The sequence below is a fragment of the Phyllopteryx taeniolatus genome, chromosome 9 (assembly GCF_024500385.1).
Source record: "Phyllopteryx taeniolatus isolate TA_2022b chromosome 9, UOR_Ptae_1.2, whole genome shotgun sequence".
In the NCBI taxonomy this organism is placed as follows: domain Eukaryota; kingdom Metazoa; phylum Chordata; class Actinopteri; order Syngnathiformes; family Syngnathidae; genus Phyllopteryx; species Phyllopteryx taeniolatus.
This window is the reverse complement of record NC_084510.1, coordinates 1,604,606-1,852,892: the sequence shown is the minus strand read 5'-3', so window position 1 is coordinate 1,852,892 and position 248,287 is coordinate 1,604,606. Positions and strand designations below refer to the sequence as shown.

General features: G+C 42.8%; 5 protein-coding genes across 27 annotated transcripts; 3 read left to right on the top strand and 2 right to left on the bottom strand.

Moving 5' to 3' along the window:
• Positions 1-13,799: 13,799 nt before the first annotated feature.
• Positions 13,800-18,301, bottom strand: elf3 (E74-like factor 3 (ets domain transcription factor, epithelial-specific)). Its single transcript, XM_061785482.1, has 9 exons — positions 17,447-18,301; positions 17,147-17,294; positions 16,331-16,564; positions 16,066-16,191; positions 15,847-15,990; positions 15,673-15,759; positions 15,467-15,583; positions 15,112-15,307; positions 13,800-14,776 (listed from the first exon to the last, which is right to left on the bottom strand). The coding sequence occupies exons 1-9, from the start codon at positions 17,591-17,593 to the stop codon at positions 14,665-14,667; spliced, it is 1,311 nt and encodes a 436-aa protein (XP_061641466.1). The 5' UTR covers positions 17,594-18,301; the 3' UTR covers positions 13,800-14,664.
• Positions 18,302-24,255: 5,954 nt separating this feature from the next.
• Positions 24,256-28,143, bottom strand: LOC133484005 (zinc finger protein 543-like). Its single transcript, XM_061786015.1, has 2 exons — positions 27,832-28,143; positions 24,256-26,726 (listed from the first exon to the last, which is right to left on the bottom strand). Exons 1-2 carry the CDS (start codon positions 28,010-28,012, stop codon positions 25,942-25,944), a joined length of 966 nt encoding a protein of 321 aa, XP_061641999.1. The 5' UTR covers positions 28,013-28,143; the 3' UTR covers positions 24,256-25,941.
• A 797-nt stretch (positions 28,144-28,940) lies between these two features.
• plekha6 (pleckstrin homology domain containing, family A member 6) lies at positions 28,941-140,627 on the top strand. Of its 17 annotated transcripts, XM_061783580.1 has the most exons (28): positions 28,941-29,171; positions 41,632-41,741; positions 81,302-81,385; positions 84,181-84,295; positions 85,233-85,337; positions 86,589-86,661; positions 96,699-96,799; positions 110,231-110,418; positions 110,983-111,519; positions 113,946-114,426; positions 114,748-114,834; positions 116,590-116,643; positions 116,865-116,945; positions 119,602-119,670; positions 120,139-120,219; positions 120,396-120,545; positions 120,746-120,841; positions 121,081-121,192; positions 121,273-121,412; positions 122,807-122,974; positions 125,959-126,034; positions 126,318-126,421; positions 127,592-127,750; positions 133,630-133,782; positions 134,208-134,341; positions 135,240-135,388; positions 135,775-135,878; positions 137,781-140,627. In XM_061783580.1, exons 3-27 carry the CDS (start codon positions 81,336-81,338, stop codon positions 135,858-135,860), a joined length of 3,549 nt encoding a protein of 1,182 aa, XP_061639564.1. In that variant the 5' UTR covers positions 28,941-29,171; positions 41,632-41,741; positions 81,302-81,335; the 3' UTR covers positions 135,861-135,878; positions 137,781-140,627. The 17 variants fall into 17 exon arrangements, with proteins under 17 accessions (XP_061639564.1, XP_061639565.1, XP_061639570.1 ...); XM_061783581.1 differs by lacking the exon at positions 41,632-41,741; XM_061783586.1 differs by lacking the exon at positions 81,302-81,385 and having other exon boundaries at positions 28,942-29,171.
• Positions 140,628-140,994: 367 nt separating this feature from the next.
• On the top strand, positions 140,995-148,519 carry golt1a (golgi transport 1A). Of its 4 annotated transcripts, none has more exons than XM_061786180.1 (5): positions 140,995-141,339; positions 146,647-146,738; positions 146,864-147,069; positions 147,174-147,237; positions 147,346-148,519. In XM_061786180.1, exons 1-5 carry the CDS (start codon positions 141,315-141,317, stop codon positions 147,373-147,375), a joined length of 417 nt encoding a protein of 138 aa, XP_061642164.1. In that variant the 5' UTR covers positions 140,995-141,314; the 3' UTR covers positions 147,376-148,519. The 4 variants fall into 4 exon arrangements, with proteins under 4 accessions (XP_061642164.1, XP_061642162.1, XP_061642163.1 ...); XM_061786181.1 differs by having other exon boundaries at positions 141,078-141,339; positions 146,864-147,042; XM_061786178.1 differs by lacking the exon at positions 147,174-147,237 and having other exon boundaries at positions 140,997-141,339; positions 147,355-148,519.
• A 21,201-nt stretch (positions 148,520-169,720) lies between these two features.
• LOC133484108 (uncharacterized) lies at positions 169,721-237,825 on the top strand. 4 transcript variants are annotated; one of them, XM_061786230.1, is made up of 7 exons: positions 169,726-170,013; positions 193,319-193,432; positions 193,825-193,887; positions 208,207-208,377; positions 209,997-210,189; positions 212,170-212,217; positions 236,018-237,825. In XM_061786230.1, exons 1-6 carry the CDS (start codon positions 169,825-169,827, stop codon positions 212,193-212,195), a joined length of 756 nt encoding a protein of 251 aa, XP_061642214.1. In that variant the 5' UTR covers positions 169,726-169,824; the 3' UTR covers positions 212,196-212,217; positions 236,018-237,825. The 4 variants fall into 4 exon arrangements, with proteins under 4 accessions (XP_061642215.1, XP_061642212.1, XP_061642214.1 ...); XM_061786228.1 differs by lacking the exon at positions 212,170-212,217 and having other exon boundaries at positions 169,725-170,013; XM_061786229.1 differs by lacking the exon at positions 236,018-237,825 and having other exon boundaries at positions 169,727-170,013; positions 212,170-212,804.
• Positions 237,826-248,287: the final 10,462 nt, after the last annotated feature.

Genomic DNA, 248,287 nt, shown 5'->3' with positions numbered 1-248,287 from the left:
TTTCAAGATTTAAAAAATCCTTATGTGTTTGCCAGGCCTTAGCAAACAGCTGCAAATATGGGCATGCTTGTCCCTGCAGCATCCAGCACCCAATCCACCTTAAACGCACAAACTGAGGGCAATGTGAAAGAGCCTTGAGATTTCTTTTTGTTTTTAGTAATTACAATTTGTAATTGTAATTACTGAAAACAATTACAATTATGGAAGTCTTTCTCCATGGCCTCACCGAACTCCTCCCATACCCGAGTTTTTGCTTCAGCGACCACCAAAGTTGCATTCCGCTTGGGCAGCAGGTACCCATCAGTTGCCTCATGAGTCCCACAGGCCAAAAAGGCCATATAGGACTCCTTCTTCAGCTTGACGGCATCCCTTACCGTTGGTGTCCACCAACGGGTTTGGTGATTGCCGTCGCGACAGGCACCAACCACCTTATGGCTCCGGTCAACCGCCTCAGCAATGGAGGCGTGGAACATGGTCCACATGGATTGCATTACTTTTTCTTTCATACTTTAAGTACTTTTGAAACCATACACTTTTAGTTGAGTAATAAGCTTGACTTTATACTTCTTTTAGAGAAGTCTTCTTAATCAGAATCAGAATCAGAATCATCTTTATTTGCCAAGTATGTCCAAAACACACAAGGAATTTGTCTCCGGTAGTTGGAGCCGCTCTAGTACAACAGACAGTCAATTTACAGAACACTTTGGAGACATAAAGACATTGACAAAAAACAATTGTGCAAAAAGATGCAGAGTCCTCTAGCACTTAGAGCAGTTCGAATGACTAATATTGCAATAGTCCGGTACAATGACCATTGTGCAAAGGCCGCTGAGACTTCAAGGAGTGTATGCGGTTTAAAGTGACGAGTAGTGCGATAATCTGGGACAATGTTGGTTGTGCAAATGTTACAGATACTCCTCAATCAGTGTGCAAATGGAGCAGATGCTACTCTGGCATGAGTGGCCAGTATATGCAAATAGTGCAGCATGGCGAGACAACTACAGTGAGTGCACGAGTAATACATAATTGGCCCCACAGAAATGTGACAACGAACTCCAGTAAAAAAATTGCCAGCTTGTTGTAATGGAATTATAGGTTAGCTGTTTAAGAAGTTGATTGCAAGAGGGAAGAAGCTGTTGGAATGTCTCCTAGTTCTAGTTTGCATTGATCGGTAGCGCCTACCTGAGGGAAGGAGCTGGAAGAGCTGGTGACCGGGGTGCGGAGGGTCCGAGAGGATTTTGCACGCCCTTGTCTTAGTTCTGGCAGCGTGCAAGTCCTCAAGGGTGGGTAGGGGGGTACCGACAGTCCTTTCAGCAGTTTTGATTGTCCGTTGCAGTCGGAGTTTGTCTTTTTCTGTAGCAGCACCAAACCAGACTGTGATGGAAGAACACAGGACTGATTCGATGACCGCTGTGTAGAACTGTCTCAGCAGCTCCGGTGGCAGGCCGTGCTTTCTCAGAAGCCGCAGGAAGTACATCCTCTGCTGGGCCTTTTTGAGGACGGAGTTGATGTTGGTCGCCCACTTCAGGTCCTGAGAGATTGTAATTCCCAGGAACTTGAAGGTCTCGACGGTTGACATAAGGCAGCTGGACAACGTGAGGGGCAGCTGTGGCGAACGATGCCTCCTGAAGTCCACGATCATCTCTACAGTCTTGAGCGTGTTCAGCTCCAGGTTGTGTCGGCCGCACCACAGCTCCAGCCGCTCCGCTTCCTGTCGATATGCAGACTCGTCACCGTCCTTGATGAGGCCGATGACAGTGGTGTCATCTGCAAACTTCAGGAGTTTGACAGTCGGGTTCGCTGAGGTGCAGTCGTTCGTGTAGAGAGAGAAGAGCACCGGAGAGAGGACACAACCTTGGGGCGCCCCAGTGCTGATGCTGCGTGTGAATGAGGTGGCCTCCCCCAGCCTGACCTGCTGTGTCCTGCCCGTCAGAAAGCTGTAAATCCACGGGCAGATGGCAGGTGAGACGCTGAGCTGGAGAAGCTTGGATGAAAGGAGTTCAGGGATGATGGTGTTGAACGCTGAGCTGAAGTCTTCGAACAGGATCCTCGCATAGGTCCCTGCACTGTCGAGGTGTTCTAGGATGAAGTGCAGTCCCATGTTGACTGCATCATCCACAGATCTGTTCGCTTGGTAGGCAAACTGCAGGGGGTCCAGCAGGGGACCTGTGACATTCTTGAGGTGGTCCAGCACGAGACGTTCAAAGGACTTCATGACCACAGATGTCAAAGCGACAGGCCCTTAGTCATTCAGACCCGAGATTGCAGGTTTCTTGGGGACTGGAATGATGGTGGAGCGTTTGAAACAGGATGGAACTTCGCACATTTCCAGAGATCTATTGAAGATCTGAGTGAAGACTGGAGCGAGCTGGTCCGCGCAGACTTTGAGGCAGGATGGGGACACATGGTCCGGGCCTGCCGCTTTGTTAATCTTTTGTTGTTTGAAGATGCGTCTCACATCCTGTTCATGGATGGTTAACGCAGAGGTCAGAGGTGTGATTGTGGTCGTGGGTGCGGCCGGGTGGGTGTGTGGTGTGAAACTGTCGTTTTCAAATCTGCAGTAGAAGGTATTCAAGTCGTTGGCTAGTGTGCTATTGTTCTCAGCTTGGTGGGATCGTCGCTTGTAATTAGTCAGCGATTGGAATGCATGCCAGACTGATTTAGAGTCGTTTGCGCTAAACTGTTTTTCCAACTTTGCTGCATAGATCCTCTTTGCAATGTTAATTTCTTTAGTCAGCTGGTTTCTAGCTCGATTATACAGGGCCCTGTCCCCGCTCTGATATGTGTCCTCCTTAGCTTGGCGAAGCTGCTTAAGTTTAGCAGTGAACCACGGCTTGTTGTTGTTGAATGTGCGAAATGATTTTGTTGATACACAAACCTCTTCACAGAAACTGATATAGGATGTGACAGTGTCCGTATATTCATCCAGGCTGCCAGCTGAATTTTCAAAGACACTCCAGTCTGTGCAGTCTAAACAGCTTTGAAGTTCCATCTTTGCTTCATTGGTCCACTTTTTCACTGTTTTCACTGTAGGCTTCGCGCATTTAAGTTCTTGCCTGTACGTCTGTATTAAGTGAATTAAGCAGTGATCAGACGAGCCCAGGGCTGCACGAGGTTTGCGTTTTTTACCGTAGTGTAGCAGTAGTCTAAAGTATTATTTTCCCTGGTAGGACAGTCGATGTGCTGCTTGTATTTAGGGAGTTCGTGGTTGAGTTTAGCTTTGTTAAAGTCCCCGAGAATAATGAGGGGTGAGTCCGGGTGTTTTTTTTTTATTTCGTTGACAACGGCATCCCTTACAGTTGGTGTCCACCAACGGGTTTGGTGATTGCCGTCGCGACAGGCACCAACCACCTTATGGCTCCGGTCAACCGCCTCAGCAATGGAGGCGTGGAACATGGTCCACTCGGACTCAATGTCACCCGCCTCCCCCGGAACATGAACAAAGTTCTGTCGGAGTTGGGAGTTGAAATTCCTTCTGACAGGGGATTCTGACAGACGTTCCCAGCAGACCCTCACAATATGTTTGGGCCTGCCACGTCGGACCGGAATCTTCCCCCACCATCGGAGCCAGCTCATCACCAGGTGATGATCAGTTGACAGCTCCGCCCCTTTCTTCACACGAGTGTCAAAGACATGCGGCCGCAAGTCCGATGACATGACCACAAAGTGCCACTTGGGGTGTCCTGGTGCCAAGTGCACATGTGGACACCCTTATGCTTGAACATGGTGTTCGTTATGGATAATCCGCGATGGGCACAGAAGTCCAATAACAGAACACTGCTCGGGTTCTGATCGGGGGGCCGTTCCTCTCAATCACGGCCTTCCAGGTCTGACTGTCATTGCCCACGTGAGCATTGAAGTCCCCCAGCAGAACGATTGAGTCCCCAGCGGGAGAATTCTCCAGCACCCCCTCCAAGGACTCCAAAAAGGCTGGGTACACTGAACTGCTGTTTGGTGCATAGACACAAACAACAGTCAGGACCCGTCCCCCCACCCGAAGGTGGAGGGAGGCTACCCTGGGTGAACCCCAACGTACAGGCACCGAGCCTGGGGGCAATAAGTATACCCACACCTGCTCGGCGCCTCTCACCGTGGGCAACTCCAGAGTGGAAGAGAGCCCAACCCCTCTCAAGAGTACTGGTACCAGAGCCCAAGCTGTGTGTGGAGGCGAGTCCGACTATATCTTCATATTCTCCTTATCGTCAGAGCTTCTCGACCTCAAACACCAGCTCGGGTTCCTTCCCTGCCAGAGAGGTGACATTCCACGTCCCTAGAGCCTGCTTCTGTAGCCGGGGATCGGATCGCCAAGGTCAGAGACTATGTTTCTCGGCTGGCCTGTGAACGCCTTGGTATCCCCCCGGAAGAGCTGGATGAAGTGGCTGGGGAGAGGGAAGTCTGGGCGTCCCTGCTAAAGCTACTGCCCCCGCGACTCGACCTCGGATAAGCGGTAGAAAATGGATGGATGGATGGATGGATGGGGTGGCAGTATTTTTTAGCGCAACTATACGTATGATATATTCATATATGTTTCAGTGAAAACGGCACAAGCTTTTACATAGGATGCAGTATTCCTATATATTGTGTGCCCCTGACTCGAGTGGCGTTATAACACGCTGCACAGAAAGTCTGTTGGCTTGTCATATAGGCAAAGGTACAGACAACACAACTGAAAAGTATTGCGTGTTTTTTTTTCCTACTCCCGAGTGCATAGTAACCATAATAGAGTTGTAGGTATATACAAGGAAATGCTCACCTCTCGTCTCCGCCGCTTCGCTGCTGCACTGTGGTGGCTGGGAGATTTAGTTCTCTTGCTGGCGGTTGAGGTCCCGATGGCCGTAGGAAAATTAGTTGGCACCGCAGCTGGTTTCAGCCTCTACCTCTGTATCCAACACTTTCTGGTGTGAATGTGAGTGTGAATGGTTGTTTTTTTACATGTGCCCTGCGATTGCCTGGCGGCCAGTTCAGGGTGTACCTTACTTCTCAGAGGCCCTGTGTCTTTTTTTTCCCATGTTCTTCCTCGTAAGGTTTTCATTTCCACCTGTTCCTTTGCCCCTCTTCCTTGTGTCTACCAATCAGCTCCCTCCAGCTACTCGTGTCTTGTCCAGGTGTGCCTCTTTGTTTCATCAGTTTGTTTGTATTTAGTTCCCTGCTTTTATTCAGTACGTGTTGGTGCATTGTCCTCAGATATGTTTCTTTCTTCCCGCCGCGTTTATTGTAGTTTGTGTTTAATTGTTACTTTGAATTTCGATTTTTGAACTTTGTTAATTTAGTGTTTGCCTTTTTGTCTATTTGAAAATAAATCCTGAATAAATCCAGAGTAAATCTTGAAGTCCTGTCTGCCTCTCTTCTTCCTTGGGCCTTGGTCTAATGTTTGCCTCAACACCACAAAAACCTGCAACTGTGACAATATATACCATTAAGACCCTCAGTCCCTTTAACATTGATGTAGCCTGATGAATATTACTCTATACTCTATATTCCATTACCTTGACTGATGTGCCCCATGAATGTCCTTTATTGTTTCAGTAGTCATGACTGTACTGATAAGACCAAATAATTTTATCATATATTATGAGAGAGGCCACTCCTTGGACATAACCTGCATTATCAAGTCATTGTCGAGAAGTGTTTCTAAACTTTCCTTCCAACAATAAATGTTGCGTCTGTATTTATAAGTGACCCGACACAATGAGGCAAAATAGGTCAACCTCTATTTCAATATATCGCTATAATTAGAATGACAAAGCGTAATAGCTACACATAGTAGCACCTCCATCTGGGTCTTCACTGAGATCCTCAAAACAATGACGGTTATGTCAAGGGAAACAAGATGCAGCTGTATAACCTTAAGTTATTTATATTCTGCCTGCCAAACAACAATATTGTACGAGTGTAGAAAAAGTGTTTTTTTTTTGTTTTTTTTTACGAATATTTTTTAGATGAATTTGTTTTTAAGTGTGTCAGAATTGAGTATTAAGGCAAGCATACGATGGTGTATTTACAGTTTCACTGGAATGGATTTGTGGTTTTCAAACCGAAAGTATTACCTTTTAGCTTAATAAGTAACTATGGTGAAGGGCATAATGCGTCTCTTTGTGTTTATCTTGTGACAATGCAGTGAGATCACAGCAGTAAAAATCCACCCCTCCCGTCCGTCCCTTCCTGTATTTCTCTGGCACAGACTAAAACATTTCCCGTAAAGTCACTCGCCAGACAGGTATGTTGACCTTGAAGGAGGCCTCACTTTGTGTGTATGTGCATGTGTGGTTTTGGTTGGGAGTGCTTAACACAGCAGGTGGATTAACTGGTCTAACAATGGCAGTGAATTAGAGCTATTTCTGGTGTTTTCATCAGCACTGAACAGCACTTTTTGCCAGCTATTATTGTTCCTTATGAAGCTGTATCAACAAGTATTGATCTGACCAAATAGTTGATCTGACACCTCTTTTTATGACACATTTCAATCTAGAAGGGTGGCAAGATAAATGCAAAAGCATATGAATGAGTGACTTTGTAAATCAATACCATAAGAAGGAGCCTTATGCATCCAAGTCTAATTGAGTGTTAATGTTGTGTTCAAATATTCATTTAATACTGTATACAAAGTAAAAAGGTTATAAAAATATTACCTCATATGTTAAATTTTTTATACAGTATTATCAGGGTGAAATGTAGAAGAATAACTTTTAGGAGCGCTTCATGAACAGGAACTACATTTATTTAGTGATATACTGATAGATATCAATGGTGTGTTGACAGTGCTCAGTCCCAATATCAAGTATTTCTCTGTGTGCAGTGACATTTCAATCATCCACCCATCGGTTCACAGAAAAGGTGGGAGTAAGCAACATCCTATACGTGCAAAGTTAAGTTAAGTTAAGTTTCAAGTCTTAACCTTACATTTCAAGCACATTACTGTAAAAAAAAAAAAAAAGCCTCCACTAAATTTCAAGTAAGTCAAGTCATCACATGGGCTCAGCAAGTCAGAAGTCATACAGTCATACAATCTTGTTCAGTCACAACACATGTAGTGATAATACAATGTTTTATTTTATTTTTTTAACTAATCATAACTCATCCCCAGACTTCCCTCTCCCCAGCCACTTGATCCAGCTCTTCTGGGGGGATACCGAGGCGTTCACAGGCCAGCCGAGAGACATAGTCTCTCCAGCGTGTCCTGGGTCGTCCCCGGGGTCTCCTCTTGGTGGGACGTGCTCGGAACACCTCACCAGGAAGGCGTCCGGGAGGCATCCGAATCAGATGCCCCAGCCACCTCATCTGGCTCCTCACGTTGTGGAGGAGCAGAGGCTCTAGATCCTCCCAGATGACCGAGCTTCTCACCCTATCTCTAAGGGAGTGCCCGGACACCCTGTGGGGGAAACTAATTTCGCCTGCTTGTATCTGGGATAAAAGCAAAAAGCAGAGATGCAATACTGAGGCCACCAAACCGGACCCCCTCTATGCCTCGGCTGTGCCTTGAGATTCAGTCCATAAAGGTTATGAACAGAATCGGTGACAAAGGGCAGCCTTGGCGGAGTCCAACCGTCACCGGGAACAGGTCCGACTTACTGCCGGATATGCGGACCAAACTCTGACTCTGGTCATATGGGGACCGAACAGCCCGTATCAAGGGGTTTGGTACCCCATACTCCCGAAGCACCCCCCACAGGACCCCCCGAGGGACACGGTCGAACGCCTTCTCCAAGTCCACAAAACACATGTAGACTGGTTGGGCGAACTCCCATGCACCCTTTGCAGAGGGTGTAGAGCTGGTCCATTGTTCCACGGCCAGGACGAAAAACCACGCAATGTTGCAGAGGCGTTCCTTTAGGAACTCTGGGGGAATCACATCCACCCTTGCCTTGCCACCGAGGAGCTTTTTAACCACCTCGGTGACCTCAACCCCAGAGATAGTAGAGCCCGCCTCAGAGAACCCAGACTCTGCTTCCTCATGGGAAGGCGTGTTGGAGGAATTGAGGAGGTCTTCGAAGTATTCTCCCCACCAGCTCACAACGTCCCGAGTCGAGGTCAGCAGTGCCCCCATCTCCACTATACACAGTGTTGATGGTGCACTGCTTCCCTCTCCTGAGACGCCGGATGGTGGACCAAAATTCCCAAACTCCTGTCCGCCCTGGAAACTGCTAACCTCCTTGTCTTACATGTCTTCAAACTCCATGGTATTCCCATCGACATGGTATCCCCATCGACATAGTCTCCGATCGAGGTCCCCAGTTTTCCTCTTGGGTCTGGAAGGAATTCTGCAAGGCGGTGGGTGCAGCAGCCAGTTTATCCTCGGGGTATCACCCGCAGACCAACGGCCAGACGGAGCGGGCCAACCAATCCCTGGAATCGGCACTCGGCTGTGTGGCCGCCCGCAACCCCTCCTCATGGAGTTCCTTCCTCCCTTGGATTGAATACACTCATAATTCCCTCACCAGCTCTGCAACCGGTATGTCCCCATTCATGGCTTGTCCAGGTACAACTTCCACAATCCCTAAAGCTTCAACCCACATTCCACGTCTCCTTGCTGAAGCCTGTCTCCAGCTGCGCCCTGTTAACTGTATAACTGTTTTCTGTACAAAACTACTAATAAAACAATCAATCAACAAATACATAAACAATTTGAGAACTAAGTATTTAAATCAGTAATAAATTTTGGTTTTCAGTTTCTTCAGTCTTCTATATCTGCTGTATTCAAATTTAAATGTCCTTATTAACACAGTTCAATTAACACTGTTAAATTTTAACTGTTAAACATAAAATAAGACTTACATTTTACAGTTCTTTAACCTCAGTCAATGGGTTTTTCTGAACATGGCTTCTCTTGCCTACTTTCTACTGCTAGAGACCTGGCAGCGCTTCCTCTCACATAGCTAAGCCACATTTGTTTCAAGGGAGGAAGCAGCTGAGACCCTCAGTATGGCTTGAAGATGATTGTCAGTAAGTCTGGACCTGTACTTGGACTTATTGAAGTTCAAGGTGGAAAAGAGCTTTGTTGTACATTAAAAAAAAAAAAGTATGTGCTACCAAAAAGGCACATGGTCCGCTTGAACATTTGAGAAATCTCAGGGAAGCTGGGGGGCAATTCTCTCAAAAATTGCCCAAGCATGTCTGGTTTTCCACTCACCTCCCTGAAGTTGGCTTTGAGGTCAGAGTTGCACTGCAGGTCAATGAGCTCTATAAGCACAGGAGGGGCATCTTGCACATCAAAGGAGAAGGGGTCCGTAAAAATTTGAAATGTGGCTCTGTGCATCTTGAAGTCTGCGAATCTGTGATCAAATTCCTCTTGTAGATTCAAAATGGCATCAACATACTTCTTACCACTGAATGGTGTGCCTGCATCCATGAGTGCCTTGCAAGCTGAGAAATGGCAAAGGTTTGCCTGAGAGAGGTGGGCTTTCCATAACGCAAGTTTTGTGGAGAATGCTCTCACGTTGTCATAGGCAGCACTGACGAGTTGCCGCTCGCCTTGTAACTCCTTCAGTACATTTAGCTCATGTGTGATAACAACGAGAAAAGCTAAGTCCATGAGCCATTTCGGATCACTAAGCACAGGAACAGCCACCCCACGGTTCTCCATAAAATCTTTCACTTCTGCTCTCAACTCATAAAATCTCTTCAAGGCCCCTCCCCTGCTGAGCCAACGCACCTGTGAAGTAGAGCTCATCCCCCTATTCTGACTCCTTTTCATCTAAAAAAGCACGGAAGGTTCGGTGCTTTAAGCCCTTGGATCTGATTTGGTTGATGCATCACATTGTCAAACTTCAGTCATTTGCTGCAAAGGGCCTGCTGATGGATAATGCAGTGCAGAGCAATGGCCTCCTCAACACCCTCCTCCTCCAGTTTTTTTTCAACAAGTGCTACCTGTCCATTTTTCCTCCCTATCATTGATGGCGCTCCATCGGTTGTTATTCCAACAAACTTCTTCCATGGCAAACCAGCATTCTCAAAGGCATCACACAGCTGGTGAAATATCTCCTGAGCAGTGGTCTGGCCATGCATTGGACTTACTGTGAGAAACTCCTCTGTCACTTCAAAATTGTCATCAATACCACGGACAAATATTGTGAGCTGGGCAGTGACTGTGGTCTCATCAAGAGCGACTGAGTATCCCCCTAAAATATTTGGCTTTCTCACACATCCATCCATCCATTTTCTGAGCTGCTTCTCCTCACTAGGGTCACAGGCATGCTGCAGCCTATCCCAACTGTCGTCGGGCAGGAGGTGGGGTACACCCTGAACTGGTTGCCAGCCAATCGCAGGCCACATACAAACAAACAACCATTCACACTCACATTCACACCTGCGGGCAATTTAGAGTCTTCAATTTACCTACCACGCATGTTTTTGGGATGTGGGAGGAAACCGGAGTGCCTGGAGAAAACCTGCGCAGGCACGGGGGAGAACATGCAAACTCCACACAAGCGGGGCCGCGGATTGAACCCCGGTCCTCAGAACTGTGAGGCAGACACTCTAACCAGTCGCACACCTTGACGCCTCTTTCTCAGACAGTTGATCATAAATGTTATGTGACAGGTCATAAATGCGCTCTGCCAGGTGTTGGCAGAAAGACTGATGTTACTAAACTGACCTTTCTTTTCCGGACAGACTCTACAACGTCCAATATACAGTTTTTGACAAATACACCTGTGAATGGCTTTCCTGCCTTAGCAATCATCTCACTGACCACGTAGCTTGCTTTGACTGCTACATTATTCTCTTTCTTCTTGTATGCGTACAAGAAGTACATTTCACAAAATAGAAACCAAAACTATTGTCCATCCACAAACTGTCCAGTTCAGTCTATTATTTATTCATTTATTTATTAGTCTGTTATTTGTTTCTTTGCAAAATAAAGTGCTGAGTTTTAATTTTGACATTTGAGAGCTGATAAATCTGTTTAACTAGACGAGGGTTTTTTTTTTTTTCTTTTTCTTACCAGGTTTGAAAACAAAATTGACTTCAGAGGCGAAAAGCAGACTACACCCTGAGCTGTTCGCCAGTCAGTCGCAGGGGACATACGGACACGAACAACCACTCACGCTCACATTCACATTGAACCTCTGCTGCCTGCACCCAAGTCAGGCGAATCTACCACTACACCATCAGTGACTGTTTTACAGCTACTAATGACCATAAAATAGAGCCAATGTTGCACAGCCAAAACAAAAATATCTGCAACTTACGGCAAGGTGTCTTCTCGAGTGTAGGCTGAAATATCCAAGTTTGGGCGGTCACAACTTAAGACTAGCTGCATGAAAAAGGTGTTATATTTTGAAGTCTGTAATGTAAACACAAGTCACGCGGCAGAGTTTTCTCCTTAATATGAGTCGCTTTGATTGGCCCACGAAGGCTTTGCGTGCGGTCATGTGGCTGCCTTGTGCCGTTTGATTGGTGAACTGGGTTCAAATGAAACTCGTGATCACGGTGGATTCGCGCAACGGTGCCCTATGCAGAAGTCGAAGCCAAAGTCTAAAAATAGATCGCGCACACAATAATAGATAAAAAATAAAAGTAGCGACTGGCATATAGATCCCTGTAATGGAGTAAAAGTCCCTTTTCTTCTTAATGTAAATACTCAAGTAAAATTTAAACGTATGATGCAGTAAAACTACTCTGACAAGTACAATTAGTCCAAAATGCTACTTGGGGAAATATAACGGAGTAAATGTAGCACATTCCTACTGTCCTCTGATAAAAACATGAAAATGAAAAATATTAAAGCTATAATTTATTAACAGTTATGATTATGGCTGTCGCATGGGAATGTGCTTGAGAAAATTTTGAAAATATGGAAATTCAGACGAATTTGGACTAATTGTTCTGGAAGTGAATTTCTATAGGTTGGCAGCTCGTACATTGGCAAGACATCAACTACATTTCTTTCTGCAACATTCTAGACAAATTTGTATGCCAGTGTGTGCTGTAGTGACAAACTTGTCTATTTGGTTTAAAATATTTAATTAGGGTAACACTTTGATGTCATCCTAATTTTTGGACTTTTTTTTTTTTTTTTTAAACAAAAGCTGAACTAAAAACTATTTTGCAAACCTGATTCGGCATAGTCTCCTGTATACAACCTGGACATAACTTGAAGTTAGTAATAGTTAAATATTGCCATGCAAGATTCTTTTGCAATGTCCTGGATAAATGTCCTGGGAAGCAAATGGAAATTGACACAATTTTTTAAAATGTTTTTACAGGATATCGTCAAATTATCGTTATTGTAAAATAGAAAAAAATATGGAGATATTTTTATTTGCCCATATCGCCCACCCTTAGTCCGGCATGCTCCAAACCCACCTGAGTATGGACCTCCACTATGCCACCCCGAACGAAGATTAGACTGTACTTTAATTGTTACATTTGTGATATTGCGCCAACACAAAAAGCGGAACTTATAAGAGTGGCTCCACATACTAGTCCCATCTGTTATATTTTGTATAAAGGATTCAACAGGCAGCATGACATATTTCACACCGCTCAGCAATACTTGGGCAACATCAGCGTAACACAAAATTAAGCTAGTAGTCAGGCCTTCAAAACAAAAGCACGCCAGTAAAATAACCATCCAACCACAGACATTCCAGAAACATTAGGATAACACCCAAACATCACTATCATCCAGCCTTTCTTTCCTACCAGAAAAACCTAAACGACGCCCTGGACGGGTCGCCACTCAATCACAGGCCACATATAGAAACAGACAACCATTCAAACTCAGTTTAACACCATCACTGAATGGAAACTAAATAAATGCATCCTCCACGGGTGTCAAGCGAGTAAAGCCCTACACCATCAGTTATCCTGCCTACTTCCTGGTTTGTTCTCTCAGCCTCATTGGGACACACTATTGTAAAAAGAGAGAAGAATTTGGGAATAGAGTGGGTAAACTGCAACATCTTCCTTTTCTACATTCCGATAAAACTGCAATTATTGTCATCCAAGCACCAAACTAAGCAAGCCAGAAATGCGCTATATGTCTATGCTCTGGCCTGTAGACCCCAAGGTAAGGTAAAAATCACCTATATAACATTAAAATACTTAAAAATAATTCTTGTCATCAAATGAAACAGGAAAAACAATATCAAGGTTTTGAAAATCACCAGAGTGAAGTATTCTAACTGTGAATGTGGTACTGCTGCTGCAAGTCTTTCAAAACTCTCCCGCTACTCCAGAATGCTACTGCTGAGTACTGACTAAAAGTACAGGAAGACAAAAGTTTCCCTTTACTAAATATGAAATTAAATAAAAGGAAAAATTGCCAAAATATGGACCTTGTGTATGGATTGTGAAAAAAATAATTAATTTAACCGGATTCAAAACTTTATTTTGATTTATTTGACAGCATATCCAGAAATGCTGAGATGACATCATTGTGTTACACCTCTTTTCCCCCTATTCTTCTTGTATTTATGCTAAAATATATTTTCACACTGTAGCATTAGTGTGAAGATTATTATTATCTTTTTTTAATGTACAACAGCAAAGTAAGTGTCACACGAAGTATTTGGGCAGAAGCATTAGCTTGATTATCAACCAAAGCAAAAAAAATATGAAATTCTTAAACATTGTAAATGAATCTGTTAATTTAATTAATTAATAACTAATTCCACAAGATTTCTGTCCCATGATTCTGGCCCTCACATTGAGTGCATTTACACTTTTTGTAGCCACAGAACAACAATACCATCTTCACACCAAAACGGTTAATAATTGATCCATAATTAACACGTGGGATAGGTTGTCCCCCAAATGGTCCTCGCCCTCATTTACGTTACCAAATAAAGAAAAGTTACTTAGTTGTCAACAAATCAGGCAATCATTTAATTCATTCAAGCATTCATTATTTTCATTCTTCTGCTCATTGACAGCTTTAAGAAAAAAAAGAAAAAAAATAATATATATACATATATATACATGATATAAATACAAAATTCCATTCATCAAGAGACAATATATGAAAAAGTTTGCCCCTTATAGTACAGGTTCGGTGGATGAATCACTCTATGACAATGATCAAAATTGTACCATATGACAGATTCTTTTTTTATGGAAGATTAGCCCCATAGAAATTGTGTGATATAATTACCAGTTATTTTCTATTTAAAACATTGTGTAAAGCACTTTATAATAAGTGATACCAAAAGACGTACAGTAGTGCACATCGCTAGACTCATTGCATCCATTTTCTATGCCACTTGTTCTCATTAGGGTGGCAAGTGCGCTGCAGCTATCCCAGCTACACATTGCAACAAGCTTATGTTTTTACTTAATTTTTTTCATTAACAGTTTTCTTTGCTATAAGTTTAACATAAGGGAATTTAATAGAAGGCAGATTCTCCAGTTATAAACATGGAAAACAACACATTTAGAGTCTTGAAACATGACTAAATGCAAGAGAAAAAACAATATCCATTTCGGTTACTTCAAACATCTCTGTGATGACAATCAATCACACAACAAAGTTACATTAAAATTGGTTCATAAAACCTACTAGAGCCAAAATCATTGGCAGACATTTTCTGGAACACCTTCCGTCAAAAAGGAAGTTAGTGTCTTAAAATTTGGGCAGCAAGATTTTCTCCTTGACAGGATAAGCAGGTAATTCAAGTTCTGAACTACTTTGGCCTTTTCATTTCAACTGCCATGGAAAATGAAACTTCACATGCTTATTCCAATCTCTTCAACTTTCCACCCGCTGGAATTCTTTCCGAACTTGTATACCAGCCGCCGTCCATCAACCCGCTCCAAGATTTCCCGTTTGTAGTAATACCTATGGATAGAGGACATCAATTAATCCATGTTTAAGATCGACAGAAAGCAGCCCACTTCATCTAAAATATGCTTTTTTCATACTATTTATAGAATTGGGACAGTGATGACTAGCACAGCAGTGCAAGGGATCTTGAACAGTATTAGCCTTCAATAACAGATTCATTTCGTTAAGAAAATGTGTGAAGGTGAAACTCAATCCACGATAAATAATTTTTGGGATCTAAGACAATAAATTAATCATAAAACTGGTTTGGCCAAGTAATAAGTAATGTGGTAGTATAGATATTTCAGTAGAATGGTTAAATGTTGCTGCTGCCTTTCACACGTACTGACCTCATAGCACGGCTGAGTTTCTCATACGTCATGCTGCTGTTCTTCTTCTTCTGTCCCCACATCTGAGCCACAGCCTCAGACTTCAGGAACTTAAAAACACCCTCACGGCGATCTTCCCACTTCATTAGGCCTTGGTTCTTCTCTGGGTGGATCAGAATATCCCTGATAAACTCCCAAAGATGAGTGCCCCGAGGTGCTGGAGCCAAGACACAAGGCACTGTGAGCTTAATGTGTATACAATTGGATGGAGTATTTCTTAATTGTACCGGTAAAATGTGAGATAAACCAAATCTGATATCTGTCCAATTAGAATCTAAAAATGATATTCTGTTAAATTTCCCAATCATCTTCTTACCATGTTTGTTCTTCTTTGACGGGTCATAAATATTGCTGTGTTCTCTGCTGACTTTAGGTGGTCGCCCCCGAGGTCGTTTAATTTGTGACTCTGTTCTCTCCTTCTTAATCAGCGTCTCTGTCAACAAAACAGTTCATGTTCAGATGTTTACTGAAAACTACTCACACTACGGAGGAATTCAAAGAATCTCACAATTTTCCACTCACTTGAAATCACGGGGTAGGAGAACTCTGGGTCAGATTCTCCACTGACAGACTCTGGTGAGCCAAGGTTTGAGAAGCCGAACAGACCACCTGATGTAATAAAACAAGAATAACATTTTAAATCCTTCCATTTCTTTTCACAGGTAGATGGGCAAATAAAAATAATGAAATACTGACTATTGGATGAGGAGCTGCACTCGCTATCAGACAGATTATCAGACAGATACTCGTCTTGCAGAGGTGTCACGGCCCCCATGGTCAGGCTGAGCAGATCATAATTATCATCGCTGTCAAACTCCATTTTGCTAACTGCGTCTGGACCTGTTTAAGATAAGTAGCAACCTTAGGATTTCACTTCCAGACGGTGTTTCGTCAACTCTTTTGAAACTCTTGTACCTTGACCAAATTTGACAGTGCTGATCAATGGAAAGGTTAGGTTGTCTGGTAGGTTTAGGTTGTGTAGGAACCTATCCAGTAGCTGGCAGGTCTCATTTAGCTCTGGTCCTGATAGACTCGTCAGTTCTGGAAAGGGAAAAAAAGCCCGTTTGCTCAATGTTAAGGTATGCACTTTTGACGAAAACATTTGACTCTGTTAGAGGTTGTAGAAACTGCCTGGAATCATACTTTTGCACTCATTAGAATTTGATGAATGCAGCTTTACCATATTTAGCTTTTAGTTCTTGCAGGTTTTGGTGGAGGTGCGGGCCAAGCTGAGGTCCAAACACCATGATCATCTGGTCTAGGTTCATCTGGCAGAAGGTGTGACCGTCCATGGCACAGTAGGACAGAATCAGGGTACTTGCATCAAACTTGGTGCTGTCGGCATGGGCGCTGATCCACTCCATAACGTTTTCAGCTGTCCAAAAGAGGGGATTCATCTGACCATACCACAGACCTGTACAGAGAGGGAGCAATTATTTCAGCAGTTCAGCAGTGTAAAGGTGGTACATTGAAGGGATGATCCCTCTCTGCACCTGCTGCACTAGTTATCATTCAATATTTAACCAAATCTAAATTTCAGTAAGACAGAGATTAAGAACAATTGAAGATTTATATAATTTTTCAAACTACATCTCATAACTTCTGCAATGCGATGCTATCTTGGGTATAGATTAATACCAGTCTGCATCACTCCCAGGTGGGGCTTTATTTCTCTCGGGTCAGAAAAACAAAGACCGAGTTGTTTTACCAATGAGGTGGTACCGCTTGACGATTATGGTGAGTTAAACATTGACTCTCTAGTAAATGATTAGTCCCGTGGTGTCTAATTGAGGTCAAAGCAAAGTTCCATGAAGTAATGGTCTGGCTTCATAAATCTCGAAAATAAGGGATGAGCTTTCGTATGCGGTAAAGAGTCAGGTGAAAGTACCAAATATATTTTGCTTAACAATGGTCTCAGAGCCCGGGCGCACAAAAAAACTATTTCCATTTGCTACATTCCAGTGCACTGTACATGTGCAGATAGTGTTTCTCTCACCAGTGTTGGAGCTATAGCTGAGGTTGCCGTTCTGCTGGGTGTTGATGATGGGTTGATGGGGCAGAACATCAGGAACACCATTCTGGTACATGGTGAGGTTCGCATTTGTCAGCACACTGCTGAGGCACTGAGATGCCATGGAAAAGAGCTGGGAATAATGTAAAAATTCAACTACATTTCAATTTTACATCAGAAGATATTGCATTTTAAATTCATTAAAATTCTAAATAAATTTCATTTCTGTCTCGACGTATACTAACATTAAACTGAACACAACACCAATTGAAAATATATTTTTACCTGGTTAGATCCACAGGATGATGTAAAACAACTATGATCCAAGAGAATACGACAAATATGTATTTTGGGGGTTTCTTCTTGATATCTTGTCTGCCGGGTTTCTGTGTAACCTCTCCCTCTTTGCCAAAGATGCACCTGCTGCCTCATTCAGTCTCTTCCAAGTTTTAATACTCTTGTTCAAGGGCGGGGGTGGTCTCAGGTGAGTTCAGGGGAATTCCAGTTGAAGTTAGCCACACCTCCAATCCTCCTCACCTCATCCTCCGCTCTAAGCACGCTCATTAACAACTTGTGCCTGCCCCCTCTTTCACATGTTTAAACCAGTTATTAGGATCATTAACATATTTTTTTTTCATCCAATTATTTAGAGGCTGTGTTCTGTTTGGGATGAACTTTAATTACAGCATGTATTTTCTCATACAGGCACATGTTGTACTGCATATGCTTGACTATGAGTGAGAGTGGTTATCTGTCTCTGTTGGTGCCCTGCGACTGACTGGCAACCAATATGGAGTGCTCAATGCGTTTTGGTGGGAGAGGGTCCAACTCGACCCTGAATAGGAAAAATTGTAAAGAAAAATGGAATGATGGATGTTTAAAAATGTTGATGATGTTCATTTTCACACACATCACGTACATCTTTTCTATCGTATTACTTATTCGGAGTGAAAATGTCACTGCTCCGTTGTATTTGGCAATATGCTGCTCTGCGATGCCTGAATGTGGTTAGTTTGGATAGTTCCAACACATTTAAACAAAAACAATTTAACCTAGACTGTTATTCTCAGCATGTAATACAAGTATTGTAGTCTAAGAAAAATCCTAATAAAGACAACGAGTGTATTCATTGTTTATATTGATTGCCACGCATACCTTTGTCTCAACGTGCAAACAAAACTGACCTCTTCTGATTGTGAATGGGGGCAGAATGTGTGCTCAATGCTGTAATGTTCAACTTGAGATTGTGATGTAGTTTCTAAATGACTCTGTTTTGAGACGTGTGCCAAGTTTGGTCGGCATGACCAAAACAAGCCATACCAGTGCAACAGCTCTCGGCTCAATCATCAATCCAAAGTGTGCTGGAAATGTCATGTTTCTGAGAAATGTAATATTAAACTTAAACTGTTGAATGTTATTTTGCATTTATGTCCGATGAGTGTGTTACTGATACTATGGAGCCTACAAACTTTTTGTTTTATACATAGACCCAACATTTGGCACTTAAATTCTTACAGTAATAGGTTGATTGGAAACTCTAAATGGCCCTTAGGTGTGAATGTGTTCAGGGTGTACCCCGTCTCCCGCCCGAAGATAGCTGGGATAGGCTCCAGCACACCCGGGACCCTCGTGAGGACAAAGCGGTACAGGAAATGGATGGATCGATGGATTCTTACAGTATATGAAGCTGGGCGAGGCTAAATTGAAAAACAGGGAGCAAACTCAAGGCAAAGGTAGAAAATGCAATGTCATTATTTATTGTCTCTTAACAGTGTAGCAGACTGAGGTGTGTTCTATGTTATGCATAGTTGAAGGTTTCTGGTAGGGTTCTGTACACTCCGGAGCTTTATGTTGCTCTTTGGTGATGCCTAGTGGTGACTGATCAACTACATACACCTCCACGACACCTTCCTCGGCTCCTGATGTCAACATTTGTTGGTTGATCATCATCTATTATGCAGTTCACCTGTCTGATTAGAGAACATGGGTGAAAGAAACCATGTTGCGTGTCATGCCCTCTTGGTTCGTTCAGCTTTTAAAACCTCGATACTGTGATTTGGGACCATTCAGAGCATAATAAGTTCATTTAAGTTCATTTTTGGCCTCATTAATGTACACGCAGCACCATTGACAGGAACAAAAATGAATTGTTGAACTTTTTGCAGATTTATTAAAAGGAAAAAACTGAAATATTACACAGGCATAAGTATTCAGACCCTTTGCTGTGAGACTCATATTTAACTCAAGTGCCGTCCATTTCTTCTGATCATCCTTGAGATGGTTCTACTCTTTCATTGGAGTCCAGCTGTGTTTGATTATACTGATTGGACTTGATTAGGAAAGCCACATCTGTCTATATAAGACCTTACAGCTCACAGTGCATGTCAGAACAAATGAGAATCGTGGGGTCAAAGGAACTGCCCGAAGAGGTCTGAGACAGAATTGTGACAAGGCACAGATCTGACCAAGGTTCCAAAAAAAATTCTGCTGCACTTAAGGTTCCTAAGAGCACAGTGGCCTCCATAATTCTGAAATGGAAGACGTTTGGGAAGACCAGAACATTTCCTTGAGCTGGACATCCGGCCAAACTGAGCAATCGGGGGAGAAGAGCCTTGGTGAGAGAGGTGAAGAAGAACCCAAAGATCTCTGTGGCTGAACTCCAGAGATGCAGTCGGGAGATGGGACAAAGTTCTAGAAAGTCAACCATCACTGCAGCCCTCCACCAGTCGGGGCTTTACAGCAGAGTGGCCTGACAGAAGCCTCTCCTCAATGCAAGGCACATGAAAGCCCGCATGGAGTTTGCTAAAAAACACCTGAATGACTCCAAGATGGTGAGAAATAAGATTCTCCGGTCTGATGAGACCAAGATAGAACTTTTTGGCCTTAATTCTAAGCGGTATGTGTGGAGAAAACCAGACACTGCTGATCACCTGTCCAATACAGTCCCAACAGTGAAGCATGGTGGTGGCAGCATCATGCTGTGGGGGTGTGTTTCAGCTGCAGGGACAGGACGACTGGTTGCAATCGAAGGAAAGATGAATGCAGCTAAGTACAGGTATATCCTGGACGAAAACCTTCTCCAGAGTGCTCAGGACCTCAGACTGGGCCGAAGGTTTACCTTCCAACAAGACAATGACCCGAAGCACACAGCTAAAATAACGAAGGAGCGGCTTCAGAACAACTCCGTGACTTTTATTGAATGGCCCAGCCAGAGCCCTGACTTAAACCCAACTGACACATCTCTGGAGAGACCTGAAAATGGCTGTCCACCAACGTTCACCATCCAACCTGACAGAACTGGAAAGGATCTGCAAGGCGGAATGGCAGAGGATCCCCAAATCCAGGTGTGAAAAACTTGTTGCATCATTCCCCAAAAGACTCATAGCTGAATTAGCTCAAAACGGTGCTTCTACTAAATACTGAGCAAAGGGTCTCCATACTTACGGCTGTGTGATATTTCAGTTTTTCTTTTTTCATAAATCTGAAAAAAAATCAAAAATTCTGTTTTTTTTCTGTCAATATGGGGTGCTGTGTTTACATAAATGTGGAAAAAAATTAACTTAAAATTTTTTAGCAAATTGTTGCAATACAACAAAGAGTGAAAAACTTAAGGGGCTCTGAATACTGTCCGTACGCACTGCATAATGAAATCTTATGTATGTAAGTGTACGCAGCTTTGAGACAGAGGTAAAACATCAGAAGTTTATAGATGATATGTGTAAACACTGTTTTACGTAGGTCTTTTGACAGACAAGCCAGTGGAAAAAACATCTTCAAGTCTTCTCCCAAATTTCACAACATCATTCACACCCTTTTTCCCCTGCATGTTAAGAAAAGCATAGTATGGAATGCAGCCCTGCAGGTTTTTGCTCTGATGAGGCGCAAGCTTTCATGACCTGGGGGCAAACAGGCAAACAATTTCATCACTTGCCGCCTTCATTCTCTTCCACCCATTATGCTTCACTACCTGGATTATAATGACGGGGCTTTCCACAGATACAACAAGTGTATAGATGTGAAGAGTGACCATATGAGCGTGGAGCGTGACATCATCACAGAGGAAGTGCAATAGCTACCCTGAGGGTGTGACGAGTCAGACCACAATGGTTGGTTATTTGACAGTTGACTGCTTCAAACAACAACTTCAGACTACAAATACTGTACATCTGATTGGCATATGCAACACCAGGCACCAGGCAGTCCAACAAAAATATTGAACCTTTGAATACTGCATTTTGTATATCTCGCTAATTCGTATCTCTTGACCAACTGTACACTTGACAGTAAGTTTGGCAGTGTGAATCTAATTACAGTTTTCCTTTCCTTTAATCTTGTGGCGTGGAACAGTGGCGGTCCTAGGTGGGGGACAAGTGACCAGTGCCCCCTCAACACTGTACCTGGCCCCTCCATACAGTTACTAGACAGTACCGTAGTAAGACAGCAGCATCAACAGCTCGTGGACACTAACTACACACTGGCCGCACAATGAAAATGAGCAAGGAGTCATTGCAAAGAGCACAACCTCCACTTAAGGTGCCAAAACATGGCAAAAACGAAAACCAGGAGGTGAGTAAACCACACAACTAGAATTATGGGAAAACACAAGAAACTTCTCACGTTACAACTGGCACATAAGGTATGTACAACATGTCGCTAGGCATGATGGGAAGTCTGCGTCCACTTCTCCTCGCGCTACAATATATGCTGTCGATATTAAAATTGCGATATTGCACACATGGCGAAAGTAACGCGTGTTGCTCAAGTTCAATATTCTCGTAGGATCTTTTCGTGCTTTTTGTTGAAAACCCCAGCAACGAAGTTGCCATCCACCCAGCAGGAGCAAATCAGAACCGAGAAGCAATTACTATGAACTGCATAGGAGATACCGCTGATCAAAAATTGTTGTTCGTAAACTTCATGAATTAGAATAGCAGCCTGTCAGACCAGCCGTCAATGTCAACTTGAGTTAATGTTGCTTCTAGCTAACATTAGTTAAGCTTACCAGAAAAACCAAGCAAACCCGCAACTGTAGCCTATTATAATAAACGTTATTTATATAGGCCTGCTGTGTTGCTGAAATGTTGTGTATTCCTTTCCACTGCTCTTTGTTGCCTTTAAAAACTGGAAGATGTCTAGCTTCAGCTAAATTTCAGTCTTAGTCCCCATGGTCGGACTTAGAATACAATTAAAGAAGGTATTGAATACAATTAAAAAATACCATGAATAAATCCATTCGGACAATGCGTGTGTGTGCACGTTCGTGCGCGTGTGTTGAAAACTGTGCCCCTGGTCCCAACCCCCACCCCTCAATAAAATTGGCCTAAAAACACCACTGGTGTGAATTTTTTGCTTAGTACTTACTATTTGTAATTAACAGAGTGTACTATATCATTTATTTTTTTTAACCTGATTTCAGAAAGATAATATCAGTTGCTTAGTATTACAACCCCAATTCCAATGAAGTTGGGAGGTTGTGTTAAACACATAAAAACAGAATACAATGATTTGCAAATCTTGTTCAACCTATATTGAATACACTACAAAGACAAGATATTTAATGTTTAAACTGATAAACTTGATTGTTTTTAGCAGATAATCATTAACTTTTTAATTTTATGGCTGCAACATGTTCCAAAAAAGCTGGGACAGGTAGCAAAAAGGACTGAGAAAGTTGAGGAATGCTCATCAAACACCTGTTTGGAACATCCCACAGGTGAACAGGCTCATTGGGAACAGGTGGGTGCCATGATTGCTTTCCTGAATTGCTCAGTCATTCACAAGCAAAGATGGGGCGAGGTTCACCTCTTTGTGAACAAGTGCGTGAGAAAATAGTCCAACAGTTTAAGGACAATGTTCCTCAACGTACAATTGCAAGGAATTTAGGGATTTCATCATCTACGGTTCATAATATCAACAAAAGGTTCCGAGGATCTGGAGAAATCACTGCATGTAAGCGGTAAGGCCGAAAACCAACAAGAATGCCCGTGACCTTCGATCGCTCAAGCGGCACTGCATCAAAAACCGACATCAATGTGTAAAGGATATCAACACATGGGCTCAGGAACACTTCAGAAAACCAATGTCAGTAAATACAGTTCGGCGCTACATCCGTAAGTGCAACTTGAAACTCTACTATGCAAAGCAAAAGCCATTTATCAACAACACTCAGAAACGCCGCCGGCTTCTCTGGGCCCGAGCTTATCTAAGACGGACCGATGCAAAGTGGAAAAGTGTTCTGTGGTCCGACGAGTCCACATTTCAAATTGTTTTCGGAACTTGTGGACGTCGTGTCCTCCGGGCCAAAGAGGAAAAGAACCATCCGGACTGTTATGGACGCAAAGTTCAAAAGCCAGCATCTGTGCTGGTATGGGGCTGTGTTAGTGCCAATGGCATGGGTAACTAACACATCTGTGAAGGCACCATTAATGCTGAAAGGTACAGGTTTTGGAGAAACATGCTGCCATCCAAGCAACGTCTTTTTCATGGACGCCCCTGCTTATTTCAGCAAGACAATGCCAAACCACATTCAACAACGTGGCTTCTGCCTGCAGTCCAGACCAATCTCCCATTGAAAATGTGTGGCGCATTAGAAAAGCGTAAAATACGACAACGGCGACCCCGGACTGTTGAACAGCTGAAGCTGTACATCAAGCAAGAATGGGAAAGAATTCCACCTACAAAGCTTCAACAATTAGTGTCCTCAGTTCCCAAACGTTTATTGAATGTTGTTCAAAGAAAAGTTGATGTAACAGTGATAAACTCCTAAATTCCTTGCAATTGTACGTTGAGGAACATTGTCCTTAAACTGTTCGACTATTTTCTCACGCACTTGTTCACAAAGAGGTGAAACTCGACCCATCTTTGCTTGTGAATGACTGAGCAATTCAGGGAAGCTCCTTTTCTACCCACCTGTTCCCAATGAGCCTGTTCACCTGTGGGATGTTCCAAACAGGTGTTGGATGAGAATTCCTCAACGTTTTTGCCACGTGTCCCAGCTTTTTTGGAACGTGTTACAGCTATAAAATTCTAAGTTAATGATTATTTGCTAAAAACAATCAAGTTTATCAGTTTGAACATGAAATATCTTGTCTTTGTAGTGTATTCAATTAAATATAGGTTGAACATGATTTGCAAATCATTGTATTCTGTTTTTATTCATGTTTAACACAATGTCCCAACTTCATTGGAATTGGGGTTGTCATATGTGAGCATGTCCATAAACTGTTCACAAATCCCCAAAGATGGATCACTATATATACAGAAAAGGATTATATTTTATTATTAAGGTAGCCATTGTTTAGTTGGAAATCTCTGATTAGGCAACTTATATTATCTTTCTGAAATCAGGTTTAAAAAAAAAATGATATAGTACACTCTTTAATAATTACACATTTCATTGCTTCCCTTTTAATCATTTTATTTACCAACTTTTCAGCTCGCAATCAGTACACAAATGACAAACATATATCATTTGTATATACATATGTATTTTAAATGACTTCCAGACTATATATTAGACCCGATTGCAGCAAATACAAAACTACTCCTCTGTTTTGTCTTCTATTTGCACAATTGCCACCTGCTGGTTAAAATTTCTAACTACACCTAAAAAAGGAAACTAAAATGAGCATTATGTTTGGGGCGCAGCTTGATTGGCCGCGTTCAATTATTAATTATAATTGTAAATAATAGGCATCTATAAAACAAGTGAATAATGAATTATATCACATTTACTATTACCTCTCATTCACACGACTGAAACGCTCTCACGCGCAATACTGAAACGGTTGCAAAGCAAAAGCAATTGATATAGCGCGTTTCATACATGTCTACAATGTGCTTTACACGATTAAAAGCATTTAAAAACAAAGAAAGGAAGAAAAAAAACAGCTAATAAACATTTAAAACAAAGAGGAAAAAAAAAGAAAAAAATCTATCTATCTGTGTGTGTGTATTTGCTGAAAAATTCACTTACAGTATTTGCTGTTTTTGTGCTCATTCTAAAGCAGGGGTGTCAAACTAATTTTTTTGTCACGGGCCACATTATTGGTACAATTGCCCTCAGAGGGCCAGTATGACTTTGGAACCATATAAATGCTTCATCGTGTCGTGAAAAATCAGTGGACCCCCCACATACTCGTGGTTTGGCATTGCAGAGTTACATACTCGCTGATTTAAAAAAAATAATAATTCTTCAAATAATTTTTCAATTCTTCACATTTTTCCCCAAAATGGGCATCAGTTACCCGTGAAGTTTTGCTTGTCATGGTCTGGCCCGGTGCACACAACAAATTGATGGATAACTCTATTTGAAAACAGAACTACTGAGCAAGTTACTGTAAAACAATGGGTTTGGTAACAAAAAAAATGCTTCGATTATACCTGTAATATCTCGACGTTGTTATGAAATCCAACAATTTGCAGTGTTGGTGCAGATTTGAGCAAGAATCATACAAGTTGATTCAAATCATTTGGTTTCGCGGGCCGCATAAAATGGTGTGGGGGGGCCGGATGTGACCCCCCGGGCCTTGAGTTTGACACAGCATTACAAATATCACTTTGCTGCCATCTTGGTGTCAAGGAACTATGTTAAAGTGAGGAGTTTCATGAAGACAAAAAACAAAAAATTGGCTTTTTTTTTTAGTAACGTTTGAATTATTATCACTTGCCAGGTTCAATCATTCAACCGCAGTAATAGTAGCAATCATCAGCAATAATGAAATAGCAATCATGAAGCCCTAAATCGATCACATTTCAAATCGATTGTTTATCTACTGGTTTTATCTCGCGTAATTCTCATGAGCTCTCATGTGCTTGACCAGCGTCCCTCTGTTATTGTAACTTTTCTTGCATAGGGAGCAGCTGAACGGCTTCTCCCCTGTATGGAATCTCATGTGCGAAGTTAATGAGCCCCTCCGAGTGAAGTTTTTCCCACAAAACACACAACTAAAAGGTTTCTCTCCTGTGTGCACTCTCTTGTGTCTGTCCAAACTTGCCTTTTGATTAAACTTTCTGCCACATTCAATACAGCCAAATGGTTTCTCTCCTGTGTGACATGCCATGTGTCTCTGCAAATTGTGGTTGTATTTGAATATTTTTTCACACTCTGGGCACTTGAAGCACTTGGCCTGGTTATGAGAGCTAAGATGAGGTTCAGGGTCGCTGTATTGCCCCGAGTCCGCAAAGGGCCGGCGATTATTGTTAGTTGCTTTTATGACACTGGCTATAGCCGAGTCAAAAACCGCATCAGTGCCTCCACAGTCTTCTCCATTAAGGTCACTTTCAACTGGTTCACATAAGATGCAAGTTGGAGAAGCTTCCTGTCTGTGCTCAACACTTTCTCTTTGTTGAATTGTAGATGCAAGAGATTTCTCTTTCACGTCTTCCTTTTCCAACGAGGCAGTCACCTCTTCCGATTTTTGACAGTGACTTGTCCAGACTTCTTCCAGTTCCTCTTTGACGAATGGGGCCATTGGAGCCTCTTGTTCCAGACTTGGTCTCCTCTCGTCATGCACAGAGGGGATCTTCATGCTGATTAGCACTGGCTGGATGCGCTGGGATGCATCTGAAATACAAAATATGAAAGGAAACAATTCGGGGATTGAGTCGCTGATAACTGTATGTAGCGATGTGCATTCGCCTGACTTGAAACAAAATCTAAACCAATTAAAGTGTTGAAAATGGCTTGTTCTCTTTGACGATGCGCGATTTTTTTTGCATTCCTGAAAAATGATGGCTTTGGAGATGCGAGGTTTCCATTGTCAAGACACTTCCGAACATTGATCAGTGCCAGGATTCATGCAAGATTAGGTATTTGCCGTGTTGCTCAATATGTGTAGCTGTATTTGTATTTTTATGTCAAAGATGTCATAGTTTAGCGCTTTAGTAGTAGTTAATTAATCTACGTAAGACAACACAATACAGCAAAATCTGACTACTGTTGGCAAAGGCTTGAAATGAACTCTCCACATCCACACCTAAATTGGCATTGGTATTACCACAGCAGGCGGCACGGTGGCCGACTGGTTAGAGCGTCAGCCTCACAGTTCTGAGGTGCGGGGTTCAATCCCCGTCCCCGCCTGTGTGGAGTTTGCATGTTCTCCCCGTGCCTGCGTGGGTTTTCTCCGGGCACTCCGGTTTCCTCCCACATCCCAAAAACATGCATTAATTGGAGACTCTAAATTGCCCGTAGGCATGACTGTGAGTGCGAATGGTTGTTTGTTTCGATGTGCCCTGCGATTGGCTGGCAACCAGTTCAGGGTGTACCCCGCCTCCTGCCCGATGACAGCTGGGATAGGCTCCAGCACGCCCGCGACCCTAGTGAGGAGAAGCGGCTCAGAAAATGGATGGATGGATTACCACAGCAGATATGGAACTACAGTGGGTATCAAAAGTCTCCACACCCCTGTTATAATACCAGGTTTTTGTGATATAAAAGCGAAACCAAGACGTTTTCCACCATTAATGTGACCTATTTCCTGTACAACTAAATTGAAAATAAAAAAATATGTATTTTTGAGAGGGGAAATAACAAACAACAACAATAAGCAATTGAGATAATGTGGTTGCACAAGCGAGCACGCCTCTTATAACTGAGAATTTTTATTTCATTTTATTTGATTTTGGTGTGTGTGTGTGTCAATGTCTTTATGTCCATCTGCAAATCAGACCTGATCCGCGCTCCTCGATCGTCGTGCCGCACGGCTGAGCGGCTCCCCGCGGCCTGCTGCGACGGTGCCGAAGCTCGTCCTCATACTCGGCCAGCGTTTTTTCAAATATCGTCATAATCTCGTCAACGGCCACGGTCAGTCTCTCGCTGACAAGTGCTCTTAATAACTGAACGGAAGGCATCCTAAAGTCATCGGCAGCCCAAGTTGATGCCTGTTTCCTGCTGTTTTTGTTGTTGTTTTTTCTCCGCCCCACTTTCTTCTTCTTCTTCTTCTTCTTCTTCTTCTTCTTCTTCTTCTTCTTCTTCTTCTTCTTCTTCTTCTTCTTCTCCTCCTCCTCCTCCTTCTTCTTCTCGTATCGCTGGTTGCTACAATCATTTAGTGGGGTGCCCACCGCCCTCTAGCGTTCATCACCTACATTACAGCAAAACGCAGATTCTCCCCCCCCCCCCCCCCCCCCCCCCAAAATGGAAGGTAGCACCAGGAAGAAATGTGATCAGATCATCAAAATCGAAATGGTTTCAGTTGTGTGTACAGTGAGGCAGACAGAGCGGCTGCTGTATTTTTTATTTTATTTTTTTGCATCCTGACTGAGCGCGACAAAAAACTGCTGCTCTTGCCCCCCCCCCCCCCCACTGCACTGTTATGTTGTCAAAAAAGCTCCCCCTTTTTTTTTATTTTATTTATTTATTTTTTTTACTACTCCGTGCAATTGTATCCAAATGGCCGGTGGGAAACGATGCGTGTTCAATGATGTGTAGCGCCCAACAAAATCATTCAAATCCAGCCAGTGGTATAGTGTGACATTTCCATGCATGTATTTTTTATTCCTTTTTATTCTTTTGTCCTTCTAGGCTTTCCCCTTTTGCCTGCCTGCGTCCACGTTGGCTCTTGAGCTCAGGGAGGGGCTCGAATGAGCACGGCCCTCCTGTATTATTGGCTCCTTGCCTCCTCTTGTCTCAGTGACTGTAATGAAAGGAGGTTTGAGCAGCACTGTGACATCTCCCCCCCCCCCCCCCCCCACCATGCCCCTGCCGCCTCCCATTCACTCTTGTCTTCTCCCTGCATCCCTCTCATTGCTTTTCTCTTCTCCACTTGTTCTGTGCACTGACGGTGGCGATGGGCGGTCATGTGATGTTTTAATACCCTGGGATTTTCTTCTGGGCACGCTCCGAACGGCCTCAGTCCAGACCTTATTTATCGTCCGTTGCATGTTTAACATGGCTCTACCTGGTCGTAGGACGATGTGTTAGAGCGCTGCCCTTTTATGCCTTTGATGGAATCTATATGCGGTGAAAAAAGACAGAAGCAAGGCGTGGCGGCATCAGTCGTGCAGGTGGCTGGTAGGTGACGTGCTCCTGTTTGATTGCCATGCTGTGTTTCTGCTTAAGAATAAGGAATGTTTCTACGATAGGGTCACAGTCGCCCAAAGGACAACGGGCCAAATGCATCTCTCGGATGATTCGCGCTTGTCCCGCTTTCATCCGATGTGCAGGATCCTTACCGCACACGCATGGCATTATGATTGACGCGTTGACTGAATAGTACTGATGGAGACTGTGACGTGTCCAGGTTTTCATCGGAAGTCAGTCCCACCCTGAATTCTTCTTTAATTGTTTCCCGGATCTTAATTTAACAAACCTACCGTATGTCACACCTCTACTTCCCTTGAGGGTGATGGACAGGTTCTGACTCACCATCACCATGGTTACCGCTGCCAAACGGAACACGCTAGTGCAATCAGCCAGTGTCTGTACTTTGTTTAAAAAAAATAATAAAAAATTGTGACAAATTTGTCTTTGCACCCAAAATGCAAAAAGGAGAGCAGTGTCCGTTGAGTTACAGACGGCTCATGAAAGTGGGGAGGGGGATCGCTCATTGTCATTTTTTCAGATCAAAACAGTCCACTGCTGTTGAAAAAATGCCCTCAAACAAGCCCATGAGCCCTTTTCCTAAATAATCATGACTGTTGGCCACATAGCGGCTAAAAATAGAGGGATTTTACTGCGGGTGTGTCTTTGGTGCCGATGGCCACATGGCTGCGTTAAACTAATCCAAGCCAATTCTACTCCAATCCTCCCAGTAGAGCTGATCAGACGCAAAGCAGGATAAGAAGGATTTGATTCAAGCTTTTCAGTACCACTGTAATCAGCGTGTTTCTCAATGGTGTTTTTAAGAGAAGATTATTATTATTATTTGTTTTTTTCTAAGAGATGAAAAGAACGTCTTTATTAAGTGCGCTTAGCCAACTATCTGCATATCCATCATTGCGTACCTCGAGTATTTTCCAGCATCAGATTCTTGGATGCCGGACTGGATGTCAGGATGGAGTCACTCAACTGTGGCAGACGGCCATTCATGAGCAAATTCCCCAAGGTGACGAGAGAGGGAGGAGGGAGATGCATCGCAACAACGACAACAAAAAATATATTTTTACCTGCAAGGTGAAAACAAATCCAGCAGGATTGTAGTGAAGATTATATTCATTTAATTTGCAGGTTACAAATGTGCATCTTTTCGACTGATACTGCTGCCCTTTCCTTCTCTGCGGTAAACCCATCGGTTTACAGCATATAGACTCCTGAAGTACATTTGAAGAACTGCTTTTTGCATTTCTTACAGTAACTTTATTGAAAGACCCTGAAAAGACATTTTTTTAAAAATCTAAACACATGAAATATGTTGGAAGATAACTGTTGAAAATGTGCAAAAGATTGAGAAATTCAGCAGACTCTTCTCTGTGGTGTGTCGAATGTAAAATCATTTTTTGGGGGGGGTCCTTATATAGGGTCTTTTTTGAAGGAACTGGGGCTACGCTTAAAATGAATGGAATTTTTCACACACACCATGTGGAGAAAATTCTGCGTATTCCTGCCTAGTAGACATTCAGGAAATTTAAAAAAGAAATGTAAAAATATAAGATAGCTGATCTTGCCTCTTTGGAACCAAAACACTTTCCACTCTTTTGGGATCACTTTCCACAAGATTTTGCTTTTTTTTGTGTGGTCCATTTGTGCATCTATGTTGCACCGGAAAAATTTATCCTCCAATCTGATTCCACAATTTGAGCCTGTCTCGTTAAGATGAAGGAATTTAAATCGGGGGGAAACTGAGAAGTCCAGCACGTTTGATTGAGACTATCTCACTAGCGTTGCCGCTACTCCGACGATAACTCAGTTGACACAGAGACAAATTCAAGGGTCGGAATCGAAAACCGGTTCTGACTTAGAACCGCGTCCAATTGACCAATCCCATTGGAATTGTACACCTCCAACAATGCCGGTTCTCCTTAACAATGGTTTCATTTCCCAGCTTTGCGGTTCGTTGCATTTATGACACATACTTTGCGACACAGACCTCCACCTTTCAAGCTACGACAGTTTCCGACATTAGTCTGGTGTTAGTTTTGTTGTGGCAAATCTCAGAACACATCTGAGGTGTTCATCACTCAGCTAGGATCTGTAGGATGTTTTGGTCGTGTTCATCACACTATAAGTCTGTTCACACACATATGTCGAGCCGAACACCACCAGCATCCTCTGTGCCATCTTCTGGATTTTTGGAAATTTGTCTGTGCTTAATGAAGCATAAAACTCATCCAGTTTGAGAGTTGAACTTCTCTATTAAGACAGTATCGCAATGGAGATCCATCAGTTCCATCGGCAGCTCGCGTGGTGCTGTTTCAGGGTCTTGTGTGACTGAATCTTGGGTGGCAGTTTGTCAGATAAAGGTGTTTTGCTGAGCCTGCAAGCTTGATTTTAACTGCTGAGCTGTAGCCACCAGTTCCTACGTTGATTGGCTGTTTGCATAATCAGCATGCTTGGTAGAAAGGTGACGGCTGATGTTATATTCCTCTAAAATTGCAATGGTTTCTTAACAAAGTCTTTGACTGGACTTCAGTGAAAAACTATTTCGTAGTCCATTCTATATTAAGCACTCAGCACTCACTGTCAACTTTTCTTTTCTTTGGCCCACTTATGGTTGAAGAAGGGTTCGGAGCAGTAGCAGAGTAAAAACAGAATAGACAAAGTCAAGTCAATGTATCACTGTACCTACTGCTCTACCTGGTGGAACCACTGGGCATTACAGGAGAACCTGGTGGAACTACTGGGCAAAACAGCACAACCTGGTGGAACCACTTGGTATTAAAGGACAAGGTCAAATGAATGCAGTCATGATTTTGATATGATTTGGGCGATTCTGTACCAATCTGTGGCGGGCTGGATTGAAATGATCAACGGGCCGGATTTGGCCCGCGGGGCCGTAGTTTCCCTACCACTGGTCAAAAGGGTCCAGCGTTGTCGCCGAGACGTCTCTGCGATGTCTCCTCAGTCTTGTTGGTCTCCAGCAGGTCACAGAAACGTTCCCCGTGTCAGGTCGCCAACTAGTCTCCAGGCCAGTGAGATAGGCCCTTGAATTAGAACTACTGCAATGAATTTTGTGACAGTTGAGTGTGACAGCTTTTTGTATCACGCAGCTTCAACTGATTTGGGCTAAAATGACACTATGAATGGACGATGAGATGACAAGAAGGCCGCTCAGAGAACTCTTTGCATGTTTCGTACAATCTGATTTACATTTGCCTCTTTACAGCTGCTCAACAAATCTGCAACATCATTAGTTCTGTAGTCTATGAGTGTGCGGTCCTCCTGCATCACCCTCCGAACCCATGCCACCCAATTTATATAACTCTCAGTCTCTCACCCTAACCCGCTGTCGTGTATTCATCCCTCAGTACACTTGGGAATGCAGATGTTGCTCTTTCATCAAATGGGGGCAGACTAATCCACCACAGCAGCTATAAACTGCTGCGTAGTGGCGCATCTAAGTTTCCCAAGGAAATACAAAATCGTCTCAACCTTAGATAAACTCAATACTTTTTTTTTTACAATTAAAATTGTTTCATAATCATTTAGATGTACAATTTCATTGAGAACAGAAGCCTGTCTGACCTGATTTAGCGCGTTAGGCAGAAAACATCCTTGACTTGTCGCTAATTAGTCAGAGCGCACATCTCGAGACTGCCAACCATACACACTTAAATTCAGAGTCACTGTTCTGTCACACTTTAATATTGAAAAGGATACAGTGCGGTAACACAGTGGATTAGCGGTCAGCACGTCTGCCTCACAGCTCTGAGGTTCGGGGTTCTCCCAGTGCTTGCGTCTCCTGCATCCCAAACACATGTATGTTCGGTTTATTGAGGACTTAATTTCACATGTGTGTGAATGTGAATAGTTGCCTATCGAAGTGCCCTGCTATTGGCTGGCAGCCCATCCAGGGTGTACCGGGCATCTCGAGCAAGTCAGCTGAGAATGGTTCCGGCTCCCACCGTTCTTTTCACTGAGCTAAACATCCCACTTTTACTTTTAACAATACGCTAAATCGATACATTTGATTGGAATACTTCCAGATGAATGTTCATAGACTTCATCATACCCACACCTGTTTTTGTCGAGAGCACTTATCTGACGAAAACCCAAATGGGGTGATAAATATTTAAAGAATTGTATCGCTGCCTGCTGACAAAAGTAAAAGCAATTTGTAGCCATCCATGTACATATATATTTTTCTACTGGACGAAACCAGTGGGTGGATATACAGACTTGTTTTTTTTCTTTAGCACAAACTGACTTGTATTCCGCCCCCACGAGTCCTTCATATTCACTCTGTATCACAGTCACACGGTCCTCTCGACTGGTGAACTCTGGCAAGTTCAAATCTAATTACAGTGCCCAGTGCATCGTCTCTCCAACCGGGCCACGTGATTTGTTTCTGCTTATTTCGCGACGTTGAGTAGCGTGAAGCCCCCGTCTGCCTCATTTGCGTGTTTATAAGAATCACCAGATGTGATTATGCGCCGTAGGTTTAAGAAAACCATAATAATAATGCATGTTTGAAACCTACAAACTGCGTTTCCCACATCGGATTACGTAAATTAGTCGAGTCAGAAACTCTCTTCATGTGGCAAGTCCTTGTTTTTATTTTAGATAGTTCTGATTGCATATTACAAAACTCTTCTTGATAGAATTTGCAAAGTTCATTTAAATGTCTTTCTTTTCTCAGACCTACAGTTACACTTTAGTATGCTTCTAGGAATGATATGGGGAAACAATGATATGGAAACAAGTAGGCTATCGATATTGTACAGTAGCTTAGAGTTGCATTTCAGTGACCCATCCAACAATTTTGTGTTGAGGTCAAGACTTTGGGGAGTTCATTTCAAAACCTTAATGTCAGCCTGGTCTATACATTCCTTGGATGTGTGTTTGAGGTTTGTGTAATTCGGGAAGACCCATTTGTAAATTTCAACCATCTGGTTTGAGGTTTGCCAAAGAATTTTGAGGCCTGTATCCCTTTTCATTACTCCATGTACTTTGTCTAAATTTATAAGGATGCTTGATGCTTGAGTGTGTTGTAGCGTGTTTGGCACGGGGCATAGCCATCATATCAAAAGTGGGAGGGAATAATTATTCAGGCGTCAGCCAACTTTTGTCAGCAAAACATCCTCTCGCATTCAACTGCTCCTCTCGATCTCATATATATGATATATATAGACAGCTGGTTGAGGTAACCGACAATGACAGTAAAGTAGCCAGATAATTAAATGCCCAATGGCAATACTGAACACACAAAAAAAAAAATCGGTGAAATACCATCCTTGCCAGAAAGCTTATTGCACACTAAATGGAAAGGAAATAGAAATTTCTAAACATTCAAACAAACAAAAGTATATAAAAAGTCTAAACCTTTTGAATTGATTTGAATACTTTCTGATGTCCTTAGTCCTCTATGAAATCAGACAAATTGTATTTGTGTTTTAAGCAAAACAAGACATTCAAGGACGTCAATCTTGACTGAAAACTGCTCAGCATTTTTTCATACTTTCTAATGTGTTTTGAATCAAACACTACCCACGGGGTCGCTGCAGTGCTGAGGCTCAATTTGAAATCTGAAAATCCTCTGAAGCCCACCAATACCTCCAACACAAAAGATCTTTAATTCCCAAATAGATAGTTTTCATAACCAAAGTTAATATATGTGAACAATGACCATGAAGATGAAATGCAAATGAATATTCAGTCCAATTCAGTCGTTCTGAACTTGTAACCACGTTTTTTTCCCCCTGCTAACATTAACGTCAGGGCTCTGATTCACGCTATTGTCCCACAAGAAAAAACAAAAAAAACAAACATAAAAACTAACCAATAGAAGCTTCACAGATTACAGTTTTTACCTTTTGACACATGGAGACCTATTTTCATGAACGCTGTAAATCCAGCACGACAGGTGGAGCAATTGGGCGCCAGAAGCAGGTTAGATTCGTGTTGGTAATTTCGTGGATGAGCAGATCTGCGGTGGGCACTCTGAGCCACCGTGATAGTTTACAGTCGACTTAAGTCACAACCAATCAAGGCTCCTCTCATTCCCTTTAAATGTGACACACTCACAATCTCTGTGCAGAAGATGATGTGTAATCACATCGATCCGTGTGAGCATTGTCACTGCTCTAGACAAGATATGGCAATAGACAAAGCAGGTACACAGTATGAGCTGGTGACGTAAATAGGTCCGTGCACCTTGTTATTTGTCTGCCTGTGCCCTGATCCAATTCGTTAAAAATCACGTGAGGCCAGCAGTCTACCCTGCGGCAATATTTAGATGTGGTCTGAGCAGGTGTAAATTTAAATCAACTTCCTGCCACCAAATTGTCACTCTGCAAGGCTAGCGGTAGCCGGTTGGCATACTGCCTGCGTACTTGTCTGGAATGATGCCATGATTGTCACATTATAGAGAGGCAGCCATTTAATCTGTTCTTGCCTCCCCTGCCACATGACCTTTGAATCTCTCTAGCATGTGCACACTTTGTTGTTGTAATAGCAAAATTGAGTTTCATGGACTCCAGTTGTTCTGACCACAGCCTCGTCATTGGACTTGACATTGCCATTTTGTACTTGTTGGCTTTCCCATACTTCCTGTGTCATCCAAGTTTTGTCATTGCCCGGAGGAGATTTATTTAGTCACACAGATGTGCACTTACAAATATAGGCACACAGGTGCTGCATACTCTGTTACATTGGTGTGCTTATTGGCAGTGACTCATTCTCATTCTCTGCGTTCAAAACAATCTCGGAGGGCTTTATTTTGAACCATTTACACCATGAGTTTTCAATGGGAAGCAGGGTTTGGATGCTGCCATTGGCATCAATAGATGGTCTGAGGTGTCAAGGCGAGCAGAACTGTCGTCATTACTAATGTTTGTGAAGGCCAAGTCTAATGTTATGTCCACATATTGCTGGAAATGGGGAAAAAAACTGTTTTCATATCAGCCTGATTGAAATCTAACTACAAATCAACTAAAATAAAAAGGTTCCCTAGATGTGTATTAAACAACTTCTGGACTGTCTACTAAAGAACTTTCAGGGCATGCCTTCCAGCCTTCCACAGAGCAATTGAGAGATATACCCAAGAAGCCAGTCTTACTGCAAATTATGATGGGAACGCATTGATTATAGACTGGATTTACATGCAAGTTATTTTGGGGACTGCACTTACATCAACACAAACATATGAATGTATGCATGCATGCACGTGGACCTTCACGAGCCATGAAAAGAAGCATAGACACATTTTGTAAATCATTCATACGAGTTCTAGAGCCATTACACATGCATTGTGTTAAAACTGCATCTCATTACAAAAATGTTGTTTTGAGCATGAGCATGGGAAACCCGACAGAGCATTTGCGAGCAAGCAAAGAAAAATCATAACAAATGACCATAAACTACGCAAGTCACAGCCCTTTAAGTATCCCTCCATTTTCTATACTGCTTACACTCTTTGGGGTTTCAGGTGTGCTGGAGCCTATCCCAGCAGACGGGCGAGAGGCAGGATACACCCTGGATTGGTTACCAGCCAATCGCAGTGCACATAGATAAACAACAATTCACACCGATCTACAATTTAGGGACAGTCTCATTTCTTTATTTGCTACTTTCTAGGTCCTCGCTTCTCGCTCCTCTGTTTACATGTTCCCATCGAGGAGACAAGGTGGGAGGAGGAAGAAATGTCGGCAGAAACGAGACAATCATTCCTCGATGACATCCTTTCATGGAGACGGCAAACTAAAGATGATGTCACGTCATTGACGTTTGTCACCAATCAGTGATCTCTGTGGCTGAATTATTACTATCACCACACGTCCACTTTAAGTTGTATGTTTCAAGTGGCATTAAATTAAAGTCAAATATTGTTAGACCACTTCGCTAGCAGCAAAAAAAAATAAACTTCTTTTGGGAATGTTAAAGGACGCTTGAGTAAATCTCACGTAAGCACAAGAAGAACATGCAAACTTCATAAAGATTTGAACCCTCAACCTAAGGACTGGGAGGGGAATATGCTAAGCAGTTGGGCACCTTGCCACTCGCTGTTTTTCAATTTAACTTTCTAAAATATTTGTCTTGTCTGTTTAGAAGGGATGGCGGTATTTGAGAGACTTGTGTGGACATGCAACTCTGATAAATGATGAGCAGGAGCGAGTGAGTTCCGACCTGTCAAGCATCACTCATGCAGTCCTCTACAATTCCCGTAGATCATTCTATGCCAGCTCTGTGGGTTCATCCAGGTGCCCTTCTTTACACCCTACACCTATAATCATTCACCTGAAGTTACTCTTGGGTTTCTCTTTACACCCCAAACCATCTTCATGGCAGCTGTGGCTCAAATCTTTGTTGGGCTACCTGACCGTGGCTTGGTATCAACAGAACCACTCATTTTCCACTTTTGTATCACAGTTTGAACACTTCCGTTAGGAATTTTCAAGCCTTAACATAGCTTTTCATCCATCCATCCATTTTCTGAGCCGCTTCTCCTCACTAGGGTCGCGGGCGTGCTGGAGCCTATCCCAGCTGTCATCGGGCAGGAGGCGGGGTACACCCTAAACTGGTTCCCAGCCAATCGCAGGGCACAGAGAAACAAACAACCATTCGCACTCACAGTCACACCTACGGGCAATTTAGAGTCTCTAATTAATGCATGTTTTTGGGATGTGGGAGGAGTTTAGAAACTCATTGACTATTTATAAACAGAAACGAATTACAAGCAAACTAGTCATCTGCGTGGAAACTTACCCTTAATGGTCCTTTAAACCTGTGTGTCAACCAATGTGTATATTATCAGAGCAAACATTCAAGGGTATTTAGACCTTTGATCGGGGGCATTTGGGTGATTTCAGTTGTCATTATGAAAAAGGCCACACACACGTATATGTAACGCCAAATGGGGACGACAGGGAATGTAAATTTACGAGCACAACTATAGATGGTTATCTTATCTCAAATTGGCTTCTAGATTAGAATAGAATAAAGCTTTTACTGTACAGTATGTCGTTGTCACAGGAACAATGAAAATCAGTTAAGCAGCTCCCTATTTGCAGCATTTACGTAAACGAAGAAGTAGACATTTACAGGTACATCTCAAGATAGAAGATGTGAGGAACGTCCATTTATTTCAGTTTATTTCATTACATAGATTCATTGGATTTTTTATAAATACTTTTCAGAGGGCAAAACCCAACCTAATTTCAACATTTAAATTCATTTTCACTGTTTCGTGACCTTTTTTTTTTTATGGTCCTCGTTTCTAGAGATGGTGAATTTGGGGTTTTTGTTTGCTGTAAGCTAAACTCATCAAAAATATACATTTATATTTACAAATTAAATACAGTGGGCATGGAAAGTATTCAGACCCCCTTAAAGTTTTCACTCTTTGTTGTATTGCAACAATTTGCTAAAAATGATTTTAGTTCATTTTTTCCCACATTAATGTACACACAGCACCCCATATTGACAGAAAAAAACAGAATTTTTGAAATGTTTGCAGATTTATGAAAAAAGAAAAACTGAAATATCACACAGCCATAAGTATTCAGACCCTTTGCTCAGTATTTAGTAGAAGCACCCTTTTGATCTAATACAGCCATGAGTCTTTTTGGAATGATGTTTTTCACACTTGGATTTGGGGATCCTCTGCCATTCCGCCTTGCAGGTCCTCTCCAGTTCTGTCAAGTTGGATGGTGAACATTGGTGGGCAGCCATTTTCAGGTCTCTCCAGAGATGCTCAATTGGGTTTAAGTCAGGGCTCTGGCTGGGCCATTCAAAAACAGTCACAGAGTTGTTCTGAAGCTACTCGTTCAGTATTTTAGCTGTATGCTTAGGGTCACTGTTTGTTTTGAAGGTGAACCTTCGGCCTAGTCTTAGGTTCTGAGCACTCTGGAGAAGGTTTTCCTCCAGGATATCCCTGTACTTGGCCACATTCATCTTTTCTTTGATTGCAACCAGTCTCCCTGTCCCTGCAGCTGAAAACACCCCCACAGCATGATGCTGCCACCATCATGCTTCACTGTTGGGACTGTATTGGACAGGTGATGAACAGTGCCTGATTTTCTCCACACATGCCACTTAGGATTAACGGCAAAAATTTCCTACCTTGGTCTCATCAGACCATAGAATCTTATTTCTCACCATCTTGGAGTACTTCAGGCGTTTTTTAGCGAACTCCATGCGGGCTTTCATATGTCTCGCACTGAGGAGATGCTTCCGTCCGGCCACTCTGCCATAAAGCCCCAACTGGTGGAGGGGTGCAGTGATGGTTGACTTTCTAGAAGTTTCTCCCATCTCCCGACTGCATCTCTGGAGCTCAGCCACAGTGATCTTTGGGTTCTTCTTTACCTCTCTCACCAAGGCTCCTCTCCCACAATTGCTCAGTTTGGCCAGACAGCCAGCTCTAGGAAGGGTTCCAATCATCCCAAACATCCTCCGGTTAAGGATTATGGAGGCCAATGGGCTCTTCGGAACCTTAAGTGCAGCAGAATTTGTTTTTGTAACCCTGGCCAGATCTGTACCCTGCCACATTTCTGTTTCTGAGCTCTTCAGGCAATTCCTTTGACCTCACAATTCTCATTTGCTCTGACATGCACTGTGAGCTGTAAGGTCTTATATCGACAGGTGTGTGGCTTTCATAATCAAGTCCAATCAGTATAATCAAACACAGCTGTACTCCATGAAGGTGTAGAACCATCTCAAGGGTGGTCAGAAGAAATGGACAGGACCCAAGTTAAACATGTGAGTGTGACAGCAAAGGGTCTGAACACTTATGGCTGTGTGATAGTTCAGTTTTTCTTTTTTAATAAATCAGTAAAAAATTCAACAATTAAGTTTTTTTCTGTAAATATGGGGTGCTGTGTGTACATGAATGAGGAAGAAAAATACTTAAATGATTTTAACACATGGCTGCAATATAACATAGAGTGAAAATTTTACCCACTGTATTTCACTCGGCGGCACGGTGGGTGACTGGTTAGAGCGTCAGCCTCACAGTGCTGAGGACCCGGGTTCAATCCCTGGCCCCGCCTGTGTGGAGTTTGCATGTTCTCCCCGTGCCTGCGTGGGTTTTCTCCGGGCACTCCGGTTTGCTCCCACATCCCAAAAACATGCATTAATTGGAGACTCAAAATTGCCCGTAGGCATGACTGTGAGTGCGAATGGTTGTTTGTTTCTATGTGCCCTGCGATTGGCTGGCAACCAGTTCAGGGTGTACCGTGCCCGATGACAGCTGGGATAGGCTCCAGCATGCCCGCGACCCTAGTGAGGAGAAGCGGCTCAGAAAATGGATGGATGGATGGATGTATTTCACTCTGTGTAATGCATTTCTATACGAGTTTCACTTTTCAAATTGAACTTGAATTGAATTGAAATTGAATTAAGCTTTTGAACTATTCTAATTTATTGAGATGTACCTGTAAACACAGTTATCAAAAGACATTTACAGAATATATAATTGTACAATTAGTTTCCACCAATTTTCCCAGTTTGTCAGTCCCAATATTCTAGTTCCAGTTCAGCATCATTTTCATTGTTTAGAGTTGTACTTATACAGTATAGGACTTTGTGTACTTAGCAAAATGCAGCATCCTAAATTAAATTCGACTCTCTCACTGTACTAGCTTGAGCACCACAGAGGTTTCTTCTCATTTGTTATTCTTTGAATTTTTGAGAGATTTTCAGTCAAGTCCACAACTATTTGACTGTAATATCGGGGAAATGCCATCCAACAACAAACATTTGCCATGCTTGAGGATAGTGGATGATTTTACTATTTTGAAATTCCAAAGCATCTCCAGCACTTGGAACCTTATAAATTCATGCAACTGACCTCAGTATCAACATATTTTCAATGTTATTCATTCACCACTGTTTTTTATTATGAATCCCGGGGGGTGTCCGGCTTTACTGCACATTTATTCAATATGTAGCAAATGATACTAAAAGTTTGTATAAGCTTGGTGTGATTAGCATTTTCCAGCCAAAGGTTTTAAATGCTTTTGGTGATGTTACTGCAGGCTATTAATTTTTTATCTATCGGGATACTTGCCATGCACACTGAATAAAACACACAAGCAGAATGCATTTTCTTTTTTGTGTCCTAACTACACTCCCTTGAACATTAAGGGGAGAAAAGGGCAAAGTAAAATGAACAAACAAAATAAAATAACCGGGAAACAAATGACCATTGACTTCTGAAATTATTAAATGGGTGTTGAGGGTGATGAGGAGAACGGGAGGGAAGCAGGGAGAGAGATGGAGGTCGCACAGAACAGGAAGGGTGGGGGGTGATTGTTTCTGGAAAGTTGGTGGTTTCAAATTACTCTTCTTTTTCATTTCTGGGCTCACATGCATTGCATCTCTCTCACTTTCTCTTTCCCTCATATTCTCTCCTGACCACTGGGCTTTTTCTGCAAACCAGCCCATTCAGCCCCAGCATGTTGTAGGCGGTTGCTCCAGACAGGAAGACAGGAGTGTAGCAAACAACAAAGAAGAGACGTGACGTGAAGTGAAGGGGAGAAACAGAGGAAGGTAAGCACCGCAGCACATTTATATTTGAGAGTTTAAGGAAGGGAGCATACATTTTAGCCTTTTGGTTGTGTGTATTAGGGTTGGATCATGCGTGCGCATGTAAGTGCATGTGTGTGTGCTCAGGCTAGACATGGCTGCTGATGGGACTAATGGGATTACAGAGTCGTTCTAAGAAGTTTCAGAAAATCCTAGGAAATGAAAAGATCCATCCTTTACTGTGATAGCTGTGGTTCGAGAATTGAAGGTTTAAAGTTCCAGAATCATTAAGAGCGCAGTGCATCTGTTCCACACCAACTCAATGGAATAGCTAGGGAAGACTTCTCTGGACGCTGGCAAGCAGCAGGTGGACATCAAGCGTTGGTCAATTTGTCGGTTAGCCATCTTGTGAAACTGCTGAAAACCTGCATGAGTCAGTGTTTGTGATTCTAAAATATATACAGTAGGGTTGCACAATTATGATCAAAAAAATATCCATGATTATTTTGATCAATATTGAAATCACGATTATTAGTTACAAGTATTTTGCATGTTTTTCTCTATGAAAAAAACAACTTTATTTTTATTGCATTAGTTTTCAATAAAGAATATTTGTTTTCAGTGCAAAAATAATCTTTAAATAAGAATAAATGATCGATAATTTCAAAAATAGGCATCACGGTGTACGACTGGTTAGCACATCTGCCTCACAGTTCTGAGGACCCAGGTTCAAATCCGGGCTCGCCAGTTACAGGACAAGAAAATGAAAAGCTAATCTCAATGAACAGGTGTGTTTTTCGTTCTTTTTTAATCAATAGTTATATCCTTATTTTCTAGAGTTGTCAGTTCTTAGATCTTAGACTGATCTTTGCCTGTGGCTGATATGACCGGCCACACATTGTGTGCCCAGGACATTCTTATCATTTGAAAGCATGTCAATTTCAATAAGACAATGTACTGTACAATTTATGCCCAACAGGCTTTCCAACTACAAACAATGATTGTAAAGCTCAAAATAAGCTTGTCCTCAGTGCCTGAGCTCTGGATTCAGCGTGAGGATTTCCTCACACGCTCCATCAAAAATATATTATTGTATACTGTATGTATTCTCTGTTGTCACATGTATATTTGGGAGTTTAAGGAAAGGAGCATGCATTTTTTGTGTGTGTATGGGTTGTGTGTATTAGGGTTGGGTCATGTGCGTGCATGTAAGTGCATGTACAGTATGTATGCCCAGGCAAGCCATGGCTGCTGATGTGACTAATGGCATAACAGAGTAGTTCTCAGATGTTTAAAAAAAAATCATAATACATGAAAAGATATCTTGACAGATTCATCTTCATTCGTGTGGACTGTGTGGTTAGAAAATTGATGGTTTAAGGTTTCAGGATCACTATAAGCTCAGTGCATCTGTTCTACACCGACTCCAAGTAGTTACGGCAGCCCTCTCTGGTTGTAGGTAGACATAAAACATTAGTCAATATTTCTGTTAGCCATGTTATGTGGCTATTGAAAACCTGCACATAAGTCAATGTTTGTGATCATGAAATATTTAATAGCACGGTCTGGATGTGGTCGAGCATTAAGTTTCAATTCTACTATTTTCCTTCAGATTCAGGTTTGACAAACACCAATCAAGGTGCAAAAAAATATATATGAATAGGTCATATCAGTGGAGATGTTTTTTCTTTGTTTGTTTGTTTTTTACCCCAATAATTACAGTACTGCATGTCATTTCTTTATCTGGAGTTGTCAGTTCTTATACCGAGCTTTGCCTGTAGCGGTTATGACCATCCAGAGATTGCGTCGCCAGCACCCTCTTTTCACTTGCCAGCATGTAGATTTTAATAGGACAATGTACTGTAGAATGTTTACCCAACCAGCTTTCCAACTACAAACAATGATTGTGAAAATCAAAAGACATTTGTGGTGGCTGTGGACCGGAGATGATGCCGTAAGGTGGTCGGTGTCTGTCGTGGCGGCCATCCCCGTGGACACCAGTGGTAAGTGATGCTGTCAAGCTGAAAAAGGAGTCCTATTGGGATTTTTTGGCATGTGGAACTCCTGATGCAGCTGATGGATACTGGCAGGCCAAGCGGAATGCAGCTTTGGTGGTGGCTGAGGCAAAAACTTGGCTGAGGCAAAAACCTGGCATGGGAGGAGTTCGGTGAGGCCATGTAGCATGACTTCCTGACGGCTTCAAGGGAATTCTGGTCCATCATCCGGCATCTCAGCAGGGGGAAGCAGTGTAGCATCAACATTGTGTATAGTGGAGACAGGACGCTGCTGACCTCGATTCCGGACACTTTGATTTGGTGAGGAAAATACCTCCTCAATTCCACCGACACACCTTCCTCTGAGGAAGCAGAGTCTGGGGACTTGGAGGTAGGCTCTCCTTTGTGGTTGAGGTCACTGAGGTGGTTAAAAAGCTACTCGGTGGCATGGCCCCGGGGGTGGATGAGATTCGCCCAGAGTTCCTAAAGGCTATGGATGTTGTGGGGCTGTCCTGGTTGACACACCTTTGCAACATCATGGGCAGTGCCTTTGGATTGGCAGGTCGGGTTGGTGGTCCCCCTTTTTTAAGAAGGGGGACCAGAGGGTGTGTTCCAACTACAGGGGGATCACACTCCTCAGCCTCGTGGGTAGGGTCTATTCCGAGGTCCTGGAGAGGAGGGTACATCGGGAAGTCGAATATCTAATTTAGGAGGAGCAGTGTGGTTTTCATCCTGGCTGTGGGACAGTGGACCACCTCTACACCCTCAGCAGGGTCTTCAAGGGTGCATGGGATTTTGCCCAACCAATCTACATATGCTTTGTTGACGAAGGAGAAGGCGTTCGACCATGTCCCTCGGGGAATCCTGTGGAGGGTACTCAGGGAGTATGGGGTACTTGACCCCCTAATAACGGCTGTATCAGAGTTTGGTCTACATTGCCATTCGTTTGCAGTGAGCTTTGGACTCCGTCAAGGCTGTCCTTTGTCACCGATTGTGTTCATTGCCTTTATGGACAACATTTCTAGGTGCTGCTGAGGCATTGAGGGAGTCTGGTTTGGTGACATCAGTATTACATCTCTGCTTTTTGTAGATGATGTGGTTCTGATGGCTTCACCATGCTTTGATCTTCAACTCTCGCTGTAGCAATTCACAGCCAAGTGTAAAGTGGCTGGGATGAAAATGATCCTCTCCATATCTAAGGCCATAGTCCTCAGTCTCCAAAGCGTGGAGTGGTCTCTCTGGGTCGAGGAAGAGATTTTTCCCCTATGTGGAGGTGTTCGAGTATCTCCGGGTCTTGTTCATCAGTGAGGGAAAAATGGAGTGGGACAACAACAGGCAGACTGGGGCAGAGAAGCTCGGTCATCCTGGATGGGTTCATTGTCGAGCTGGTGCTGCTCCGTATCGAGAGGCGCCAGATGCGGTGGCTAACCCCAGATAAGTGGAAGAAAATGGCTGGCTAGATGGATGGATGTTGTTTGTTGTCATGTAAAACGTTGGCCGTGTAGTAGTTTACATACTGTCGATAACATTCATGCAGCTGGTGTGGGATTAACTCAAGCTCAGTAATAAAAATGAATAAAAGAATATCGAACACAAGCTTGTTTACATCTTTAAAAGATCTGTTACAGCAATGTTGTAACTTGTATTGTTAAGCCCAGATTTATTTAAGGTTTACGTGTGAAAAAACAGGCACAAACCTGATTGCTTAAATACTCAGATGATCTACTAACCGGGTCAAGGCTGTAAGCTCAGCCATCGTCACAGCCCGAGAGGGGCGGCGCCACTTGTGTGCCACAGGCTCGCAGCTGAGCTCAACTAAACTTGAAAGGAATGTCGTGATTCCATTTAATACATTCACTTAAAAGATTTAGTTGTTCATGCACGACAACACTACTTGAGCCACGTCTGTCTTGACAGACAGAGTATAACATGTACCAAATATCATGATCATATATAAAACCAACACACACACACACAAAAAACCAGAGAAGCTCCAGGCAAGAACCCAACCTACTCAACAGAGACCAAGAGGGTTGATAAATACTAGAGATGCACGATAACTGTTTTTTTTTGCCACCGATACTGATAACCAATAACTTGCTGTTTCTCCAAGCTGTTACCGATAACCGAGATATATTTTTTTATGGTTTATATAAGGAGTCTTCAACGATTCCCAGGTCAAGGATCCCAAAACTGATGGAAAGCTGGAGCAGGGACCCCCTTTTTATGTATATTGTATGTAATTGTGTTTTATATCAAACTGGAGGTATATTAGAATGCCTTTTTATTCATGTAAAATATAATTAAAATCAAAATTTTATTATACTAATATAATATCAACATTTCTTATCATATGTCATAAGTATTCAACATAAATGACTGCCTTTTTATTGTCACAATACAATGTGAGTGAGATGAGATGCGATGTATAAATTTGTTGTTTTTGTGCAATCAATACTATTGTTATGTCTTTAGGTTAAAAGACATCCATATTTAATAAGGTTAATATTTTATGTTTGCTGATAAAAACAATTTCTTTCATAGTGCATATTACATAGTGAAAACTGTTAAAATGTTTGGGGTAAAATTGTCAGAGTGAGTCATCTTCACTTTTGAGATTGTTTGGTTTGCCAGCAATGTAAGAGCATTTACCGCTCATGGACGATCTTGGACGTATAACTTTCTCGGTGTAAGTCAAGCTGGTCGTCTGAAAGTGGCTCACAACACGTTGAATTGTGCGTTCAATGTTTCAGCCTTGGGAAACTTTCATCTTTTTACTATAGCTATCTGATATTTGTATCAACACAAAAGACCTGCATAAAAGCAAGAAAGAATGCCTTGTGTACGGAGCTTTCTTTCATACATGCAAATCAGTCACCTTTCGGAGAAATTTGCCGTTTTTAACTCAAAATAGGCCATTTACGTGAATCGTATAGATACAATGAGTTTTTCTTGGGTGGGGGGCGTGGGGTCGTCATAGTCTGTTTCGTACTCCTTGAACGCTGGCAGCTCGATCCATTCGACACATCCACCATTCACACACAGATGTAATTTCTGAATATTACTCCACGGCGGACGAATATGCGAGCGCATCGGCCTGAGGTTCCGCCTGTGCGCTCGGGACCTAAGTCACAGGAGTTGACCAGACCAGAAAAAAACACTTCCGTGCTTCTGCTGTTAAGAAGTAACGGTACTTTTACTCTGTTACAACGATCTAAATTTCACTCGCTACATTTATTTATCAATTATTGCTTATTTATGAACAATTTCGTGCGAGAGACTACGACTTCGACTTCCGCATTGGGCGCTGTTTGCTCCAATCCAATTTAAGCACTAGTGATGTTTAAGTCTAGTTCACCAATCAAACGACACAAGAAAGTCCCATGACCTCACGAAATGTCTTCTCCTGGGTTTCCCGGGCATAGGTATTTATACTAGATAAACCACCCCGGCTGATCATCGTGACTACGTGGCCACCATGTTGGGATGGTCGTCGTTACCATGAAGGCAACGGCGCGCTACTCGTGTTTACATTCAGACAAACAAAAACAACAGCTTTTATGTATTGTAGTATTTGTTTGTCACTGTCTGCCTAAACATGAATATTTCAGCCCACTTATAACTTGAGAAAAAACATTGCATTAAATAGCAGATGTTGTAGTTTTGGCTGTGTATACACACACACACACACATGCACACACAGCGATATCAGAATTTGCACAATCACAATTTTATTTTGTTATTTTTATTTTATTGATGTTCATGCTGTGGTTAAAAAATCAGAAGATACTCACTATTTACTCAGTACTTGAGTAATTATTTCACGGTGTACTTTTTACTCTTACTTGAGTAATTTTTTTGCAGGACTTCTTTTTACTTTTACTTGAGTCGCATTATTGTCAAGTAACTGTAGTCTTACTTGAGTACAATATTTGGATACTGTACCCACCTCTGTAGCAGACATCCTCTATTGCTACTCTTACGTTTAAGCAACATTTTTGCTCATCAGATAAGCCAGCGTCGTAGTTGTTGCACTGGTCTTTTGTATTTTTGCGTTGAAGTGCTGCGGGTCGTGGCCCTGGTTGTAGTCCCGGAACCGCAAAACACACGTAACATCGGCGACAAGAGCTGATCCGCTAGATCTTGTATTAATTAGGAAATGTGCCTACAATTATCTAATTAGTTTACAGATGTTAATGTAAAATATATTAAGCTACGGAGCGATGTTAGGGATTATGTCACAGAATGAACTAACTTCAAATTCATTTGCAGTTATTTGTCATTTGTAGATATGGACTCACGCTGGCCCCATCGAACGCAGGAGGGCCGTTCTGTGTTTTTATGTTAATTCCATTTTATAGATTATCTAATTTATTATCCAGTGAGCAAACGTTGCAAAGGAAGATGTGTAGGAGCGGTGTTCTGCAGGGGTTAGCATATACCTTAGCTGTTAACCCACCGCGACAACCGTGCTTCTGCTCTTTGAAGAACGAGAGCGTTTCTCCGGTTTCCTCCCACATCCCAAAAACATGCATGGTAGGTTAATTGACGACTCTAAATTGCCCGTAGGTGTGAATGTGAGTGTGAATGGTTGTTTGTTTATAGTGTGCCCTGCGATTGGCTGGCAGCCAGTTCCGGGTGTACCCCGCCTCTCGCCCAGAGTCAGCTGGGATTGGCTCCAGCACGCCCGCGACCCTAGTGAGGATAGATGGAAAATGGATAGATGGAACTTTGGAACAACCAGAAGGCCCTCACCCGAAGGAAAACAAGTTTGCTAATATACTATAGCTCAGAGCCAGGCTCGTACATTCTTTAAAAGGGATCAGTAAAACCTTAAAATCAATTAACAAAATAAAACAGAATGGAAGCCAATGAAGTGATGATACAATTGGGGTGATATGATGTCGTCCGTTTGATTCAGTGAGAAGCTTAGCTGCAGCATTCTGAACAAGCTGTAGGCGAGAAAGTGATTTTTGATTGATACCGGAGAGGACTTAGTTGCAGTCGTCTAACCTGGGAAAATTTTGTGCATGGATTAATCACTGCTGTTCGTATTAGCGATTATTGATTTTATTTTGGCGATGATGCATATGTGGAAGAAGCATGACTGGACAATTGTATCGATATCGGTTGTGAAGATGCAAACCGAATCAAAAGTGACTCCTATGTTTCTGTCTGTTTGTGATATTTTCTGAAAAGAAAGAAAAAGTCTCAGCTGCTACATATTGCATTTGTGGTGAATGAGATGTAATTGAGAGAAAAAAAACATAATTCCTGTGAATGTACATTGTTTCTTTCTCTCCCTCTTGTTTAAATTCCTCTCATTCTGGCCTCACAGACATTGGCATCCACTCAACTGACTGCTGGAGCAAATTGGAGGGGGTATGCAGCGGGAAAATGTGAACTAAATTTCAAAGTGACGGAGGGCAGGGTTGTTTCATGTAGAGAGGGGCAGTGAGGGGAGGAGTGTGGGAGCCCGAGCAAGGGAACTTTGGAGGGGAAGAGAGTGAACAGATGTGGGTGTGTTTGTGTCAGTTTGGGTTTGTGCTGGCTCGCCTGGAAGAATTCCTTTTCTTTAGACACACAAGTATTTGCACATACACACACACAAATGTAAAGTGCAGAGTTGTGAATGATCGTAGAGCAGTTTTTGTGTTTCTTTGATAATACTGTACCTGGAACATTAATACAGAAGTCAGTCACAGTTCAGTGAGCTAATACAAACAAAAAACAAAAAAACACTTTAGAGATCAGATGTAAAGTCTTAATCTTTAAGCTCCTGTAACGTGGAGGTTTGTCACAACTATTTTTTAAGGCTGCACAGGTGTGAGTAAAGGTATGTAAACACTTGTCTCTCGCTCACTCCCGTCTGATTCATAGCTGCTCTATGAATACACAAGCAAACTATGCTCTGACTTCAAGAATGAATGTTTTCTGTACAATAGCTTACTTTAAAGGGGGAAGGTTGAACAAAAGCCACTCACTTTTTAAAGCATGGACCAGTCTAAAAGTTAACCCTAATGTAAATGAAATGCTATGCATTACAACATTTTAAATGGTAAATGGTAATGGTAAAAAATTACCACCTTACCATTTCATTTCAACCCTAATTGACAATTTTTTGTGTTTTGACTGCTTCCAAAATGTCTATTATTATCTTTCCGTTTAAATGTAAAGTTAATGATACTAATAATATATTTCTATAAGCTCAAAACTGAAAAAAAATTATGTTCATTACATAAATATATGTATGCAATATGGTCTAAAAATTGAATCACTGTTTGAAGTAAAGTCAAATATAATTAGTCTTATTTTGTTTTGGAGAGTAACCCAACGTATTTGTGCACAGTGTGATGGAAATTGTCAAAATAGTCATAAATGCTGATTATCCTTCTCTACGATTCGGAACTTACACTCCCTGAGTAATTATTACCACACATCACATCTCATGGTAGAACACTAACTTCCTCCAAACCAATGGTTCAGCGAGCTCTCTGCTCAGACTTGTAATACCATTTAACAAGTTCCATTTAAGGCAGAGCTCAAGATCTTGTGGGTGCATCACATCGGATGAACCCATAGTCCTGTCGTGACAGGCAGATGTGCTCGTAAGGAGGTTAATACCCTTGGACTATAGAATTAGTTGCCATCACGGCTCTTCTTGCCTCCAGGAGGAAGGTTTACTTACAGCAGAGCTCTTTACACGATTGCTAGTCACGCGTTGCTTATTGATGTGGTCGCTGCTCCTGTGCTGTGCCAGCACGGAGTAAATGAAGACCCATGGTACTGTCTGCAATCTGTCTTTCTGTCACAACATACACAGGCCAGACTCTACAGTATACACTTCCCTGAAAAAGTATAGTGTAGTATAAGAGGGGGGCCAAATTCTTCATTTGCTTGCCAGTTGAAAACATTTGGATTTGACGTTATAAAATATTATGAGAAAATAGCTCATTCAGCTTTTATTTCCAAGTTTTTACATTTGGATCTGATGTACAACTTTGTACATTTTAAGTGAACAGAAGTATTGGAACAGATACACTTCAAATAGATTCAAGTGAATAAGAATATTTAGTTAAAAATCCTTTGCTGACAACAACCACATCATTTGACACATTGCCATCACCAAACTTTTGCATTCTCCAGCCTTTTTCTGTTGTTGTTTTATTTGGTGGGTAACTCCCTTCAGTCTCCTAATTAGCAAGTAAAAAAGGGGTACTCTACAAATCCTAAAGGGCCTCAAATATATTTTTCAACAAAAATATGAGCTGAAATAAAATGAAAATTAAATACGAACTGAAAAACAAATAATTTCCATTTCGGCATAGATCAAAATAAATTGTTGAATAAAACAAAATTAAAACAAATATATCAACGAGGTATAAAGCAATTTTGTTTTTAGATATAAACACAAAGAACCACCTTTTTTTCCCCACTTTTTCGTCCTGTTCGGCTGTGAGGTCAGCAGAATGGCGAATCTGTATCCCTTTTAAGCCGGAAGAGTTTTGCCACAGTGGAGTTTTTAAGATGCCACTATGGTTCTTTGTATTCTGATGGATATTTTATTGAAAATTTCAGGCGGAGAGCACAATGTTTTAAAGGGGAGTTACAGGAAAAAAAAGGAGAGAGTAAAAAGATAAATAATATAGGAAGAGAAGACAACAAAATACAGGACACTAGCTGTAATAAATATGGGGAAAGTAAATCATGATATGCCGAGGACAATGACACATTAGATTCGAGTGTTATATGGGCTAGTAGTAGTATGGGGTAGTAGTAGTACTACACCCTGTAAAGCACAGGTGCGAAATTTCATGTGCCCCGCGAAAGCAAATCATCTGTGTCAACTTCCATGATTCTTGCTGAAATTCTCATAAAATATAACAATAAATAGTATCGTTCAGACATTGCAAGCATTTTCTGTTTACAGTAACTTGAACAATAGTTGAAGAAACTATAATCCTTGACTTCTGATTTCAAAATTAGGTATCCATCAATTTGTTGTGTGTATAATAATAATAATAATAATAATAATAATAATAATATTATGAGGTGACTAAACATTTATATGGTTTCACAGTCAACAGCCCTGTGAGGGAAACCGTGACTACAATGTGGCCCGTGACAAAAATGAGTTTGACACACCTGCTGTAAAGGAAGGACAATACAATATAGGACAGGACTGAGCAGGACAAAGACAGGAGGGGAAGCATGCAGGACAGAGGTAGTGGACCCGACTGTACAACTGAAGTATGGTCAGCGTGGATATGTTCCGGTAAATTCTAAACATCAATAGAAACAGAATGGAAGTGATGGGATACCCAGGAAGTTTGCATTGTCCCAGGTGTGTGTGTCTGGGCGGCACAGCGGCCGACTGGTTAGCACATCTGCCTCACAGTTCTGAGGACCCGGGTTCAAATCCGGCCACGCCTGTGTGGAGTTTGCATGTTCTCCCTGTGCCTAAGTGGGTTTTCTCCGGATACTACGTGTTCCTCCCACATCCCAAAAACATTCATGGTAGGTTAATTGAAGACTCTAAATTGCCCGAATGTCTGGATGTGAGTGCGAATGGTTATTTGTTTATACCCTATGTGCCCTGTGACTGGCTGGTGACCAGTTCAGGGTATACCCCGCCTCTCACCCAAAGATTGCTGGGATAGGTTCAAGCACGCCTGCGACCCTAGTGAGGATAAGCGATACTCAAAATGGATGGATAGATGGGTGTGTGTCTGCAGACACACGCAAGAGAATTGACACTGTCTCACATGCACAATCAGAAGTGTCCTGTAATTGCACTGCGGGCTGAGGACCCACCCCACAAACCCGAGAAGCGGACTCAGGCCCAGGGGGCAACCTGAGAGTGGCCCGCTGGATGGGACACACTGAGGAACCTTGGTGGAAAGGAGGGCGCCCAAAAGGGGAACAATTAAGGGGGGCACCCCGGAGAGCACCCCGGAGAGCAGACACGGGGCATGATAGGGGAGCCCCCACCCCAAGCAGCCATCCAGCCAGAGGGGCCACGAGAACACCATAGTGAGCCTAGTGGGCCTAGTGGAAACCCACATTCTCCCCTGTTACTGTGACTGCCAGGTCCCCAACTGGCAGTGCTCAAGTGCCCCCTGAGTGGTGTAGTGCATTAAAATCTGGAGTGGTCCATCAGGATTGACCCAAATCCCACCGCCCCCCAGAGATGTATGTATTGCATTAAAAAAAGAAAAGGTAATGAGTGTCTGTAATGCATTAAAAGACTTGGGGGGCGGGCAGGGCAGAGGAGCAAAACGTCTAGACCGGGAACCAGCACTGACGTACTAAATCCCGGTCTGACACCTGTAACCTTCACGATGCCACACCATACCCCCAAAAAACCTTAGTATGTGTGTGCGCTCGGATATGATTAGTGAAAAAATATTTTCTGTCTAGTGCTAAGTGAGCGATTTAAGAGGTATGGCTCCTGCAGGCCTGGCATTTCAGGCAACCACAACCACAGGGAGAGAGGACCGCCACACCCATCCCCACAGTGCCACCCCCTGGAACGCCCCCCCCCCCCCCCCCCCCCCCCGCCCCACCCCAACACAGCCAGCTCCCAATACCCGCACCAGAGTGCGGGAGGTGGACCTTCCCCCAGACCAGGTAGCAACAAAACCCCACAGCCAGCAGAGAAGAGGGAGAGGCTACCGCAGGTGACCGCAGCCGACACCAGCCGAACGCAGCTGAACGCAACGACCAGAGGCCTCACCCCTGTATTATTAACTTTGCAACCTAGCAGAGACTCTTCTGTCACATAACACACCTGACACCTTCCTCCACCCGTTCCAACATGCTTGGACTCGTTTCTTCACTTCATTACAACACTCACCATTGCTCTGGACTGTTGACCCCAAGTATTTAATGACCTCCACCCTCGCTATCTCTTCTTCCGGGAGCCTCATTCTTCCCCCTCCAGAAGGGGCTCAGGGCCGAACCCTGATGCATTCCCACCTCCACCTTAAACCCCTCTGTCACACCTATAGCACGCCTCACCACTGTTCTGTTGCCCTCGTACATGTCCTGTACTATTCTAACATATGTCTGTGCCACTCCAGACTTCCGCATGCAGAACCACAGTTCCTCTCTGGGTATTCTGTCACAGCCTTTCTCTATATCTACAAAGACACAATGCAGCTCCTTCTGACCTTCTCTGTACTTCTCCATCAAGACCCTCAAGGCAAATAATGCATCTGTGGTACTCTTTCTAGGCATGAAACCATACTGTTGCTTGCAATTACTCACTTCTGTCCAAAGTCTAGCCTCCACTACTCTTTCCCATAACTTCATTGTGTGGCTCATCAACTTTATTCCTCAATAGTTTCCGCTGCTCTGCACATCACCTTTGTTCTTAAAAATGGGCACCAGTACACTTTTCCTCCATTCCTCAGGCATCTTCTCACCCGCTAGAATTCTGTTGAACAAGTTGGTTAAAAACTCACAGCCACCTCTCCAAGATCTTTCCATACCTCCACAGTTATGTCATCAGCACCAACTGCCTTTCCATTTTTCATCGTCTTGATTGCCTTTCTAACTTCCCCCTTACTAATCATTGCTACTTCCTGGTCCACCACACTTGCCTCTTCTACTCTTCTTTCTCTCTCATTTTCCTCATTCATCAACTCCTCAAAGAATTCTTTCCATCTATCCAGCAGTCTACTGGCACCAGTCAACACATTTCCATCTCTATCCTTAATCACCCTAATCTGCTGCACATTATTTACATCTCTATCCCTCTGTCTAGCCAACCTGTATAGATCTTTTTCTCCTTCTTTAGTGTCCAACCTGGCATACATCATCATACGCCTCGTTTGGCCTTTGCCACCTTCCCCCTACATCGCGTCTCCATTTATTCCTTTCTCCTCTCCTCAGTCCCTTCAGTGTCCCACTTCTTTTTAGCTATCCTCTTTCGTTGTATGATTTCCTGTACTTAGAGCTTCCACCGCCAAGTCTCCTTCTCCCCTTTCCTACCAGAAGATACACCAAGTATTCTCCTGCCTGTTTCTCTGATCACCTTGGCTGTAGTGGTCTAGTCTTCTGGAAGCTCCTCCTGTCCATCCATCCATTTTCTGAGCCGCTTCTCCTCACTAGGGTCGCAGGCGTGCTGGAGCCTATCCCAGCTGTCATCGGGCAGGAGGCGGGGTACACCCCGAACTGGTTGCCAGCCAATCGCAGGGCACATACAAACAAACAACCATTCGCACTCACAGTCACACCTATGGGAAATTTAGAGTCTCCAATCAATGCATGTTTTTGGGATGTGGGAGGTAACCGTAGTGCCCGGAGAAAACCCACGCAGGTACGGAGAGAACATGCAAACTCCACACAGGCGGGGCCGGGAAATGAACCCAGGTCCTCAGAACTGTGAGGCTGACGCTCTAACCAGTCGAACACCGTGCCGCCCACCTCCTGTCCCCCATGAGCCATTCTCACCTCTTCCTGAAAAGCCCTACAACACTCTTCCTTTCTCATCTTCCATCACATGGTTCAATGCTCTGCCTTTGTCTTCTTAATCTTCGAGAATTCTAGACACCTACCACTACCTTACAGTCAGTAACCTCCTTCAGATTACATCGTTCTCACAAAATGTAATCCACCTCCACGCTTCTACCTCCACTCTTGTAGGTCACCCTATGTTCCTGCCTCTTCTGGAAGAAGGTGTTCACTTGAGCCATTTCCATCCTTTTTGCAAAGTCTCCCACCATCTGTCCCTCAAGTTTCCTTACCTGGATGCCGAACATACCCATTACTTCTTCATCACCCCTTTTTCCTACACCAACATCTCCATTAAAATCTGCACCAATCACGACTCTCTCTCTGTCTGGAATGCTCAGAACTACTTCGTCCAGCTCCTTCCAGAATTTCTCTTTCACCTCTTGGTCACATCCTACCTGTGGCGCATAGCCACTAATCACATTATACATAACACCCTCAATTTCAAGTTTCAGCCTCATCACTCGATCTGATACTCTTTTCACCTCCAAGACATTCTTAGCTAATTCTTCCTTTAAAATAACCTCTACTCAATTTATCTTCCCAGTTACACTATGGTAAAATAATTTTGACCCCTGCCCCTAAATGTCTAGCCTTACTGGCTTTCCATCTGCTCTCCTGGACACCCAATATATCAACCTTTCTCCTAATCATCATGTAAACAAACTCCCGAACTTTTCCTGTCATAGTCCCAAAATTTAGTTCTAGGCTCTGTGCTTTCCTTTTATCTTTTTGCCGAAGAACCCGCTTTCCGCCTCTTCTTCGTCTTCGACCCACAGGAGCTGAAATTTGACCGTTGCCTTGTAGGTTAACGGGCCGGTGGTGGACCTTGTTAACCCGGGCCACGGCCGATGTGGTATGAAATTCTTTGGATGAACGCTCATATTTGTTTGGCAAAGTTTTAAGCCGGGTGCCCATCCTGACGCAACCCTCTGTATTTATCTGGGCTAGGGACCGGCCTACAGTTTGCACTGGCTGGTGCACCCCATAGGGCTGCATTCTTTTTTGAAGAGTGGATACACTAATTCTACTTTTCTTATTCTTTGAGTAAAAAACAAATTATGGCAGAAGCTACAGTTTCCAACCATTTTAATTTGGTTTTAAATTGAATAATCGAGAATAAATAGTTTATTTAAGGTAAGGTTTTCATTTTTATTGTAGCTATGTTTCCCAGGAGTGATATCGGTAAATTATTCCAGCATTTTAAATCAGATGAGATTTTCTTCCAGAAGTAGTGTTTAATTTAGACTGGTTAGCTCTGTGAGTTTTGGCAAAATAATAATACCCAAATACTTAATGTTTTCTACGGTAATGGGGTAATCTGGGATTTGATCTGCAGGATTCCACGTTTGCTGTTATTGGGAGTCTTGTCAATTCTGATAATTGTAAAAATGTCTTAATGAGAAAGAACACAAAGAACCACAATAAAGAAGGAAATATGCAGTATAATTGCGCTTAACACTTTGAGTTTGAGAAATTGTAACCAAATACAGATTGGTTAAGTGAACCCAAACATTGGATAAATAATAATAATCAAATGAGTATACCTACAAGTGATATCAAGACCGCTGTTAAGTTGACATTAGTTACACAGTTAACATATTACTTCCAGTATTATGCTCTTATTATGAGCAGGACAGTACACTAGTTGTAAGAAACATGATGGAAGTAAATCATTATATGCGCCCTAGCACAATGACACATTAGATTTGAGTGTTGTATTGTGCAGGAGCGCTACACCCTGTGAAATAAGGACAGGACAATATAGGACACGCCTGGACAGGATAAGGACAGGAGGAGAACCATGCAGGAGAGAAGTAGTGGACCTGGCTGTACAACTGAAGTGTGGTGGGAGTGGTTGAGTAAATTCTAAACATCTTTAGAAACAGAGTGCAAGTGAGAGGATAGCCAGGAAGTTCGCATAGTTATTTATCGCAATGAGTGACACCAAACCAAGCAAATAAGTCCCAGAGAGAGGTGTGTGTCTGCATGCCCATGGAGGCATGCAGCCCACTTTCACAGGTTGGTGGATGCCACATGATGTGAATCAGGTTGAACTTGTTCTGTAGCTAATCAAATTGCACAGTGCAGGACATTTTTGATCTGGGTCAGAGGCAAAAACGCATTGGACGAGAGTCTTTTGGGCAATGTGCATGCGGCCACAATGTACTTTAGCCTCGGTCCAGATTTCCAGCCACTGAATCGCTTCAGATCATATTGTTCTAAATGAACCAATATCGTCCTTAAATCGAATTGGTAACCACGAATTGTGATACGAATCCAATCATTGCTAAAGCAAATCATTAGACCCCATGTTATTGATAGTTCTTTTGAAGTCAATATCTTTCCAGTTATCAATTCATTCGTGATGTTCGGAAAACGCTCACTCTTTAACAGTTTATCAGTTTGTTTTTGAAAGGGGACAATGCAATTTCATAAAACACATGAAGTACACATGGTTAAAAAAGCCAGAATTAGCCAGAAGGCTAGTTTTCATCTGTAGTCCCCTGGCCATGATGTAAAAAAGCAGTAAAATACATCTACAAGACAATATAATACAGGATACATAATCAAACTATACTATTAAGAGAGAATCAGCATATCATGTGAAAAATGTAGTCTATTCATGAGGAAATTAATAGAAAGAAGCATTGTGTACTTGTAAAGTTAATTCCCATCCCTGATTTAAGCACACCAAACATTTCTGAATATGTCTCAAACTAATGCCCCCAGCAGAGAGAAGCTTTTTAATATTGAAAAAGAGGCTTCTAGAAAGCTATCAAATGTATTTAAACTAGACACTGTCAATTTATTTTATTTCTTTTATTTTTACCAATCTTATGCAGTATGCCCATGTTGGGAATGTATACAGCTACATGAAGTGTCAGCTCCCCAGCCACACCAATCATCTCCTGACCGGTGTTTATGATTTCAATAATCTTGAGCAGGGGTTCCTAACCACGGTGAGTGGGCGGAGACTGAACAATAAAATACAAATAATTGTATTAACTTGATGTGTTGTGAGTCGGTGATTACAGTGTTTTAGTTGTGATATTTTTAGGCGGAGAGTCTCGGTGCCAGCAGACTTTATTTCGGCGTTTGCTTACAATGCTCACCTGCAACTACAAGCATTTAAAACAATATTTTCAAAAATAAAGGAAGTTTGTAAAACACATCGATTCTCATGCCACTTTACATATTATATCATTGCACCCCGTTTGTAACGTCGTAATGTCGTATCGTATGTCATTACCGCCACACCCCGAGGACCATCTGATCATCCATAATGGGTCCACGACCCAGTTTTGGGTCCTGACCCAGTTGAGAGTTATCGCACCAAAAACCACCAAAGATCAATAATAGCACCAGCAAAAAAAAACACTGACAGTGACAATATGCCCCATTTTACATTGACACAATGCAGATACTCCGTTTCAGATGCACAGTGCTGCTTGTCCCACAAATTAAATGTAAAGGCTTTCCAATGGAATAAGATTTAATGGGAAGCAGCATAATTACATTCAAGAAGCAATAATAATAATAAAAATAACTAACACAAATTCGGAACTTTCATAGTATGAAGTTACCATAACATGTTGTGAGACCAGCAGACAGCAGTTGGAAATGTTATTATTGTTGCAACAGACTCTCAATTAATAATACAATTTTGAGGGGTAAAAATACAATATAGAGTTAGGTAAAGAAACAATAACTAAGAGTTAGGCTGGCAGCAAAGGAAAAGATGAGATGTAAAGCATCACACTGTAGCATGTCCTATCTGTGCTTGTGATTACTGACACATACTGCCCTCATAATCCTGTGACACCAACTGCTACAATTATTATCTATGCCACTGAAAAGTGTGTGCCTCTGTTGCTTTGCTGAGGAAAGAATTGCTTCAGAAACAATTAGTAAATATTGACAGCTCCCAAATTATTGGTAATAAAAACAATTTGAAATCCAAGTTGTGGGAATATATTAGTCTGCAAGGAAACAGGGACTGTTCCAGGAGATTTGCCAGTTCTCTCCTTGAGGAATGAAAGCGATAAAGGAGGACATTCAAATTGGTACCGCTATCAGAACAGAGGCAACAGTCACGATCTCTAAATTTTCCCAACCACCTGATCCAAGTTGAGCCTCTGCACCATGTGATGTCTCTGAAAGTCTCCTATCAATAGACTGATATGGCTGGGGGCAAGCGGCCAGCTCAGACTTGCTGTATTTATGCAAGCAGACCCTTGAGTCTCTGCTATAACAAGGCTAAGTCATATGAGTTCATGATCTTCATAGAGAAAAAATAAACAAAGTTATTTTCCAAAAAAAGTTCTTCAGCTTAATTAGTTGTTGAAAGTGCATGCCAGGACACATGCAGGATGTTGAACTGCAGTATAGTGTAAATAATCTCTCTTCCCTGGGAAACGATGCAAACATAATTGCCTATTAGAAAAGTGCTTACAGTATATAAATATGATGATGTTGTTTTTATTGTTGTTTATTATTTATTTGAGTTCAAAGCCAAAATGCAGTCCAACCGAATTTGGATTTGAAGAGAAGGAAGATATACTGTATATTGTAACGAAACAATGGGGGGTTGGGACGTGACTTGTGATGATGCAGCATCATTTCGTGCGAGCTCTACCGTATGTTTAGGTGAAATAATGGATGGTATGTAAGGTATAGCTAAAAAGAACACTTGTACATGAGAGGCTTCCACAAACCACTTATTTACCATTTCTCTATACTCTGTTTTAGAATTGTGTTTAATACAGTTTGTAAAATATTTGTAGAATACGTATTAATAGACTATCGTGTGTCCACAACATGCACACATTTTCCATGACAATTTTCTTCCATTAGCGTCGCATCTGAGAAATCCTGGTACGATACAGTAACCCCATTACTCATACTTCCTTTAAAAAAGAAATTGTCATAACAGCAGATGCTCAAATGCTCCAGTTCGCACGTAAGTCCTTTTTAATATGACTGGATTTGAGTGCTTTTCATCTATGTATGTTCTCCCATCCAGACCTCTGATGACACCCACTGTGCGTAAGCTTGGAATTAACGCGAAACACCAACGAGACATTATTTATGAGGTTATGAGTCTTATTTTTTGCAGTGTGGGTGTTTATTTTTCAAAAAATAAAACAAACAAACAAACAAATCCTTGGCAGATTCTGACAATCTCAGATTCAGGATGAGGAGTGTTGTTTTCGTCCTATCCGTGGAACAATTGACCAGCTCTACACCCTCGGCAGGGTCCTCAAGGGTGCATCGGAGTTCGCCTAACCAGTCTACATGTGTTTTGTGGATTTGGAGAAGGCGTTCGACCGTGTCCCTCGGGGAGTTCTGTAGGGGGTGCTTTGGGAGTATGGAGTGCCGAACCCCCTGATACGGGCTGTTCGGTCCCTGTACGACCAGTGTCAGAGTTTGTTCCGCATTGCCGGCAGTAAGTCGGTTTCCCGTGAGGGTTGGACTCCACCAAGGCTGCCCTTTGTCACCGATTCTGTTCATAACTTTTACGGACAGAATTTCGCAGTGCAGCCGAGGAGTAGAGGTGATCCGGTTTGGTGGCCTCAGTATTGCATCTCTGCTTTTTGCTTCATCAACTCTCACTGGAGCGGTTCGCAGCCGAGTGTGAAGCGGCTAGCATGAGAATCAGCACCTCAAGATCTGAGACCATGGTCCTCAATCGGAAAAGGGTGGAGTGCCCTCTCTGGGTCGGGGATGAGATCCTGCCCCAAGTGGAGGAATTCAAATATCTTGGGGTCTTGTTCACAAGTGAGGGAAGAATGAAACGAGAGATCGACAGGCGGATCGGTGCAGTGTCTGCAGTGATGCAGACTTTGTATCCGTCCGTTGTGGTGAAGAAGGAGCTAAGCCGAAAGACGAAGTGCTCGATTTACCGGTCGATCTATGTTCCTACCATCACCTATGGTCACGCGCTGTGAACAAGATCCCGGATGTAAGCGGCCGAAATGAGTTTCCTCCGCAGGGTGTCCGGGCTCTCCCTTAGAGATAGGGTGAGAAGTTCGGTCATCCGGGAAGGGCTCAGAGTAGAGACACTGCTCCTCTGCATTGAGAGGAGCCAGATGAGGTGGCTCGGGCATCTGATGAGGATGCGTCCCGGACCTCTCCCTGGTGAGGTGTTCCGTACACGTCCCACTGGGAGGAGACCCTGGTGCCGACCCAGGACACGCTGGAGAGACTATGTCTCTCGGCTGGGCTGGGAACGTCTCGAAATCCCCTCGGAAGAGCTGGAGGAAGTGGCTGGGGATAGGTTAGTCTGTGCTCCGACCTCAGCTAAGCGGAGGAAAATGGATGGATGGATGGAATAATAATAATAATATCCATCCATCCATCCATCCATTTTCTACCGCTTATCCGAGGTCGGGTCACAGGGGGCAGTAGCTTTAGCAGGGACACCCAGACTTCCCTTTCCCCATCCACTTCATCCAGCTCTTCCGGGGGGATCCCGAGGCGTTCCCAGGCCAGCCGAAGCATGTAGTCTCTCCAGCGTGTCCTGGGTCGTCCCTCAGTGGGACGTGCCCGGAACACCTCACCAGGGAGGCATCCGGGAGGCATCCGAATCATATGTCCCAGCCACCTCGTCTGGCTCCTCTCGATTTGAAGGAGCAGCGGCTCTACTCTGAGATCCTCCCGGATGACCGAGCTTCTCACCCTATCTCTAAGGGAGAGCCCGGACACCCTGCGGTGGAAACTCATTTCCACAGCTCATGACCATAGGTGACGGTAGGAACGTAGATCGATCGGTAAGGAGCTAATAATAATAATAATTATTATTTTTATTTATTTATTTGGAATGGTGGGCGACTGGTGAGAGCCTCTGCCACACATTTCTGAGGACCGGGGTTCAATCCCTGGCCCTGCCTGTGTGGAGTTTGCATGTTCTCCCCGTGCCTGCGTGGGTTTTCTCTGGGCCCTCCGGTTTCCACCCACATCCCAAAAACATGCATGGTAGGTTAATTGAAGACTCTAAATTGCCCGTAGGTGTGAATGTGAGAGTGAATGGTTGTTTGTTTATATATGGCCTGCGATTGGCTGGCAACCAGTGCAGGGTGTACCCCGCCTCCTGCCCGATGATAGCTGGGATAGGCTACTTCACTCCCGCGACCCTAGTGAGGATAAGCGACTCAGAAAATGGATGGATGGAGGGATTTTTATTTTTTTTTTGTCTTGTTTGGCTGTTAGGTCAAGCAGAATAGAGGATCAGTTTTATGCCGGAACAGTTTTATTGTGTCACAGTAGAGTTTTTAAGCTACCGCTGTGGTTTCTTAGTATTATAATGGATATTTGTGGAGAATCAGAGTTGATCAGTCGAACAGAACAAGGTTTCCTGAGGGGAGTGAGAAAAGAAGACAAGAAAAGACAAATCACTAACTATAAACAAGATGAAAAAAGGAAATCCTTGTAAATCTAGAACAATGACACATTAGATATGAGTGTTGTATGGGGCAGTAGTGCTACACTCAATGACAGGACAAGATAGGACAGGACAAGGACAGGAGAGGAAGCATGCAGTACAAAGGTCGTGAACCCAGCTGTACAACTGAAATGTGGTAAGAGTGGCTATGTAAATTATAAACGCCTATAGGACCAAAGTGTGAGTGAGGGGATACACAAGCAATTTGCATATTCATAAGTTATTTGTCGCAATAAGTGAGAAGCCCCACACCCAGCGAAAAAGTCCCAGGGGTGTGTGCCTGTGGACACATGCAAGTGAATTGACACCGTTTCGCATGCACAATGACTGCCAGAAGTATCCTGTAATTGCTGTGCCTGCACCGCGGAGGGTGAGGACCCCACCCAATCATTCGAGAGACGAGATCGGGCCCAGGAGTCAACCCAAGAGCCACCCGGCGGACGGGACACGTCCCACACCGAGGGACCCAGGGTGGTCCGCCGGCCCCACCGAGGCACCACGACACCCAGCCACCCGGAGGAGGGCACAGGGACCCAATGCCCACCGCCCCGTGCACCCCACCACCACCCACTTTGTGAACAACTGCATGAGGTCATAGTTCAACAGTTTAAAGACGTTTCTCAACGTACAATTGCAAGGATTTTAAGGATTTCATCATCTATGGTCCATAATATCATCAAAACAGTCAGAGAATCTGGAGAAATCTACACCTAAGCTGCAAGGTCGAAAACCAACATTGAATGCCAGTGACCTTCGATCGATGCGTTAAAAAACTGGCATCATTATGTAAAGGATATTGCCACGTGGGCTCAGGAACAGTTCAGAAAACCATTGTCAGTTAAAACTATTCGTCCTTACATCTACAAATGCAAGTTAAAACTAACACACAAAGTGGAAGCCATACATCAACAACACCCAGAAACACCGCTGGCTTCTTTGGGCTGAGCTTATCTGAAGCAAAGTGAAAAAGTGTGCTGTGGTCTGATACGTCCACATTTCAAATTGTTTTGGGAAATCATGGACGTCATGTCGTCCGGACCAAACAGGAAAATGAGCATCTTGATTTTTATCAGCACAAAGTTCAAAAGTATCTGTGATGGTATGGGGGTGTGTTCGTCCCCATGGCATGGGTGACTTGCACATCTTTGAAGACATCATTCGTGCTTAAAATATGCTGCCATCCAAGCAACGTCTTTTTCAGGGATGTCCCTGCTTAATTTAGCAAGAAAATGTCAAGCTACATTCTGCATGTGTTACAACAGTCTTGCTTCATAATACCAGAGTGTGAATACTAGACTGGCCTGCCACCAGTCCAGACCTGTCTCCCATTGAAAATGTGTAGCACATTATGAAGCGCAAAATATGACAGAGACCTTGGATTGTTGAGCAACTGAAGTTGTACATCAAGCAAGAATGAGAAGTACTGAAATTCTCCCTACAAAGCTTCAACAATTAGTGTTCTCAGTTCCCAGACACTTACTGAGTGTTGTTAAAAGAAAGTTGATAAACATGACCCTGTTCTAGATTTTTTGGAATGTGTTTCAGACACCAAATTCAAAATAAGTGAATATTTGTAAAAAAAAAACAATAAGATTCATCACTTTGAACAATAAATATATTGTCTTTGTAGTGCATTCAATTGAATATAAGTTGAAAAGGATTTGCAAATTATTATATTCTGTTTTTATTTACGTTTTACAAGACGTCCCAACTACACTGGAATTGTTGTGTGCGTGTGTGCGTGTGTGTGTGTGTAGGTGTGCGTGTTTGTGTGCATATACAGTGTAGACATATTAACACAGACAGACAGCCATCAATGAAAGCAAAACACATTAAGAGAGAGAGGCCGTAATACAACATGTATCAGCTATGGGAGGAATGAATAAGCTGAGTGTTGCCTTTCTTTGCCAGAAGGCAGGGAGTATGTATGTGTGTGTTTGTGTGACAGTAACACACACAGAGGAGGGGGCTAAAGAGAGAGAAAGGAGACGGTGAGACAGGTGAGGAAACAAGCAGCAAGAGGGAGAGGCATGCGGTCTGAAGGAGAAAGTGGGTGGCAGCAATGTGACTCCCCCCCCTTCTCCATCTTTTCAGCAGCTCTCCCCCTTTCTGCTCCTATCTCCATTTGTCATCCTTCTGTCCATCTGTTTGTGTTGTCTCTCATACTGTCCGTACATGAGTCATCCAGGGGAGGATGCTGAAGTTCCGCGTGGACAGGAGAGTCAGGTAGGTGGAAGCAGAATGGAGGAGGTAACACTGGGTGCTGAGGTTGGGACAAAATGTATAGGGGAAAGGGGATGAGGGGAGGTTGATAGAGGAGTGGATGGCCAGATGCTTGTAGGTCAGAGATGACTGCAATGCAGTACCAATCAGAAACATCGCAGAACGATAAGCTGTTGCGGGTGGTGTGCTTTGTGTTGCGCGATAGAAGTGTTGTGTAGCGTATAGAAAGCATCTTGGTAAATGAATTTGTGGCGGTTTGCTGACCTACTGTAGCTCAGTCTCCTCCTTTAAGGTGGGTTGCTATGACACTGGCTTTGTCAAGGGTCCTGTAAGAAAGATTACTGTACAGTCTTATTTTTCAATCTATTTGGTGAGGGATTTATGAGTTTTACTTGTTGGTGTGTTATCTGAGAGTTGTGGTTAGTGAAAGTTTTGAAACTCGGGAGATGTCAGTTCAAATCCAGGCTTTGGTTAAGACTTCTCTCCTTTTCTTTTACAATGGCAGTGGTTTGATAGAGTGTTTTTACCAAGTTTTAAATTGATCTCTTACACCTGCGGGCGGATTTAAAGAAAAGGCAGATGCCGATATGTATCAAGATGCCGAATAGTGGCACTGATATGGGTCTATCCCTACTAAAAATATGCATATTTTACATTTTCTTTTTTTCTTTTTTTTAACAAAGGTGAAAGGCATGGTGATTTAGTGGTTAGCATATATGCTTCACAGCTGCGAGGTGTTGTGGTTGAATGTGTTTGAACTTTGTTTTTCCCTTGCTTGCTTGTTTTCTCCGGGTGTTCTGGATTCAGCCAACATCCCTAAAAATAATGCATGAGTATTTTAAATGCCCATAGCTGTGAATGTGAGTGTGACTGGATGTTTGGGCACTGTGACTGCCTGGTGACCAGGGCAGGGTGTACCTTGCCCCTCACCCAAAAGTCAGTTGGGACAAACACCAGCTCACCCATGACCCTATAGAGGTCAAGAACTATAGAAAATGAATGGTTTGAAAGGATATGATTTACATTTTCATATTTAAAAAAGTCCATCCACAAAATAAAACAAAAAACAACTACCTGCATGTTATATCCAATGTTCTACGATGTGCGAGCTAATGCCAAGAGTTTTCAGAATCTGTTACCTCAAAATTGACAGGGATGTGAATAATTTTCATAATCTCTAAAATAATTTCAGACAATCTTTGGCCATTTATGTCCAGATAATACAGTAAATAAAAATGTTTAATTAATTAATCAATTGCCGGAACGCCATGACTGGTTAGCACATCGGAATGTGTGTGCGAATGTTTGTTTGTTTATATGTGCCCTGCGATTGGCTGACGACCACTTCAGGGTGTTCCCCGCCTCTCGCCCAGATTCAGCTGGGATAGGCTCCAGCACGCCCGCGACCCTAGTGAGGAGAAGCGGTTCGAAAAATGAATGAATGAATGAATTAATTAATTCAAATTACAGTAGTTTGGGGTTAAATGGACAGGTACATGTGGAGTAAAAGTAACTATATTGAACAGTAAATTTTTCAATTTAGGTTCTGATCATACAATTACATTTCCATGCTTAATGTGTGCTTAGTTTTTTTTTCATATACAACCATTATTTTTATTTTTATATCATAATGGAAACTCAGATCGCATGGGAATGGTGGACGTCTTCCTCTTGCTTTTCTGGGCTGTTGGCAGCCAGTTTTCTAATGTTCACTGTATCTTAACTTGGTTGTTTAGCCTTTTATATTGAATGACATGCTGATAATTAGTATTGCCATGACATGTTGAGTGGCAAGGATTTTTTTTCTGTTGGGGTAGTAGCTGATCTGCCTACGCCAGGCTATAGAACTGCTTTATAGTTAAGTCCCACGACTGGACTTGTCCCCAACTGCATCTCAATAAAATTGCTTGTCGGAAGGTTTATTTAATGTTGTAATTCAATGAAAGTTTTGTGCTGTTTTTGAATGTTTGATTATTCAAAAGGAAACAAAACAAAAACATAACACAAAAAATAGCATACTTGGGATACGTGGGACAAATAACATAGACCATACATCATTGCCAATGGTTTATTTTATCTTGAATAAGAATAATTTATCACAAGAGATTCCATCCATCCATCCATTTTCTGAGCCGCTTCTTCTCACTAGGGTCGCGGGCGTGCTGGAGCCTATCCCAGCTGTCATCGGACAGGAGGTGGGATACAACCTGAACTGGTTGCCAGCCAATCGCAGGGCACATAGAAACAAACAACCATTCGCACTCACAGTCATGCCTACGGGCAATTTAGAGTCTCCAATTAATGCATGTTTGTGGGATGTGGGAGGAAACCGGAGTGCCCGGAGAAAACCCACGCAGGCACGGGGAGAACATGCAAACTCCACACAGGCGGGGCCGGGGATTGAACCTGGGTCCTCAGAACTGTGAGGCTGACGCATTCTCCCATCCAGACTTCTAACACACCCATCATGTGTAAACTGGCAATTTGTGCGCAATCACCAAAGAGTTGTGACTCATTGAAGTCTGTGGCTTGCTTTAAATCATGGAGCATTGAGTTTTCCTAAAACTTGTGAATGTCATAGAAATCAATTTAGAAATTATAGCACACTTTAAATATGAAAATACCCTCTGCAGCAGATGTGTCATCGCCATTGCAACGTGTCTAATACTTTGAAGAAAACCATGTATTTTTTTATTCTGTATGAAATATATCCAATAAAATCAATGTAATGAGAGTACTGTGCTTATGACTGAACCCATATTTTTAGGTCCATCAGTACAAAAAAGGGTGTGTGTCTGCTGTTCTATAGATCAGCGGTTCCCCGCAACTTTCCTTACATCACAGTTATAGAAGCAAATAAAAACAAATGATTCAACAACTCCCGATTGTCCCATTATGATGACTCTAGTTGTAATAGTGAGCCCTGCGCTTTCAAAAAACTCCAAGCTGCCGGCAGCATGTTTGAAGCGGAAAAGCTCTGCGATCACACAGGTGAAAAAAAGTTAGCTGTCGCTAGGTCTGTCACGATAATTACAATATCAACTTATCGTTATATAAATAAAATAGACACAATAGTTTTTCCAGACTCGATAAATTGTCGTTGTGGTGAGCTGGCCTGCGAAGCTGAAAGTTAGACGGCTGTGTCATTAGCCGCTAGTGCACTCATGGAACACTGGCGGACCAGGAGACTCTTGACGGTGTTGGGTCCATCCAATACTCCACAGCCTTGGTCCAAGTACAGCGCTCAGAATCACACAACAGAGATACTTAATGGAACGTTAACTTTTTGTTGTGTTCACCAGCCCGAGAGATAACGAGTTAGCTCGCGAGCTAATGTGCTACCCTGCGAGCTAGCGAGTTAAGGAACTAAACAGCTCGCTCCACCGCGGCGATGTCGTTTAAAACATCAGCGCTTCACTCTGAGTTGTTGTGTGTGTTAGTCTACAATTAACACACGGGAAAGTTAACTGTTTATAATGTTTGCTAGCCCACAAGCTAATGAGCTAAGCAGCTCGCTCCACCGCGACAAAGTCGTTTCAAACAACAGCGCCTCTCCGAGTTGTTGTGTGTGTTAGTCCCCAATTAACACAAACACAGAAATGTTAACTGTTTAGTAAGCATAACCTCAGTGGCACACATTCAGCCAGTAGTTGCCTACAGTGAACCTAACATATATTTGATTGACAGGTGAAGGGCTCTTCTTCGGGCGGACCAATAACACAGTAGTCGGGTTTACATGTAGACTTTTTTGTCATTCCGATTGAATTCATTCTGATTGAAATCTCTGGTCAACTGTTTACATGGGATGTGATCTATTCTAATCGAGCGTATACATGACGTGCTTATATGGAGCATTTTCATCTAGGTTTGGGCTTCTAAACTTATTATAATTGGAATACAAGGCTCCATGTAAACCAGGCTCGTCTTGCAGCTCTTTGTTCACTATTTCAGACCCAAGGGGAGCTATATCACAGAGTAAAGAAAAACAATTTATTAAAGCAGAACAAACCAAAAATATTTGTATAGTGCATTTCATACACAAGGTAACTCAATGTGCTTTATATGATTAAAAGCATTTAAAAACAAAGAAAAAAAAGCTTATAAACATTTAAAACAAAGAGAAAAATAAAAGTACAGTTAAAACAGCGAGGAGTACAAGAAATACAAGTATAATTTATAAGTGGAAATGCTCTAAGAAGCATGAGAAAAAAAAACCTGGACTTAAAAACATTCATATTTGGGGCTAACGTCATTTCTGTTGGCAACTTATTCCATTTGTGTGCAGCATAATAGCTAAATGCTGCTTCACCATGTTTACTTTGGACTCTGTGCTCCACGATTTGATCTGAGTCTGTAGATCTCAGAGCCCTTCTGGGTTTATATTCCATTAGCATTTCTTTCATGTATTCAGGACCGAAACCATTTAGTTATAGACCAGTAGCAGAACTTTAAAATCTATTCTAAAGCTGACTGGGAGCCAGTCAGACTTTAGAATTGGAGTAATATTCTCCGACCCCTTTTTTCTGGTCAGAACCCAAGGTGCAGCATTCTGAATGAGCTGCAGCTGTTTCATGCTCTTTTGGGGGAGTCCAGTCAGAAGACCATTACAATTGTCAAGTCCACTTGAGATAAAAGCATTGATGAACATCTGTTGGTCTGCTTCGCACATGCAAGCCTTCACTCTGGATATGTTCTTCGGATGATAGAAGGTAGTTTTAGTAATTGATTTGATATGACTGTTGAAAGTCAGGTCAGAATATATCAGTACACCAAGGTTTCGGACTTGGGCTTTGGTTTTTAAAGAGAGTGACTCCAGGTATTTACCAACAGCAATCCTCTTTTCTTTATTGCCAAAAACAATTATCTCAGTTTTGTTGTGGTTTAATTGAAGAAACATTTGGCTCATCCAGTTATTCATGTTTTAGAGAGTGACACAACACCTCAGTTGAACTTTAGTCATCTGGAGACGCAGCTAGATATAACTGAGTTTCATCTGCATAGCTATGATAGTCAGAATTAAAGTTCTGAAGAATTTGACCCAAGGGTAGCATATACAGGCTGAACAGGAGGGGTCCAAGAACTGACCCTTGAGGGACCCCATTGGTCATTGCCATTTGATGAGATTGAAAACTTCCAATGGTTATAATGGTAGGATTTGAACCATTTAAGTACTGTTCCATTTAGTCCTACCCACGTTTCCAACCTGTTCAGCAGTATATTATGATCTACCATATCAAAAGCCACACTGAGATCCCACAAGGCCAGAATTGACAGCTTTCCAAAGTCAGTATTCAACCTTATATCATTTAACACTTTGATAAGAGCAGATTGTGTACTGCGATGAGTTCAGAAACCTGATTTAAATTTGTCAAAAAGTCCATTTAACTTCAATAAATTGCTGAGTTGATTAAAAATAACTTTCTCAACAATCTTGGCTATGAAAGGGAGATTTGAGATGGGTCTATAGCTTGCGTTCTATTTTTTAGAAGAGGCTCAATGGCAGCTACTGTAAGAGCTTTAGGAAACTCACCTGACTGAAGTGAGCAATTGATTATTTGCTGCAAATCAGCTAGCACAGACTTCGCAATAGCTTTAAAAAAGTCAGATGGTATTGGGTCAAGACAGCTCGTTGATGGTTTCAGCTGCTGAACCATTTTCTCGACAGTTTTTTGGTCAACTGTATCAAATTCTGGGTGGCTTCAGATGTAGTATCATTTTATCATTTTGCTGATTTGTGCTGATGTTTAACCTGATGGATTGTATTTTTTCACTACATAAGCAAATTCATTACATTTATCTGCTGTTAGGAGTTCTGGAGCTATCTGATTCGGGGGGTGAGCTTGTCAACCACAGTAAACAGAGAGCGAGTATTGTTGAAGTTCTTACTGATGATTTCAGAAAAAAATTCCTGTCTACCCCTGACTAACTCTTGGTTTCAAATTCCAAAGACTTTGTCAGTAGAGGTCAGAGTCAATTGGGAGTTTAGTTCTTGTCCACTTACGTTCTGGTTTCCTACACTTTGATTTTGAGGTCTTTACCATCATTGTGCTCCTCCACGGTGTTCTTGGTCGCCTCAAGATTGTCTTAGTTTGAATAGGAACGACAGCATTCATGACATTTGAGATATTCCAGGTGAAATTATCCAAAAGTTCATCAACTCAAGGGTCCCAGCATTCACAGTTTGTGGTACAGCTATGATCTCCATAAACTCTCATTTATGTACCTTTTCTAAATTGACATAGGGGTTGTCTGAACTTTTGGGAGAATCTGTAATTCAAAGAATACACAAAAATGGTCAGAAATAGCCACATCCTTCCATCTATCCATCCATTTTCTGAGCCGCTTCTCCTCACTACGGTCGCGGGCGTGCTGGAGCCTATCCCAGCTGTCATCGGGCAGGAGGCGGGGTACACCCTGAACTGGTTGCCAGCCAATCGCAGGGCACATAGAAACAAACAACCATTCGCGCTCACAGTCATGCCTACGGGCAATTTAGAGTCTCCAATTAATGTAGCCATATCCTTAATGTCAATAAATTTAATTTCAACATCCTTCGAGATTCAATCCCCGGCCCCGTCTGTGTGGAGTTTGCATGTTCTCCCCGTGCCTGCTTGGGTCTTCTACGGGCACTCCGGTTTCCTCCCACATCCCAAAAACATGCATTAATTGGAGACTCTAAATTGCCCGTAGGTGTGACAGTGAGTGCGAATGGTTGTTAGTTTGTATGTGCCCTGCGATTGGCTGGCAACCAGTTCAGGGTGTACCCCGCCTCCTGCCCGATGATAGCTGGGATAGGCTCCAGCATGGCCGCGACCCGCGTGAGGAGAAGCGGCTCAGAAAATGGATGGATGGATGTCAATGTTCAACAATCAGCGTGATGCGATATGGCCGTTGGGCACTGGGTGGAGCGGTGAGTGTTATGTGCCAGATGTGTCCCACACAGCACGAGTCAACCTCCGCCAGGAGTTTAACTGAATCAAAACGAGCAATATGATGTTTCACCTTCACAGGGCGCTGCACTTACTACAGCCACCAGAGTGCGGAAGAGGAAAAGTATGCAGCATGGGCTATATTGTCACATATGCTTAAGTCTGAAAAGGCGCAGCTCCGCACTTTTCCCTCTGCGCCCATTCTGCCGTCCACGTATGTCTATCATTTGTGTGTCTTCTGGCCATGTGTGCACTTTGGGTGGAGTAAATAAGTCATTGTGGGCATTCCCTCCCAAATCTGGCCTTGCTCGTATTTCTCTTGTGCGCTCCAGAGGCTGCAGTAACTCTAGCGCCCTGGGAAGGTGAAACATCATATTGCACGTTTCAATTCGCTTCCATGCTCTGAGCCTCCGCTGCTGCTGGCGGCCCGGCGGCTGACTTGGCACACTGATGGACACTTGTTCCTTCGCCGACTGCTCGACGGCCGTAATGTGTCTTGACCATATTACGCCAATCAATGACAGAATGTCAACATATCATATTGATTAATTAATTTTCATGCGCGTGCTACGAGCGGTATTTGCATTTCAAACATGGTGCATGGCGGCTTGGGAGTTTGTCTGAAAGCGCTGCTTAAAAGAACTGCAGTCATCATGATGGCGTGATGGTGGGTTAGATATGCAGCCGTGGCCCAATGGTTAAGATCATCGCCTGCCACCGTGGGGGACCTAGGTTCAAAACCCCAACTGGACCATCCGCCAACATCCCCCGGACTCACGGCTGTGGTGTCCTTGAGCAAGACACTGATACCCCGAAATGCTCCCCGGGCGCTTCAGCTACCCCCTGCTCCAATGTGTTCCACTAATATGTGTATGTGTTCATTGTGATCGGTTAAATGCAGAGAACAAATTTCGTGTGCATGCATGCATGTTCATGACAATAAAAGATGCTTCTTCTTCTTCAATACTTCTTTTTTTATTTGATCTGCAGTATGTCATCGTCATTTAAGTGACCTTCTTCAACCAGTATGGAACATGGCTCACTCATGTTCTTATTGATGGCCTTCCAAACGCATTCACTCATAAGCAAAGTATTATGATTCAATTATGAATTATTATTATTATGTATTGTACAATATGTCGAGGTCGAAGTCGAAGTCAAAGAAGAAGAAGAAGAAGAGGTGGAAAGCGGGTTCTTCGGCAGAAAGAGAAGAGGAAAACACAGAGCCTAGAACTGAATGTGGGGACTTTGAATGTTGGGACTATGACAGGAAAATCCCGGGAGTTGGTTGACATGATGATTAGGAGAAAGGTTGATATATTGTGTGTCCAGGAGACCAGGTGGAAAGGCAGTAAGGCTAGAAGTTTAGGGGCAGGGTTTAAATTATTTTACCATGGTGTAGATGGGAAGAGAAATGGAGTCGGGGTTATTTTAAAAGAAGAGTTGGCTAAGAATGTCTTGGAGGTGAAAAGAGTATCAGATCGAGTGATGAGGCTGAAATTTGAAATTGAGGGTGTTATGTGTAATGTGATTAGTGGCTATGCCCCACAGGTAGGATGTGACCTAGAGGTGAAAGAGAAATTCTGGAAGGAGCTAGATGATGTAGTTCTGAGCATCCCAGACAGAGAGAGAGTCGTAATTGGTGCAGATTGTAATGGACATGTTGGTGAAGGTAATAAGGGTGATGAAGAAGTGATGGGTAAGTACGGTATCCAGGAAAGGAACTTGGAGGGACAGATGGTGGTAGACTTTGCAACAAGGATGCAAATGGCTGTAGTGAACACTTTTTTCCAGAAGAGGCACGAACATAGGGTGACCTACAAGAGCGGAGGTAGAAGCACACAGGTGGATTACATCTTGTGCAGACGATGTAATCTGAAGGAGGTTACCAACTGTAAGGTAGTGGTAGGGAAGAGTGTGGCTAGACAGCATAGGATGGTGGTGTGTAAGATGACTCTGGTGGTGGGGAGGAAAATTAGGAAGACAAAGGCAGAGAAGAGAACCATGTGGTGGAAGCTGAGACAGGACGAGTGTTGTGCAGCTTTTCGGGAAGAGGTGATACAGGCTCTCGGTGGACGGGAAGAGCTTCCAGAAGACTGGACCACTGCAGCCAAGGTGATCAGAGAAGCAGGCAGGAGAGTACTTGGTGTATCTTCTGGCAGGAAAGGAGAGAAGGAGACTTGGTGGTGGAACCTCACAGTACAGGAAATCATACAAGGAAAACGGTTAGCTAAGAAGAAGTGGGACACTGAGAGGACCGAGGAGAGGCGAAAGGAATACATTGAGATGCGACACAGGGCAAAGGTAGAGGTGGCAAAGGCAAAACAAGAGGCATATGATGACATGTATGGCAGGTTGGACACTAAAGAAGGAGAAAATGATCTATACAGGCTGGCCAGACAGAGGGATAGAGATGGGAAGGATGTGCAGCAGGTTAAGGTGATTAAGGATAGAGATGGAAATATGTTGACTGGTGCCAGCAGTGTGCTAGGTAGATGGAAAGAATACTTCGAGGAGTTGATGAATGAGGAAAATGATAGAGAAGGGAGAGTAGAAGAGGCAAGTGTGGTGGACCAGGAAGTGGCAATGATTAGTAAGGGGGAAGTTAGAAAGGCATTAAAGAGAATGAAAAATGGAAAGGCAGTTGGTCCTGATGACATTCCTGTGGAGGTATGGAAGCATCTAGGAGAGGTGGCTGTGGAGTTTTTGACCAGCTTGTTCAATAGAATTCTAGTGTGTGAGAAGATGCCTGAGGAATGGAGGAAAAGTGTACTGGTGCCCATTTTTAAGAACAAAGGTGATGTGCAGAGCTGTGGCAACTATAGAGGAATAAAGTTGATGAGCCACACAATGAAGTTATGGGAAAGAGTAGTGGAGGCTAGACTCAGGACAGAAGTGAGTATTTGCGAGCAACAGTATGGTTTCATGCCTAGAAAGAGTACCACAGATGCATTATTTGCCTTGAGGATGTTGATGGAAAAGTACAGAGAAGGTCAGAAGGAGCTACATTGTGTCTTTGTAGATCTAGAGAAAGCCTATGACAGAGTACCCAGAGAGGAACTGTGGTACTGCATGCGGAAGTCTGGAGTGGCAGAGAAGTATGTTAGAATAATACAGGACATGTACGAGGGCAGCAGAACAGCGGTGAGGTGTGCTGTCGGTGTGACAGAAGAATTTAAGGTGGACGTGGGACTGCATCAGGGATCAGCCCTGAGCCCCTTCCTTTTTGCAGTGGTGATGGATAGGCTGACAGATGAGGTTAGACTGGAATCCCCGTGGACCATGATGTTTGCAGATGACATTGTGATCTGCAGTGAAAGCAGGGAGCAGCTGGAGGAACAGTTAGAAAGATGGAGGCATGCACTGGAAAGAAGAGGAATGAAGATTAGCCGAAGTAAAACAGAATATATGTGCATGAATGAGAGGGGTGGTGGGGGAAGAATGAGGCTACAGGGAGAAGAGATGGCAAAGGTAGAGGACTTTAAATACTTGGGGTCAACCGTCCAGAGCAATGGTGAGTGTGGTCAGGAAGTGAAGAAACGGGTCCAAGCAGGTTGGAACGGGTGGAGGAAGGTGTCAGGTGTGTTATGTGACAGAAGAGTCTCTGCTAGGATGAAGGGCAAAGTTTATAAAACAGTGGTGAGGCCAGCCATGCTGTATGGATTAGAGACAGTGGCACTGAAGAGAAAACAGGAAGCAGAGCTGGAGGTGGCGGAAATGAAGATGTTGAGGTTCGCTCTCGGAGTGACCAGGTTGAATAAAATTAGAAATGAGCTCATCAGAGGGACAGCCAAGGTTCGATGTTTTGGAGACAAAGTTAGAGAGAGCAGACTTCAATGGTTTGGACACGTCCAGAGGAGAGAGAGTGAGTATATTGGTAGAAGGATGATGAGGATGGAGCTGCCAGGCAAGAGAGCTAGAGGAAGACCAAAGAGAAGGTTGATGGATGTCGTGAGGGAAGACATGATGGCAGTTGGTGTTCGAGAGGAGGATGCAGGAGATAGGCTCTCATGGAAAAGGATGACGCGCTGTGGCGACCCCTAACGGGACAAGCCGAAAGGAAAAGAAGAAGAAGATTGTACAATATGTAGAGATTAAAGAACACAAAAACACATGCCCCTGAGCCTATTAGATGAGCAGTGCTGACGTCTCACAGGCGACCATTAAGTTCCATTTCCTCTACGAGGTTTAATATCACATTTAAAGTGTGACATAGTCTTCGAGTGGATTTCAAAGGCTTTCACGTCTCAGGAAAACTCCACATTCTGGGAGTGCTTACCCTCCTGCAGACTTCAATGAGTCACGGCTCTCATGAGCAAACTGGCCGGGTATGGGTGAGGGGTGTGTCTGAAGTCAATATGGCAGAATCGGCGTAACTTGAAAACGCGCAAGCCAGATGCTTTAAAATACTGACTGACACCCCAACAAGAAAGTATGGATGAGAGCCAGATTAGATAGGGAATGCCCACATTTTAAGGTTTCTCCACCCAGAGTGCATACCTGGCATGAGGGTGCATAAATGTTAGATTTGACTGGACGGGAGAATGCATGCAGAAAAAAAAGCGGACCTCTGTGGCAAGATTCAAACCCCTAGGCAGGGCAGTATGATGCTACTGCCCTGTTGCAATTCGATTCTGAAATATGCTATTATATAATTTTTCTCAGGGGTGGAGCTGACTTGTTTGACTTCTGCCGCTTCTGCTGTTAAGAAGTCACTGTACTTTTTCATTACAATGATCTAAATGTCGCACGCTACTTTTATTTATTGTTTATTTATTTATTGCTTATTATTTTGTGCGCGACACTACGACTTCGACTTCTGCATTGGCTGCTGTTTGCTCCAATCCAATTTAAGCGCTGGTGACGTTTAAGTCTAGTTCAGCAATCAAACGTCACAATAAAGTCACATGACCTCACACAACGTCTTCCATTGGGCTTCCCGGGCATAGGTATTAATACTAGATAAGCCAGCCCGGCTGATTGTCGTGCCGACGTGGCGGCCATGTTGGGCAGGTCTACGTTACCATGAAGGCAACAGCGCGCTACTCATGTTTACATTTAGACGAACAAAAACTTTTATGTATTGCAGTATTTGTCTGGCACCGTCTGCCCAAACGTGAATAGTTCAGCCCACTTATAACTTGAGAAAACACCTTGCAGTAGATTGCAGATGTTTTGTTGTAGTTTTGGCTGTACACACACCACACACACACACGAGCATGCACGCACACGCCTGCACACACACAGCAATATCAGAATTTGCACATTCACATTTTATTTTGTTATTTTTATTTTATTGATGTTCATGCTGTCAGAAGTTACTCACTCATTTACTCAGTACTTGAGTAATTGTTTCACTGTGTACTTTTTACTCTTAAGTAATTTTTGGGAGGACTACTTTTTACTTTTACTTGAGTCACATTATTGTCAAGTAACAGTACTCTTACTCAGAGGTGGGTAGAGTAGCCAAATATTGTACTCAAGTAAGAGTACTGTTACTTTAGAATAATTAGAATAATGAATACTCAAGTAAAACTAAAAAGTAGGCATCCAAATATTTACTTGAGTAAGAGTAAGAAAGTACTCAATGAAAAAAAATACTCAAGTAAAGAGTAACTGGTGAATTTCTTTTTTCCAATTCAGAGCATGAACATCAAATAAAATAATAGCTGGGAGTCGACACAGACCTGCCACCATTTAAATTTTTAACTGCCCAAAAACCAACAACACATGCATTGAAACATTATTTGCTTTATTCACTGAAATGACTTGATGAAATGACTTGAAATGACTTGAAATGACTTGAAATGACTGGGGTACCTTCCGCACCCCAGTCACCAGCTCTTCCAGCTCCTTCCCTCAGGTAGGCGCTACCGATCAATGCAAACTAGAACTAGTAGACATTCCAACAGCTTCTTCCCTCTTGCAATCAACTTCTGAAACAGCTAACCTATAATTCCATTACAACAAGCTGGCAATTTTTTGACTTGAGTTCGTTGTCAAATTTCTGTGGGGCCAATTATGTATTACTCGTGCACTCACTGTAGTTGTCTCGCCATGCTGCACTATTTGCATATACTGGCCACTCATGCCAGAGTAGCATCTGCTCCATTTGCACACTGATTGAGGAGTATCTGTAACATTTGCACAACCAACATTGTCCCAGATTATCGCACTACTCGTCACTTTAAACCGCATCCACTCCTTGAAGTCTCGGCGCCCTTTGCACAATGGTCATTGCACCGGACTATTGCAATATTAGTCATTCGAACTGCTCTAAGTGCTAGAGGACTCTGCATCTTTTTGCACAATTGTTTTTTGTCAATGTCTTTATGTCTCAAAAGTGTTTTGTAAATTGACTGTCTGTTGTACTAGAGCGGCTCCAACTACCGGAGACAAATTCCTTGTGTGTTTTGGACATACTTGGCAAATAAAGATCATTCTGTTTCTGATTCTGATGAAGAAGCTGTTTGCTGAACAAACATAGTGATTGTATGCGGGTGTGCGACACCATAGGATAGGGCTAATTTCCGGTGTTACAGTACCTGTTAATATAGAGACACGTATACCTTTCCGGGTTCCCCCGAACCATTCAAATAATGCGCATTATAAAGTAAACATATTTTTGTGTTTTACAACAACACTTAACTATATTTATACGCGTACATCAGGCTTCACTTTTTTAGATAAAAAAGTGAAGCCTGATGTACGCGGGCGGTATACATACGTACATTTGTGCCGTTAAACCCACTTCTTCCAACTATGAATCTATCTTTTTATAGTTTAATATATGTGATAAAGTACAACATACTATTTGTGCAGCAACCAATGCGTGTCCACATATCCACTAGCTTGATATGCGACTGGGCGAGGTGGTCGCTTCGTGGATTTTTGCTTGTCGTCCTGCTCCTCTTCCTCTTTTCCCATCTCGATCATGCTTTTTGTGTCACGTCAATGCAAAATAATATTTGTAGTGATTTTTTTTTACAATCGTGGCCTCATTTCTGCTACGTCATTTGCGGAGCACCACTAAATGAGCCAGCACAGGAATGAATACGGTAGAAACCAAATAAAAAAATAAAAATCAAATACTGAAAAATACAGCAAGACGGTAGAGGAGCTCACAGGCTTAATCAGCATTGTGTCATCTCCTCTAGTAATGGCTTGTGTGAAAATTACTTTTTTTGTTTTAATACAAAAAGTAGTTGCGGATTGCAGGTTTAATACATTGTCATTGGAAGCATGGCTTGCCATGAAGTTTTTTTGCTCACCAGCCACTGTGGCTAGCGGTTCCCCAAGTTACTGGAAACTCATTTTCACTAGACACTATTTTCTTGTTGGATACACACGCAACCAATTTCCGTATTCCGTAAAACAGTTCAGGAGACTGACGGAACCCTATCACACTGGGACAAAGCAACTGTGGAAATATTAGTGTACACTGTTTTTTTTTTTCAAAAGCTACCAAAGATGAACATATCTCCTCCTTAGCCTTCGTTCAAGTTAGCATACATCATATCATATAAGTTAAATACATGTATTTAACTTGTGTCAAAATACAGTTTGGGTTCAAACCATGGTGTCATTAGCCAGTAATTATACTAGTTATTGTCCGCTAACCTGTTTTCAGGGTTTGGTCGTGTGACATTTCGCATGAAGCGGGTTATGTTAAATATGACGAAAGCTAACTATGGCATGCTAAGGTTTACTAGAATTAGATTTACTCCATTTTAAAATGTAAATGACCCCTGTGCACAGCAAAACGCTGCAGGTCATTATCAACTATTCAGCTTTTCAGCTATTCCCAGCTTTCTCACAAACTTAAAAAGTAGTCTGGACAGTTGTTTGTTGCCATTTGTAGCTAGCCTTTATTTGTATTTTTTTTTTTTAAATTTTAGCAAAAACCTCCAGACTCTACCTTTAATTAACAAACACAATGTTCGTTTATTAATACATGTTTAACATAATACTTGCACATCCGCACCTAGTCTGTGAAAAGTCGACCTATCCCCAAAGAATGTGCGTGTTTCGGGAACAGCGTTCTCAGCTTGTCAAGCTCCGCTGAGTTCATGAGAGCCAGAGAAAGCTGTTTTTTTTAGAAACCGTTTAGTCGCTATGCAAGCTTTATGACGAAGGGACATTTCACGGTCCTTAATTGATTCAATTTTTAAGTTGCTTGCCCTGACCACAAAAGACTTACCACCTTCTTTCTATGTCTGACCCAGCAGTGATGTCACCGAAAGGCTTCATGAATGGACCAATGAGTAAACACTATTTGCAGACGGTGCTCATGGGAGTTGTGGTATCGTAGTCTCACATTGCAGTTGGTTTATTATTACAGATGCCATTTGAGAAAACTACTTAAATCCATCCATCCATCCATTTTCTGTACTGCTTCTCCTCACTAGGGTCGCGGGCGTGCTGGAGCCTATCCCAGCTATCTTTGGGCGAGAGGCGGGGTACACCCTGAACCGGTCACCAGCCAATTGCAGGGCTCATATAAACAAACAACCATTAGCAATTGGCGGGTGCTAATATCAAGCCCTGATTGGAAAATATATATAGCCAATTTAAGTGATTTGTGGTGCACTTTTTTTTTCTTTTTTTTTTTACTATAAAAACTACAGTGGGTCGTGCATGTGCATGTGGTTGTACTATATCTGTGCCATTGATAGCGTGTCAGAAAAATGGAAACACTAGTGCTGTACAGTATGTGTGTTCGGAGGTCAAAGTGATACCTCATGCAGAAATTGGCACTGGCATGAGGGTGAAGCATTCACTGTTAGACATTTCATAGGGTTTGTATAGTAACTCACTGACAACGCTATTCCCAGTAAGCTACTATAAAGTTGTTTAGCTTACCTGAATCAGGTGACACTCCTGCCTCTTGACCTCTACAAAGAGCTTCCTGGAATGGAAGCATAATGCTACTACGGGTGTTGGTTGTTCATAGTTGCAGTTGGGGGTCTGGAAACAGCCCAAAAAAATGTTTCAGACAGAAATGTCAACAGCATGTCGTGCCCTTGGAGCAGCGGATTCAGAGTAGCATCAGATCCATCTTATTGTCAAGTAGCTGAACGTTAGCTAGGAATAATAGACGTTAAACCCACTCTTTTGTTAATCCCATATCCTAGTAGAAAGTTGATCCACTAGTTATTCTCGTTAGTCTTTGTGCTTTTCTGCTCTCTTCCCCTTTCCACACTGACTGGTGCTGCTTATATCTTTGTTTGAATGGCTATTGTCATATTGGTCAGGTGTGAGAGTTTAGTATGAACCACATTTATGACACATTTTCAAGATTGTTCAGAAAAAAGTATTAGTAATATACTTACCAATGGAACTTGTTAACTCTTGTATTGCCTCATTCTGTTGTCTTTATTTAGAATTACAATTGTAAAGAAATAAATTAATAATGAATGTATTTATGTTCGTATTATTTTACATTTATTTGAATTCTGTGCATCTGTCTGTTTGCAGTCAACATGACACCAGTAGACCAGCTGGAGCAGTAATGAACACAATCCAGCTGCAAGGAACTGCACCAATACACACCAATCTGCAGTGAGAAAACACACTCTGTAGTTCTCGGCATGCTAAATCCATCACAGTGTTGGAAGCTCTTCAGACGCAAAACATTCTTCAAGCTATTTGGTTAAGAAATGAGCAATAACAGGACAATGAATCACTCCGAGAATCTGCACCGCAGGACTTTTCCACCTTTCCAACTGATTTGCATTAGATGCTGAAGGAATAAACAACAGTAACAAGCTGTTCATCAGCTATCTTGTAAAGATACAATAGCTCCGCAGTGCACTGGACTTTGCATTACCAATGAAGTAATGTCATACTGTATATACATACATACATACATACTGTACATACATACATACATTCTGGAATTCCTGAGAATGCCTGTGGTAGTGCTGGGCTACAGCAGAAATGTCTCTAAAGCCAAGGACTTTATTTAAGTCTGTTATAGGCCTATCGGCAACCAGTAACAAATGCAGCAGAAATAAGTTACATTTACCTTGCCAGTATACTACGTAATGTATGTATGTACAACCCCAATTCCAATGAAGTTTGGATGTTGTTAAACATAAATACAAACAAAATACTTAATTAATTATATTTAATTGAATACACTACGGCGGCACGGTTAGACTGGTTAGAGCGTCAGCCTCACAGTTCTGAGGACCAGGGTTCAATCCCCGGCCCCGCCTGTGTGGGGTTTGCATGTTCTCCCCGTGCCTGCGTGGGTTTTCTCCGGGCACTCCGGTTTCCTCCCACATCCCAAAAACATGCATTAATTGGAGACTCTAAATTGCCCGTAGGTGTGACTGTGAGTGCGACTGGTTGTTTGTTTGTATGTGCCCTGCGATTGGCTGGCAACCAGTTCAGGGTGTACCCCGCCTCCTGCCCGATGACAGCTGGGATAGGCTCCAGCACGCCCGCGACCCTAGTGAGGAGAAGCGGCTCAGAAAATGGATGGATGGATGGATGAATACACTACAAAGACCAGATATTTAATGTTCAAACTGATAAACTTTCTTCTTTTTAGGAAATAATCATTAACTTAGAATTTTATGGCTGCAACACGTTCCAAAAAAGCTGGGACAGGGTCATGTTTATCACTGTGTTACATCACCTTTTCTTTTAACAACATTCAATAAACGTTTGGGAACTGAGGACACTAATTGTTGAAGCTTTGTGGGTGGAATTCTTGCCCATTCTTGCTTGATGTACAGCTTCAGCTGTTCAACAGTCCGGGGTCTCCGTTGTCGTATTTTACGCTTCATAATGCGCCACGCATTTTCAATGGGAGACAGGTCTGGACTGCAGGCAGGCCAGTCTAGTACTCTTTTACAACGAAGCCACGCTGTTGTAAAACCTGCAGAATGTGGTTTGGCATTGTCTTGCTGAAATAAGCAGGGGCGTTCATGAAAAAGACGTTGCTTGGATGGCAGCATATGTTTCTCAAAAACCTGTATGTACCTTCCAGCACTAATGGTACCTTCACAGATGTGTAAGTTACCCATGCCATTGGCACTAACACAGCCCCATACCATCACAGATGCTGGCTTTTGAACTTTGCGTCCATAACAGTCCGGATGGTTCTTTTGCTCTTTGGCCAGGAGGACACGACGTCCACAATTTCAAAAAACAATTTTAAATGTGGAGTCGTCGGACCACAGAACACTTTTCCACTTTGCATCAGTCCGTCTTAGATGAGCTCGGGCCCACAGAATCCTGCGGCGTTTCTGGGTGTTGTTGATTAATGGCTTTTGCTTTGCACAGTAGAGTTTCAAGTTGCACTTACGGATGTAGCGCCAAACTGTATTTACTGACATTGGTTTTCTGAAATGTTCCTGAGCCCATGTGGTGATATCCTTTACACATGGATGTCGGTTTTTGATGCAGTGCCGCCTGAGGGATCGAAGGTCACGGGCATGCAATGTTGGTTTCTCTACCAGATTCTCTCAACCTTTTGATGATATTATGGACCGTAGATGATGAAATCCCTAAATTCCTTGCAATTGTACATTGTGGAACATTGTCCGTAAACTGTTTGAATATTTTCTCACGCAAAGAGGTGAACCTCGCCTCATCTTTGCTTGTGAATGACTGAGCAATTCAGGGAAGCTCCTTTATACCCAATCATGGCACCCACCTGTTCCCAATTAGCCAGTTCACCTGTGGGATGTTCCAAACAGGTGTTTGATGAGCATTCCTCAACTTCCTCAGCCATAAAATTCCAACTTAATGATTATTTGCTAAAAACAATAAAGTTTATCAGTTTGAACATTAATTCAATAGGTTGCCAATAGGCCTATGACAGACTTAAATAAAGTCCTTAGCTTTAGAGACATTTCTGTGTTGTAGCCCAGCACTACCACAGGCATTCTCAGGAATTCCAGTCAACGCATAAGATGGGTCAGTGACATTTTGACCATGTCTCACAAAAAATTTAGGCCTGTAAGGATTGACCTAGTGCCCTGCGATTGGCTGGCAACCAGTTCAGGGTGTACCCCGCCTCCTGCCCGATGATAGTTGGGATAGGCTCCAGCACTCCCTTGACCCTTGTGAGGATAAGCGGCTCAGAAAATGGATGGATGGATGGATTGACCTAGTATCACACGTTTGAGATCATTTGCAGACAAATCAGAGCTCCGGGGGTCTCTTTAGGAAAGGCAGTCGCCATTTGCAAATAACCAAAACACGGACTGACGTCTCTCCTCAACTGTCATCATGAAAGATGAATCTTGCACCTAGAGCTGATGCTGCAAACTGTTTGAAAAAAAACATTCCTAAAAACTTGAGGCAATGTTCGACATCATTGATTTTTTTATCTCTGTCAGGGGCTGTGATTTGATGATGAAAGGGAAGGTGAACACTGCTGCTGAGAAGAACAGTCACACTAAAAGTACAAACATGGTGTCAGACCAGTTTCAAGACGTCCAACCTTGTGCACGGGTAAGAACTACACATTCATAATGTACACACACAAACCATAAACCCTGCAGGGAAATATTATTATTTTTCTTTTGACATTACAGTGTTACCATACTTACAGAGATAAAGTTTAAATATTACTGTTAAATATGATATGATCATCTTAATTGATTTACTGTCTAATTTATGTGAATTAATTCGTGTGAGGCAGTGCCAATCATAGAAATCTACATCACCCGGCATATAATATTTGTTTCACTGACTGACATTATAAATGCTTATGATAGAACAGCCTCACTTACTTATTGTACAAACAAATTGTCCTGATGCAGAGTGTGAACATTGCCAGTATGGCAGCGCTAGAGGACGAGTCGCACGAATGCTACCTGAAGGTACTGTGCTTTATCACCAGAATAAGCATAAAAAATGAACACTAAAGAAGTGTTTTTTATTATCTTTTTTATTTATAGTTATGAAACTTTAAGCAATTTCCACATCACAGTTAGTTGTGAATAGGTGGCATGGTGGTTCGCACATCAGCCTCACAGTTCTGAGGTTTGAGGTTTGAATCTCGGCTGCTGGTTTTTGCATGTTCTCATTGTGCTACTCCGTCTCCAGGCCCTTTTTCTTGCTCCCACATTTCCAAAAAACACAAATTGCCCAGGTGTGAATGTGAGTGTGAATGGTAGTTTGTCTATACATTATGTGCCCTGCGACTGGCTGGTGACCAGTCCAGTGTGTACCCTGTCGCCTGAAGTTAGTTGGGATTGACTGCAGCTCACCAATGACCCAAATTTAGTCAAGTGGTATAGAAAATGAATGGATTGAATAAGTTGTGAATTTGCATGAACACCCACCATCCTCCAGGGGATGCTGCGGTACCCTCAGCACCCCTACTTTGCTATACTGTGGAGCACACATAGCAGTTAGTCTTTGCTATTCTTCTCCTGACTTGCAGACGTCCCGAACACCGAGAAAGGCAGCTACATTTGGGAAGCGCTCCAACTCCATGCGCAGGAATCCTAAAGCAGAAGTCAGCAAAGCAGGATGGTTGTACAAGCAGGTACATGTTCTGATCAATTGTCAACATTTAATTCACTGGTCAAGTTTTGCACAACCTGTAGGCCAGTGACATGCGGTGAGGGTCATGGCTGGTGAGGCCATGATAGAGTCAGATTTACAAGTGCATGACCAAACAGAGTGGTATATTTGCCAATACAGTGTATTAGCAGCTTGACATTCAGAACTGGTCTTACTCAGTGGTTCTTAACCTTGCTGGAGGTACTGAACCCCGCAAATTTCATACGCCCCTTCACAAGAAGGAACCCTTTGCAATTGGAAAAATAAAATATGGTTTATTTCGAACTGTATAAAACAGGTGTATATTTTGTTCATGCACAAAAAGAACCACGTATCAGATGCACACAAAATCACTGTGTTCAAAGAACAAAACCACCAAAACTTGAATTTCACACAGAAAACAAAAACATAATTCTATTAAAAGAAAATTGACTGTAAATTTATGTGAGTTTGGCCGTTGCCTTTCACCTTGGCAAGTGCCACTCAAATATCATTTTCACTTTATTCATTTTATGTCTACAACCCTTGAAATGGATTGTTCACCAAGATACGTCTGGTGCAAGCTTGCTCATATTAGGAAGTGGTTGAAGTAGCATGGATGCTTTTCCCACTTGTTGGTCCATTGCTGTCATAGATATGAACAATAGCTAAAAATCCATGTATGGCAGTGTTGTATCACTTTGGATTCACAGCTGCAGCACAGCTTGTAAACGGAAGTTGAAATTTCGGGGATGAATCTTGGCTTGTCAAGTTGATTAAGAATGAAAGAAATGCCAACACGTTGGAAGTAAGATGAGTTTAGGCACCTGACACGCAAACAAAGTATGCATATGCATATACTACCAGCTAGTTAGCTTAGCTGCTAGTTAGCAGTAGCTTTCGTCAGTCATCTGCCACGCGGTGTTGAATCAATCAAGCATCACTTTATTTATGACAATGCTATTTCCCCCCCCAATCTTAAGCAGCCTAATCATTAACATAACCTGATACTGATCCATGTGTTTCTCCAAGTTTTTGTTTGTTGACAAGTTGACATTGTTTCACCAATCCATCATTTCCCTGTCCTACAGAGAATATGTCATAAGGTTGAAAACTGTTCTTTGCTTTGGTTATAATTACTGTTACAACTGCAGTCTCAAACAGATTATACAGTATAATTGGCGCTGACACAATTTAAAGAGCATTATGATCTGATATGATAATAATCATTGTATGTGATGTGTCCCCCCACCAGGCCAGTAGCGGAGTGAAGCAGTGGAACAAGAGATGGTTTGTACTCTCTGACAGATGTCTGTTCTACTATAAAGGTGTGTGCTTCTCATTCTCAAGTTTGAAATTCATCCTCAATGACATGTAGCTATTAATGGTGAACTTATTTTTAGCCAGCAGGAGAGATAACAAACTTAGCATCTTTCTTCACCTATAACAACCAAAACATACAGCAGTGAATAATTTTCATCGTGAAAGCCGTATATATCAGTGAACATGAAGTCCAACAGCTACAATTTTGTTCATTTGTTTAGGTCCAATGATAGAGGTTTAAAACGTGGCACTTTATAAATGATTAACCCGAGTGTGTCAATTGCTTTAACTGGGTTACGGTCTTATCTACATTTGTACTGCTGTAAAGTTCGTACCATGTAATCAAATGTGAATGCTACAAGATGTTTGGAAAGTCACTGTGCACTAATTTTTTAATTAACTGACATGTTTCAATATACAATACAGGAGGTACATTAATTTCTATTGAAACAGGTTGGTTAGTAAAAATGTAAGTGCACAGTGACGTTCCAAACACCCTGTATTTTACAGGTTATAGCACCAGGTTCTTGCTAGTTTTTCGTCCTTCTTTTCTATCGTACAACACTTTGCTAAAAGTAAATGTTTTAATTTATGGTGATAACAATATAATTGATCCAGGACAGGCGGCACGGTGGTCAACTGGTTCGACAGTCTGCCTCACGGTTCTGAGGTCCGGGGTTCAATTCCCTGCCCTGCTTGTGTGGAGTTTGCATGTTCTCCCCGTGCCTGCGTGGCTTTTCTCCGGGCACTGAATGTTTCCTCCCACATCCCAAAAACATGCATGGTAGGGTCATTGAAGACTCTAAATTGCCCGTAGGTGTGAATGTGAATGCGAATGGTTGTTTGTTTATATGTGCCCTGCAATTGGCTGGCAACCGGTTCAGGGTGTACCCCGCCTCCTGCCCGATGATAGCTGGGATAGGCTCCAGTACGCCCGCGACCCTAGTGAGGAGAAGCGGCTCAGAAAATGGATGGATGGATGGATGTATATGGCAATTTCCAAAGGTGGAAGAAAGTCACATACACTGTACAGTATTTGCAAGTAATAAATTGCAGTGCCCAGCCACGGCACCTTGATTCACTTTTTTCATTTCTTTAAGTGTTTATTGTGTTGAAAACAAATCTGCACACTTGTTGAGGCCCCTTAATGGTCAACATGAAAACAAGATTATTTAGCAAATAGATGTTCTAGTGGGGTAAAGAGTTGGTGACTCTATATGTGTGAAATTGTATGAATATGCATCCACTCATGAGGGGTGTTGCTCTCATGCAGGTTGATTCAGTGAGCTAACTTGGCTCGGCTCCCATGGTAGTAGTTCTTCTCAATAAACGCAGCAATACAAGCATTAATATTTCCTCAATTGTCCTTTTAAGACAAAATAGGGAAACAAATGCAGCTGTTTCAGTTGAATGCGGAGACCAGTCTTTCATCCGTTGATGGAAGAGTGAGGCGTGATGTATATGTTTTCTACCAATGTAAACTGAATAATAAAACCTAAGCTACACAGAATCTGGTAAGACTCAAGCAGTTGTCAAAGACCTCTGTCTTTAGCAGTTTTTCTGCATCTGTAAAATAATCCACATTGTACAATTTGTTACTGTATATATTTGTTTATATAGCAGCTACCAAACTGAAATGTACAACCCCAATTCCAATGAAAGTGGGACGTTGTGTTAAACATAAATAAAAACAGAATACAATGATTTGCAAATCATGTTTGACCTATATTTAATTGAATACACTACAAAGACAATACATTTAATGTTCAAACTGATACATTTTATTGTTTTTAGCAAATAATCATTAATTTAGAATTTTATGGCTGCAACACATCCAAAAAAGCTGGGACAGGGTCATGTTTACCACTGTGTTACATCACCTTTTCTTTTAACAACATTCAATAAACATTTGGGAACTGAGGACACTAATTGTTGAAGCTTTGTAGGTGGAATTCTTTCCAATTCTTGCTTGATGTACAGCTTCAGCTGTTCAACAGTCCGGGGTTTCCGTTGTCGTATTTTCTTTATGCTTCATAATGCACCACACATTTTCAATGGCAGACAGGTCTGGATTGCAGGCAGGCTAGTCTAGTACCGGCACTCTTTTACTAAGAAGCCACGCTTTTGTAACACGTGCAGAATGTGGTTTGGCATTGTCTTGCTGAAATAAGGAGGGGCGTCCATGAAAAAGACGTTGCTTGGATGGCAGCATATGTTTCTCCAAAACCTGTATGTACCTTTCAGCATCAATGGTGCCTTCACAGATGTGTAAGTTACCCATGCCATTGGCACTAACACAGCCCCATACCATCACAGATGCTGGCTTTTGAACTTTGCGTCCATAACAGTCCGGATGGTTCTTTTCCTCTTTGGCTCGGAGGACACAACGTCCACAATTTCCAAAAACTATTTGAAATGTGGACTCGTCGGACCACAGAACACTTTTCCACTTTGCATCAGTCCATCTTAGATGAGCTCGGGCCCAGAGAATCCTGCGGCGTTTCTGGGTGTTGTTGATTAATGGCTTTTGCTTTGCATAGTAGAGTTTCTAGTTGCACTTACGGTTGTAGCGCCAAACTGTATTTACTGAAATTGGTTTTCTGACGTGTTCCTGAGCCCATGTGGTGATATCCTTTACACATTGTCGGTTTTTGATGCTGTGCCGCCTGAGGGATCGAAGGTCACGGCCATTCAATGTTGGTTTTCGGCCTTGCTGCTTACATGCAGTGATTTATCCAGATTCTCTGAACCTTTTGATGATATTATGGGCCGTAGATGATGAAATCCCTAAATTCCTTGCAATTGTATGTTGAGGAACATTGTCCTTAAACTGTTCGACTATTTTCTCACGCACTTGTTCACAAAGAGATGAACCTCGCCCCATCTTTGTTTGTGAATGACTGAGCAATTCAGGAAAGCAATCATGGCACCCACGTGTTCCCAATTAGCCTGTTCGCCTGTGGGATGTTCCAAACAGGTGTTTGATGAGCATTCCTCAACTTTCTCAGTCTTTTTTGCCACCTCTCCCAGAATTTTTGGAAACGTGTTGCAGCCATAAAATTCAAAATTAATGATTATTTGCTAAAAACAATAAAGTTTATCAGTTTGAACATTAAATATCTTGTCTTTGTAGTGTATTCAATTAAATATAGGTTGAACATGATTTGCAAATTGTATTCTGTTTTTATTTATGTTTAACACTACGTCCCAACTTCATTGGAATTGGGGTTGTAATTTCAAAATGTAGTTGTTGATTAGTAATACAGATTAAAAATAAACATGTTAGTAAATGTAGTAAAATTGCATAGGATAATTTACCAGAAAATAATGGTATCAACCTGTTTAATAAAAAAATATCTGCTACTATGAATGATATCAATTTAACATATAAAACGGTGGTATTAACTAATACGGGTAAGATGAATCTTAGTGCATCATGTGTAAAAGAAATCAATATGGGAGTGTCATGTCTAAAAGAGATAAGTTTTTTTTTTTAGACTTCTGTATGTGCTGCTCTTCCCTGCATGATGCTAACCAATTCAACGATATAACTCCCATTGCACATTGCATTTTGTGTTGTACATAACATATATGCAGAGTGATAATTAAGAGAGGGTAGTAAAATTGTTTTACTTTCAGCACTAGGTACTATGGGACTAATACGCTACTGTATCATAATGTTGGTCATATGGTGGTACTTGCAGAGTTAAGTATTTTTTGATGTGCTACTTGGTGTAAAACGTTTTAAAGAACCACTGATGTAGATGATAAAAACAACAACACTGTGATGATTTCACCAAGTTGTAATTATAAATTCGGTCAAGCTTATTTGTTCTCTTTTCCTGAATTTCTCCAACTCCTGTGCTTTGTGATTCTCTCTTCATTCTGACCACGTCTCTTTTTTCCCTGCTCTCTTTTGCGTGGCCCAGCTGTATTATGGAAAAGAGGGCCTGGTGAGAGGGAGCAATGGATGCAGTAATGTGGCCAGTGCAATGTAGCAATGTGATAGCTATGCCAGCAAAGACCAAACCTTAAAGAACGGGTGAAAGAAAAGCACTTTGTGGTCTGTGCTGTGATTTATAAAGCTGCCTCTGCGCCTCCTCTAAAGCACAGTGCCGTGGTTGGTACCTCTTTGTGTGTTTACACATCTACTTAGCCAGTAGTGATGTTTCATTGCATTTAAACTATGCCTACTGCCTACATTGGGCGCTGTCAACAAAGTTTCTGTGTTGAGTACCCCATTTGAGATAAATCTCACACTGCACCAAAACCACAAATGCATCCATTTTCCATACCGCTTATCCTCACATGCTGGAGCCTACCCCGGCTGACTCTGGGCGAGAGGCGGGGTACACCCTGAACAGGTCGCCAGCCAATCGCAGGGCACATACAAACAAACAACCATTCACACTCACATTCACACCTACGGGCAATTTAGTCTTCAATCAACCTACCATGCATGTTTTTGGGATGTGGGAGGAAACCGGACTACCCGGAAAATAACACGCAGGCACGGGGAGAACATGCAAGGCGCCAGAGCATAACCAATCACATTTGATCTATGATAGTTATACAAAGAGAATCATTAAGCACTGACAAGCGGCAATATTCTTAGGGCCTGATTTAACGAGATCCCAAATACTGGGTGCTAAACTGCATGTGCGGTGGAACAGATTGCGCGCGCAGTTGGTGTGCGTGTAGTCGGATTTACTACGGATTACGAACGCTTACTAAGATCCTAAATAGCGTGCGCTAAATTACATGCTCACTCACTCGAATAGATGTTGCGCGCGATTGACAACCGGTGTAAAAGAGCGTTTTTGTGCTTTAGGTATCTTTGATGGTTTTTACCATGGAACACTTAGAAGAGCTCCAAAGGCACAAAATGAAGGTTGAAGTAATGAAATTAGAAGTGTTAGTGGAGGCAAAGAGGCAAACAAACACATTACTAAGTTACAGAAAATAGTTAGCTCCAATCATTTTGGGGAAGCCAGCAATAGCGTAGTGTAGTGTCAAGCGTGTGGCAGTTGGATGTATGTGCCCATCGTAACCTTGCGTTTAAAACCTTGACATAGCACACTGAGAATACTGCTCTGGGAAAGGCCAGCACCAATTATCTCGGCGCGCTGAAATGACCCCGACACACGGAAATGCAGAGTTGAAAAGGGTTTTGTGTTTTGTGATATGGCATGATTTCTTCTTGTGTTTGCCTCAAAGTCAGCCCAGAGATCATTCAGAAGCTCCAAAACAAAAATTAACTGCGCTGAAAGTTTGGCAGACGCAATTCTGGGTGCGCCCGGTTAGTAGTTCAGCTTGCACATCTGTTTGGTTGAGCAATCAATTTTGCAACGTTTTGCATGGGCAAACCTTTTGTAAATCAGGCTTTAGGTGTTTTTTGGTGGTCAGAATTTTCAGGTTGTCTCTCACTTCGTCCCTACCGAACACTCCCCCTTAATTATAGTATGGTGTTGTGTTGACCAACTTGAAGGACGATCCTTGCTGTTGACTCACCTCTGTAATGTGGCAGTCAGAGAAAAGGCAAGTGTTAACAACAACTTGGTGAAGAGTAGACTGTCAAAATTCAGGAGCAGCTAAACAAAGATGATTCTGTCTTAACAAGACAAAATTGTGTGTGTGTGTGTGTATGGTAAATGAACTGCATTTATATAACACTTTATCTACACTATTACATTGGCCAAGGCGCTTTACAAAGCCTTACATTCACCCACTCACACACACATCCATACACGAATGGGCGACTTCTGCCATGGAAGGCGATGTAGGCCCACTGGGACCAAGTTAGGGTTCAGTGTCTTGCCCAAGGACACTTCGACATGCGGACAGTCGTAGCCGGGATTCGAACCAGTGACCCTTCGGTCACTGGACGACCTGCTCTACCTACTGATCCCTGTGTGTGTGTGTGTGTGTGCGTGTGTGCATGTGCGTGTGTGTGTGTATATGGCGGAAGGGTGGACGACTGTTTAGCACATCTGCCTCACAGTTCTGAGGACCAGGGTTCAATCCTCGGTCCCGCCTGTGTGGAGTTTGCATGTTGTCCCCGTGCCTGCGTGGGTTTTCTCCGGGCACTCCGGTTTCCTCCCACATCCCAAAAACATGCATGGTAGGTTAATTGAAAAACTCTAAATTGCCCGTAGGTGTGAATGTGAGTGCGAATTATTTGTTTGTATGTGCCCTGCGATTGGCTGGCAACCAGTTCAGGGTGTACCCCGCCTCCTGCCCGATGACAGCTGGGATAGGCTCCAAGCACGCCCGCGACCCTAGTGAGGAGAAGTGGCTCAGATGATGGATGGATGGATGGATGGATATATATCATCATCATCATCAGCCATTATCTATCTACTGCAAGATGAAGGCCTCTTCTTCACGTTTCCAACTACTACGACATTTTGCAATTTGTTGCCAGTGTGTTCCGGCGGGTTCTATCCATCTACATTTAGGTCTTCGCCGTGGCCGCTTTGTGTCCAGTGGTATCCAATTGATAGTTTCTGTGGTCCACCTTTTGTCAGGTCTTCGCGCAATGTGGTCAGCCCATTTCCATTTAAGGCTTTATTTTTTGAATGACGTCGGTAACTCGCATCTGCCGTCTGATCCAACTGCATCTTTTCTTGTCGCGAATGTTTATTTTCAACATTTGGCGTTCCGTGTTCCTTTGGGTTACACGTAGTCTTTGTATAACTTTGGCATTCGTACTCCAGGTTTCACTACCGTAAGTGAGGACTGGTAAAATACATTGATCGAAAACTTTTCTTTTCAAGCAAATGGGAAGATTGTTCTTGAATATAACACTAAGCCTTCCATAAGCCTGCCAGGCAAGCTTTATGCGGCTTTCAACTTCAGTGCTTGTATTTCCATCCATTGTTACAAGTTGGCCTAAATAGATAGTAGTTGTCGATGGTGTCTAGGACATAGCTCTCCATTTTGATATCTTTTTGTGACAGTAACGATTGAACATGACCTTAGTTTTGCTTTTGTTCATTTTCAGACCTGAGCGACGGCTTTCTAACTCTAATTCCTGAATACGACGCTGTAGTTGTTCAGCTTCGTAGGAGAATAAAATGATGTCGTCTGCAAAACGAAGATGGCTCAAATAAGCCCCGTTAATTTTTAGTCCTTCTTTTTCTCAATTGAGCTTTTTAAATATTTCTTCAAGGCAAGCTGTAAATAGCTTCGGAGACAGTGTGTCACCTTGCCTGACCCCTTATCCTGGACTTATTCGCACTCTTTCATCATCTATTAGTATTGAACCTGAAGAATCGTTGTATATTGATTGTAGAATCTTGATATTGGTCGGCTCTATCCCTTGATTTACTAGCGCCTGCAGTATCGAAGTGGTGGTGACTGAGTCAAACGCTTTTTCATAGTCGATGAAGGCTACACACAGAGGCATTTCATACTCGTTGTGTCGTTCGATTATTTGTTGAACTGTCTGTATGTGGTCCATAGATTTAAAACCACTACGAAAACCCGCTTGTTTTACCGGCTGTGCTTCACTGAGTTTGATTCCAATTCGTTTGTCCAATATCTTTGCAAAGACTTTATAAATCGTTGAGAGCAGGCTTATTGGGCGATAATTTCTTCTTCTCCATCTGCCTGCGTGGGGTTTCTCTTTGGTACTCCGGTTTCCTCCCACATTCCAAAAACATGCATTGTAGGGCGGACTTTGTATCGGTCCATTGTTGTAAAGAAGGAGCTAAGCCGAAAGGCGAAGCTCTCAATTTACTGGTCGATCTACGTTCCTACCCTTACCTATAGCCACGAGCTGTGGGTCGTGACCGAAAGAACAAGATCCCGGATACAAGCTGCCAAAATGAGTTTCCTCCGCAGGGTGTCCGTGCTCTCCCTTAGAGATAGGGTGAGAAGCTCGGTCATCCAGGAGGATCTCAGAGTAGAGCCGCTGCTCTTCCACATCGAGAGGAGCCAGATGAGGTGGCTGGGGCATCTGATTCGGATGCCTCCCGGGCGCCTCCCCGGTGAGGTTTTCTAGGCATGTCCCACCGGAAGGAGACCCCGGGGACGACCCAGGACAGGCTGGAGAGGCTACGTCTTTCGGCTGGCCTGGGAACGCCTCGGGATCCCCCGGGAAGCGCTGGATGAAGTGGCTGGGTAGAGGGAAGTCTTGGCGTCCCTGCTAAAGCTACTGCCCCCGCGACCCCACATCGGATAAGCGGTAGAAAATCGATGGATGGATGCATTGTAGGTTAATTGAAGAGACTAAATTTTCCGTCGTTGTGAGTGCGAATGATTGTCTATTTTGTGCCCTCCGATTGGCTGGCGACCTGTTCAGGGTGTATCCCGCCTCTCGCCCGAAGGCAGTTGGGATAGGCTCCAGCACGCCCGCGACCCTAGTGAGGATAAGCGATACACAAAATTGACGAATGGATGGATGGTCCAGTAACCACATCATGTTTTCAGTATTGCAACAATATTTTCTATAGTCTTTTTGTTAATTTTGCACAAACATTCCTTCCTACCTGTACGTCTGAGTTGCAGGAGAGCCAGTACTCAACTGTGTGCATGATATGAGAGCCAAGAGGAGAGTGGTTGGAGGGGCAAGGGGCACACTTCTCTTAAGGAGATGTAAAGTTCCGTCCGAACTTCCGCTGGAGCTTTTTCTTTTGTGTCTGCTATACTAACATTGTCATTAACTACCAGAGGACTGTATTTTCTCAGTTAAGGATGTTTCATACCAGAAGAGTTACTGGCTTGTTACTGAAAGGAAAGTAAAAAAACGGCTTCCGGAAATGGCCCAAAAAATCCTGTCCTAGCCCATACCAGCCGTTGCGCCACCACCGACGTGGAGATTAACTGCAGTACATTTTCAAAATTGGGTGGGTTGCGCTCAACTATAAAGGCAAACTAAACGCCGGATAGCCGCAGTGACGTCAGCGCGGCCACCGTCCGCGCGAGTATAAAGAAGCCTTAAGACTCAAGCCTGAATCAAAGATACTACGTGTGTGCCTGGAGAAGACCTATCCTAACAGACTCAAATAAATACCCATCAGATATCAGAACACTTTTAGATGGAATTGATGACAGAGGGTATTTTGTTGCTTTAATATTGATGCATAAAGAAAGAAAAAGGGTTCCAGGCAAAAGGGCACTTTTCTCATCCAGGGCAAAAGGGCTAATGCCGTAGCACCATTCGGGGGTTTTCTATGCACATACCTGTTCATTAGACAAAACAATTCCATGGCTTTATTTTCTAATGTAGAGGCCAGTAATTTATCTTATTGTGGCAGACACAAGGAAGAAAGAGGCAGAGGTGTGTCTGCTGTCCCAAGATCATGCATGTACTCACGTGTACATGACGCCGAGTTGGGCGGGCGAGCAGCAGGTAGAGTTGGCTGGTGCCCGAAATTCCTGCTGCACTGACTCACAAGGGCTGATCCTTATCTTGTGTGTGCGCAATTACCACCCCCCCCAACACACACACACACATGCATGCGCACACACACACACAGAGGAGGGATCAGTGTATTGTATGATTGCACAAACCCTTCCCCCTCCTTTAGATCTCTCTCTCTCTCTCTCTCTCTCTCTCTCTCTCGCTCTCTCTCTCTCTCTCTCTCTCTCTCCCTCAACACCCACACAAACACACACACCGTCAGCAGCAGGACGATTAGCCATGCAGAGATATACATTCACAGAATAAAAGGTAGGAGAAAATATACGTCCATTTTTGGACCTCTTAAAAGAATCATGCTGACATTCATTATTCATTCAACATGAGTGGTTTTCTTCTGCAGTGGTCCTATTTATGACCACTCGATTCTGGTGTGTGGGAGCCATTATAAGCGCTTATCACAGAGACCATTTTTGATAGGACCATAATGGATACCTATTCTAGGAAGCTGTCACCATGGGTAAAACTCTATGTTCCAGGAGTAGAGCCAGTCCAATAACGCCTTGTCCTGACTTTTCAAAATCCTCAATGTTTTGCTGCAGACTCCCAGTGTACTTCTGATCCACTTCCTGTGGCGCTCATTGAAATGTTTTCACACTATCGTTTTCCTCTTGACAGATGAGAAGGAGGACGCTGTGCTAGGGAGTTTGCCTCTGCTCAGTTTCCGGATTGGAGGAGTGCAGCCTTTGGATAACGTCACTCGCAAGTTTGCCTTTAAGGTCAGTAACATCCAAGCAAAGGGACAGATGATGCCAAGAGATCTACATTAATTGCAATTCCCTGTCAGGGATGTAGCTGGTACAATACAACACCATTTTATGCAACACTTAATTATGAACTAGTTGCAAAGATATACTTTGCATTCTTCTTATTTATATAACTATACAGTATGTAGGAATATGTTTTTCCCACAGCATGTGATCCAAATTTAGAAAAGAAAAAAAACATTAAGTGCATATTGCACAAGAATCATTTACTGATGTCTAAGCGTGTTTGTTGGTTGCATTGCTGTGGTTGAAAGAAGGGTGATGATTTGGTTCTGATTGACAAATAGATGCTGAGATGGCTGAGTCACATGGTGTTATTTATGGTTGAAAAATACCCCCTTTGGAACCAGCTTTTGTGTTGAAGCCTTGGTCTCAGAGTTCAAGGGTTTAACAGTAACGCATGACCTTGAATTTGTTTTTTTTGGGGGGGGTCAAATTTTACCAGTGTAAAATAAAAATCTGATCTAATAAGAGCTGATCAGTGAAAATATGCGTTTGTCATCCTTTCTCAGCGCAAGAACTTTAATGATGATGACATTGATTTTTATATTGCTATATGGATGCGTGATCTCAAGAAACTCTAGGTGCTTCACGAGTACTTATATGAAAAGTATTAAAGTTTAAATAGTGCACAGTATATTTGAATCCAAAAGCTAGTTTATTTTTAGCCTTGTCGCGCGTCTTTTGATGTAGTATTGGTAACATCTGACGGCCAATAAAGTTATAAAAAAAAAAAAAAAAACACGTCAGCGGTGTGGAACAGACAACACGTCTGAGACAGACAACATGTAATGACTGCATTTGTCAGACTACAGGACAAATTTGCCCTTTCACGATTGCACTATGCCAGACTACTGCAATGAAATCTTGTATTCCGATACCACCGCATCCTGTTTTTTTTAACGATCATTAGGCTTTAGCTTGTCAACTCAAATGCGACCGGATACAGCCGTTACCGTGGCGACGACAACAAGAGTGGAGCGCGTCGAATTTGTATTATAAGGACAAAATGAGGAAAAACGTGAGCACCAGGCAACAACCTCTGGTCTTCCTTTAAGAACCAGACCAAAATTGTTATGTGCACCCCTGGTCACGTCTCGCCAACCTTCTACATTTGTTGCATTGTTTTTTTGCTCACGCTCTATTCTTGATACAGGTGCAATCACTGTGATTATGAGTTTCCTTAAGCTTTCAGGACATTCGGTTCTTTCTGTTGACTCTTTCATTGCATATCCAGCATGGGAGCAAAGTCTAGTTCTTGTAGGCAATGTGTACACACACACACACACACACACACACACACACACTTCCTTGTACACCTGCACCTGGGTCCGCTATGGCAAATACACTTAGCTTTGACTGCCTGCCATGGGGTTCATTTCATCAATATTTCAGATTGGACACTTAGTACTGTTTACTGTCTCGTCTCACTGTGTAGTGCCGTTAATATTAACAGGGATCAACAGTATTTGACTCTTTTAAAAATCTTTCAATTTTAATGGCATAAGCCACGAAGTAAAATATAAATGCATCGGAGTACAATTTTGTAATGGGTTTTAGATCTCAGAAAAAAAAGTAAATATAGCAATAATATGAGAAGGTATTTGAAGTCGTGTAAGTCCAAATAAAGCTGAGCAAAGCTGAGTGTGACAGTTACATCTTACTCACAGAACAGGTCGTCTAATTTTAACCAAACACATACAGTGAATCATCACTATTCCCAGGGCTCAGGGACCAACCATGAATAGCTAAAATTCACAAATAATAGACACCCCACTTAAAAATGTTTAGAATTACATTCATTAATATTTTATCCAATAAATATACGCAAAACTTTTATTCCAAAACTTGTTAATATAATTTCAAACTCATGTCACAACATTATCCATCAAAGAAATGTCTTACAGATATATATATGTATTTTTTTTTAAATGGACCAGAAGTGCAGGGACAAGTGCTGGCATGGCATGGTGTATGGCGCAACCGCACTGTAAAAAAGAACCTCGAGAATTTACTACCCCAATTTCGTGTAACAATTTGCAGCCACTTTAATTTGGTAAATTTAAACCACATTTTGGGTGAAGAATAGTTACAAAACTAAGACAAAGTTTACCACACATTTGTGATAACATTCCAACCACAACGGCCAAGTTGGAGTGGGGTTCATGTGGGGGAGCACGTGACCCCCACATTATCTCTTGTACACTTTGTGTTCCTCAATATTCGTGTTCTCCTCCATCTATTTTCTGTACTGCTTCTCCTCGCTAGCGTCGCAGGCATGCTGGAGCCCATGCCAGCTATCTTCGGGCGAGAGGCGGGGTACACCATGAACTGGTCGCCAGCCAATCGCAGGGCACATATAAACAAACAAGCATTCAGGCTGACAGTCACAGTCACGCCGACGTGCAATTTAAAGTCTTCAATTAAACTAGCGTGCATGTATTTGGGATGTGGGAGGAAAACTCGGAGAAAACCCACACAGGCACGGGGAGATCATGCAAACTCCACACAGGCGGGGCCGGGATTTGAACCCGGGACTAGACTAATTGAACAGAAAAAAATTGCCTTTCCTTCTAGTCGTCAACAGCTATGCAATTACACTGTATTTTAAAATGAATCTGCACACAGTAAATACAAAGTTATACTTCCGCAGCCCTGCAGCATTGGAAACGTCATTGATTTTTGCTTCAACAATGATACAAACATGATCGGAAATGTGCAGCGCAGTGGAAGAGTGGCCAGCGCTGTTGCCAGCAAGAATATTTCATTTTATATTTGTTTTTCCTATAGTACACGGAGTTCCATTTTCTCTCCTCGCTTATGTTGGCACTCTCCTCGTAGTCATGCCTACTTCCGCAATCCAAAATGTGCCTTTGATTAATTGCACTCTCCATTTGTGTGAATGTGAAGAGAATGTGTTTGGCTGGTGACCAGTCCTGGGTGTTTTCCGCCTGTCACCTTCAGTCAGCTTGTGTTTTAAAACTTTAAATGAACATGCGCGGCACGGTGTGCGACTGGTTAGGACATCTGCCTCACAGTTCCGAGGACCGGGGTTCGAATCCCGATCCCGCCTGTCTGGAGTTTGCATGTTCTCTCCGAGCCTGCGTGGGTTTCCTCCGGGTACTCCGGTTTTCTCCCACATTCCAAAAACATGCAGGGTAGGTTAATTGAAGACTCTAAATAGCCCGTAGGTATGAATGTGATTGCGAATGGTTGTTTGTTTCTATGTGCTCTGCGATTGGCTGGCGACCAGCTCAAGGTGTACCCCGCTTCTCGCCCGGAGATAGCTGGGGTAGGCTCCAGCACGCCCGCGACCCTAGTGAGGAGAAGCGGAACGAACGGAAGATGAATGAATGAATGAATAAACATGCTGAGCTTTCTGACATTATTATTCTACTCAGTCTTGGTGGTATAGGTCATTCTTAACAATAACAATGCCGTTCACTGCGCACTTTACATGATGTAACAAAGGTCCTGTCTAAATTTGACAATCTCCCTCAGGCTGTCATAGAGACGGATCGTGTTCCAAAACGTCTCTCCCAAAGCTGACTGATCGAACTACATGTGCCTATGACATCTCTGTAAAATGACCCAAAGATGGAAAAAAAAAAGCAAACTGAGGGAGATGATACACCTTCAACATTCCTGTTTTCAGTCAAACGTTTCTACAGTCATTGAAAGGTATTAAAAGTGGCTGTATTTGCCATTGAACTTTTACACTTTTATACAGTTGTTTGTAATACGTGAAGCTGACAATAATAATACAGGCAACTCCTCAAAAATATCTCTAATTACTTGGAGAGCACAACTTGACGAATCAATCCATCTACTGGAAACCAGTTAATCCTTTCTTTGGAAATTTTAATGGCCTGTATAAAGAATAACATTTCTGATACCACAGCTCACCTACTTTATTGTTTATTAATGGATTTGTAATGCTATGTTAATGCTAACAATATGTTCTAATTTGCATGCAGTGCTTGTGCATACTTTTAAATGCTAAACTAGTCATAAAATATTTATTTCAAGGATTGGTATTACCATACTGACAGACTTTTTAGCCAGCAAATTGGCTCAGAACTTATTTGCACTTCACAACTACCAAGAGAACCCTGGAGGACAAATCAAATTGATTCTTCAATGCAATACTAATTGTAATGCCAGTCATTAATCCTGCCTAAAAGATTGCAAATTGCCCTTACTGGGGGGGGAGGTGGGGGGGGGGGGGATTATGTTTTTCGCCAGCATGTTTTTCACTTGCTTCAGTCAAATTAGTGGCCGGACAACAATAGCCACATGGCAGAGCTGTGCTGACTGCAGATGACCAGCTACTGTATGTTGTAAATAAAGTTTGTCAAACCTTTTGTGACTCATGTTGGTGAAGCAAAGGTTAATGAGTCACAAATATTATACTTTTACAATAAACTAGAGAAGGCATTGATATTCGTGCTAAATTTCATGTCAACGTGTCATGCCAGGATACCACACAAAATGTTTTAGTGGTACTTAATTTACACCGAACGGAACAAAGTTCATAGGATTGGACACCAACTATTGCAATCTATCCGGTGGATCTTGAAAGGTGCAAATTACAAAGACTCTTTTGTTTTTTAACCAAATGTCAAAAGAAGGAAAGGAATCAGGTTTATTTATTTATTTTTTTTAAATCAGACAAAGTGACAATGTAACAATCGACATCATACACAAATCTTGAATGAAATATGGGTTCATGTTATGTGTAGTAAACAATGTCCAACGCTATTTCCACAGGTGCGTGACTTTGGTATTCTGAGTTGTTTTATTTCTGCTGTTTTTTTTTTTTACGGCGTTCTCAAAACCTGTTGTACCTGCAACTTTACAACCTGGCTTTACAGACTGAGGTGTGTCCATCGCCAGAGGACATTTTGTGAGCAGAAAACACATCAACTGTCTGTCTGAAAGACTTTCAGTTCTTAAGGAGGACATTTTATGAAAAAAAATAAATAAATAAAATGATTTATAATTTTATACAAATAATTGGGTCTGGAGTCACCCATTATGTGTAAAATTACAAAACCCAGTAAATCTTACATTAGCTGCCTATTTCTTAAAATGTGTCTGTAAGCAAAGCAAAGCAAATTTATTTATATTGCACATTTCATACACAAGGTAACTCAATGTGCTTTACATGATGAAAAGCATTTAAAAACAAAGGAAAAAAACAGCTTATAAACATTTAAAACAAAGAGAAAAAAAAAAAAATTCATAAAAATACAATTAAAACAGCATACAGTGCAAGAAATATTTAAAAGTGCAAATGCTCTAAAAAGCAAGGGAAAAAAGAAGAGTTTTTAACATGGACTTAAAAACATGCACACTTGGGGCTGACGTCACTTCTGTTGGCAACTTATTCCATTTGTATGCAGCATAATAGCTCAATGCTGCTTCACCTTGTTTTCATTGGACTCTGTGCTCCACTATTTGACCCGAGTCTGTTGATCTCAGAGCCCTACTGGCTTTATATTCCATTAGCATTTCATTCATGTATTTAGGACCTAAACCGTTGAATGATTTATAGACCAGTAGCAGAACTTTAAAATCTATTCTAAAGCTGACTGGAAGGCAGTGTACAGACTTTAGAATTGGAGTAATGTGCTCTGATCTCTTTGTTCTGGTCAGAACCCGAGCTGCAGTATTCTCAATGAGCTGCAGCTGTTTAGTGCTCTTTTTAGGGAGTCCAGTCAGAAGAACATTACAATAGGCAAGTCGACTTCAGATAAAAGCATGCATGAGCTTCTCCTGGTCTGCTTGACACATGCAAACCTTCACTCTGGATATGTTCTTCAGATGGTAGAAGGCAGTTTTAGTAATTGATATGATATGACTGTTGAAAGTCAGGTCAGAATCTATCAGAACACCAAGGTTTTCGGACTTGGTCTTTGGTTTTTAAAGAGAGTGACTCCAGGTATTTACTAACAGCAATTCTCTTTTCTTTATTGCCAAAAACAATTATCTCCGTTTTATTGTGGTTTAATTGAAGAAAATTTGGGCTCCTCCAGTTATTTAAGTATAAGTAAGCGAACCGTTCTGAATTTTGCAGATTAGTGACGTTGCCTCCAGTACAATGTACTGTATGTGTGAGTGTGGGTACATATCTCTGTGTGTCTGAGACACATTACACCATCATAGTGTGAAACCTACGGGTGTGTTTGTGTGATTTGTGTGGCCAGTGCAGTCCCATCTACTGGGATTGGCCGGTGACAATAAATCAGCTGGGATATGCTCCAGCTCACCCGCGACCCTAATGAGTATGGATTTTTATCTCGTGTCATTGACCTACTATAAAATAAACCAAAACAAAAACACATGCTAACGTTAGCCTACTTTGTTTGCTACAGATCTGCAGGTGCTGCTTTGTTACAGTATAAGCTTGACTATTCACTTCGCAGCAGCGATGTGTTACTGTGTTTTATTATACTGATTTGAATAGAGATAGGCGGCACGGTGGGGAGTGAGGAGAAGCGGTACAGAAAATGGATGGATGGGTGAATTAATGAATAGAGATGTAAAAACAGTGGGGTCTTGACATACAGATACATGAATTTCAGTTGCCTTTGTATCCATCGTGCTTTTACCTGGAGTGGGTGGTTAGACTCCAGCTTGTCTTTTTGAGCTTTTGTTATTGGATGACGCTCACATTGCCCTCTAACAACACACCAAACATATTTTATATTTTTGCTGACACAACCATGCTTCATTGTGGGTATAGTGTTCTTTTGGTGATGAGCAGTGTTGTGTTCGTCACACCATATTTTGCTTTAGCAAACATTTTTAAATCAACATTGAACTTTTGGCACATAATTCCAAAAGGTATGTTTGATGCAAACACAACACCAAAGGAACAGTATCCCCACAGTGCAGCATCTTGCTTTCGGGCTGTTTTTGTTCAGCTGGAACTGGGGCCTTAGTCAAGTTAAAGGGAATTATGGACAGTTCCAAATACCAGTCGGTGTTAAAGCAATAAAATGTCAGGAAAGGCCTATTAGAACAGCTGAACTTCATTTGTGGTTAATCAGACACACTTTCAATCATGTCAAGTGTGTGCCGAGTCCCATTTCAGTTTTAAAGTAAGAGTTTGAATGTGATTGGTTCATTCTATATTTCCGTACTACCTCAAAAAATTTATTTAAAAAAAAAAAATTGAGTTCTACAGATTATTGGTGACATTAATTGTGGAAAAAGTTTTAAAATCTTGGTTTCATTTTTTTCTGTTGCAGAAACCTGGCATTCGAACAGGAGTGTGTCGACTTTTTAGAACCACCATAGGCTTTCATGGTCTTCACTAGATGAATGTCACTGACACTGAGTATTATGTCATTATATTTAATGACAACAAAGGAGTAGCCAAACCATTGTGAATTGCGACCACTATGGATGAAACGACTGCTCTGTAAATCATCTTGTGTTTTTCAATTGTGGCGTTTAATTTGGCAGTTTCAGGAATAATCCAATGATTTCCATAAAACTACGCAAGGAACACTAGTCAAGTCATATCAAGTCATCATATCATCACTGAGCATTTAAAATAACCCACATTGACCACAACAAAAATTCAGTCTTCGGTTGTGCGCACCTGGGGCCTCCCTATCTAAATTCTTGGGCTGAATTATGGGCCCAATACGTCCCTGAATATACCCACTACAAACTTCTGCTTGTCAATTTCACAGATTATTTCTCCTACCTGGTCCATTAGCGCCATTGAGGTTGATCTATTTGTTCTCAAACCATTTTGGTTTTTTGGTTGATGAGCAACTCGGGTTTGTCGAGAAAACTGTCTAATCTTGCAACAAAGAGTTTTTCCAGGATTTTTGAAAACTGGGAGAGCGGTTTTCAAAAATCCTGATCAGATCTCTTTAATAACTACCGGCCTGTAGTTATTAAAGAGATCTTTTTCTCCTGCCTCGAATATCGGTATAACTTTAGCAGTTTTCATTTTGGTGGGATAGGAAGCCAATTTGAATGATAAATTACAGTTATGTGACAGTGGTTCGGCAATAGCTATAATAATTTGCTCAATTAAAGTCATATCAATACGGTTGTAATCCAAAGATGTTTTTGTTCTTAAATTAGTTTACAACATCTATAATTTCATATCTGTCTGTGTCTCTTTTGAAGATGTGGCAGTATTTCTCTCGCCATAAAATTGGGTGAGCCTTCCACCTTTAAGTTATTTTATCTCGTTTGCAAACTTTGGCCCCAAACTTGGGTTGGGTATCGTTCGAATTGGAGCAATTCCTGATTCCGATTCTTTTAGGGGGTGGGTCAAAAAAAGTTTGCATGGTTTAAATGAAGGGTGTCCAAATTATGAACATCCATTTTCTTAGCAGTCCGCAGCATAGACTAAAATGAGCATTTGACTCAAGGTTCTTCATAACCAGTATCAATATCAAAACTATGAACTAAAAGGCAACGTGTGGAACTAACCCAATTGACTGAATATTCATTAATTAATATTTCAGCTAAAAGTTAAATATAGTATTGTTAAAATACTTATAATACTCAACCGTTTACCTTGTTAGCTGTCTCAATGTTGGCATAGACATAGTTTATTGTTTCACTCACCCAGATGACTGTGAGTCAACTTCACTGAAGCTCCCGCGGTTGTAGGCTGGGGCTCGGCGCGCGTCAGACGCTACACATCGTGAAAGCCTCCTTTGCACAATATAATCTTATTCCAAGTGTTGCACTGAGGCGACGTGTTTGTTCTTCGTTGGTTTTTGCCGTTTCTTCGTTGCTTTTCGCCACTTCTTCTTCGCGGCTGGAGGACTAGGCATCGAAACTGGGCACCAAAATGTTTTAATTTGAACCAGAACGCTGGTCCCGATTCAACTCGGTTCTTGATTCTCTATGCCCAACCCTACCCCACACCCACAAAGGTCTTTGAAGGTCTTTTATCACAGCACTTAATCTGATTCATACATAGGGGATATTTAGAAAAGGCCTGATTCTGATCTAAGGATCTTCAATTTCATGCATTTATTTTTCCCCTTACCTTGCAATGGCGCAGAACAGAATTGTGTCTCTTGGGAGTAAAACAATGTGAATTGTGCCACTTGAACTATGCAGGATAAAACCAACCTAAATGCAACATTATCTGAGGTTTATTTTCAGTTAAGTTCTCACAATAAATTGTCATCAATACTTATTACATTTTTTATATTGTATATTCCAAAGTATTATTACTTTCACATTGTTTTATAAATCGGATGATAGTCGAAGTATGGCTGTGAGGTGCACCGCCTGGTGACCTGCTCTGTTCTACTGACAGCGCTTTGCCTAAAATAGAATGTTCTTCACACATAATTCGAAGGATTAAAAATACCTCATACTTCTTGGATTTAAACTGCCTTATACTTTAATTTTATACATGGTAATAAGATATCTGCTCTTCCCTGTTTCTCTGCAACCCAGCGTTATGGTGGGTGGCACTTCAGAGAGTACGCAGTCACTCCATCTCTGTATATAGTGTACTGTATATACTACATAATTTAAGTACAATATTTCATGTCATGATAATTTGTATTTGTCGTGTCTACTACTTCTCCACATATCCCTTCATTTTTCCGGAAAACAATAATTCTAACAATTATAACGAATAAGTGTCGCAGTGTAAAGGACTAATTCTTACTCGTTGCCTTCCTTCTGCATTAACTGAAGGTTAACGCAAGGAACAATGAGGAACAAAGGACACACACACATATGTACACATCCGCACAAACACACGCACACACATCAATAGCCCCTCCTCTGTTGCTAGGTGACTACAGGGTGGTACTGTGTAGTCAGTCAGCCCAGTGAATCACGCATCACTGTCACTGCAGTAGGCGGGACGTTTCTGTGTTCAAAGCTAGATGGAAACGAGTCCTGTTTATTGGTGACATAATTTCCTCCTGATGCTATTGCTGTACACATAAACAGACCCTTGACAATGATCCGTATCGTTAAAAGGCGAATGTGTAATAATTGCTATTCTACATAATTTCAAGAGCATGCATTCTACCTCCTGAAGAGGAGACTGAAGGGAGAAACCCCCATAAGCAAACAAGAACTGAAAGAGGCCGCAGTAAAGGCCTGGAAAAGCAATTCAAATGAAGAATACAACAGTCTGGGTCGCAGGCTTGAAGCAGTTATTGCAATTAAGGGTGATGCCACCAAATATTCAATGTTAGTCACTTTAAGTTAATGGAATAATGCCTGCTACAATACCTTTGCTCACTTGAAAAGTGGGTGGCTTCAAACAAACGGTGCTCTGTCCTGAGTTGTTTAACACAGCTGGATGTAAATACCCTGAAATGAAAGTTGGAATTCTGAACTTTTGTCTCATCTTTTGATCTGAAACCCAAATGTCTTCAGTATACAACAAAGGAATTGACCTTGCCGTTCCAACACTTTTGGAGGGGACGATATATGTGTGTACAGACCCTTTCCAAAAAAAAATTTTGTCACGGAAAAGTTTAATTATTTCCATAATTCCATTCATTGATTATGGGTTCAGGGCCCACAATTTAAATAATTTAAAGTACTTATATGTTTATTTTTACATAAATCTGGGCTTCCAGCTCATAAAACCCACGAAATCAGGAATTAAAAAAATTAGAATACTTTGAAGAAATCACCATTTACTTTAAAGAAAGAAATTAGGATCACATCAAATCAATCAAAACATGGTACTTTCAAAACGATATTCTAATCTTTATTCTCTTCTTCTTCATCTTCTTTACTTGGTTGGGAATCCCTTGAATCACTGCCTCGATGCGCCGTGGCATTGAGGCAATCATCCTGTGGCATTGCCTGGGAGTTATGGAAGCCCAGATTTCCTGGATGCTTGCTGTCAGTTCTTTGTTTTTGGGTCTGGTGCCCCTCATTTTCCTCTTGATAATACCCCATCGATTCTGAATGGGGTTTAGATCCGGCGAGTTGGCTGGCCAGTCAAGCATTGTGATGGCATGGGCTTCAAACCAGGTTTTGGTGCTTCTGGCAGTATGGGCAGGGGTCCAGGTCCTGCTGGAAGATGAAATCTGCATCTCCATACAGATCCTCAGCAGAAGGAATCATGAAATCCTCTAAAAAATTCTGGTAGACTGTTGCGGCAACCTTGGATTTAAGAAAGCAGAGTTTACCAACACCTGCACTGGCCATTGCACCCCAAATCATGACTGAGTGTGGATATTGCACACTGAACCTCAAGCAGCTGGGGTTCTGTTCTTCACCTGTCTTTCTCCAAACCCTTGGACTTTGAGTCCTGAATGAAAGCCACACTTTACTTTCATCGGAAAAGAGGACCTTGGACCACTGGCCAACAGTCCAGTCTTTCTTCTCCTTGGCCCAGTTGAGACGCTTCCTACGTTGGCTTTGGCTCAGAAGTGGCTTGACCCGAGGCACCAGACAGTTGTAGCCCATCTCCCGGATGCGTCGGTGGGTTTTGGAGCTGTGACTCCCGCCTCATTCCACTCTTTCTGGATCTCTGCTAGAGTTTTTAATCTTCTCTGTTTGATAATCCGATTAAGCCCACGGTCATCTCTTTTGCTGGTGCATCTTCTGCTGCCACATTTTGTCCTTCCACTAGACTTTCCATTGAAATGCTTGGACACAGCACTCTGTGAACAGCCAGCCTCCTTAGCTATGAACCTTTGTGGCTTACCCATCCTATGGAAGGTATCAATGATGGTCTTGTGGCCTGTTGTCAAGTCTGCAGTCTTCCCCATATTGAACCCAACTGAGACAATTGAACCAAACTGAAGCAATTTAATGACACCTGGGGAAACCTGTGCAGGTGCTTTGAGTTTAGTAGATGATTAGTCTGTGACACTCAGTTTAAAACATTTATGGCTTGCAAAATTTGGGCTGATTTCTTTACAGTATTTTAATTTTTTTAATTCCTGATTTTTTTATGAGCTGGAAGCCCAAATTATGTAAAAATAAACAGATAAATACTTGTAACTGTTTAAATTGTGGGCCCTGAATCTATAATCTATGAAAGTTTAACATTTTGAATGAAATTATGGAAATAAACTTTTCCATGATATTTGATTTTTTTGTAAAGGGTCTGTGTATATTCATTCATTAATTTTCCGTACCGCTTATCCCCACTATGGTTGCCGGCGTGGTGGAGCCTATCCCAGCTATCTTTGGGCAAGAGGCGGGGTACACCCTGAACTGGTCGCCAGCCAATCGCAGGGCACATATAAACAAACAACCATTAGCACTCACATTCACACCTACGGCCAATTTAGAGTTGTCAATTAACCTACCATGCATGTTTTTGGGACGTGGGAGGAAACCGGAGTACCCGGAGAAAACCCATGCAGGCACAGGGAGAACATGCAAACTGCACACATGCAAGGCCGGATTTGAACCCGGGTCCTAAGAACTATGAGTCAGATGTGCTAACCAGTCGTTCACCGTGCAGCCTGTATGCTTCTGCTTATGCTACGTCTCTAGTAAATTCATATCTTCTTTGGTTCTGCTGCCCTCTGGCGGTAATAGTACAATTACTCGTGTGAGTGATTTCAAATAAACTGGAAGTTATTGTTGACTTCAGAATACAATATTCTTTTCTGTAGGCAGGAATTATACTTTAGTGTTCGTTTTGTTTTTTTTCCAATCTTTTTTTTTTCAAATTGAAATTCAAAGCTGTTCCAGTTTTTTTTTTTCAACACACAAACAAATCGTTTAAATTTAAGACTCCACATGACCTTTGTAATTCCAAACCGTAACCATGACCCCTCCTTGTCTCTTCTTCCTTCCACATTGTATTTACCCACCCTCCTGAGCTCTCCCGGCCTTCACTCCTTGTTTCCTGTTTGGGTATAAAAGTAAAGTAGGTACACGTGGTGAATGTTTCTCTTATTAAAGATTCTGTGTGCAAATATGCATGCCTATTTTCATTATAGTGCATGTTCCTTTGGTTACTGTGGGCAATAATAACACTCTGTAGGAGTGATATGAAAGACCTGACTCAAAATGTTTTTGCTGATCATACATTTAAATTATGCCAATGTTCCAGTTTAACCAAACCCTTTGACATAAAAGAATAAAATAATATTCCAAACATGCATGCAACAAAAAAAAAAAAGCACATTTGCAAAACAGATTTTTTTATGCATATATTGTCTTTGTTCATCTTGAACCAATTGGTCTAATGTTTCAAAATGCTTGTGTTGTATCACTCATCACTCCATAGCACATTTCAGCACCTTCACGTAAATCAAATATGACTTACACAAAGGCAGAAGAACGTTTGCATATGGACAGACATCTCCCATGCATGAGGAGATGACATTTTTGCAAAGTGTTCTAAGATTTTTTTATTCTTATGTGTTCTTGTTCTGTCTACATCTGCAGGTGTGGTTGGAAGAGGCAGAGGAACAGCAAGAGAATGGGGAGTTGAAAGCTCCTGTTGTGTTTTGCGTACAGGCGGAACATGCTGGAACCAGAACATATTACTTCAGTACAGACAGCTATGAAGAGCAGAAGGAGTGGATCACAGCCATGAGTGAGGCTGCAGAGGTCAACGTTCATCCATCACAGAGGTGTTGCACCTACACGTACACAGAACCAACAAATTGTTTTCTCCACTATCTGTTCAGCGTCAAGGTCAGTTTAGTACAGATTGCTTTTGTTTTGGTTCCGAATGTGGAGATCCAGCCAGAATTTTTGAAAAATCCTTAATTTTTTTGCTTGGCTATTTAAAAAAAATTATTTTACATTACATTTTTTTTTTTTTTTTTTTTTTAAATCCATTGGTTTTAGTGTGTAAAGTAAATTAAAGGTGAAGATTGTCAAAGTGGCGCTTGCCTTTCTTCAATGTTTCTGTGTGCGGCCCTTGGAAGAAAACAATTTGGACACCCCTGCTCTACATCCATAGGTGTGAATGCAAGTGTGAATGGTTGTTTCTCTTGATGTGCTTTGCCTCTGTGATTGGTTGGTGACCAGTCCAGAGTGTACCCCACCTCTCGCCCAAAGTACGCTGTGCTCCAGCTCACCCGTGACCCTAATGAGGACAAGTAGTATAGAAAATGTATACAAATATTTATGCATGTGTACATGTAATGTTATGAAATGTATTTACTTTAAGTATGTTTTGTTCTTTTTAGATCAACCAGGGCTGTCACAGCTGACCAGGCCATGGTTACTAGAGACACTGACCTGCAAATAGAACTGAAACAACAGACAGAACCTAACGAAAATGACATTACAGTAGACACGTTGGAAACACCCCCATTGTCAACCCCTTGCTCTGATCATGGCACAGTTCATAAGAATGGGAGACACAGAGATGGTGGAGGAAAAACTGAAGATGAAGGTGGAGGGCCTGGTTGTGGCAATGCTCAAACAAACCAGAATCCAAATGGTTGGAGCAATCATTTCCCCCCCGGCTCCAAGCCCCAAAACTACAACAGCAAACCTGCTCAGTCCCAAAGTCACAGCACTTGTACACCTCAAAGACAACCAGAAAGAGTTGTCAACCCACCAAAAGACTTAAGGGAACAGCACCACAATGTTGTGCTGAGGAGGGGTTTTGTTCCCAGAACTGCCCCTGAGAGAGCGGCCCAAAGGAAAAGCTCAATGGCACAGCTGCAGCATTGGGTCAACCAGCGGCGGGTCATGGTGTCCCAGGAGGACATCAACAGGTATACATACCTTGCAGTCAAAAGTATGGTGACCTGGCAATGTGTGGTTTTAAAATTTCCCAATCACTTCCTGAGATATCGAACTATGAATAATCATAGATATACAGTATAATTTAATCAGGTTTTCAAAATGCTTGTCCGATTTGAATCTAGCCTCATTTCAGTTTTTGGAATGTGCAATCAATTAAAAATGTAAGAGCAGTGATCAACTTGCTGTGTTGGAAACTCCTCTTTTGTAGAATAATTAAGGAAGCAATCTTGTCTTTACATGATACAAACAAAAACAGAGAGGGAGAAAGAAGAGGGAGAAGAGAGAGAGGGGAATATCCCCAGTTGCCCGCATGCTCTTTGTAAGCCCCCACACTCTTTCTAAAGCCGAAACTCGAAAAGACAGATTATAAGGAAGGTCCTTCAGTCAGAAAATCAGGAAATGTCTACCAGCTTGTCAGCCAGCTGTTGTAGCTGGTTTGGGAATGTCCTTGGAAAAGCCAAACAATGGCTCGCTGCTTTTAGCAAGGCTAGACATCTCAGAGAAGTTACACCAGAGCTATGGAACAATAAAATAATACATTATAAAGGAAATGCATTAAACCTTATAAATGTTAATAGAAGTTGTCTGACATGACACAAACAGTCTTTCACATTCTCTGTGGAGATATTTTGACCCACGCTTCCTTGCAGAATTGTTTGAATTCAAGCAAAAATTGAGGGTTTTCGAGCATGAACAGCCTTTTTCATGTCATAGCATTTCAATGAGATTCAAGTCTGGACTTTGACGAGGCCACTCCAAAACCTTCATTTTTTTTTTTTTTTTTTTTTAAGCCATTCAGAAGTTGACTTGCTGGTGTGTTTTGGATCGTTATCCTGCTGCAGAACCCAAGTGCGTTTCAGCAGGAGGTCACAAGCTGATGGCTGAAAATTATCCTTCAGGATTTTATGTTAAAAAGCAGAAATCATGGTTCCCTCAATCACAGCAAGTTGTCCAGGTCCTGAAGACACAAGCAGCCCAAGACCGTCACACTCCCACCACCATGTTTGACTATTGATAAGATGTTCTTTTTCTGAAATGCTGTGCAACATTTGCGCCAAATGCAGTATAAGGAGACACACACCTTCCAAAATGCTAAACTTTCATCTCGTCAGTCCATGTAATATTCTCCCAAAAGTCTTGGGAGTCATTCAGATTATTATTATTATTTTTTATTTTTTGCAAAATAAGACAAGCCTTTATGTTCTTTTTGGTCAGCAGTGGTTTTCACCTTGGAACTCAGTCTCTTCCTTATTGTTGTGTCATGAACACTGACCTTAACTGAGGCAAGGGAGGCTTTTCTTTAGAAGCTGTCCTGAGTTCCTTTGTTGCCTCCTGGATGTTAACTGTCTTTGTAGGCTGGCCACTCCTGGGAAGGTTCACCAATAACTACTGTTACATGTTTTCTTCATGCGAGGATGATGGCTCTCCCTATGGTTCGCTGGAATCCTACAGCTTTAGAAATGGCTTTTGTAACCCTTTCCAGACTCATACTTTATTTCTCAACTGTTCTGGAATTTCTTTGGATTGTTTCCTTTTGTTGCAGCTTTTTTAGATTTTTAGATTTTTAGATGTTTTTGTCAGGACAGATTCTATTTGTGGGGGGTAATTACTTACATTTTTTCCCCCTTAATAAATGAAATCACCATTTAAAAACAGCATTTTAAGTTCACTTGGGTTATAGTTATCTGATATTTACATTTGTTTGATGATTTTAAACATGAAAGTGGGGAAACTGCAAAAATGTAAGAATTTGAGAAGGGGCCAACACTTCTATATGACAAAAAGTGTTTGGGTTTTTTAAACTGCAAACTTCAGTTAGATAAGCTTTTGAATTCTAGTTTTTAGGTAGGTTTTTGCATGTTGTTTCTCCGGTCTATTTCGATCACTAATATTCATTTTAGACAAGTTTGATAATTAGCTTAGCAGGTGAGACTAATGAAAGGGAAATTACATAAGGAGTTTGTTCCACTTTATAAGTCACATTTTTAATGCAGTATGGGGAGAAAAAAATAGTGCTGCGTAGTCTGGACTGCATTGTTAGATATGTTTGAGTTGACATTTCAAGGGAATGTTGCATCGTCTTCTGTATAATGAATAGAATTGAAAAACGTACTCTTATTTGTTTAAATTCCCCTTACCCAGCTACAGTGTAAGATTAAAATAAGGAGTTATATTCCAAGGGCAATTTGGTTTTGATATTTTTTGGACAAAATAAAAACTGCGACATTGTTGCTGTCGTCACATTTCATAAATCTGTAGTGTTTAATTACTGCTAAATAATCCGTTGCAACCGTGTTATTATTATAGTATTTTTATAGCTGGTAGAAAAAAAACAATGCCACACATCATCAAAGGCTAAAATCTGATCAGATTTTGTTTTTTCCTGTTCTTCCAGTCCATGCCATTATTACCCAGCGAGTCAAGGGTTGAACTACTATGGCTACGCTAGTGGCCCCCACTATTTGGAGGAGTACCCGCTGTACCCACCAGGAGTCCGGCCTGATAGCATTTGCTCTGTCTCTGCCGTGGGGGGCTATGACAACCGCTGGGCTATTGAGGAAAAGCGACGCTCATTGAGGGATGGGCCTCACCAGTTGTACGGTCCGCCCACCCCTAGGGACTCATGGGGACCACAGTACTACAGTGGAGTTGAGAAGTCTATGAGACGTCTTTCCATCCAGCCGCGTTCCAGGTCTGTGCCCAGGTCACCATCCTTGTCCTCTCGGGGGGCCTACTCACCAGTGTCAAATAACTTTGCCTCACCGGCTCAATCACCATCTGCACATTTTGACCGTTTTTCGGGGAGGATGAGGGATGACGTGATCTATGCTGATCCGTCTGTCTATAACCTAAGGAGATCACTCAGCTCGCCAAAGGTAAGAAAGTGTAATTGTGGACGATCAAACCGAAATTTCAATATACCTACTGAACTTTATAGCAAAATCAACTGACGTTTGTTTGGAATTTTAGGTTGCAATTTTAGAAGGGGAGTGAACAATCAAGCCTTAACATTGAAACAAATTACAGTAAATGTCAAATATGTCTGTTTTTTTGTTTGAAGTAACCATACAAAGAGATGGAAGAAAGAATGAAAGACTAGTGTTGTGACCATTTTCACTTTTCCCCAGTCTCACATCCTTGCTGTCATTCTTGCCTCCGTCTTACTCGTCGCTCATTATCGTCTTCCTTTCCTTCAGTATGACTACTCTGGTGATAGGAGGTCCATAAATCAAGGATTATACCACCACAACTACCCTGTTTCCCCTTCCATCCACAATAAAATGGTATGTCCTGCCTATGTGCTGTAATGCATTTCAATCTAGATAACGGAACGGAACGAAATAGTCATGTGGTGCCCATTGTTTGGAATATAGTGTAGCTTTGTTTTAACAGTACTAACTCTGAACTGTGCTTACAGTGCTGTACATTGCTCTGTCCTAACTATCTACACAACACATTCTTCCGAGACATTTTCCAAATAGTATTACTAGCTACTGGTTCTATGCACTCTGTTTCCAACCATATGATCATTTGTGTGTGTGTGTTTACCCACTACTGTTGAGAATGGCAACAAACAAGAAGATCTGATACATGATGAAGTAAGATGGAGTATTTCCTTTTACACTGAAACGTTGAGTAGCTGCTTGCCAAGTTGCCGTCATGGCTGTAGGCGCATTTGACACATCCCCATTCTGAAGATCAGGTGCTAACAGACACTATTTGTAGTAGCTGGTTAGTCAGGCGGGTTTCGAACCATGCCAATAATATACTGTACGGCTAGCGCAAACCATTTATTTGTGGGGTATATAACTCATAGTGTTGTCTGGACATAAAAGTCATGGTTATGTTTCATTGAGCACCATTGTCGCTTCATCACATCTTAGATCTTCTTCATTTTGTAGCCACTTGATGTCATTGCAAATCTGCAAGGCGACGTGCCACCATTAATTGTTATGCTTACTGAAGCTGAACCAGTGCAACAGTACGAGAAAGCTGTATGGATTCCTCATGCCACATTTGTTTGTTGCATAGGTCATCGTTCTATCCACTGACATACACACCTAATGGAAATGTCAGTCTAATAGGAAGCACATTGTGGAACACCATTGCGCACTTAGTGATGTAATTGTAATTTTTTTATTTTTATGAGTAGCAAAACATGAGCCAGCTTCTTTGTGTGGATTGTATGCATCTCTTAATTTTCACATAACAAGTTTAAAAAATTGATAATACCAATCACACTGATGCTTTGCTTCAAGCGAAATTATCTTCCTCAAATTAAGACCAAAAAAAAAAAGTGTCAGTTGTTTACATGGACATGAACAAGATGACGATTTCTTCAAGGTAAAACCATATTTGGATTACAGTTTTGTTTATAGAATAGTTAATTCGTAATACTGTTTAGAGAGCATAGATGGAGTGTAATGTGTTGCTGCATGCTCCAATGTCATAGATGCATACATCAATTTAATTATGTCCATTGTTCTTGAAAGGTGGGGCATGAGAAACATTTCGCCCTTAGTCCAAATTTATGAGCTCTTTTTTATTGTCACCTTATCTTGGGCTCTGTTACAAATTATTTTTCGCCTGCATAAAACGGTGGTTGCATGACAGCCAAGTACTGTACACGTAAAATATTTCATTAGGTTAGGTTAACTCTCCCTTTAAAGGTAGCAAGTGTTTTTAAACTACCCATCCATCCATCCATTTTATGAGCCGCTTCTCCTCAAAAGGGTCGCGGGCGTGCTGGAGCCTATCCCAGCTATCATCGGGCAGGAGGCGGGGTACACCCTGAACCGGTTGCCAGCCAATCACAGGCCACATACAAGCAAACAACCATTCGCACTCACATTCACACCTACGGGGTTTTTAAACTATAATAATTAATTTAAAAGACCAAACAACAAAATGAAATCATCTATCCAATGAAGTTGATTGGGTGCTTTGTTCTGCTTCTGTCTGATCTGAAAAACATCTGTCAATGCTGCATGTGTCTGTGTGTTCGCCATATTTGTCGCTGTCGCTGCTGCTTGGTTCAGGACGACATATTAGATCTCCAGCTCCAACGCAACTTGGATTATTTAGACCAGCAGGTAGGCGCACACATCTGCATTCTTTGCAAAATCACGTCATACACAGTGTCTTTCACTGTCAATGCAGACATTATCACTACGTCATTACACCAGCTCCTATTTTCCCTATTACCTTCTAAGGATTACTTGAACAATCTCTTAATACAGTTAGTTGTTCCAGTTGCCTTCCAGACAAGGTTGTTGTTACTGTGAGGTGTTTGTAATTTGAGCTGAATCTTCAGGTGCTGGAGGGAAGCCGGTTAATTGGTATGGTTACCCGAAGGGCGGAGAGGTCCTCCTCTGCAGCAAAGCTCTGTATACAAGTAAGAGAGGAGAGAGAGTGCAGCAGGGAGGCAGGCTTCAGCCAGGAAAACTGCTTTGTTTAGCACGTTCGAACTTAACCAATGATCAATCAGATGGGCTGGTAGGATAACACCTTTGACCTTGACACGATTTTGGAAGTGTAGCGTAAACGTTGACAGCAACAGAATCAATTGCATTCCTGATTCAAGGCCAAACTACATTACAATTCAGCAGATAATCCACTCTTCCCTAAGCCTGCCTCTCTTTTCTTCATATTTTTATCTGCATGCGGTGTTCGCTTCATAACCTCACGCACATTTCTTTCCGTTTTCCATCCCTTTTTATAAAACCCACAACCTTCTATTTCGATGTATGAGGAAATTCTCTCTGTATAACAATTTATGAAGTGAACAAGAATGGGAAGGGAAATATTTAAATTTATATAGCCATATAGTATGGCTTTGTGAATCCAAAAAGTACTAACATTTTCCAAGAATGTTAAAGACTTTCAATATTGTGGCATTGTCCTTGTGATGAGTCTTTGTTACATCTGGCCTATGCTTTTTAAGGAGGGTCATGCAAAGAGTTTCTCAAGAAAACAATCTTCATTTAATCTCATATAGCAGATAAAAAATTACGAGTTGGACACTTTTTAATGCATATACAGTACGTGTACCTGTAGCATGTTGATAAATAGGTTTCAACCTTAAATCGAAATTGCATTTGAGTCACTTTTCTGGTATCACTTGAAAAAAACTGTGAAAGGCTGCCTCACTGGCAGCATTAAGAATGTGCATTTATTTCAAACTTACTCTGCGACTGATGTTCTCTCTCTCTCTCTCGGTCATTTTACTCAGAGTTGGGAATGTGACTTTTTCACTCAAAATGAGACCAGTTGATTCCTCATCAACCCACAGCTCTAGAGCCATGCAAATTCTGCTCCTTCGTGTACTGTATTGGATTATTACAACTCAGTCTCGACATGAAAATTATTTTCCTTGAGATTATGGCCCTGAATTTTATAGGTCTGTACACAGACATACATACAGTACAGTATACAGTATGTAATACATTATAACATAACCACTTGTAACCAACTCCATGGTCATCTTGACTCATTTTATTAGCCCTTCATCTTACTTTACATAGTCGGCTTTAAGTATTTTTGTGTTGTTTTGCTGTTGTGACGGTTGGTTTCAGAAAAGGTTGCTTTCCGTAATAGTACTCGCAATCAAGCATCCTGGCAAGTTTTGTAACTCATTTTTAACCACAAAAAAAAGTTATTTAACTCATTACATTTATTTTGTGTCAGTAAATGTATTCTTAATTTGATGTCTGCAGCAAAAACCTGTTGACCACCATGCTACATTACACTGTGCGCACTTCGCTTCTTCAATGATGTCTGTTTTAATCAACAATTCATTGGTGGAATGTTACAAGTCACTAAATGTTTGCTAGCGTGTTTGCTTTTTGTTCATTTTTATTTGCTTGTGATTTTAAAAATTATATATTTTTATTCAGTTACAATAATTGGTGTTGTAAATGAGTGGCTCTTGAATATGATGAGGACATCAAATTGAGACTGTAAAATTATTTTGTGATTTATCACTAATAATAGATACAGAGGTGCCTTGAGATACAAATTTAATTTTTTCCATGGCCACCCTCATCATTACTCAGTTCCAGCCCCCACCCACCCAAAAGAAAGTTTTCATTTTTTTTAATTCGTAAATTTCACTCTAAAATATTGCACTTTATATAAACATAGAGTAATAACATAATTAGATAGACTAAAGAAATAAACATTTTGTGTATCATGATTCATCCATCCATCCATTTTCTGTATGCTGCATTTGAATTCATTGTGTTGCTCCTTCTGGTGTGTGCCCGGCTTGGCCACCGGGGGCAGTATAATACAGTCATGCAGACACAAACGAAGGAGAAGAATTTCACGTCTACTGTAAAGTGACTTAGTAAGATGTTGGAATATTATTCATTTTTCATATAGGATAAATGCCTGAATAATGTTATATTATCTTTCTGCATGTGTTGCTCCACTGCTTGTGTTCAAATGTCTATTGTTTAAAGGGTTTTAAAACTGCAGCTATTGATGCTAATCGTTACAATGTCAACGGCGTTTTCCATTCTATGTTAGCATTAAGCTTGCAGGGCCTTTCTTTAGGCAGCTGCTGACTGCTACTGATATTTTTTCTCAATTGCTAAAACACATTTCTTGAAACCCTCCACCCATTTTGTCAATAAGTTAACACACCAAAAGGATGATCAATTAAATAAGTGGGTTTTAGGGCACGGGGCATTTGATTCTGACAATAGAGTTATGTGTTTTAGCAATTGAGAAATACTGTATTGTGAGGTGAGTTGAATGAGTTCATTGCCGTCGGACAGTTCTTGTATCTCAAGTTTGCGTTCGCAAGTCAAAGCCAAAAAAGTCAGTCAGATGGTAGCTCATACCTCGCTAAAACTCCTAAGTCGGGTCACCCGTATCTCAAGGCACCATTGTAGCATGGTTTAGAACCTAGAAAATAGTTACTACATTGCTGTGTTGCTATTTATGTTTTACACAGCATCCCATCTTTTTGGAACCAGGGTTTATAATATAAATGCTTTCATTTCATGTTGGGTATTAAAATATTTGGTATGTCTTTGTTTTCACAGGTGCCTCCTTTCCATGATGTCTACAGAGAGTTACACCCAACACTGAAGCTAAATGAAATTGAAACAAGTGTAAGTGACATCACACTTATACAGTAAATGAGTTTGCACTTTTTCAAAAAGGGTTTTTGGACAAAACAAAAGATTTTGGTTCACAATCTCAGTTTCATTTCACCCCAAAGGTGTTTGTTGGATTACTGTCAGGGCTCTTTGTGATCAAGTTATCCCACACGAATCATCCCCGGACCATGCTTTTTCAATAGACATGTCGTTCTGAAACATGAACTGGCCTTATTCCCAAATTAATCAAACAGATTTGAAGCATAGAATTGTTAAAAGTTGAAGAATAAAGATACATACTCGGACTGGCTGCTAAAGTTGTTCAACTAAAAGATGTGTCTCAGTACTATCCATATTGACACTACAGTACATAATGTATATGTTGACACTATGGTGTAAACGTTTTATTTTTACAATATTCTACATTATTTGTTTTAATCGTAGTTTTTGTTTGTTTGTTTGACATAATGTCTGACACAGAAACTCTTGGGGCGGCTGTGTGAGCAAAATCACATTGTGAAAGATCACGAAGCAGTGGTCCACAGACTGCGAATGGACAAGGTAAAAAAACAAAAGAAAAATATAATATAAGTTTTAACTTTCCAAATACTTTTATGATCCACAGTAACACTGGATATTTTGTCTCTGATTTGGTGGCTTTCTTACGGTTACCATTTCAAATTACAACCTTTTTCTATACCTTAATATCATGCCGCTGTTTTGGTTGCTGTTTACAGGACAGCCTCGAGGAGGCATTGGTGGCTACCCATCAGGAGATGGAGAAGTACCATAACCAGCCTGTGGCCGTGGAAAAGCTACATATCAAAAAGGAAACCCTCCAAAACCAGCTAATCAACATCAGAGGGGAGCTTTCCCAGGCCTCAAATGTAAGACAAACCTGACATGCCAGATGGTTCGTTTTACAAAATAATTTGTTTGGAAAATTTTCTGGTTTCAGCAATGGTTTTCATTAATTTCATATCCCTAACTGAGTAGATAGGACCATGAATAAATGTTATAGTGAAGAAAAAATGCCCCAACTGCATAAACAATGCAATCAGGGAGTATAAATAAACTGTACTTACAGGCTTTAACTACCACTCGTATGGAATTTGAAGCATTAGAGGATGAGGCCCATGCCATTCACGGAGATCTATGGGAACAACTTAATGGCGGCTTGCAGGTAAATGGTAACCCCTTCTGATTTGATGTTGAAGATGTTATTTACTCTGAATTTTGACTGGAAAGGATGAGGCCCTCTTTGTATGGGTGTTCGTTTCCTCTCATTCAGTATTGTTTATGCAATATTATACACAGTCATGTAATCCATACAAATTGACAGATAACATTTTGTAGTTTCACTGTAGTTTAAATGTCTTGCATGATATTTGTTTTATTTATTTATTTATATTTGGGGGGCAGAGTGAATTGGTTCGAAGGCACATCCAGAAAGAGTTTTGGAGAGTCCAGGATATATTAGAGGGCCTACACAAGAATCACTCATCCAGAGGCACTGATACAGCAAAGCACAGAGGTACCATCAAAAATAAAATGATATGGTTTATACAAATGCACGTCTCTCAGTATCACCTTTCACACGCTCTTCTTCTGCAGTGGCCAGTGGTGCTTCAGGCTCCTTTAGCACCAATAGTCCAGCCAGTCCCCTCAGCTCAGTAAGCCTCACCAGTCCTCTCAGCCCCTACTCCCCAGTGCCCGGCTCCCAGGTCTCCCCCTCTAAACACCTGGGCCCGGAGGTAAGCACCGGACACACCCAGCAAGGGGTCAACCCTTTTTCAATACCTGTCTCTCACACTAGAACTAGCTCCATCCCTAAACCTCGTCCCAAATCTTGTACAATGCCTCAATTCAACACTGAACCCAGGCCCAACTCAAGACCAAAAAGTTATAGAGAACCTGACAAAAGCATGAATGCAGATAACATGAATAAAAATAGTTGCGAAACCCACGAATGCACATTTCCTCGTTTACAGAGTTTAAATGAGTCCTTGGGTAGATTGGATACTGTGATTGAGGAAACGGAGCAACTTATTACATGCAGAAACAACTCACACTTAAATACGTTTGTAAACCCTTCCAGAGGTACTGATTTTCTCCAAGTACAATGCCAGGACTCTATGTCCAATCAAAATTTAGACTTGATCCCAGCTCACACCACGCAACTCCAAGATTTTGGTTGGTTAACCTCAAATATTTGCAGCCAAGAGGTCAAGGTTGGCCTAAGAAAAGATGTATTTCCGGACTCTGACCATGCATCTTCCTTCTTAGTAGCATACCCAAATGGTCACAGAAACCTCCTATCCAACAGGCGTTTTTCAATGCCTGAATCCCAGATCCTGCTTTTCCAGGACATCTTTCAAACTAATCTTTTAACATCATGCCATGGCCCGGATCTTTACACACCCTCTGTTTCTTATTTTAGAAGCGATCGCACTGAAACTCAACATGACCAACAACAATCCCATACATGTAATGCCAGTATAGATGCTAAGATGCTCACTCTCCCTTATAATCAAAAGGAACATAACACTGATCCAATTATTTGTATGGTAACAAAATCTGACTCACCCAATAAGCATTCAGATAAAGTGTTTATGCAGACTCATCTTTAGAAACTTATTGAAGCTAATTATTCTTCGATTCTGATCATAGTTATTCCAATTGCATCCCATCTTTCCAGAAATATCATTAATATAAAATTGACTACTGTTTTTTTTTTATTGGGTATATTTGATAGTCAATCAATGAAATACATTTGCATTTTTTTAAATAAACACAAGTATTTGGTGTCAGTTTATACAAGAGAAGTTTAGGTAAAATCCAATAGAGTATTGTGTTTAAATTGTATATGCATAAATCTCATAAGAACAATTTATTAATAAAATGTGCCTGCATTTCTAGTTTTTAAATACTATTAGAAAGTAATAGGAATTAAAGGGCAGGTTTTCTATTGTGATTAGGGAATGTTCATCATGATCCTTTGGAATATACCCGTTTCCTTACGCTTTCCTGCTTTGCATTTAGCTGGCTTGTGATCACTCCCCCTGATTCGCAAAATTCTCTTGCTTCAACCCTATGTATTTTTTGCCTCCTTTCTTCCCTGCTATCCCCTGGCCTTCTGATGATCTAGGAAAGTGCACCCCCAAGGCCCCCCCTCCCCAAGTCCTATTTCGCTTTGGAACCTTCTACTTCCTTTCCCCCCTCTATTCCCCCCTTGCCCTTTGACAGCACCATCTGGCTACACAGCTTGGGAATCGATGATGGTTTCTTTGATGTTGAAGATTCTCACATCAGAAAGGTATTTTGTAGATTTTGTAGATTCTGTGCCCCATCCTTAAATTTTGTCCAGTATTAGCTTTTAAATCCATCAATCCTAATCTGACAGCAGAACCATATATCAAAATTCTAGGTTTCTGTCTGTCGATTCAACCTATTGCTTGATATTGAACCCTTTGGTCTCAGTAGATCACTCAAAACACTTGTTGCTGATCACCTATTAGATCATGTTAACCATTGCATTTGAAATACAAATGCCATGCAATTTCATATGAAGGGTCTCTGCCATTGAAGGTAGAATACCTAAATATGCTGTGATAAAATGCAGTATGTAGAGCTGATGCGGCAAATTCATTACTCACCAACACCTAATACATTTGTACAGAAACATACGATGTGTGGTCATACCAAGTAAAAGAAATGCATACATTCTCATTTAATATACTTTCTAATCAAGAAGGTACACTAAATTGCCAAAAGTATTGGGTCACTAGCTTTGACTCAGATATGAATTTAAGTGACATCTCATTCTTAATCCATATGGTTTAATATGAAAAGGTCCACCCTCTGCAATTATAACATCTTAAAGTCTTCTGGAAAAGCTTTACACAAGTTTTAGGAGTGTGTTTATGGGAATTTATGATCATTTTTCCAGAAGCGCATTTGTGAGGTGAGACATTGATGTTGGACGAGAAGGCCTCGCTCTCAGTCTCCACTCTAATTCATCCCAAAGTGTTCTATAGGGTTGCGGTCAGAATTATGCAGGCCAGTCGAGGTCATCCACATCAAACTCTCTCATCCGTGTCTTTACGAACCTGGATTTGTACACTGATGCACACATTTTGTAACAGGAAGGGGCCACCTCAAAACTGTTCCCACAAAGTTGGAAATAGGTTGGTCCAAAAATTTGGTCCAAAATATTAGCCCCTAAACGCCAGTGAAAGGAACTCTAAATGCTTCAGCATACCAAGAGATTTTGGACAGTCAAACAGTTGGAGGTGACCCCTTCCTGTTCCAAAATGTCTGTACATCGGTGCACAAAGTAAGGTCCATAAAAACATAGATGAGAGAATCTGGTATGGATGAACTTGACTGGCCTGTTTTCAACCTGATAGAATAGCTTGGGGTTGATTTTGAGTGGACAGTGAGCCTCACAAATATGCTCCTGGAAGAATGGGCAAAAATTTCCATAAACTAACTCCTAAACCTAGTTGAAAGCCTTCCCACAAGACTGGAAGCTGTTACAGCTGCAAAGGGTAACCTGACTTCAATATTAAACCATATGGTTTACAACTCCAATTCCAATGTAGTTGGGACGTTGTGTTAAACATAAATAAAAACAGAATACAATGATTTGCAAATCATGTTCAACCTCTATTTAATTGAATACACTACAAAGACAAGATATTTAATGTTCAAACTGATAAACTTTATTGTTTTTAGCAAATAATCATTAATTTAGAATTTTATGGCTGCCACACGTTCCAAAAAAACTGGGACAGGTGGCAAAAAAGACTGAGAAAGTTGAGGAATGCTCATCAAACACCTGTTTGGAACATCCCACAGGTGAACATGCTAATTGGGAACAGGTGGTGCCATGATTGCGTATAAAATGAGCTTCCCTGAATTGCTCAGTCATTCACAAGCAAAGATGGGGTGAGTTTCACCTCTTTGTGAACAAGTGCTTGAGAAAATAGTCCAACAGTTTAAGGACAATGTTCCTCAATGTACAATTGCAAAGAATTGAAGAATTTCATCATCTACGGTCCATAATATCATCAAAAGGTTCAGAGACTCTGGAGAAATCACTGCATGTAAGTGACAAGGCTGAAAACCAACATTGAATGCCCGTGACCTTCGATACCTCAAGCGGCACTGCATCAAAAACCGACATCAATGTTTTAAGGATATCACCACATGGGGAAACACTTCAGAAAACCAATGTCAGTAAATACAGTTCGGCGCAACATCCGTAAGTGCAACTTGAAACTCTACTATGCAAAGCAAAAGCCATTTATCAACAACACCCAGAAACGCAGATGGCTTCTCTGGGCCCGAGCTCATCTAAGATGGACTGATACAAAGTGGAAAAGTGTTCTGTGGTCCGACGAGTGGACATTTCAGATGGTTTTTGGAAATTGTGAAAGTCATGTCCTACGGGCCAAAGAGGAAAAGAACGATCCGGACTGTTATGGAGGCAAAGTTCAAAAGCCAGCATCTGTGATGGTATGTGGCTGTATTAGTGCCAATAGCATGGGTAACTTACACATCTGTGAAGGCACCATTTATGCTGCAAGGTACATACAGGTTTTGGAGAAACATATGCTGCCATCCAAGCAACGTCTTTTTCATGGACGCCCCTCCTTATTTCAGCAAGACAAAGCCAAACCACATTCTGCATGTGTTACAACAGCGTGGCTTCTTAGTAAAAGAGTGCTGGTACTGGACTGGCCTACCTGCAGTCCAGACCTGTCTCCCATTGAAAATGTGTGGTGCATTATGAAGCGTAAAATATGACAACAGAGACCCCGGACTGTTGAACAGCTGAAGCTGTACACCAAGCAAGAATGGGAAAGAATTCCACCTACAAAGCTTCAACAATTAGTGTCCTCAGTTCCCAAACGTTTATTGAATGTTGTTAAAAGAAAAGGTGATGTAACACAGTGGTAAACATGACCCTGTCCCAGCTTTTTATGGCTGAACGTGTTGCAGCCATAAGATTTCAAGTTAATGATTATTTGCTAAAAGAATAAAGTTTATCAGTTTGAACATTAAATATTTTGTCTTTATAGTGTATTCAATTAAATATAGGTTGAACATGATTTGCAAATCATTGTATTCTGTTTTTATTTATGTTTAACACAACGTCCCAACTTCATTGGAATTGGGGTTGTAGAATGGGATATCACTTCAAATCATATGTGAGTCAAGGCAGGTGAGCAAATACATTTGGCAATATAGTGTATGTTTAAGTAAATTTCGGTATATCAATCTTCTCTCTTACAGATTAAGTTCGGAGAACAGAATAATATTGGTGCTCCACAAGACCAAGGCCCAGAAAGGCAATCCACCATGAATAAAGGTACAACAACAAAAGTGCAATGGAGGTTTTCATGTGATAACCTAAATTATTAACTCAGCTGATGATTATTATCCAAAGCTTGGTACAGAGTAACTCATGGGACATGGGATTACACTGCTAACATGCCCTCTGACATGTTTTAATGCCAGATGAAAGAGAAGTCCTAACCCGATGCATAATAAATATGCTTTGTCAAGCATGAGACTATCATTATCAGGGTTAGTTTTGACAAGCACATAATCTCCTTTCCCACGGTTGTGACCAAATCTCCTATTGCTTTCAGTTGGCATTGTCCCTCCAAGAACCAAGTCACCTGCTGACGATTCACCTAGCTGGTCTGCTAGAGTTTCCCATCATAATGGGAGAATGCCTAATGGGATTGCTAGGGTAGGTCAACCAACACTATCAGCAATTAAAGCTATGTCTTCCTTAAAGCCACAAATACATTCTGTTGTGTGGAAATCAATCCATGGATTCAATTGGAAACAATACAGTTGGGTATGAACCAATATGTTTAGGGTCATGTGTGCTGGATTCTATCCCAGCTGACTTTGGGGGGGCGGGGCGTTACACCTTAGACTGGTCGACAGCCAATTGCAGGTCAACTGAAAATTAAAATGATAAAATGTCATAACTGTCCATCAACATCAAAATAGGTTGGAGAAGTAATACGTTGTACCTGACCATTGTATAATCTATACTATATTAGCTATAACCTTAACACATGAAAATATAGTGTAAGACCTCTAAATTATTGAATTCACACGCCCAATTGTTCAATGTCTCAGTACTTGGCCGCTGAGCTTAGAGTGTCACAGACGGTCATCAGCTGGTTGCAAAAGAGATACACAGAGACTGGAAGAGTCACAGAAAGGCAAAGAAGTGGTCATCGTTGAGAAAAGAAAGAACCTATGAATTTTTTCCATTCAGCTGGTTGTTAGAGAACAGATTAAAATTAAATTCCCCTGAAAGTTAACCCAAAAGACGAATATCCCGTACCTTTTTTTACATTTTCATCAAAGCTGGATAATTTCAATTGTACTTAAATGTGCACAAAAGCAGCATACTGTAGATGTATGAAAACTGCATATTAACAGGCGTCGGTTAGTTCGTTCAGTGAAGGATAAAAGTTATTTTAGCTAGCCTTAAATTAAATGTTGCCCTCTTTTTACACCTTAGTTTATTTCAGTCCTGCGCAGTGTGCACCCTTCCTTTAATGTTAATAAATAAATGGCCTCACTGTTTCACTAACTTAGGAGGGAAATAAAAGTGTTATTATTGCAGTTTTTAAACTTTATTTTCCGAAAATATCGCAAATGTTTCTACATTTCCTTTTTCAATTGAGTGTTTTTTCCCCCAATTATTAATGCTAAATTTAATATAATCTCAGTACTTCAAAATAAAACAATATTATATAATTCTTATAGTCTAATAATGATTTCTGACTCCACCACTCGTGGTGGCATTTGGGCACTAAAAATAATTGTGAGCTTTGGAACATCAATATTCAAGTGCACCTCTCATCAATATGTGTTTTCACTCCGCTTCTTTACACAGGAGCGTCCAAAGAGTGCTGTGTTTCCATCTGAGCTTAGGTCCAAGATGAGTGTGGAGGAACAAAACGAAAGGATCCGTCGCAACCAGAGCACCTCTGTACGGGACAAAAGAAGGAGTCTTAATCTTTCAGGCGGGCAGTCTCCAGCGAGCTACAGAGTGGTATATACAACAATTTTGCCTGTGCCATGTGTACAAAGAACACTACCAACTGTGAAATGTGGAGGAAGCTCAGTTATGTTCTTGGACTGCTTTGCTTTATCTACTGTCTGGTACAGGGTATCTTTAATCTGTGAAGGGTCCAATGAAAGGCATTACAAGGCTACAAGGCATTCTAGAGCAAAATGTGCTGCCTAATGTGTGAAAGCTTGATATCATCCGCAGGACAGAAGTCCTTCAACAGGATAATGACCCAAAACACACAGCAAAAAATACCCAAGAAAGGTTAAGAACAAAACATTAAGACTATTCGAAAGAGCCCTGATCAGAATTGTATTGAACTTCAGTGAAAGGAGCTAAAACATGCAGTCTGGAGAAGACCATCCATACATAAATTTTCTTCCGCTTATCCGAGGTCAGGTCTTTGGGGCAGTAGCTTTAGCAGGCAAGCCCAGCCTTCCCTCTCCCCAGCCAGCCGGGAGACATAGCCTCTCCAGTGTGTCCTAAATCGTCTCCTCCTGGTGGGATATGCCCGGAACACCACACCAGGGAGGCGTCCAGGAGGCATCCTAATCAGATGACCGAGCCACCTCATCTGGCTCCTCTCAAAGCCGAGGAGCAGCGGCTCTACATGAGCCCATCCAGGATGACCAAGCTTTTCAACCTTGGGGGTTCTGTAACCCATACTCCCAAAGGACCCCCCACAGGACTCCCTGAGGGACACGGTCAAACACCTTCTCCAAGTCCACAAAACACATGACTGGTTGGAGGAACTCCCATGCACCTTCGAGGCCCTTGCCGAGGGTGTAGAGCTTGTCCACTGTTCCACTGATCCCGCTGTAGTTGGAACACACCCTCCGGTCCCCCTTTTTAAAAAGGGGGACCACCACCCCAGTCAGCCAATCCAGAAGCAGTGTCCCCAATGTCCACGCGATGTTGCAGAGGCGTGTAAACTAGGACAGCCCAACAACATCCAGGGCCTTTAGGAAGTCCGAGCGAATCTCATCCACCCACATGAGAAGCTTTTTAACAACCTCGGTGACCTCAACCCCAGAGATAGAAAAGCCCAGAGATAGACCCAAGACTCTGCTTACTCATGGGAAGGTGTGTTGGTAGAATTGAGGAGGTCTTCGAAGTATTCTCTTCACCAACTCACAACGTCCCAGGTCGAGGTCAGCAGCGCCCCATCCACACTATACACAGGGTTGATGGTGCACAGCTTCCCCCTCACCCTCTCCTAAGACGCCAGATGGTGGAAGCTGTCCAGAAGTCGTTCTCCATGGCCTCACCAAACTCTTCCCACGCCAGAGTTTTTGTCTCAGCAACCACCAAAGCTGCATTCCACTTGGCCAGACAGTACCCATCAGCTGCCTCAGGAGTCCCACCGGCTAAAAAGGCCCGATAGGACTCCTTCTTCAGCTTGACGCCATCCCTTATCGCTGGTGTCCACCAACAGGTTCGGGGGTTGGCACCACGACAGGCACCGACTACCTTACAGCCACAGTTCCGGTCGGCCGCCTCACCAATGGAGGCGCCGAACATGGTCCAGTTGGACTCCATGTCCCCTACCTCCCCCGGGACGTGGGTGAAGTTCTGTCGGAGGTGGGAGGGGGAACCTCCTTCTGACAGAGGATTCTGCCAGACGTTCCAAGCAGACCCTCACAATACGTTTGGGCCTGCCAGGTTGGACCGGCATCTTCCCCCACCATCGGAGCCAACACACCACCAGGTGGTGATCAGTTGACAGCTCCGCTCCTCTCTTCATCTGAGTCTCCAAGACATGCGGCCGTAAGTCCGATGACACGACCACAAAGTTGATCATTGAACTGCAGCCTAGGGTCTCTTGGTGCCAAGTGCACGTATGGACACTCTTATGCTTGAACATGGTATTCATTATGCTCAATCCGTGATGAGCGCAGAAGTCCAATAACAGAACACCGCTCGGGTTCTGAACGGGGGTCCGTTCCTCCCAGTCACGCCTTTCCAGGTCTCACTGTCATTGCCCACGTGAGCATTGAAGTCCCCAAGCAGAACAATGGAGTCCCCAGCGAGAGCGCTCTCCAGCACTCCCTCCAAGGACTCCAAGAATGGTGGGTAATCTGAACTGCTGTTTGGTGCACAGGCACAAACAACAGTCAGGACCCGTCCTCTCACCCGAAGGCAGAGGGAGGCTACCCTCTCGTCCACTGTAGTGAACCCCAATGTACAGGCGCTGAGCCGGGGGGCAATATGTATAGCCACACCTGCTCTGCGCTCCAGAGTGGAAGAGAGTCCAACCCCTCTCAAGAGAATTGTTCCCAGAGCCCAAGCTGTGTGTGGAGGTGAGGCCGAATATATCTAAACGGAACTTCTCGGGCTCCTTCACTGCCAGAGAGGTGACGTTCCACGTCCTTAGAGCCAGCTTCTGTAGCTGGGGATCAGATCGCCAAGGTCCCTGCCTTCGACCACTGCCCAGCTCACACTGCACCTGACCCCTTTGGCCCCTCCCACAGGTGGTGAGCCTATGTCAATCATCATAAGGGTTGATTTGTCTTTGTCTGATCCCTCACCTAGGACCTGTTTGCCATTGGTGACCCTGCCAGGGGCATAATGCCTCAGACAACTTAGCTCCTTGGATCATTGGGAGACACAAACCCCTCCACCACGATAAGGTGACGGCTCAAGGAGGGGCAGTTTGGAGAACACACATTTCAAAATTGCAGAAGTTTGTTCCACAAACAGTCAACAGTACCAATGTATGTCAGTATGTCAGAGGCTTCCATTAACTTTAAATGTCCAGGAGCTAGACGGTGACTATGCCTTCCAAACGACAATATACTGCTGTTTGAATGTGAAATGCGGAACATTGTTTGAATCTTTTAGTGGGTTGTTAACTCAAACTAAAAACAATAAGATGAGCAATTATACAGTGGCTGAAATAAGTATTTAACACGTCACCATTTTTCTCATTAAATATATTTTAAAAGGTGCTATTGACGTGAAAAATTCACCAGACGTTGGGAACGACCCAAGTAATCCATACATACAAAGAACGTAGAACAAAAAAGCTCAGAAATTAAGTTCTGTGTAATAATGTGAAATGACACAGGGGAAAAGTATTTAACATGCCATCTGGTGTTTATTTAATACTTTGTACAAAAGCCTTTGTTTGCAATGAGAGCTTCAAAATGTCTCCTGTACGGAGAAACTAGTCACATGTGTTGATCTGGTGTGATTTTGGCCCATTCTGCCACACAAGCAGTCTTCAAATCTTGAAGGTTTTGTGGGCTTCTTTTGTGGCCCTTGAGTTTAATTTTTTTTTCCCATAGATTTTTGATTGGATTCAAGTCAGGTGATTGGCTGGGGCATTCTAACAGCTTTATTTTTTTTCTTTGAAATCAGTTGTTGAGTTTTCTTGGCAGTATGTTTTGGATCATTATCCTGCTGAAACGTCCACCCTCATTTCATTATCATCATCCTTGTAGATGGCAGCAGATTTTTGTCAAGAATGTCTGTACATTTGCCCATTCATCCTTCCTTCAATAAGGTGAAGTTTACCAGTACCATTTGCTGAAAATCAGCCCCACACCATCATGTTTCCATCTCCGAAGTTCACTGTTGGTATGGTGTTTTCAGGGTGATGTGCAGTGCCATTTCTCCTCCATACGTAATATATATGCATTATGGCATCCAAACAGTTACATTTTGCGCTCATCCGCCCAGACTATATTCTCCCAGTATTTTAACTGGCTTGTCCAAATGTTGTTCAGCAAACTTTAAACAAGCTTTGGTAGGGTTTTTTTTTTTTTTAGGAATGGGGTCGTAGTAAGCAGGCATACAGGCCATGGCGGCGGAGTACAAGTACATTACTCACTCTTTTCCTTGTGCCAACATTACCTGCTAATTCCAGGTCTTTTAGAAGCTCTCCACAGGTGATCCTCGGCTCTTGGACAACTCTTCTGATTATTCTTTGCACTCCTCTGTCAAAAATCTTACGAGGAACACCTGTTCGAGGCAAATTTATGGTGGTGTGATTAGCTTTACACTTTCGTATTATGGCGCCAACCATGCTCACTGGAATGCTCAGAAGCTTAGATTTGTGTCTGTAACCAATGCCATCGTTATGTTTTGCGTTAATCATTAACATCGTTATCAGTTACTTTGCGATGGTCTTGAGACAGCTCTCTGCTCTTACCCTTCATGAGATGTGTCTTGACTCACACCTTGGCAATGAGACCTTGTTGAAGGCCATCAATTAGGACTGAACAATCAGAATCAGAATCATCTTTATTTGCCAAGTATGTCCAAAAAACACACAAGGAATTTGTCTACGGTAGTTGGAGCCGCTCTAGTACGACAACAGACAGTCAATTTACAGAACACTTGGAGACAGAAAGATATTGACAAAAAAAAAAAACAGTCACTGAGCAGTAAAGGGTTGCTCGTTATCTGGTAATGCCGGTACATTTTTGTATTTTTTTTTTTTTTTTTTTGACAATTGTGCAAAAAGATGCAGAGTCTTCTAGCACTTAGAACAGTTCGAATGACTAATATTGCAATACTCCGGTGCAATGACCATTGTGCAAAGGGCGCTGAGACTTCAAGGAGTGTATGCGGTTTAAAGTGACGAGTAGTGCGATAATCTGGGACAATGTTGGTTGTGCAAATGTTACAGATTCTCCTCAATCAGTGTGCAAATGGAGCAGATGCTACTCTGGCATGAGTGGCCAGTATATGCAAATAGTGCAGCATGGCGAGACAACTACAGTGAGTGCACGAGTAATACATAATTGGCCCCACAGAAATGTGACAACGAACTCAAGTCAAAAAATTGCCAGCATGTTGTAATGGAATTGTAGGTCAGGTGTTTAAGAAGTTAATCGCAAGAGGGAAGAAGCTGTTGGAATGTCTACTAGTTCTAGTTTGCATTGATCGGTAGGGCCTACCTGAGGGAAGGAGCTGGAAGAGCTGGTGACCGGGGTGCGGAGGGTCCGAGAGGATTTTGCACGCCCTTGTCTTAGGTCTGGCAGCGTGCAAGTCCTCAAGGGTGGGTAGCGGGGTACTGACAATCCTTTCAGCAGTTTTGATTGTCCGTTGCAGTCGGAGTTTGTTCTTTTTTGTAGCAGCACCAAACCAGACTGTGATGGAAGAACACAGGACTGATTCGATGACCGCTGTGTAGAACTGTCTCATCAGCTCCATCCATCCATCCAGCCATCCATTTTCTGAGCCGCTTCTCCTCACTAGGGTCGCGGGCATGGTTGAGCCTATCTGCCCAGCTGTCATCGGGCAGGGGGCGGGGTACACCCTGAACTGGTCGCCAGCCAATCGCAGGGCACATACAAACAAACAACCATTCACACTCACAGTCACACCTACGGGCAATTTAGAGTCACCGATTAATGCATGTTTTTGGGATGTGGGAAGAAACCGGAGTGCCCGGAGAAAACCCACGCAGGCACGGGGAGAACATGCAAACTCCACACAGGCGGGGCCGGGGATTGAACCTGGGTCCACAGAACTGTGAGGCTGACGCTCTAACCAATCGGCCACCGTGCCACCAGGAACTGAACCAGCTGATATTCATTTGCACCGACAAGGGGCTGGATTGCTGTTCGATTATTGATAGATTTTAGGTGTTGTCTTGGTTTTCCATGCCTTTTTGCACCTCCCTTTCTTCACGTGTTCAATACCTTTTCCCTGTGTCATTTCACATTTTTACACACAACCAAATTTCTGAACTTATTTGTTCTACTTTCTTTGTATGTATGTATAACTTGGGTTGTTCCCAACTTCTGGTGAAATTTTCAGGCCAATAGCACCTTTGGAAGTATATTTTGTGAGAAAAATGGTGACGTATGAAATACTTATTTCAGCAGCTGTACAAACAACAATGTGTTCAGATTCGACGGCGGCAAACGGCTCATGAGATTGACATCAAGGATTTAGAGGCAGCAGTCAGAGGACAGGGACTGGAGTCACCTCGTGAGGAAATCGCCCGTTTGAGACGGTTACAGATTGAACCCGAACACTATGACCTTGACATTAACAAAGAGGTAATGCCACCTATTTACTTTTTAATAATTCAATATATTATTTTTATAATAAAAAATACAAGATATTACATTACATATGGTCTTTTTTATTACCATGAAAAACACTTCCCAATATTATTATCATTATTATTAGTTATTGCAATTGTACACCTCTGAAATGACAACCTCAATAATTAACATAATTCTAATTATGAAACAATATATATTTTTAAACCGCTCTTTCTGTTTGACTTAATGCACTTCAATGCATGCTTTTAGTTCATCATACAATCATTAAAAATATACATTAAAGAATTTTTACGTTCGCTCTGATGTACAGTGCATATGTCTGCCTTGCATGCATTAAAGCAAATGCATTTTTAAAAATAGAAATTGTGCAATTACAGTACAGTACTTTTTATGATGTATTATATTGTATCTCCTAGCTAATGGCTCCTGACAAGGTTGTTATCCCAGAGCGCTACTTGGATATGGAAGATAACACCCCTCTGAGCCCCGAGGAGCAGAAGGAAAAGCAGAAGAAACTCGAGCGGATCAAGACCTTAATTGCCAAATCCAAGTATGTTTATAACATACAGAATTTAAAAATTAATTTAAAATTACCACAACAACAAAAAACTGCTTGCCATGAAAAAAAACTGCTTTCTGTTTTGCAATTACATTTGAACCAGGTAGTAGGGCTGCATGATATTGGGGGAAAAAATGACATTGCCATTTTTAGTAACCCTGCGATGTACTGTATATTGCAATGTGAAAAAATATAGGATAACATGTTCATGAAATGTGAAAACCAGCACACATTTTTCTTTTTCCCTCTATGTATTTTTGGGACAGTTTATAATAGCTTCAGCAGAAAATAAACTATGCTTAACAGAGCACAGAACAATACGGAGTTATTCGTGTCGTATTGAGCAGTTACGTGTCCAGCCAGACATGAAGTTAAAATCATTTCTTTTCATGTCCACCTATACTGAATAATCCTTAGCACATTTATTGGCCTGATTTGCGATTGTGGCCAATTTCCCGGATTAGACCAGTGTGACCAGTGCGGCGCATTGACGCCCTTGCTCGCCATTGTCAACATTTATTCGCACACGCAAAACAATGTTTACTGAATCTTTAGGGCGTGACTCGACAGAACGCTGGCATATTTATGTGCACTTTAGTGCTAGCACTAGCTAGCTACATAATGTTATGTTGCCTGCTCGCAAGCGGTAAAGTATGTCAATGTTACATCAGGCGTGATCAAACGATACATCGCGCAGCCCTACCAGGTAGGTATTGACGATCATAGAATGAAAATAGCACGCTTAAGCTTTATTCATTCATGATGCTGTATAACAGTAAACATAGGAGAATAAAATTTTTCCATTGTGTTTGTTATTGTACGGTAACATATAGACGTTTCAGTTCCCTCTGACCTTCTTTTTGTTCTCACTTTGCTCACCGTATGTCAGTCTGCAAAATGTGGTTCCTGTCCTGGATGGCCCCGTAGAGGGCGGAGCCTCAGTCAATTCCCAGCAGCAATTGCAGGAGCAGCAGAAGCGCATTGAGATCTCCTGCGCGCTGGCTGCTGAAGCCTCTCGTCGCAGCCGCCTTCTCTCGGGTGAGGACACTCTTCCCGCTTAACCAATCCTAATGACTGCTCTCCATAAACATATTGCTAAGGCCAAAGATGGAAAAAAAAAAAAAAACGTCTGAGATTTCTGTTTCCGGAAGAATTTAAGACTGGCTGTCTGTGCAGACATAATGCTATGTTTGTTTTTTCAAATATTAGACGCGTAAAACAAGCTTCCTAAAGTTTAATTTGTATGCAAGTTATGGAGAGCTGTTAAGTGGCATCGCATAAAAAGAAACATCTAGTAACAGTTGTTGTAACCGCATGTCACAATAAGGGAGTTGCTACGCTCAAAATGATCCCGCCTTTTGATTGCTGATGTGTTTTTTGGTTGCGTTGTCTTTCTTTTTATGCCTACCTTCATTTCACTCCAGCCCAGTGTGCCCCAGAACCCCCCACATCCCCAACCAGCCTGCACCCTCCCCCTTCCTCTGCTGACTTCCCCACCTCCTCATTATGAATGCCTGAATAGGACCAGGTAAGTGACGGTTCACCACAACCGACCTTTGGTCTCCCTTATTCCGTCTCACAGCTTGACTCACTTTTTACCGGCCGAAGAAGTGGAACACTAAAAAAAAAAAATGGAATAAGATCATGCACTTTTTCACTTTCTTTTGTGTTCAATGAAAACCTAGCAGTATAGACAAGCGCAGAGCTGCCTGTGGATTTGATTTCAATGCTTTGCACTTGCATTATAAAAGCCTGTGTCTCTTTGATAGGATCCTCTTTATTGTTGCACACTATTGACATTTTGTCATTCGATCATAAATAACAACACACCTACCTGAGCAGCTCAATTTAATTAAGACAGCCAAGTCTGTGGTGTCAGATATTTGAAAAAAGGTTGTTGTTTTTTTCCAAGCGTGGCCCCTTGTCTTTTAAAAAAAAAAAAAAAAAAACTCACAAAACATTCTTTTGCATTTTTGTAGCAGAAAATAATCATACAATAAAAACAAGAATAACAGTAACTGCTGCAAACGAACAAAACCTCTTTCCTATGACCCCTTAGCTGCCCAACAAGGTGCCTGACGTTAAATAAACATTTGGAGCAATGCATGCACAAACGAAGCAATAATAGAGAATGACTCACTCTGTCTACGTTCTACTGTCTGGGATATTTTCCGTGTAATATCTTCATCACAAATGCAGACATCCTTCAATGATCAAAGAAAAACAATAAAAGCCCTCTGTGTGAACGAAATCCATAAAAGAAAATAATCATACGATAATTGCTGTGTAAAAAATAATAACAGTAGCTGCTGCGAACAAACAAAAGCTCTTCCTAAGAACCCCTTACCTGCCCAACGAGGTGCCTGATGTAAAACAAACCAAGTTCAGTAAAACGTCCGAGCAATGCATGCACAAAACGCAGCAATATTAATTAATTTATTAGACACTCGTGTGTAAATTATTTTCCTGAGGTTTTCAAAAATGAAGCTCTTTTGTGAAAGTGCAACCTACGCTCACTCCGATGAAATGAAAATTCATACATAGACATTGAAGTTCATAGTTTTTATATTAATACTGGTTAAGAATAACCCTGTGAAAAAGTCGCAGTTAAATTCATAAAAAAGCAAAAATGTTGATAGAATTAAAAAAATCAACGAAAAGTTAATATGATTTACTACACAAATAACTGGTTAGCTTCTTCATTTAAACCCTGGATGTCCAAACCTTTTCTTCAAAGGCCCCAAAAAAATAATCGAAAAAAATTGAAGGATGCAATTAAGCACCAAATTTACATCTTCAATTTATTTAACACAATAAACAGGGGTGCACATACTGTAAGTAATGTGCACTGAAAGTGCTAAAAGTGCACTAGTGCATTTGTGTACCGCCAAGCATTTTCTTTTTCTTTTGTTGCGGGGAGGGGGGTGGGCTTCGCAGCAGTAGACGGGGCTCGGTAAAGTATCTGCAAAAAGACCTTAAAGGGAAACAAAAAAAAAAAAAACAGTCATAAGATTATGGCCAGCGGCACCACTGAATGATGTGTGATTGGTTGAAAACAAGGACGTGCGAGACGAGAACAGACTTCTTCTCTTCTCCTGTTTTGCCACCCAGTGTCGAAAGTAAATACTGCAGTACCAATCAGGCCCATGACCTGAGCCGTGTCAAATGTTCATTTGACTCTATGCTGTGAGCTGCTAAAAAAAAATGGATGGACACCCCATTTTTAAAACATGCAAACTCTTTTGACCCTGCCACCTATACGAATCAGAATCGAGAATCGTTCCCAAACGGAATCGGAACGAGAAACCAAACTCGGAACCGGAATCATTCAAATGATGCCAAACCCTAGTACCGATGGACACAGAGGTCATCTAAAAATGTATTCCTTTTCATGAATTGTTTTTTTCTTTTAACCTCTTGCTTCCTACAGCTCAAGCCCTGTCTGCTGTCAAGTTTGATGGAGCATCTTTTTGAGGACTTACTGTGTGAAATTGACAATGCTGATTTACCTCAAACAAAGTGACATGAACTTTTTAAAGCACCTGATCCAACAAAATCAAGGCGAGTTGTCGGCATCCCAGCGAGGAAACAGAGCATCTCCACTTGGAAGAAAGCGACACAGACTAAAAGATCAACTCCGCAACATTCAATTCATCCTGTGCTGTAACCTACAACCCAGTGGCCAGTATCTACTGTATATTTCCTACCAAGTGTAATATATCTCGTGCTTCAAAACATGTAATACGCCAACATAATTTAGCTCAGGACAAAGTAGAGATTACTGATGGACTGTGAATGAAAGTAAGATTCTTGGATTCTTGACCAATTTTCATTTAAAGCAAGGTAATAATAACCTGTTGTAGGTTTTAAAGAGCTCACTGACAACGTGGCACCTTCAATGAGAACACACCAGTGCTTTCAATCCCAATGAGTTTCCATTGAGGTTGGGTATTGAACCACGATGACAGTCATGGGAACATTGACTCCTGACTGGACAAAAAGCCTTTTAGTCAGTCTGAAAAAATAAAATACTCTCCTAAACTCGGGCGATACCTGATCCAATCCCATCCTAACATTTTAAAGCTAATTAATAATAATTTTTAAAAAAATTCCATTTATACGAAGCCTTTCAAGAGACCCAAAGACATTTAACATGAATTTTTCTGGGCAACATGTTTACCTGTAGCGTTGGCTTGGATAATAGGATTGGGCTGCACATACTGTATATACACAGTAATTGCACTATGCTCTTTGTCTCCTTGGGGAAAAAAGAACAAAAAAAAAATAATGTTTGCATTTCTGTTTCGACCAAAAATATTTGAAAAAAAACGTGCACGGAAATGAAACAGTTATGTGTTCCAGATACACGAACTTTAGACCACAACTCTGTCCAAAAAGCAAGCCTTTGTCAATGGTTGTCATTTCCATAAGCCAAATCATAACAAGGCAAAAAGGATGAGATCAAGGCAATATTTCAAAGCCTGAAACAAAAACAAACAAACAAAAACTCACCTGGGCCTCATGTGCAGCTCATCCACATATTTATTAAAACATATATTACATACGTTTAATATTGCTCAAGAAATTAACCCAGTGATTGTATACACATCTACTGTATGTTTAGAATGTTTGGTATCTGTTTAATAGTAGCAGGGAACACAAGTTCAGTGAAAATAGAAGTGACCTTAGAGGTGGAACTCAAAAATTGTCTGTGGGGAGTTAGCTAGGAGGAAATACAGTCGCTACGAAATACTTTCTCATAAAATAATGGTTATCTTTCATTCAAACATGTAGTGCCATGTCTAAAATGGGTGAGCATTTGATACATTTTTTTGATTTGTATGGTGACATTCATAATATTCATGCCGTGAGTTAGTACAAAGGTGTAAAAAAAATAAAAAAATTTTAAATGGAAAGATCAATTTGGTGCCAATAATTCAAAAACCTCCAAAATGGCCGACATAATTCAATTTATTCCTCGGATTTAACTGAATCAATACATGTCCAAAAAACAAACACATATCTGGTCAAATATAACTATAACTACTTATAAATAATGTTTCGCTGTACATTTCAGGAGTTTATTTCTATTTAACATGGAAGTTATTTCTTGTCAGTTTATAGCTTTCAGAGGACCAACCAAAACAAACAAATTCCAGAAATTCTTTTATTATTATTTTTTTTTAAAGATATACACACATTTCAAATTCAATGTTGAATTCAACGTGTTGTTGTTGTTGTGTGTGTGTGTGTGTGTCAAGCTGCTACTTAATTGCAGATGTGTGGATGCTTCGCAGCCGTGCGAAGACTCAATCACGTTAGTATTTGTTAATATTGATACAAAACATAAAATTTTACTACTACTAAATATGACTCGACTCCAAACTACCTTTATTAAGCAGGATAAACAATGATAAAATCAAGTTTAAACTTTGAAACATGCACCTTTTTTTTTTCATTTTCCTTTTCTTGCACCTCGATGTCCATGTGGCCTGTCTTTGTAAAACCAGATTTCAAGTAAATGTTACAAAATGCTCCTCATAAATCATTCAGATTTATTAGATTGTCTATTTTTTTTTCTTTTTAATTTTAATTTTTATTTTTTAAAGAAAGGGAATATGCTCAAAAAGTGGCAGTACTTCTATTTTTAGATGCATGAAAAGACATGAACAAGATGTAATTTTTACACTTTTCGTCAATAAAAGCTTTGTTTTAATTTTGGATTGAACATAGATATTTTTCAACAAATGGAATCTGACGCGTTAAGATGATAGCAGCCAGTGAGCGGTTTTCAATACTGGTAGCATTTGTCGCACTCACAGGTGAAAATAAAGAGTTTGTATTTTGGCCCAATTGTTAAATAATAATTGGCTGGTTTATATTTGTCTTTCTATTTCATGTACAAAATGAACTACTACTTTGAGGGCAAAACTCTACAAACTGCTGAAACTATGCAAATGATCAAAAAGAGACGATATGCTTGCTTTCAGAAAACCTTGCAATAAATTGAATGTATTCAAATAATGTCTTTTTTTTCCCAGATGCTTTGGAACTCAACACAGTATTTTGTATGATAAAATATGTCTTGTTTGGAATGAATATACAGTACATAATTTAATCCGTAATCCACTTGCCATTTTAGGTATTTTCACTGCCAGAAACTCTTGACACTGCTGAGGTGAAACCTGATAATCATCATTAAGATCACTGATCATGACGATAATGATGATGATGCTCGTCAGTCTTGCTCTATGTCTGAATAAAGAGCTAAACTAAACGTCTTTTCATTTCATGTTTAAGATGACAGTAGAACGCTCAGATACACAAACTAGCTATTATAGCTATTAGGGGGGGCACCTGCCTCACAGTTCAGAGGTTGTGGATTTGAAACCGGGCTCCGGCCTTCCAGCGTGGAGTTTGCATATTGTCACATGCATATTAGTTTAATGGAGTCCTCGAAATTGTCCATAGATGTGAATGTGAGTGGTTGTTTGTCTATAAGTGCCTTGCGATTGGCTGGTGACAAGTTCAGGGCGTGCCCCCGCCTATCGCCCAAAGACAGCATATACTGTATGTGAGCTTACCTGAAGACAGTCCAGTACTTTGCCCAGTCTTCTGCTAATATTTCTCAGGCCGAGTTGTGTATATGAATTATTTGATATTTGCGTTTTGCATCAGTTATCTAAAATGCACCGTTAAATGTATTTATTTCTATATTACTGCAGTAGAACCACAAGTGGTCAGAAACATGCGATCAGACGACAAAGATGAAACGAACCACCGAGCCCAGACAAAAATAGTGACAGCGCCATACGCTGCAGGGAGACTCTGTGTGCTTCTAGTTAATCTTCATCTCACATACTGACACAATCAGCACTCAAAGGTCAGACGAGAAAAAGAAAGCACTCAGTCATAGTAAAGCTAAGCCGACAAAATTCGGAGAGGAACGATAAAAAGGATTACCATGGTTGCCGTTACTGAGTTTCAGAGTAAGTATTCCCACAGTTTTGTTTTTTTTCTTCTTCTTTCTTTTTCATTATAAAGTTCAGAATTTGAACAAGTCGCCAATTGTGTGTGGAACGGACAGACTAGTGGCTTGATTCTAAACGCAAACATACTTTTGGCCTTGAGCGTGTATAAGCCTATGTTCAACAGATAAATAGGTGCTATAGTCAAATAGTGGTAAAGACATACCCCCGCAGAATTTCATTTTGAAAATCAATTCATTTTACTCATATGAGCATTTGAATTATTGCCAGTTGTCACTCAAATGGTAGTTTCTAAGAAAAAACAAATTTTTCCCCAAATTTATGTTTTTCATACTTTCAGTACCAAAATGTCTTTGCTGTTATCTGTCCCAAATGAAATTTCATGATTTGTAACATGTTTTCTGAAGATGCCAATTACATTTTTGGATATATACTATTGCTTAATATACCTTTTCCATGAGAACGACCACAAATGTCTCTTAGTGTCTTAAAGAGTTCCTTTTTTTTGGCGGGTTCTTGTTTGTCCTTCGATGCTACTCAAGCTGTCTTTACCCATAATACCACTGGAGGGAGCCTAATTATGGTGTTGTCATACACCAGATGTATGTGTGATCTGAAGTGCCAGAATGTTCCTGCCATTTTGCATTCACACAATAGCAGACAGAAAAATCGATGGGTTATGTCTGGAGCACTAATGAATTTGTGAAGGTGTCTGAACAACTGTCTGTCTTTACCGTTATTATAAATATATCAAGACAGGTGTGCAATCGGTTGACTGAGTAGTTAGGATCATTAATGCACTTGTACATGCAGAGTTGGAAGGGCAACGTGTAAATTGCGCAACTGACATGGTTGCTATGAAGCCCTTTAAGTCTTTACTCTTATTAAAAGAAGTTATTTCAGCGTATGCTGTCAGTGGGTTCGAACAACGAAGCTGTGACAGAACTTATGCTGGGAAAAGAGTGACGCAGAACTTCGCATATTCTCAAGCACTGGTGTCATGAAGTATTTAATTATTTCAACATTTGATTTATTTTTTATGTCACTGTTTGTGCATGTCCGTATGTATTTAATTATTCCAATATTTATTTTCATTAATTATTTTAATATTTAATTAGGTCAATATTTATTTATTATTTTGTGGGCGTGCCGCATGGTAGGCTGATTGAAGACTCTAAATTGCCCGTAGGTGTGAATGTGAGTGCGACTGGTTGTTTGTTTGTTTGTGCCCTGCGATTGTCTGGCGACCAGTTCAGGGTGTACCCCGCCTCCTGCCCAATGATAGCTGGGATAGGCTCCAGCACGCCCGCAACCCTTGTGAGGATAAAGCGGTACGGAAAATGGATGGATGGATGGATTATTTCATGGTCCTCAACTAGTGCATCATGCAATAATTCTATGTGTTATTCTCACCCACCAACCTCAGTGGGCGGGCACTAGGCGGGACTAGACTGATCCACCTCCAACCAGTTGCTTGTTCCTGCCCTTGCATGAGTTAATCACAGACATTTTAAGAAAAGCCATGGGTTTAACTGTAATTACTTAGATCCAGACCAAGGCATGATGTTAATACATGCGTTCAAAGATATCCTGGAAAAGCAGCTTCTGGAATTCAGGCATCCAAAAACTTCTGGTGGGTAGGAGGTTTCGGTGACCGTTTGGATATCCTACTAACAAGGGAGGTGCATGGACAGAGTCAGAAAATAGATCTTTTCTTAGGCCAACCTTGACCTTGATGCAGATACAGCATTTGAGGTTAAACAACCAAAATCTTGGAGTTGCACGGCGTTGTGTGGTATCAAGTCTGAATGTTGATTGGATGTAGAGTCCTGGGATTGTACTTGGAGAAAGTCAGTACCTCTGGGCTTGGAAGGGTTTACAAACGTATTTAAGTCTTTAAGTGGTTTCCTCATGTAATAATTTGCACCGTTGCCTCAATCACCAGTAGCCAATCGACACAAGAACTCATTAAAACTCTGCAAATCGAAGGCATAATGAGGAAATGTGCATTCATGGGTTTCACAGCTATTTTTATTTATATTATCTGCATTCATACTTACCATATGTCACGTTCTCTATAACTTTTTGGTTTTGATTTGGGCCTGGGTTCAGTGTTGAATTGAGGCATTGTACAAGATTTGGGACGAGGTTTAGGGATGGATCTAGTTCTAGAGTGTGAGAAAGGGTTGACCCCTTGCTGGGTGTGTCCAGTGCTTACCTACGGGCAGAGCTGTTTAGATGGCGACACTTGGGAGCCAGGCACTGAGGAGTAGGGGCTGAGAGGACTGGTGAGGCTTACTGAGCTGAGGGGACTGGCTGGACTATTTTTTCTAAAGGAATATGAGGCACCAGTGGCCACTGCAGAAGAAGAGAGTGTTAAAGGTGATACTGAGAGACTTGCATTTGTAATAACTCATATAATTGTATTTTTGATTATACATCTGTGCTTTGCTTTATTTGTGCCTCTGGATGAGGGATTCTTGTGTAGGCCCTGTAATACATAATGGACTCTCCAAAAGTCTTTCTGAATCTGCCTTCGAACCAATTCACTCTGCCCCCCGCCATATATATATATATATATATATATATATATATATATATATATATATGTCATGCAAGACATTTAAACTACAATTAAAGTAATTATGTCTGTCAATATGTATAGATATGCATAAACAATACTTAGTAATAATAATATTAGTAATAATAATAATAATGAATACAGTAATTCCTATGATCACAATAGGTCCCTTGCAGCGGTCGCTGCTCAGGCCAAGGAAATCAACACCGCTACAAAAAGGCCATCCACAGTACAGTCAACATTCATAGTAAATAGCAACTGAAATGTCAAAACAGAAGGGGTTACCAATTTTTATATTATTTGATTAATATAAGTAAAGACACTGAATTTCCTTTTGAAAATCTATGAATTTTACTGATACTCTATGAGTGTATGAGAGAGGCATGGAGCTGTCAACTGATTACCACCTGGTGCTGTGTTGATCTGATTATCTGGGAGAATGAGTCCGAGTGGGTCATGTTCCATGCTTCCATTGTTGATGTGGCCGCCCGGAGCAGTGGCCATAAGGGGGACATTCCTGTTGTGGTGCCAATCCCTGAACCCGTCTGTGAACACCAGAGGTAACGGATGCTATCAAGCTGAAGAAAGAGTCCTACTGAGCCTTTTTGGCCTGTGGGACTCTGGAGGCAGCTGATGGGTACCAATAGGCCAAGCGGAAAGCAGCTTTGGTGGTCGCTGAGGCAAAAACTGGGAAGAGTTTTGTGAGGCCATGGGGAATGACTTCTGGACAACATTGAAGAAATTGTTGTCCAACATCTGGCATTTCAAGTGGTGGAAGCAATGCACCATTAACACTCTATATAATGCAGAGTCTGAGGACGCTGAGGCGTGCTCTCCTATCTCTGGTGTTTAAGTCACCAAGGTGGTTGAAAAGCTTCTCGGTGGCAGGGCCTCGGGAGTGGATGAGATCCACCCAGAGTTCCTAAAGGCTCTGGATGTTGTGGGGCTGTCCTTGTTGACACGTCTCTGCAACATCACGAGGACATCATGGACAGTGCCTCAGGATTGACAGACCGGGGTGGTGCTTTGTGTGTGGTGTGTTTGAACTAAAGGGGATGCAACAGCCATCCTGTTAAGGTCTGTTCAGGGGTGCTGGAGCGGAGAACCCATCAAGATTCAAGAATCTCAGATTCAATAGGAGCAGTGTGGGTTTTCGTCCTGGCCGTGTAACAGTGGACAAACGCTAAACCCTCAGCAGGGTTTGGAGGGTGCATAAGAATTTGCCAAACCAGTCTGCACATGCTTTTTGGATGATATAGAGAAGGCATTTGACCGTGTCCCGTGGGGGGGCCCTATGGAGGGTGCTCTGGGAGTATAGGGTAATGGTCCCCCTGATACAGGTTGTTCGGTCCCTGTCAGAGTCTGGTCTGCATTGCCCGCAGTTAAGTCAGATTTGTTTCCAGTGAGAGTTGGATAAAATTTCTAGGCATAGCCTAGGCGTTGAAAGGTTCCGGTTTGTTGGCCTCAATATTGCGTCCTTGTTTTTTTTGTTTTTTGTTTTTTTGTTTAGATCACATTTGCATTGGACTGCTATGAAATGTATGTATGTATTTAGCAGTTGGTTGTCTTTATCATTATGGCCTAAAATTTAAAAACATCAATACCATTTTGAAAATATGACTTGAAGCATGGCTTTTTTGGCATGGGAGGTATTTACCCATATAAAAACAAGGCAGCATAATAAAATTGCTATATTAGAAAGAATTTACATGTTTTGACTGACGACCAGTCCAGCCTAATGTCTGTTTGGGTAGGCTCTAGCTTACCTGCGACGCTATCGAGAACAAATGGTATAGAAAATGCATGAACAAATTCATCCATCCATCCATTTTCCGAATATCTTCGGGCGAGAGGTGGGGTACACCCTGAACTGGTCGCCAGCCAATCGCAGGGCACATAGAAACAAACAAGCATTCAGGCTCACATTTACACCTATGGGAAATTTAGAGTCTTCAATTAACCTATCATGCATGCTTTTGGGATGTGGGAGGAAACAGGAGTACCCGGAGAAAACCCACACAGGCACAGGGAGAAAATGCGAACTCCACACACGCGAGGCTGGATTTGAACCCGGGTCCTCAGAACTGTGAGGCAGACGTGCTAACCAGTCATGCTTTCCCATGAACAAATTGATAGTGGTTAACATTTTTTTTAGACCACCAAATAATTAAATACAGAATTAACATGAAGCTCACGTGGTGGCGCCCCCTGTATTCACCACTCTAGGCTCACAAGCAAAGTCAGTAATACCATTTGGTTTGCTGAAACAAATAGCCATGGGGAAACTTTTGCATCCCCCTGAGACAAAGTGTTGTTGCAGTTGTTGGAGCCACATGGGTCAAACTTTTAATGAGCTTTAAATCCTTCCGGGAGAATACTGGAGGAAGGGGTGGTGTTTTCTCCTTCGGTGATGGTCCATCCATCCATCCATTTTGTGAGCCGCTTCTCCTCACTGGGGTCGCGGGCGTGCTCGAGCCTATCCCAGCTCTCATCGGGCAGGAGGCGGGGTACACCCTGAACTGGTTGCCAGCCAATCGCAGGGTCAGTGATGGTCACTTTATATAATCATCTTCCATGAGTGCTACTTCAAGTCATTTTTTTTGTTCATCTTCAAAATGTGTATGTTAATGTGATCATGAACTACCACTTTTACCACATTGTAAAGAATGTGAATAAACTGGCTAATGCTTTAATGTTCGTAATTTATCTGTGTATTTGTCTTCCAGAGATAGGAATTGGTCTGGTGGGATTTGGTTTATTTTTTCTGCTCTTTGGTGTGTTGCTGTACTTTGATTCTGTTTTGCTGGCCTTTGGGAATGTAAGTAGGGTTTTATTTAATACCTTCTGTAATTTAAAACATCACTTACGGATAACAACTGCAAAATGTGTTTTAATATGGCTTCAGTCCACAGTTAGTTTTCATCTTTTATTTTCTTCCTGCAGATTTTGTTTTTGACAGGTTTAACATTCATCATTGGCTTCAGGAAGACATCTCACTTCTTTTTCCAAAGACATAAGTTCCGAGGCTCGTTCTTCTTCCTGGGAGGTGTGTCCCTGGTGCTGTGCCGTTGGCCAGTTATTGGTATGCTGCTGGAGGGTTACGGCTCCATCCTTTTATTCAGGTCAGCTTCAAACATGAACAAATTACGGTAATTAACACTTTTAATGACCAAATGTTTGCACCTCATTAATGGAATAAAGTGTTTAAGGACCAACCTTATATTGTATCAGTGCAGTGACTTTCTATTCATAGGTCTTTCTTTCCAATGGCCCTGGGATTTGTGCTGTCAGTGGTAAACGTCCCTTTCCTCAATGCTGTAAGAATGTTTTCACAGTAGCTCTCAATACACAATAGTCTTCGTCTCACAGTTCTAATACGTTGTGCTTTCGGCACTCAATCACATCCATTATTTCTTTCTTCCCAGTTTTTGCAGAGTGGCTCCAGCATGGTCTAAGAGCACATTTCAGCAGACTGGACAGTATAACAAGTGTGACAGACAGTTGAGCAAAGACTGGAGAAGATACTATCAACCACTTGTTAAAAGCCAACATATAAAAACATTCTAGAGAGGTGTACTTTTCTATTTTTTTCCTTATTTGAAACTACAGTCAATACATTCACCACACTGACACATTACAATTTATTATTTAGTTCATGGTTGTTGAGCTACAGCAACACATTGTATTATGTTTACTATTCACTGTTAGAATCAGCTATATGAAATTACATAGCACATTGTGATAGATTTGCCTTTTTTGTTTTATATTCATTTTATCTTAGGACATTAAATGTACCATCTTTTGCAGCCAAACTCATCCATTGGATCTTTGTGGGATGAAATAACAGTAGTGTTCAACACATTTAAATAAATTGCAGAAGCAGGACCTCCGAGTAAAGCAAACCCAAACATAGAGTTGATGTATTGTTTAGAGAATTTCTAGAATGGAAACAGGGCCAAGATATGTTGGATGAATTTCAAGGTTGGGTTTCATTACCTCAGTTGACCGTTTTCCTGTGGTTTGCATTTCTCCTTGGGTCCAACCTCCCTGCAGGCTGCTCAATGGAGGCACTCTGTACCATTGTTGTCTTTTAAGTCACTGTTCATTTCATCATTGAAACCAGAATGTATTCTCCACACCATTTTTTACATTTTTACAACAGCACATGACACCAAGCAAGTTATGTTCTATTTATTGTTTTAGTTGTTGTATTTTTCAAGCAAAACATTGACGAGAGCAAAGATGAAAATTAGATTTGTTCATGCTATGACTATCATGAGTTATTAACTGTCAGATGTGAGCTCAACAGAATTAAATTACCACAGACTGCATGCAATTTCAAATTTGGTGCACATACACATAGAGTATACTGATTATTCCCTTTTCAACTGTGACAACTATTTTTAATAAATAGGACAATTTGTATATTTGATTATCTGCTTGCTATCATATTCATTGATTGGTTTCTCAAATCCATTATAATTGATTGGATAGGCAGTTGTGTGAAATTAAAAGGAAGAAATGTGTCGTCATGTATGTTTACAACCTGCCGTCAGGTGACGTTAATGGTCCTCAATAAACTTCTGTAACTAACACTGATCTGTCTTCAAAGCCATATTTGTTGTACATTTACATTTACCTTTTGATATTTTCAAGAGAATATACTGACATATCTGTGCAAAAATGTCTCTTTATGTTGAATTGATATTTGTTGTATAAGTCAGCAAGATAAAAACCAAGGTTTCCACAAAGCTCACGATGCAATCAAAAGAATGCATTTATATTTTACATTTCAATCCAATTCAACTTTCTTTTTTTAAGCACTTTAAAAGCCAGTGAAGCGCACAAAAGTGCTGTAGAAAGCAATAAATGTGTAACACCATATACAGAGAGCTTGATAGAAAACACAAAGGTGAGAAAATAAATTAAAAAAATCAAAGACAAATGTCGGTCATTAAAAGAGTAATAAAATAATAAGAGAAAGAATAAAAGTATTACAAAATAAAGAAGAAGAATCAATAATAAATGTGTCAACATCTCACCGGGTGTCAAAGGCCATTTAAATCAATTCATAATTTATTGGCACATTTACCCTTCTGATTTTGTCAGCCACATATCAATCATTACTCGGTTCAGTAAAAAGTAATGTATGCAGAACGTTTTATAAGCCAAGGTTGTCAACACATGATTCTTAATCTTTAATCAAGCTTTCCTGTTTAGCTCATCACTCGGCTCACAGTGGATATCTAAGTGTGCGTTAAAGCGAAATTATGTTTTTGAAGGATGGTTCAGTTTTTGTCTTGTCCCTGTCCTTAACATCAGGGGGTCAAATCCAGCCCCCTTTCATTTTGTCATAGGCACCATAGAACTGGAAGATTATTAAATAATTAATAATAATTAAACTGTTAAATAAGCAGCTAATTAAAGTTTCTATTTTGCAATTAGTGTGGATATGTACTGTATGTCCTTAATAGACATAGCTAATGCATTTATTTTGTCTTCATTATTTAGTTTTACTCTGTCAATCTGCCTATATAAATATATATATATATATATATATATATATATATATATATATATATATATATATGGCGGGGGCCATTCAAAAAGTTAAACTTTCATAGATTATCGATTCAGGGCCCACAATTTCAACAATTTCAAGTATTTATTTGTTTATTTTTACATAATTTGGGCTTCCAGCTCATAAAACATTCGGCAGCTCTCTCTCAATAGCTCAACATGCCAGTATTTATTTTATTAAAGAAATTTCTGCATGATGTAACCATAAAGTTAATGTTCTCAACGGTTATCACTCAGGTGGAAGTGTCCCTCCATACTAAAGCTTAGCTAGAGCTTATTTCTTCTAAAACCTAACACCATGTTGGCAGAGGTGGTTTGTAACGCGCTACATATACTCCGTTTCATTTATTCAACTAACATTTTCGATAAACTGTCAGAGTACTTTAAATGCACTGTACTTTTTACTTTTACTTGAGTATTCATGTGAAGAAGGATCGATACTTTTACTCTGTTACAATGATCGACATGCCGTTCACTACTTCTATTTATGCAGTCATGCATGTGCGCATCTATTTTTAGACTCCATCTTCGACTTCCGCATAGGTCATTACCTGTTGCGCCAATCAAACGGGATCACTAGTGTCATTTGACTCCAATTCACCAATCAGACGACACAAGTGACCGTACACATAGCCTTTGCGAGCCAATCAAATGACTCATTTTGGGGGGGAAAAACAGCCATAAGAGTGTGTGTTTACTGACCAAAAAGCAACAGCTTTGTCATGCAGCTCTTCAATTGTGACTCCCCAAACTTGGACATTTCAGCCCACTTCTAACTTGAGAAAATACCTTGCGGTAAATTGCAGATGTTTCTATTGTTGTATTTGCTTCATATGGTGTCACACAAGCACACACAGTCACTAAGTCAGTTCAGCAAACAGCATTCTTCATCAAGTCATTTCAGTGAATATAGCCAATAATGTTTCTGTAGGGCCCAATGTATGTGTTGTTGGTTTTTGGGCAGAATAACCACATTTTAATGGTGGCAGGTCTGTCTCGACTCCCATATATTATTATTTTTATTATTTTATTTGATGCACATCAAATAAAATAATAAAAATAGTATTTAAAAAAATAAAAAGTTGGGCCCAATGCATGTGTTGTTGGTTTTTGGGCACTTCAAAATTTACATGGTGGCAGGTGTGTGTCGACTCCAATGTATGATTTTTTTTTAATTTGATGTTCATACTCTGATTTTAAAAAATACAAATAAAAATCAGAAGTTAATCACAAATTACGCTTTACTTTGTAGTTTTTTCATTGAGAACTTTCGTACTCTTACTCAAATACCGTAATTTCTTGTGTATAATGCGCACGCATGTATAATACGCACCCCCAAAGTTGACCTCAAAATTCTGGAAAACTCTTCTACCTATGTATAATGCATTTTCACAATGCATGATTTTGTTTCTACCCATATGATCAAAACATGAAGTATTATCTGTATTTTGTTAGTTTTTTCAAAGAATTATCGTGAAGTTAAGCACTTGTAGCGGACATGCCACGCAAAAGATGCCACCCGGCACCCCAGCCTCACACTACCGCCGCTCCCCACCAAGGTAGACGTTAACTCCAGAGTCAGACGCAGACTCTAAACGGATTAACACAATAAACTATCTTCAACAAGACACAGACATTTGCTTTGCCATGCCTACACTAAGTGAATCACGTCTGCCTGGGACTTCAAAGCGGAGACCCAAGGATGCCGAGGACACCCGGACGCTAAGTTAATTAACTCCCCGCCAGTCGAAGGATTGCACCCACAAAGACGCCTCCACCCTGCTGAGTGCTGCTCCTTGGTCGTTGGAACAGGCAACAGCGACACCCACGGGCGACGGAATGACACTACCGACATGGGTTCATAAGACAGTCTGTGACTCGATTGGGAGTCAATATCTTAAGAACTTTACATGAACGCCACTAGTGACTGTATTGCTGCAAACTTGAATGTCTAACGTCAAATCTGTTGTTAACTGAACCAGATGAAATGTCTCACCCCACGCCATAGTATAATAGTAATGTTCTTCACACCACATAACATTTGAAACATTCATTACAGGTATGAAAGAGGATGAGCATAGAACAATGCAGGGTGGGAAACTGGTCTCGTTATCTTAAACCCAATAATTAATATTTTATTCCACTGTTTTTAAACCACAAAATAATCCTAGAATGGAAAAATAATGCCAAAAGGCAGTCCAGCCCCTCGGTGTTGCCAAAGGTGGTAGAAAAGGAGGGGGGGTGGTGGGGTTAAACCCCCAATTTTTGACCCACTCTGGCCATAAAAGGGGCCGGAGCTGGGAAAAGTTGAAAAGTTTTGCGAGTCTTGGTGGAGAAGTCTTCCTTTGGTCACCGCGACCAACTCGTCGATGACCGCGCCAGGCAGGACGCCCACCTCACCCGAGGTGGAAAGGACACAGCGGATAATCCCCGGCTGCAGCGCTTCCTGCCCGAACTCAGTCTGAGGGAACGGAGGCGGACGCAACGTCACCCGAGAAACGTCCTGCATGAGAACTCGTTGGTCTTCTCTTTTTCCTCCCTCCCTTCCGACGAATCCACCTGCTCCCAGTGCGGACCGGGACAGCCTAACACTCGGGAGCCTGGCTCGCCTGCCTCAAACGTGTTCCAGACACGTAAGTCCAACATTGCGGTCTACTAAAAGTACGGATTAGTGCATATTTGGGTTTATATTAACGAGACCAGGAGTCCTCAGCTATATGCATTCACTACACGCCCATTCTGCTCATCTCGCGTCATAAATCCCTTCCTTCGCCAATGTTCGTAGATATCTTGTTTGTTTTGTGTTTGTCTGTGTTTTAGTCTGGAGAAACCCCTTTTCATTATTCCATTTTCTATAAAATTCACCCCTTGCATTGATTATGTGTGTGTTTGGGCTTGTAACAAAACCTCTAGAAAGTTTAGAACTCAAAGTATCAAAAATGTAGCCACCTTCCGCTAAGAGACTGATTACAAAGGTTTGTCGTCATTTCGCCTGAAGTTAAACTTGTAAAAACATGACGTGGTGCCCCTCATTTATATAAAATGTCTTGATTTATAATGCTGTAATTTAAAATTACGATAACCCAGAAGTGACGCAGGCGCCGCTTCCAACTCATCGTTTCCTTCGAAATTACGCACAATTTTTACAAAGCCAATAAACGCTACACACTTCATTTAAACACGTAATCCTTTTTTTTTTTATTTACTTGCTCTTATTTTGAAATTCACAGCAGTACTTTTATTTAGTAAATGAGAAAGTACACGGCGGCACGGTGGCGCGACTGGTTGGAACGTCTGCCTCACAGTTCTGAGGACCGGTTGTTTATTTCTATGTGCCCTGCGATTGGCTGGCAACCAGTTCAGGGTGTACCCTGCCTCCTGCCCGATGATAGCTGGGACAGGCTCCAGCATGCCTATGAATGTTGACTGTACAAGTGGATGGCCTTTTTGTGGATCAGCGGTGTTGATTTCCTAGATCCTAGCGGTGTTGATTTCCTAGGCCTGAGCAGCGACCGCTGCAAGGGACCTATTGTGATCATAGGAATTACTGTATTCATTATTATTATTATTTTTACTTTTATTATTACAAAGTATTATTTATGCAATATTGTACACAATTATTTAATCTATACATATTGACAGAGAATTAGTTTAATTGTAGTTTAAATGTCTTGCATGACATATATATATATATATATATATATATATATATATATATATATATATATATATATATGGCGGGGGGCAGAGTGAATTGGTTCGAAGGTAGATTCAGAAAGACTTTTGGAGAGCCCATTATGTATTAGAGGGCCTACACAAGAATCCCTCATCCATAGGCACAAATAAAGCAAAGCACAGATGTATAATCAAAAATACAATGATATGAGTTATTACAAATGCAAGTGTCTCAGTATCACCTTTCACACTCTCTTCTTCTGCAGTGGCCACTGGTGCCTCATATTCCTTTAGAAAAAATAGTCCAGCCAGTCCCCTCAGCTCAGTAAGCCTCACCAGTCCTCTCAGCCCCTACTCCTCAGTGCCTGGCTCCCAAGTGTCGCCATCTAAACAGCTCTGCCCGTAGGTAAGCACTGGACACACCCAGCAAGGGGTCAACCCTTTCTCACACTCTGGAACTAGATCCATCCCTAAACCTCGTCCCAAATCTTGTACAATGCCTCAATTCAACACTGAACCCAGGCCCAAATCAAGACAAAAAAGTTATAGAGAACGTGACATATCAGAAACAGAATCAGAATCAGAATCATCTTTATTTGCCAAGTATGTCCAAAACACACAAGGAATTTGTCTCCGGTAGTTGGAGCCGCTCTAGTACAACAGACAGTCAATTTACAGAACACTTTGGAGACATAAAGACATTGACAAAAAACAACAACAAACAACAATGGTAAGTATGAATGCAGATAATATGAATAAAAATAGCTGTGAAACCCATGAATGCACATTTCCTCATTATGCCTTCGATTTGCAGAGTTTGAATGAGTTCTTGTGTAGATTGCCTACTGGTGATTGAGGCAACGGAGCAAATTATTACATGAGGAAACAACTTAAAAACTTAAATACGTTTGTAAACCCTTCCAAGCCCAGAGGTACTGACTTTTTCCAAGTACAATGCCAGGACTCTACATCCAATCAACATTCAGACTTGATACCACACAACGCCGTGCAACTCCAAGATTTTGGTTGTTTAACCTCAAATGCTGTATCTGCAGCAAGGTCAAGGTTGGCCTAAGAAAAGATCTATTTTCTGACTCTGTCCTCCCTTGTTAGTATGATATCCAAACGGTCACAGAAACCTCCTATCCACCAGAAGTTTTTAGATGCCTGAATTCCAGAAGCTGCTTTTCCAGGATATCTTTGAACTCATGTGTTAACATCATGCCTTGGTCCGGATCTAAGTAATTACAGTCAAACCCATGGCTTTTCTTAAAATGTCTGCGATTAACTCATCCAAGGGCAGGAACAAGCAACTGGTTGGAGGTGGATCAGTCTAGTCCCGCCTCGTGCCCGCCCACTGAGGTTGGTTGGTGAGAATAACACATAGAATTATTTTATGATGCACTAGTTGAGGACCATGAAATAATTCATCCATTTTCCGTACCGCTTTATCCTCACAAGGGTTACGAGCATGGTGGTCCCTATCCCAGCCATCTACCGGCGAGAGGCGGGGTACACCCTGAACTGGTTGCCAGACAATTGCAGGGCACGTACAAATAAACATTCGTGAGCACATTCACACCTACGGGCAATTTTGAGTCTTCAATCAACCTACCATGCATGTTTTTGGGATGTGGAAGGAAATGGGAGTACCCGGAGAAAACCCACGCAGGCACGGGGAGAACTTGCAAACTTGCAGGATTTGAACCCCAGTCCTCAGAACTGTGAGGCAGATGTGCTCACTGTGCCACAGCCACAAATTCATGTATCCCTCCATTTTCAACACCGCTTATCCTGGTTAGGGTCGCGGGGCGCTGGAGCCTATCCCAGATGACTTCGGGCGAAAGGCGTACTACCCTTTGAACTGGTCACCAGTCGCAGGGCACATATAGACACGAACAACCATTTTCACACTCACATTTGCACCGTCACTGAGTGGGAACTGAACCCACGCTGCCCGCACCAAAGTCAGGCAAGTGTACCACTACACCTTCAGTGACTCAAATTCATCCATCCATCCATCCATTTTCTGAGCCGCTTCTCCTCACTAGGGTCGCGGGCGTGCTGGAGCCTATCCCAGCTAGTCATCGGGCAGGAGGCGGGGTACACCCTGAACTGGTTGCCAGCCAATCGCAGGGCACATCGAAACAAACAACCATTTGCACTCACAGTCATGCCTACGGGCAATTTAGAGTCTCCAATTAATGCATGTTTTTGGGATGTGGGAGGAAACCGGAGTGCCCGGAGAAAACCCACGCAGGTACGGGGAGAACATGCAAACTCCACACAGGCGGGGACGGGGATTGAACCCCGCACCTCAGAACTGTGAGGCTGACGCTCTAACCAGTCGGCCACCGTGCTGCCTGACTCAAGTTCATTTATGTTAATGTGTATTATGTGTATGTGCTTTAAACTTGTATTAATTTGGTATGCATGTGTGTAAATTGATTTGTCTTCTAGTTTTAGTGTGCATTGTTCGATAGTGGATAAATGGCTCAGAAAATGGATGGATGGATGGATGGATGTTTGATAGTGCCACCCAAATAATTTTACCTGGTGAATTTTGCCTTGCCTTTTCTTAGTTCTTGCAGTGTACAATTCATCAAGAGTGGGTGCACTGAAAAAAAGTAATTTGAATTTACTTAATTCGAACATTTAGTATATATTGGTTGTTCATGAATAAAATGTGGCGGCACGGTGGCCGACTGGTTAGAGCGTCAGCCTCACAGTTCTGAGGACCCGGGTTCAATCCCTGGCCCCGCCTGCATGTTTGCATGTTCTCCCCGTGCCTGCGTGGCTTTTCTCCGGGCACTCCGGTTTCTACCCACATCCCAAAAACATGCATTAAGTGGAGTCTCTAAATTGCCCGTAGGCATGACTGTGAGTGTTGTTTGTTTGTATGTGCCCTGCGATTGGCTGGCAACCAGTTCAGGGTGTACCCCGCCTCCTGCCCGATGACAGCTGGGATAGGCTCCAGCACGCCCGCGACCCTAGTGAGGAGAAGCGGCTCAGAAAATGGATGGATGGATGGATGAATAAAATGTACCGGTGATACTCTTGGCCGTTCCGTCAGTTGCAGTCTAATTTTGTACTCCTAGCAGCACATGTAAAATATAAATTGCAGCAATGCTTTTTGTCGTGATTATTGCATAGATATGAACTACACACAATACTACCTTACAATTCTAAAATGTTCAGTTCTTTCATTCAACACAATTCACAGATGACACATGTTTACGATTAGAATTCTAACAGCAAGAATGTCCACAAAAGTTGTGAGTGGTCCTCTCAGATTAATGCCAGATGGCAGGCAGCTGGGATAGCAGTTTACTGATGTTGAATATTGTGTTGAGAGTAGCCCTTTGTGGTTGTGGGTTATGGGAGTGATCGCAACATTTTTTTTCTTTAATAGTTAGTTGTTTGCTGTCAAATACCAACGACAACAAAATGCAATAACGTTCACCATTTACAATTTAACCATCATAATCTCATATGTAATGCTTGTATTGTAATGGTTTTGTGGCCTCAGTATTGCAGCTCTGCTTTTTGCAGATGATGTGGTTCTGTTCTTTCACATCCAACTCTCACAGAAGCAGTTCGCTGCCGAGTGTGAAGCGGCTGGGATGAGAATCAGCACCTCCAAATTTGAGACCATGGTCCTCAGTCAGAAAAGGGTGGCGTGCCCTCTCCAGATCGGGGATAAGATCCTGCCCCAAGTGGAGGAGTTCAAGTATCTTGGGGTCTTGTTCACGAGTGAGGAAAGAATGGAACGGGAGATCGACAGGCGGATCGGTGCAGCGTTTGCAGCGATACGGACTTTGTATCGGTCCGTTGTGGTAAAGAAGGAGCTAAGCCGAAAGGCGAAGCTCTCAATTTACCGGTCGATCTACGTTTCTACCTCACCTATGGACACGAGTTGTGGGAAAGAACAAGATCCCGGATACAAACGGCTGAAATGAGTTTGTCCGGGCTCTCCCTTAGAGATAGGGTGAAAAGCTCGGTCATCCGGGAGGATCTCAAAGTAGAGCCACTGTTCCTCCACATCGAGAAGAGCGAGATGAGGTGTCTGGGGCATCTGATTCGGATGCCTCCTGGCGACTCCCTGGTGAGGTGTTCCGGGCACGTCCCACCGGGAGGAGACCCCGGGGACGACCCAGGACACGCTGGAGAGACTACGTCCTTCGGCTGGCCTGGGAACGCCTCGGGATCCCCCCGGAAGAGCTGGATGAAGTGGCTGGGGAGAGGGAAGTCTGGGCGTCCCTGCTAAAGCTACTGCCCCCGCGACCCGACCTCGGATAAGCGGTAGAAAATGGATGGATGGATGGATGGATGTATATATCGTAATGTATGTATGTATTATACAAATTCATTTTTGACAATGCCATTATCCAATGAATATCTCTATACATTGCTGGAACTAGCCCTCAAAACAATCCTGTTATTACTGAAGAGCAATGACACATCATACTGAAAAGGAAAGGCATCGCTTATTTTGAGTTATGAGTGTAGTGTTTTGAGCAGGTGACTGAAAATAAAGGTATATTTTGACTAAACCAGGTCTTATTTAATGTGTGTTGTTTAGAATGAGGTGGCTAAATTAGCCATTAAACTCTGAATTAATGTCATTCTGATGTAAACTGCAAATGCATTGCTTCAATTACATCATGAGGTTTGTGTGGTAACATGTCGTTGTACATTACTACATATAGTTACAAACCTTGCTACATATTGTTACAAGCTGAGAGGAGCATAAACACTTGGGGATGGTACATCTGTCCAGTGTCCCAGAAGCATTTGACCCACCCTTCACATATAACTACTGGAAGGAAATCATGCAATGGCCCCTCACTCATATTGGCTTGTTATACAGAGCCATTAGGGGCTTTCCCACTGCAGGAAACTTTGGAGGAACTTCCCTAGCCACCCTGGTAGCTTGAGTTCCCCCTGTGTCCAAACCGAAAAAAACTACCAGGTTACATAGGTTCCCCTGGGATTATTTAATTCCTACTGTCGGGTAGGGTCTTCATAGAGCTACCAGGAACTTTTTGAAGGGGCGGGCTGTGCTGACGAATGCTGATTGGTTGCCAGACCTCTGTAGGCGTTTATTTTTTCCATTCACAGAGCCGCCATTGTGCCGCGTTACGCAACCCTTAAAAGGATTAAAGATGTGCCACGGCCTCACCGCCAAGGTCCACCACTGGCCGCCTCCGTTCCACTAAGGAGCGGAGGTCCGAGCCCAAGGGGCCGTGTGCGTCTTCCTGGGGCGCGGTAGAGGGGAGTGATCTTTATGTTTTCCCGCTGAGCCGCACTTGGTGGACAAGGGGCAGGCTGGACAAATTCTGTGGTTGCCAAGCTTATGTCGCTGGGCCGAAGCCGGGCTTGGAGGCGAGCACTGCACTACACTGCTGTATTTAAAAACTGACTAAGTGCTGTCCATGAACTCATGTATTTTTTATTTACCTTATCCAGGTAAGGTATTTGCAATGCCAACCTGGCTGTAGACAGCAGAGTAAAACAAAGTAAAATAGAAGCAAATGCATAAACAAACTGTACAATCTGATATAGGTTAAATAAGTTAAATATTACATTACATCATTGCACATGGAGAATAAAAGGTCCAAAAAAGCCAAATGAATGAACGTTCTCTAAAGCTGGAGAACTTGCATGAAGAAAAATGTGTTTGCCTGATTTGCCAAAACAGTAGACATTTTTTTTCTTTTTGAATAGATAAATATATAAATAAATGTAGAAGCCTGGCACGGTGGTGGACTGGTTAGCACATATCCCTCACAGTTCTGAGGACCCAGGTTAAAATCCGGCCTCGCCTGTGTGGAGTTTGCATGTTCTCCCCGTACCTGCGTGGGTTTTATCCGGGTACTCCGGTTTCCTCCCACATCCCCAAAAAACATGCATGGAAGGTTAATTGAAGACTCTAAATTGCCCGTAGGTGTGACTGTGAGTGTAAATGGTTGTTTGTTTATATGTGGCTTGCGATTGGTTGGTGACCAGTTCCGGGTGTACCCCGCTCCTTACCCAGAGTCAGCCGGGATAGGCTCCAGCACGCCCTAGTGACGAAAAGCGGTATGGAAAATGGATAGATGGATGCAGAAGCCTGCACATGACTACATATGTGATTTATTCTTCTCATGTTCCTTTAGCATTTTCCAGCTAAATCACATCCATGGTCATCTGCAGGCTTCTGTTGCGCAATATGTTTAGGTATGTCGATCCAGTAAGTGTCAGTAATGAACAACATAAGCCTAATTTCCTTAAACTACTCTGAACTAATAAATTCAATGGGAACACAAACCACATGGGCCACAGGAACCTTTTGCTTTTTGCTGAGGAAGTCAAAGTTCCTGGGCTGGTTGGTGGAAAAGCCCTATTATGTGAATGGAAAGTTATCAGTATGTCTGCTCAACAGACAACTTGTGATATGGTGTTCATTCACTAATAAGTTCGATAGAAACACTATAGACTTTAATTACTTGTGCTGGGAACAACACCGTTACTGTTATACTAACATATCAACTCACAGGTTCTTATAGGTGTTTAGACACTAAAAAAGAATCCCACGCGCCACTCGTCAATAGCTCTGCCTTGCTCATTTTCCCACATCCTGTCCGACCCTTTTCTGTCCTCTCTTATCTTGTTCTCTTGGTTAGTTATTACATGTCCTCATTGGGTGTCCCCCCTCCAACCCCCAGACCCCCCCACCACCAATCTACAAACAACTGTTGTAATGTTACAGTACTTAGTAGTGTTTAAATATCTGTCTCACTATTGTTCTTTTGTGGTTCTCACCGCTAATCCGCTTGAGCCCTCTGTCCCCCTGTCTGTCCCCTAAAAACCTTTTCTGTCCAGCTGAATTTTCAATAAACATCAGATTAATAAAAAAAATAATAATTTAAAATTAAGCAATTTCAAACTCCCCTGTTGCACAGCAAAACTGCTCCAGCACAAAGCCATACAGATCCACCATTCTGCAGGCCTATGCAGCTGAACAGGACAGGTTTAAAAAAAAAAAAAAAAGAAACAACAAAAAAAAGAAATGTAAAAGTGTTTCGTTTCTTGTCAATTTCCATCCATCCATTTTCTGAGCCGCTTCTCCTCACTAGGGTCGCGGGAGTGCTGGAGCCTATCCCAGCTATCATCGGGCAGGACGCGGGGTACACCCTGAACTGGTTGCCAGCCAATCGCAGGGCACATGCAAACAAACAACCATTCACACTCACATTCACACCTACGGGCAATTTAGAGTCTCCAATTCATGCCTGTTTTTGGGATGTGGGAGGAAACCGGAGTGCCTGGAGTGCTCGCCTGTGTGGAGTTTGCATGTTCTCCCCGTGCCTGCGTGGGTTTTCTCCGAGTACTCCGGTTTCCTCCCACATCCCAAAAAAAATGCATGGTAGGTTAATTGAAGACTCTAAATTGTCCGTAGGTGTGAATGTGAGTGCGAATGGTTGTTTGTTTATATGTGCCCTGCAAATGAATTGCGACCAGTTCAGGGTGTACCCCACGTCTCGCCCAGAGTCAGCTGGGATAGGCTCCAGCACGCCCGTGACCCGAGTGACGATAAGCAGTGTGGAAAATGAATGAATGAATAATAAGTTTGAAGTGATGGAATTGGAAGTGTTAGTGGAAGAGGCTGACAAATATATTACTGAAATACAGAAAATAAATCTATGGCTCCTATCATTTTGGGAAAGGCAGCCACCACATAAAAGCCATGTTTTGTTTGATTTTGTTTCCCAAGTGTGTGCGAAGTAGATGTTCCCATCCTAGGTAGCATTGCATTTAAAACTTGGGACAGCACGCCCCCACAGATGCCAAAACCAATTTTCTCAGTGCCCTGAAATGACCCACACCCAAGATGAGAAGAGTTGAAAGGAGTTTTTTTTTTTGTAGGTGATATTATGACAGGACATCAAACTCATGGCTGGGGGGCCTAATCTGGCCCACCACATCATTTTATGTGGCCCACGAAAGCAAATAAAGTGCATCAACTTCCATGATTCTTACTAAAATCCATACGAAAACATCAAATTGTCATATGAAATAAATGTTGAGATATTCCAAAAACATTTTTGTGATTAAACCCTTTTTACAGTAACTTCACCAATAGTTAAACTATTATCCTTGACTTCTGATTTCACAACTACATATCCATCAACTTACTGTATGTAATATACTGTCTGTAATAATATAAGGAGGCAAGTAAACATTTAACTAGTAAACATGACAGGAGTATGACTCTGTATATGCACAGTTGTGCTCATAAGTTTATATACCCTAGCAGAATTTGTGAATTTATTTATTTATTTTTTAACTATGACTGATGACTGAGCAACAACCATCATTAATGTCTTTATGGTTATGTTTTGTTTAATGATAATGCTTTTCTGAAATGCTTGACCGTTTAATTTGAATCCCTTTAAAATAAAATTTAATGTGTTTCCCCTGGTCCTTTATGTTTTCTTTAAAGAATTGTACCCATCTTACAAAATCTGCCTGGGTAATAAAATATTAGCACAAATGTAGCGTATATTAGTCAAATAAAAATGGAATTAATTTAGGAGAAGCGGCACAGTGACTGACTGGTTAGCACATCTGCCTCACAGTTCTGAGGACTTGGGTTCAAATCACGGCCCCGCCTGTGTGGAGTTTGCATGTTCTCCACGTGCCTGGGTGGGTTTTCTCCGGGCACTCCGGTTTCCTCCCACATCCCCAAAACATGCATTAATTGAGGACTCTAAATTGCCCGTAGGTGTGAATGTGAGTGTGAATGGTTGTTTGTTTCTATGTGCCCTGCGATTGGCTGGCGACCAGTTCAGGGTGTACCCCGCCTCCCGCCCGGAGATAGCTGGGATAGGCTCCAGCACCCCCGCAACCCGAGTGTGGATAAGCGGAATGTAAAATGAATGAATTTAGGAGAAAATAATAAGCTGGAAGCGACGCTTTGCATTACTTCCGGTTTACCGTAATTTTAAGTTTCATTGTTAAAATCAAACTAATTTTAACTATTAAAGGGGAACCATGTCACTTTTTACATGGATATAATTTAGGGAAAGTGACAAGAAACCTTTTTATCAGTCTGGTAATCTGAAAGTTGCTACACCTTTTGAAATTTTTATTTCTTGATGACAGAGGTTTACTTAAACTCAGAACACACAAAATACAACCAAGAGTGTAATTTAATAGTATATTTAATGACAGCTAGAAAGGATCGAGAGGGAAACACACAAACGGGTCTAAGTAAAGAAAGAAAAGAACACTAATAATGATAAAACAAAGGAAAATAGGGGTACGAATAGGGAAATAGAACATCGTGTGTTGGACTAAAGTTGGAAACGTGAGCGTGCGGATGGGAGAGAGAAAGAGAGAGGACAAAGTTGAGCTGTTGTCTGAAGCTAGTAATTTCCCTGATATTATTAGGAACTAATATTGTACAGTCTGGCAAAAGTTTTGCCGCATCTACTCATGACTGCAGGCTCAAGATGGTGGGTGGTAGTCTCTCTCTGGAAGTGGCTCCGGAAGCAAGGCGACAGATTTTGTTGCAGCAGAAAAAGATGTAGAAAAATAATGCAAAACAAAAACGGAAGATGAAAAATGATTGTTTGTCACACCTCCTTGGAAGAGTATGACTGTGTCTCTTCCTGCCTTTTTTTGTGGCTCGCTGGAAATTTTAGAGAGATTACGCTTGGCTGGAAGCGTACGTGCTACCTTAGTAGCAGCTGCTCTGATCGCCTGGCAGTGGCCAATGGAGAGGCTGGGAAGCCGGGTCTCTATGTCCAAGGCCCACGGTTGCTGAGCCGTGTGTCCGAACAAAGAAAGGGCAGGGGGGAGGGGGGCCGAAGGCCAGCCCGTCTGGCGAGCTGCCAGCAAGACTCGAGGAGAGAAAAAACACAAGAGCAAGAAAATACACGAGCGCCAGGGTTAAGTACCCCCAGGGGGTAACAAAGAGGAACGGAGAAGACCACACCCATCAGCTTGAATCTTGTCTACAAATTTGATAAAATGGGTTTAAAATAATATCTATCCATCCATTTTCTGAGCCGCTTCTCCTCACTAGGGTCGCGGGCATGCTGGAGCCTATCCCAGCTATCATCGGGCAGGAGGCGGGGTACACCCTGAACTGGTTGCCAGCCAATCGCAGGGCACATATAAACAAACAACCATTTGCACTCACATTCACACCTACGGGCAATTTAGAGTTGTCAATTAACCTAGCATGCATGTTTTTGGAATGTGGGAGGAAACCGGAGTGCCCGGAGAAAAGCCACGCAGGCATGGGGAGAACATGCAAACTCCACACAGGCGGGGCCAGGATTGAACCCCGGGCCTCAGAACTGTGAGGCAGACGCTCTAACCAGTTGTTTACCGTGCCGCCTTAAAATAATATATTTATATGAAATAACTTCAACTTGGTACTCTCTGTAATCACAAGTCAAGCACATGGAATGTTTATACTTTAGTTTTGGAAAATCAACTGCTTGTGATTCAAATCACATTTCATGCTGCTGGGAATCAAATCAAGACAAACAATTTTCAAAATCTCACAGCTGCATTTGTAAATTTGACACAGACATCATCATGCATTTGGAATAATTCTAAAGAGTTCGGGAAATATCAAAACAGACATTTTTCTTTGGTTAAACATCAAATCCCCTCCTTGAGCCGTCACCTTATCGTGGTGGAGGGGTTTGTGTCCCAATGATCCTAGGAGCTAAGTTGTGAAGGAACCTGTGTTTTAAAATCTCCTATTACTCCCGTGGTTCCAAGCGTGCTCGTTTTTGTGAAAGAACTTCGTTCACAACAATGTATAAAAACCAACCAATTTATTCCTGACAGAGGAGTCTATACATTTTGCAGAGCTCTGGGTCCGTAACTATTTTATCCTTAGCAGATAAAGTAGTCGAACAAAAACTATCTGATTCTACCCCAGACTTATACAATGTTTCAAATGGGCCAGTATGGAATCGCTGTCGTCTGATTGGTCCGTAATCTGACGTCATCGTTGTTCTGCGGACCATCTGATCTGGCTCCAGACTTCTCCTCCAGGTGTCGCCTGCAGATGTCGCCTGCAGATTCCGGCCCACATTCCTGCATTCAATGTTTATAGTCGCTTCCCGCAGTTCCTTTCTTCCTTGACATCTGTTTCTTATTTGTCTCCAAATACCCACTGATGGGGGCCTTCCTGCAATATACTCCTATCTGATTATACTCAATACACATTCTTGCTCTTCCAATCCAGTTAAACCATGAAACTCTATATTGTATTCTATTACATATAGAATAACATATTAGAATATAAAGTATTCTATATTCCCTTCAGTTGTCTGGGGCTTTATGCCCCTGGCAGGGTCACCCATGACAAACAGGTCCTAGGTGAGGGACCAGACAAAGCATGGCTCAAAGACCCCTTATGATGACGACAAACAATGGCTTGGTTTTCCCTTGCCCGGACGCGGGTCACCAGGGACCCCCAATGGATCCAGGCCTTGAAGGCGAGCGCCTGGTGGCCGGGCCTGCATGCATGGGGCCCAGCCGGGCACAGCCCGAAAGGGTAAAATGGGTCCCCCTTCCCATGAGCTCACCACCTGTGGGAGGGACCATTGGGGTCGGGTGCAGTGTGAGCTGGGCGGTGGCCGAAGGCGGGGACCTTGGCGATCCGATCCCCGGCTGCAGAAGCTGGCTCTAGGGACATGGAATGTCACCTCTCTGGCAGCGAAGGAGCCCGAGCTGGTGTGTGAGGTCGAGAAGTTCCGACTAGATATAGTCGGACTCGCCTCCACACAGCTTGGGCTCTGGTACCAGTCCTCTCGAGAAGGGTTGGACTCTCTTTCACTCTGGAGTTGCCCACAGTGAGAGGCGCCGAGCAGGTGTGGGTATACTTATTGCCCCCCGACTTGGCGCCTGTACGTTGGGGTTCACCTCGGTGGACGAGAGGGTAGCCTCCCTCCGCCTTCGGGTTGGGGGGGGGGGGGTGGGTCCTGACTGTTGTTTGTGCCTATGCACAAACAGCAGTTCAGAGAACCCACCCTTTTTGGAGTCCTTGGAGGGGGTGCTGGAGAGTGCTCCCGGTGGGGACTCCTTCGTTCTGCTGGGGGACTTGAACTTGGACCTGGAAGGGAGTGATTGGAAGGAACGGCCCCCCCGATCAGAACCCGAGCGGTGTCCTGTTATTGGACTTCTGTGCTCATCACAGATTGTCCATAACGAACACCATGTTCAAGCATAAGGGTGTCCATACGTGCACTTGGCACCAGGACACCCTAGGTCGCAGTTCGATGATCGACTTTGTGGTCGTGTCATCGGACTTGCGGCCGCATGTCTTGGACACTCGGGTGAAGAGAGGGGCGGAGCTGTCAACTGATCACCACCTGGTGGTGAGTGGCTCCGATGGTGGGGAAGATGCCGGTCCGACGTGGCAGGCCCAAACGTATTGTGAGGGTCTGCTGGGAACTTCTGGCAGAAGCCCCTGTCATAAGGAGTTTCAACTCCCACCTCCGATAGAACTTTGCTCATGTTCCGGGGGAGGCGGGGGACATGAAGTCCGAGTGGACCATGTTCCGCACCTCCATTGCTGAGGCGGCTGACCGGAGCTGTGCCCATAAGGTAGTCGGTGCCTGTCGTGGCGGCAATCCCCGAACCCGTTGGTGGACACCAATGGTGAGGGATGCCGTCAAGCTGAAGAAGGAGTCCTATCGGGCCTTTTTGGCCTGTGGGACTTCTGAGGCACCTGATGGGTACCGGCTGGCCAATCGGAATGCAGCTCTGGTGGTCGCTGAAGCAAAAACTCGGGTATGGGAGGAGTTCGGTGAGGCCATGGAGAAAGACTTCCGGACGGCTTCGAGGAAATTCTGGTCTACCATCCGGCGTGTCAGGAGGGGAAAGAAGTGCACCACCAACACTGTGTATTGTGGGGATGGGGCGCTGCTGACCTCGACTCAGGACGTTGGTCGGTGGGGAGAATACTTTGAAGACCTCCTCAATTCCACCGACACGCCTTGCCATGAGGAAGCAGAGTCTGGGTTCTCTGAGGCGGGCTCTCCTATCTCTGGGTTTGAGGTCACCGAGGTAGTTAAAAAGCTCCTCAGTGGCAAGGCCCCGGGGGTGGATGAGATTTGCCCGGAGTTCTTAAAGGCTCTGGATGTTGTGGGGCTGTCCTGGTTGACACGCCTCTGCAACATCGCGTGGACATCAGGCACAGTGCCTCTGGATTGGCTGACTGGGGTGGTGGTCCCCCTTTTTAAGAAGGGGGACCAGAGGGTGTGTTCCAACTACAGGGGGATCAGACCTCCCTTACCAGACCTCCCTGGTAAGGTCTATTCAGGGGTGCTGGAGAGGAGCGTCCGTCGGGAAGTCGAATCTCAGATCCAGGAGGAGCAGTGTGGTTTTCGTCCTGGATGTGGAACAGTGGACCAGCTCTACACCCTCGGCAGGGTCCTCGAGGGTGCATGGGAGTTCGCCCAACCAGTCTACATGTGTTTTGTGGACTTGAAGAAGGCGTTCGACCGTGTCCCTCGGGGAGTCCTGTGGAGGGTGCTTCGGGAGTATGGGGTACCGAACCCCTGATACGGGCTGTTCGGTCCCTGTACGACCAGAGTCAGAGTTTGGTCCGCATATCCGGCAGTAAGTCGTACTCGTTCCCGGTGAGGGTTGGACTCTGCCAAGGCTGCCCTTTGTCACCGATTCTGTTCATAACTTTTATGGGCAGAATTTCTAGGCGCAGCCGAGGCGTCGAGGGGGTCCGGTATGGTGGCCTCAGTATTGCATCTCTGTTTTTTTGCTGATGATGTGGTTCCGTTGGCTTCATCAAGCCTTGACCTCCAACTCTCACTGGAGCAGTTTGCAGCCGAGTGTGAAGCGGCTGGGATGAGAATCAGCACCTCCAAATCTGAGACCATGGTCCTCAGTCGGAAAAGGGTGGCGTGCCCTCTCCAGGTCGGGGATGAGATCCTGCCCCAAGTGGAGGAGTTCAAGTATCTTGGGGTCTTGTTCACGAGTGAGAGAATAATGGAACGGGAGATCGACAGGCGGATCGGTGCAGCGTCTGCAGTGATGCGGACTTTGTATCGGTCCATTGTGGTCAAGAAGGAGCTAAGCTGAAAGGCGAAGCTCTCAATTTACCAGTCGATCTACGTTCCTACCCTCACCTATGGTCACGAGCTGTGGGTCGTGACCGAAAGAACAAGATCCAGGATACATGCGGCCGAAATGAGTTTCCTCCGCAGGGTGTCCGGGCTCTCCCTTAGAGATAGGGTGAGAAGCTCGGTCATCCGGGAGGATCTCAGAGTAGAATCGCTGCTCCTCCACATCGAGAGGAGGCAGATGAGGTGGCTGGGGCATTTGATTCGGATGCCTCCCGGACGCCTCCCTGGTGAGGTGTTCCGGGGACGTCGCAAAGGGAGGAGACCCCGGGGACGACCCAGGACACTCTGGAGAAACTACGTCCTTCGGCTGGCCTGGGAGCGCCTCGGGATCCCCCCGGAAGAGCTGGATGAAGTGGCTGGGGAGAGGGAAGTGTGGGCGTCCCTGCTAAAGCTATTGCCCCCGCGACCCGACCCGGATAAGCGGTAGAAAATGGATGGATGGATGGATAAACATCAAATGAGAGTCCGCCCGGATTGACTTTCCAGTTCCCATCGACACCTGCGGGTGGCGCCTAGCGCGCACGTTGGGATCCATCCATCCATCCATTTTCTGAGCGGCTTATCTTTACTGGAGCCTATCCCAGTTATCATCGGGCAGGAGGCTGGGTACACCCTGAACTGGTTGCCAGCCAATCGCAGGGCAAACATATAAACAAACAACCATTCGCACTCACATTCACATCTACAGGCAATTTAGAGTCTTCAATTAACCTACCATGCATGTTTTTTGGGATGTGGGAGGAAACCGGAGTGCCCGGAGAAAACCCACGCAGGCACGGGGAGAACATGCAAACTCCACACAGGCGGGGCCGGGGATTGAACCCTGGACCTCAGAACTGTGAGGCAGACACTCTAACCAGTCGCCCACCATGCCGCCGCGCACGTTGGGATATTACGCAAATAGTTTGTTGCTGCATTTGCATCCCATCGTCGATCGGTCCCTTTTGGCCTGTTGTGAGTTCAAACGAAGAAAAGACACTTTGATGACTGAAAACCAAGATTTCGAGGGGACCTGCTAATTACTTTATGGTCCAAAGTGTCTTGTTGTGGTTGTCTCACAGCAGGACGGCTTCGAAGGCTGCATTTTATCAAACCGTGGGGAGCCATTGTGTCACCTCCATTTGCGGGGAACATGTCCGCTACAACAACTGTGTGTTTTCTAATTTACTAAATAATTGAATCTCAAAATAAGAGCAAGTAAATTTTTAAAAAGTATTACGTGTTCAAATAAAGTGCTTAACTTCAGAATAATTATTTGAAAAAACTAACAAAATACAGATCATACTTCATGTTTTGATCATATGGGTAGAAGCAAAATCATGCATTATAAAAATGCATTGTTTATCGATAGAGGGTTTTCCAGAATTTTGAGGTCAACTTTAGGGGTGCGTCTTATACATGGGTGTGCAATATACATGATAAATTACGGTACTATAGATCAGTCAGAAGATCCAAAATTGCATTGCTGAAGAGACGATATATAGCGATAATTTTTGTTGGCATTTTAAATTGTCTCCACAATCGGAAAAGCCTTCATTTTGCCTGTGCATTTGGCAGAAACAATCCTGGTTGCACCCAGTTCAGCTTCCATATCAGTTTCTGTGTGCAATCAAGTGTGCTTAGTTTTTTGCAGGTGGAAACTTTTACTAAATCAGGCCCTCAGACAATTAATAATCACAACAATCATAATAATGTTAATCTCTCCCACTGTCAATGAAATCAGGTGTAGCACAACTACAAAATTGAAATTTTAACATCTCTTGGATCAAATCTCAATAGACGAATGATGTTGCGTGATGCCACACAAGATGAATTAGCTAATCTATGGCTCTCCTATTTCTGATAGTGCTTGGTTTGTTGAATCTTACCCGTTTATGTCTGTGATACAAAGAATAGATCAATTAAGACTGTAGTCACTATTGTATGTTTTGGTAGGCATACCAAATTTTATAACCAGAAAATGTGTTGTAGAAAAGAACAAGAGGTGACCTGGAGAAAAGGAGTCCTATACACTAAGGAGATATGAATATACAGAGTCATGAATGTCTCACAGCTTTGAAGGATTAATATAAGGAGTCGCTATGACAGCCAGGGATAGTCAGTAGTTCCAAATAAATAAAGCATTGGGAACAAACAATGGAGCATATGACTTTTTATCAAAGCTGTTATTCTTCTTCCAGTGCTTCCATGTCTTATTGTGTGTCACATTGCATATGTAGTTTGTGTTTGAAAGCAGAAAGTTATGAGTTATAATGAGTTTTTTTTCTTTCTCTGAGCTCATTCAAAGACTTTAGTTTACAAACCAATTGCAGTCCAATATCGACATGATGTATGTTGAATTAGCATGTATATTGAAAAGTGATTTCTCCATTTGCAGGATTTTGTTGCATTTGCTGAACTTTCTCCTCAGTGAGTGAATGGGAGGAGGTGCTCATAAGGCAGAGGCGGTGAGAAATTCTCAGCCACCCTCCCACCCATGCTGTCTGTGGATGGATGGCGGTGGCAACAAGCAGCAGAGATCAATGTCTCTTCAGGTTACTGCAAGACAATCTCAAAGTGTCTGGAGAAAGATTCTACAAGGCTGCACAACAACCAGGGCCCCATCGTTGGGCAAACGCTGAAACTTGCTTGCCTTTTCACCACAGCCAGATGAACACACACGTGCTAGACTTTATAACTAAGGTAAGACTCAGATTCAACAATTTCCTCAGCATAGTGAGTTAAACAGTGTGCACCTTGCTTCATTTGAAGCAATGGAATTTTGCCTCAGAGACACAGGTATTTTTGAGATTGTAAGTACAAACAATAGTTGCTAGACAGATATGATCATTTTCAGCAACCAGCATCTCTCCTCACCCAGTACAGAAATGTGAAAGTAATGATTACTGGAGAATATTCATTTGCATCCCTATTTAATGTCAAATATAATTGTTTTCACTTGGTTTATTCAAGAGGGCAACCTACAAAGTATTGCTTCTTAAATCACAAATATTATGTATCTGGTCTAACCAGTTTTCTGTGAGTTTCTTCTCTGTTGTTTTTTTTTACATTAATGTCATCTGTGGCTTGCTTTGATGAGCTTTTAGCCTCAGATGTTCATTTGTGTGAAACTTAACAGGGGATAAAAGTAAAAATAGAGCTTGAAGCTTGACCCCCCCCCCCCCGGGAAAAAAAAAAATAATACAAGGATATTGTTAGCTTTGATTTCAAGAAAAAACAGACAGTGCTGAATAATGTCCACATTATAAGTGCCTCAAAGATAAAGTAGATCTGTATTTTCAATTAACGCATGGACTCCAAAAGGCCTTTGAAGATGTATGAAGCACACTTATCTATTATGCTCAAATGTAGTGCATTGGGAAAGTTGATGAAGCACTTAAATTTAGTACTGCTTCCCCCCAAAAAAAATCAGGCATGAGGACAAAATGTTTTAGAGTAGGACATCCTCCTTTAAATTACATTTAGATCCTCTGGGTAACCTTGATGCAGTATATATTACTACAGTAGGTCATTTTCATATAATTTGATAAATAACGGTAAAGAGTCTAAAAAAAAAAAAAGTATATAATGTGGCAATTATTTTTATGCCGCTTTGGTTTTATATGGGTACATGTCTCCCATGCTGAATCAGCCACGCTTAAAGTCCTCTTTTCAAAAAGTGATTGATTCAAAATTTTCGGTTTTCATAGTAAAGGTAATCCTTATTGACAGAGCAAATGGTGGTGGCCCATTGAAATACACTTCTTTTTACAAAGGTAAAGACAAAAGTGTATCACGGTAAAGACATAATCAGCTTCATAAAAGTCATGTCAGTTGCACAATATACCTGTGTTGCCCTGCAAACTCTGCGGATACAAGAGCATTATTCATCCTGACTACTCATTAAACTCATACTGTCGATCCCTCTGGTGTATTGGAACAAAATAAATAATCTCCAGTTCTATTCACGGTAAAAATGTGTTTACATGTTTACTGAGGCCCCATAGAGAAAATATTATTTCCCAAACACTAGAAAAATTGGGCGGCACGGTGGTCGACTGGTTAGAGCGTCTGCCTCACAGTTCTGAGGACCGGGGTTCAATCCCCGTTCTCCCCGTGCCTGCGTGGGTTTTCTCCGGGCAACCCGGTTTCCTCCCACATCCCAAAAACATGTGTGGTAGGTTAATTGAAGACACTGAATTGTGAGTGCGAATGACTGTTTGTTTCTATGTGCCCTGCGATTGGCTGGCAACCAGTTCAGGGTGTACCCCGGCTCCAGCACTCCCGCAACCCATGTGAAGATAAGCGGCTCAGAAAATGGATGGATGGATGGACTACAAAAATTTGGTTTGGTCAAATATGGCCCCTTTAAAATACACGTGTCATGGAAATGGCATATAGTAAGCAATAGGAGAAAAATCCTATAGAGCCCCAAATTTAATTAGCATTTTCAGAAAACATGTAAATCATGGAATTTAATTCCGGACATCTCACGGTAAAGACATTTGGCATTAACAGTTTGAACAATTTTACTTTTGAATAATTTTCTTTCTCAGAAAAATTTATGACCTTTTGTTAGATAACAACTGCCATAAATTCACGCACTCATATCAGTAATTGATTTTCAATAGGAAATTCAGTGGGCCATGACTTTAACATTTTTAGATCAAATTATATGAAAAGGACCCTAATGCCGATTATTTCAGTTTTTATTGTTTTATTTGTAATTAAATGCCTTATAAGGATATCTTTGTACCGCTCTCCTAATTTCTGCACTTAACTGGCAACAGCAGATGCAACAGCATGGCAATATGGCCATGAGTAAGTCAACTTCATCAAGTTATCTGCTGTATTTGCTCCTTCTACTCTCAGTATTTCTCTTGCACTTCCGTTCGGATGTTACGCTTGGTGTGGATTGACACATTATCCGCCACATTGTGCAGTTTATTATTCAACTCATTTTTTGAATTGGAACTGAAATCACGGGAGGATTGCGGCTTTTTTGTTGTTGTGTCTTTTTTTTTTTCCTTCTGTGGTTGATAGTTTTCAGCACTTTCTCATGCATAGTTGGTACTGATGTTGCTGTACACTATTCCAATCTATGCCTCAGATTAAGCCTGCACTGTACAACCTGCTACTATGTGGAGGACTATCTCAGGCACCTATTTGCAAAGCCTCGCTCACCTGCCTGTTCTAGTCTACAGTGTTGGTGCTAAGTAGCTGCTCTTATGCTGTCATGATCATGACCTGCTGTTCCAGGCTGGGCCTTGTCTAATCACTGATGGAGAATCTGTCTCTGTATCATTACTAGGTGTGATAATACGTCATTGTTTGAAGTATAGATTTTAAGTTGGTTTCTATATGAGCCAATTGTTGCGTTAAATAAGACTTATAATAAACAAAAAACAGATACCAAAAACCAAGACACTTATCTGAAGAGTATTCTTTTAATGAAAAACATTTTTCAATGTGATTAACACCTTTTCAGTTGACAGCAGGGTCTGTTATTGTTTATCAGCTAAACCACTCCTCATATTGATATCCTTCTTTCATCAAGGATCCATGTGGTCACTTCATTTTTTTTTTGAGGGCCCAAAATTGTGTCAGTTTCAGACCATTTTTCTCATTAATTTATTTTGACAATTGTATATGTCCTAGACTGAACTGAGAATGATAAAAAGAGGCCACATTTATTTTTTAGATTAAAGATAGCACAGACAGTGGATGTCAAATAATACCATCACTCTTTTAAATTCCACAGATGAAAATAGGTCAGCACTGTAACCCTGTTTATTACATATTTTCAGCACATTATACTGTGGCAAGTGAGCAATAAAGGGAAGAACAGAAGCAGTCTAATTGGATGCATTGTCAACACTATGCTCAAGACACCCTGCATCACATAATTCTTGCGTTATTGATTGTGTGATTCAATGCAGAAATGCAAGCCCCTTAATTACCGATCAGAGGTCTGAAAGAAATTATCTCATTTCTTTTTAGCCCTTTATCTTCTCTTATTGGTTCCAAATTAATACTTTTCTGATTTTGTCTTCTTTTGTACAACCCCAATTCCAATGAAGTTGGGACGTTGTGTTAAACATAAATAAAAACAGAATACAATGATTTGCAAATCATGTTCAACCTCTATTTAATTGAATACACGACAAATACAAGATATTTAATGTTCAAACGGATAAACTTTATTGTTTTTAGCAAATAATCATTAACTTAGAATTTTACGGCTGCAACATGTTCCAAAAAAGCTGGGACAGGTGGCAAAAAAGACTGAGAAAGTTGAGGAATGCTCATCAAACACCTGTTAGGAACATCCCACAGGTGAACAGACTAATTGTGAACAGGTGGGTGCCATGATTGAGTAGAAAAGGAGCTTCCCTGAATTGCTCAGTCATTCAGAAGCAAGGATGGGGCTAGGTTCACCTCTTTGTGAACAAGTGCGTGAGAAAATAGTCCAACAGTTTAAGGACAATGTTCCTCAACGTACAATTGGAAGAAATTTAGGATTTTCATCATCTACGGTCCATAATATCATCAAAAGGTTCAGAGAATCTGGAGAAATCACTGCATGTAAGCGGCAAGGCCGAAAACCAACATTGAATGGCCGTGACCTTCGATCCCTCAGGCGGCACTGCATCAAAAACCGACAATGTGTAAAGGATATCACCCCATGGGCTCAGGAACACTTCAGAAAACCAATGTATAGTTTGGTGCTACATCCGTAAGTGCAACTTGAAACTCTACTATGCAAAGCAAATGGCATTCATCAACAACACCCAGAAACGCCGCCGGCTTCTCTGGGCCCGACCTCATCAAAGATGGACTGATGCAAAGTGGAAAAGTGTTCTGTGGTCCGACGAGTCTACATTTCAAATTGTTTTTGGAAATTGTGGATATCGTGGCGAGGCCCCGGGGGCGGATGAGATTCGCCAGGAGTTCCTCAAGGCTTTGGATGTTGTAAGGCTGTCCTGGTTGACACACCTCTGCAACATTGCGTGGACATCGGGGACAGTGCCTCTGGATTGGGAGACTGGGGTGGTGGTCTCCCTTTTTAAGAAGGGGGACCGGAGGGTGTGTTCCAACTACAGCGAGATCAGACTCCTCAGCCTCCCTGGTAAGGTCTATTGAGGGGTGCTGGAAAGGAGGGTCCGTCGGGAAGTTGAATCTCAGATTCAGGAGGAGCAGTGTGGTTTTCGTCTTGGCCGTGGAACAGTGGACCAGCTCTACACCCTTGGCAGGGTCCTCGAGGGTGCATGCGAGTTCGCCCAACCAGTCTACATGTGTTTTGTGGACTTGGAGAAGGCGTTCGACCGTATCCCTCGGGGGGTCCTGTGGGGTGTGCTTCGGGAGTAGGGGGTACCGAACCCCCTGATACGGGCTGTTCGGTCACTGTACGACCGGAGTCCAGAGTTTGGTCCGCATATCAAGCAGTAAGTCAGACTTGTTTCCGGTGAGGGTTGGACACCGCCAAGGCTGCCCTTTGTCACCGATTCTGTTCATAACTTTTATGGACAGAATTTCTAGGCGCAGCCGAGGCGTAGAGGGGGTCCGGTTTGGTGGCCTCAGTATTGCATCTCTGCTTTTTGCTGATGATGTGGTTCTGTTGGCTTCATCAAGCCGTGACTTCCAACTCTCACTGGAGCAGTTCGCAGCCGAGTGTGAAGCGGCTGGGATGAGAATCAGCACCTCCAAATCTGAGACCACGGTCCTCAGTCGGAAAAGGGTGGCCTCTCCTGCCCCAAGTGGAGGATTTCAAGTATCTTGGGGTCTTGTTCACGAGTGAGGGCAGAATGAGATTGACAGGCGGATCGGTGCAGTGTCTGCAGTGATGGGGACTTTGTATCGATCCGTTGTGGTAAAGAAGGAGCTAAGCCGAAAGGCGAAGCTCTCAATTTACCGGTCGAGCTACATTCCCACCCTCACCTATGGTCACGAGCTGTGGGTCATGACCGAAAGAACAAGATCCAGGATACAAGCGGCTGAAATGAGTTTCCTCCGCAGGGTGTCCGGGCTCTCCCTTAGAGCTAGGGTAAGAAGCTCGGGAGGATCTCAGAGTAGAGCCGCTGCTCCTTCACATCGAGAGGAGCCAGATGAGGTGGCTGGGGCATCTGATTCGGATGCCTCCCGGACGCCTCCCTGGTGAGGTGTTCCGGGCACGTCCCACCGGGAGGAGACCCCGGCGACGACCAAGGACACGCTGGAGAGACTATGTCCATCGGCTGGCCTGGGAAAGCCTCGGGATCCCCCCGGAAGAGCTGGATGAAGTGGCTGGGGAGAGGGAAGTCTGGGCATCCCTGCTAAAGCTACTGCCCCCGCGACCCGACCTCGGATAAGCGGTAGAAAATGGATGGATGGATGGATGGATGGATAATTCCATCTATATGCAGCATAACAGCTAAACAGCTAAATGCTGCTTCACCGTGTTTGCTTTTGACTCTCTGCTCTACTATCTGACCTGAGTCTGCAGATCGGAGCTCTACTGGGTGTATATTCCATGAGCATTTATGTAAGGTAGTCAGGACCTAGTGATTTATAGACCAGTAGCAGAACTTTAAAGTTCATTCTATAGCTAACTGGGAGCCAGTTTAGAGACTTTAGAAGTAGAGTTATATGCTCTGATCTCTTTGTTCTGGTCGGAACCCGAGCTGCAGGGTTCTGAATGAGCTGCAGCTGTTTAATGCTCTTTTGGGAAAGTCCAGTCAGAAGACCATTACAATAGTCAAATCAAATCAAACTTAATTTATAGAGCACTTTTCATACAATGATATGCATCTCAAAGTGCTTTACATAGTTAAAATCAATCTCCTCCCACCACTCTTCCACACAGATACATAAATGCTCATGAAAAATGTCCCCTTTTTATTTGGAGTCCCCTCTAGTGCCTGAGTCCCCCATACCCTGCACTCACAAGCGCGCACACACACACACACGTCCACACATATTCATCTATTAATCGTCATTCAATTCAATCAGCACTATTTTACTGTATAACTAAATACTATTGATACAGAGTAAGTTATTTGTTAGGCATCAATGACTTTGAAGGTCTAGGTAATGGAGAGGATCTGCAAGGAGGAATGGCAGTGTATCCGTAAATCCAGGTGTGAAAAACTTGTTGTATCATTTCCAAAAAGTATTAGCTCAAAAGGGTGCTTCTACTAAATACTGAGCAAAGGGTCTGAATACTTATGGCTGTGTGATATTTCAGTTTTTCTTTTTTAATAAATCTGAAAAAATTTCAACAATTCCGTTCATTCGGTCAATATGGGTGCTGTGTGTAGATTATTGAGGAAAAACACTAAAATGACTTAAATGATTTTAGCAAATGGCTGCAATACAACAAAGTGAAAATTTTAAGGTGGTCTGACCAGTTCAGGATGTACTCTTGCCCGATATAAAGCTGGGAAGGGCGCTAGCACACCCTAGTGAGGATAAGCGGTTCAGTCTGCCTCACAGTTCTGAGGACCCGGGTTCAAATTTGGCCTCGCCAGTGTGGCGTTTGCATGGTCTCCCCTTCCCTGCGTGGGTTTTCGCCAGGTATGCCGGTTTCCTCCCACATCCCAAAAAAAACCATGCATGGTAGTTATTTGAAGACTCTAAATTGCCCAAACATGATTTTGACATTAATGGAAGGCTCTAAATTGTACAAAGGTGTGAACGTGAGTGTGAATGGTTGTTTGTTTACACAGTATGTGCCCTGCAATTGGCTGGCAACCAGTTCAGGGTGTACCCATCCTCTCGCCCAGAATCAGCTGGGATAGGCTCCAGCACGCCTGTGACCCTTGTGAGGATAAGCGGTATGGAAGATTAATGAATAAATACTCAACAGAATTCATATGAGTAGTTAACTTTTACTTATTCAGGAAAGATAATAGTTACCCCCAAAAAAAGTACTTTCTAACAAACAGGGATAATGTCAGTGGTTTCAATCAACAAATGTTTGAAAACAAATCAAGATACAGAGGGAAACTTCTTCAATTGTTTTACAATTCAACAGGATTGGTATTCAGTGAACTCATAGAACTCATATGGAAGACAGTCGTGAGGTATCTTCTCGGTCTAGGTCACGGGTGATCACTGTTCCTTTCTTATCACTTACACAGTGGCCTTGTGTTGGCTGGCCATTGAGGTCACACTGGAAGTTTGGTTACATTCCAAAATTTTTGTCTTTGTATAATAGTCCAAATTCCTCATCAAATTGTGGTTTTAATAACTGAAACAAGATCCTCTATTGTATTAATAATTTCTATGTCCTATGTCCTTAGGGCCTTCTATTTTGACTCATAACTGTACCACTATTGTTGTTTGGGGTGTATTGCCCTCAGCTCTCGGGACAGAGAGAAAATACATTGGGAAAGTTTGTTAATTGCTCATAAGTTTACTTACTTAATTCGTTTACTTACCAAAGGCTCACTGATGAGCTCATTTCTAATCTTTTTTCTTCCTTTTTTTTTTAAACCTGTCCTGTTCAGCTGCTTGGCTTTGCAGAATGGTGGATCTGTATGCCTATGTGCTGGAACAGTTTTGCTGCGCAACAGGGAAGTTTGAAATACTCCATCCATCCATCCATCCATTTTCTGAGCCGCTTCTCCTTACTAGGGTCGCAGGCTTGCTGGAGCCTATCCCAGCTATCATCGGGCAGGAGGCGGGGTACACCCTGAACTGGTTGCCAGCCAATCGCAGGGCACATACAAACAAACAACATTCGCACCTACGGGCAATTTAGAGTCCCCAATTAATGCATGTTTTTGGGATGTGGGAGGAAACCGGAGTGCCCGGAGAAAACCCACGCAGGCACAGGGAGAACATGCAAACTCCACACAGGCGGGACCGGGGATTGAACCCCGCTCCTCAGAACTGTGAGGCTGACGCTCTAATCTAACCAGTCGTCCACCGTGCCGCTGAAATACTCCCTCTGCTTATTTTATTATTATTATTATTTTATTTTTTATTCTGATGTTTATTGAAAATGCAGCCAGACAGAAAAGGGTTTTTGGGGACAGAGAGAGCGATAGAGTGGACAAGGGGAGTAGAGGTGGGAACCAAAGAAAAACAATAGTGAGACAGTCTAGATATTTGAACACAAGTAACCTTACAACAGTCATTTGTAGATGGGGGGAATAAGAGGAGACACCCGGTGAGGACATGTTATAACTCACCAAGAGAACTGCTGCTTGGCTTTGCCATTCTAATTGGCTTTGCAGAATGGTGGATCTGTATGCCTTTGTGCTGGAACAGTTTTGCTGTGCAACAGGGAAGTTTTAAATACTCCCTCTGCTTGTTTTTTTATTTATTTTTATTTTTTTCTGATGTTTATTGAAAATGCAGACCGGACCGGAAACCAGCACAGATGTGCCAGTGAAGTAAGAGGCTAGACTCCTGCGGGTCCGGCCCGGCCCGACAGGCCGGCAGACCACAGAGAAAAGGGGGGAAGCCCCTCCCCACCCTCGGGCTAATTCCGACCCCCCTCCCCCCAAACCAACCATAGCCCAGTGACCAGAACAGAGCCAGAGTCCCAAGGCGGGAGGCGCCGACACCCACCATGAGCCCCAAGTCAGCTGGGGACCCCACACAGCCTGAAGGACAGAAGGGCGACGACCATGGTGGCACACCATGAGGGAAGAGGAGAGCACAGGCCCGGGACGCAGTAGCACGGCCCTCAAGTCCCCAGTAGCACGGCCCTCAAGTCCCCACCCGGAGACCAGGACGAGAGTGTGGCCAACGGGCACCACCCCGGCACCCGGAGACGGAGAGCAGCCCCAGAATCAGCATCCCCCAGGAGGGCAACATGGACACAACCATACCCAAGAGGAGGAGGGGGGTAGACGTCCAGCATCCCCATAGGCCAACCTCGCAGATCCAGAAGGATAGGAGTTAAAATGCATCCAAGTGACCCTATGGCGTGCACAGGGGTCTGAAAAGACAAGAAATGATTTGGTCACTCTTTGCTCATTTATAATCCGATCCAACAATTCATCTGTCACAGAATACACCTGACACCTTCCTCCACCTGTTCCAACGTGTTTGGACCCATGTCTTTACTTGCTTATCACACTTCCCATTGCTCTGGACTGTTGACCTTAAGTATTTTAAGTCCTCCACCCTCACTATCGCTTCTCCATTTAGCCTCACTCGTCCCCTTCCACCCCTCTCATTCATGCACATACTGTATATTGTCTTACTTCTTCATTCCTCTCCTTTCCAGTGCATGCCTCCACCTTTCTATGTTTCGCCACCTGCTCACTATAAGGATAATTCAAAATGTGTAGGTTAATGGTTAATAACAGTCTATGTAGCTTCCACCTTAGAGGTTGTGGGGATGCTTGGATGTGTTAATTCATTTTTGGGTTGAAGTTTCTTCTTGTGTCCAATTCTTATTTTTGTTGCTGCTGTATTTAAATTTCACACCGGTGTTTCAGATTCAGAGGGAGAGCGAGAAAGTTTTTGATGTGGCTTCTGGGTGGGATGTGCGTGGAAGTTTATTTATTCTGTTGAAAGTAACCGCTGTGAAACAATCATTAAATAAGTTATTGATTAGTATACCTGCCTTACAGATTGACAACTTGTCAGTAGGTGTGAATGTGAGTCTGAATGGTTGTTTGTCTATATGTGGCCTGCGATTGGTTGGCGACCAGTTGAGGATCTACACCACCTCTCACCCAAAGTCAGCTGGGATAGGCTCCAGCACAACCACGACTCTACTGAGGGTAAGCGGTACAGAGAATGGATGAATGATCTGATTCACCACTCCCTTCCTTCATTTGCTTCACCTCAGCAAACACAGCAGCACTCTGTATGCTAGCTGCTTATTCACAGAGCTACTGTGTCCCCCTGTATGTCCGGACCTTTTACCACATGACATTGAGGAGGAATAGTTATATCGAGGATTGAACAGACTCAGTCTGAAAACAAAGGAGAGAGCAACGAGAGAAAGAATTCAAAGCAAACAGCAGCAGCAGCAGAGGCCAATGTTGTCTGCTCTGTGCCAAACACACCCTCACACCAAACTATCCTTTTTTGTTTTTAGCAGCCTGCTCTTACCCTTCTTTCTCTCTCCCTTCTTTCTCTTCTGGGAGTCTGATTTGTCTTTGCTGGGAAAATGATGCTTCATTGCTCACATTTTTCTGTTCGTCTTATTTACATGCTTGACCTGCCCACCCTCAAGGTGTGCGGATTCTCCCACAATGACTTCTGCCACCAACCCCTGTGTGTACCCGGCTAGTTTGCGAGTAACAGTTTGAGAGTCATGGCTCATTGACGTCTGCAGGAGGGTTGGAATTCCCGCAATGTGGAGTTTTGCTGCGTAACGCGAATGCCATTGAAATCCACCTGGAAGAAGAAGAAGAAGAATCACCTTTTATTGTCATGAACATGCATGCATGCACACGAAATTTGTTCTCTGCATTTTACCCATCACAGTGAACACATACACATATTAGTGGAACACACTGGAGCAGGGGGCAGCTGAAGCGCCTGGTGAAACATGTCACACTCCAAATGTGAAATTAACCTTTGTAGCGGATACAGATGTTCATCATCGCTGCAATTTTGATGACGTGTCCACCGCTGCAGCAATACTGTGCTCATGCCTCAGTGCTGATGATACGCCTTCAGCAGCATATTACACGTTTTTGATTTTTGACAGTGTGTCAAAAATCAAAGCGATAGTGTGACACTAAATGAGCGGGAGGAGCTCATGCTCAACCAGTTCAGCGCACCAGCTGGAGCGCGCACTGTGGGGCGCGCTTATGCACCTCAACGCCACAAGTGGAAGACGTGGCAAATAATTACTGAACAGTATATTCAATAAAACATACATTGTGTGGTGACATTGTCTGTTGACAAGTTAGCCAATCAGTGTATTTCTTGCGACGTTGTCATATGTCACATGGGTTACGCGGCCAATCAGGTGCTTAAATACTGTAACACCAATTATGGCCCGCGTGCCGCTAGTTGCCGACCTCTGATGTAGGTAGTCTCAGGCACTGATCTAGTACGAATGACATCCCCATGTCATTGTTGGATATCCTTGTGAGGTGAATCAGGGAGGCGATATCATGCTCGTTCTGGGCATACAGCTTGATGTCATCCATTTAGAGGAGGTGACTGATTATTGTTTAACTTCTCCAAAACCACTTTTGGTTATGATCTGACTGAGGAAGTTCAGGGCTATGTAGAACAGCAGCGGGAACAGATCTCCTTGGAATATTCCACATTTGATGTTCACCTGTGCAACTGGCTTTGAGTTGGCCTCTAGAGTTGTCCTCCACAGCCTTGTTGAGTTTTTTTTATTAAGTTTCTTAGGATCCTGTTGATTTTATACAGTTCTAGGCACTCCTGTATCCTTGTGTGTGGCATCAAGTCGGAGACTTTCTTGTAGTCCACCCAGGCACTGCACAGGTTGCTCCTTCTGGTTTTACAGTATTTGACGATTACCCATGTGCAGAGATGAAGAAGGCATTTAAGGACAAGGAGCGAGAATACCTGCAGGAGATCTCAAACTTCAACTGTGGTTTCAGTCTTTGGGGGAAAGAGAGGACCCATATGCCGACTCATTTTAGGTGCTATAATGCTTCCACGTGGTGCTGAGGGAGATGTTAAGGCAGAAGTTTGATTGCCTTCTGAGGGTTCTTGACTGTCTGACCTTGGGTTAGCCATTCTGGCTGGGTCCCAGATAAGAGCAGCTTTTTCATTTGTGCTGCCAGACGTTCACGGAGAGCAATTAGCTTCTTTAGTCAGCATGAATCATGTTAGGCCCTGGTGTTGTCCAGCGTTTCATCTTTGACACTTTTGCTTGATATCTGCCGCTGTTATGCTGTGCTGTTTGTTCTGGGAGGTTGCTGTGCTCTGCTTGTAGGTCTGCCAGCCATTGGGTGTTGGTATTGTGAGAGATCTCCATCTCCCAGACACTCTTGCAGTATTTCTGTGTCTCAACATTGGCTGGGTCTGTTTCAGTCATGCTACGTTGCCACTGAGACTAGACCTTAGCTGGGTTGTTGGAGAACATTGTATTTATTCTCCTGGCCTTTACCTCTCTCATGTACCTTTTCAAGCAGGCAGCTGAGGCTGTGAGTCTCTCTCTCTCTCTCTCTCTCTCTCTCTCTCTCTCTCTGTCTCTCTCTCTCTGTCTCGCTGGTTATTTTCATTTTCTAATGGAATTGCAAGGGCACATTAGCCAAAATATTATAACAATCAGAATAAAGACGATAAAGAGACACACAGAAGAACAGAAATTTGTCACTGATTTCATTAAAGGCATATGCACATACTTCTTCGAAATGGATTTAACATATGGTCCCTCATAATGTCCATGCACTCAGTAGGGGTCAAAGGATGTTGACTTTGAGAAGTCATGGAAAATTTTCTCCATGACACAAGAATAATGACACATATATCCATGCCTGTGCAGCTGTGAAGAATTTCATGTCCTCAAAAAACCTGATCTCGAAATATTCAATCTACTAGGACAACACACATAAATATATATATATATATATATATATATATATATATATATATATATATATATATATATATATGTGTGTGAACAAAACTGAAGCCATATATAACAAGTGATGTATGGAAGACATTCCATGTAGCATCAATTGAAATGATAAAAGCTTTACTGGTGGTCCGAAGTTTTCTTTTTAATCTTTTTAAGTCTCCAACATAACCACTGCCCTCATGGCTTCTCTCACTAAATCTATCAACACCTGATGAGGTCATTTCTAATCTTTGTTTTTTTTTTGTTTTTTTTAAACCTTTCCTGTTCAGCTGCTTGGCTTTACAGAATGGTGGATCTGTATGCCTTTGTGCTGGAACAGTTTTGCTGTGCAACAGGGAAGTTTTAAATACTCCCTCTGCTTATTTTATCATTATTATTTTTATTTTTATTCTGATGTTTATTGAAAATGCAGCCAGACAGAAAATGTTTTTGGGGGACAGACAGAGGGATAGAGTGGACAAGGGGAGTAGAGGTGGGAACCAAAGCAAAACAATAGTGAGACAGACTAGATATTTGAACACAAGTAACCTTAGAACAGTCATTTGTAGATGGCGGGAATGGGGGGAGACACCCGGTGAGGTCATGCAATAACTAACTAAGAGAACAAGATAACAGAGGACAGAAAAGGGCAGGACAGGATGTGGGAAAATGAGCAAAGCAGTGCAACTGACGAGTGGTGCGGTGGGATTATTTTTTAGTGTCCGAACACCTGTAACAACCTGTGAGTGGATATGTTAGCATAACCTGTGCTGTTGTTAGTGATCCTAGCACAAATAATTAAAGACTATTGTGTGTCTATCGAATTTATTAGTGAATGAACGCCATATCACATGCATGTTAGTCAACTGGTGTATGGAGTTGCTGAGCCGGCACATCGAGGAAGGGTGAGCCCGCCCAACCCCACCCACAAGGGGGACGCCACCGATCCCCCAGGACCCATGTAGGTCCTGAGCCCAACTGAAGCGCCCTGACGTGTCTCAAAGGGAGGGGCAAGGGAATTGGACCATCGCCCCCAACACCCAACCCCACACCCCACCCAGCCGTGGCAGCTAGAGACAGCCCGACTGGCCGGCAGACCACGGAGAAAAGGGGGGAAGTTCCTCCCCACCTCAAACCAACCATAGCACAGTGACCAGAACAGAGCTAGAAGGTGGGCCGGACCAAAGTGGGAGGCACTGACACCCACCATAAGCCCCAAGTCAGCTGGGGACCCCACATAGCCCGAGGGAGAGAAGGGCGACGACCATGGCGGCGCGCCCCAGGGAGAGGGAAGTGGAGGACACAGGCTCAGTAGCATGGCCCCCAAGTCCCCGCCTAGAGACCAGGATGAGACCCCTGGAGTGGGCCCACCGGGCACCACCCCGGCAGCTGGGGACGGAGAGCAACCCCAGGATCGACATCCCCCAGGAGGGCAACATGGACACAACCATACCCAAGAGGAGGAGGGGAGAACAGGCCCAGCATCCCCAGAGGCCAACTTCGTAGATCCAGAAGGATAGGGGTTAAAATGCATGCAAGTGACCGTATGCCGTGCACAGGGGTCTAAAAAGACAAGAAATTATTTGGTCACTCTTTGCTCATTTCTTATCTTATCCAACAATTATTCTGTCACAGAATACACCTGACACCTTCCTCCACCTGTTCCAACTTGTTTGGACCCATGTCTTTACTTCCTTATCACACTTCCCATTGCACATACTGTATTGTATATCATATATGTCAAACTCAAATTTGGCCCACGATGTAATTATATTTGGCCCACAAGACCATATCAAATGTGTATTAGAGCTGCCCCGCCAGTATACAGCACATGCGTCACTAATATTACAAATCCCAGAATGCTTTGCTAGTGTGTTGGCCTATCAGTCTAGACCGGCGAGCGCCCCTTCCCTTTCTGTTGCAGTCTTTAGCGACTATGCTACCAGCCTCCTCGAGAAAATTTACACTTCCCCTTCCCAAAAATGGCCAAACGAAAGATGGAAAACAGTTAACTTCCAAGACAGGCGGGAGGCAGATTAGCTGTTCACTAAAGTAAAAGACAGACCTGTTTGTCGTGTGCGAAGCAACATAGCTGTAACAAAGAATAAACATAATTGAATTAATGTTTTTTTAATGCCCTTTTGTCAACTCCAAGGCAGGGACTGTTAATAGTTTGAAGTTTGGATTTTTATTGAAGCACATTCTTATTTTTTTGGGTTGTTTTGTTGTTGGCCTTTGAAAAAGAAAAAAGAAAAGAAAAAAGATTTACATAAAAAAGAAAGTAGTTGGAGAGAGATAAACAGAAGATAGAGGGACAGAAGAATTCATGTTATCTATCCATCCCATCCATTTTCTGAGCCGCTTATCCTCACAAGGGTCACGGGAGTGCTGGAGCCTATCCCAGCTATCTTCAGGCAGGAGGCAGGGTACACCCTGAACCGGTTGCCAGCCAATCGCAGGGCAAACAAATAAACAAACAACCATTCACACTCACATTCACACCTACAGGCAATTTAGCGTCTTCAATCAACCTACCATGCATGTTTTTGGGATGCGGGAGGGAACCGGAGAGCCCGGAGAAAACCCACGCAGCCACGGGGAGAACATGCAAACTCCACACAGGCGGGGCCGGGGATTGAACCCCGGTCCTCAGAACTGTGAGGCAGACACTCTAACCAGTCGTCTACCATGCCGCTCATGTTGTCTATTTAAATACAAAACAACAAACAAATACCACTGATGTTTTGATTTCTCGTGTTTATAATATTAAAGTTTGTTTATTTCAGATTCAGTGTTTAAGCAAAATTTAAGTTTGTTGTCATGATAAACTGTAACGTTACATTACATAACGCTTCCTACAGAAGGGAAACATGCACGTCGCAGTGATTTTTCATTAAATATTGAGTTTGGCCCGCGATGTTGTCCCAATTTTTTATTTTGGCCCACTGTGAATTTGAGGTTGCTAACCCTACTGTATATTGTCTTACTTCAGCTCATCTTCATTCCTCTCCTTTCCAGTGCAGGCCTCCACCTTTCTATGTTTCTCCACCTGCTCCTTGCTTTCACTGCAGATCACAAGGTCATCTGTGAACATCATGGTCCCTGTGGATTCCAGTCTAACCTCATTTGGCAGCCTATCCAGTACAACTGCAAAGAGGGAGGGGCTCAAGGCTTCTTTATAATCGCACGGACCGCGGTGATGTCACTGCGGCAGTCCCTCGCGTAGTTTGCCTTTATACTTGAGCGCAACCCACGCGTGCTGTTTTGAAAGTGTCCTGCAGTTCTCCTCCAAGTCGGGGGTGTCGCTACGGCTGGTATTGGATAGTACACCACAGGGTGGAGTTTCCTCGGCATTTCCTTTCAGTAACAAGGAACAAAACAACAACAATGGCGACCGCGACATAACAAATGGACCTAGGATGACCAGATGATACGTTTAATTATGCTGCCCTGATGCAGTCCCACCTCCACCTTAAACTCCTCTGTTACACCTACAGCACACCTCACTGCTGGTCCACCACTCTGGCCTCTTCTACTCTTCTTTCTCTCCCATTTTCCTTATTCATCAACACCTCAAAGTATTCTTTCCATCTATCCAGCACACTACTGGCACTGGTCAACACATTCCAATCTCTATCCCTAACCACCCAAACCTGCTGCACATCACTGTCACATCTCCATGTATTCTTGTCTCCTCTCCTCGGTCCTCTCAGTGTCCCACTTCTTCTTAGCTAACCTCTTTCCTTGTATGATTTCCTGTACTTCAAGGTTCCACCAGCAAGTCTCCTTCTCCCCTTTTATACCAGAAGACACACACAGTACTCTCCTGCCTGTCTCTCTAATCATCTTGGCTGTAGTGGTCCAGTCTCATGAAAGCTCTTCCTGTCCACGAAGAGCCTGTCTCACCTCTTGAAAAGCCACACAAAACTCTTCCTTTCTCAGCTTCCACCACATGGTTATCTGCTCTGATTTTGTCTTCCTAATCTTCCTCCCCACCACCAGAGTCATCTTACACACCACCATCCTATGCTGTCTAGCCACACTCTCCGTTACCACTACCTTACAGTCAGTAACCTCCTTCAGATTACATCGTCTGGACAAGATGTAATTCACCTGTGTGCTTCTACTTCCGCTCTTGCAGGTCGCCCTATGTTCCTGCCTCTTCTGGAAGAAAGTGTTCACTATAGCCATTTCCATCCTTTTGGCAAAGTCTCCCACCATCTGTCCCTCCAAGTTCCTGTCCTGGATGGTGAACTTATCCCTCACTGTTTGCTTCACCAACAATGTTCATTACAATCTGCACAAATCACTCTCTCTGTCTGGGATGCTCAGAACTACTTCGTCTAGCTCCTTCCAGAATTTCTCTTTCACCTATAGATCACATCCTACCTGTGGGGCATAGCCACTACTTACATTATATGACACCCTCAATTTCAAGTTTCAGCCTTGTCATTTGATCTGTCAGTCTTTTCGCCTCCAAGACATTCTTAGTTAACTCTTCCTTTCAAATTACCCTGATTCCATTTCTCTTCCCATCTACACCATAGTAAATTAATTTTAACCCTGCCCCTAAGCTTCTAGCCTTATTCCCTTTCCACCTGCTCTCCGGGACGCCCAATATATTTAACTTTCTCCGAATCATCATTTCAACTAACTACCTAGCTTTTCCTGTCAGTCCCAACATTCAAAGTCCCCACATTCAGTTTTAGGCTCTGTGCTTTCCTCTTCACTTTCTGCCTAAGAATTGGTTTTCCATCTCTCCTTTGTCTTCGACCCACAGTAGCTGAATTTCCACCAGTGCCCTGTAGGTTAATGGCGCAGGAGACATCTCACATCTTTACACCGTAAGAGCTGAAAAATAAAACAAACACGGTATCAGTGCATACAGAGTTACATTTAGCATTTAGCTTCATACAAGTTAGGCGTCATAAATGTAATTAAAAAAAAATATTCACAAACATAACTGAATAAACATAATTATTTACCTTGTTGCCCCTTTCAACTGGGTTATGTAGGTTATGCCGTCGTGAGTCATCCTTCCACTTGTACAAAACTTTATTGATATGGGCGGCACGGTGGGTGACTGGTTAGAGCGTCTGCCTCACAGTTCTGAGGAGCGGGGTTCAATACCCGGCCCCGCCTGCGTGGGTTTTCTCCGGGGACTCCGGTTTCCTCCCACATCCCCAAACATGCATGGTAGGTTAATTGATAACTCTAAATTGCCCATAGGTGTGAATGTGTGTGCGGATGGTTGTTTGTTTGTATGTGCCCTGCGATTGGCTGGCAACCAGTTAAGGGTGTACCCCGCCTCCTGCCCGATGATAGCTGGGATAGACTACAGCACACCCGTGACCCTAGTGAGGAGAAGCGGCTCAGAAATTGGATGGATGGATGGATGTATTGATATGTGTTGTCGAATTACCATGAAATCGTCCGTTACCCTGTTCTGTATGCCTTCAAAATAAAGCTTCAGCCCAACAGGAAGTGAGAAAATAAAAATTTTAAAGATTATGGCAAACAGCAAAAAAAAAAAGAAAAAAGGAAAAAGAATATTCCTTCCATTATAATATATAATATTTTTTTTAAAATATAATATAATATAATATATATGGCGTCCTTTACACTCCATAATAATTACAACTGAATTGCAATGACCACTTCAGTTTTGAAAATCAGATGATGGTTTGTGGAGAAAAACGATTTTTTTTTGTATCAGAAAAAAATTACCTTTTTGGGGACCGTTTTTGTTTTATATTGCCAACAGATAATCTAGGAAACAACAAAAAAAAACACCTTCAAATTACAGTAAACCATTATAACTTCATTATCTCTTAACATATCTCCACCTTTTTTGTCTGCAACTCAGGGAACCCCTACTCCAATTGGCTGACAAGTTTCAGTTAAAAATATCCACCAATAAGCTTGTATAGGATTCTGAGGGGTTCTCTAAGATGATGTGTCAAAATTACTTTGATGTTTCAAATGGTGCCATTTGCCCTAAAAACTCGACTTAGACTTAGCACAAATGAAACATTTTGTGTGAAGAGCAGTGTGGGCAGTAGAATAGCTAATGCACTTGTGTAATAAATGCAATTATTGAATTGATTTCTTTGGGGGAGATATTAGAGGCGTTTGAAGTGTTCATCCCATGTTTGTTTAGTTTGTTTTTGTTTTTTTTACAAAATTCTACAAAAAAATAGCAGCCTCTTGTCATGTTGCTAATTCAACATTGGTGTGTGAGTGCTTGATATGTGACGTTGCAGGCATTTGGTTGTATTACAACTGTAACTGAACTGCTGCCACCTTTATTTCCTAAAAATACACTGATTTGTGGGACCCAGTTGTCTTTGACTGGTAAAAAAAACGACAACAAAAATTATATTCAAGCAACCAGGTGTTTTACAGGTTAACAACACATGATCACGCCAAAGGATAGTCTTACCAAGAGCTCTGAGAATTAATGTTGCTGTACTTTGCTTTGATTAATCTGTGCATAACTAATTAATTATTTTTTCATTCAGTCATTCATTCTCTTCCGCTCTATCCAGAGTCGGGTCGCGGGAGCAGCCGCTTTTGCAGGGAAGCCTAGACTTCCTTCTCCCCAACAACTTTATCCAGCTCTTCCGGGGGGATCCTGAGGTGATCCCAGGTCAGCTGAGAGACATAGTCTATCCAGCGTGTCCTGGGTTGTCCTTGGGGCCTCCTCCCGGTGGGACGTGCCCGGAACACCTCACTAGGGGGACGTCCAGGAGGCATCCTAAACAGATGCCCGAGCGACCTCATATGGCTGCTCTCAATGGGGAGGAGCAGTGACTTTACTTTTAGCCCCTTGCTTCTCACCCTTTCTCTAAGGGAGACACTCTGCGGACGAAACTCATTTTGGGCGCTAGAATCCGTGTTCTTGTTCTTTCGGTCACGACTCACAGCTTGTGACCATCGGTGTGGGTAGGAACGTAGATCAACCGGTTAATCGAGAGTTTCACCTTTCAGTTCAGCTCCTTCTTCACCATGGCAGACCAATGCAGTCTGCATCACTGCAGATGCTGTACCAATCCGCCTATTTAACTTCCACTCCAATTTTCCCTGACTTGTGAAGAAGAATCCAAGATACTTGAAGTTCTCCACTTGGGGCAGGATCTCATCCCTGGGCTGGAAAGAGTATTCCACCCTTTTCCTACTCAGGACTATGGTCTCACATTTGGCGGTGTTGGTTCTCATCCCAACCGTTTCACACTCTGCTGTGAATCGCTCCAGCCAGACTTGGAGACACAGAAACCCCTAAACCACAGTAACATGACAGCACGAGGAGGAGACCTTGTTAAATCAGTGTTAGTAATTATTGTGAGTATTGGTAAATGGAATGCATTTACAGTATACAGTATCACACTTTATCTACAACATCATGGTGCCCAAAGCGCTTTACAGAAACTCACATACACCCATTCACACACACATTCATACACCAATGGAATCCTTAACATGATCATTGTCTTCACACAGATATACATATATATATTTGCATGCTAGTTTGATTGAAGACTAAATTGTCAGTAGGTCACATATATATATATGTGTGTGTGTGTGTGTGTGTGTGTGTGTGTGTGTGTGTGTGTGTGCGGCACGGTGGACGACTGGTTAGAGCGTCGGGGTTCAATCCCCGGCCCCGCCTGTGTGGAGTTTGCATGTTCTCCCCGTGCCTGCGTGGGTTTTCTCCGGGCACTCCTGTTTCCTCCCACATCCCAAAAACATGCATGCTAGGTTAATTGACAACTCTTAATTGCCTGTAAGTGTGAATGTGAGTGCGAATGGTTGTTTGTTTGTATGTGCCCTGCGATTGGCTGGCTACCAGTTCAGGGTGTACCCCGCCTCCTGTGATAGTGGGGATAGGCTCCAGCACGCCCGCGATCCTAGTGAGGGGAAGCGGCTCAGGAAATTGATGGATGGATATATATGTGTGTGTGTGTGGGGGGGGGGGGGTTATCCATCCATTTTCTTTACCGCTCACCCTCATGAGGGTCGCGGGCTGCTGGTGCCTATCCCAGCTATCTACGGGTGGGAGGCGGGGTACACCCTGAACTGAAACATACATAGAAACAAACAACCAATCGCACTTGTATTCGCACTTGCATTCACACCAACGGGCAGAGTCCTCAATCAACCTACCACGCCTGGAGAAAACCCACGAGGAGAACATGCAAACACCACACAGGCGGGGCCGGGATTTGAACCCGAGTCCCCAGCACTGTGAGGCAGATGTGCTAACCAGTCGGTCATCGTGCCGGCGGAGTGTGTGTATATGTGGATGGATATGGATGGCAGTGAGACCAGCAATTCGGGGCAGGGGAGAAGCCAATACTTCGGGCAAACACTAACTGTGTAGAGTTCTCAGCCAAAACAACAAAACAAAAACAAAAGGAGAAACTCAACAAGGTTCTAAACAAGAAAGGGGAAAGAGAAAACTAGCTTCAACGTAACACACAGGGGGAATAACAGTCAGGTGTAGAACCTAATTCATCAATCAAGGAGAGGGAAGGTGCCAAGTAGAGGTTCTAATCTTGACGAGAGAATTAAATCTTTGTCTCTGTTTAAAAGGAGGTGGAGAGGTCTGAGGGGCAATTTAGGTCAAGGAGGACCTCCTCCACTGTCTGTATGGGGTCAGGTTTGGGTTCAGCCATTCTTTCCCTACGAAAAGTTTTGGGCCGCGCATTTGAGCACTGATTTAAGTTTTGAGTCTTTTAATAGAGCAGGTAGGTGATGCCAAAAGTCATGCAGTAACCGAGGCTGACCAAGGCTAATAAGATGTTATCTTCTGCGGCTCAGGAGTGCATGAAAGGGGGCTCAGGTGTTTTAGCGTCAGTGCTAATGGCGTATAGAGTGTTGTCTACATGGGTGATGTAAATCGCCTGGGTTCCTTTAAATTGAATTTGCTTAAGCATCTCAGGATCAACTTAGAATTTTTATTGTCCGAAAAAGTTGGAAATCTCGATTTCGCTCTCGTAATTGTCGGCTGGCAGGTGGTAAAGGACAAGGTCCTCAATATGCAAAATGGCATCTCTGGCATATCTTGAGCCACATGGTTTGATTGGGCAGGGAGAGCCTCGTTGTGCTATCATGGTGGTCGTAAACTCAGAGTTGAGCTTAGGGCTGGTGTGTTGACGAGCAATTTGGTACCAAAAATTTCCGCGTGTAGTTGTGACCTGGTAGTGAGGTGTAGCTTCTCCTCTACACCGCGACCCATCCTTCATGAGCTTCAGGCCACAAATCCAATCCGCAACATCTCAAATGAACGGCTTACTGGGACACAAGTAATGAATGTCTTTTGTGAGGATGCACAGATGCAAATTTGGCGCCAGATACAGATCAGGATTGCTATCATGATAGGCGACCACTGCGGGAGTATTGAATCAGTCGTAAATGTCGTCCTGCCAGATGCCAACCGTAATTACGTCTTTTAAGCGATAGATGTTTTGAGAGTCGATAATTGGGAGAGTAACAAGGAAGGCTTTTTCTCGGAAGTCAGGGTTGACATACAAAATGGTGGAACCCCCGAGAGAAAAAGCCAAGTGGGCTTGGACAGTATTGATGGGGCTTGCTAGAGCTTTAGAAAAGATGCTTTCGACAAATTTCGTGTGCATGCATGCATGTTCATGACAATAAAAGGTGATTCTTCTTCTTCTTCATTGTTCAGTTGTCTCTGAAGGAAAAAAAAAATTGCATAGCATGTCATTCATCAATGTGGTAACAATTTGTGTGGGAGCGTAATCCTTTTGGACCACCGACAGCCGTTCGCTTATGCTCTGTCTAGTTTGGTTCATTATGACGCTGTGAGTATTGAGGACCTGGATAGTGCCTTTGACTGTCTCGTCTAAGGGTACTGGTGGTTAGCGGTTTGTCTTTCCATGCTGCATTGGATGGTAGGAATTTCAGCTTGGAGTTCCCCAATCTGTTTTTTAACAGTGTTTAAGCTAATGCCGTTAACCGTGGAGGTTCATATGCTGAATAATGTGCCAAGGGATACGGCAGCCATGAGTAGGGCCCCTACAAAACGTTTTGAGCGTCTGGGGATTCCGCTGAGGTCGGCCTAAATGACGACAAATTTCAAATATTTTTGGAGCATGTGTGTAGTGTCGAAGCTGGCAGGTGGATCGCGTTGTGGGACCAAGTAGCTCCGGCATAACCAGTCATGCACCGTGCTGCCTGAATGATTGTTATTTTCATTAAAAATATCTAAACATTTTCAACATATTCGATTTATTCTTGTGATTTAGATTACATTTAGACCACATTTTATGACCAATTTAGACAGAAATTTCCATAGGGTTCACATTATTTTCCCCCACACTGTAATGAATTACATACTGTATAATTAAAGGTAATTTGAGAAAATTTGTGATTTCAGAAGCATACCTAGTGTTATAGTAATGGTATAATAGGCTAAGAAGAATGTACAGAATCATATTTTGATAGGCTTCTGGTATTCTACTTACAATTTGTCTTTTCCTCCTCTAGGCTTGGCATCTGTGCTTGTTTCTCATACTATACTTCCACCTGGCATTGGGTGGTGTACCTGGTCCATGCCGACACTCTGTAACACAGGAGCACCTTCGGAGCCTCAATCGCCTGGTGAGAATTATTGTGCAATATGACCTGGCAAAACCTTCAATAGGCTAATCTGAGACATCATGCTGTTTTGAAATATTATTGTTTTGTGCAGAGTACATGAACACGTTACTCCAACATTTAATATTTAATCACCAAAAAACACCATTGTGTTCATTGGTGCTTACAAAGCAGGGCATATACTGTAACCTTGTTGATAGTGATGACCCATAACTAGATTTAAACGAGACCAAGCTATTAGCAGGTTGTTTTACAAACGGTTTTTCCATGACAATGCAGCGTAACACGAATAACACGAACTGGAAATGCATCTTCTAAATTTATTATGATATCTGTGAAATTATAAGAACATTGTATATTTAAAAGAACACTAACACCCTCTTATCCTTTTATAGATTGACAATCAGTTGGACCACAGATGTTTTATAATTTATCAGTTTACTGAGCATTTGAATTTGGTAAGTGGAAATTATTTTAACCTTTTCTGAGTTTTGGGCAATTCCCATTAATTTCAATACCAAATTAGGTGAGATCATGTTTTTGAAAATTTGTCATAATTATTACCATTTTTATACAGTGATGACACAAAATCCAATATTGTTTAGTAAATTGAGATTGTTGGGTTTTCACTCCAGCACAAGAAAAAGATTTTAACCAAAGCTATCAAATGAGTTAAAGCTATCAGGCAAAATCTTTGGAGAGTACCACTTCTTCTTTTCTTTTCAGCTTGTCCCGTTAGGGGTCGCCACAGTGTGTCATCCTTTTCCATGTAAGCCTATCTCTTACATGCTCCTCTCTAACACCAACTGCGCTCATGTCTTCCTTCACGACATCCATCAACCTTCTCTTTGGTCTTCCTCTCGCCCTCTTCCCTGGCAGCTCCATCCTCATCATCGTTCTCCCAATATACTCACTATCGCTCCTCTGGATGTGTCCAGACCATCAAAGTCTGCTCTCTCTAACTTTTTCGCTAAAACATCTAACCTTGGCCATCCCTCTGATGACCTCATTTCTAATCCTATCCAACCTGGTCACTCGTAGACAGAACCTCAACATCTTCATTGCCGCCACGTCCAGCTCTGCTTCCTGTTGTCTCTTCATTGCCACTGTCTCTAATCCATAGTACATCATGGCTGGCCTCACCCCTGTTTGATACACTTTGCCCTTCATCCTAGCAGAGACTCTGTCTTCTGTTACATAGCACACCTGACACCTTCCTCCACCAGTTCCAACCTGCTTGAACCCGTTACTTCACTTCCTTACCACACTCACCATTGCTCTGGACTGTTGACCCCAAGTATTTAAAGTCTCCCACCCTTGCTATCTCCTCCCTGTAGCCTCACTCTTCCCCCTCCACCCCTCTCATTCATGCACATATATTCTGACTTACTTTGACTTATTTTCATAGTGCATGCCTCCAGATTTCTAACTGTTCCTCCGCCTGCTCCCTGCTTTCACTGCAGATCACAATGTCATCTGCGAATATCATAGTCCATGGGCATTCAAGTCTAATCTCATCTGTCAGCCAATCCATCATCACTGCAAACAGGAAGGGGCTCAGGGCTGATCCCTGATGCAGTCCCACCTCCACCTTAAATTCCTCTGTCACACCTACAGCACACCTCACCAATGTTTTGCACGTTTTACATGTCCTTTACTATTCTATCATACGTCACTGCCACTCCAGACTTGCGCATGCAGTACCACAGTTTCTCTCTGGGTACTCTGTGATAGGCTTTCTCTAAATTTACAAAGACAAAATGGAGCGCCTGCTGAGCTTCTCTGTACTTTTCCATCAACATCGTTAAGGCAAATAATGAATCTGTGGCACACTTTCGAGGCATGAAACCATACTGTTGCTCGCAAAATACTCACATCTGTCCTGAGTCTAGCCTCCACTACTCTTTCCCATAACGTCATTGTGTGGCTCATCAACTTTATTCCTCTATAGTTCCCACAGCTCTGCAAATCACCCTTGTTCTTAAAAATGGGCACCAGCCCACTTTTCCTCCATTCGTCAAGCATCTTCTCACCTGCTAAAATTCTGTTGAACAAGCTGGTCAAAAACTCCATGGTCACCTCTCCTAGATGCTTCCATACCTCCACAGGTATGTCATCAGGACCAACTGCCTTTCCATTATTCATCCTCATTAGTGCCTTTCTAACTTCCCCCTTACAAATCATTGCCACCACACTTCTCTCTCAATTTCCTCATTCATCAGCTCCTCAAAGTATTCTTTCCATCTATCGAGCACACTCCTGCCACCAGTCAACAAATTTCCATCTCGATCCTTAATCGCCCTAACGTGGTGCACAGCCTTCCCATCTCTATCCCTCTGACTGGCCAACCTATAGAGATCTGTTTCTCCTTCTTTATTGTCCAACCTGGCATACATGTCATCATATGCCTCTTGTTTGGCCTTTGCCTCCTCTATCTTTGCCCTACGTCGCATCTCAGTGTCTTCCTTTCTCCTCTCTTCGGTCCTCTCAGTGTCACACTTCTTCTTAGCTAACCTCTTTCCTTGTATGATTTCCTGTATGTTGAAGTTCCACCACCAATTCTCCTTCTCCCCTTTCCTACAAGAAGATATGCCAAATAATCTCCTGCCTGTCTCTCTGATCATCTTGGCTGTAGTGGTCCAGTCTTCTGGAAGCTCCTCCTGTCCACCGAGAGCCTGTCTCACCTCTTCTCGAAAAGCTGCACAACACTCTTCCTTTCTCAGCTTCCACCACAAGGTTCTCTGCTCTACCTTTGTCTTCTTAATCTTCTTCCCCACCATCAGAGTAATTTTACACACCACCATCCTATGCTTTCTAGCCACAGTCTACCCTAGCACTATCTAACAGTCAGTAACCTCCTTCAGATGTAATCTGAAGGAGGATTATGTAATCCACCTGCGTGGTTCTACCTCCGCTCTTGTAGGTCACCCTATGTTCCTGCCTTTTCTGGAAGAAAGTGTTCACTACAGCCATTTCCATCCCTTTTGCAAAGTCTACAACCATCTGTCCCTCCAGTTTTTTTTTCCTGGATGCCAAATTTACCCATCACTTCTTCATCACCCCCGTTTCCTTCACCAACATGTCCTTGACAATCTGCTCCAATCACGACTCGCTCTCTCTCTCTGGGATGCTTAGAACTACTTCGTCTAGCTCCTTCCAGAATTTTTCTTTCACCTCTATGTTACATTCTACCTGTGGGACATGGCCACTAATCGTAATATACATAACACCCTCAATTTCAAGTTACAGCCTCATCAATCTGATACTCTTTTCACCTCCAAGACATTCTTAACTAACTCTTCCTTTAAAATAACCCCGACTCCATTTATCTTCGCATCTACACCATGGTAAAATTATTTGAACCCTGCCCCTAAACTTCTAGCCTTACTGCCTTTCCACCGACTCTCCTGCACACTGGACAAACAACATATCAACCTTTCTTCGACTCATCATGTCAACAAACTCCCAAGATCTTCCTGTCATAGTCCCAATATTCAAAGTCCCCATATTCAGTTCTAGGCTCTGTGCTTTCCTCTTCTTTTTCTGCCTAAGAACCCGCTTTCCACCTCTCCTTCGTCTTCGACCCACAGTAGCTGAATTTCCACCGGCGACCTGCAGGTTAACGGTGCCGGTGGCGGACATTGTTATCCCGGGCCACAACCAATCCGGTATGGATTTTTTTGGATGAACGCTCATCAAACATTTGACAAAGTTTTAAGTCGGATGCCATTCCTGACACAGCCATCTGCATTTATCCGGCTTGGGACCGGCCTACAGTTTGTACTGGCTTCTGCCCCCCATAAGGCTGCATTTTTGGAAAGTACCACCATATGTCCAATTTGTATGATTTGTCTTTATTTAAAAGACAGTTTTTCACTTTGATGGTTTTCACTATAGGAAATTTGTGAGAGCACCCCAAGTGTAAACGTAAGTTTGAAGTGATGGAATTGGAAGTACAAGTGGAAGACAAACACACAGTTAGAGTAAAGAAATATATCGTTTCGATAGGCGGCACTGTGGACGACTGGTTAGAGCGTCTACCTCACAGTTCTGAGGACTGGGGTTCAATCCCCGGCCCCGCCTGTGTGGAGTTTGCATGTTCTCCCCGTGCCTGCGTGGATTTTCTCCGTGCACTCCTGTTTCCTCCCACATCCCAAAAACATGCATGGTAGGTTAATTGAAGTCTCTAAATTGCCCCGAGGTGTGAATGTAAATGCGAATGGTTGTTTGTTTATCTGTGCCCTGCGATTGGCTGGCAACCAGTTCAGGGTGTACCCCGCCTCCTGCCCATTGATAGCTGGGATAGGCTCCGCCACTCCCGCAACCCTTGTGAGGATAAGCGGCTCAGAAAATGGATGGATGGATCGTTTTGATAGTTTGGGGATAACCAGCAACATCATAAAAGCCATCTTCTTTGATTTACCTCACCTTGAGAATCAGTCAGTCATCTTTATTTGCCAAGTACATCAAAAACACACAAGGAATTTATCTCCGGTAGTTGGAGCTGCTCTAGTACAGACAACAGACAGCCATTTTGACAAAAAATACTGCTGAGATAGAAAAACGTAAAGAAAAAACGACAGAGAGTCACTGAGCAATGAAAGATTACCCGTAATGTGGTAATACTGATACAATGACAATTGTGAAATGTCTCTCTTACAACTTACACTTATTCGCACTATCATATTTTCTCATGTTATTTTTGGAGATATTTCTCAAAATGCTAAATATAATTAAAATGCATATACTGATACACTTAAGGCACCTCATTACTAAAGACAAATGTAAGGAATGAAACTTCTTGATCAACTGTCAAACTAATGGATACTAAAATAAAATGAGACAAAAGGAAAATGTTTCTTGGTCATTGAGTAAAATCACTGGATCAATCTCTTTCAAGTGGGGAAGCTGCACATACAGTATTTGCAATAACTTGACAACTAAGTTTTAACATGGAAAACATTCAGTAGATTCAAATTTAAAGAAATGCCCAATTAATATTGTTACAAATGTTAATAGCAAATACTCCCTCCTCTGCTGAGGGCAAATTTATTGATGTGATCCCAGAGAGCTTTGGAAACGTCAAAATGGGCAAAACTGTCCAGAACACAGGAGAAGGAAAAAAATAGAGGGCAAATGGGAGAAACAGAAGTCAAGTTGCTACTTTTGGTTTGTCCCATTAGGTGTGTTAAATTTGGGGTAAAAATAGCCAAATGTGCTTTTACCAACCAATTGTGAGTTCTTTTATGTGAGGAAAGACCAGTCAACTTGCTGGAAACCAAATGGACAGTTGTCTGTTTTTTACTGGCAGGTAGTAACAACGTGCTGGAAACAGATCATTTCACAAGTGGTGCGACTAAGTGTCTGTCGAAACAAAGCAGCACTATCTACCTTATTTCTGAGTAGGGGGTGGGGTGGAATGTACCTGAAAGTTCCACTCTTTATAAAGCAAACAACAAATGTTACAACCTTCAGAAACATCCATCCATCCATTTTCCATACCGCTTATCCTCACTAGGGTCGCGGGTGTGCTGGTGCCTATCCCAGCGAGAGGGAGGGGACACCTTGAACTGGTCCCCACCCAATTGCAGGGTACATATAAACAACCATTTGCGCTCACATTCACACCGACAGGCAATTTAGAGTTTTCAATTAACCTACCATGCATGCATGGGATGTGGAACCGGATCACCCGGAGAAAACCCACGCAGGCACGGGGAGAACATGCAAACTCCACACATGCGAGGCAGGATTTGAACCCAGGTCCTCAGAACTGTAAGGCAGATGTTCTAACCAGTCACGCACCGTGCCCCTTCAGAAAGGAGCCCAGATAAATGACTTATACTTACGAATATACACAAACTTTTCTGTTCCTCTGCCCAGGCTCCGCCTGTCTAGATCTCACACAGCCTATGAATTTTCTTCGATATGCAGGCATTCTATCTTTATCAAAATATATCAGGTGTCGCAACAGCAAGTTGCTCGCTTCATTTGTTTGGCAGTAACAATACAGAAATGAAATGAAGAAAATGTTCTATTTTAAGTTTTGTGCCATGTTATTTTATAAATTAAAAACAATGCTAAAAACTATTGCTATTCTATTTTTTTGTAAGCTTATGTAAATCGTTGGAGGGGGGAGCCATGTAAAATCTCGCCTTGGGCGCCACATTGGCTAGGGCTGGTCCTGGTGCATAGGATTGCCTATAAAACTTGAGACAGCCCGCCTGAAAAACCATTTTAGAAGAGGCCTGCATCAACTGTGACAGTGCACTGAAATGACACAGACTCAAGGAAATACAAAGTTGAAACACAATAATTGCTATGTTACTAACATCTTTAAGCAAAGCAAACTAAATCAGCACAACATGCTCTTGTTTTTTTTTTTTGTTGTTCTTTCATGGTGACTTTTTTAGGGCATTGAATCAATCGAATGTTCTGCTGATCTTTGAAGACATTTCGCCTTTCATCCGAGGAGGCTTCATCAGTTCATGGCCACAAGGCCACGTATGGTATCATTCTTTTATAATGCAAAAAAGGAGAGTCACAAGGCTATCTGGCCAAGAGGCCATTTGCTGTCCACAAGAGTCATTAGATAGAAAATCTCTCATTAATATTCCTTTTGTAAAGTAACAGTGGAAATGATTTACAGTCCAAGAGGCCAGGCTATTTGTTAGAGGCTGAATTATTGAGTTTCTTTGGAATGGACGAAAGGATAATGTTGTAAGTGGAAGATACTGTAGGTCAGTGTTCCCCAACCTTTTTTTGCACTGCGCACCGATTTAAAGTAGGCATTTCTTCTCATAGACCAGCTGTCAGTGTGTGGCATATATGCACACGAATATATATATATATATATATATATATATATATATATATATATGGTTTGCACATCTGCCTCACAGTTCTGAGGACTGGGGTTCAAATCCCGGTCCTGCCTGTGTGGAGTTTGCATGTTCTCCCCGTGCCTGCGTGGGTTTTCTCTGGGCACTCCGGTTTCCTCTCACATCCCAAAAACATGCATTAATTGGAGACTCTAAATTGCCCGTAGGCATGACTGTAAGTGCGAATGGTTGTTTGTTTCTATGTGCCCTGTGATTGTCTGGCGACCAGTTCAGGGTGTACCCCGCCTCTCGCCCGAAGATAGCTGGGATAGGCTCCAGCACGGCTGTGACCCTAGTGAGGATAAGCGGTACAGAAAATGGAAGGATATATATATATATATATATATATATATATATATATATATATAAATCCCCAACGCGTTGTCGTCGCTTAGGGGCTTAAATGTAGGTAAAACTATGGGAGTAAATTTGGGCAATCTGCCAACACGGATTGGGCCAGCGTGGCAGATTAGGGCCTATTCATTCTTCATAGCAGTACAACAAAAAATTATGGCTGTTTACGGACAACGGACGTGGTTATGCTAGACCAGAATAGGCTTACTCCTACAAACATTTTAAGTCAAACCAAAGGACAATCTTTAGAAGTGGCAAGAAAGAAGAAAAAAAAGACATAACGCATGAAATCTTATTTTTGGGACGCTCAACGTGGATTTATCTTGTCCTTATAGTCAATCGAAGCACAAATTTTGAATAGTCATTGGTGACTTTAACGCCGGCGGCACGGTGGCCGACTGGTTAGAGCGTCAGCCTCACAGTTCTGAGGACCCGGGTTCAATCCCCGGCCCCGCCTGTGTGGAGTTTGCATGTTCTCCCCGTGCCTGCGTGGGTTTTCTCCGGGCGCTCCGGTTTCCTCCCACATCCCAAAAACATGCATGAATTGGAGACTCTAAATTGCCCGTAGGCATGACTGTGAGTGCGAATGGTTGTTTGTTCCTATCTTCCCTGCGATTGGCTGGCAACCAGTTCAGGGTGTACCCCGCCTCCTGCCCGATGACAGCTGGGATAGGCTCCAGCACGCCCGCGACCCTAGTGAGGAGAAGCGGCTCAGAAAATGGATGGATGGGACTTTAACGCCAGGATTGGCCTTAACTCTGGCGAGAAATCAATTGGATCCTACGGAATGGGATCAAGAGACGAAAGAGGAGAACGCTTAATAGAATTTGCTGAACAAGGTGTTGTGTATTTTTAATTTGGACTTGAAGAGAGACATTTTTATAGTATAGCAGGATGCCTGCAGAAGTGTTTCCTGCTTCAGAGATCTCTCTTTCAACTTTCAGCTTCAAAGAGGGAAATTGCATTCCTGAGACCAAATCCTTATTCGTAAATACCCCCTGCAGTTTACAGGACAATATGTCTCCTGGGTAAACAATTAACGGAGGCTGCTGGTGTAAACATCAAAGGTTACGACCGCCATTTGATGCGTCAAATCCTGTCTCATTCATTACTTTGGGTTTCGGTTGATTCAATGACAAGAGGGCCACCTGAGGGACAAAAAGTGACACCAAGAGGAAGTAGTTGTACAATTCAAAACTTAGTGAACCAATCAGGCTCAAGGGTACCTACGAGTGCACCCACAGATGCGAAACTTATAAGCTTGTGACCAAAATTTTCAGGGCGGGGGCCTGATAGGAAATCTGACCATGAAAACAGCTGTTAAGACACAAAAGCTTGTACAATAAACCTGATTTAGCCCAACCGGTTGCTTCCACTCGACATGCACACCTTCTCAGACCCGGAAATCCACCTCAAAGGCTTATACTTTATCAATTCGTTCTTTAACAAGAAATGGAACCGAAAGTGGACATGGATAAGCCCCAAAGGTAACAGCAGCATCATAGACTACTTCCTGTCTAACGACAAAGGGGTATTTACGGATTGCACCACCCTAAACAAATTTGACGTTGGAAGTGGCAACAGATTGGTTCGGGTCAAAGTGCAAATCAAGTGCCAACTTGAACGAAAGAAACTTCAAAAGAGCAACCTCACCAAATTAAACTTAATTCAAGAAAGAAGCGACGAGTTTCAAATAGGAAGAAACCAAGGTGGCAATGTCACGATGACATCACTTCTATCCAAGAAGGAAGATGAATTACGAAGCCTTGAGTCTCGAAATGACCAAATGGCATTCAGTGAGAGGCTTGTGATTTTAACAAAGCGAACATGGCGACCGTCGTGGGTGCCACGAATGTGTTTTCTTTTTCTTTTCTTTTTTTTCAAACACAAAGAGCTAGCACTCTAGCTCAGAGTTCGACTGACGTGTAACGGGATTCTTGGTATAGAACACGTTTCTTGTGACCAGTGACTTCCCAAACCTCCTATTTACACAGTGAAACTCAGAATAACATTCCCCAAACCACAACGGGCATGTAGCGAGTCCGGTTAGCAACTCCAGAGCACAGCGGGAAGAAGACGAGGACCGTGCGAACGCTCAGGATTCGTGACCCGTTCGCGATCCTCGAAGGCCTTTTCAACAGAACTTTACATAGGGAATCTCCCCACAGTTCAAAGCATACAGCGCATAAAACGGATATCCAAATAACATTTGGAATGCAACACACTATTTTCACTCGGGCTAACCTTTGTTTCTCTCGTTAACAAGTGCTCGGACATTGGTCGCTATGGTAAAGGAATGTGTTCACACATCGACAACATAGCCACAATCTCAGTTTTGTGTTTGGGTTAGGTCAAACTTAGTATCTCCTCACTCTGGGCCACCACACTGTAACGGTTATGGAATGAAATAAGAATTGTGCTTAATTTAGACGAAAACAATGAGTTGGAAGCGGCGCCTGCATCACTTCCGGGTTATCGTAATTTTAAATTACAACTTTATAAATCAAGATATTTGATATATATGAGGGGCACCACGTCATATTTTTACAAGTTTAACTTCAGGCAAAATGACAACAAACCTTTTTAATCAGTCTCTTATTGGAAGGTGGCTACATTTTAGAAACTTTGAGTTCTAGACTTTCTAGAGGTTTCGTTCTGAACAGAAACACACACATAATCAATGCAAGTGGTGAATTTTATCTAAAATTTAATAATAAAAAGGGGTTTCTACAGGATAAAACACAAACAAACACAAAACAAACAAGATATCTACGAACATTGGTGAAGGAAGGGATTTGTGACATGAGATGAGCAGAATGCGGGTCTAGTCAATGCGTATAGTCTCGTTAATATAAACCAAAATATGCACTAATCCGTACTTTTAGTAGACCGCATTGTTGTACTTTGTGTCTGGAACACGTTTGAGGCAGGCGAGTCAGCCTTCTGAGTGTTCAGCCGGCCCGGTCCGCACCGGGAACATGTGGATTCGATGGATGGGAGGAAGGAAAAAAGGGAGGAAAAGCCTAGACATGGGAGAATCAAGTATTATTTTATATATGTGAACTGTAAATACGTTACATTACCGCAGTGCCATTAAACAACAGCAGCCGATTCTTGAACTAACGGAATTTGTCAACAGCATTTCAAGTGACAAATGGAAAGTATTTTTGGACACATTGTTCAGTCCCGACGGTGTGTTTTATCGATGATCCACTATACCTCATTCCTTGACGAATCACGAACGAATGACTCACAACTAGTACGTTCAGTAAAGTGAAGTGCGTCTCCCGCCTGCACACTGGCTGCTTATTGATCATTGGGCGAAGATTCACAAGTGAGTGACAGAATGCTGCAAGCAGTTCCGTTCCCACTCCCAGCTGGCTTGCTATCGTGAGAGCTAACAAAAGAAAGAATCACTTCAGAAAGTGATTCAGGTCAGTACGTTCACAAAAAAATAATGTTCGTTTGAACGAATTGTTCGCGAACAACACCACGATAACAGGAACAGACACTTTCCAATATAGGCCTCGTCATCCAGATAGTAAATGCACAACCTGTGGTGAGTCTGGCTACTCACTGCAGCACTTCCAGTCTCACCCATGCATCTGAACAGGAAACAAATCCAGCAATTTTGACTATGAAATCCATCCATCCATTTTCTTTACCGCTTATCCTCACTAGGGTCGCGGGCTGCTGGAGCCTATCCCAGCTATCTCCGGGCAGGAGGCGGGGTACAACCTGAACCGGTCGCCAGCCAATCGCAGGGCACATAGACACAAACAACTATCCGCATTCACATTCACACCTACGGGCAATTTAGAGACCTCAATCAACGTACCTATAAAATAATTATTGAACACATACCAAAGAACTAAAATGTATTTTTTCAAACATTATTATGCCCCTCCTTGAGCCGTCACCTTATCGTGGTGGAGGGGTTTGTGTGTCCCAATAATCCTAGGAGATAAGTTGTGTGGGGCTTTATGCCCTTGGCAGGGTCACCCATGGCAAACAGGTCCTAGGTGAGGGACCAGACAAACCACGGCTCAAAGACCCCTTATGAAGAAGACAAATTATGGACTCAGGTTTCCCTTGCCTGGACGCGGGTCACCGGGGCCCCTCTCTGGAGCCAGGCCTGGAGGTGGGGCTCGAAGGAGAGCACCTAGTGGCCGGGCCCCATGGGCTGGGCACAGCCCGAAAGGGTAATGTGGGTCCCCCTTCCCATGGGCTCACCATCTGTGGGAAGGGCCATAGGAGTCGGGTGCAGTGCGAGCTGGGCGGCGGCCGAAGGCGGGGACCATGGCGAGCCGATCCCCGGCTACAGAAGCTGGCTCTAGGGATGTGGAATGTCACCTCTCTGGCAGGGAAGGAGCCCGAGCTGATGTGTGAAGTCGAGAAGTTCCGACTAGATATAGTCGGACTCGCCTCCACGCACAGCTTGGGCTCTGGTACCAGTCCTCTCGAGAGGGGTTGGACTCTATTCCACTCTGGAGTTGCCCACGGTGACAGGCGCCGAGCAGGTGGGGGTATACTTATTGCTCCCCGGCTCTGTGCCTGTACGTGGGGATTCACCCCGGTGGACGAGAGGGTATCCTTCCTCCGCCTTTGGGTGGGGGGACGGGTCCTGACTGTTGTTTGTGCCTATGCACCAAACAGTAGTTCAGAGTACCCACCCTTTATGGAGTCCTTGGAGGGGGTGCTGGAGAGCGCTCCCGCTGGGGACTCCATCGTTCTGCTGGGGGACTTCAATGCTCACGTGGGCAATGACAATGAGACCTGGAAGGGCATGATTGGGAGGAACGCCCCCCCCGACAGAACCCGAGCGGTGTTCTGTTATGGTGCTTCTGTGCTCATCACGGATTGTCCATAACGAACACCATGTTCAAGCATAAGGGTGTCCACACATGCACTTGGCACCAGGACACCCTAGGTTGCAGTTCGATGATCGACTTTGTGGTCGTGTCATCAGACTTGCGGCCGCATGTCTTGGACACTTTGGTAAAGAGAGAGGCGGAGCTGTCAACTGATCACCACCTGGTGGTGAGTTGGCTCCGATGGTGGGGGAAGGTGCCGGTCCGACGTGGCAGGCCCAAACGTATTGTGAGGGTCTGCTGGGAACGTCTGGCGGAATCCCCTGTCAGAAAGAGTTTCAACTCCCACCTCCGACAGAACTTTGCTCATATTCCGGGGGAGGCGGGGGACATCAAGTCTGAGTGGACCATGTTCCACGCCTCCATTGCTGAAGCGGCCGACCGGAGCTGTGGCCGTAAGGTGGTCGGTGCCTGTCATGGCGGCAATTCCCGAACCCGTTGGTGGACACCAACGGTGAGGGATGCCGTCAAGCTGAAGAAGGAGTCCTATCTGGCCTTTTTGGCCTGTGTGACTTCTGAGGCAGCTGATGGGTACCGGCTGGCCAAGCGGAATGCAGCTTTGGTGGTCGCTGAAGCAAAAACTCGGGCATGGGAGGAGTTCGGTGAGGCCATGGAGAAAGACTTCCGGACGGCTTCGAGGAAATTCTGGTCTACCATCCGGCGTGTCAGGAGGGGAAAGCAGTGCACCAACAACACTGTGTATAGTGGGGATGGGGCGCTGCTGACCTCGACTCGGGACGTTGTGAGCCGGTGGGGAGAACACTTCGAAGACCTCCTCAATTCCACCGACACGCCTTCCCATCAGGGAGCAGAGTCTGGGTTCTCTGAGGCGGGCTCTCCTATCTCTGGGGTTGAGGTCACCGACCGAGGTGGGTTAAAAGCTCCTCGGTGGCAAGGCCCCAGGGGTGGATGAGATTCGCCAGGAGTTCCTCAAGGCTCTGGATGTTGTAGGGTTGTCCTAGTTGATACGCCTCTGCAACATCGCGTGGACATCGGGGACAGTGCCTCTGGAATGGCAGACTGGGGTGGTGGTCCCCCTTTTTAAGAAGGGGGACCGTAGGGTGTGTTCCAACTACAGGGGGATCACACTCCTCAGCCTCCCTGGTAAGGTCTATTCAGGGGTGCTGGAGAGGAGGGTCCGTCAGGAAGTTGAATCTCAGATTCAGGAGGAGCAGTGTGGTTTTCGTCCTGGCCGTGGAACAGTGGACCAGCTCTACACCCTTGGCAGGGTCCTCGAGGGTGCATGGGAGTTCGCCCAACCAGTCTACATGTGTTTTGTGGACTTGGAGAAGGCGTTCGACCGTGTCCCTCGGGGGGTCCCGTGGGGGGTGCTTCGGGAGTATGGGATACCGAACCCCCTCATACGGGTCCCTGTACGACCGGAGTCAGAGTTTGGTCCGCATATCCGGCAGTAAGTCGGACTCATTTCCGGTGAGGACTCCACCAATGCTGCCCTTTGTCACCGATTGTGTTCATAACTTTTATGGACAGAATTTCTAGGCACAGCCTAGGCGTAGAGGGGGTCCGTTTTGGTGGCCTCAGTATTGCATCTCTGCTTTTTGCAGATGATGTGGTTCTGTTGGCTTCATCAAGCCGTGACCTCCAACTCTCACTGGAGCAGTTCGCAGCAGAGTGTGAAGCGGCTGGGATGAGAATCAGCACCTCCCAATCTGAGACCATGGTCCTCAGTCCGAAAAGGGTGGCGTGCCCTCTCCAGGTCAGGGATGAGATCCTGCGCCAACTGGAGGAGTTCTAGTATCTTGGGGTCTTGTTCACGAGTGAGGGAAGAATGGAACGGGAGATCGACAGGTGGATCGGTCCAGCATATGCAGTGATGCGGACTTTGTATTGATCCGTTGTGGTAAAGGAGCTAAGCCGAAAGGCGACGCTCTCGATTTACCGGTCGATCTACGTTCCTACCCTCACCTATGGTCACGAGCTGTGAGTCGTGACTGAAAGAACAAGATCCCGGATACAAGCGGCCAAAATGAGTTTCCTCCGCAGGGTGTCCAGGCTCTCCCTTAGAGATAGGGTGAGAAGCTTAGTCATCCCGGAGGATCTCAGAGTAGAGCCACTGCTCCTTCACATCGAGAGGAGCCAGATGAGGTGTCTGGGGCATCTGATTCGGATGCCTCCCGGATGCCTCCCTGGTGAGGTGTTCCGGGCACGTCCCACCTGGAGGAGACCCCAGGGACGACCCAGGACACGCCCTCCTTCGGCTGGCCTGGGAACGCCTCGGGATCCCCCCGGAAGAGATGGATGAAGTGGCTGGGGTGAGGGAAGTCTGGGCGTCCCTGCTAAACCTACTGCCCCCGCAACCCGACCTCGGATAAGCGGTAGAAAATGGATGGATGGATGGATCATTATTATGATTATTACTTATTTTTTTCTCTTAATGTTGCAGGTGAGGCTCTGCCTCCCCTACATACCCTATATGTATGACTAAGCTACAGAGCAAATCTAATTACTGTATTGGTGGATTAAATGTAACGACTAATTGGTTTTATATTTCATAATCCTTTCAATTTCTGTTTCATGAAATGTCTGTTTCATTGAAACATAGATTGTTCATGTCTTCAGATAACTTGCCAAATGTTTTCAAAGATGGTGCCTTTTAATATTTTTTCATAAGAATACATTGTTGTTCTTATTTTTCCATTATGTGTTACAGAGTAAAGTCTGTTATGTCAAAGCAGCCCTACCACAAGTACTTGAGCTTCTGAAAACACAATTCCATTATGGTCGGAATTCAGACAACAGAAGATATGTCAACATTTTGGAAAAGGCTATCTACCATCTTTACTCCCAAGGATGTATATCTGAAATAAATGAAGAGATTGAGGTAAGAAACAGATTTGACGAATTACAGTATTAAATGAAAAAGGGCCAAACCCTAATATATATATATACATATATATATAATTGGCGGCACGGTGGACGACTGGTTAGAGCGTCAGCCTCACAGTTCTGAGGACCCGGGTTCAATCCCGGGTCCCATCTGTGTGGAGTGTTCTCCCCGTGCCTGCGTGGGTTTTCTCCGGGCACTCCGGTTTCCTCCCACATCCCAAAAACGTGCATTAATTGGAGACTCTAAATTGCCCGTAGGTGTGAATGTGAGTGCGAATGGTTGTTTGTTTGTATGTGCCCTGCGATTGGCTGGCAACCAGTTCAGGGTGTACCCTGCCTCCTGCCCGATGACAGCTGGGATAGGCTCCAGCACGCCCACGACCCTAGTGAGGAGAAGCGGCTCAGAAAATGGATGGATATATAATTGAACAAACAAATATTTACGTGACAGGTGTTATGCCAAATTTTGGCATCTGGCCCAGATGATACGCAATTATGATGAACATAATTGTAATTAAAATATATTGGATCAATGACAGAAATGACGGATATTAGTTAAAAAAAACATATCATTGGCATGCCTTGAGGTGACTACTGCATTGCCTCCAATTCTGCTATCTTCTTATACTGTAATTTTTAATGCCACCACTATGGCCACTTTTGTTGATTTGACTATCTTTTTTCATATTTGAGGAAATTTTTAATTCAGAATTGCACTCTGTGTCAGATTAAAAGATGAACACCATTTAAAATGCGTTCATCTATTTTTGGCAGAATACATGAGCCTTTACTCTCCCTACAAAGAATAGTGTAGTGTAGAGATGGGCAAATTAATTAGGCTGGGGCCACAATGTTTTGGCAGCGCTATCAGGGGACCGCATGGGACCGCAATTTTCCTGGTCGAGTGCACAACCTGTGGTATATATATATATATAGTCTGGGGTGGATGAATTTAACCCGATAGATCACTGAGAGCAAGGCCTTCTTGTTCAATATCAGTGTGTAACCTCACAAATGTGCTTTCAATGGTCAAAGGTTCCCACAAACAGACTCCTAAACCCTGTGGACAGCGTTCCCAGAAGTGTTGAAGCTGTTTTAGCTGCAAATGGTGAATTGACATCATAATGAACCCTATGGATTAGGAATGGGATGTCACTTCCTGTATTATAATTTTTTTTTGACAAAAAATTAATTGAGCATCCGGCCCGTAAGCCCCCAGTTGCCCATCCCTGATGCAGTGTCTCATGCATTTGTACTATTCTTCAGCTTTCTTGGTCACTTGAGAAATATCACTAGCCATCTACTGTATAAATCTGTGCACTTATATATACTCACTTTAATCCAAGAGGGTTAAACACGACAAATACAAGTCACCCAAATAAGAGGATACGACAAGGGGTGCACGAGTGGTGCGCAGGTGCGCATGCACACTGAAAATTTTGTACTCATAAAACGGAATTGTTAACCCCTTAAATTTAAATGTATTCACACAGATGTTTTTTTTAAATATTTTATCTGAACTTTAATTGTATTGATTATTGTATACTGTCATGTTAAGCAGCTTTTCATGTCTGATTTAATATTGGTTGTTGGGATTGGTGTGCTTCTGTTTAGGACACTCCATCAAGGTTAATAAAGATGGTAGAAAGCACTCCGAAGGAAGCTCTGAAAAAAGCCCAACATGTGATGCAGATGTATATGAGACTGATGGCATTAAGCACTCGTCCTGTGGACTGGAATTGTCAATCAGAATATTCTCTTGGAGATGATTTAAATACCACACAAGTTGGTGTTACCAGCACCACAGGTAAGAAAACAACATCTTGACTGGTATAACAAATATGGTACAGTGGTGCTTTTAAGTTCGTCCATGAATTGTTCCATGACGCCGGTCGAACTTTGATTTAGTCGACTTTCATAGTGAAATTTACTATAGTATTATTACTAAAATTGTTATTATTATATTTTAATAATTTGTTGCAATCTACCACCTTCATAAAACATTTATTAACTTCATGAATATGTTTTTTATAACATTATAGTAATATATTAATTGTCATGCATACCAGTTTCTAATGAATCCATTAATGAATCCATTAAAAAAAAGAAAATGAGAGTCCTCTCAAGCCAAGTCAATAGAAGCAAATTAGGAAGTAGAAAACCAACAAAAATAAAAGTGATAACCTGGTAAACATTACTTAAAATAACCAACACTTCTGTTCAGTAATACACTTGACTACAAGTGATCAGCCCTGCTTTAACCTGGACAATAGTACTTGGACACACTGGATTCTATTCTGTGTGTCTCCTTCTTCAGTAACTTCCAGTTGTTATTCTTTTCTTACCACCATCATCTGTTCAGAAAAAGCTTAAAACAAAGTAAATAAAGGGCATAAATACCCACGCACACACACGCACACACACAATCAATCATTTGATGATGACTTATGCGGAGCTTACACCTAACGATTTTCACAGTCACAGACTAAAAACTGAAATTCAGAAGGAAATTTTAAGAGTATACTGGAGTCACGGTGCGCTCCTGTCATCTCGATCGTTTAGTATAAGGTAGTAATCTCGAGGTCATTTAGATCAGTCTTTTCCGAGTCTTGGGCTTACGATAACATCAAATGTGTTTGATATTATCACAAGTCTTTCAGTCTTTGCGGTGAGGTGACACAACCGACAACCAACAGATGAACTCTTAACAAAACTGGAAAAAGGAAACTTTCCAAATAAACAATCACTACAGCGGCATGGATGAACGGGAAACACCGCTGAATCAGCGAAGGTCACGAACGAGGAGCGGTGATAGAGCTGTGGGCAGAACAGTCCAGCTTGTTTGACATAAACTCTCCACTTTGTCGTGATACAGTAGAGAGTTTACGTCAAACAGGGGAAAAGATGGACTGACATCGCGCGGACCCTGCAAATAATAAAAAGTCAAAGTCCACGGATGTCATGCGAAGCAATTCTTGAAATTAATTTCTGTCATTTGCCTGGTTAAAAATGACAAAAGCAGAAACAAAGTAAAGCAAAAACACATTGTTCCGTTTTTCCATGTGAATACATTATAGGCCTAAATGGGCATTGTCATCAAGGCTGGGCAGGATTGCAAAATATAATTGGTTCAATCTCTGGCAGTGTAGTCAACGTATGCTGGTTCTTAATGTGCATCACCTCTTCTGATATTACATGGACTAAATAAATTGCAATTGAAAAAAAAGACAGTTTTCAAGTCCCTGTCCATATAACCAGGGCCATGCCCACATTCTGTAGCGTCTTTTCTTCTTGCTGACGTCAGTTTTTTTTCTGCACAAACTGCTGCACACACTGGACCAGCTGTAGCCAAAAGCTTTTGCTTCTCCATTTTGTGTCTCCCAAGAGCATGATGGGGAAAAATTGCATCGTGGGAAAGAAAATGCCCAAAGAATCTAGTTGTAGTCTTGTAAATAGTGACCCTGCAAGATTCACAGTCTTTGTAAAATCTCAGTGTGTGACTAGGCTGTGACTAAAGATTCTACAGTTTGTGAGATGATAGTTTTTCAAGAATCTTTTCATAGTCTTCTGATGTGAACATAGCATAAAATGAATTCTGCTGACAGCTAGAAAACTATTGAACACAAAAACAGAAAACAACCTTTTCGAACTCTCAGGTGCCACTGTACATTTTAACTGCTATGCAATAATGTGTTTAATCATTATTTTATCATTCATTTTTCTGTGAATCCAGATTCCTAAATATGTCTAGTTGGATAGGTGAGATTTGTTGCATTCTTTATTTCAGGGGAAGCGGATGGAGGCCACAAATAAAGCTAGTCTCCTCCATTACCTGGTAATGAAGGTTGCATTTCTCAGTGTCATATTTCAGAGTGAAAAAAACCAAAATCATCACCGCATTTGAGTACAACTTGAAGAGTGCAATTTATGAGACCACCAACCAAAGGTTTATGCCACAGCCTCACAACTCAACTCAGCTCAACTCAACCTTATCTATATTGCACTTAAACAACTGCAGCTGTAACAAAGTGCTGTATATAAAATGTAAAAGGCAATCATTTAAAAAATAACGCAATCATAAATGTTTTTTTTTTTTCAAACTAACAAGTCAAATATTCTTTTCTAATTAAAATATACAATAGCTCCCTTTACATTAGAATTTAGCATACAGAAGATGCGGAGTTGTATTTCATCTTGTTGCACCTTGCAAGCTGTGAGTAGATGAGCAAGAGAAGTGTCAGTCCAGTTTGACCAGTACGATGTTGATCATTGGGACACTGACATTGTAATCTCGCAATCTCTGCATGAATGACATCACCAATGTTTGCTACAAGATGTGTTTGTAAATAAACAAGCAAGTGTAGTTTTCTAACAGCTGATAGTTCATCTGTTGGCGAATAAAACACAGACAGAAAGATTGGTTCATTCCTTCTGTCCCATTTAATCGACTCTCTCACTTCACTTTAGTACATTTTAGTGTCGGCTCTCATTCCACTAGGCATCTCCTCCGGGATTTTAATTTCCCTTAATTTTTCCTTAAAAGGACACTGTGTAGGAATTACTCCCATCTCGCATTGAATTTGTGCATCGCATCCAAAAAAAAATAGTGCACTCTAGACCCTCAGTTTTAAAACACTTATTGCAACAATGTTAGCAATAACAAAAAACCACAAACAACGACAACACTGCCAAACAAAACCGAATGAAAAAAGTTAGCTTGAGGCTAATTTAGGCAGTGTTGACTTACTGGTCGAGGAAAAAGCTGGCAACTTCAGTTTCAAGATGGCACACTGTCATGGTGCTACCCTACTGGGTCACCATTCTTATGTATAAATAAATCTAGAAATCTGTGCTTACGAGAATGTATCAGATTATTAGCAGAGGTCATAACAAACCAGTTCACCTCACACTGCACCCGACCCCTATGGTTCTTCCCACAGGTGGTGAGATCATGGGAAGGGGGACCCATGTTACCCTTTCGGGCTGTTCACCATGGGTGCAGGCCCGGCCGCCGGGCGCTCGCCTTCAAACCCCACCTCTAGGCCTGTTTCCAGAGGGGGGTCCCGGCAACCTGCATCCGGGCAAGGGAAACCTTAATCCATTTATTTTAATGTTAAGCAGTATCGACAGATGGATCGGCGCAGTGTCTGCGGACTTTGTATCGGTCCGTTGTGGTGAAGAAGGAGCTAAGCCGAAAGGTGAAGCTCTCAATTTCCCAGTCGATCTATGTTCCTACCCTCACCTATGATCATGAGCTTTGGGTCATGACCGAAATATTAAGATTCCAGACACAAGCGGCCAAAATGAGTTTCCTCCGCAGGGTTTCCGGGCTCTCTCTTAGATATAGGGTGAGAAGCTTGGTCCTCCGTGAGGGGCTCAGAGTTGAGAGGAGCATTGAGAGGAGCCAGATGAGGTGGCTCAGGCATCTGATTAGGATCCCTCCTGGACGCCTCCCTGGTGAGGTGTTCTGGGCATGTCCCACCTGGAGGAGACCCCGGGGACGACCCAGGACACGCTGGAGACATTATGTCTCCCAGCTGGCCTAGGAACGCCTCGTAGTCCCCCTGAAAGAGCTGGACGAACTGGCTGGAGAGACAGAAATCTGGGCTTCCCTGATAAAGCTACTGCCCCTCGACCCATTCTCGGATAAGCGGAAGGAAATGGATGGATAGATAATAAACTAGTGATAACACTTATATAAACACAGACATTGATTTTAGATGTTATTGATGTTACACAGTATCCCTTTAAGGCATTAAATTGTAAAATTTAACTTACTCTCTCATTCAAGAGTTGTTTTCATGCCATTTCTGGGATTTTGTCTGTCCTGTATCCTTTTATGGTGGAGCATTAGCACAGACTTGTGGGTATGAAGCTGTTTTATCTGCATCTCAGATTAAACCTGAGATGTTTTATGTAATTTACAACTTTCTGAGACACCCATTCATATTCCTACACCAGGGTTTGAGGGGTGTCAAACCCAAAATGTTCAGAAACATGCCTGTGAATATTCTCATTCATCCAGCTCATTGTATTCTCAGGGCATTTAATCAATCGTAACTGGACTGTTCAGGTTGTCTTCGAAGACATTTGGCCTCTCCTCTGAGCAGTTCATGCTCAAAGATTAGCAGGGACAGCGCTAAGATAAGGGGTTTGTGTTGGAAGTATTTAGCCTCGAAGGTAGAGGCACGCGGCACGCCACAACCATTTGGGTTGCAAAACAACAGTTAAGATACAATAGAGAAAAGCCTCTAATATCGAACGACAGCCATAAGGGTGGAACTACACTTGTTAGTATTCCATTCACTTACAGCAATGGTCATAGAGGCACCTAAAAAAACAAACGTGTCGTTTGTTACATATTTGCTGGAGGTTTAATTATTGAATCTCTCAAGAAGGGATGAAAGGAAAGAATTGTATGTGGAAGAAAGAATAGGAAAGGATTGTGTTAGTGCTGGGCAATGTATTGTGAAGCTCAATTAGATTGTGATTTTATTAATGCTCGACATGGAAAAAGGGGCTCATCAATTTTATCTTCTATACTTTTCTGTCATGGTCTGTGCCCTGCAGTTCCTTTTTTGGAACTTGGGTGGCGCTTTGTGCCTCGCCTTTCCCTCTCTCTCTCTCCCTCCCCAGCGATCATCACCTCCTCACCCGCCCACCTGTTCTCAATCAGTACTCATCAATGACTGCATATAAGCCTGCCAGATCCAGGAATCCAGCGCCAGAGTATTTACGCTCGTTCGTGTGCTCCTTCCGTTTTCAGTATTCTGAGAGATTTCGACCCCCCACGAGACTTCCGCAGCAGCTCTTGTTGCGTGGAGACAAGAACAAGAAGAGGCTATTGACTAGCAAGTCAGAAATAGTCCTAAAAGGGCACGTAATGGCTATCATTTGGAAACAATCCTAGCCTGCAAAATGTGTATAAAAGATGTTGCGACGAAGACGAAGTGTGTAAAATCACCTGAAGATGAAGCACGTTATCCAGTGTGATGCATGTCACACGCGAAAGAGAGACGCGACTTCTTGTACCGCTCCTATAACCTAACCATAACAAACTAAACAGGATCTATGGTCTGCTCCTTTCGTTATGAGAGGTCGAGCACCAAATGGAGGGAGGTAACATCAACAATCTCATTCTACATATTGCAGCCAAGAACATGATTCCTATTTATACGTTGGAAAATGATGATGCATTCAAAAAGATGATGAAAACATTGGATATGAAAACAATGGATCCCAGATATGAGTTGTCCAGTAGGAAGTGTTTTGCGGCGGTAGCATTGCCTGAAGTTTACAATAACATCAGGGAGATAATTCAATTCTAGGACGCTGGAATCACATCAGGTTGCTACAGTGGCTTCTCTTATTTTTAGATCATTATATATTAAAATACCTGCAGGTAAAAGTAGTTTATTTCTTTGTGATGTTTATAATTGTGAAATAAACCTTCGATTTTTCAATTTACATCAATATGGTCCGGTCTGGCTTTATGACCCAAAAAACACCATACCAACAGTGAAGTTCAGAGGTTGCAACATGATGGTATGGGGCTGCTTCTCAGCAAACAGTACTGGTAAACTTCACATTATTGAAGGAAGGATGAATGGGCAAATGTACAGAGACATTCTTGACAAAAATCTGCTGCCATCTAGGAGGAGGATGAAAATGACATTTCAGCAGGATAATGATCAAAAACATACTGCCACGGAAACTCTCAATTGGTTTCAAAGAAAACAAATGAAGCTGCTAGAATGGCCCAGCCAAGCACCAGACTTGAATCCAATCGAAAATCTATGGAAATAACTGAAACTCAAGGTCCATTAAAGAAGCCCACAGAATCTTCAAGATTTGAAGACTGCTTGTGTGGAGGAATGGGCCAAAATCACACCAGAGCAATAAATGCGACTAGTTTCTCCATACTGGAGGCGTCTTGAAGCAAACAAAGGCGTTTGTACAAACTGTTAAATAAATACCAATTGGGTGTTCAATACTTTTCCCCTGTGTCACTGACAAGGGGCTTTATTGCTGTTTGATTATTGATAGATTTTAGGTGTTGTCTTGGCTTTCCATGCCTTTTTGCACCTCATCAAGCTCAAAACCTACTTTGGGTCTTCATAAAGATGTCTGACCCAGTTGACTCCTCTTTGGTGATAGTTGACTAAGTCGTATATTATCTTTTTTCCTGAGTCCACTTTACCCTGGCTCTGGGGAAGATATGGCATGCTCTGAATTATTTTAATCTGAATGGATTCCATGAGGTTTTTCACTGCATCTTTGAATTCCTTTCCATGACCATGCCTTAGGTGGGCCATGCTCAATGTAAATGTCTGGCAAACTCCATGCTACGTTTCGTCTTCAGTGGTCTTAACCAGGTGTGTCTGCTGAATACGTCTATTATAGTGAGGTTGTACCAACATGTAGCTCTAGTGTGCTTGACTCGCCATTTCCCCATGTCAAGCAGGTCTATCTGGCGACGAACTTGAACTGCTTTGGCTTTAATGGATTTTGGAATGGGTTTGTTTTCAAAAGTAGCCTTATGCAGTTGGTAGCATTTTGATCTGTCCAATGTGTCTTAAATACAAGCTCAACTGATTATTCTTCTCTATGGTGTATGTTCACTCCCGCGACCCTTGTGAGGATAAGCGGCTCAGAAAATGGATGGATGGATGTAATTGCCTGGCCATCCTCACCGAGAGTATAAGGTTGTTTACTCTGCAAAAGTCAAACAAGTGCAGAACGCTAGAACCTTGATCTCTCTGCTACAGAAATATTAAATTTAGCCTTGAGTGCCTTGAGTACGATGGAACGGTGGACGACTGGTTAGAGTGTCTGCCTCACAGTTCTGAGGACCGGGGTTCCCTGGCCCCGCCTGTGTGGAGTTTGCATGTTTTCTCCGGGCACTCCGGTTTCCTCCCACATCCCAAAAACATGCATGGTAGGTTGATTGAAGACACTAAATTACCCGTAAGTGTGAATGTGAGTGTGAATGGTTGTTTATGTGTGCCCTGCGATTGGCTGGCAACCAGTTCATGGTGTACCCCGCCTCCTGCCCGATGATAGCTGGGATAGGCTCCAGTGCTCCCCCGACCCCTGCGGGGATAAGCGGCTCAGATAATGGATGGATGGATGGATGCCTTGAGTATCACATACTGTAAATCTCATCTGACATTTGTTTCTGTGCATGTCCTCTACATTCCCAGATGACACAGGAGAGGGCAAAGATTGTTTATAGTATTCCCATCTTTTCAGATCTGTGAAATACTGTACATGCAATTGTGTTTCAGATTATTGTATATCATTCTCTTCTTTAAACTATAAACTCAGATTATATGGCCTAACATGTTAAACAGCTAAAGAAAGTTACAAAGCTACAGACACAAACACACGCATGCATCCACACACACACACACACACACAGCCACACACACACGCACACACACACTCTTGTATTTGTTGCCTTCTTAAGACCACCCAATAAATGCCTACTTTTTATGACCATCCTTTCTAGACATCGTAGGAACAAATGAAAGACATCCCTGAACTTGGAAAAAATCTATTTTAATAGTATCACGGTATAATCTCTTATTTAACCTTCTTAAGACCACCCAACAAAATGCCTGACTTTTAAGGACCACTTTCTAGTTATCATAGGAATAATGCCTACCTTTTTAGGACCACACTTTCTTCTCCTTTTTTTTCTTTTTTTTTTAAATTAAATGATTTCAGCAAATGGCTGCAATATAACAAAAAATAAAGTAAAAAATATAAGGAGGTCTGCATACTTTCCGTAGCCACTGTGTGTGTATATATATATATATATATATATATATATATATATATATATAGTGGTGTAAAAAACGTGTTTGCCCCTTCCTGTTTTTTTTTTTGTTTTTTTGCATGTTTGCAACACTTAAATACAGTATTTCCCATCACCAAACACATTTAAATATTAGTCAAAGACAACACAAGCAAACACAAAATGCAGTTGTTAAATGAAGGTTTTTATTATTATTGCTTCCCTAAATCCTGGTTGGGCCACCCTAAGCAGCAACAACTAATTGAGACAAGCCTTCATGTTCTTTTTGGTCAGCAGTGGTTTCCGTCTTGGAACTCTGCCATGCAGGCCATTTTTGCCCAGTCTCTTTCTTATGGTGAAGTCATGAACACTGACCTTAACTGAGGCAAGCGAGGCCTGCAGTTCTTTGGTTGTTGTTGTGGGGTCTTTCGTGACCACTTGGATGAGTTGTTGCTGCGCTCTTGGGGTAATTTTGGTCAGCCGGCCACTCTTGGGAAGGTTCACCACTGTTATGTTTTCCCCATTTGTGGATAATAGTTCTCACTGTGGTTCGCTGGAGTCCCACAGCTTTAGAAATGGCTTTGTAACCTTTTCCACACTGATAGTGTACAATTACTTGCTTTCTCATTTGTTCCTGAATTTCCATAGAGCTCGTCATGATGTCTAGCTTCTCAGAATTCTTTGGTCAACTTCACTTTGTCAGGCAGGTCCTATTTAAGTGAGTTCTGGATTGAGAGCAGGTGTGGCAGTATCGGGCCTGGGTGTGGCTAGAGAAAGTGAACTCAGGTATGATAAAACACAGTTACTGTATGTTTTAATCACTTTAACCAATCACTTTTTCACACAGGGCCGTGTAGGTCTGGATTTTTTTTTCTCCCTTAATAATAAAAACCTTTATTTAAAAATTGCATTTTGTGTTTACTTGTGTTGTATTTGTCTTTGTTTGACAATGGGGAACTTTTAAGTGTGACATACAACATGCAAAAAAAAAAAAAAAAAAAAAAAAAGAAATCAGGAAGGGGACAAACACTTTTTTTACACCACTTTTTCACGCAACTATATATAGTTTAATCACACAAAAAAACTCCCTAATCTCAGGGGAGAGGTCACGAAATCTTTGCTGGTATTTCCCTCGAGTAATCTATCTCACATCAGTGTGACACTTGACAGATGAGGCAAGCGCACTTTAAAAACAACATTGGGAAAATAAATCCTCCTCCCACTCTGTATGGAAGTGGAAAGTTTTTGGCTTCTTCCTTTGTCCCCCACTAGAAGACGAAATCAATTGGAGGCTAAAAGACAACTCACTAGTCTGCTGGAATTTTGCGGCATGCAGCACCGTTGTATACACATTCGCTTTGACCCATGTGTCAGAAAAGTCAGAAGTCTCACTGACTGTCCTGTATGTCAATCAAGTGACAGATTTCATAGTGAGGACGGATGATCCTGCAACGTCTAAAAAACAAAACAATAACAAAAAACAAAGTAATGCCACGGGATCGACCCACACTCCCTTTGCGATCGACCGGTCCATCGCGATTGACCTATTGGGCACCCAGGTGTTAGCTAGTCTTCTGCCCAGTTGTTATCAAATGAGAGATTGTCATTTTTTTTCTGGAGGTGGATATTGTGCCATAGTTTCAACAAAGCTCCTTGAAAACCGAAGGTGACCAATCAGTAAGTGTGCCTGCGAGAGCACGCAAATGAATGACACCTCGTTGGTCATGCATTCTGTCTCTGATTGTTTGATTTACCTTGGCCGCGGTGGTTTCCTTAAAATAACATTAGAGGTACAAGATTGGGCCAGAGAGGACTGATTTTTTTAAAGATAATTTTCCTAATGCACTACTGCAAGATTTATACTGACAGTTTTACCAACTATGCTTTTTTTTACAATGCAAACTCCACTTTGTACTGTAAAGGAAATATTTTAAATTACAGTTTAGCCTTTTAAAATGTCATACAAGTGTACAATAAGCATTTAGCATCAAATACAAAAACAATAAAATACAACCCACTATGCTACCCTATCTTTACTTTGTGTAACGTGATTCTTAAAGTGACGTGGTGACAATAAATTCCAGTGTATATTCTTCTCAATTTGTTCGGAACTTTTTTTTTGCTTAAATTGGCTCTTCCTTTGGAATAAATTATGCAAATAACGCAAAAAAAAAATCTAAAGTAGAGATATACTGTATATATATTTTTTTAAATAAAGGCTATTCTGACCGAAGAACATACTGGATCTGGCATCTGCCAATCAAGTTACAGTAACATAGAGCCGGTTTCAATATCACCTTAAAAACTCTCATACTCTTGAAAATATAAATCCAACTATAGCTTTTGCCTGTATTTGAGTATGCATTTGAGTATGCAATAATGAACTTCCTGTGTTGCTGTTTGGCGGTACTGCTCCGTTTGAAGTCAGGGGGATTATGGTTGCCACACCGTGAGATTTTCTCCCTTTATACTAATAAGAGCTAAACTTCAAAGGTATTTTTTGTCATGTGGTACTGGTGATTTTCGGGTTTAATTCTCACCTCTGGCCGGTGGAGTTTACAAGTTTGCAATTGGGTTTTCTCTGTGTACTCAGACTTCCTCCCACGTTTCCTAAAAAATGCATGTTAAATTGAAGACTAAACTGTCTATAAGTGTGAATGTGAGTGTGAATGGTTGCTTGGCTATACAGTTCACGGCCTGTGGTTGGCTCGCAACCAGTCCAGGTTGTACCCCATTGCCCAAAGTCAACTGGGATAGGTTCAGCATAGAACAGCATAGAAAATGGATGGATGGATGAGATGGCTTAATACCTAAAATACAGTTAAGAAAGGTATCAATCAGGAGACAGAACGATGTAAAGCTGTTTGCCATCTGCGTAACTGTGGAAGCTGATGACGTACGTCCCCCAGGGGAAGCATGTATAGATTAAAGAGAAGCCTTTAGTCTGACAAAGTAAAAGGACCTATCGGTGACCAAGCATATACAGTAGGTGTCTGCATAGATTCATAGAAGAACAGCACCAACGTGATCCTGTTTGCTCTCATGCGCTGTGGCTGAAGGGGGGGAGAAACATTGGTGTTAGAAGAGGACCTGCCACAGTGTGGTGGCAGAATAGTGTCTGCCTCGCAGCAAGCATTATTAGCGGTTTTACAGTTTGCGATTGGGGAAAACTAAATACAAAACACACAAATATTAAATAAATGAGCCTGACTGAAAATCAGAATGCATATTAGTGTCTGAACACATTATATTTGAGATGTGAATCAAATCAGAGAAGACACTTTCTAAAAGCCTCCACTGCTGTAATACAGACATTTTACCAATATATGATACTGTGATGCAGTAACATTTCTGCTTTTTTTTTTTTGTTTTGTTTTTTTGTGAGATTGCGCAATCTGAGATGAGGCTGGCTGATTGCTGCCTCACTTCCTGTCTCACCGATGTACGGTATTTGAACAGGAAATTCACAAATTCACCAATTCAAACCATTAAATCGTGGGAATACAATTGAATTCCAAAAGAAAATCAATGTAAAGCACATATTAAAGAACTAAAATATATATGTAGGCATAATCATTATTTTATTTAAACTCTTTACATGCACGTGAGGCTCTGCACGCACATCGCTGTGTGAGACATCCAGATTAGCCATCCTTTCAACTAAGGTTTATAGTGGGTTTCAAGTATTTTATATTTTTTCACTAACTGATACTTATTACATGTGACTGCTTAAATTCAGCTTTTACTTCTATGGCTCAACAATGTTAAAATGTTAAGTTAATAATAGCCTGTACAGTGAATGCAGCCCTATGGGGGGCACAAGCCAGTGCAAACTGTAGGCCGGTCCCAAGGCCGGATAAATGCAGAGGGTTGCGTCAGGAAGGGCATCCCGCTTAAAACTTTGCCAAACAAATATCGGTCGTGGCCCGGGTTAACAACGTCCGCCACCGGCGCCGTCAACCTGCAGGGCGCCGTTGGAAATTCAGCTACTGTGGGTCGAAGTCGAAGAAGAAGAAGAGGTGGAAAGCGGGTTCTTTGGCAGAAAGAGAAGAGGAAAGCACAGAGCCTAGAACTGAATGTGGGGACTTTGAATGTTGGGACTATGACAGGAAAATCTTGGGAGTTGGTTGACATGATGATTAGGAGAAAGGTTGATATATTGTGTGTCCAGGAGACCAGGTGGAAAGGCAGTAAGGCTAGAAGTTTAGGGGCAGGGTTTAAATTATTTTACCATGGTGTAGATGGGAAGAGAAATGGAGTCGGGGTTATTTTAAAAGAAGAGTTGGCAAAGAATGTCTTGGAGGTGAAAAGAGTATCAGATCGAGTGATTAGGCTGAAACTTGAAATTGAGGGTGTTATGTATAATGTGATTAGCGGTTATGCCCCACAGGTAGGATGTGAACTAGAGGTGAAAGAGAAATTCTGGAAGGAGCTAGACGAAGTAATTCTGAGCATCCCAGACAGAGAGAGAGTCATGATTGGTGCAGATTGTAATGGACATGTTGGTGAAGGAAATAGGGGTGATGAAGAAGTGATGGGTAAGTACCGCATCCAGGAAAGGAACTTCCAGGACAGATGGTGGTAGACTTTGCAACAAGGATGCAAATGGCTGTAGTGAACACTTTTCTCCAGAAGAGGCACAAACATAGGATGACCTACAAGAACGGAGGTAGAAGCATGCACGTGGATTACATTTTGTGCAGACGATGTAATCTGAAGGAGTTTACAGACTGTAAGGTTGTGGGAAAGGAGAGTGTGGCTAGACATCGTAAAAAGACTCTGGTAGTGGGAAGGAAGATTAGGAAGACAAAGGCAGAGCAAAGAACCAAGTGGTGGAAGCTGAGGCAGGACGAGTGTTGTGCAGCTTTTCGAGAAGAGGTGAGACAGGTTCTCGGTGGACAGGAGGAGCTTCCAGAAGACTGGACCACTGCAGCCAAGGTGATCAGAGAGGCAGGCAGGAGAGTACTTGGTGTATCTTCTGGCAGGAAAGGACAGAAGGAGACTTGGTGGTGGAACCTCACAGTACAGAAAATCATACAAGGAAAAAGGTTAGCTAAGAAGAAGTGGGACACTGAGAGGACCAAGGAGAGGTGAAAGGAATACATTGAGATGCGACACAGGGCAAAGGTAGAGGTGGCATAGGCCAAACAAGAGGCGTATGATGACATGTATGGCAGGTTGGACACTAAAGAAGGAGAAAATGATCTATACAGGCTGGCCAGACAGAGGGATAGAAATGGGAAGGATGGGCAGCAGGTTAGGGTGATTAAGGATAGAGATGGAAATATGTTGACTGGTGCCAGCAGTGTGCTAGCTAGATGGAAAGAATACTTCGAGGAGTTGATGAATCAGGAAAATGATAGAGAAGGGAGAGTAGAAGAGGCAAGTGTGGTGGACCAGGAAGTGGCAATGATTAGTAAGGGGGAAGTTAGAAAGGCATTAAAGAGGATGAAAAATGGAAAGGCAGTTGGTCCTGATAACATTCCTGTGGAGGTATGGAAGCATCTAGGAGAGGTGGCTGTGGAGTTTTTGACCAGCTTGTTCAATAGATTTCTAGCAGGTGAGAAGATTCCTGAGGAATGGAGGACAGGTGATGTGGAGGAATAAAGTTGATGAGCCACACAATGAAGTTATGGGAAAGAGTAGTGGAGGCTAGACTCAGGACAGAAGTGAGTATTTGCGAGCAACAGTATGGTTTCATGCCTAGAAAGTGTATCACAAATGCATTATTTGCCTTGACGATGTTAATGGAAAAGTACAGAGAAGGTCAGAAGGAGCTACATTGTGTCTTTGTAGATCTAGAGAAAGCCTATGACAGAGTACCCAGAGAGGAACTGTGGTACTGCATGCAGAAGTCTGGAGTGGCAGAGAAGTATGTTAGAATAATACAGGACATGTACGAGGGCAGCAGAACAGTGGTGAGGTGTGCTCTAGGTGTGACAGACAAATTTAAGCCTTGAGCCCCTTCCTGTTTGCAGTGGTAATGGATTGGCTGACAAATGAGGTTAGACTGGAATCCCCGTGGACCATGATGTTTGCAGATGACATTGTGATGTGCAGTGAAAGCAGGGAGCAGGTGTAGGAACAGTTGGAAAGATGGAAGCATGCACTGGAATGCAGAGGAATGAAGATTAGCCAAAGTAAGACAGAATATATGTGCATGAATGAGAGGGGTGGTGGGGGAAGAGTGAGGCTACAGGGAGAAGAGATAGCAAGGGTGGAGGACTTTAAATACTTGGGGTCAACCGTCCAGAGCAATGGTGAGTGTGGTCAGGAAGTGAAGAAATGGGTCCAAGCAGTTTGGAACGGGTGGAGGAAGGTGTCAGGTGTTTTATGTGACAGAAGAGTCTCTGCTAAGATGAAGGGCAAAGTTTATAAAACAGTGGTGAGGCCAGCCATGATGTACGAATTAGAGACAGTGGCACTGAAGAGACAACAGGAAGCAGACCTGGAGGTGGCGGAAATGAAGATGTGAGGTTCGCTCTCGGAGTGACCAGGATGGATAAAATTAGAAATGAGCTCATCAGAGGGACAGCCAAGGTTCGATGTTTTGGAGACAAAGAAAGAGCAAACTTCGATGGTTTGGACACGTCCAGAGGAGAAATAGTGAGTATATTGGTAGAACGATGATGAGGATGGAGCTGCCAGGCAAGAGAGCTAGAGGAAGACCAAAGAGAAGGTTGATGGATGTCGTGAGGGAAGACATGAGGGCAGTTAGTGTTCGAGAGGAGGATGCAGAAGATAGGCTTTTATGGAAAAGGATGACGCGCTGTGGCGACCCCTAAAGGGACAAGCCGAAAGGAAAAGAAGAAGAAGACAGTGAGTAAAAGTTTTATGAATAATATAAATTTGGACTCCGGAACAAATTAATCCAGATATAACTGATTTTAGAGGGGAATTTTATTTTGAAAGGCTACCAAATCCAAGTTGAATTGTGGTCAAACTTATCAGTCATGCAATAAATTAGTCTAATATATATATATATATATATATATATATATATATATATATATACATATATATGAATGCTTATGGCTGTGTGATATTTCAGTTTTTCTTTTTTAATAAATCTGCAAAAATTTCAACAATTACATTTTTTTCTGTCAATATGGGGTGCTGTGTGTACATTAATGAGGGAAAAAAATAACTTCAATGATTTTAGCAAATGGCTACAATATAACAAAGAGTGAAAACTGTAAGGGGGTCTGAATACTTTCCGTACCCACTGTGTGTATATATATATATAGTGCAGTCCATTTAGCATTTACCATTTAAAGGTTTTCGAGTAATTGTACAGTAGTAAAAAGTATTTCCTCAGTTCTTATTGCATTGTTGACCTACAAGCATCGAGAGCACACTGTTTCAGTGCTGGATTGAGCACATGATATCAACAAATGATGTATTGTTGTTCTTATGTACATGTTATCGTAAGTTAGGCTGTCGCATGCCAGCAATGGCCCTCAGGATGCATTTTGATACAATGGAATGTCTCACAATATCACATGATAAATAAAGCGGCATTTTGTCATAATTTTCATTTAAATACTATCAGTAGTTTTCAAACATCTACTTATAACAAACCACACAAGTGGAAGGTTTTTTTTTGGTTGAGGTAGCACCTTTTACCTGAACTCACTATGGACAAAGTGGGAGCCAGTTCGCAGAAACCATATCCAAGTGTGGGCTGACTTTATCTCCTCCTCTTTGCCAAAGGACACTGTAGCGATCAAATAGAGTTTGGGAATTCCTGGCTCTTGGGATTTGTTGTTCTTGTCATTTTTCCATAAAAGGGACGTGGTAAGGTGATAGTGAATGTGAATGTCACAAACAGGGTCTAAACTTGACTGGCTCGACAAGGATTTTTTGGATCTTTTTGTTGACTTGATCCAATACAATACTCAAGGTTAGAATGGTCTCAACACCACATATTGCTTAGATGCTGACTCCAGCCAGTGCCGCCACTCCTTCAAAGCCACCTTTACTGCCAGCAGCTCCTGCTTTCTATCTTTGTAATTGTGTCATGCATGACTGAAAATTGGAGAAATCCAAGCTGGACAGAGGATGAGAGTTTAGCTTTCGGGGCCCGATGAAAGATTGACGCTGTCATAATTAGGTTACGGTCATTGCTTTATTGCAGGTGTTCTTAACCTTGTTGGAGGTACTGAACCCCACAGGTTTCATACGCTCGTTCACAGAACCCTAATTAAATATATAAAATATGGTTTATTTCAAATTCAAAACAGGTATATATTTTATGGTCTGTGTAGATTCCATCCAAGTCATGGTAATTCGCAAAGATTGAAAAAAGGCAATTGGGCTGTACTTGCTTATTCAACAAAGTTGCCATGATTCAAACTTTGCTGATACTGTATATAATTTATTTTTGCACAAAATGAACCCCACATCAGTTGTACACAAAATCACTGTTCAAAAAACAAAACCAACAAAACATGAATTTCACTCAAAAAAACATTTCAATTCAATGAAAATGTACTGTAAATTAATGTGAACCTTAAAGTGCCACACTTGTATCATTTTCACAACAAAGTCTGTTCCTTTGTGTTATTTCTACAACCCTTGGAAAGGGTTCATAGTTAAGAGTAAATTTGTTGGCCTCTTTTTTTCAAATGTTCTGCATTAACTGGGGAACATTTAAAAAAAATAATCTGTTGTTAGATTTTTATGCTCATTAAAACTAAAATTGGCATGCTGATTCCAAAATTGCAGTCAGTTTTTTTTCAAGCACGTCACGTTTTTCTCCATAGCTAACCCTCCAGATAAGCAAAATACCACTGATTAGCTGTACTAAGACTTGCCAGTTGATTATCTACAGGTACGTGGCAACTTGTTTGCACAGTCACAATTGAGACAGTGCGGTGAGAGATGTGTGCAGCTCCCAATAGGTCAGTACTATCAATATCTAACCAAGATGGCTTTGTGTTTTTCGTTCATCTTTGGAGACATTACACGACTCACTTACACAAGGAAGGGAAGACTTCCTAAACATAAGGGAGTCTACCCCGGACTTTCTTTAACAACTTTCGGATTTTAAGTCTTAAACGCCATAAATGTTTCAAGAACCCAATAATCGCATCAACATTAATGGCTTGGTGGAAAAGTTTAGAATCTACAGGATCTCAATTAGCTCCCAATCTGTCATAATCCAGATTTAGAAATTAATAATATATGCCTTCATTTTAGTACATGGGAACAACATGGAATTGACCACCTAGAACAATTATTTAACAATAATGTTTTTAGGACACGCGATGAACTGTTCCAAGAATTCCAAATAAAAGGCCGAAACTTTTTTCAATACAATAAATTAAAAGCAGCAATAAAAAAAAAGAATACCAACACTCCAAAGCACCCTCGAACTGCCGGAGTTTGTCAAGCAAATGGTGAAGCTTCTCCCGGAAAGTAAAATAAATCTATGCATAAAATGGGCTTCTCTTCATCTAATATATGTGTGCAATGCACCAAAAATACCCCAGACACCTATTTTCATGCTATATGGGAATCCACACCAATTCAATGCGTTTGGTCTTCGGTTCTACAAAAACTCTGCTATATTTTAAACTGTAGGATTCCACTTTCCTCAAGATTGTGCATACTTGGCGACTTAAGAATAATCGACCTCCCTAATAAATATTTACAATCATTACTTGTCGCGTTAGCTCCCGCTAAGAAAACAATTCTATTAAACTGGAAAAACAAACAAGCTATTAACATCAGTCAGTGGCTAAATCTCATCATAGAATATATTGCGTCAGAAAAAATATCAGCATAACGAAAAAATCAATTACATATATACGTAAATAGCTGGTCACCTTTCCTCAACATGCTAAATCTAGACTTGATTCCTTTGCCTGGGTAGGGTGCCATTTGACAATAACAACACTATTTGAAAGTGTGAAAGTAAACTTTTGAATTTTGTATTCTTTGTTGTCGTGGTTGTTGTTGTTTTATTATTATTATATTTATTTTTCTTTTCCCAGACATTTTAAATCGGTTTGCATGGTGAGAGGACACATGACACATGGTCCACCGCCCACACTTGGGGTCGGGTAGTGGGTCCTGGTGGAAGTGTGGGGTGAGAGGGGGTGGTCCCGGGGTCGGTGCTGCGGGTCTGGGTGGGGCAGCCCTCTTCGTCGGTTGTTGTCCGGCCTGATTGGCCCGACCTGCAGGAGCCATCCCTCTTAATCACTCACTTAGCACACACTCACACCACTCACTGTATATATTTTTCTCACTAATCACATCTGTGCAAGTATACATATCAAAGGGTTCCTGGGGGACTGGTTTGGGGTCGGGAGGGTGTGGGTCTCGGACCGGTAGGCAGCGGTGCCTGGCGTCTTCGTCGGAGGAAGCTCAGAATGAAGCTCCTCTGGCTATCCAAAAGGGAGTTCACTCTCTGACGATTCCGGATCCCATTTATTCAAATCCTGGGCAGGCATTTTGCGTGCATTTTGCACTTTGATGCAAAGCGAACAGCTCGGAACGTCATCCTTTATTCCCTGCATGATCTAAGGCACTGGTGTCAAACTGGTGGCACGGGGGCCAGATCTGGCCCGCCACATCATTTTATGTGGCCCGCGAAAGCAAATAAAAATTGCTCATTGTGTTCTGGTGTAATAGCATTGAGATATTTGCAAGCATTTTTTTTTTTTTTACCAATCCCACTTGGAGAAGAAATGCAATAGTCGAAAAACATGTTTTTATAGGCTTCTGATTTCAAAACTGGTTATTCATCAATGTGTTGTATATACTGTATGTAATTACAGTATATGAGGTAATCTTTCATTTATATGGGTTAACAGTTGTAGCGGCCCTCTGAGGGAAGTCATAACTACGATGTGGCCCGTGAGAAAAAATGAGTTTGACGCATTCTGACGGTCGCAGGAATATTTTTCTTGCCTTGCTGCAATGCATTTCTAGAAACCGAAAGCTTTTTTTTCATCTTCTCTCTTTTCCGCAATTATGTTTGTCTCTTCTCATTGTCGCTGGCCTGCCCCCTCCTTCTTCTTCCTCTGATGGAGGGACGTTCAACTGAAGGCATTGTTGCCCTCTACCGGGTGCCAATCCTCATTGCAGTTATCCAGAGGCTTGATAATCACAAATGAACTGCACAAGACCCTCCCCCACCCATCCCCGTTAAAAAACGCCATTGACGTCTTTCGACGGAATTGGCAGTGAATGAGTTAATGCCTTCATGTGTATATGTGATGTGTGTTGCATTCGAGATGTTCTCTAAGCGGGTCTGTCCTAAAGATGACTTTGTGAATGCTGATGAAGTCACGTATGCCATTACACCATGTGTCGTGAGTACTGTCAACGGGTGTGACATCACAATGTGTGCAGTCTTTTGTAGTATCTTGGCCAATCCAGCCACATATCTAGTATATGGTGGGTGTCGTTTTTCAGTCTGGTCCAACTGTACACTTATGTACATAAGGATATGTCTTTCACCATCCCACTTCTGAAAAAGCACACCACAGATAGTTGAGTTTTCAGAAACTTCCAAATAAAAAGGTTTGGAATAGTCAGGTCGGCGTAACCAATGGCAAACAAAAGAAAGCGTTCGGTCAGTCAGTAACAGTGAAAAATATTTGTGTGTGGTCATTTGCACTCAAAGCAGTAAAAGGATTTGCGACCAGAATAGTAGGTGTTGTGACAATAGAATGAATGCGTTTGAGAGCGTGTGCCATGCGATACTTTCCCACCACCTTTACCACAGGCAAAATTGGAGTGTTCCAGGAAGACGACGAGGGCTCCAAGACCACTGATTCCTTCAAACCTGCGATGGTGTCCCAGATGCCCTCCTCGGCCTCGGGACTGCATCGGTACTGGTTCTGCTAGATGGGCTTTGGGGAGACAGAAAAAATAATGGGAGGCACAGTGGAGCAGAAACCAACATCAGTTGGACCCTGAGTCCACAGTGCCTCAGTCAACTGCGCCAGAACCCTCTCAGCCTCAGGATGATCTGTCGGCCATCTACCATGATCACGTGAAATTTGGTGATGTTATACAATAGAGGAATTTGTAACCAAAATGCCAAAATGTGATACCCTGACATAGATGATGGAAACTCGACATCGGGAATGGCGATCTGGACCCGATCAGTGGTTTTTACGCACTTTCTAATCATGGGACCCAAATCTTTCAATTGATGTGTGTACATGGCGCCTACCAGTGTGGTCGCCTCGGTAACCCGCTCTCTAGTATTGTCTTTGTTTTTGTGTTTTTCGTCCGTCTTTGGAGACCTTACACGACTCACTTACACAAGGGGAGACCTGCTAACCATCAAGGAGTCTACTCCAGACTTTCTGTCACCAACTTTCGAATATCCGCTCAGTTTTTTCCCAGAGTTACTCACCGGAGCGGCGTCCGCGGTTTTCGGCGCATGGAGACGGAAGCGGCGCCACAGAGGGAAGCGAGCCGGCATTCAGGTGAAACTCCGCAAGAGAGGACACAGATTGGCGTTCCCGTCGATCCACCTCGCGAATGTACGCTCCCTACCCAACAAAATGGACGAGCTTCATCTTCTGTTAAAGACACGTAAAGACTTCGGACGTTCCGCGGCCATGTGCTTCACGGAGACCTGGCTTTGCGACGCTGTACCCGATGCCGGCATTATGCTTCCCGGTTTCCACATTCATCGAGCGGACCGCGACATGGAATCATCGGGGAAAACAAAGGGCGGTGGGATATGCCTCTATATCAACGAAAAATGGTGTACGGACGTCACGGTGATCAGCACACACTGCAGCCCGCATTTGGAGTCGCTATTCTTAAATTGTAAACCATTCTACTCGCCACGTGAGTTCGCATCATTCATTTTCGCTGGCGTCTATATTCCGCCTCAAGCTAACACGAACGCCGCATTGCTAACGCTCGCCGATCAAGTCAACGAAATTGAAAAAAAACACCCCGACTCACCCCTCATTATTCTTGGGGACTTTAACAAAGCTAAACTCAACCACGAACTCCCTAAATACAAGCAGCACATCGACTGTCCTACCAGGGAAAATAATACTTTAGACCACTGCTACACCACGGTAAAAAACGCATACCGTGCTATACCTCGTGCAGCCTTGGGCTCGTCTGATCACTGCTTAATTCACTTAATACCGACGTACAGGCAAGAACTTAAATGTGCGAAGCCTACAGTGAAAACAGTCAAAAAGTGGACAAATGAAGCCAAGATGGAACTTCAAAGCTGCTTAGACTGCACAGACTGGAGTGTCTTTGAAAATTCAGCTGGCAGCCTGGATGAATATACGGACACTGTTACATCCTATATCAGTTTCTGTGAAGAGGTCTGTGTTCCAACAAAATCATTTCGCACATTCAACAACAATAAGCCGTGGTTCACTGCTAAACTTAAGCAGCTTCGCCAAGCTAAGGAGGACGCATATCAGAGCGGGGACAGGGCCCTGTATAATCGAGCTAGAAACCAGCTGACCAAAGAAATTAACATTGCAAAGAGGATCTATACAGCAAAGTTGGAAAAACAGTTTAGCGCAAACGACTCTAAATCAGTCTGGCATGCATTCCAGTCGCTGACTAATTACAAGCGACGATCCCCCCAAGCTGAGAACAATAGCACACTAGCCAACGACTTGAATACCTTCTACTGCAGATTTGAAAAGGACAGTTTCACACCACACACCAATCCGGCCGCACCCGCGACCACAATCACACCTCTGACCTCTGCGTTAACCATCCATGAACAGGATGTGAGACGCATCTTCAAACAACAAAAGATTAACAAAGCGGCAGGCCCGGACCACGTGTCTCCATCCTGCCTCAAAGTCTGCGCGGACCAGCTCGCGCCAGTCTTCACTCAGATCTTCAACAGATCACTGGAAATGTGCGAAGTTCCATCCTGCTTCAAACGCTCCACCATCATCCCAGTCCCCAAGAAACCTGCAATCTCGGGTCTGAATGACTACAGGCCTGTCGCTTTGACATCTGTGGTCATGAAGTCCTTTGAACGTCTTGTGCTGGACCACCTCAAGAGTGTCACAGGTCCCCTGCTGGACCCCCTGCAGTTTGCCTACCAAGCGAACAGATCTGCGGATGATGCAGTCAACATGGGACTGCACTTCATCCTAGAACACCTCGACAGTGCAGGGACCTACGCGAGGATCCTGTTCGTGGACTTCAGCTCAGCGTTCAACACCATCATCCCTGAACTCCTTTCATCCAAGCTTCTCCAGCTCAGCGTCTCACCTGCCATCTGCCAGTGGATTTACAGCTTTCTGACGGGCAGGACACAGCAGGTCAGGCTGGGGGAGGCCACCTCATCCACACGCAGCATCAGCACTGGGGCGCCCCAAGGTTGTGTCCTCTCTCCGCTGCTCTTCTCTCTCTACACGAACGACTGCACCTCAGCGAACCCGACTGTCAAACTCCTGAAGTTTGCAGATGACACCACTGTCATCGGCCTCATCAAGGACGGTGACGAGTCTGCATATCGACAGGAAGCGGAGCGGCTGGAGCTGTGGTGCGGCCGACACAACCTGGAGCTGAACACGCTCAAGACTGTAGAGATGATCGTGGACTTCAGGAGGCATCCTTCGCCACAGCTGCCCCTCACGCTGTCCAGCTGCCTTGTGTCAACCGTCGAGACCTTCAAGTTCCTGGGAATTACAATCTCCCAGGACCTGAAGTGGGCGACCAACATCAACTCCGTCCTCAAAAAGGCCCAGCAGAGGATGTACTTCCTGCGGCTTCTGAGAAAGCATGGCCTGCCACCGGAGCTGCTGAGACAGTTCTACACAGCGGTCATCGAATCAGTCCTGTGTTCTTCCATCACAGTCTGGTTTGGTGCTGCTACAAAAAAGGACAAACTCCGACTGCAACGGACAATCAAAACTGCTGAAAGGATTGTCGGTACCCCCCTACCCACCCTTGAGGACTTGCACGCTGCCAGAACTAAGACAAGGGCGTGCAAAATCCTCTCGGACCCTCCCCACCCTGGTCACCAGCTCTTCCAGCTCCTTCCCTCAGGTAGGCGCTACCGATCAATGCAAACTAGAACTAGTAGACATTCCAACAGCTTCTTCCCTCTTGCAATCAACTTCTTGAACAGCTAACTTACAATTCCATTACAACAAGCTGGCAATTTTTTGACTTGAGTTCGTTGTCACATTTCTGTATTATGTATTACTCGTGCACTCACTGTAGTTGTCTCGCCGTGCTGCACTATTTGCATATAGTGGCCACTCATGCCAGAGTAGTATCTGCTCCATTTGCACACTGATTGAGGAGTATCTGTAACATTTGCACAACCATTGTCCCAGATTATCGCACTACTCGTCACTTTAAACCGCATACACTCCTTGAAGTCTCAGTGCCCTTTGCACAATGGTCATTGCACCGGACTATTGCGATATTAGCCATTCGAACTGAGGACTCTGCATCTTTTTGCACAATTGTTGTTTGTTGTTGTTTTTTGTTAATGTCTTTATGTCTCCAAAGTGTTCTGTAAATTGACTGTCTGTTGTACTAGAGCGGCTCCAACTACCGGAGACAAATTCCTTGTGTGTTTTGGACATACTTGGCAAATAAAGATGATTCTGATTCTGATTGATGGTTGGCTCTGACAGCACATAGGCGGGGCCGGGATTTGAATCCCAATCCTCAGATCTGTGAGACAGACGCTCTAACCAGTCGCTCATGGATCACCACCTGAAGCTTCAGTCCAATCTCGGCGCGTGCGTGACAAATAAGCAAAGCCTGTCTCCTCCTCGCCATCCAAAAAACACAGTTGGAGAGAGAGACCTGGGTGGGGCCCTGAAGTCGCCCACATATAACACCATTCACTGTGTGGCATTTCAGAACTGTATGAAAATTGGGGAGGATGTTTTTCTCTTAAGCATGTGCGATAAGACATTGAAAGGAATATAAATAAGTGTATGAACAGAGCAAGGCAGGAGGGCCCCAAGAATTTCCTGTTTATGTTTTTATTCTTTGTCTTACCAGACCTCCTCTACTCCAACTGGAGAGTCCCCTCAGGGCACTCATCTGCTTCCTCCTCACAATCTGCCACCTCGTTTACCAATGCCGGACCAGTCATATAAACAATCTCACAAACACACAAACTCTGAAACAAACTCACACACTTACACATAAAATGTCTCCTCTAATCTCAAATGGGCCGCACTCAACTACATATATAAACCATCCAAGTCGAAAATATCATTATCAAATTTAATTTAGTCCAACTCCCTTTTCACAGAGTCATACGCTGAGGTTAACTTCTTTAGCAAGCTGCATGCTCTCCCAGCCACCAGATTGGCTTCCTGTATTGTCAATCCGGTCGTGTTCATGGCTGTCCGGGGCCGGGCCTGAAAAAGACACCACACTAGAGAGCATATCGGTGCCACCTACCGTTTGATAAACATTGATTTCAACCATTACTGTACCTCTACTTAGCTCTACTATCGGCGTCTGCACAGCGGGAGCAGGGGGTGTGAGGAGCGGAGGGTCGCTCAGTCCCCCTCCCCTCTGTTCTTCTCTGTACTTCTCCTCTTTTGCTCTTTTTTTTACTGTCTGCTGCAGTTTGGGGGAGTCCGCCAGTTGATACATTCTGTCTGATATATTGTCATTTTATAAGCTCCTTAAACGCATTTTTTGTTCTTTTCACATTCTTTTGTCAATCCTTGTTCTTGCGTCGCAAAGGCTTCACAAATTCGGACCAAAGCCTGTAATATATTGGTTTTCTCGTCCTTGTTAGGGAAGAAGCCAGGATCCTGACATTCTTCCACATGCTTTTCATCTTTTAGATGGCCTTCGACCTTCCCTCCTTATCCCCGGGGATTGTTTCCTTAAAATACAACCAGATCAACATAATTTGTTCTCTGACTGTAATTTTACCATCTCCAATACCCTCAAGGTCAATATTAATATTTTCTTTATACTTTATTTATTTATTTATTTATTATTTTTTTTATTTTCTGTAATTTTCAATTGGGTTTCCAAGCCTTAGTCAAACCGGGCTGTCCAACCACCCCTGTCTCTGGGGTGGTATATTGGACTCAACGATAGGGGAGACTCGCCTCCACCCTACGTAATAACTCAACGTAGGGGAGTGTGCCAAATCCGTCACGGAGACCCGCACCACCACACAAAAGTACCTCTATTGATTTTGACTTCGGCCGGAGTTGGCTGTCCAACTACTTCCTTTGTGCCCCTGGCACGAGGTCCCGACCTCTAAGGTTAATTGTTCGCAAACAATTAAAACTTCACTGGTTCGCCGACACGTGCAAACTCTACGGATTCCAAATCCGACGCGATCCAACACGCGCTTTTACAAATACTAAATTCCAAATACATATTTGCTGAACTCCTGATTCTTCTCCAAAAAAATTCTGTCCACACCTCATTATATCCATCCATCCATTTTCTGAGCCGGTTCTCCTCACTAGGGTCACGAGCGTGCTGGAGCCTATTCCAGCTGTCATCGGGCAGGATGCGGGGTACACGCTGAACTGGTTGCCAGCCAATCGCAAGGCACATACAAACAAACAACCATTCGCACTCACAGTCACACCTACGGGGAATTTAGAGTCTCCAATTAATGCATGTTTTTGGGATGTGGGAGGAAACCGGACTGCCCGGAGAAAACCCACGCAGGCACGGGGAGAACATGCAAACTCCACACAGCCGGGGCCGGGGATTGAACCCAGGTCCTCAGAACTGTGAGGCTGACGCTCTAACCAGTCGTCCACCGTGCCGCACACCTCATTATACAATATCCCAATTTAAATTAGTAGCAAACCAGGAGAATTTTAATAAACAAGTTTCTCCCTTACCTCTTTTTTTCCAGCCTGCCTTGGATATTGCAGAAGAATGGTGTAGCCACAGAGGTCCCAAGAAACAAACTTTCCGAGACCACGTCGGGAGTCACCAATTTGTTGGAGAGTTGGCGTTATATCCTATGCAGGGTCAAAGGCCCAAATTACACATTAATAAACTACCACCACACTCACCAATTTTGCGTGTTCGTTTTCTCTCAGGAAAGTTAAACCAATCAAGAAACTCGCACAGAACAAATTTTGAGCCGTTTATAATTCTCAAGCGTTTAGCAAAAATATGTTGACAGAATTCTGGGCCTTTTCTCTCCTCCTTGCATTTGCGTTGCAGGCGTAGAGAAAATGGCGAATCTTTCTCCGGTTGCCCCACTATTTGTAGATTACAATACAAGTAATAGGAGGAGCTGGAAAGCTTCAGTTGACTCCAAGCCATCCTGCTCTGGCATTCACTCCTTATTTTAGCTCGTGTTGATCGCAGCCGTCTGAGATAGTAATGATTAGTTCCTCTCCCACTATCAACAAGAACATTCCGTACCTTCTCTCCCAGCACCGCTCCCTTTAAACATGTATAGATCCACATCTGCAAACACTCAGCACAAGCGCTCATACAGCGGCCACAATTTAATGATGGCCTCTAGCTTTACACTTAATGCAAGATATAAGGATTATATGACCATTCTATGGATATTACAAAAATGGATAATATGCCAGTAAGTATAAAATCTGTGGATAATATGAAAATCCACAAACGCACTTTCAACAATTCACAAGCAAAATTTTATATTTACAAATGATAAGTCATGATAAATGCACACACAACATTAAAAAACATGTAAATCGTGGATATATTCGTGAATTTGAAAAACGTGTAAATCGTGGACATATTTGTGGATTTGAAATCCACGTGTCAATTGCGGATATATTTGTGGATTTGAAAAACGTGTGAATCGCGGATACATTTTTGGATTTTAATAACGTGTAAATAATTTGTGGATTTGTGTCCCAACTTCAAATACGAATATTTACTACCCCAATTCCAATGAAGTTGGGACGTTCTGTTAAACATAAATAAAAACAGAATACAATGATTTGCAAATCGTGTTCAACCTATATTTAATTGAATACACTACCAAGACAAGATATTTAATGTTCAAACTGATCAACTTGATTGTTTTTAGCAAGGAATCATCAACTTAGAATTTTATGGCTGCAACATGTTCCAAAAAAGCTGGGCCAGGGTCATGTTTACCACTCTGTTACATCACCTTTTCTTTTAACAACATTCAATAAATGTTTGGGAACTGAGGACTCTTAATTGTTGAAGCTTTGTAGGTGGAATTCTTTCCCATTCTTGCTTGATGTACAGCTTCAGCTGTTCAACAGTCCGGGGTCTCCGTTGTCGTATTTTACGCTTCATAATGGGCCACACATTTTCAATGGGAGAAATGTCTGGACTGCAGGCAGGCCAGTCTAGTACCCGCACTCTTTTACTGTTGTTGTAACACGTGCAGAATGTGATTTGGCATTGTCTTGCTGAAATAAGCAGGGGCGTCCATGAAAAAGACGTTGCTTGGATAGCAGCATATGTTTCTCCAAAACCTGTATGTACCTTTCAGCATTAATAGTGCCTGCACAGATGTGTAAGTTACCCATGCCATTGGCACTAACACAGCCCCATACCATCACAGATGCTGGCTCTTCAACTTTGCGTCCATAACAGTCCGGATGGTTCTTTTCCTCTTTGGCCCGGAGGACACGACGTCCACAATTTCCAAAAACAATTTGAAATGTGGACTCGTCGGCCCACACAACACTTTTCCAATTTGCATCAGTCCATCTTAGATGAGCTCGGGCCCAGAGAAACCGGCGGCGTTTCTAGGTGTTGTTGATAAATGGCTTTTGCTTTGCATAGTAGAGTTTCAAGTTACACTTACGGATGTAGCGCCAAACTTTATTTACTGACATTGGTTTTCTGAAGTGTTCCTGAGCCCATGTGGTGATATTATTTACACATTGATGTTGGTTTTTGATGCCGTGCTGCCTGACGGATCGAAGGTCACAGGCATTCAATGTTGGTTTTCGGCATTGCCGCTTAGATGCAGTGATTTCTCCAGATTCTCTGAACCTTTTGATGATATTATGGACCGTAGATGATGAAATCCCTAAATTCCTTGCAATTGTACGTTGAGGAACATTGTCCTTAAACTGTTCGACTATTTTCTCACACACTTGTTCACAAAGAGGTGAACCTCCCCCCCGTCTTTGCCTGTGAATGACTGAGCAATTCAGGGAAGCTCCTTTTATACCCAATCATGGCACCTATCTGTTCCCAATTAGCCTGTTCACCTGTGGGATGTTTCAAACAGGTGTTTGATGAGTATTCCTCAACTTTCTCAGTCTTTTTTGCCACCTGTCCCAGTTTTTTTGGAACTTGTTCTGCCATAAAATTCTAAGTTAATGATTATTTGCTAAAAATAATAAAGTTTATCAGTTTGAACATTAAATATCTTGTCTTTGTTGTGTATTCAATTAAATATAGGTTGAACATGATTTGCAAATCATTGTATTCTGTGTTTATTTATGTTTAACACGACGTCCCAACTTCATTGGAATTGGGGTTGTAGAACTGAGAGACTGCAACAACATTAAACTCTCAAAGGTCCCATTAATTTCCATCAGTCTTAAACGCCATAAATGTTTCAAGAACCCAATAATCACATCAACATTAACGGCTTGGTGGAAAAGTTTAGAAGCTACAGGATCTCAATTAGGTCCCAGTATGCTCTTCCCCAATCTGTCATAGTACAGATTTTTCAAAATTAATAATATACGCCTCCATTTTAGTACATGGGAACAACATGGAATTGACCACCGAGAACAATTTTTGAACAATAATGTTTTTAGGACAAGTGATGAATTGTTCCAAGAATTCCAAATAACTGCCGGAAACTTTCTTCAGTACAATAAATTAAAAGCAGCAATTAAAAAAAAGAATACCAACTCTCCAGAGCACCCTCGAACTGCCGGGGTTTGTCAAGGAAATAGTGAAGCTTCTCCCGCAAAGTAAAATAAATCTTTCAAAAGTTTATAAATTAATTTAATGGACTAAATCAATGCATTTACCAATCACCAAATGCGAAGAAGACCTTTCCGTGTCCGCTGACCGTAGCTACTGGATACAGACTTGTAACAATACGTTTAGAATGTAAAAAGCGCAAATCGACAGCTTATACAATATAAAGTGCTCCATAGAACACACTTTACTCGATACACTATGTATAAAATGGGCTTCTCTCCATCTTATATATCCTCGCAATGCACCAAAAATACCCCAGACACCTATTTTCATGCTATATTGGAATGCACACCAATTCAATGCTTTTATTTTTCACTTAGGCAGAAACAGTCTTTTATTTTGAACTGCAGGATTCCACTTTACCCAAGATTGTGCAGACTTGGCAACTTAAGATGCAATGTTTATTTAACACTATTATGTTTCACAAAGGATATGGCACAAATGCTCTTCATTCCTACTATGCAAGCTTTGTGTTTGCAGATATTGATAGTACTGACCTATTGGGAGCTGCACACACCTCTCACCGCACTGTCTCAATTGTGACAGCACAAACAAGTTGCCATGTCGCTGTAGATGAGTCCAATCATAATCAGCTGCCAAGTATTACTACAGCTAATCACTGGAATTTTGCTGATCTGGAGGGTAAACTGTGGAGAAAAAACTTGACGTGCTAGAAAAGAACTGACTACAATTTTGAAATCAACATGCCAATTTTAGTTTTAATCAGCATAAAAATTTAACTCAACAGAATTATTTTTTTTAAAATTGTTCCCCAGTTTAATCGACCTCCCAAATAAATATTCACAATCATTACTCGTCAGGTTAGATTCCGCTAAGAAAACAATTTTATTAAACTGGAAAAATAAACAATCTATGAACAGCAATCACTGGCTAAATTTCATCATAGAATATATTGCGTGAGGAAAAATATCAGCTGAACAAAAAAATAAATTACATATACACGCAGACAGCTGGTCACCCTTCCGCAACATGCTAAATCTAGATTTTGGATTCATTTGCCTGGGTAGAATGCCATCTGACAATAACAAGACTATACTGTACGTATAAAAGTATACTTTTGACTTCTGTATTCTTTGTTGTCAAGGTTGCTGTTGTTGTTTTATTATTATATTATTTTTTGTTCACTTTATTTTCTTTTATTCATGAATGTACTTGTTTTTTGTTGTTGTTTGTTTTGTTTTTTTTCTCACACTTTAGACTGATTTACATGATGAAAGGACACATGCATTGGGTGGGGGTCTTCTCTTCTTGACCCTATGTTTGCGGTTTCGGCGTCTGTGGGGGCGGGACTTTCTTTACTTCTTCCCGATCTTGGGGGCTGGATGACTGGATAGACCTCCCGGAGGGCATTGCTGGTGGACTCGCCCATGTTCCACAGGTGCGGTGCCAGCTGGCGCCCCTGCTCTGGCTCCTGGTGGGGAGTGGTGGGGCCCCCATGTCGCTCCTCGGGCCTGCTTCCTCCTCTTATACATGGTGAAGCAGCAGTTAGCTATTATGCTTAACACAAATGGAATAAGTTGCCAACAGAAGTGACATCAACCCTAAGTGTGCATGTTTTTAAGTCCAGGTTAAAAACTCTTCTTTTTTTCCATGCTTTTTAGAGTATTTCCACTGTTAAATGATATTTTTTGCACTGTATGCTATTTGTACTTTGTTTTAAATGTTTATAAGCTGTTTTTATTTGTTTTTTAATGCTTTTGATCATGTAAAGCACATTGAGTTACCTTGCGTATGAAATGCACTATATAAATAAATTTGCTTTGCTTTGCTTTGCTTCTCTCCATTCCTTGCGTCCCGCTGTGGTCGCCTCCTCCTCTTCTCGTGGGGGTGGGGGGAGTTAAGGCTGCGGGCTGTGTGGCCTGCTGTGGGGCTTTCGTCCCTGCCTGGTCTGGTGGGTTGGGTCGTGGGTGCTTGCTGGAATGCGGGGAGATTCCTGGGGTCAGTGCTGCGGGGCTGGGTGGGGCGGCCCTCTCTGTGGCTGTCCTGCCTGATGGGCTCAACCTACAGGAGCCATGCCTCTTAATCACTCACTCTTACACCATTAATTCATCTTCCGTTCCGCTGAACCTTACTAGAGTCGCAGGCGTGCTGGAGCCTATCCCAGCTACCTTTGGGCGAGAGGCGGGGTACACCCTGAACTGGTCGTCAGCCAATTGCAGGGCACATATAAACCAACAACCATTCGCACACACTTTCACACCTACGGGCAATTTAGAGTCTTCAATTCACCTACCACGCATGTTTTTGGGATGTGGGAGGAAACCGGAGTACCCACGCAGGAGAACATGCAAACTCCACACGGCAGTCCTCAGAACTGTGAGGCAGATGTGCTAACAGTTGCACACCGTGCCGCCCACTCTTACACCACTCACTGTAAATATTTTTTTTTTTTCGCTGGTCACATCCAGGCACAATCAGATATTCAGGGTTTCTTGGGGGCAAGTGTAGGATCGGGGAGTGCGGGTGTCAGACCGGGTTTCAGGACATCAATACTGTTTCCCGGTCAAGGCACTCTGCCCCTCCGCCCTGACTTCCCCACAGAATTTTGACTTCCAGCCGGGGACCTGGCAGTCATAGTAACAGGGGGGAGGTGGGTTTTCACTAGCCTCAAGGCGGTGCTTCTGAGGCCAGGTCGCCCGGGCTGGACGGCTGCTTGGCATATGGGTGCTCATCTCATGCCCCATGGCTGCTCCGTGCCTCCCCCCCCCCACATTGTTCCCTTGTCGGAGCCCCTATCCGCCCTCCTTTCCATCAAACAAGGGACGCCGTCATGTCCTCGGGCTGGGCGAAGACTGGCTGTATTGTGGTTCCTGCGGGATGGTCTTGCTCTCCTGGGGTTGGGGGGGGGGGGGGGGGGGGGGGGCGTTGCAGCGGGGCACGTGGGGTGGTGAGGGGGGTTGGGGCATTGGGTGAGGTGGCATTGGGTCGCTGCGGCCTCCTCTGGGGCCGGCGGACCGCCCTGGGTCCCTGTGGACCGCCCTGGGTCCCTGTGGGACTTGTCCCGTCCGCCGGACTCCCCTCAGGTGGATTCCTGGGCCCGACTCCGCCTCTCGATTGATTGGGTTGGGTCCTCAGCCTTCAAAGTGCAGTCACATTAATTACAGGACACGTCTGTCAAGATGTACCGCTTTGATGGTCAAACACTTGAATATGACTACCGGCCCTTATGATGTATGTGGAGGTGTCTATGACAGGTGTCGGTGTGAGCAGTCAACTTGCAGGTGACACGGGCTTCCCTGCTGACAGCTGAGCACAATGCTGCCAGGTGTTAGATGTTCCGCCCTGCAGACTGAAAATGTCATGTGAGGTGACTGTGGACAAGTGAGGTGAATGTGGACATACTGAAGGTGACCTTGCTCAGTTCTGCTGAATTGTCTGGTGGATTAGAGAGGGGCTCTTCTGGCCAGGTGTTTGGGCACTGAAGGAGGAAGGGGGCCCTTTTGACCATCGGTTGGGCTCCAAAAGGGATACTAATGTCTTCCCTCTCGTCAAGTCATCAGCAGGATTATTCTGTTAGCTCCTGGATCTCAGCTACTCTTAAATGTGGCTTTAGGGTTAGCTGGATAGGAGACAGAATGACAACGTATGGCCATGGAGTAACTGAATGTCCTGGCAGGCTGTGCGCACGTGGAGGTACTCGGGGGTGCCTTTCATGGCTGTTGTCAAGGATCTCCATAGTGCACATGCACACGTACCACCTTCAGCATGATGGCCTGTCCATGCCTCCCGGGCCACTTTTTCCCCCCAGTCTGCCCCTGCCTGCAACTAACGTGGTGGGGTACCTTTCATGGGCACCTACAGATTCCTCATATGTTCTGAGCAGGAGCGCGACAATTCCCGAGCTTTTGTGGTTATAAATGGGAGCGCTTTGGAGCAGCCGTTCTTCTTCGTCAGCCTTCTTGGAGCTGTTGACGTACTGTATGCTTCAAGGCATACTTTGTTTTTTATCTTCTCTACCCGAAAGCATGCACTCAGATTTGAGAATTAATTGAGTCAATTGTTTTTGAAATGCCAGGTCCATTTAAGCCTCTATATATTCAGTTCAGCAAATTTCTGAGATTCTACTCTACTTATTTTTTTTATGACGTTTTTGTGGTAACGTAGGTCCCCCTTCCCATGGGCTCACCACCTGTGGGAGGGGCCATAGGGGTCGGGTCCAGTGTGAGCTGGGCGGTGGCCGAAGGCAGGGACGTTGGCGAACCGATCCCCAGCTACAGAAGCTGGCTCTAGGGACGTGGAATGTCACCTCTCTGGAAGGGAAGGAGCCTGAGTTGGTGTATGAGGTCAAGAAGTGCCGACTAGATATAGTCGGGCTCGCCTCCACACACAGCTTGGGCTCTGGTACCAGTCGTCTCGAGAGGGGTTGGACTCTCTTCCACTCTGGAGTTGCCCACGGTGAGAGTCGCCGAGCAGGTGTGGGTATACCCCTCGACTCGGCGCCTGTACATGGGAGTTCACCCCGGGGGACAAGAGGGTAGCCTCCCTCCGCCTTTGGGTGGGGGGATGGGTCCTGACTGTTGTTTGTGCCTATGCACCAAACAGCAGTTCAGAGTACTCACCCTTTTTGGAGTCCTTGGAAGGGGTGCTGGAGAGCGCTCCCGCTGGAGACTCCATCGTTCTGCTAGGGGACTTCAATGCTCACGTGGGCAAATGACAGTAAGACCTGGAAAGGCGTGATTGGGAGGATCGGCCCCCCGGATTAGAAACCGAGCGGTGTTCTGTTATTGGACTTCTGTGCTCATCATGGATTGTCCAAACACCATGTTCAAGCGTAAGGGTGTCCACACATGCACTTGGCACCAGGACAACCAAGGTCGCAGTTCGATGATGGACTTTGTGGTGGTGTCATCGGACTTGCGGCCGCATGTCTTGGACAGTCAGATGAAGAGAGGGGTGAAGCTGTCAACTGATCAGCACCTGGTGGTGAGTTGGCTCCGATGGTGGGGGAAGATGCCGGTCCGAGCTGGCAGGACCAAACGTACTGTGAGGTTCTGCTGGGAACGTCTGGCAGAATCCCTTGTCAGAAGGAGTTTCAACTCCCACCTCCGGCAGAACTTTACCCACGGCTCGGGGGAGGTGGGGGACATTGAGTCCAAGTGGACAATGTTCCACGCCTCTATTGCTGAGGCGTAAGGTAGTCGGTACCTGTCGTGGCGGAAATCCCTGAACCCGTTGGTGGACGCCAATGGTGAGGGATGGATGCCGTCAAGCTGAAGGTCCTATCGGGCCTTTTTGGCCTGTGGGACTCCTGAGGCAGCTTTGGTGGTCACTGTGACAAAAACTCAGGCATGGGAGGAGTTCGGTGAGGCCATGGAAAAAGACTTCAAGATGGCTTCGAGGAAATTCTGGTCCACCATCCGACGTCTCAGGAGGGGAAAGCAGTGCACCACCAACACTGTGTATAGTGGGGATGGGGCGCTGCTGACCTTGACTCGGGACGTTGTGAGTCGGTGGGGAGAATACTTTGAAGACCACCTCAACTCCACCGAGACGCCTTCCCATGAGGAAGCAGAGTCTGGGTTCTCTGAGGCGGGCTCTCCTATCCCTGGGGTTGAGGTCACTGAGGTGGTTGAAAACCTCCTTGGTGGCAACATCCCAGGGGTGGATGAGATTCGCCCAGAGTTCCTAAAGGCTCTGGATGTTGTGGGGCTGTCCTTATTTGACACGCCTCTGCAACATCGCGTGGAAATCGGGGACAGTGCCTCTGGATTGGCAGACTGGGGTGGTGGGCCCCCTTTTTAAGAAGGGGAACCGGAGGGTGTGTTCCAACTACAGGGTCATCCTCAGCCTCCCTGGTAAGGTCTATTCAGGGATGCTGGAGAGGAGGGTCCGTCGGGAAGTCAAATCTCAGATTCAGGAGGAGCAGTGTGGTTTTCGTCCTGGCCGTGGAACAGTGGACCAGCTCTACACCCTTGATAGGGTCCTCGAGGGTGCATGGGAGTTCGCCCAACCAGTCTACATGTGTTTTGTGGACTTGGAGAAGGCGTTCAACCGTGTCCCTCAGGGAGTCCTGTGGGGGGTGCTTTGGGAGTATGGGGTACCGAACCCCCTGATACGGTGCTGTTCGGTCCCTGTATGACCGGTGTCAGAGCTTGGTCCGAATTGCCGGCTGTAAGTCGGACTCCTTTCCGGTGAGGGTTGGACTCCGCCAAGGCTGCCCTTTGTTACCGATTCTGTTCATAACTTTTATGGACAGAATTTCTAGGCACAGCCGAGGCGTAGAGGGGTCCGGTTTGGTGGCCTCAGAATCTTTATCAAGCCATGATCTCCAATTCTCACTGGAGCGGTTCGCAGCTAAGTGTGATGCGGCTGGGATGAGAATCAGCACCTCCAAATCTGAGTTCATGTCAATACTTAGTTATATACCCTTTGTTGGTCATGACAGAGGTCAAATGTTTTCTGTAAGTCTTCACAAGGTTTTCACACACTGTTGCTGATATTTTGTCCCATTCCTCCATGCAGATCTCCTCTAGAGCAGTGCGATTTTTGGGGCTGTAGGTGGGCAACACAGAGTTTCAATTCCCTCCAAAAGTTTTCTATGGGGTTGAGATCTGGAGACTGGTTAGTCCACTCCAGGACCTTGAAATGCTTCTTACGAAGCCACTCCTTTGTTGGATGGTGTGTTTGGGATCATTGTCATGCTGAAAGACCCAGCCACATTTTATCTTCAATGCCCTTGCTTATCGAATGAGGTTTTCACTCAAAATCTCACGAATCATGGCCCCATTCATTCTTTCCTCAGTCGTCCTGCTACCTTTGCAGAAAAACAGCCCCAAAGCATGATGTTTCCATCCCCATGCTTCACAGTAGGTGTGGTGTTCTTTGGATGCAACTCAGCATTCTTTCTCCTCCAGACACAACAAATTGAGTTTTTACCAAGTTCTATTTTGGTTTCATCTGACCATATGACATTATCCCAATCCTCTTCTGGATCATCCAAATGCTCTCTCGCAAACTTCAGATGTGCCTGGACATGTACTGGTTTAAGCAGGGGGACACGTCTGGCACTGCAGGATTTGAGTCCCTGGCGCTGTAATGTATTACTGATGGTAGCCTTTGTTACTTTGGTCTCAGCTTTCTGCAGGTCATTCATTCGGTCCCCCCATGTGGTCCTGGGACAGCTCTTTGGTCTTGGCCATAGTGGAGTTTGGAGTGTGATGGTTTGAGGTTGTTGTCAGGTGTCTTTTATACTGATAACGAGTTGAAACAGGTGCCATTAATACTGGTAACGAGTGGTGGACAGAGGAGCCTGTTAAAGAAGAAGTTACAGGTCTGTGAGAGCCAGAAATCTTGCTTGTTTGGAAGTGACCAAATATTGATTTTCCACCATAATTTTTTCCCCTAATTTTGTCTCTCACAGGTTAAGTATACGTATCTTGAAAATGACAGGCCTCTCTCATCTTTTTAAGTGGGAGAACTTGCACAATTGGTGGCTGACAATATTTTTTTCCACAATATTATATATACATACTAGTATTTACACTGACAATGGAACTATATTTGTTAACCCCCAAATTTTGGAAGTGAAGAGTATTTTCTTGTTTCATCATTTAATAGTAATTTATATCAAATTACAATTTCCGGAGGTTGAAGTAAATTTCATGAAACATTCTTAGAAAAATGGTAAACAAAAAAAAATATATATATATATAATCAAATTAGTATTTTTAACCACAATTATACCGGTAACCTTTAAACCCATTTCTTGGTAGTGTTAACTCATCACTATGAGTGGTTTTCACCCCTTGTTAGGTCAGAATCTTGACCCCACGTGCTGGGTCATATCCTCAACCCAATGTGCTGATTATAAGTAACCCAGTACTGGTCCGGTCCCTTTTGGACCCAGCGCTGGGTTAGTCATTTCACCTAATTTGGGTTACTTTTAACCCAGCAGTTTCAAGAGTGATACAACCTGCATATATTCATATTATATCCAGATTGGCTCAGTCTACTATCTGTAGTTCTATATCCTGATTGGTTCAGTTTACGTCTGTATTATACTGGAGATAGAATGCCTCCTCTGAATTGTGGGCTACTGTCTCAGAAAAAATGGGTGTGGGGGGGCATAATCAATTTTGCATTGTGCCTGATGGCCAGTGCAGCCCTGCCTTCAAGTCATACTCTTGCACACTGCACTTAGCCATTATCACATTCATTGTGTATGTGCTGCGAGTGCATGATGACGGAACACCGTGTCGCAGGGCCCACCGACGCACAAAGCGGGCGTAAGATTTCGCTGCCCCACGCCTCGAGTTGAAAAATGTTCAACTTGTGAGGGTCGTCACTGTGATGTCAGAACGTGCATGCAATTGGAGAGGGGTTGGCAGAGGGCTAACAGCAATAAACCAACCAGTGAGCCGCCATGTTTGTACGATGACGTCATCGTTGATGTCATCGTGGCGACTTGCTGTTCGAGGATTTCTCAGCGTGCCTCGTGTTGTTGTATCGTTGTTAAATTTCTATTTTAAGTCCGTTAGTCCCCTAATCCCATTAATAGTTGTAATAATGTGAATGTTAATCGAACATAAGGTCAGCCCTAGCCAATAAGGCGCCCTAGGCGAGATTTTATGCGGCGCCCCCCTCCATCAATGATTTCAATAAGTTTTCAAAAAAGACGAATACCAATCGTTTTTAACATTGCCTTTAATTTATAAGATAACATGCCACACAATTTAAAATATAAAATAGAAAATTTTCTTCATTTGATTACTCTATTGTTACTGCCAAACAAATCATGCGAGTAAAGGCTGTTACGACAGGTAATGGGACAAACCAAAAGTTGCAACAACTTGACCTGTCATTCTCCCATTCCCCCTTTTTTTCTTCTTCTTGCCTGTGTTCTGGACAGTTTTGGTCGTTTTGAGGTTTGCAGAGTTCTCTGGGGTGACGTCAATAAATTTGCCCCTACCCCAACAGAGAGCGAGCAGTATACCAATCAGCCAGAGGAGGGTGTATTTGCTATTATCATTTGTAAACATTATTTGGGCATTTCTGGACATTTGAATATATGTTGTCTATGTTTTTCCTAGTTTAAAATTTGGACGTCTGGTCACCCGACATCAGCGTGTTAAGCTAATGCTTACTTTATTTCAAGCTAGCTAGCTCAAACATGTTCTTTACACAAAACGATATTTAAAAAATATGTTGACATACGTTACCATTATATTTTGACTTATTTTCCTCCTGC

What these genes read in the sequence shown, in the direction of transcription:
- elf3 (XM_061785482.1), bottom strand. Translation starts at nt 17,593, where the DNA reads ATGAGGCAGCAGGTGCATCTTTGGCAAAGAGGGAGAGGTTACACAGAA. An exon ending in GTGCAGCTCCTCATCCAATA is followed by an intron (nt 15,760 to 15,846) that starts GTCAGTATTTCA and finishes TTATTACATCAG; the next exon opens with GTGGTCTGTTCGGCTTCTCA. An exon ending in CTCCTACCCCGTGATTTCAA is followed by an intron (nt 15,584 to 15,672) that starts GTGAGTGGAAAA and finishes TTTTGTTGACAG; the next exon opens with AGACGCTGATTAAGAAGGAG.
- LOC133484005 (XM_061786015.1), bottom strand. Translation starts at nt 28,012, where the DNA reads ATGCCTTCCGTTCAGTTATTAAGAGCACTTGTCAGCGAGAGACTGACC. An exon ending in GATCGAGGAGCGCGGATCAG is followed by an intron (nt 26,727 to 27,831) that starts GTCTGATTTGCA and finishes TTTGTATTTCAG; the next exon opens with ATGCATCCCAGCGCATCCAG.
- plekha6 (XM_061783578.1), top strand. Translation starts at nt 64,867, where the DNA reads ATGCTGAAGTTCCGCGTGGACAGGAGAGTCAG. An exon ending in TGGATTATTTAGACCAGCAG is followed by an intron (nt 116,644 to 116,864) that starts GTAGGCGCACAC and finishes CTGAATCTTCAG; the next exon opens with GTGCTGGAGGGAAGCCGGTT. An exon ending in AAGATTCTCACATCAGAAAG is followed by an intron (nt 122,975 to 125,958) that starts GTATTTTGTAGA and finishes TCTCTCTTACAG; the next exon opens with ATTAAGTTCGGAGAACAGAA.
- golt1a (XM_061786178.1), top strand. Translation starts at nt 141,315, where the DNA reads ATGGTTGCCGTTACTGAGTTTCAGA. An exon ending in TGCCGTTACTGAGTTTCAGA is followed by an intron (nt 141,340 to 146,646) that starts GTAAGTATTCCC and finishes TTTGTCTTCCAG; the next exon opens with AGATAGGAATTGGTCTGGTG. An exon ending in TTTTGCTGGCCTTTGGGAAT is followed by an intron (nt 146,739 to 146,863) that starts GTAAGTAGGGTT and finishes TTCTTCCTGCAG; the next exon opens with ATTTTGTTTTTGACAGGTTT.
- LOC133484108 (XM_061786228.1), top strand. Translation starts at nt 169,825, where the DNA reads ATGGCGGTGGCAACAAGCAGCAGAGATCAATGTCTCTTCAGGTTACTG. An exon ending in AAATAAATGAAGAGATTGAG is followed by an intron (nt 208,378 to 209,996) that starts GTAAGAAACAGA and finishes GCTTCTGTTTAG; the next exon opens with GACACTCCATCAAGGTTAAT. An exon ending in TGGTGTTACCAGCACCACAG is followed by an intron (nt 210,190 to 236,017) that starts GTAAGAAAACAA and finishes CTTTTTTTCCAG; the next exon opens with CCTGCCTTGGATATTGCAGA.